Consider the following 273,333-nt stretch of genomic DNA (forward strand, 5'->3'; position numbering starts at 1 on the left):
CTTCACGGGGAAGCATCACCCCGGGGGACCCCACCGCTCTCTCACCAGCATTCCCCATCCTGCTGCCTTTTCCAAGGCATACTCTGCACCCCGACAGGTTTTTCATGCGTTTGAGGCGGAGGAAAAACATTTAGACCAGTTACCCAAAACCTCAGCTTGTCACTTGTCCCCCCTCCCTGCCCACCCCTGTCTTGCCTTGCTTTTCCCTGCCCTTGCCTGGCTCCTGCAGGGACACAGATTTATTTGGCTTATTTTTATTCCAGCTCTGGTTGGAAACCCAAGGTGCTGGGGGCGGGGGGGGGGGCAGGCTGGGAAATACCACAGTTAATGCGGTTTCCCCCGGGAGACGTGGGCACAGATAGTGGAAGGGTGCCTCTGAAAAAAGCACATGGAAATTCATTTTATCAGTAGTTATCAGCCGATATTTATTTAGCCCCAGGAGGTCTCAGTTGTAATTCATCACCAGGGTTGTCATTTAATTGCCCAGTGGTTACGTGCAGCCCTGAACCTAATGCATTTGATAGCAGTGATGCTGATAATAGGTTTCACAGCTGCATCTTAAAATTGTCTCCAGACTCAGTGTTCACACCTGAAAAACGATATTGAGGAATTAGAAGGACAGAAAAGGGCTACAAGGGGAAACCGGGATCCAGAACACCAGTCTCAAGTGGGAGACACGGCCTTTTCCCAGGGAGGGTGAGCAGCCCAGCCAGCCCAGGACGCGCCGTGGGCATTGGGAGCTCCTGCAGAGCCGTGCAGTGGAGGGATCGCTCCAGGTTGGGAGATGAGGGGAGGCTGCAGCACGGCAGGCATCTTCTAGGAAGCCACAGGGCCGAGGCGAGCATCATTTTGTGGCTGGGAGTGCTCGAGTGCCTGCACCCCCTCACAAAAGCACCATGTGCAAGCGGAGGAGAAAACAGCCTCTCCTATCCCAGCTTCATTTCCCCACAAAATTATTTTTCCAGCGACGCTTTTTTGGGGGGGAGCGAAAGCACTCACTAACCACTAAATATTTTAGGGACAGCTATGCCACCTATAATGTCCCTGCAGCCCTCTGCTCTCCAAGGCTCCCCGCAACGGCAGGCTGGCACGCAGCCTGCGTCTCGCAGCATCCAGATAGCTTCAAAGCCAGCCCGGAGAGAGGAATGAGCTCTTGGGCCAGGAACCAAGGAGGAGAAAACCAGTTCATGACTGATCTATTTTTAACAGCATCTCAGCTTTGGATGAAGTCTTGGCACTCCTCCTGGCTGGAGGGGCTGATGCTGCCTGGACAGGGCAGGGCACGGCAGCTCGGCCATACATCCAGCACCGGTCCTGGCAGGAGAGACCCAGGATGGGATGGTGCCCTGGTCTCCGATTCAATATAATGCCCAGCCCTGCCTCAGCAGCGAGGCTGATGGGGACGGAGAAGCAAAGTTGATGGGACAGAAGCTCCCGAGTATCCCTCCCACCATCCCACACTGGGCAACGTCCCCGGCTCCTCACTGTCCTCACTGCCCTGGGACTGGCAGCACTGGGGCTGGCTTGCAGCCCCGCAGGAGTCCCCCTTACCCCAAGGGCTTCCATGTCCCCTGCCACCAGCTGGGAGTGGGAGGGAGATGGGTGGGAAGCGAGCGGCTGGCAGGCAGGTGCTGCGAGGCAAGGCAAACACAGCGCCGGCCGCAGCGCCGGAGACCTTGAGATAACGCTGAGCTATAAAGGAAAAAAAGCACAGGCAGGGTGAGCGCTGCTGTACGGGCTGGCTCTGCCGAACCCCGCGGCAGCCGAGCTGAGAGAGACACTTGGACCATCTCCTGAGCTTTCTGAGCAACGCGAGGGGAAAACCAGCCAGTGTTTGTCCTTGCTGAAGGAGATGCTCAGTACATGGCACAAAGAGGGTGACCAAGGGAAGAGCCACACGTAAGGACGGAAGGGACAGCAATGACCCCAGCCTCCTCTCTGCTCCCCTCATGATCTCGGACAAGGAGGACATGGAGATGAATACCCAGAGGCAAACAGGTAAGACAGCACGCCTTCCCCAGGCACCTTCCCTGGGTACCTTCCCTGGCAGCGCTGCCCCCCAGGTGCTTGCATCCATCCCCGCTCTGCCACTCCTCCGTCTGCTCTCCCTGCCAAGTGCTGAGTCTCGGGAAAAACAGCCGCTTCGGGTTTCAGCGCGGCCTCCTTGGCAGCTCTCTCCTGGCTACAGGTTAACAGAAATGCTCCGTATGTTCCCCTTCTGGTTCATCCGCGCAGGTCAGACCTGAGTGCACCATCCTTTGGTCAAGCCCAAAGGACAGGGCAGGGCAGGGAGTGGGGTGAGGGATGCAGCCAGCTCTGTACCCTCCTCACTGTTACAGGGGTGGGGGCTTTATATATTGAATTGTAGCAGGGATGAAGCAGATGGAGAAAGAAGGGGTGGAAGGCTCAGGAGAAGGCAGTGCATTCGCAGCCCAGGAAAAGCCCCAACCGTAGCATCAGGAGGAGGAAAGCAGGTTGTGGACATCACAGCTATGGAATTGTTAGCCAGGTCTCACATCCAACCACATACAAGATTTCGTATATCTGGGCACGTCAGCCTTTAGTTGAGATTTCTGTTTACGATGACTCCAGCACCTGCCTGGGCTTGGCAGACCTTTGGCACGTTGTGGGAGCAGCAGCAGCTCTGCCCTGGCTCCAGACCCCGCGAGAAGCCAGGACAAGGGATCCCCATGCGTTGCAAGTCGCAGGGCACAGCTGGGGGCCTCTGACCGAGCACGCTGCTACCCAACACGAGCAAGGCTGGAGAGCTGTGCCATGCAGTGTGCCCATGTGCCGGAGCAGGTACACATGGCAGGGGTGCACGATACTGATGCCACACACACTACCAGCTAATAGCACCTATTTCTGTGCTGGAAGCCTTGGCCGATGGTAGAGCAGCCCTAGACGTGGTGTTCCTGAGACTCACCCATCTCGCCTGCCTCTCCATAGAGCCTGTTTTGTTCTGCAGGGTCTTTCTTTGTGGAGACCCAATCAAGCTGTTTTGGCAGGTCCTAATTCAACTCCCACATGAGTGTTATTTGACCAAAGTATCAAAAAAGCCCCAAAACAGGTTCATGAGCCTGGATACAGACTCCTTGTGCTTAGGACACGAGTCCTGCCAGGACAACAGCAGAAACACAGCAAGAGCTGGCCTCAGGCTGGAGGAGTGGGGGACGAATTTGCATCTGTCCTTGGTGGGACAGCAAGTCATCCTTCAGGTCCATGCCTGAGAGAAAGACTGCCCAAAAAGTGCACGTAAGTCCAAGAGAGGATGACAGAAGCGTGTCTTACCCCAGGCATGGGGGACAAGGAAGCAACCAGATCTGTCTGGAGAGATACAGACAACTTACATCAGCTGGGAGGCACCTCTCGATGCCAGATTTTGCTGTGGAGACCCTGAGGGACCGCTGGCATGTGGTCCATATATTTGCAAGACCCTCAAGTCATCTGAACGGCTGAAGCCCAGGGCAGCCACAGAGCTGGATCCACCCTTTCCTGGAGGGTTGCCCAAAAGCTGGTTTCTCCCAAGATAAGCCACAATCTCTAGGCACTCCCTGCCTGCAGATGACGGCTCTCAGCGGTGCCTCTGCTGCCCACGAGCACCAAATCCACCCTCTGGACCATTTTACAGGCAGCGTTGACCTTGCACTTCATCACAGTTCAGCATCTCAGTGCTCATCCTCCACAGCGGTTGGGTGACGAGTTGCAACTCCCAGGAGAGAGCTGAGCAAGAACACCAAAAGCAAGAAAATGGCATGGAAATGGGGGTTTTTTGTCTCTTTTTAAGGACTGCTGTGTCCTTGGTCCTTCCCAAACACACGTGTGGGAGAACAAGATCAGACTCTTTCCAGGACATCGCAGTACTCTCCGGTTACAACGCTATGGCAGCTTTACTGGGCCAAGTGCCACCTGGAAGGACACGTTGTTTGAAAAAAAAAAAAAAAAAAAAACAAGGCTGCATTTCTCAAACAGCACATCACGGCTCCAAACCCAACAGGAGCAAACCGGCAGGAGTGTTCTAACAGGAAAACCTTGCTGGAAGCGGAAGGGACTTCTCTTTCCCTCCCCTTGCTCCCCTAAAGAGCCAATTCCTCGTTTTATGGGGCCCACTCCTGCACTTGGAAAGGATTAGCATCTTCGCAGGGAGGGCAGGAGGAAGACGGGTTTTTTGTCCAGGTCCATTTGCAGGCTGAGTGACAGATGTCTTTGTTTCTCAGCTCATATAAGTTCCAACAGGCTTGTACTATAACATTTGAAGCCCCCTGGGGAGGGAAATGCTGGGTGTAGCAATGAACAGACCATCCCCTTCTAGAGGTTCTCATCGAGAGCACTATGGGATCTTTCTCTGCCGCCAATCTATTCCTAAAAGACCTCCCAGCCTAATTCCTAAAGTTAAAATCCCAGTCAATCTATTCCTAAAAGAGCTCTGCAGCTCAGCTAGGACAGCCTCTCGCCCAGCCAGCCTCTGCTCTCAAACACACCGTACCTGGGCTGCTGCGGCGAAAGCTGGCAAGAATAAATGCCGTATTCACTTGCAAATTAAACACGGCCTTTTGAAGCCGGTGTTAAAGATCTAGCCAAGAGGAAAAAACACGGTCAGCCAATTCCGCTTGTTCTCATGTCAAGAGATGGCTCCTATTTCAGGACTGCTGGTAGCATTTCTCTGTTCCTCTCAGTCCGCTTAGGCTGCCCTTGTCCCCTGGGCTGCATGACAGGCAAACTCAGCCTTGCTCCTAACTGGTATTTTAAGCAAAACCGGAGAGATTTTGGAATCCTTTTAGATTTTGATGAAGAGCGATCAACAGGGGAAAGACCCACCTCACTAACTCTCTTTAAAAAGCAAATGCTCTTTGGCAAACAGGCCCCTGGAGGACAGCTGAACTGGGCCAAGAGACTTCAAACTTTGGAGGGAAGGAGTTCTGGGCCATCCAGAAGCTGAGGCAGCAATCCATTGCCCAAGTTCTTGTTCTGGGAGGAAGGTGTTAGCATTTTTTTTCCCCAGAAATATGCATGTTCAACCACAAAGGAAAGAGAAATGGCCCGGAGCAGCCCCTGGGCTGGTGCAGAGATTGTCAGCTGAGCTCCTGACGCAGCAGAGCCGGTATCTCTAAGCAATGAGATTGATAGTTACCAGCAGGATGTCTGTCTCCTGAATCTGCTGGGACCGATATCCCCAGCTGACCTCCAGCAAGATTAACACGGCACAGACAACCACAGGGAGCGCCTGCTATTTCAGCCCCGCAATCATAGATCCATTGCCTGACCTCCTTCTCTAAATCTTTATATCATATTTCTCACTCTGGAGACGTGACTCAATGTGTTGGCATAAGGAAACACGCCAGGAGAATATTCTTGTGCCTCTCCCCTTTATCCTACCCATCCTGCTATGGCTTTAATTGAAATAGCAGAAAGCGAGGAGTGTTTGGCGCCTGCAGAAAGGCATGCTTAGACTTTTCGGCCCTCCTCAAGACAGAAAAGCAAGCCGGTAAAATTCTTTGTCTAGAAACTTTTCCCAAAGGTAGCTTGGGGAACTGCTCCCATTTAACTTCACGGCTGCCACGTCCCTCTGACAGCAGGACAGCAGGAGAACTGCTGTTCCAGGACCAGGGTGCCATCGGCCCATAGGAGATGCACCAGAGAAGAACTTCCACCACTGTCGCAGTGGCCTGTGGCCTCACTGCTGCCCAAACTGAAGAGCAGGTGCCTCGGGGACCCTTGTGCCTCAGCATCATCCTGTCCTTATCAACACACAGAGACGTTGCGTGGAAACATGCTGCGAGACCTCCCCAGAGCCTCAAAGCAGCACTGGAGGCCACAGCTGAGGATCGCTTGACCTCAACCTCACCCCTCTGTGGGATTAGCCCTTTCTGGTCAACCTGGGAGCAACCAGTTGAAATCATCTCACCCTGTTGCATTTACCAAGTTCTTGTCAAGGGTGCCTACAAGGTCTTAGCTTCCAGGAGAGATCAGGGAAGAGTCCAAGGTTGCTTCACTGAGGCTTTCAGGCCTCATGAGGCTCTCCAAGGAGAGTCCTACATCATGGCATGAGGAATCAGAGACGAGGAGAGTCAAAGCCACTTGTTCAAGACTGTGGCAGCCGGGACCTGTGCTGGATCTCCCGCTCGCATCCCGGGGTGAGGGCACACCTCAGGGCACCTGAAGACAGATGAGGGAACACCCAGACGTGCCTTAGGGAGCCTGGGCATGGGGAAGCCGCTCTCAGCCCACCATCTGCCTCAACAACTTGACATGAGAGCTTCAGCAGATGACAAGAGAAAGTGAAACGCAGGAGTATTTGAGCACAGACTGAAATGTTTTGTGTCACTCTCGTCCTGGCTGGTGCTGTTAAAGCCAAAGCAAGATGCTGTGAAAAGAGAAAAAAAACGAGGGGGATGCCTAACATGACACTTTGGGGAAGCCATCCAAGTCCAGCCGCAAGCGTAGGAGCTGTGAACACCCAAAGGCAGGGTTTCCCTATATTTTTCAGCTTGTGGACCTTGCTAATTTTCCTGCCGAGATGCAGACTCTTGTATAGTGGGTTGGCTCTGCTGTCAGCAGATCTGCTCCTATTGATTCCTGCCATAGACCATGGGCTCCTACAGGTCCGCAGATCACAACAACCCAAGACTCACAAACTTTTATGTTGGCCATCAAGCAGCAAAGCAGCATGACACAGCCCAGAGATGGGAAGGCTGAAATCTGAAAAGAAACCAACTTATTGCCACCTCTCTGCAAGGGACCACAGCTGATCCTTACAGATGTCCCTGACGGGCACCAGAGGGACCGGGTTAGTGATGGATTCACGTGCGCCACCAAGGGCCTGCAAGGCAAGAGATCAGAAGTTTGTGGACAAAGAGACGCAGGCAAAAGCAGAAAGTTGCTAGGGAAGAAGGATCCAGCCTCCATCAGGCAGGACAAGCTGCTTGAGAAGCAGAAAATCTTCAGACACAGGATCAGGCATGGCATCCCAGGGGCATCCCCTGGGGAAACACGGCCATAGCTGTGCACCAGTCTCTGGAGTCTCAGCGAGACTCCGAGCACACACCTGGATCCTCCCCTGCTTTAACAGAGATGTATTTAAACCCTTTACATTTAGCCAGGATGGGAGAGGGGACGAAATCCTTCAAAATGCTAAAAATGTTACTCGACACCTAGAGACACCTCTGCACTGCAAGTGCCTACAGAGGGGCGATTCTTGGCAGCCCACGGCAGGGAACAGACCGCGCAAAGTCGGGGTCCCCCGGCCCGGCCGCTCAATGGAGCCCTTATGGCCACTGCGTCTGCTCCCGCCCGGCAAACACAGCCCCAGTCATCAATCTGCTACTGTTTGGGCCCAAAGTGGAGAAAACACAATTTCCGAGAGGCACATCTGGAGGAGATGCGTGTGACATCTGGCACAAGAGGGACTGACTGTTTCGGGGGCAATAGGTGATTTTTATAAGTTTCTTTATAAGCACCACTCGATCTTTTTTTTTTTATTATTTTTTTTTCCTGTGTTTTTTCTAGGTGCCATTAATTCACTGGTGTCAGGACTTGTCTGTAGTTCTCATATGCGTGTAGATAACAAACGCTACTTCTCTCCCCACTCCGTGTTCCAGCCCTATTCATCAGGCATTTGTAAATGGCATTTTATGAGCTCGAGTCTTTAACAAGGCAGGCACACTGCTCGGGAAGCCAACAAAGGGGCCCCTATTGGAAACTTTAAAGATGTTTAAACAAAGGCTTCTCTTGAAAACCTTTAACCCCTAATGCCAACCTCAAGGGAAATGCTATGTTATGAGCAATCGGAGCACAAACATCTTCTGTGACCGCAGATTGCCTACAACGGGCTGCCTTATTGGCTTCGTCTTTTCTGTTGGCTACCGTCGCCAACAAGGGCAGCTCCCGAGCCCGTCTTGTACTAATCACATCAAATTTCTTTCATTCTTCGAGAAAAAAAGAAAGTTACAACTTCCACAAAAATCAACAACAGCCTTTTCCAGTTGGACGCAGCAATACCCCGCCTGCTTTGATGGGAAGTGTCATTTTACTACAAACACCAAGATCTCTTCCGTGCTTTCCAGATGGGAATTTGTATTTCGGATGAGGCCAAATTTATCCATATCCCGGTGGCAAATATCAGGGCTGAGATCTGTGAGCAGATTTCCCCACACACACACACTTTTTGCTGATATCAAATGCCTATCTCATGAATCCTTGCAGAGAGCACAAGAACCTGCTTATGAAATGCAGTTTCTACTTGTTATTGAGAACCTGCACGCTCGTTGCCTGTGATTAATTGCTTCCATTCTTGGAAAAAGAAAAAAAAAAAAACTTTACTATCAAAAGACGCTACAGAGGGTGCCACAGGGAGGACTTCATAGCGACTTTATAAATAAATTGGGCTTGATCGAAGCAAAAATCCTACGGGTTTAGGCAGAGGAGGTGAAGTGGTGCGCCTCGTCTCAGAGTGGGGGCTCTGAAGGGCTACCAAGATGATTAGGGGACTGGAACACCTCTCTTATGAAGAAAGGCTGAAGGATTTGGGTCTCTTCAGTCTGGAAAAAAGATGGCTGAAGGGGGATCTTATCAACGCTTATAAATACTCAAAGGATGGGTGTCAGGAGGATGGGGCCAGGCTCTTTTCAGTGGTGCCCAGCGACAGGACAAGGGATAACGAGCACAAACTTGAACATAGGAAGTTCCACCTAAACATGAGGAGGAACTTCTTTACTTTGAGGGTGGCAGAGCCCTGGCACAGGCTGCCCAGAGAGGTGGTGGAGTCTCCGTCTCTGGAGACATTCCAAACCGGCCTGGATGCGTTCCTGTGCCACCTGTTCTGGGTGACCCTGCTCTGGCAGGGGGTTGGACCAGATGATCTCCAGAGGTGCCTTCCAACCCCGACCATTCTGTGATTCCTCATCCCAGGAATGGGAATCACCATCTGTGATTCCTCGTCTCCCCCAGTACCCCTGCACACACGTGGTGGCTTCCTTCAAAGTGGGACAGTCCCATTTCCATCCCATCTTCCTCACCGACACCAGTTCCCACTCTGGAGTCCTGCCTACCGGGTGGATTTGGCAGCTCCCAGCACGGCAGCAAAGGCTGTCCTCACAGAACCAGGGGGAAAACCCCAGAGCAGGTACCACCACATCGTGTATCTGCTCGGCTCCGCTTATCTCTGACTGCTGCGTGTTAGTGCAAATATGATGAGTGCAGAATAAACTCATTTTCCAAACAAGTTTTCCCACGCAATTGCTCGGAACAGAAGTGCCCAAAGCTAATTTTTCCTTGGGAAATGGTTGGAATTATAAGCCAAAGGTGGGTGATTGCTTGTGCAAACATATTTACGAGTATGCACAGACCCAATTTTCCAGTCGTGCAGAAACAGCGCATAACAAACTCAGGGAACACACTTTTAAGCTTATCTTTTTGCAGGATCTCGCTCTCCTGTTGCTCGGAACGCCTTGCCCAGGTGTACCAGACCTTATTATTCCCTGCTAAAAGAGATCCTCCATTGTATAAGCAGGAACCTGCCCGAAAGCTAGGCAAAAGGTGAGCAGAGCAGATGGCAAACTGCGCCATGCCCAGAGCCCAGCAGCGTTTACATCCCCCGCACAGGCACCGAGTGACAGAGCCGGGTACCGTGTCCCCCGGCAGGGAGGGCGACCACTCGCACCGCTGCCGGGGGAGAAGAGCATACAGCCGGGGGGGCTTCGGGAGGGCTCCAGCCCACAGCTTTGGGAGAAACACACGTGTCAAAGGCTCCGCTTTCATCCCCCCTTCCTGGCTTTGCTTTCTGCCCCTCACGCCCAGCATCGCTGCTCCCCTCCAAGGAAAAGCCCCCCCCCTCCCCCGGGGATGCTGCCAACCCCCGCGGGGACCGGGCTCGCCCTCACCCCGCTCCTCTCCCTTCCTTCCCGCAGGGGCGGCGGTGCCCGCGGAGCCCCTCACTCACCCGTGCCGGCCGCGGAGCCGCTCCCCGCCGCGCTGCTGGATCAGGTACGGCGGGCGCGGAGCTGCGCGGGGCGAGGAGCTGCGCGGGTCGGGGCGGTGCGCGGTTCGGTGCGCGGCGGCGGCAGCGCTGGGAGGCGGCGGGGCCCCGCTCGGCTTTTAACGGGGCGGGGGGAGCGGGGGGGGGCGGGCACGGCCGCCGCGCCCCCGCCCGGCCCCGGGGCAGCGCTGGGATGGGGGGGTGCCCGCGGGCCCCCCGCTGCCCCCGCCCCGCGGGTCGTGTCCCTGCAGGTGCCCACGGGCAAGCGGGACCTGCGCGCAGGTGGAAGCGGCGATGGCCAGAGGGGTGCGGTGGCACCGGCGCCGGGTCGGGCACGGCCCGGGGTCACTCACAGCCCCTGTGGCGAGGAGAGTGTCGTCCAGGGGAAGGCTTGCCTTATTTTGTCTTTTTTCTTTTTTTTCTTTTTTTTCTTTTTTTCTTTTTTTTTCTTTTTCCTTTTTTTCTTTTTTCTTTTTTCTTTTTCCATTTTAATTTCTTAATTTTTTCTTTCATTTTTCTTTTTCTTTTCCTATTTTTCTTTTTTTTATTTTTTCCCTTTTTTCTTTTTTCCTTTTTCTTTTCTCTTTTTTCCTTTTTTATTTGCTTTTCCTTTTTTCTTTTTCCCTTTTCTATTTTTCTTTATCTTTTTTCTTTTCCTTTTTTTCTCTTTTTTCTTTCCTTTTTTCTTTTTCTTTTACTTTTTTCTTTCCTTTTTTCTTTTTCCTTTTTCTTTACTTTTTTCTTTTTTCTTTTCTTTTTTTTCTTTACTTTTTCTTTTTTTTCTTTTCCTTTTTTTTTCTTTTTTCTTTTTCTTTTTTTTTCATCTTCCCCTGATGTGGGAGTGCACCTGGGAACCCCGTAAACTCAGAAGTTCTTGGAAAAAGCAGAGTCCAAGCTCAATGCATTTGAGTTATGGTGCCCTGGGAGTTTCAGAACCTCCAGAGGCAGTGGCTGCAGTCAGTGTAGGGAGGTAGGCTTGGACTAGGGAGCTGGCGACCAGGGCTCTGAGGGCTGTAAAGCCTCAGGCTGAGCTTCCAGCAAGAAGGTCAACTGATGTGCCCAACTGTGGCAATGGGTATCATTAGCAGAGGCTTCTTAGACACCCTGGAACAGACCTTCCCAGCGCTCCACCTCTTCTCAGCACATAGATCAATATAGTGGTGGTAGGAACCACCTTTAGTGCTTTACACAACTGTGTTTTAGTGCCTAAACAGCACTTTCCTTCCTTTTTGCACTAACATCAACAGCAACACGAGGAACAGAGAAAGGGGACTACAGTAAATCACCCACATTATCTGTGTTTCCTAGCAGGCGGGGCAATACTGCTTTATCAAACTGGGGCATTTGGAGGGTGTTGGTGCTGCTGGGGCAGGCGCAGGGCAGCCGGGAACATGCCCAGGGTGACCACCCCGGCTGGCCCCCGGTCCTCCCGCAGAGCTCACCGCCGCAGGGGTTTTGTGCTTCCTGCTCTCCGCTGCTGTTTGCCGTTGGTGTGGTCGATAAATCCCCCAAGCCCAGAAAAGGCTGAATTTCACTTGTGTGCGCAGTGAGGAAAATATAGGATTTATAAATACCCATGCATATACAAGGGCTTGTGGGTTGGGTTGGTCTGGATTAAAGGAGGTATTGAAAAATGAGGGAAGCCAGAAACTGCAGGCTTCTCATTTCTGTGATTTCTAATGGCTTTTCCTTTTGCATAAACAGTGCATTGACTCCATACCCAAGAGCACTTCAGGCATTTTCTCCCCTGCTCTGCACAAAATATAACCTAGACCTCTAAAATGGATATTTTTTATTAGGACGTTTGGTTTCCCCAAGCCCAGGAAAGAACAATTGCCCTCTGTGGCAGCAAGCTGCTGGGCAGCCATCTCCTGAGTGAGGCAAATGGCAGTTCCTTTGAGGGGGAAAAGCAGTGAATTAAATCTCTGCACTCAAATTCAGCATTACCTGCACTTGAGGACAGCATTACCATGAGTTAAAGTTCTTGTATAGAGAGCGGATTTGAAGACCCAGTTTCTAAACAATAGCCGCTGGGGCTGTATTTTGGTCTCCTGAGTTGGGTACTTTTATTCCCAGGGGACCATCCTCTGCAGATGGAGCTGGTGAACATCAGCAAACTGCTTCCCCCAGTGTCTGTAAAGTGCTTTTTCGGCTCCTGCAGCCACCCAAGGGTGCACACACAGGGTGCTGTGGGATTTCTGGTTCAATTCATCCTCGCAGAGCAGAAAGCGATGCAGGGACCGGGATATGTCCCACACCACGAGCATGGCTGTCTCAGCAGGGACGTGTGACGCAGTGGCAGGGGAAGGCTGAGCAGAAGAGGTCCCTCTGTTGAGTTCCCCCCTGTCTGTGACACAGGCAGGAGCCGTGCCTGCGGCAGGGCTGTCACCCAGGGCGGCAGGGCTGTCACCCAGGGCGGCAGGACACCCCGAGCTGCAGTGGTGGGTAGCCAGCGATGTGCAGCTCTGCCCGATCCCTCGGGACTGAGGAAGGAGAAAATGCATTTCCCAGCTGGAGACAGGACAAAGCGCTGATTGAGGCCCCCCCACACTTGCTGCTGGGAAGGCGAAGGCTAATTTTCAGCTGTGGTGTTAAACACCAGCTCTCCTAAAATCAGGGAGGGGATGGCAGGGTCCGACCCCACCGAAGCCTCTCGGCGCCCGCCTGGGTTCCCTGCGTGCCCACATAGGACAGATGTTTCACGAGATGGTCCAGCTGTGTGTCTCCTGGGCAAAGCACACGGGGCACTCCTCCTTTTCGGCTTTGTTTCCCATGGATGAGGACACAGCAGCACGGCCAGGGAGTGCAGAACACCCATGGGTGCTCTGGGATTATCCCACCAGGAGCAGAGCCACCCCAGAGATGCTCCTCCAAGCGCCTTCGCACCCCCTCCCGAGGCACAGCCTGAGCTAAAGGGAAAAGCCTTCAGCTTTAGCGACGCCAGGCTGAGCAGGGAGGGAGAAAGCCTCACAAAAATCAGCGTCGGAGAAAGGTGGTGGCTCCCCGCTTGCTCTCCCTCCCGCCCCCCCAACTTTTTCCACATAATGCCCAACTGTGTGCGAGAGCAGCCGAGTCCCAGCTGAGACCTCAGGCTCTGAAAAGCAGGCTTTTAGCCTGAGCTCCAAGAGCCCGGCCTGTGCGGTGCTGCTAACATGACACTGAACTAACACTGCACTACAATCAAAGCATTTTAATAATTTAATATAATAAATGTCAGGAGGAGTGAATAATTCCCTGTAAGCCCGAGGAGGCTGGAGGTGCCAGAAGGAGCCAAGTGGGTATATTGAGCTGCTTTAGCAATAGCCCTTTGACTCTCTGAAGGTAAATTTAAACCAGATGATGGATGCTGGGTGGTCGCCTCGGTGGGCAGAATGGCGAGCACTGTTCAGAAATGCGTCACCGAAACAATTTAGCCTCAAAATTTGGAAGGCAATGGCTGCAGAGAACGGACAAAGGAAAGAAAAACAAGTTTCTCAGTAGTCGTTCCTCCAGCTAGACATCAAATCTGAAGAACTCCGGGCTGCTTACCTGCCTTTGGCATGCACGTTCCCCACTTTAAGCAGTAAATAACATGTGGATAATTATTCCAGAAAGCTCTTTAATAAGCTCCAGGCAGTAACCCACGTGCCTCTGGTATTACGTGCGGATGGCAGGGAGCAGCGATACCGGCACAAGCCTGGCCCTGCCCTGAGCCGGTGCCGCGGGAGGCTCTGCGGAGCAGGCGTTGCTGCTGGCCACGCTGTCAGCACACGTCTTAATCCACAGGATTTGGCAATTTGCTCCTGAACACTCCCTGCCGCTGCCCAGCCTCCGTACCAGGGTGATCCTTGCTCTGCTGAGGGGTTAATAGGAGAGGCTCCCTCCAGCACCTCTGCAGGATCCGCGCTTCCCCGGCCCACCATGAGCTATACGGGTGGGTGCTGGTGGGTGACACTAGCAGGGATGGAGCACGTGTCCCCGCAGCTGAGACACGAGCAAGGACCCAAAGCTACGCTCCTCGTTTTGCACTGAATACCGAATGATGAGACTCACCAGGAAAAAATCCACGCAGCCAGCCTGGTTCTCCCCTGCTCTCTGCCCGTTGTCTCTGACAAACTGAGGGCGAAATGCTGCTGGATGGAGGCATAATACTCATTTTTCACCACGTTGCATTAGTGTAAAAGAATAGCCAAGGTCAGGCCAACAAGGCAGACTTTTCCTTGATCCGTTTCCACATTTATCCTGATCGCAATCAGTAGTTCTGTAAAGAAAAAAAAAAGACTATTGCAAAGAGATTCCCAAATGGTGCTTTTAGATGAAGGGAAAAATAGCAAAGGTGGATCAAAGCCGAAATCACACTATACCTTGGCAGCAGAGCAGGGAGACAGCTCCGCATTGCCATTATGGAAAAAGATAAAACAACGCTCTTGCAGGATCTCTTTGGCTGTGCAAAGATACAAACCAGTCAGTAGGTAGACTTGCTGAAAAGCTTCACCCCAGCCTTTCCAAGTACCTCCTCCTAGAGAAGGCACTGGTGGGATACTGGTTGGTAAAGCTCAACTGCAGGGCGCCGGAGCAAGACTCTCCCAGACGGAGGTTTGGAGGCAACAGATCCAGCCCTGCTGTGGGGGCTGTTAAGGGCGAGCCAAAGGTCTGTCTGGCAAAGGAGCTCCTTCTGCCTTGCCGTGTGTGCCGGCCGGGGCTGAGTCCAGAGTCCCAGAGCATCGGGGCTGCTGTGGGGAGAGGAGCTCGGCGGCAGCGTGTGCGCTGCAGTCAGGAAGGGGCTTGCCGTGGCCATAAAACCTTCATTTCTCAGACACAGAGCGGCAGCTAATGCTGTGGGTGACACTGGCACCGGCTGTAAATTTGATTTTGGCAGAGCTCTGTTGATTTATGTTTGCCGGTGATCCGGCTAACACGTCTAGGATAAAGAGCTGGGAACAAGGAGGGCAGGAGATTATATTGCCTGAACACAGCGGCGATGGGAAAATCGGTGGAGTGAAAAGCATCAAGTCCCCGTGGGACTACCCAGAGGAGAACGCTGGGTACATATTTGCTGGTATGGGAGATGCCGTTGTCTTCCATGCACAAACAGGAGAGCATCAGCTCCATCCACAACGTGGGAAAGCGGGAAGGGAAGGGATAGAAGTTTAAGACTAATTGTAATGTGGGTCCTAGAAGCTGCGAAGGGCACAGCCTCTTTAAAATACACGTCTTGCGCTGGGAAGAGTAAAACTGGCTGATGAGCTGGTCTCTGCTTGGGATGGCAGCAGTTGCTGCTTCCCTCCCTGGGAGCTTGCTCTGGCCTCCGAGCACCCAGCTCACCATGGCCTGCCGCGGGGCCCTTGGCAGGACACGATTTACCTTTTTTCACACATCACTGCCCTCAGTTATTCTCCATTTCTAGCCCATTTAAGGGGAAGAGAGACTGTTTTTAATGGGGGTGCTCCACTGGGTGCCTTTGGCAAGTTTTTCCCTTGCAAGAGCCCCCCATCCTCACCGCTTCTCTGAGCATTCCCCTGGCACTTCCTGCAGTCCCCGTCCACTTTCTGCCGGTGGCTCAGCAGCGTGTTTGCAGCTGTCTTTGGGGCTTCCCAGCCTTCTCTGGTCACTGCTGTTTCTCTCTGTCTCGGATGCGAGGCCATCACTGTGCGGGGAGGTCATGAGTGATCCCAGTAGCCATCCATGGGAGGTTCAAGAGCCAGAGCCTGAAGCCAGTTTCCATGCAGCTTTCTCTCTCCTGGGGATGCTGGATCTGTTTTGGGTCTGATGGTCACCCAGGTGGGTCTGAAAGCATCCCCTGGTCACGCAGAGCTGAAACACAGAGGCATTGGCCAAGTACCAGCAGGTATGAACACCCTTTGGAGCAAGGCAAGGGAGCTCAGCACATGGAAGAAGCGAGCTCAGGCTTAAGTCAAGACCTTTTCATAACCAGCCAGGCTGGGTCCCCTTGGTAGGAGCAATTTCTCCTGAATGTGCCCAGCTGCAACGTGACAGACATCAGCAGATGTGCCAACGAGGGGTTCCTGCCCAGACAGCACTGCTTTCCCCTCCTCTGGTTACTTCTTATCCAGCCAAAGGTACCTGAGTGGTTTTGGGGATCTCCGTAGGGCAGGATGGTCTTCAGATGGGCAGTCTCGCCTCCTCTGAAAGCAAGGCAGCACCACAAAAGATCTCCCCAGTAGACACCCCACAACTCTCCCTTCTCATCCCCCAGTTCTTGCTCACGTGTCCCAGGCGGCAGAGCAGGGCACCTCGGGCTTGGACCCACCTCATCTCTCTCCAGCCGGTTAACGCCCAACCTACTAAGTTAACAGAGTTAAATTCCATGTGCATGCGAACTCCTTCTAGTTAATAGAGCAGAAACAATCAGCAAAACCACCCACCTCTTAGGGCTCGGGGAAAAATGCAGCAATTCCCACCCAGCAGCCCTCGCAGAAGCCACCGGGCAGCTCCTCCCTGCGTGCCAACTCCCCAGCCGGACTCACGGCTCAGCAGCAGCGCTTCCCCGCTCGCCAAAAAGCCACACGGCAACAAGTACACCAGGTGGAAAAACAACTTAATGATCAATTAGAGCACTGCCACCATCATGTGGGACTGGAATTCTTAGAAATGTGCATTTTAGAGCTACAGATGTAGTACCCTATGTGTGTGTGTTTGAAAACTGAAGAAGCCGTTACTCAGTTATCCAAACTTTACATTTTTCCATGCCAACCCTGGTCTTGCAGCGGCTGAGATGTTCTCTGAGCTCCAGTGCTTTCCGATGGAAAAGCCTCCCCTCTTTTCCCCCTCCACCCCGCCATGCTGGACATGGAGGGATGTCCCGGCTCGGCGCAGGGCTGGTAGGGCAAGGCCCAGAGCCCGGTGCTGGTGTTACGGTGCTGGGGGACGTCCCTCTTGTAGATCCAACCCGTACCAAACCAACCTGCTTCGAGACGGCGTGCGGAGGTACCTGCAGCTGCCGGCGGACCAGACAGTACTGATACTGCACGCCAAAGTCGCACAGAAGTCATACGGCAATGAAAAAAGGTAGGTGATCGCTCCAGCTTCTCCGGCAGCCACTTCCAAACCCAGCTACCCAAAGCTCCATTTCAGCCTTGCTAGATTTCTCTGATCCAAGCTGGTGAAGCAAATGATGTGGCATATCCTGTCTCCATCCATTCATAACCTCTTGACATCCAAAACTACTGTTTAGTCTTGAACTAATGATACTAACCCGCATCCACCCCAGTTAGCCATTCCCAGGGGTTAGGTTCCTCCCATGACGCACTGAAGATCAGAAAGATGAAGTAAAAGAAGGAAATAAACTATCCACGAAGAAGAAGGGGAAAGGTTAGCGCTTTGGAAATCTTGTCTTAAAATCTGAACGGCCACAGCAGGGACTGGGGCGTTTCCATCAATGCCTGCAGTCTCCAAAAAAGCAGCTATTTTTGAAAATCCTTCCCGCACTGCAAAAACACCTTGAGGTTCTGGCTCGAATCTCCAAAATTGCTACTCCTGGGCTGTGACATCAGACTGTGGCCCTGTAATATAATTAATCCTCCATTAATCCTTGTGATATAAATAATCCTTGGTTATTCCCAACTACGGAGCAGCTGTGAGGCGACGAGCTCTACCCCTGAGGCGCAACCGCACCCGGACCCCAGCCACCCCCGGAGACAGCTCGAGGCTGTGCCTGCACAGTCCTCATTGCAGCCACCCTCCTGCCAGGAGCTGCTGGTCCACAGCTAAAGGTTTTATTTCGGGATGGGGTCTCCCAGCCAGGAGGGAAGCCCCCGTGTCACTGAACCTCGGGGACAGCCTCCTCCTCCCCCTGCTCCCGACCCCGGGCAAAGGATGAGCGGGAAAATCAGATGCCAGGTCTGGAGAGGGAGAGAAAACAGACTCCCAGGTTAAAGTTTAAAGGTGCTGATGCTTTTTTACCTTCACAGGGGGAGTCAGGGGCCCGTGCTGTAGCTGACTTGTTTAAATAAACCCGTACCAAGGACTTTAGGGCTATGAAATATCCACCACCACCCCCCCAAACTGGTGTTTTCTCTGCTAGGGCTTTACCCAGTATCAATAGAGGATGAATTTGCACCATTCACACAAGTGCAAAGACAGTGGAAACCCAAATAAAACACAGGAAAATAGGTTTCCAAAACCCTGGCTATAGATTTATTTGCATTGGGCTCCAAATCTGGCTGTGAATGCAAACTCTGTTCCCGACCTGCCGGAACTCCCACATGGCAGACGGGCAGAGGCAGGGAGCCTCGTCCCTCCTTGGCTCTGGGCAGGGCAGGGGTGCAAGGCCCTGTCCTCCCCTCCTGGGGCCTTCCTGTGGCCGGTGGGCCCATGGCCACCAGCGGCACCGACAGATGTGTCAGCCGCCCCGGGCTGGGGCCGGACCCTGTGGCTGGAGGCAGCGGAGCCCAGTTCCTCCAGCCAGCCCTGTCCATACCCCCGCACCGAGAGGTTCCCAGCCCCCCCCACGCCCCCGCAGCACCACGTACCTCCCAGGGTGCAGGGCTGCTCCCGGCACTGGAGAATCCTGGATGAAGGTCTCCGCTCTCAGCGCAGCCAACCCAACACCCCCGAGCACTTTTTCTGGATGCTGAAGTGCAGTAAGAAAACGTCCTCTCGTCTCTGCAGGTTTTTCTGCCCCCCACCTTGCGTTTACCTGAGCGGGCCGGGATGGAAGTTAAAACAGGAGCAGATAAAAGGTAAGCGCCGGGCGGCAGTCCTGGACCTCTCCTCCCTCCCTTCCCATGCCACGGAGAGCTGCCCTCCACCTCTGCAAAGGATGGAGTCACCCAGTTTATTCTATCTTTACCTGCCCAAAACTCCTCTTTCCCCCTCGAGGCTGAGCCCTCTGTGGTCCGGTCCCGGGGAGGGCTGGACACTGGGCCACCCACCATTCCAGGAGGAGCTGAGCCCATGTCTGTGTGGGGGCTGAAGGGTGTTTCTCCCCATCTCTTCCAGCCAGCGACCTGGGAGAGGCGGGATTTCGGGTGTGCGGGTACATGGGGCTGGACAGCATGGGCAGCAGCCTGATGGAGACCCAGAAGCTCAGCTTCGAGGAGCAGCCGGACGCGAAGGTAATGCCTGCCGCTCCCCGGGGACCCCGCTCCCGCAGGGGCTGGGCATTCCCTGGTGCCACCCCACACCCTGGGATGTCACATCATCCCCTTCCTTGGGATGTTGTGGTCCTTCCTTCCTTCCTAGCCATCGCTCCCCGCTCCTGCTCTGCTGCCCTGTTGTGGCACGTGCCCAAGCAGCTGGGCAGCCTCCCCTGCCTTGCCAAGAGCCCCATCTTTCTTTGCCACCATCTTTTCAGGTCGGCAGCCCCGTGGCAGGCAAGCTGCCAAAAATTGCACAGCTCCCTCAGCCCCGATAGCTTCTCCCGATGAGCAGCACTGCCACTTATCGCAAGACGAAAGCCCAGTCTTTGATTTGCTGATAAACAGCTAGAAAAAAAAACAACAACACACCCCGACGGATCCTGAAGTTCAAGAGCTTCAGCAGAGATCTGGCGTCAGAGATCTGGCGTCTTTTGATAGGAGAAAAAAAAGAAATGAAAAAAAAATAGCATTATCTGGGGTCCCCAAAGAGCGCAGGGTCTGAGTCAGGCCAGAAACCTTACAAAAAGAGCCCTTGTTTGCAGCGCTTGCGTTGCTGCTAAGGCATGGCTTATCGGCCAGGACGGCGGGGAAACCATAAACCCAGGGTGATTTCTCATGTTATGTGGGATAAATCACACGTGAACATTCATTTCCATGAGGAATTCTCTGCCCCCAGTGTAAATAAAGCCTCTGCCGAGCCCCAGCTCTTCATTCCACCTGTAATAACATCTCTGGTCATTTCCCCCTTTAACTAACCCGGAGCTCTTTGAAAGGGGGCTATTATGTCCTGGAGGGGCGGTGAGGAGGGTGAGGAAGGCTGGCGGGGCTGGGCTGGAGGTGCCCACAGCCCATCTCTGCCCCTGGCAGGGCTTCGGCTGTGCCAAGGCGCTGTACATCTCGGATGCGGACAAGCGCAAGCATTTCCGCTTGGTCCTGAAGCTCTTCTTCAGCAACGGGCAGGAGATAGGCACCTTCCACAGCAAGCTGATCAAGGTCATCTCCAAGCCCTCGCAGAAGAAGCAGTCGCTGAAGAACACGGACCGTGCGTAGGGGGGGGGTGGCTCTGCGGGGAGGAAAGCGGACGCGAGCCCAGGGTGGGATGCTCTCTGCGTGCTCGCTGCTTTGCTCCAGAGCGGTCCAGGCTGGATCCAAAGCCCATGGGCACCTCCAAAAGAGGATGTATCTGCACATATGTGGCATTTCCAAATGGTTCACCCACCACCATGTGTAATGCCCCAATGCCAACTTGCTCCGCACACCATGGGCTTCACCTGCACCTTTGAAAAGCCCAGCTGGGGCCCTCATATAGAGAAAGGCAGCGGGGGGATGCTGGCTCCTGCCAGGCTGGTTACACCAGCAACTAGGACTTGTCCTCCCTTGGCTTGACAAAAGCTGTAGTTCAAGCACTGCCCCGGGAAGCACTAAAGCAGCCACCTCTCCCCACAGTCTGCATCTCCTCGGGCTCCAAAGTCTCCCTCTTCAACCGCCTGCGCTCCCAGACCGTCAGCACCCGCTACCTCTCCGTCGAGGGGGGGGCCTTCATCGCCAGCGCCAGGCAGTGGGCAGCCTTCACCCTCCACCTGGGTAAGGAGCCTCGTGGGGCCACTGCCTGCCCCCAGCCCTGGCTCTGCCCTCCTGCACAGCCAGTTCTTGGGGGTGGAAGGGGTGGGAAATAGCCTGGGGATGGGGGAACCTGGCTCAGGTCTCACCTCTGCCCGGTGTTCCTGGTGTGGCTCTGCAGCCCATGGCCTTTTCCCCCTGGCTTTGAGGGTTCGCATCATGCCCTGAAAGCACACAGGCTGTGACCGGGGCAGCAAGAGCCATACCAGTCTGGAGGCTTGTGAATCCAAGCAAGTAACTTGCCTGGAAGAGGCCAGAGCCCAGAGAATCCCTGCCCAGCGGTGTCCCCATGAGGTACCACATCCCAGTCCTGCTCTCCCATGCTGGGCTCCCAGGGAGCAGTGGTCTCTCCAAGCAGTGAGCACCTGCAGAGCAGAAAAAGCAGTAAGAAAGCACCAGGAGCATGGCCAGACCTGTGCATAACAAGGGGGCCCAGGTTAACCAGCTCCTGGGATGCTTGAGGAGGTGACTCTGCCTTTCTCCTTCCCCGCAAGCTGATGAGCGCTGCACAAGGAGCGAGTTCCCCCTGCGGGAAGGGTATATCCGCTACGGCTCCGTGGTCCAGCTGGTCTGCACGGCCACCGGCATCACCCTGCCTCCCCTGGTAAGCTTCCATCCCTGCGGGTGCCAGGCACGTGGACCTGGCTGCTCTGTGCCCCCGAGGGACGGGTACCATCCCTGGGGTGCCGCTGCTGCCTGCAGATCATCCGGAAGGTGACGAAGCAGTACGCCATGCTGGATGTGGACGAGCCCATCTCTCAGCTCCATAAATGCGCCTTCCAGTTCCAGGGCAGCGACCGCATGTACCTGTGTCTCTCCACGGAGAAAGTGATCCAGTTCCAGGTATGGCAGCGTGAGGAGGGGGTGGGGACCCCGGGGGTGCTCCCCATCCTCTCTCCAAGCTCCTCTGTTTTGCTGCTGGCTGGGGAACATGTCACTGGGAAGGGTCTTCCAGCAAAGCGGGGTTTGCATCCACGTTAAGGTCAGAATCACAGCAAAGCCATCTGCTTCCAGCTTGCCTGCTTAGGTGGGAACACCATCACTGAGCTCTTTGTGAAGGCATCGTGATCCCCATTTCCCAGTGAGCGAAGCAGTGGCTTGCTGGAACCGAGACACTGGGGGGCAGAAGCCAGGCATCCTGGCCCCGGTCCCCTGCAGTGCGTTTGGAGCTGTGACACTCTCCGCAGGCCTCTCCCTGCCCGAAGGAAGCCAACCGGGAGCTGCTGAACGACGGTTCCTGCTGGACCATCATTGGCACCGAAACAGTGGAGTACACCTTCAGCGAGAGCCTGGCCTGCATCCGCGAGCCCGTCAGCCCCGTGCCGCTCATCACTGCCCTGCAGGTAGGCACAGTGCCAGCTGCGGGCCACCCCCGCCTCTCCGTCACCTGCCTCCAGCGTGGCTCCAGCTCCTGAGCCCTTGCGCTGACGCTCGGCCTCTCCCGGGTTTGGGGTGCTGTGGGAATGCCTGAGTCTGGACCGCTGCGGTGGGGACGGGACACGTGGGCAGAGCATCCTGCGGGAGAAGGAATCCGGCTCATGGCACCACGTAACGCGCTGTTGTGTGCTCTGCCCGTCACAGCTCACGGGCGGCGGGGACGTGGCCATGCTGGAGGTGCAGGGGGAGTATTTCCACACACACCTCAAGGTCTGGTTTGGAGATGTGGAAGCAGAGACCATGTACAGGTAACGCAGCCGAGGGGGCCAGGGAGTGGGCAAGGAATAGCAGCTGGGTTTGGGCTGTGCTGGGCAGCTCTGGGAGGGACGTGGCTGCCAGCTTTGGGGACAGGGACGTTGGCACTGCCCGTTCTGTGGGATCAAGCATGAGCATTGGGAGGAGAGGCAGGAACAAGTCTCACTGGTGCCTCTGGCTCTGGATGCAGTCTGGGGGACAACAGGGACCTCAGGGGCTGCAAACAACCAAACAACCCCGGCAAGGGGAATGAAACACTGGGGAGGAGAGGAGAAACTCTGAGCTCCAGGCTGGAGGAGACATGCCAGCACTCACTGACGGCTGCTCCTGCACGAGGCCCTCCAGGGCTAATGCACATTTTCTTCTCCTGTGCTGCTACCAGGAACCCCAAGTCCCTCGTGTGTGTCGTCCCCGACGTCTCTGCCTTTGGCAGTGACTGGAGGTGGCTCCGATACCCCATCACGGTCCCGCTCCTGCTGATCAGGGAGGATGGCCTCATCTACTCCAGCTCGTTCACGTTCACCTACACCCCGGAGCAGAGTTTCATCCCAGGACAGCCGGTCCTCTCGGATGTCCCCCAAGACTCAGACAAATTACTTGACAGCATCCATCAGGAGTTCACCAGGACCAACTTCCACCTCTTCATGCAGAGCTAGGGAGCTGGGCAGGCAGAGGCTCAGCCCCACCGCCGGCCCCAGGGAAGGGGAGCAGCCCCGAGTCCTGCCGGGGGACCCCATCCGGGGATCGGGGTGTCCCAGCCAAAGGGTCCTCCCCACACATCAAATGCCCACCGAGTTACTGTGATTTGCTGACTTGTCTCTTCTTCGTGGCAGCATCTCGCCCTGCTGAGATCTCACATGAGACCATCAATAAATCAGGCTTCAAGGACTCTTTACTGATTCAATTGCTTCTTTACTCACCTTCACGATTTACCTCCCGTGCTGGCACAGAGCATCACAGCTCCCTTGATGTCCTCAGTCCATATATTCAAAGGCCGGGAGGGATGATGAGCAAACGCGACCTTAAGCGTTATTAATCTCTACCAGGAATCCCTGCATCGCTTCTGTGCTTTTCAGTAAGGAGGAGCCGATTTCCAGCAGTCAAATACTTGGTACCAGATGGTCTGGTTTTTTTCCTAAGAGGCCCAAACAGGGTTATTTGAAAAAGGAAACGGGAAAAAGAGAGAAAGAAAAACTAGCGTGAAACCCAGCCCCTTCCTAGCTGGTGTGGCTCTGCCGAGCTCCGCTGTTTTACACACTTACGCGCGCACACACACACTTAGACACACACAGAAATTGCAGTGCTGGCATCAGCAGGAAACTGCTGATCTGCAGATGCCATAAAAAGAAACCAGGTTTCTTGGAGCTGGACCTGAGCATTAAGCGGAGTCGGTCTTACAGCTTTATTTAAGTCTTCAGATCTCTGTGGCATCAAAAGGCCCATGGTGTGCCTGGAAACCTGCTGGTTTGGCAGTTGTGAGCTGGGTTTTGAAACAACCCAACTGCCAAACCCAGGGAGGTGTTTAACCCACGCTGACCTCGGCGGCAGCGGGCAGGGAGTGGGGGATACATGGTGCCCCACCACCTGCAGCACCCCAGGAGCACAGGGCACCCGGACCCCCCCACGGGCACCCCTGGCTCATCGCCCGGCTTACCTGCGTGTTTTGCACCATCCAGTGTGTTTCGGATGCCAGCACTGCACCGACAGCCCCGGCCTCGCCGTGTGCGTCCCCTGCCACGCTGCAGCTCAGGATGCTGAATTTGGGGCTGCAGGGGACCAACGGCCTCGTGTCACCCAGCATGAAGGTGCACAGATGCACCCAGCACAAAATGCTTCCCCAAAAGCATTTCTACCCCCATGTCACCATGAAGAGCTGGAGGCAGTGGAAGGATGGGGCCAAGCCTTTCCGTGTCTGCCTGCATCCCACGCAGGAGTGGCTGGAGCCTGCGGACTCCTCAACCCGCTCCCCTCCCTCGGAGCCCCGGGCATAATTCACATTTTATGAATGGAAAGCACCCTCAGCTATATTTAGCATCAGCCTGGTCCTGAAGGGCAGGAGAAACATTACTTGTTGACTTCAAGGGCTTGGAACAAGCCTGCCTTGTTATGTTTACGGCGCAGCGCTTTGCTGGAGAGGCCAAGAAAGCACCGAGTGGCTCATTCTTGAAGCCTGATGGATTAAGCAAACAGCCGCGGTAATTCAAGCCACATGGGGAAAAGGGAGAGGTGGCGGCGGGTGGGCTGGGGGCGCCTCGAGGGGCTCCTGCCTTCCCCCGACCAGCCGCGGGCTGCTTTTAGTCTGCTTTTCACAGCGGGACCCGCAAATGGAAACAAGGAGCTTTGCAGCTTCTGGAGGAGCCACTTCCCTGCCACGGGGAACATATGCTCCACGTCGCGGCGGAGAAGCTCGTAGCACCCGCAGAGCTGTTTATTTGCATAATCACTGATTAACACAAATGTTTCGGACAGGCGCCAGCCATCCAGTTCTATGTTCTCGCTCACGAGTCGGCAGTGCCTGTCTCTGCCGGATCCTACAATAACCCAGCACGTGTCGGAGAATCACGCACGGACCGTCCTGCCGGCTCCGGAGAGCTGGGCTGCCTGCTCAGAGCTGGGCTGCATGGCAGAGCCCGTCTGGCAGCTCTTTTCTGTGCTCCTGAATTGTGCATGGAGCTTTTCCCTTGTCCCCAAGGCAGCCAGAAACATGGGTATAAAAACGAAGCATGAAAAAAAATAAAACCCTTCACATCTCTCCAAGAGCTGGGGATTTAGGAAAAGCATTAAACGCCTTAGGGATGCTGAGGATAACTTACGCTGCGTGCAGCCGTGGTGTTGCATGAGCATCCCTGGCTGATGGTGCGGCTCAAAGGCAATGTGGATCTCCTGGTCCTGCGGGGCTGGGATGCAGCTGGGGCTGCCCGGAGCCCCGTCACAACAAGGAGCCATTTCAGGTCCCAGAGGTGAGCGGACTTTCAAAAACATCAAGAAGAAAATAAAATCCTGGCTTTTCCCTTCCATGAAACAATACCCCAGAGGAACAAGAAGTTCTGGTCTGGGTCTGTCTCCCTTTCTGCCTGGGCTGTGCGGCACCATCCCGGCCCTTTGGAAGAAGAGCTGCTGCCATCTAGTGAGCCCGGCCACCAGCGCCCTGCCCGCTGAGCACCGCCACGCTCATCACACTGCCTGTGCCCATGCTGCCCACAGGCTCGGGCCAGCCCGGGAGCCGCACTGGGTGCTGGGGATCACCCGGGCATCTCTGGCCATCCCCAGGGGACATTTTCAGCCCATTTCATAGGGGCTGGCTGTTTTGTTTTGGGTTTTGGGGGGTTTTTTTTGGTTTTTTTTGGTTTGGTTTGGTTTGGTTTTTTTTTTAACAGCCATTGCATTGCATTTTGCCCCGGACCATACAGGCAGGTTTCATGATGTTGAGTGTTTTCTGGGGAGCGGGGGGCAGCCGTGGCACATGGAGAGTGCGGGGAATGTCCCTTCCTTGCTCACCCAGCCCAAATCCAGCCTGGTGACACCATTCTCGGCACCGCCACCAGCTGGCTTGTAGGGCCGTTTCCAACCACACCTGCAGAAAGGCCAGAAAAACTCGGGTTAAAGGGGATTTTTTTTCCATCGCCCTGAGCGTGAGGGGTGGGCAGAGAGGGAGAGCTGGGCAGGGGGCTGTACGGAACAGCGAGGTGTTTGCCTTGGCAAGGGCAGCCCAGGGCAGGTCCCTCTCTGCGGCGCTGCAGCTTCGTCACCTCCCCGACAGCAGCGTGGCCGGGGCAGTGGCAGCGCTCCCAGCTCCCTGCGGAGGAGCACGGGGCTGCGGGTGACCATTGCTGGGGTCCCCACGTCAGGATGAACCAGCACTAGAGACGTGGGGCGAGCGCGCCACCACCCCCCGCAAGAGCAGCCTGTCTCCCCCAGCCCTAAGCCCTGCACCTGGGGCTGTCCCTGCCCTGCACCCCCGGGTGGTCCGTGACCCACACTGCTCGGTGTAAACGCCTGTATCACCAACCCTTGAGAACGGGGGATGCTGCTCTGCCCGCCAGCCAAGGGAAAGGTCCAGAGAAAACCCCCTTTCTTGGAAACATGTTGCCTCTGGGGCTGATGCAGTCCATGAACCAGGCTCAGCCGACGAGACTGAACCAAAGGGCCGGTTACTACATCAAGAGCCTAAAAATCCCCCTCCCCAGCAACCCCTCACACTGGTCCTAGCCCGACCAGCAGACCCCAATGCGGTCCCCCTACCCTGAGCATCCCTCCAAGGGCACCCCTGGCCCCAGCCCAGCGCAGCCCTGCCTACGGGGCTGTAGGTTTGGGCAGTGCCCAGAAAACCTGTGCTGACTTTATCTTTGTTCTGACAGAGCTATGAATAACCCAGCTGGGCAGCGGGATGCAAAACTACGCCGGGGCCAAAATAAGCTGAGTTGGATCGCTGAGGAGTTACAGTTACCTGCTCAAGAGGCTCCAAGCGCATCGGGAACTGCCCAGGCATGCGGCCCCACTGGCCAGACTCTAAAAAAAAAACCAAACGCAAACAGCATTAAGGACGGAGCGATCCAGAGACAGCCCCGGGTGCCTGCGTCACCAGCTATGCCAAAAGCGGGTATTATTAGCCCCTGTCCTGAGATGGGCTGTTCAGGGGCAGAGACCACGATGCTTCTGTGCCCACAGCTCTGGGCGCTCAGCCCTGCCCATGCAGCCAAAAAGCCTGTCGAAAGTTGGTTTTCCGGCATGGGTTGATTTTCCCCCCCCCCTAAAAACAAGTTGAAAACAAGCTCACTCCTGGCAAGATCTGGACTCCCTGCAGCCCAGGGAAGGACTGAGCCCAGGGGCCGGCAGCATCCCACTGGGATGCAGGGCTGGACCACTGCCCCGGGGCTGCAGCTGGGGCTTGGTGTCCAGATTGGGAGTGCAGGATCAGCGCTGGACACGGCTCCCCACGGCCAGCCCCACACTGCAGCACTGCTGGGGGGTCCAGGGAGCCCAGCTCGGGGGGCAGGATGGGGGAAGCTGGCAATCTGCTCTCATTCCCCTTTCCAAAGAAACACACAGATAGTTTTCTCAGGGTTCGCTGAGGAAGGAAATTGTTTTTTTAAACAGCTTAAATAAACAACTAGGCTTGGAAAACACAGGCCTGATTTCCATGCATCATTGCTGTAATTAGGCATGCAAACCAGGCAGCTACGGAGCAGCATGAGAAAGAAATGACCGGGTGCATCTCCCTCCTGGTGAGCCCAGCGAGGATTTGGCATCTCTGGATCCACCGGCAGAGGAGCTGAGCAGCACCCCTGGGTGCTCCTCTGCAGCCCCAGGGCCACGGGGCTCGGTGCTACCCTGGCGTGGCTTTGCTCGGAGCACCGCAGGGAGCAGGCAGCACTGTCCCCCCCCACCCTGTTAAATCCAACCTCCCACCCTGGCTGGTTTGGGCTGGGACAGCTTGGGGATGCAGCCCCAAAGTCCCCCATCGCTGCCCCTCACCTCTGCATCAGGCCTGGAAGGGACATCCCACTCCAACTAGTCTCTGCAAAGGGGACCAGGGTGTCAGGATGGGCACCAGGTGACACGTTGCGGGGGGGGCACACAGGGGCTGTAGCCCGTGGGACACCCGCTCCCCATGGGGATGCTCGGCGTGGTCCTCACCTCCCCGACCCACGCGGAGCTGACGCGGGTGACACTGCTTGTGGGGGGGCCTTCCCACCCCAAACCCACGCAGAGGGGCTGCCAGCAGCTGTCGGCCTGAACGGGAGCTGCCCCCCCAGGGGCAGAGGAAAAAGTGCTTTATCAAACCCGCTCTGGCATAGGGCTCCATTAACACCAGCAGCAGACGAGCTCTGAGGGACAGGGCGAGATTTGCTCTTTGCTTTCTGCCCTGGGGGGCACAACCAGGAGCGTGGGTATGGGAGAGGAGCCCCCCCCACCCCGGCCGTGGGTCCCAGGGGACCTGGGGATGTTTGTCCCCACCCCACTGCCCAGTGTCACCGGCCCCGCCGGGCTGCCTTTGCTGGAGTGCCTGGTCACCATTCCCTTGCACCCCGTGGGGAGCCGACACGCGTGCATGCTCGCAGCCCCCCCGGGGCTGTGCCGGGGGGAGTGGGCAGGTTTGAAGGGCTCTTTGTTCCCCTGTGTAATTATACCTGAGCAGGGGAATAGAAACATGCTGAAAACTCCTCGCTGGGCCTTTCTGACAGGAGCCAGGGCGTTTGGCCACACAGTGGCCCCATTGTTCCCTCCCGCGCGCCTGGGGCCGCCAGCCCACCTCCTGCACCCCCCGCTTCCCCAAAATAACCAGCTCACGATTAAAAAGCAGGTCTTTTCCCTCTGCAACAGCAACACTGGGCAAAACGCCCTGAGCCTCCCCCTTGCCTGGGGCCGGCAGGGCGATGCTGGGGCAGCAAGGGCAGTGCCCGTGGGTGAGCCAGAGCCTTTGGCAGTGGGAGCATCCCCGTCTCCCCGGGGGGGTAACTTCAGCCGTGGGTGCTCATTGAGGCAGGGAGCACCCCCAGCACCCCAGGCCCTCCCACCAGCCCAGCTGGGCAGAGCCATGGGGACATCGCTACTTGTGTCCGACCTTGCCCATGCCAAAACCCAATGGACTTACAGCGGTAGCAAACTGGTTTCCAACAAGGAACTAGTCTTTGGTGGTATGGCTGCTCGCCGGGGCAGGGGCAGGGCAGAGCACACCAGCCTGGCCTTCATGCTGGTCCCAGCAGTTTGCCTTCAAAATTAGGCAGCCCCAAGCTCTGCCTGTGCATTTAGGCTGTGTAAAGGAGATGCAATGAAGGGACCCTGGCCATCACCTTCCTGGTAGCCCCAGGAAAGGCTCAACAGGAGGACCGGGGGTTTGGATCACCTTTGCCAAGGATGGACTTGCAAAGCAAACCTGCAACGAGCCAAACAGCCTCCATAGCCTTGGTGGCCAGATAATGCACAAGCACCACCCAGGCTAAGGACACACCGGGATCAGCTGCTGGCAGATGCTCAGCACCCCACTCAGCTGCCTGCCTTGGCCACGTGGACCAGCACACGGGATGAGGGGCCACCAGTCCTAGGGGAGCTTCCCATCCCTGCAGCCGGATGGAGATGCACCCACGGGGCTCAGGACGGCCCCACCTGGCTCTGCCACCCGTGGCAAAGCACGCGATGGGAACACTGAGCCGAGCCAGTGCCCCTGCCCCAGAGATGCCCAGGAGTTGGGCCTCCGCACGGAGCCACCTCCGCCCCAAGGCTGGGGGTGCTGCTGGGAGCCAGCCTGGCCCCACCACACCCTGTGCGATGCTCGGCACAGCCCTCGCAGGTCTGGGCTTGCCGGTGGCTCTGGGGACGTGGCTCCTGGAGCTGTGAACGTGGCAGCTCATTGCAGGGTGCTGGTCCCAGGCCAGGACAAGCAGGGAGGGGGGGCCATAGGGAGCCCTAGGCTGCCAGCACCCTCTGTCCCCGCAGCCTGGTGGGACCCCCATGATGGGTGGTGGGTTCCTCCACGAAGCAGGCTGGCTGGCACCCCAAGCCTCTTCCCGACGAGGGTGACACCAGACACACAGGAGCTGATCCCCCGGCGTCCGCTCCCCACCATGGAGCTCTGCCTCATCTCGCTGCGCTGATCAGACGCACCTTTGCCGCAGTGACCCCGCATTATTAAGTTCAATCTCTTCCCAGGATGAATGCACCATTACAGCTTTTCCCACCCACACTTTTCCCAAGGCACCAATGTTTTAGGATGGCAGGAGAAATCCCTACCCCTTCTGGTTTCCATGCGGGGACAAGGGATCTCCATCTCCATCTGCTCTGATGGGGAAAGGGCCCACCCCTGTGGCGCTGGGGCGGGAGGGGGGTGCTGGGGAGCCGGGGGGCTCTCCCTGCCTGGGCTGCAGTGTGAGGCACAGCCCGGTCTGATCATCTCCAGACACAAATCGAAACAGATCCTTACATCGTGGGATCGAGGGTGCTGTGGAGGAGGTGCAGCTTTTCCTAGCCCTTTCAGTAGCCTTTCAGATCCCGGGCGACCTCTATAAAGGTACCCAAGAGCTTTGGCTGCAATAGCTGGGATGAAAAGCGCCACAGCTAATGCCTCAGTAATGCTTTCTCTGAATCCTTCCCCTAAGGAGCACAAACCTGGACTGGGGAGGGCTTGCTCCCATCCGAGGATTCAGGAGCTGGTGGCACATCCAGGTGTGAAGCTGTTTCAGTCCCTCCTCCCCGTTCCTGCCAAGAGCTCAGGGCCTTCAGCTGCGTTGAGGCTCTTGCAATGCACTAGAAAAAAAAAAAAACGGGGGGGAGGGGAGGGAAAGGGGGTAAAGAAGGGGGGGGAGCAAAGAAGGAGGGTGAGAAGAAGGGGAGGAAAAGAAAAAAAGGTAGTAAAAAAGGAGAAAAAAGGAAAAAGGGTGAAAAAGAAAGAAGAAAGAGGGAAGAAAGAGGGAAGAAAGAAAAAAGGAAAAGAAAGGAGAAAAGGGAAAAAGGGGGGAAAATTAGAAAAAGGAAAAAGGAAGAAGGAAAAAGAAAAGAGGGGAAAAAGGAGGAAAAGGGGGGAAAAAAGGAAAAAAGGGGGGAAAGGAGGAAAAGGGGGAAAGGGGGGAAAAAAAGGAAAAAAAAGGAAAAAAGGGGAGAAAGGAGGGGGGAAAGGAAAAAAAAAGGGGGTGGAAAAGGTAGGGGAAGGAAAAAACTCCACACTCTTGGCAGGCAGCTGCATTTCCTCACAGCATTAGCACCTTCGCAATTCCCGATCCCGCAGCTTGCCCAGGCATCCCCACCCGCGGTCGGCAGCCTGTACTTAGCAGAGGAGCCCCCCCGACCCCCTCCGCCCCCCGAAAAAACCCGCTCCCCAGTGGGAGCCGCGGGGGGGACGACCCGGCCGTGTCGGGAGGGGTTTGCCCAGGAGGTGGCAGCAGACCCCGGGCGAGCGGGAGCCAACGGGCCCGGGGAGCCGCGCCGGGGGCGGGGGGGTGTCAGGTGTGGGCCCGGGGTGCTCGGCCACGGGGCTCTGGGGGGCGGCAGGAAGACGGGGCTGGTGGGCGGGCAGGGGGGCAGGGGCAGGCAGGCAGCCGTCGTTCAAACTGTGCAGCTGAAACCCAGAAGAGCCCTCTTACACCCCAAAAATGCAACTGCTGGTGCAAAAAAAAAAAAAAAACAACAAAAAAAACAAAACCAAAAAAACCCCACCATCTTCAGCCACGGGAGGTGGGCAATGCTGCTCCAGCACAGGGCAGTGAGCATCCCAGCCCTCCCTTCCTCTTGGTTGGTCCAAAACACAACCCTCAAGGAGCCACTTTGATACGAGGGATGGGCTTGGCCCCCGCCAAAAAGACACCAGACCTGCGGGCAGCACTGCCTGCACCCCAGCTGGCACCCGGCAAGGTGGGACAGAGGAGGGTGAAGGAGGAGTTTTAGCCCCAGCGACAGGAACATGCCTGTTGCGAAGGCTCAGCTGCGCCCAGCCATATCGAAGGAGGAAGGTCCTCACCCCGGCAGGCCCCAGCCCCAAGGACAACCTGCTCATCTGGACAGCTAGGAGCCCACTGGCCCCCTCTAGCCCCTGTGGGCAGGGGAGGGCTGTGCTGGGACCCCCATCCCCTGGGCTCTCCCTGCTCACCATCTCCCCCGCCTGCAGCCGTGGGGGTCCCCGCTGTGCACCCTGCCCAGCACCCAGCGCGCTGGGGGATGCTCGTGGGAAACACCGTGGCTCCAGGGTGCAGGAATTTCCCCCCTCCAGACTCCACCGTTTCTGTGGGCAGCCTGGTGTCCTACCCGGAGACGTGGGTGTCCCTCCAGAGGGGTTAGAGGGGGTGGGGACAGGCACGGCCATCACCAACACTATTACACACCACCTCCGTGACCCATTTTGGCACCATTTGGCACGCAGCACAGCACCCACCCCAGCACTGCCACAGCCTGCGAAACAAGGGACCCAAACACCCATGAACTCCACCTCAAAACCACCTGGAAGCCATAAAGTAAAGGTTATGCTTCATCTTCCAGCTCCTCCGCTCATTCCCTCCATCCCCTGCTGCCAGGGAGCATTTGGGAAGGGCAGAGCTGCCCACGGCCACTCCATCACATCGGTACCCGGGAGGGTTCCAGCTATTTTTCAAGCCAGGAGCAGCAGGTCCTCAGGGTTTTGTTTTTAAAACCAGAGCAAGTGCTAGGAGGAAAAACAACGGGGTCAGAGCTGGTCGGTGACACCAGGAATTCGCGAGGCATCAGTGCGAGTTCCCCCTCGGCTAACACCAGACACAGGCCGGCTGGCTGCGGAGGGCAGAAATGCAGATGGAGGGAACGGTGACAAATCCATGGCAGGAACCGCGGCTCTGCAAGCACGGGCAGGCAGCCAGGCTTGCGCTCCGGGGATTTGCAGAGTACCCGTCCAGATTGCTTTGCGAAAACAAGGCGCTTTTACGCTGGGGGCGGTTTTGGAAAGTACACGGGATTCTTGCAACAGAGAGAGATGAAGCCCAGGAAAGGGAAAAAAAAAATTAAAAAAAAAAAAAAAAAAAGAGACAAACATACACTGTTCCAAGGAGCACGTCCAAGAACCCGTCACAGCCACACGAGGCACAAGAACATGAAGATCACGGGAATACGTCATACATTTACTGACAAACAGCAGCTCCCACGGAGCAAAGACCAGCCCTGCGAGCGCTTGGCTTCTTCTCGGTACCAGAAGCAGGTTCTCACAGGACTTTCGAGAGCGCATTGGTGATGGAGCAGGCAACAAGGAGCAGAGCAAGCGTTTGCTATTCCCTCACCCCCCAGGGAGCCTGCGTACTAGTCCTAATTTGTTTCCTCCATCCCTGCTAATCCTAACCACCCGGAGTGGGAGTTCCCACCGGGGAGACGGGAATTAGGTTTTCCCGAGGACGATAATCCGTTTAAATACAGCACTTCATAGGAGACTCGGCACTCTTCCCAGCCAGCAGCCCCGCTCTCCACACAGCCCACCCCCTCCCATGCGCCCAGGGACACAGAGGTGGGTCCCATCCTTTGAGAACACCAAGCTGTCAGAGCAGAGGGGGTTGGAGAAGCAGCAGCTTCCTCCAGGGTCTTCCTTAAGAGAAGAGCTGCTTTAGTCCAAAACGGCATGGAGCCACCTGTGGAATTGCAGGCCTATCCCCACTTGAAGGCCCCCCAGAGGGGGTTGGCTCAAAACTTGGTGAAGCAAGACTCTGTGCATTGCTCCCCTATGTTTGAGGGCACAGGAAAGTGCTGCTGTCACCAGGGGACACGCACGAGGCCACCTCTACCTCCCTCTGTCCCTTCTGGCTGCAAGGGGACAGCCCTCTCCAAGTGCCACCACAAAACTGATCACCAGAGAAGGGATGGACTCACCTCCTTGTGCCATGCTGCATCTGCTCTACTTGCCCAGAGGAGCTTCAGTAGCTCCAGAACCCCAGCGAGGTTGGTCCTACAGGAGTCACTTGTGGGTCAGACACTGAAGACAGCTTGGGAGCGGCTGACAAAGCCCCTTCGAGCTGCGGGCCACCGCCAAGCCAGATCCCAGCGTGCCTTCCCCTTCGGTAAACCAAGAAGTTACACAAACATGATCTCCCTGTTACGCAGCTCCCAAAAGTAATTTCAGATCAGAAACAGTCCAAAAAGCCAATTTTACAAAGTACCAGTTTATTTGAGGAAAAAAAAATAATAAAAAAAAATGAACCAGTAACAGTGGAAAATCCCCAAGAGCAATTACACAAGAGAATCTAAACACCCCGAGAAGCAGACCCTGCTCCTGCCTTCCTGGTAGTGCTGTCCACAGGCAGTGAAGTCCTCCCTCTCCTTCCCAGCCTACAGTGAACTCTGTGCAGTTTTCAGAGCCTCCCAGAGCCCGCAACTTCCCTGAACACACTCGTGCTGGGACCAAGGGAGTGAGTCAACGCGGTGGAGGAACCTTGGGAAAAGCCCTCTCGCACCGATGTCTCAATACACAGCTCCCCTGTGATCTCCACTTCGCCCGCCCGGCTCCGACAGGCAGCTACTGCCGGCTGAAGCTGAATTTCTTTGTTCTATCGCCTCTACGAATTTGGCCTCAAGCCTACAACAAAGCCTTGGGAAGGAGCCTTTGGGAGTTGATGAGATTTCTAAACAGCCTTCACACCCGCCTGGTTTTGCGCTGCCTGCCCAGTCACACAGTTCAGGGGTTTTGTCCCAAACCACACCGGATTTGGAGAGCTGGAGCAGGACACGACCCACACAGTGTCATTCTGTAACGCCCTCCTGAAACAGAGGCATCGGACACACACGTTACCCTTCGCTCTGGGAGCACTGGGGGAAATTGGTCTAACCCTCCGCGGAGGTAGGAGCTATGTACATGGCATATTTGGGAAAATGCACCGCAGGAGGTTCAGAGCCAGCTGTCTAGGAAAGCTCAGCACTCCCAGCCGGGAGACGCCACCGAGGCAGACTTGTAGCTACCAACGCTCCTTCTGCAGGAGGTGGCACTCGGCACAGTACCGCAGGCGACGCGGCAGCACTGCCAACCCCCAAAACAAAGAGATATTTCCTCTGCACTGCGCCCTTTCAACGCTTGCTTCAAAAAGCAACCCCAGAACAGATCTGGGGATCTCTGCTCCAACTCAAGAGGATGAAACACGGCACATCACCGACCACAGCCTGCCTCCGTGTCCTTTCCCAGGACACGCCACCGAGCCCCAGGGCTCCGGCTGCTGACGGCTGCCTTCCCTAAAACAAGCCCACTCATGCTCCAGGTGAGACACTGGACAAACAGCAGGACAAACAGATCAAGCCTCTTACACACAGTAAGGCTGCTGAAGAATTAACTCCAGCCTTTTCACTCTGAACTGTATATTTCTCAGTAAAATATATAATATATAGCTCTATAGGACTGATTATAATATATTACAGGCTAGAAATACTCTCGTCTTTTCCCTACTTCAATCATATTATGAATCCAATTTTGCATACAGATTAATCCTAGAAGTTATTGCCTTGAATTTATAATTAAAATTCACAGAATAAAGCTTAAATAGTTTTCACAGAGACTCATTATATTAGTGTTTTACATAAAAAGGGATAAAAGTTACCAAATGAGAAGAGCAGCCATTTCAGAAACTATAAATAATTCTATTAAAAAAAAAAATAAAATCCTAAAAAAAGTTACAGGAAAACCATAAATATCTTTACCCTCTACAGGAGCTGCTATAGAACCAAAAGAAACCTGTAACACACTGTAGCTAACTCTGCTTCAGTTCAGAACATGAATCACATAAAACAACATCTCCAGAGAAATGCCCAGCCAAAAGAAACACAAAGGGATTGAAAAAATAAATCTGAGGAAATTAAAAAAGTAGAGGTTTTTTTTTATTATTATTATTATTTCAAAACAATTTCTACAAACTTTATATAAACATTAGACTATTTTCTTTAAAATTTTGTTATAAAAAAAAAAAATCCTACAAGCAATCCTTAAAAAAGGTAAGAGACTGAAGGCAAGGAAAGGGTGTCGTCAGAGCCAAACAGAACTGGCTGTCCTGATTTCATGGATTAATGACCCTTGCCTGGGGCCGACAGGAAGAGACACAAGTCTCCTGGGAAAGACATTCCCATAGGCCCTTTATGGCATTCAGGGATTTTGAGCCCCTATGGGCCTTTTGCTCCCTGATAAGGCAACAGTTATCTGTAGTGTAAGAGATTCATAAATAGTTCTCCACAAAAAAGCTTCACACCAACAGCCTGCTGGAAGACATCTATTAGCATGGTGGTTTGGTTTTTTGGTTGTTTGTTTTTTTTTTTTTTTTAAAAAAAAAGCCATCTTCTATAGAAGCAGCCAATCTGAGCACGGCCCGCTGGATGCAAACACATGGTCTTTGCTTCCATACAGTCTGTTTTGTGTTTATATACCCTCTATAAAACCAAGCAGAAAATTTGGCATCTTTATTCTTTTTACACTAGCTTTAGAAAAAAAATACACTGAGGTGTTGTTTTGGTTTTTTTTCAGACTCTTTGTATTTCATTGGGCCCTTGTTAGCTGAGCAGGATGGGAAGGGTCACGTAGGAAGTTTGTTTTTTCTCGAAGTCGCTTTAAAATTCAATCCAAAAAGAGCATTTGTCCAGCAGATCTCATCTGAGGGCACTGTGTTTCCATAGTCTGTTTGTTCCTTGCTGGGCGCAAGGTGCTGCTGAGCTTTAAGCATAGAACTCGTTTGTAGGGGCTTTCTTGTAGATCGGTTTCTTCCCAAGATCGTAACTGCCTTCGTCCTTTTTCTTCATGCGATAGACTAAGAGGAGGATGAGGAAGACAGCAAAGAGGAGGCCCACCGCCCCTCCTGCAATGAGAGCTGGGGAAGGAAACAGAGCATGGAATAAGCACAAACTCCTGGACAACTCTAAACCATCAGCGACATCTCAAAATCTGCTTCAAGAGTACCAGCCCCCAGAACTGCCTCCGGAGTCCCTGCTCTCCGTGTGCCTGTCACCATATGTGCTGGCATTTTCAGCGACAGCAGATGTTTTTGGAAAAGGCCAGAAATTGCTTTTCATCCAACCATAGAATAATCACATGTTCCACATTATTAATATTCCAGTTTAGTGCAAGAAAGAAGTCTTGATGATAAAAAAAAAAAAAAAGACATGCCCATCGCATGGAGACAAAACAAAACAAACACACCCAAAAAAGCCCCACCACAACCCACAAACACCACCAACTCCAGGAAAATGGTACAGCTCTGATCTGACTGCTTTGTTAACTACCTGTGTGAGCACATTCTGGAGACTCTGTACTTCAATTAAACAGCAACATCCCACTACCACCACCATCTCCTTCCAAAAAACACCCTGGGAAGAATTTAACAAAAACCACAAACCCACAAAAACCCACTAAGATTTTCTCTCTCCTCACAGCAAGGGCGGCCACAAGACTTCAGTGAAGTTGTCTGTGATATCTACTCATTGCCCTAAATCAACTTCTTTGTTAGGTGGCTTTGCAATCCACTCTTCCAGCCCCTCCTCCAGCTGGAAGGATGGCTGCAGATCAGCAAGATGTGCTGAGGTTTGTACTTGGACCACCAGGCCAAGTGGATGAAGTGTACCTTGAGACAGATATACCCCCACATGCTGAAGGGACGCCAGTCGCTTGGTTTTGCCCTAGATAGGTAAATTCGTAACAGTCAACTCGGTGTTCAAATCCCTTACAGGAATTGTTTGGTTCCTGGCAAGGCTCGGAAAAGGCAGGACTTGGGCAGAGGTTAGAAGGAAAATGCCTGCATTTGATACAAAAGTCTATGATGTCATTGATTTATGGCTAGATACACCTCTCACCGAGGCAGTACCTGGGTGCAGAGCAGCTGCCACATGACTTGCGTGGCACGTAAGCCAACAGTCAGCTGGCAGGCTAAAAACCAAGCTGCTCACCCCAGCAAGGCACCTAGTAGGCTCTTCTGCTGTTTAAGGACTGGAAGGGAGAAGTGACCCTGCTCCAGGTAGTCACAGAGGTAAGGCATCTCACTCCCCTTGTCAGCAGGGGACTGCTCCCCAGAGAAACAGGGAGCAACAGAAACCATTTTGATTTACAGTATTAATGATTTATCAGGACGAGGTGGAATATTACCTGTAAGGACTTCTGTTCTTTCAAAGATGCTGCTGTTGGTTGTGCTTGCCATGGAGATCTTGTTGGACAGGTTCTCTCCGACAGGTAGAGCTTTGTCTGGAATGATTTCATTGTCCACCATTGTGTTTTTCTTCTCACCTTCTATCTTTCTTTCAGTATCTCCAGGGATATAGTTGTCAGATATCTACAGAATATAGACAGACCACACCCATCAGTAAGCAGCACCCAGCCTACCTACAATTAAAAGTAAGAGGGCGTGCAGAGAAAAGAAAGTTTGCTTAGTGCATTACGAGTACACTGTTCCTGCTCATGCAGGTAGATTCATCTTGATGCCACGTCTTGCAGGGGGAAGGGTATTCAGAAAGCTTCAGACAGACCAGAGGAACTACGTATGGCTTAAAACATGCAGAGGCAATACCTACCACAGGAGTATCCATGGTGGTCAGATATATGACATCTTCAGAGTCTGGGTAGTCTGCACAGGAGGGGGAGGAATAAATTAATTAAAATTAAAAAAAAAAAAAAAAAAAAGAGAGGACACTAAATTTTCCTCTCATTACTTGGTATTTTTCCAGAATTCAGACACTTCCAACAATACCAGCAACTGCAAACAAACTAGACCTCATGTTCTGAGTACAATTCCCTCTTATCTACTAGTACTTTCGCCACTTAACAGCTTTGATTGCACAAGACCATGAGATGTAATCTGAAGGCCAACACCTCTCGCATGGGAGGGATCTTCAGCTGGATCCATCAGCCCCTGATGCAGATCATCAGGAGCTGCCCAGCAAAGCAGGTCTGCTATGGCTTGCTAAGCTAATGCCAATGGAGGGCAATGGTCTCACCACCCATCCCTGAAGGGTAGTTCACCAGCCCTCTAGTTATGAGATCTGCCCAAACATGTCAGGAACCGATTTCAGCACTTGTTCTTTCCCTCTTAGAGAACAAATGTTCACATAAAGGGGACACGGAGCTACAGAAACTGGTTTGGGCAGGGAGCTTTGCATGTCACACAAAGTTCACCCGAACACCAGTTAGCCCTTTACCTTGTTTGGCCTCAGCTGAGACACTACCCCTAAGCCTTTTAACACTGCCTCAACAACAGATATTTTTTTTTAATATATATTTCCCCCCCACCAAGCGTCTCAGAAGTTCTTTGGAGTTCAACAGGAAAGAGATCCAGCGAGTGCAATGCCTTTTCACTTGCAGTAAGACAAGGCTGGCTGGACTCCATCTGTCCTCCCCCAGGTGATTCAACATCACGGTACAACCACTTTCACTGTACTCATCTATGAGTGCCTACTATTCACACGGCTTTCTCATCTCCACCTGACGCTGTAGTTCCCTCTGGAGCTCTGGGTGTGCCCTTAGCTCACGACTGGTGGCACTGGGAAGAATTTCACAGCACCAACTGAGGGAGATCCATTTCCCCCTTCCCCACTTACCTCCAGACCCAGATGCCTCATCTATATCTAACTCATCAGAAGTTAAGTGAGGTCTGAATTCGCCAATGTCTTCATCGTCTGGCAAGTCTCCAGAGGCAGGGTAGTCAAGCCATCGGGCGTCCATGGTCTCAGTTTCTCTCACCTGAAAATGGAGGTCGAAAAGCGTTAAGTATCAGGCAACTCATCAGAGGCATTTCATAAAAGGTCAGGAGTTCAGAGCTTGCGCTGAGCACATCACTTCCATCAGAAGAACATTAAATGCTGAACTTCCTCTCCAGCAAGAGCATTATCTTCATCAGCCTGGAAATAGCTGAATTCCCCTAGAATTTTTCAGAAGAGAAGTGAGAGCCTGCCTGTGAGTGGAATTTCCTGAGGGCTACGGATTCAGGAGGTTCACGTGAACCCAAAGGGTGAAAATAACACAACAGGATCTTGGTCAGGAGTTTGTAGCAAAAGCATTTGGAAAAGCAATACCTTCAGTTTGTGCTAAGGGGGGATTTGAAAGGACTTGCTATTCCCAGAGAAAAAGCCTGGCACCTATAGGTTGGTTTTTTGCATAGCACTGAAGTTTCACACCAAGACAATTCATTGCTGCTTGTGTTGAGAACAAACCTATTTTATCACCCAAGGGTTAAAAAGTGGCCTGTCAGTTCAGCTGAATTGCACTGCAATATAGTGTGAAGTTCAAGAGCACTTGCTATCAATAATGACTTGCCTGAAGGTAGAGCTTCCCCTGCCTCACCTCTCAAAACCCATGTAAACAAACAAGCCTGTAAAATGAAGTCCGGATGACTGCAGCTACAGACACATTAGCCAAACAGCAGGAGAGCCTCCCAGAGAATCAGTTCTTTGGCCACAATGGCCACTTAAACACCAGACCTCATACGCACTTGGCTTCAAGAAGCCACAAGCCCAAACCTCCTGCCCTCGCCAAGGTTATGCAACTTCCCCAGAACTATTTCCCCTCACCCCACAGCCCTGGGGCCAGCCCCGGTGAGCGTACCACAGGTATGAGCTCTCTGGTTGCTTAACACCAGCCCGCAGCAGCTCCAGATGCTTCCACAGCCATGAAGTCATCGTCGTGGTGGGGGACTTGACCCTTTCCCCTACGGCAAGATGCACAATGCAGATGGACGGGTCCCATAGCTAGGGGCTAAGCCGTCAGCATTTTTTCCATGCTGTCCCCATCAAAAGATTGGGAACACATTCCCCGAGTGTCTCCTAGAACTTGAGCTCAATGTATAACTACCCAAGAGAGCGTTTTAAATTCATTCCAGTCCTGCATGTCTGAAGGCTCTTCTTAACATACAGGTTTACCATGAGCTACAGCCTCACGGGGGTGAAGAGCAGAGGCTCACGGGGACAGTTAGAGCTGGGTGACACCAACCCAACCCCAGCACTTGGTTCTTCATCAGGGCAGCAGCGAGCCCCTGAGTATGAGACAAGGGGTTTTGCAGCTCCAGTGGCTGGGATCAGCCCTCCTCCTCACCTGGCCGTGTGTGGCCCATCCTACAGTCCAGCGGCGACACCAACTGAAGAATTACATCCGCTATCAGTCTCACAAGCGAAGGTCAACAATCAGCTATAAGCCATGTGTCAGCTTCCTCTGCCCACAGCCCCAGCCCTGCTTCCAGCCCAGATTTCCCGGTCCATTAGCATACTAGTTTTGCCACAAACAAGGTCTTGTGGTCAGGACAAGATGTTTCTCATTTTGCATAAGGAGCAGTGGCTACTAGATGTGCTTATTGAGGCATCGTTGGTTTCCCCAGCAACTCTGCTGGAGGATAACCAAATGAACAGCCTAAAGGGCATGAAGTGCTGAGGCCAGCTCGCCTCCTAGACCCCTTGTCTCCGCTCTGCCCGAGCCTGGCACTAGGTGATGGGAAGGGGGCTGGGGAAGAAGGCCAGCTGGGAAGAAATCCCCTCCCAGCCTGGAACCCGGCATTCCAAACGTTATGGATCACTCGCTCCAAGGCAAATTCATTTCAAGATATGTGAAACCCAGCCAAAGCCAGACGTGCAACGGAAACTGCTGCCAGCACGCAGTAGCTGTTCCCATGAGAGCTTCTGGTCACCTCATTAAGGGGCAAGAAGAGGCCAATTCCCGCCTGCTTGAGCCAGGGCACCGGGGCTGGGGAGCACGTTTGCTGCAGATCCGTATAACTCAGCTGCTGCGTCAGGGTAGATCAATGTTGGCAAAAGCGCTGTGCCAAGCCGCACCCCTGTGCCAGCTCACGCCGTGCTTCATTATGAATCACGGCCAACTAATGTCCTAACGAGGGTGGCTCAAGAAAACCCATGTTTAGGCCACCGAATGGCTGGACAGCAGGCTGGCCTTATCAGATCAGCCCAGCCGCAAGCAAAGCAGTGGCAGCCAGCCACGGTGATTAGTACATACTGTGGAATGCACCAGGTCTGGCTATCAGAAAACCTTATTTAAATCAGGACAGACAGTGTTTACAGGCCAGAGGACATAACAAGGAAATTACTGACTCACAAGCGTAAATAAGATTATATGGGAGCGTTCCCTGAACTCACTCTTCATCATACTCTTGAGCAAGGACAGGGAAGTTCCTGGAAGCCATGAGAGCTTCTCAAAATGTACAGGAATCTTTTCTTGTGGGCAGTGAGCCTCATTTTACAAATTCATCTGCCAGGGAAGTTAGAGGGCTGCAGGGCATCTCTGTACTTATCCTCCAGGTTTCAAGACATGCTCTCCTTGGGAGCAGGCTCCTCCTGGGATCTGGGGCATGGACAGCCCGGGAAGAGTTAACACTGGAGTGCTGTGCTCACAGGGCAGGTCTGGAGCAGGCACATTCCTCACATACACACCTGTGAGAGGGCACACAGGTACTTTCACAGACTTAAAAGCAAGGCTTTGGGCTTCCCAAGGGCCACATAAAGAGCTCTTAAGAGTATTCCTTAAAAAGTGCATCCCTTTCCGAGAGGATTCTGTCCCTCCCTATAGCACCACTACCAGGTGAAGAGGCACCAAAAAGGTGCCCATGCTTCCTCTTGGCTGGCAAGCTGCAGCCAAGAGGAAAAAGCTAGGAGGCTGCCACAGGAGGATGGCCAGTGCTTGCCAAGTCATCTCTGGCCACATTCAGCTTAACACCTTCTGCAACTGCCAGCTGGAGAAGGGCACCGGCGCTGCCCGGAGTCTGCTTTCCACCACCTGTTATCCCTGCGCTGGAGCCGGGCCAGGGACTTGCTGGGAGTGTCGGACTGGGCGGCTGCACAGTCGCACCTCGTCCCAGCAGCTGAAGTCGAGCCCTACTATTATTAATATGCTCCTCTCTAGGAGGGGTCTGTACAGAAATCAACCTTTTCTGCAGGAGTCTGGTTCCAGGATTTCTTCCTCACGTTAGGCAGCTTTATCCCCAGTAAGCACCATGCGGGATTAACCAATGTGCCGGGGAGCAGAAGCTTTTCCCGCTTGCCAGTGGCAAAAAAATAAGGGTTTATTCCCTGCCAGACAACCCGCACATCAGGCACGTGAACTATGAGCGTCGTTCCTGGAAAAGCTGGGCACAGAGGTCTCATGTTCGAGCCCGAGAGAGGCTGCACTACTGGATGAAGCCAGACACTGTTTACTCAGTTCAAGCACAGGAATTGCACCCCTGGCAGGGGCTTGCAGCCTTGCTGGGCTCCATCCCTAGCCCACCCCACTCCATTTTGTGCTCCTGGGGCCTTTGCTTACAGCCCCAGTATACTACTAGCTTCTTCTCAAAGCAAGAACATCTATTTATTAAGGCAGCAAGCAAAGTTTCTGTCCACTGAGTGAATTTCCCCAGACGCTGGCTAATTCTGGGAAGTAACAAACGCAGGCACTTCGCCTGCCCCAGTCCACATGTCCTCACCACAGCCTTTGGAAACCCTTTAAAAAAACAACTCCAAATGATGTTTTGGGCAGAGACAAAGTTTTACAGACATGAAACTAGCTTTTATGGCTGGCCCTTGTCTCTGATCAAACACACCGGAGTTCGTTAAAAGCTTCTTTGAAGGGTCACAGCCAGCGAGCTGCAAAGGGAGTCAGACCTGGAGCGACCTGGGCATCCAAAGCCCAGAGAGCTCTCTATCAAATTTATATATATAACTTTGGCGTGGAGACCCAGCGCTCGCTCCTGTGTCTCCCTCCCCAGCACTGTGTACACAAGTCTAGGAGTAAACAGGAGCAAGGTGAAAGTCAGCCTTTCCTAGACAAAAGCACATGGAGCTGGGCCAGCCTGGGAGGTGGCAGAAGAGGGGGCAGAGGCGTAGACCTGTTAACTCTTTATAGCCTGCAGGGACAGATAAATGCAAGTGGCTCCTGGGGCTTCCGTCAGGGGTTCTGTACTAGGGGACAGTCGTATGGATCACCTCACGCACAGTATTATACAAAACATCTTTCCCAGACCTGTGCTGTCACAGGCAGATGTCACCTTACACCACCACAATGCACATCCAGCTCAACTGAACAAGAAAGGGCTCCTGGATGACATGAGCAGCTGCCTGCATGGCCCAGCATCGGAGTCTGGTTATTAAGAGATGATTCTTGCAAAGCCACCACCCTGACCCTCTTGCTCTCCTGCATCACAGGCCACAGAGCTCCGAATCCAAGGGGGCCTTTCCAGTGCAAACGCTGTAAACCACCAAGCCCGAGAGAGGGGATTTCCATACAGTCCACTTCCACCAAACTCTTGCAGAAGTACACAAAGCAGGAAGGTTTTACAGCTCATGCAAAGGAGCAGGGGTTAGGAGCTGAGCTCACCCCCTTGAAGCACACCAGCCCCCTGAAACCAGGGGAGCGGAGGAGCCACGCAATGGTGACAACGCTCAGATTGGTGCAAGTCAGCCAAATAGAGTGGACCTCCAAGGGAGGGGGGCACACAGCAAGGTAACAGGCAAGGACAGCTCTATGTTCCCATCCTAATAAGCACTAAAAGAAAGTTATTAGAAGTGACATGAGCTTCTGGCAGCGGCAGCTCCTGCCAGGCTAGTAAGGGAAGGGTCTATGTTTCCCTTCAAACCACCCTTTACTCCCTCCCCTCCCTCCAGGCTCCAGCTCCTTGGGGAGGAAAAAAATGAAATATACAAAAGTCACTTTTGTTCTGAGAGCAAAGCAAATATTGCTATTTCAATCCAGGTCACACCTAACTCCCTCCGACACATCAGCCACAGTAGCAAATCCACTTGTGCTAACTCCTAGTACCCATGCTTGGAGGGTATCATTTTAACTCTTGCTTGTCCCTGGTCAGTCTGTCCCACGTAATTCACAGCATACACGGCCCGCACTGGCCTCTGTGCCAAGGGACAGAAGTTAATCAGCTTCCATCCAGGTATATGTGCATGTTTAGTTGCACGACAGGCTCATCCCGAGGCCTCCAGACATGGTTAAATACTACCATGCCTTTGCTCAACACTTTTCGAGCAATCCTAGAGCAGGACCACAGCCGCAGCAGCTTGGGCAAAGCCGGCCTTGCCCGTCTTCTCTCCGACGGCCACTGTACCGGAGCACTCCCATCACAGTGAGCTGCAAAAGTAAATCCGTAACACCTCTGAGGACTAAGGGGGAAATCAGAGACAGAAGCACAGATTGGGGCTTGCAGGCAGCTCCTGGCTGGCAGCAGGGGATAGCACTGCATCTTCAGTACCAGTTATTGCATGCTATCTCTTTATGCCTCTTACCAAAGAAGGGGAAAAATACATTTATTTTTTGACTTGTGCTCAGTAATACAGGCAAGGAGCAAGGTCTTGCTTAATAAGCCAAGGGCAACATGCACACTGATGAACTGTTCGGCTGGTAAAAGCATCATTCATTCAAGATGACTTAAGAGATGCATCCCCAGTCCCTGCCCAAGCAGGTACCCGTCTCCCTGCAGCCACATAACCACTCCCGTGTGCTCACACTCGGCAGCCCACATGCTGCGTGGGGCAGGCGCAGTAATGCACGTCCTGCACTAACACAGCCTCAGCCCGGGTCACCCCCCCGACTTGCCCCCACACCCTGGGTGGTTCTTTAAGCTGCGTCGCCGCAAGCAGCTCTCCTGGGGGCTCATGCGGCAGCGGAGGCATAATCCCCGTGACAATTACACCCTAATCCCGGGCTCCGGAGAGCGACCCGCTGTCACGGGTGCCTCCCCTGCAGCAGGGATGAATCCTCCCAGGCTCTGCTTGCTCAAAATAGGCTTCCCTGCACTCATAAAGTCAAACCTCAGTTACCTTTTCACTCGTGTGCGTTTGCTTACACACAGCCTGCTCTCTTCAGACCACACCGTGCGTGCGTGCCTTTCAGGCCATGCCATAGAAGCAAGCAGGAGGAGGACGGAGAGATTACAAAGGAATGAATTCTTGTTTAACTGCTCTTGCCTGATTATCAACCAAGAGCAAAGCCATAAATATTGAGTCCATTGCCAGGCAGGCACATGCTGGGATCTGTTTACTGCAACGCTGGCAAAATAGCTGCTCTAAATACTCAATGCCCAGCTCCAGAGACCTAGAGAGCTGGATTGGGAAGGAGATGGCTGCCTCCCCCCTCCAGCTAGAGGAGATAAAGCTCAGCAGGCAGTTGCAGATGGCTGTGTGTCAATCACTTGCCCTGAAGCAAATAAAGATAAGGTTCAGAGGAGAACTACAGGAGGGGAAAGCAGGAGCTCTCATGTGACTCGGGAGGAAAACAACTGTGGCACAGACATTTCATGCCCCTGAAAGGTTCTCCCAGTCACAGGCAGTGAATACACACCTAGTTCATAAAGTGATTATATTTTTTATGGTATTTACAAACCTGATCATAGGTATTTCATATACTTCACTGCCCAGGTCTCAATTCAGAAGTTGGAGAACTCTAGTCAATGTTAAAAAAGGAATTCAGTTTTTCTGAATCACGACCTAGTCTGAGTTGCCCTACTCTGCACTAGGAGGCTCCTGTTGCATCCTCGTCTGTGGAAGAAGAAAAGGGATATAAAGGCCCCAGCAAAGCAACTCTTCCATCAAGGATGGTTTCTCATGCTAGATACTTCAGGCTTGGGATATTTCATACATCACGTTCCCCCCTCACACCAGGGAGAGGTCTGCCCTCTCTGCCCTTTCCTAGAATACAGCTACATCCCAATATTTCCCTGGACACACACACAAGCAGAACTTCCACTTGGCAAGAAACACATGACGTGCATTTTCGGGATCTTTATGCTCCCTCATGCCAGAATGTTAGGAACATTAAGCCAGGCAGACACCCAACTTCAAAGGGTGCCTTTCCCAGATGGCTCACCATGCAGCTAATCTCAGCATGTTTGTACAGTCAAGATTCCCAATGCTGCACCTTACAAATGCCTCCCCTCCCACAAGCCATTTTAATAATCAGCAGTAGTAGCCCAAAGATTTAGGCTTAGCCCAGGCGGTTGAGCTCTGCCAGCACCAGTTATGCTATTTAAAGTTTTGCCCTGTTGGCAAAGCTACCAGCAAAAATGTAGCAGAGGAAGTTATCAGCACAAAAGCACTCGAGATGGAGTATCCGTGCCACCGCACTATCAGGCTATACCCATGTAAGCATTTATACAAACAAACATTTCAACAGCAGGGGTTTTCCTAGTTAGCTACAGATGCAGAGGCTGGGTTTTTGGTGAGTGGGTTTTTTTTGTTCTGTTTTTTTTTTTCTTTTTTTTTTTTTTCTTTTTCTTTTTCAGTAGGGACATTCCTGACTTGTGCAGAGGTTGCCTTGGCTTGGGCCCAGAAAGCAGCAGACACAGCGCGTGCTATTGGGGATAATGCAGCTACACTTGGGGAAACCTGTCACTTCCGGAGCGTTTTCCTCTCTCGGAGAGCTCTGGACTCCCAGCCAGGCTTCCTCCCCTCTCCAAGCTGGGGGTGAGCAGCTGGTAGCAGTTTTCCAGCCCTCCCTGACCACGTCTCTGCACCCACATGGTCACAGCCAGGACCAGAGGGACCCAGCTCTTGTTTTGGTCACTCCTTCCCTGGCTCTGCAAAGCCTGCACTCGGCTGGACTAGCAAGTCGTTTAGCAACAAACACGCAGGACCAGCTCCTCATACTCAGCCTCAGGAAATTTAGAATTAGCGCCAAGAACAGCCCGCACATAAACAGTCTCCTGCAAGATCCTGGCTCCAGAGTCTGCTCCACTGCACGCTGTGGATTTGCAATAAATATTTATCTCACTGGGGAACAGAGTCTTCCAAGCAAAAGCTCCTGACATCAGTAAGGACTATATTTCCATTTGGGGGAGAGACCCATAGAAGCTTCTCTGATTTTAATGGGGGACACTAGCCCACAAAAGAAGCTTCTGCCACTCTCCTAGCAGCACACTGGCCAGGATCTGTCGTCCTTCCACCCGTGGGTCCCACTCCTCTCCAGGCCGGGGTCGCAGCACCCCATCATACCAGGCACCCTCCTTCCAGCCATGCTCCCCGCACTCACCTCATGCAGAGATTTCTGGTTACCATGCTGTGCTGCATGGGCCATTTTGGTGCAAGTCCAAGGCAGGCACTTTCACAGTCATTAATGCATGTTAGTGCTTCTTTTTATCACTATAGTTTGACTGTAATGGTAGCTAAAGAGCAGGAGGCAGGGTTAGCCTCACAGCAAAGTAAACAAGGCAAGGCCATGGCACTTCATATTCATTTTACAAAGAACAGCAGCACAGTTTTAGTTGTATTGCGGTGGAGACACCTTTTCCCCTTCAGCAGCTAGAGGCAGAGCAACACCAGAAGAGAGAAATCCTTCCCATGGCAGGCTTTGCCTTCCCTGACAGAATGCAATTTGTTTAAGCAAGAAGAAACCTTGTTTTTGCTTGACGTGACACTAGTTGCTTGGGTAACACAGTGCTACGGGTCTCCCAGTCTCCTTCCCGCCCCAAGGAGTGTCTCTCTGAGACTTTAATTAACTGCTTTGATTTTTAAGTTATCCAAATAATTTGTCTAACAAGAGACACTTGGCATTTTATAAGCAGTCTCAGCCTCAAAGGATTTAAGGCTAAAACTGACAAGAGTGCATATTTCCAGCAAAAATAAGACTCTTACAAGAAGTGCATTTTTGAAGTCAGCCAGCCTTCAGAAATTGAGAGGGACGCAGCTACATCTTGTGTGTTTTCCCCTCCTACGCTGACATTTTCTCCAGATTCAGGATTAAGTATTTAACCGCCTCTTTTGAGACTTTCTGCTCCTTTACTTGCTTTGAACACTTTCAGTCATTTCAGATAACACCGCTGCTTTCCTCTCTCCCCCGTGCAACTCTCGTTTCCAGCTGTATCTGTCTGAGAACACAATCACCACAGAGCTGCCAGAGCAAGTCAGTGGCTGCTCAAGACAAGGCCGTTTTCTGATCTGCCTTTGCCAACACCAACTCAGCTACTGGCAGCAATCATATGTCAGAGCCCAATAGCTTTTTGCCCACCCATGCCCACAACCCACAGCAGATTAGACAAGAGGCAGCAGCGCAGGCGCTCGGTGTCGAGGGCAGCACAGGCCGTCTCCGCCAAGCAGCACTAATTATGCTTTTCTTCCCCCTGTAAGAAGAGATCCACCTCTGTGCTGCAGCGCCTCGGAAGCCTGAGTCATTGCTTTGGGTAAGGGGCCAGGGCCGTTACTCAGAGGGTGACAGCAGTGGCTCCAGGAGCTGGCAGGGCAGGCAAGTGCCAGAAACCCTGAGTCAGAGCATGACTGCTGCGAGTCAGCGCTGATGGTGATACGCAGCAGAGCTGGTCAGAGGCAGCAGCATTCACTGGACAACCATTCAGGCACACGCTTAAAAACAACAAAAAAAATAAAAATAGAAGTCTGAGCTAATCTAGAAGTGCAGCCCTCGCAGCTCATTAACGTCGGATCTTTTATAGCCCCTCGGAGCAGCGGCTTATTACAAGTTAAACTCTTTAACTAGGCTGCCCTGTCTATTCAGAGCCACCAAGCCCGGTCTCATCACAAGAGTCTCATTCTAGTGCAAATCATTTGAATCCTTAATCTGAAGTGTTTGCATTCCACCGAGTCTCAAACAAACAGCCACACATGCTCCGCAACAGCAACCCAGAGGTCAGGCGTACACAGGGTTTGTCCCCACCGGTTTTGTAGTGCTTCAACTACATTAGCTTCTAGTTTGAGACTGCAAAAGCAGCACGACCCTGCTGTTGTTGCAGGCTGTAAAGGAACAAGCTGTACCGAGCGGAGGAGGAGAATGCAGCTGCAAGGATCTAAGAGCAGGCTGAAGAGGATAAGTGTTGACTCAAGAGCAAGGAAGTGTTTTGAAAGATGGACGCTCCGTTTTATCTAGTTGAAGTGATAACTGGGGAGTTCTGCGGAATCAACAAGCCACAATAACTCAATCAAGTAATCTTGAGTCAACTTAAGTCACTTACATTGCAGACCATAGAACCACAGTTACCACGATTCCCCTTGTTGGTACAGTCACTACTACCAAATTTAAAAAAAAAAAAAAGAAAATGTTGGTTTTAAAGACAAAGCCCATCAGTCCATCCATTTGAGGGAGAATAATTTAACACATGCAAAATGCAACTCAACTTAGAGCCAGACAAGTGGATTCAAGCAGCCAGCACGTTTTCAACAGAGCATTTACCAGCACCGGGAGTCGGAGGGAAGGGAAAACTAGCCGCAGCAGTTGTGCTGAAGTCTGTGTGCCAAGCAGCCAGCCAGGTGCCCTCCTCTCCATCGTCACTCCGAAAGTCAAGTTAGCAGCTTCCAGCTTGTGGTGGAAGCAGGACACGAGTGTACCAAGAAGGCAGTAAGCCACCACAGGAAAACCATGGCAAGGTCACATTAAGGTTCCACTTCAGGCATTTTAGAGCAGCAAACGGCCTCCCCAACCATTCAGACAGCTCAAGGCAATAATAGTAAAGCCATTAATAGAGGCTTGGAGGGGAGGAGAAGACATATAGGGAAAAAATATTTTCACAGTTGTTGGACTGGATACAGGCCATTGCAGGACCTCGAAGTGCCAAGGCCTTGGGGGACAATGACAGGAGTGGCAGGAAAGAGGGCAATCATGTTGGCTAACAGCCTCAACTTCCTAGAATGAATGAGTCTCTGGTGTTGTGAGTCTGAGAAGTACCAAGATCAGCCCCAATTTGCCTCTTGCGTAAGCTGTTCGGAAAACTCTGAACCACATGAAAGTGCTCTCCAGCATGGGAGCTGGCAGGCACTTAGGACAGAGGAGAACTGGGCAGGAGCACTGTTTCCCTGACTGTACCTCAAGCACTGTGGGGTGACTGCTCCCACCCACCTGGGGACCTCCAGGGCTGGTACGAACAAGGTGCTGGGCTGCAGGGGGCCTGTGCACCCCTAAAATCCCACCCCATGGGTTGTGCACACAGTTCAACAAGGTACAAGGTGCTAGAGAGCCTACTTCTTTTTACACATTACAAACTTTTCATCCTAACAGCCAGCTCTAGGTTCAGCTACCAGAAGTCATGGGCTCCTTCCCTTCAAGACTAAGGGACATCGCCTTAGACACTGTAATTTTCCTGCTCTGTGGTTTAGGGAGGCTGAAGCAAAGCAATGATTTTCTCTACATGTTCAGCTGCCCCGTGAGTTTGCCAAGTCAGAAGGTAAAATAAAGTAAAACGTGCAGATAACAGTGTCTTGATTTGATTGGGAGGGACAGATGAGAAACTGGGCAAAGAGCAGAAAGAACAGGCCTCGGGGATCAATGGCAGCAGGACAAGCCAAACCGGTTTTAACATTAATAATGCTGCACTACTTTCCAAACACAGCTATCATCAACAAGACACCAGCTTTGCCAATCAGGAGGCCTCCAAGCATGATTGCTTTAAACCAGCAAACAGAGCTCACAAACAGCACGAAGCCTCCCCCCTCTCCCTGAGCAATCCTCTGCCAGCAGCTTCTGGGCTGAATTTCTGCTCGTCTACACTGCTGGGGACACACACACACGATGTGGTGTGGCACAGAGGCTTTTTCTGCTTAATTCAAGGCAGAAACGTAGGACTGCTGGAACAAGCTTGCAACCCATTAGCACTGCTATGGCCCTGCTGGGCTCAGGGCACTTGGAGCCCTCTTGCAGCTTGAAAACAGGAGCAGCCCAAGCCCACCGCAGACAGACACCTCTGCTGCAGGGGAATACCCCTTGCTTCCCTCCTGTGCTGCCAAGGGCGCTTTTAGATGCTAAAAGCGCAGGGAGAGCTAAAGGATGCTACTTTGCCCAAGCAAGGCAGACCTCAAGTCCTTCATCAGCTCCACTGATGCCATGACTTGGCGGCGCTGGTGGCTTTCTGCCCATCCCCAGCTGCAGACCCCTAAAGTATTGTCTGCAGGAGCCCCATCCTCGCACAGCACAAGCAGAGCCTCACACAGCCTTTGCTCTCTACAGCAGTCAACCAGAGAGGGCTTGGGACCACTAGGAGAGGTCAGGCTTCAGCTCCAACCTCCCCCCACCCCAAGGAAACATGGGGATGTTCTCACACAATGCTGTTGTAACACAACCCACCCACAGCCCAAGCACCAACGTCACACTTCGGCACTTCAGTAATATTCCCCACCCTCTTACACATCCGAGATTGCTTCACGTGGAGAAATCCCATCTACACCAGAAAGCCAGGCAAGGGGAAAGGAGCCAAGGCATTTTTGTTTGTACAGGCTCGGGGAAATATTCAAGCACCGAATCACTCTCAAAAGCCATGCTCTTACATAAGCATGAGAAATACAATCCCTGTCTTGTTAAGAAACAGCTACCTGTCTTCACCCTGCCCGCACAGAAAAACTGAGAGCCACATGCTGTGCAGCCCTGCACGTTTTGGGAGTGCTATTAAAAAAAATAAAAGTAAAAAAATGGGAGGAGCACCAGCAGAACTCTCCCAAACAGTGTGTCATCCTCGTTTCCTCCCCAGCAGCCTGTAACCCAAACAAATTGTTTGGATAAGGCTTTACAGTAGGCCAGTGTTACTTCTCAAGCGTACACTCCATCTTAGGTAGCTTAAAAGATATGGACAAATCCTCCGTACAAGTTCTATATAAGGAATTACAGAATACATCTGTGCAAAATTTGTTGTCTTTGCAGAAATCCGATGCTTGCAGACCACTCTGTTCCCCAGGGACACCAAGTTGCATTTCATACCAAACATGGTCAATGCAACTTCCAGATGCTGGCTGCCCCAAAGGTTTGCCCTACTAGTTGAGGCCAGTTCTCAAACGAGCGATTCACGTGCTTAATAGCAGGGATAAAGACACCAGATTAGAATAAAGTGGATTTAGGCTGGTTGGTCTTAGCAGAGAGTAGCTGACAATTACTACAGATGCTCTCTGTGTGAGTTTCCTACTCTACAACCATCAACCCCCCCAACCCTGTGTCCCTATTAAAGAGCAACAGAGCAGCAGAGGCTTATCAGTTGTGATCTGCCCACCCAGCCTTCCATCCAGAAGGAAGCAATGCGAATGATTAAACCTTGTTTTGAGACCCCCTGATCTCCCGCAGTTATCTTAATCTCCACAGCTCTTTCAGACTAGCAGAGGAATCTGCCCTGACTGCACTATCAGCAAGATGGACACACACAAAACAAACAGCAGGGAAGACAGAATCCCAAAATCTCTGCGTCACCACAAAGATCCCACATGTGCCTGGCTTGAAGCATCCAAACTGTTTCACCTCATTCTATATTTAAGAGACTCTTAAACCCTCCACGCTAATGACTCTTTTTTCACTACGATGGGGAAGACAGGAAGATTTGGTACACACAGAAATGACACCAGGTACCGGCACAACCAAACTCAGGTAAGACTGGAAAGCCTACCCAGGCACAAGATTAAAGGACTTAAGTCCATGACCAGCAGTTGGAGATCAAAGCTGTAATGGAGAGCAGTTTGCTTCTATCACGTACCCTTGTACCCTGAACCACCCTAATTCCACCGAGCCTGATTACGGAAGAGCAAGATGAGGCTCACCAGTGTGCAGAGGGAAATAAGCGGTATGTGAGGAGCGGCACAGCCACCAGGGCCGCTAGTGACAGGGCAAGGGGTCTACACAGGCCAGGAAACGCAGCTTTGGCCTAAAACGGAGGAAGCAGTGTGCAAGCCAGGAAGGAGGCAGGGGAACCGGAGGAGGGATTGGCAACTGCCCTATTGCCATTAACCCATTTTGCCCACCCCCCCCCTCCCTTCCCCGGAGAGGGGCAAACAGCCGGGGACAGATCCCCAGGCGGGCACCGGTGGCATTAGCTCTCAGGCAAGCGGGACCCGCTGTAAGTGCGCCCCCGGCTGAGATCCCCCCCGCTACCGGGACCACCCTTCCCTACCGGGGCACGGAGGTGGGGGGGAGACCCCCCTCCTCTCTCCCACGGGACTCACCGACTCGGCGGCGACGGCTTGCAGCAGAAGGAGGCCGACAAGCAGGGCGGCACGGAGCACCACCGGGACGCGGGGCAGCGGCATGGCCGGGCTGTGCTGGCTGCACGGACCGAGACAGCGGATGGCGGAACGGAATCCAGCCGCCTCTCGCCGCCGTCGTGCCTCTTATAGGGCCGGTGCGGCCCCCGCGGGGGCGGAGCGCCGCTGCCGCCCGCCCCACCGGGAATGCCCGCGGCCTCCCGCCGCCGGGACGGGGGTGCGGCCGGGACGGGCCCCGCATCCCCGGCTCCGCACCCCCGTCCCGGCGGCGGGAGGCCGAGAGGGATGCGAGCAACCCCGCACCGGCATCCCCGGGAGGGCGGCGCCGGTCCCGCCGCGGGAGCCCAGGGACCGGCACAGGGCGCCGGCGACAGTGTCGGGTTGTTTCCGAGGCATCTCAGCCCCGCTGTGACGGCCCCCCCCGGCCGTGGGTCAGTCGAAGAGCCTGCTCGGCATGGCCTGAGCCCGTGGGGCTGGGGGAAAGGGGGAGGGGGGGAGAAGGATGGGGGGAGGAAGAAGGGGGGGGGGGAAAGGAAAAGGGGGGGCAACGGCAACAAGGGGAGGGAAGGGAAAGGAGGGGGGGAAGGGAAAGGGGGGTAAGAAGGGGGGAAAGGAAAAGGGCGGGGAGAGAAGGGGGAAAAAGGCAAGGAGAAGGGGGGAAATGAGGAGGGGGAAGGGGAAGGAGAAGGGGCGGGAAAGGGGAAGGGAAAGGAGAGGGGGAAAGGAAAGGAGGAGGGGGAAAAAGGAATGGAGGAGTGTGGGAAAAGGGAAAGGAGGGGAAGGAAAGGGAGGCGTGGGGAAAAGTGAAAGGGGGTAAAAGGGAAAGGAGGAGGGGGAGATGGGAAAAGAGAAGGGGAAAGAAAAAGGAGGGGGGGGGGAAAGAAGAGAGGGGGGGAAAGCGAAGGGGTGGGGGGAGCAGTTTCTGCTTTCACAGCATTCCACAAGTGACAGTCTCACACTTACAGAAAACCGAGAAGAACTTTCTGCGACTGGCAGCGTGTCATCGCTGTGGTTATCAGTCGGGGTGTTACACATCACACAGCTCTTCTCGGAGATGGAAAATGAAACCGCTCCGTCTGTTTTCTCTGTAAGCAGCAAGTGCCAAAAACCCACACAGATAAAGAAGGGGAAAACCCCCAACAGCAGTTTAACTATTTCAGTTTTTCTTCTCTCATTAATAACTTTGACCATGAGAATTTGCTTGAAAGCATCCACTTCAGCCCCTTAACAGCCCGATATGCCCTCTGCGTCAGTCCCTTGCTCATTCTGCTGTCACATCAGTTTGCACTTGGACTCTAAGTTTGTAGAGAATAAAATATTTTCTTAACAGGGAAGCAAGGCACAGACTAGAAAGCGTGTGTGCCATGATCCCATCTGTCAGGTATGGATGCAAACTCTGACAGATGTGGTTCTCAGCCTGCTCCAGCACTACAAAACTACCCTGAGAGAACCTGTAGCTTTCCTCCTGTCCCACCTTAGCATGCTAACCCTCAAATTAATAAGATCTCTAAGGTGAAGCAGCTTTCCCAACTTCCTATTCCTTTGGGAAGAAATAGGTATGGAGGGTGCAAGCTGAGGTCAAGAGGTCTCCTCAATGTTTGTTAGGAGGCTGTGGTGGAGTTTCCCATAGCACATGACCCTCTGTGCTGAGGACAGCGAGGTACTGCTAACTCTCTGGTTCATCTCAGCATCCAAGGCCACCAAGGACACGAGGGAGGGATCTGTGCTGTGGGCTGGGTTACCAACCTTCATTATTACCCTCGCTTCATCACACAGAGGAGCTGGTGAAAGGCACTCCTGGTGCAGCTGGGGAGCACAGCTCCAGCGAGCCTCCAGGTCTGGACACCCAGCAGAGATGGGCAGCAGAGGACGGAGAGAAGCAAGAGCACATGGGCTGGGTCGAATGTGCAAAGACTGGCCCGTACCATGACAACATCTGCCAGGCAGGAGACAGCCTCAGCACCACAAGGTGGCCAGAAGCACTCCATTCCTCCCTAAGCCTCTAAATGGCACCTGTATTTGTGTGTGTGTGGTCATGACCCCTTAACACCTCCTTACAGGTAAAGCAACCACCACAAAGACGCTTTCAAAACCAGCTTTCTGTATTGTGGCTACAAACACTGCTCACTTCCCTGTTAACTTCCTCTTCAAACAAGCACAATACACCTTATTCCTCCTGGTTCTCATACTCCTCAGCACACCCCCTCCACCAAAACGTCCCCCTGCATGGCACAGGACACCATTTCCTCTCCTAGAAAAGTTCTGCTTTGACAGAATGGAGAGGAGCCAGTCTGCCTACCTGGCCCAGGGACCACACACATTATCCATCAAAGTCACACCTGCACGCACAACCCTTCAAGCAAAGTGCCAGAAATTTTGGGCCTCCGGAAACAGAAGAGAAAATTAAACTCCACCCTAATGTATCTTCCAACCTCGAGAACAAATTTACGTAACCTTACCGATGACATTTTCAAAGTGCATTACATAGACCCCCCCTCCCTGACACACACACACTTTCTGCGACTGTGTCTCAAGAGAATTTGTATGAGAGGAAATGCAGCCACAAAAATCATAATATGGTTCCATAACCCATGACATAAAATAGTCTGCTTCATTTTGCCCTTCAAGTGGCCCCTCTCAAAATGTTGACATTCTCCTCTCTAGAATAATGCAGAAAAATCGTGGGTATGTGACAGAACAGGAGAAGAGAACAAATGGGCCCACAGAGAAAAAGTGCACAACTGAAAAGTACTTTCCTGAAACCTCACTACACGTGAGAGAAGCAGAAGAAAAATAAAACACGTGTTGAGCCACACATTTGTTCTGGGCGATGAATTCTCACACTCAAGGTGTGTCAGTTCCCTCCGCCATTTAAAAATTACAGTTGGCAGAGAAATAACATAGGCTGGCCACCATTGTTCCTAATCCAGCGTTCAACAGTGAACAGTCACCTAACTCTTGCATAGAAAGTAAAAATAAATAACTGCCAGTTCCCAATACACAACACAAACACGCTGGAAGTGGAATGGAGTGTCCAGATACAATGCATTTGGCGGGCGAGGGGAATTACATTTTTACATGACATGTTAAGAAATGTCTAGATAATTTTGAGAAGGCCACACGCAGAGCCCTTTAGACAATTCTAGATCATAAATGCTACTGCACTGGCCAGAAAAAGAGATTCTTTAGCCAAGCTCAGCATAGTTCCTACAGGCAGATTTTAAAACGAACTTAGAGCAGGATTCTCAAGCACGAAGAAACCTTAAGTAGAGTTTTAAAAAAATCTCAACTCCCAAAGTCCATTCAGTATGCTGAGCTCTTTGGGAAAACACACTGGCACACCATGTGGGTAGAAGAAGAGGAGCGACTGAAAACTCTCACCCCTTATTTTGAGCTACTTAATGCCGAGTTATTCTGGAAACGTATAATCTTAGCCTTACCGTCCCTTTAGCAAAGGTCATCTAAGTACAAATCCTACCTGCCTGGCAAGAGGGAAACGAATCCCAGCAAAGGCCCGTTCAGATAGCACTGCCCTTTGTACACCAGCTGGAAAAATATGGACCACCTAAACAAACAGCTTGCTGTTTTAGGCAATGATTCCTGAGGAGGAAAAACAATACCATCCTATACAGCGATTTCTTATGGAAAAAATCTATGCCTAAATAGAGCATTCTTATTCCACACTCCAGATAAAAAGTGACCACGATAGCTGCATGTGATATGGGTACATTCCCAGGGCATTTGCAATGTCCTGGGCATATTGCCACTTCTTCTTCCACCTGCTGCTTTTCATGACATGCAGGTGTCACACACAAAACAGTCAGCCGGTTAAAAAAGGACATTCTAAGTAGAAGCCAAACAAGCAGCACCTACTATGGTATCCTAGAAAGCACAGTCTTTATGTTTCAACATCCTTTTTCCCCTTTACACATCTTTTCTCCACAGCCGCCTCTGACTTTTGTTTGAACTAAAGGAAAGAAAAGCTGAAAATGCCACTTATTTCCCCAAAAACATCTGCTCCCCAGGTTCACTTCAAGCCCTTCCCACAGAGCAAGGCTGTGGGGAAAGGCTCTGTGTGGGGAGAACACCCTTTCTTCCAGGACAAGGACATGGTCCCCTTAGTCGGAGCAGCCTGGAGAGGAGGGAGGGCCAAATTCAGGAGCGCAGACCAACAAATGTGACCATGCACCATGCCGTCGCAGTCAGCCACAAAATGAATCCACGAATCAAGCTGCAGCTGACTCGCAGCACAAATGTCTTCGTGCCACAGCACTTTAGTGCATCTGTGCTGGTGCACTGCCTGCCCAAGGCAGGATGAAGCCTCAACTCACACCTGACATGCCCATGCCTTCAATTACGGGGCAGCAACCAAGAAGGGAGGAGTCTCAAATTTGGAAGGAATTCAAGTTGGCGCCTCCCAAAACACCAGCTCGTAACCAGGGGACTGCTGGATAAATCAGAAATATTGTTGCTGGTGACTTTGGCTGTGGAAAAACACCCAGAAATCATACCAACAGTCCTACCTTACGCTAGCTTGGAGTTTTAGTCAACTGTGGCTAAACAACGAAATTTTTGCTGGCAAAGGAAAGTCAGTCCTATACAACTTGAAAAGGAAGGAGAAAAGTGAAAATTAATATCTAAGCAGTGGCTTGGAGAGCCAAGCATAGCAGATATCAGGAAAGGAAACAAATTTCTACCAAGAGTTAACAGAGGAAGTGTTAAGTCTTGCAATTTATGCTCAGCAACATGCTGGCAGCAGACAGCCCTGATAGGGCTGGGATTTTCCCATGTTCATTTCTGCACTGGCTAAGGTTAGTAAGCTTCTACAGAGATAAATTCTCCGAAGGCCCAAGTCAGAACTCAGCAGCAGTGGCCCACATCCACTGTGCACCGCCTCTGCCTTGCACAATCCTTTCCAGGAGCGGCAAGTCCAGAACAGGGAGGAAAATGTGTCAAAGTGGCCTCGCCACAGCGACTTCCACAGAATGAGGAAGGGAAAACACACTGCAAGCTGCACAGGGAACTTCCCATATGGGGACATGGAAAAAACGTCACAAGAGAATGTCAGAGATCATAATCTGAGCTCCCATAGCCAGAAATATTCCACACCCACGACCAATGTGAGTCTACCACCTCCCATAAAAGCCGGGTTCCCCTTTTGTCCTCCTCCTCTCTTTTCTAGGTGACAAGAGCTCTGTGAGAACCCTCCTGTCCACCGGCACAGCCTAGGGGTGTCTCCTCTCCTTTTTCCAGTGAAGACCTTATCTCCAAAATGCTCCGTTGTCCCACGCAGCCTTGGGGATTTCAGTATTCAGTTAGTGACGATTCCCACATCCAAAGCTAGGCAAGCAGGACAGCTTATTGAGGCCACTAAATGAGCTCTAGTAGCCAAGAACAAATGACAGAGGGAGTACGGCTGAGCATGAAGGACTCTGGCACCTCACCATTCCATGGGGCATGAAAAGAACCACCAGGTACCAGAAGAAACCTCCCAAAAGAAGCCAAGCACTAAACCTGACCTCTAACAGAACAGTGCTGCCAGGGCACACCAAGACTCGTAACATCTTGGTGCCCTGTGGCCTAAAGCTAAAACACGTACAGCTGGGCAGCAGCTACCAACAGTCCCAGTACCTGCGGGAATTGGCCCAGAGAGGAACAGAAATATCCCAGGACAATCATTTCTTCCATGTCTGCTATCTGTGTCTTTTTAGCAAGGGTTGCTCACTCAGACAAATGATTCAATCCAGTGAAACAAACGCGGACTGTTACCATGCAGGGGATGGGGAAAGCCCAAATCACGCCGGCATGAGAAACTGAGCTGGGTGCGGATCACCGGGCAGGCAGCACACAGCCGAGACCCCCTCACCGACAGAATTTCCCTAGATAACAAATCATATACGTGCTACGGCCTCCGGGGCGGAGGGGAGCGCCTTCCCCCCCCGCAGCCGCCCGGCCTGCGCTCCAGGGCGATGCCTCAGCCATGACCCAAGGCCCAAGCGCTCACGGTGAGGCCTGACAGGCGGGGCCGGGCCGCGCCGACCGGCGGGCTCAGCTCCCCGGGGACGACCGACGGCTCAGGGCCCGGTGCTTACCTGGCTGTCAGCGGGGGCGGGAGGCAGCGGACACACACACACCCCCCACCCCGCCTCGGCGACCGCCGCCCGCCACGTCGCGACCAGCGGGCGGGGGTCGGGGTCAGGGGGTCAGCCCCGCGGCCTCCGCCGCGCTAGGGGGCGCTGCAGCGGCGGGCGGGCGCCACTTCCGGCGCGCTGCGGCGGGGCGGGCGATGGCGGCCCAGTTCCGCAGCTACGTGTGGGACCCGGCGCTGATCGTGGCGCAGATGGTGCTGCTGCAGGCCGGCTACTACAGCTCGCTGGGGCTCTGGCTCGCCCTCCTCGGCACCCTGGGCAGGACCGGGCCCTCCCTCCACCAGGTCTTCAGCGACGAGGTGAGGGGGCGGGCCCGTCCTGGACACAGGCCCCTGGGGCGGCGGGGGGGAGGCCTTGCTCGGAGGCTCCCCTGGGGGAGACAGGCCCCGCTCCCCGTGTGGGCATTCCCCGGTATGAGAGACAGTCCCCCGCCGTAGGTAACACCCCGCTATGGAGGCCGACCGCCCCGACTCCATGCAGCTGCCCCCCGGTATACGGACAGACCCGCTGTCTGTGGAGGTGCCCCCAGTATGGAGGTCCACCCCTCCCTTCGAATAGGTGCAACCCCCAGTACAGAGACAGCTGTACAGGTGCCACCCCCCAGTATAGAGACAGACAGCCCGTATAGGTTCCCCTAGTATAAAGACAAGCACCTCCCCATATAGGTAACCCCAGTATGGAGGCACAGCCCCCGTTTAGGTGGTACCCCTCAGTATAGAAACAGACCTGTCCCTTTTCTGTAGGTATCCCCAGGGAGAGAGACAGACCTCTTAGAAGGACTGCTGTAACTGCTCAGGCTCCACTTACGGATCATAATCAGCACAGGGCCATGCCGATGCAGCTGGGCCACGGGAGGAGATTACGTGCTGTGGGCTGTGATTTGTGCCATGGTTTCCTACTAATAGTCCCGTGTAGATTTTAGGCTTCTCAACCCCGCCGGGGAGGCTCTCCATGATGGCTTTCATCCTCAATGCGCTCACCTGGTAAGTCAGCAAGTAGCTGGAGTGCCTGTGTCTTGTTCTTTCTTAACATCAAACTTGTAAGAGAATTCAGCATGACATACTGCCTCTTTCAAAACATCTCCTGACAGCCCTGTGCCTGGTTGAGAGCATCTGCTGAGGGCAGTGGGGAACTGCTGACTCCTGACTTTCTAAAGCCTGGATAAGTCATTTCACTTCACTGCCTCAGTTTCCCAGCTGGCAATGAGATTTTCTTCTGTGAGAGCTTTTACTGAAAGTTAGAATTAATGGATCTCCGCAAACACTGATCTACAAACAAGAATGTATTTTGCCCCTGCCACTGGGCAAAGATTACTGGGGGAGATTGTGCAGAGAGCCAGGCAGGAAATTTTAAACTAAAAGCTCATTTCCCTGCTATCAGATGATTAAAAAGCTGTAAGCATTTAAGTCTTGCTGCAGCTGCTGGGAGCAAGATCAGAAACAACCTATCCTTAAAACATCTAAGAAGTCTAAAGCAGCTAAATAATTAGCACTGACAGCTTCTATTAGCTCTTGCTGTATCCCCTTTTCCATAGACACAGCACAGTTTGTTTATTAATCTGTCTTTATTTTGCAGTGCTCTGGGCTTGCTGTACTTCATCCGCCGAGGAAAGCAGTGCCTGGATTTCACAGTCACAGTTCACTTCTTCCACCTTCTGGGCTGCTGGATTTATAACTCACACTTTCCCTCGACTCTCACGTGGTGGCTGGTGCACATCGTGTGTACTGCGCTGATGGCTGCAATCGGGGAGTACCTCTGTATGAGGATAGAACTCAGAGAAATCCCCCTCAATTCTGCCCCCAAATCCAACGTATAGACTCGCTCTGGCAACAATATGCTGCATTATGCCATTGTTTCCAGCATAAGTGCATCTAAATGCCTGAGAATCACCACTGAAGAAGCACAGCAGGTCTGTTTAGACTTTTTTTTTTTTTGGACCTTGGTGACTGCATGAGCGTGAGCATCTTCTCTGGCATCAGCCAACAATGGGGGAGGAGCAGATGTTTATTTTGTTAACACAAAGCATTTAATATGACTGTATGGCGAGCGTGCTCTTAAACTCTTCACTCATAAGACTGTTAAAAGCCAGGTAGCAAAACTGGATGTGTGAGGAGCATCTGGAATTTAACAAATATAGGGGTGCCCTGTATGGGTAATGCAATGGTCAGCTCTTCTTGCAGGGGCTGGCACAGTGAGCAGTGGGGCTGGGAGCTGCTGCTTCCAATCTGTAACTTGTTTGGGCTTTGGTTGGAAAAAGAGTCAAGGAAGAGAATGGATGGGGAGAAAGAAAATAGTTGTACTTACCTGAATCACCAGCTGAGACCCTAAATAACCTGTAACATTAGATGGGTTTGTTTGCCATTTCCGTGTTTAATACATAGAGATGTCAGACAGCGGTTTGCTGAAGAAATCTTTTGTAATAATAAAAATATTATGTTGCTGTGAGCGTGTTACGGTTCTCCTGGGAAGCTGAGCACTTCAAGAAGTACCATGAGTGTCTGTATCATGGCAACAGGAGGAGTCGGCCAGAGGAGAACATGTGGCTGTAAGATGCCTGCTGTTTAGGGCACATAAAATTTCCTACAATAAATATTTCATACCTCTGCTCTGAAATGAAGGCATCAATGAGTGCTGTCTTGGGAAGTCAGCCAGTATAATGCTCGCTTCAGGAGCTGTCAGCAATCAGGGGTCTCCACGTGTTCAGCCCGAGGCTGGAGCTGACCCGGGGAAGCTTGCAAAGGTGTCCTGGAGCCACGCTGCAGTTCCCACTTGCCTGGGTCTTCCTGTCAGGCTTCAGAAGTCTAGCAACAGATCTGGTCTGGTAGAGGCGACGTTCAGTTAAGTGAGAGACTGCTGTTTGTTTCTCAAAATAACAGGATGTGCCTGCCTTTAGTGGCACTTCAAATACACATCACCTGTGGGCACGCAGGGACACCACCTTACTGCTAAGGGGCCAAAGCTGGATGGTTCCTCCAGCTCCCACAGCCCAAACAAGCAGATCTGCATCCTGCCTGATTTCCACTGAGGGGTGACCAGTTTGTGCAATACCAAATGAGGGCAAAGCCAGTTCTAAGGACAGATTTTCTCCTGTGTTCTAAGGACAGATTTTCTCCTGTGCAGCATCTTGCTGCAGTAACTTTCCTTTGTATGTTAATATTTGTAAGTGGTAATTTGCATAAATTGTTTGCTAGTTCAGTTTGTTGAAAAGTAGTGGGATGATTTGAGATGTAGAAGTTGATAAACTCTTTGAAGCTGCTCTTTTGACTTTTTTTACTGGCGGAGCTGTATTTCAATTCCTGCTTTCATATTCAGATACTATAAATTGGGCCAGGATAACATCCTGATGTTTTAAATAGTTGGCAGGTCTGCCACAGAGGAGGATTGCCGGTTACATTTGTTTAGACATCACTTTTTATATTCTGAGATTTTGCCAGGACCTCTTCCTGACCAAAAGCCCCTTTAAGCACGGTTTTAAACAGCAGCAGTCATTCAGAGGGAAGAGTTTGCACAAGTTTTTTTCTGGGCAGGAGCCAACGCTTGCTGGAGGGACACCCAGAGGTCACTTCCTAGGGCTTTCCCTGCAACCCTGCTCTGCAGTCAACAAGACAATTCATCAAAACCTTGCTTGTTTCTCATATATAAGGATACTTGCCTTTCTTCAAGTCACCTTCAGCCTAGATATAAACTGGTCTTCCAGTAGGTGCCAGTATCTCCTTCAGAAAAGAGCAGCGAGCATGCAAGCGATTGGGATCAGAGCTCACAGCAGAAGGCACGCTCTGCCTCTGGGCTGGACAAACACTGGCTTGATGTCAGTCGTATTTTAAGACTCTTTGAGGGTCATTTTGTCCTCTCCTGCTTTTTGTTGCTGTTATTGAGAAAGAACATCCCAGCCCTGCACAGGGAAAGTTTGCAGGTTTAATTCAAGGCTTAACACCAAAGCACAGTGTGAACTTATATGTACTTCAAGGGTGGTCTTAAGGCAAATCTGAGCTAGAAGACTAATTACAGTGAATATGAGAGAGCAGAGGAAAAGCCACATTCATCCCATTTCTTAAAGGAGAATGGGCGGCTGAACCCAGAGTTGCTGTGAGACCATATCAAAGAGGTGCTATCTTTGTTCCCCTGTAAGGACAGAGATGAAAACTTCAGACTGAGGAACACTTACCTCCTTTTTTTTCCTGAACATGAGATATGCTGTAACTGCTTCAGCAGCTTCCCTTGCCAGGGGTGGGGGAGGTGTGTGTGAGGGTACAGTTTGGTATCTGGAGATGCTCAGAGCAAGGCCACGAGAAGAATCCTTGAAAAATGTGCATTTAACACTGAGTCTGTGGGAGATCCAATGAGCTGCGCTGCATCAGCACGAAGTGTGCTGTAGGATTAGAAATTCTTTCTGAAAGTCTGCTGACTTTGCCTTTGAGGGCTGAATCTATATCCCTTTTTTCTTTTTTAAAGGAAATCTACTGTAATTGTCCTAGTCATAGGGGAAGTTCTGCTAAAAATGAAATATCGATTGAGGAGGGAACCTCTGAAACTCATCACTCCCATACTGTGAGACCTAATTTTCACTCACATGCTTTCAGTCAAGATTTCAGAGCACCTTTGGCTTTAAAAAAAAAATAAAAATTGCTGCTCTGTAGCAGAATGGTGGCAGATGGTCTTTGTTTCATAATGAATCTTTGTTTTTTGTGTGCAATGGACTTGAGGGATTTGCTTCCAGGGAAGATATGCCCCAACACCTGCTCTTCTTAGAGACAGTGGTAGTGTCAGTTAGCCATTTGCATCCATGGTTTTGCAAAAAGACGACTTCTTGGAGATCTCTGCTGAGACTTTTATATTCTCTTTCCCCAAAGCTGTTTAAAAGTAGAAAATTTTAACAGAGAGAAAGACGCCAAATCCAAAGAAAAGCTAAGGGTTGTGGGATTTTAGGGGACTGTGCTTGTTTGTTTTCCTAAAGGCATTAAACACCTATTCTAAATGAAGAGCAGGTACAGGATTTGGATCCAGAAGACTCCAGCCTTGCTTGTACACGATACCCACCTGCTTTAGCTTTCCCCAGCTACAAACCAGAGGCAGGAGAAGAGATAACAGGGGGAGCGGGGAGCAGGATCAAACAGCACATGCTGCTGCTGGAGCAGAGTAAGAAGAAAAACCAAAGGAGCTGAGTGGTTCACTGCAGGTTCTGCAGTGCTCTGGTTTACCCTTTCTCTCCTACTTATCTTAAGGCTTTGTGTCTGAAATGCCAAGTACATAAGTAACAACTCTGTTGTCTGTAGAAAGCCTAGGTTCATTGCACTGAAGTGCTGCCTGAACACCAGCTTCTCCTCCCTGACTTATTTCTTGGAATTTGCCTCAATTTATTCGTTCCCTCCTGCTGCTGCAGGAGCAGAACATTAAGTGAGAGAGAAGGTAAGAGGCAGAACACATGAATGCCAAAGCAGAGCAGCATGAGCCATCATTAAAAAGCCCAACACCACTGTTGGTAAAAGGATCCTTTGCTGTAGGAGAAGCTTGCCCACGTGCCTGTAATGCATCCGGTGGGATCTCTGGGGCTAGCAGGGTCCCAGGTCCCCTGCTCATACTGTAAAGCACATTTTCAAGTTTGGGGACACCATTTCAGAACTTCTCAGATCCATTTACAGTTGGAGGCATCTATTGCTGTGCCCACTCCCACAGCAGGCAGCACTCAGACCATCAGTGCCAGGGTCACCCTTCACTGTTAGCAGCTGCCTGCCCCGACTGAGGACAAAGCAAGTGCCCTTTGTCAGGGACAAACAATCTCTGGAAACAGCCAAAGTGATGTGTGACACATCTAGGAAAGCTCGGCCAAACGACCTCATTAGTTGAATGTGGAAATTTCAGATCTGATGGAAGACAGCTGAGTCCCATAATTAGAACATGGAGTTTACCACCACATCCAGCTGTTGAGCCGTAGTCTAGAGCATGATGAAGACCAGCTCTTTCCCCATTCAGCACTGCATGGGGACTGCACTGGAAGCAGCAGAAAGTCCCATCAGGACTCACCGTGCTTCCTCTTAGCGAGGAACTGCCCTGAGACCCTCCCAGGAACGGGTTACGTACCCACACTGGGTCACCATGGCTCCTACGGCCCTGTGCAGCCAGGCAGGGCACACAGCTTCATTAGCATCCTTAAAACACACAATTGCATCTTACTACCCAAAAATACTGCCGAGTGTTTCTAACAGACCCAGAAATCACTTGTAAGCACCTCCCTATTACAAATACCGTCATGCCTGTACTGAAGCCGCAAAACTAACAATTCCCTGAGCCACAAAGGAGGCAAGAAGAGACTCTGCTGTCGAGCAGGAGGGGGGACGAGTAACTTCTCTCGTGCTGTGGTTAAGCAATACTAACGAATGAGACTTTAGCATTGTTGTTTAGCATTGAGAGTGAACTATAATTGAACGACGGTGCTCGCACTATGAAAAGCTTACATGAGCATTTCACCAAAGCCTCGGGCTGGAAGTTGTACACTTTCAACTAGATATTTTGAATTTTACCCAGTTTAGTAAAATAAGGCCGCACAGGTGGTTCAAGCTGGAAGATAAGGAAGCCTCAGCCACCAGCAGAAGAGAAGGAACGTCCCGCCTGGACACAGAGAAAGAATCCAGTGAAGAATGAGAAGACCCCAGACCTGAATATTACTGTTGGTCCAAACTGTCACGTGAGGGGTGGAAACTCAGACTGTAAGGGTGTAATTGCCCAAATTTCTATATTATTCTCCATGGAGGTACCCAGATCGAGCTGTTCATGCTGCTGTACCATTCAAATAAACTACTTACTGATTTTACTTTAAATTACTTATATATCTCTCTTGTCTGAGACTCTGCTGCAGAAAACCTAGAGTGAAGAAATTTCTTTAACACTGCAGACTCTACAACAAACTTTAATACTCTGGAATTACACACTGCCACCCACAGAGACGGTACCTTTGGAGAAAGCTTTAAAACAAGAGAGTTGTTCTAAATCCTTTTTGTCATGCTATTTTGACACTCCCTCTTCCCCCAAATATTTTTGTCCTCTATTTCCTTAGAAAAGGGATGTACACATTACATGGGATTTACACAGGAATCCAGATGTGAGCGAGAATAGGTCATGCACCTGAGATTGTTCTTCAGCAGGGGTTTCACCATGTCCTCAAAGAAAAAAGGCTCGTACAGGCAGTAAGGTCTCCTTTCTGCCTTTGACGGGACATACACCATTACACCATCCCCTGTGCCTCACAAACCAGCCATGAAAATGCCCATCTTGTTTTCAGTGCCCACATCAAAAATCTGGAGAGTTGATCAGGTGGAAAGAGCCAGCAAAGTAAACAGGTTTCTTTCCAGTACCCGTAGAAGAGTGCAAGAGAATCCAGCGTTCACGGCCAATTTATCATTTTTCCCCCAATCCTCTGCCCCACATCTACAAGCTCACAAATTCCACAGTCAGCCAGATCTGTGCCTGTGCCTTGAGGCAGAAGGGGACAGGCGTCAGTCCAAATTATAGAGGAAGAGCAAAACGTGGGAGATGCTGCCAAGCTCTTCCACGTCTCACGGGCGCAGGATGGAGCAAAGCGTTCACGGAGCACCGCACAGCGTATTCCTCAAAGGTTTGGAAAAACAACACGACACGCTGCCACCACCTTTGTTGCGATACTTACAGAGCTGCCGTTTATAAGTTCAGCCAAGTGACGATGAGGGGGATGCCCAGGATGGAAACGTTGGGAACGTGGGTCCAGGCAAAGCTTTGGGTCATGCTGGGGCTGCAGAGGTCAAACAAGCTGCCTTGAAATTTGATTTTTTGCGACTCCCTTCTCAGCATCTCCCAGATGGCCACTGCTTCCTTCTGGCACTCCCAGAGCGCCGTCAGGGCACACGTGTGAAACTCATCCCAGTACCTGCAGCCGGGGGAGACACCGCACCATCAGTCCCTTTGCCGTAGCACAATGCCAAGGAGCTGGGCAGAGCCTTGCTGCCCCAAGCCGGCCCTGTGAGTAGCAACTGCCTCAGTATTCTGTCATCCGCTCCATGGTCTCACAAAGCATCTTGGCTAAAACTCCAAACAGCAAAACACACTGAAATTATTTCATGCCTTTTTTTTTTTTTCTTCTTTTTTTTTTCCTCCTGTCTCTGGAAGTCAATAAATTCCATTATTTTCCATCAACAAACGTCTCCCTTTGGCACTGAGCACCCTAAGTATCTAAAATGGGCTGCAAACAAAGGCCCAGCGTGTTTCATTCACAGCTTTCTCCAAGCTGAGTCAAGGGCGAAACGCAAACACAAAGAAAGAAGGACAACGTCTCCCGCAGGCGGTCGCAGCTTTATAACTAAGGCATGGGCAGGGGCGGGAGGAGATATTGACTGTGTTCTCATTAGACACATCTCCATTGATCTGCCGGGTACTACCCTGCACAAGTAGAAGCTGCTCAATGGAAAGAGACTCTTGGGGAGCACCAGGGGAAAACAACAAGACAGGCAGAGGTAACCCACAGTCCTGCAGTAAAAAAAAATCAGGAGCTGCTTGTTGAAGACCCATAGGCTGCCTCCCCTGGGGATGAGGACTTGGATTTTTACTTTTTATTTGATTACTTTCAGATCCAGAGGTATAACCAGGCAACAGAGAATCCCAGCAGAAACTGAGCTTAAAATTGCAGCCCCCAAGAAAGCTGTCCCAGGAGGGGCTCGGTGGACACCACCCCACCAGTCCGTCATGCTGGTGCCAGCGCCACGTGGGCTGACCCCGTGCTGTACTTACCCAGAGCAGTACTCAGCCTGCCGAGCTTCATCCCCTCCCCGAGCTCCTGCCTTACCTCTGGCGAAGCAGCGCGGTGGCTCTGAAGAAGCGGGGTTTGAGCCTTTTCCAGCGATCCCACGCCCACGGGTGTCAGGCTGAGCAGGGAGGGGTGGGCTCCAGCTGCCCAGGGACAAGGACAGCAGGCACCAAGCTGGGCCATGTGCCCCCCACTCAGCGTAGGGAGGACAAGAATGGCATCCCTGCCCGATTTTTTTTGGATGCCGAGTATCCGAGGATAGTGGGGCATTAGACTCCTCATCAGACCCCCCCAAAGGCTGTTGTAGGTGCTGCCCTGTGAGGGGGAGGGCACCCACAGCCTGGCAGGTGGCTGCATCCACTCTAGCGTGCCTGTAAGTCCCGACACAGCTGAACTCACAGGCAAAGTCTCTGTTTTGTAGGTACAAACCCACAAAATAAAACAGTAGGAGCCCGAAAACCTCAGCAAATGCCTTGGGTCATCCTCTCCTCTGGAAGTGGCTCCTCACCAAAACAAAGACTTCCCCAAGGGACAGATAAGGCTCTACACCACACTTGCTACTAACCTTCCCCCCACAACTTCTTTCAAAGTGAGTTTTTTATCTGAAAAGAGCTTCACAAAAGCATTTCCTATTGCAGCTTCTTTGGAGGAATGCTGGCACCCAGCGCTGGGGCAAGGCAGGGACCAGCCACGGGTGGCACCCCCTGGTTCCCAGCCAGCTCCCTGGGCTCTGCCAGCCCCCAGCACCCATGGACTTGCACTCTGAGGCACCTCCTGCACCTCAGTTTTGCTGTTCCACCTTATCTGGGGCTGGGCATCGCCTCCAAGCCATAATTTACCTGCAAGCTGTGGACTGCATAGAGGACAGGAGCAATTGCTCTGCCATCTTCCCCATCACACCAGGACACCAGGCACACGTGCCACCCCTCAGGAAGGAGATGGAGCCCGGACAGCTGAGCAGGGACCCTGCACGTGGGAAAGGGGCACCTTGGTTTTGTTCAAGTACCCTGTGCTGGAGACAACACCTTGTGCGGACAGGCGAACCCGAGCACTCTACTTGGTTTTCCTACTGGGGCTTACGTCAGAACACCAGCTGTGAGGGAGTTCATTAAACCGAGTCACTCTGGCAGAATAAATATCTCCAGAAAATGAGAAAAGCTGGTGCCAGCCCAGGTGACCTCCCACGCTCGTTCCCAAGCTGCAGCAGAAGGCAGCTCTGCCAGGCAAGGGTTAAACCTGACCATGTCTTCCAGCAAAGGATGGCTGAGGGAATGATGACAGCTCCTGCCTGGTTCTGGATGGCCATTCCCAGTGTTTCACCCTTCAAACCCTCCATCTGCTCAGCCAGGCAGGCTGCCGTCAGCTCTGGGGCAGCACGGTGCACGCAGAGCCAAGATGCCACCAGCCCCACGCCAGCTCCCAGTTCCATGTCTGTCCCCCTACCCGCGCTCCCGAAGATGGGACCACGGATCCAGGAAAGCAGACAGCAGCAGAGAAGGCTGAAGCTTAAAGACCAATAATTCAGAAATACTTCCTGGCAGGAAGCTGGGACATCATCACCTGCTTCCTTCAGCCACAGCACGCCTGGCTAGCTGTGCGCTGGGACTAACAGGAGAAGCTGGCATGGCCCTAAAGGTGCAGAGCCCCAGCCCTGCCAGCGGGGAAGATCCCAGGACCTGTTCTGTGATGGTTTGTGCCCCAGAACCTGCAAAAAACCTTCATCTCGCACATTTCATGTGAGTTTCAGCAGAGGAATCAATCCACCATCAGTCAATCACAGCAGGTGCTTGGGCTGCATGCTCGGCTGTTTCCTAACACCAAGAAGCCACATATTCAAAAAAGGCATATATCACAGCCGAAAGCAGAGCAGTTCCTGTTTCAACCCAGCCTTCAGCCACATCCCACAGAGAATTTTCATCCTGAGCTCAGCTGTCCCATGGAGCCAGGTGCCCAAAGGCACTTGGGGTTTCCTTTAATTGCTGTCTGCAGTTCCTTGTAACTCCTTTGTGCTCCCCACAACTCACTGCTGGGCACAAAAAGATGGCCCCATTTATCCAGACAAACATTTTATTACCAGTCTTCTACTTGCCCCCTACCTCACCACTTCCGCTTATTTGCTTTTTAAGCAGACCTTTCCCCAAACCCACCCAACACCACCCTCGTTACCCAGCTCTTCTACGATTATTACAGCTCTGATAAAGTTAATGCCCTCCCAACACCATCTTCTTGGGGCACTTGCTACAAACTCACCAACACAAAAAGGGGGGACAATTCAAGCCAAAAGGAGGAAAGCTCTCACAGGAAGGGTCTCAGGAGAGGCAGAGGGAGGGAGAAGGATTGCTTTAGGCAGCAGGATCCAACTGGAGACTGGGTGAAGGCTGCTCCCTGCAGTGCTGGACCCTGGGACAGCTCAGACACCTGCGAATCGCTGGCTGGAACCCACATGTCCAGGGGAGACTTTCCTGTAGGGCAGAAGGTCCCACCAGCCCCACTCCTGGCTGCAGGCATGCAGGGGGTCGCAGCACAAGTCCTGGGGATGAAGCTATTGGTAAGGGCCAGGGACGCCAACTATGGTTGGACCCATGCAACAGACAGACAGAGGGATGGAGGGAGGGATGGAGGGAGCTCACCAGGTCTATCTGAAATCAGAAAAGCTGGGGAGCATAAGCGTGTCCACCTTACTCACCCACAGACTCGGTGCAAGCTCTGCAGCTCCACACCATCCGCCTCCTCGTATGTGGCCATGTTTTCCCCCAGCTGGAGGACGCAGTCTGAGAAGCCTTGGTAAACGCTGGAGCAGGCGGTGCCCGATGCCAGCAGCCCGGCCAGGTGCCCTGCCAGCCACCCACGGGGTCGGCGTCAGCGCCCACACCTCGGGGGACAGAGCCCACCTCCCTCCCCGGGCTCACCTGGGCACACCACGGCCACCACCGTGCCGCTGCCACCCAGGCACGGCGAGCTGCCCCTTCCCCGCAGGACACACACCAACCTCATGCTGGCCCTCGCCCCTGCCCAGCCCCGCCGCCCTTTGCGGAGAGCCCCAAAGCGCCGCTCCGCCGGGGCAGGGAGCCCATGCGGGGGCAGCCGGAGCACCCCAGCACCGGCACCCCCGGCCCGGGGCCCAGGGCACAGACAGCCGGGGGGGCTCGGACAGCTCGGCACCGCCAGCCGACACCCACCGGACACACGCACAGCCCCGACAGAGCCACACAGAGAGGGGACCCCGCATCGCCCCCCGCCTCCGCACCCCGGGGAGCGGCCCCTCCACAGCCCGGCACCCCACAGCCCGACCCCCGCCCGGGTAGCCTTACCCAGGGACAGGAGCAGCACGGCCATGCCCCAACGACGACCCATCCCGACTCCGCTTCACGCCGGCATTGGGCTCGGCCACCGCCGCCCGCACCACCATGGCCGGCAGCGCTCCCCGCCCGCCTCCGCGGGGAGACCGCCCCGTCCCGGCCGCCGCTAATGAGCCGCTAATGAGCCGCGGCTAATGAGGGGGCGGGCGGGGCCGCGGCTCCCGAGCGCCCGGGGGCAGCCCCGTGCCCGCAGCCCCGGCCCCCCGCCGCTCCCCGCATCCTGCACCCCCGGCCCGCACAGCGTCGCCCCCCCTCGCCACGCTGCCGGCACCCACGGCTCCCCGCACCCCGACACCCTGCGCCCACCGCACCCCTGCACCAGCTCCCTCTCCCCAAAGCCCCCCGCAGCCTGCGCTGCCCACTCCACGGCTCGCCCCGAGTGGCGACCAGGGCCCGGGGCCGCTGCCAGCAGCGGGAATGCCGGAGGGCAAGGAGGGCTCTGCTCCGGGCTTCAGCTCTGGACACGGCCCCGGCTAAAGCAAGGCAGAACCAGAAGCAAAGACCTGAGCGTGGGGAGGTTCAAAGCCTTAAACATCAGCACCTACAGCTCCAAAACCTTCTGCCCTCATCCTTGTACCAGCCATTCCCAAGGATGTCATGGTCCTCGGGTGATCAGTTTGCATTTTGCAGCTCTGCGGCCTCATCCTGGCTTGTGCCCCATCCCTCCCTTTCCTTTCCCTCCAGCAGCAAGGCCAGCAGCAGGTTTCCCGCCTGCTTTGATGGCATCACAGCAGGGGTCGGTCACAGCAGAGCTCACACTTGGCTGGGGACCCCTTTGCTCTTGGGGACACCACTCTGCAGCAGCCCATGAACCCCGCTGGTGCCCAGGTCCGTCCCTGCCATCAGCCGCATCCCATCCATGCACAGGGACCCCCTGCCCCCAGGGCGCCCGTGCCAGCACCCCCAGCCGCCTCCAGCCCCGCCATCCCCGAGACACTGGAACCACAACTCTGCAAACGCCGCGGGTGCCCAAACAAAGGCAAAGAGAACTTGGGTGTGAAAAACATGAACACAACTCTTTATTAACAACAACACAACTACCTACAACTACTGACAAAAACACAAGTAACTACAAAACACAACGGTAGAAATACAACTGTAGAAATACAACTATATAAATACTATAGAAATACAACTAACTGTAGAAATACAACTATATAAATCCTATAGAAACCCAACTGTAGAAATATATCTATATACATCTCTTCTTCTTTGTCGCTCTTGTATGTTGCTTTGAACTCCCACACGTCCGCTGCCCCTGAAAGAAAAGCCAGCGGCACGGCCGTTTGGCTAACGAGCAGCGCCTCGCCGAGCAGAGCTGGGGCTTCCCGAGCCGGCTCAGCGGCAGCAGCTCCTTCGGGTTGGGCTTCGCCATGACGGGCATTCGATGGCCACAGCCCTGGGACACGCTGGGGACAGCGGGACTCTGCCGCCAGCGCTGAGCCCCACCTGGGCTCGGGCTTACACTTGCCTGTCCCGGCCCTAAGGAACCGCTCCCGGCCCAAAGCGGACGGGGGCTCAGGGCAGCGCGGTGGGGGCGGTTGTGCCGCCAGCACGAGGGCAGCGGCTGCCGTGTCCCTGCAGCGGGGACCACCCACCCCAGCCCCAGCCCCAGCCCCATCCCGGTGGCAGGAGACCCTCCCTCCCTGCGGGCAGTGCATGGCGAGCACGTGCCTGTCCTCCTGATGGCACGTCCACATCCATTGCCTCCTCCTCCTCCACATCCACCTCCATCTCCTCCACTTCCTCCTTCTTGTCAACCTCCATTTCTTCTTCTATGTTTATATTCCTGGCAGCCTCGTCCACAGCCTCCAGTGCAAGTTCTAACATCCTAAGACAAGAGGCAAGCAGAAAAGTGCATTGGTCCTGCCCTGCCCAGCCGAGTGGACCCGTGGGACAGGGCTCTCCACACCCCTGCCCCTCTCGCTGGCCAGGGAGAGCCGTGGCCACAGCCCCAGCAGGAGCTGGCTGGACCTGGGCAGCTCCTTGGCCACCAGCACCCACCAGCACTGGCGCCCCAGTGCCTGCAGCTGGAGGCTCCTGTTCTTCTGCATCTTCATCATTTTGGTGTTTCGCATGGTCTTCTGGATCTGGCGGAACAGAGAGGGCAGGGGTGAGTGGCCCTGCTCCCTGCCCCATGGGGCCCTGAGCACACAGCCCGGCCAAGGCCCCCCCCCTGCACAGACCCCGGCCCTGCGCCTGCCTGGGCGCCCCGAAGCTCCTTACTCGGTGCAGGTGGCCTTTGGGCTCAGCGCTGCTCCGCTGGCAGGGCTCAGCTCCCACAGCTCCAGCCTGGAAAGGGGCAGCGCAGGCACCGGCTCAGGCTCCGGCCAGCACCCGCCTGCTCCCGCCGAGCATCCCTGCGGCACCAGCCCGGGGCAGCCTGGGCTGTGTGTGGGGACGTGTCCCCCCGGTGCAGGGATGCTGCATCCCAGCAGGGCATGAGCAGCCCAGAAGGGCTTCTGCCAGCCCCTGGCCTTGCAGGGGTGGAGGGAGAGGGCAAGACAAGGTCCCGGCCCCCGACCACTGCTGGGTGCCCACCTCCGAGGAGCAGGGACGTACCTCTGCCAGCGCAAGCCTCTTGGTCTTCGTCGCCTTCATTATCACAACGCTAGGGGAAAGGTAATGGAGCAGGTGGGATGGGAAGGGAAGGGCTGGGTCGAGGGTAGGAGCTGTGAGGAGCAGGAGAGCAGGGCTGTGTGGGGAGCAGGAGAGAAGGGCTGTCGGGCACAGGACAGAGGGGATGCGTTGTGCCCGTCGCCAGGGACTGGCAGTTACAGATGGAACACGGGCCATGGCAACGGGAACGCAGTGGGCATGGGGACGAGCCCCCTTAAAGGGGGGGCAGCTTAATACATACCTACCCCCCAAAGTTAAGAATCCCAACACATTACACTTCAGTCCTGTCTTAAGCGGCTCTTCCTCACCATCCCCTCATGCCTGACCATCCCCTCATGCCAAGCTGCTCCTCAGTTTAGTCTCAGAAGCGTGCCGGAGAAGACGTGCCCAACAGCATCCAGCCTACGCTGCTGCGGGCTACGCTGGCCGAAGAGCAGGAGCTTAAAGAGGAGGCTGAGACCGTGGTCGGGGAAGTGCTGGATGGGGGAAGGCGCTGGATCAGCCCCTCCACGTCTTCAGGAGGGCTCCCCATGGGGTCAGCGGGAGGTTGTTTGCCAGTGCCAGAGAGGCAGAGCCTTTGGACACTTCTCCTGCGGAGCGATGGGAGGAATTGGGATTGGTGGCTCGAGAGATTGTGGCGAGCACGTTGGGGAGCTTTGGGCAGCGTTTGGTCCTGAGGAGGTGTGCGGCTCCTGGGGCAAGGAGCCCCCGCGCAGCTCCACCAGGCGGACAATAAAACGTTTGCTCCCAGGGGGTGCCTTGTGCCTTCCTTCCTTCAGGCCAGGCCATACTGTGTCTGTCCGGGCATCTTCCCTGCAATGATTTCCCTCCTCTTCCTCCCTCCCACAGCCTGGGTCAGACGAAGACCCAGCTTTTGTCTCCTTTGGGAAGCTTTGTGGCCGGGCTATCAGAGGGACTGGCCCAGCTCTGTTGAGCCTGGGTTCTGGCGGTCCTTGTGTTGAGATCCTTTCTCCAGGGCTCTTTCTCCTCAGATCAAGCAGCCCTGCACAAAACCCTTGCTCTCACCCCTCCGGGGACGGACGGTGGCGTCTCCCCCTGGGGACCACTCTGCCACATGGCCTTTGGGTCTCCTCGCTGCGCAGCGGGGAGGCAGGTCTATTGTGGAGGCCCAGAACGGTGCAGCGGAGCAGGTTCGAGCAGCCGGTGCCAGGGCTCACCCAAAGAGAGCTGCAGGCGGGGAATGGGAAAAACCAGGGCAGGAGGAGATGGCCCTAAATCAGGGTTCTTCACCCGCTGTGCAAAAACCAATCAACACACTGAGTCGAGATATTTGGCTTTATTTCAGTTCTGCAGAATCGGGTGCCGGGCGTTTAACAACAGCCAGCACACCACGCGTTTCCGACAGTCCCAGGTTCACAGTGATAAGATACAGCCCATGAGTGAGCTACAGTTCCCTTACCAGCCCTCATCACACACATGCATTCAAGTCCAAGTTTGGAATGGTTTGGGAGATCCCCCTAATTAGGCCAATTAAGGTTTAATTTCAGGAGTTCAGCTCAGGTTCCATCAAAGTTCTACTACAATTCTATACAAAGCGCTCCTGTAACTTTTTAACCATATTCTTTTGACATCCCTACTCTAACCTTTTCCTGACCCATGAATGTACCAAGCACTCTCTTTTTCCTTCAGAAACAGTACAAAATGGCTTTTATTACAAAAACATAAAAACCCCACTCCCTTTTTCCTTCAGAAATAGTACAAAATGGGTTTTAGTACAAAAACATAAAAACCCCTCTCCCTTTTTCCTTCAGAAATAGTACAAAATGGTTTTTAGTACAAAAACATAAAACCCCACTATCACTAGCACATGCTGCAAAATCTAAACAGAACAAATGCACCCCCCCTGCCCACAGGAAAACAAACACAGTCCAGGGAAGGGCCCAAGACGGGAACCCTGCGACGCTGCAGCTGCTCCGCGGCAGGACAAGGTTCAGCGCAGCTCCCGAGTCTCTGCCATCGGAGCAGCAGTTTTGGCCTTCAAGGTCTTGAAGTTCCTGGCCGGTCTTTGCACAGCACGCAATCCAGTCCCGCTTCTATTTTCGGTCTTGCGCCAGCTGCGTCTGCAGAAGGGACACCTGAAAGAGGCCAAAGGCCCAGCTCAGACAAGCCCACGCTGGTAGGACCAGCCCTAGCTCCACGGTACCGGCTCTCGGGGAAGACGCACCCTCTAACGCCAGCCCCGACAAACACTTGCTCTTCGGGGAATGGAAGTCGCAGGTTCCCAGAGTCACCCTGGCCTCACCTCACACTATCAACAAGTTGACTTTCTCTCTGGCTTACCATTCACACGTACAACCCCGAGACATCACATGGATATGAGAGAGAGAGGTTCCTACAGGATTAAGTCACCCAACTCCCCTTTCCAAGAGAGAGACTGGGGCTACTGCCACCTTACTGCCACAGGCTTTTTCCTCAGCAGGAGAGTTACTGGTTACACAAGGCACTGAGGAACTCTTCTGTTCTCATCTGCCTTAAAAACGTGACAGCTGGCGTGTGAAAAGGGAAAATGGGAAAGCTCAACAAGACGAGCAAGGCAAGCATTCCGTTTTCTGAGTTTCCTCCAATCCCTCTCCCACCCTGCCTGACCCACAGGCACCACAGAGACCAGACCTCGGTGAACGATGCTGTCTGGCCATGGCCAAGGGACGCATCTGACTGGGTATTCCCACTGCCTGCCCGTCTCCCTTCCCCATGGCCAAACAAAACTCGGGCCACAGCATCGTGCAGAGCTGTGCCCACCAGCACAGCCACAGCGGCTTTGGATGAGAGCTTTCCTGCTCCTCAGCCGGTCTATACTGGGGGGCTGCTGCCATCGTTCCTCCATCTGGCCAGAGTCTCCTCCCACCAAGTAAGATCCTGGTCTCACCTGCTGAGACACCAGCATCTCGTGCTGGTCAGACTCGGAGACAGAAAATCCGCCTGCATCTGGCAGCGCACGACCTCTGCAATATCTCCTCAGTCGCCTCCGTTCACGTTCCACCTGCACGTTGGATAGGAGAAAGGGTCACAGAAGCCTGCCACCAAACAAGGAGCAAAAGGACCTCTGGACATCACGGCAAGGAGATGGCTGCTCAGAGACTGTGAATTGCACCACAGAACGCTGGGGCCAAAAAGCACTCCAAGTAGCCCACGGAAGAGAGCGAGCAGGAGGAAAGAGTTCCTGACACAAGAGTGTCCAATGGGTGTGTATGGGGACACTGGGGCAAGAAGGGTGGTACCGCAGTGAACGTGCATTTGCGAAGGCAACGGGGTGCCAGAAGAGAGAGAAAAGACAAAAGTGTGTGGCCACAGGGGACAGCGGGAGAGGGAAGGAAACAAGCCGAGGACTCCACAGTGCTGCCTCTGGGAATGCGGTGTCTTCCAGAGGACCGTGATGCTGCGCAGAGGCAGCAAAAGCCTGGTCTACCTCCTCCAGAGTCCTCCTGAGCTCAGCACTGTATTGCTTCAGCTCCGTCTTCTCCCGGTCCAGCCTTGCAACTGCTCGCTGCAGACGTTCCAGCCGCTGCGACAGGAGTCTCTTCTCCGAGAGCCAGGACAGCCGCTGCCCTTCTGCAATCGCCTGCTGGGGATTCAGAGAGCAGATGATGGGAGTGGTGCCACAGAAAGGAGAGAAGGGCCAGAGTCAACACATCGCGGAGAGCGACCATGGAGGAAAGGACAGTGCTACGTCCCTTCTCCTCCTCCTCCCGGCCCACAGCCCAAAACAACACTCTCCCTTCCCAGGGGCCCTCCTCCACATCACCTCGGAGAAATCCCTGCGCCAAAAGAACACCCTGAAAGCGCAATGAAGCCTTCAACCTCACCAGCCAACGGTACCATTTCCATTCTCTCTAATACCCTGGGAAAGCTGGACCTCAGAAGTCTCCATCTCTGAAAGCATCCTCTAAGCACCATCAGTGTCGCTGCTGTTCAGCCATCCTTACAAAATTCTGCTACGTTTAGTACATTCGCTTGGTCAACTGTGCCCTTTCCTTTCCATGCCAAACCCCAGCCGCCACACATTGCTTAATCTTGCCTAGATAGGAGAGAACCAATCACCCACGCACAGCTCTTGGACTCGCATTAATTTTAACGCCAAGCTGCGTAGTTCTTTCATTACTTCTGGGCTTGATGGAAAGCGTTTGAGCAGCTGAATGGTGAATTACTAGCAAACATTGTCTTCTCGGCCCAAGCACAAACACAGGCTGGGCAGAGAATGGATTGAGAGAGCCCTGAGCAGGAGGACTTGGGGGTGATGGTCCATGAGAGCCGGCAACGTGCACTTGCAGCCCAGAAAGCCCCCCGTATCCTGGGCTGCATCCCCAGTAGCGTGGCCAGCAGAGCCAGGGAGGGGATTCTGCCCCTCTGCTCTGCTCTGCTCTGGGGAGAACCCCTGCAGTGCTGCCTCCAGCTCTGGGGCCATGAATATCAGCACACGGACCTGTTGGAGCGGGGCCAGAGGAGGCCATGAAGATGCTGCGAGGGCTGGAGCCCCTCTGCTGTGAGGACAGGCTGAGAGAGTTGGGGGGGTTCGGCCTGGAGAAGAGAAGGCCCCGGGGAGACCTTAGAGCCCCTTCCAGTCCCTAAAGGGGCTCAGGGGGAACGGTTTTAGACTGAAAGAAGGGAGACTGAGATGAGATATTAGGAAGAAATTCTTTGCTGTGCAAGCGGTGAGCCCCTGGCCCAGGTTGCCCAGAGAAGCTGTGGCTGGCCCATCCCTGGAGGGGTTCAAGGCCAGGTTGGACGGGGCTTGGAGCAACCTGGTCTAGTGGGAGGTGTCCCACTGGCATGGGGGTAGGAACTAGAAGATCTTTAAGGTCTCTTCCAACCCAAACCATTCAGTCATTTGATGAAGTCTCAGCCAAGCTCCTCAGAACAGCGTAGGCTCACAGCCTCCATTTTCACAGCTCGGCTCCCTTTTCATCAAGGAAAAGGTGCAGACGGACTGCAGGGTCAGAAAGGGACCAGACCCTCGTGCCCTCCTCACAAGACAGGCCGCAAACGCCAGTACCAGGAACAAGGGGCCTGTTCCGTCTGCTCCAATACCTCTGTCAGCCACCAAAGGACAGAAAGGAAGGAACAAAGTTCCCCCGCCTGCAGCTGGCAGCAGCGTTAGGAGTCTACTCCATGGCGGGCGGGAGGCTGGGAAGATCCCAGCCCTTTGCTGCCATGCTTTGGCTGGGGACCACCCAACCTTCTGTTGAACTCCTCTTACGCCCACACGCAACCCGTGCCTGCATTTACTGTCCCACCAGAGTCCTGGGGGTCTCCACGCTCCTTCAAGGACGAGCCACTGGCTCTGCTGCCTGGCCCGGCACCGTGTCGCCCGGGACAGACCACTGCTGCCATTTCACACGCTCAGGCTGTTCTTCTCCTAAAGCCAGCCCACAAAGCTTGCTTGAAGGATTCAGAAGCATAGTGTTTCCTACCACGTCTTGCAGGAGCTTGTTTATCTCCCCTTGGTGGTCGGCCTCCCGAAGTTTGAGGGTGTCGGTATGCTGCTGCTCTTTCTGCAGGAGCTCTTGCGCCATGTTTTGCTGTTCCTGCTTCAGGAGAGACCTCTCTGCTTCCAGCTCCCACTGAAGGCACTTCACTTCCCCTGCAAACACGACAAATGGCAAGAGTCAGAGGCTGCACAAACAGCGGCTCTGACTTTACTGACCTTACGCCCTTTGAGTTTCCGTGGAGGAGGGGTCTGTCTCCAGCTCCTTCACTCCTCAGAAGCACTGCGGACAGAGAGCTGCTTTCATACCACCTTCCCCGGGCACGGGGTCACCAGAAACGGGAGGCTCTCACCTTGGATCACCTCCTTGGCCTGCACCACCGCGTGAAGCTGGGTTTCAAGATGACTCCTGGTGATCTCCAGCTCAGACAAGTGCTGCTGAGCCTCCAACAGGCTGCATTCCACGGTCTCCTTCCCTGACCTGCAAAGCATGAATACAGAGAGAAAGGAGCTGCTTGCTCCTGACACCCACAGGGAGTTGTTCCAGGAAGAAGCGGTGCAAGATCCCTACCCCTGCCTACGGAAAAAGGCTCGCGTGGAAAATCCTACACAGAGAGCCTATTTCTGCCCTTTAAAATAGCAATGCGGGCCCCTGCGAGGGAATGGCCAGGCTTCCCTTGTCACCTGGCAGGACACAGAAAGCCCAGCTGAATTGGACTGCAATAGCCAAATCTTCACTTGCTGGGGTCTGATCCACGACACACGGGTAGCTGCGCCCACCAAGCCTGTGCCAGCAAGCAAAACTTGGATGGACAACAGAGGATGTATCTTCAAGGAGGAGAACAAGCACACAGTCCCGATTACACCAGTCTCTGGCAGGCCAAAGTAACTATGTCCATTTTAACAGACACCAGTGATGGGCAGGAACCCCTGAAGGCTGGCGAGAATTCAAGAGAGGTTTCCCTGCTGCTGGTGTCACCAGCTCTAGCTCCTGCACCATACTAACACGAGTTAGCTTAGTTTAATTATGTGTGGTTTAATCATGGCTCCATTGAGAGCCCACTCGGCTTGCTGTGGACGTCACAGAGGAACATGTAAGGGGGCATAAACATGAGCTCAACGCTCAGGAGAGCTTTGCCAGCTTCAGCTGTCAGAAAAATAACCTTCAAATCAAGGTAGACTTTGGTTTTTTTGCTTGAAATTCTTCCGTTTTCTGTCCATGGAAGCGAAAACATGTGAAAAGCGCAGAGGATGCAATCAATCCCCATGTAACCATTGTCACCTTTACCATTACAGACATTAAAGAACGTCCTGCCCAGGGTCTCCTCCCTGCCCTTACCTGGCCTCTGCCAGCTGCTCCGAAAGGCCTTGTCTCTCCCGCTCCATGGCTGCCAGTCGCACCTCCAGGGCAGCCTTCTCCCGCACCAGCAATTCCTTCTCTGCGCACACCTCGGCCAGTGCGTGCCCTTGGCGAGAGGACTCCTGGCGCAACTGCTCCAGGCCACTGCGAGACGACTCTTGCTGGCGGGAAACCTGAAAGCGGGACAAAATGCAGTGAGAGTCCTTGCGTGCAGCCCTGGCTTTTGTCCCAGACAAAGGCTCCAGAGCTACACAGTTTGCTGCTTTTGCCACATGGGAGAACAGTAGAGTCGTGGATGCAGTCCTCTCTCTGCAACTTACCAGAAGCCAAAAAGGAGGCCAACACGCACAGCTTCACCCAGCCAAGCAGCCACATGCCCACCCAGAAGCACCAGGTCTTTGGTCTCACCTGAAGGAGTTTCTCTTGGGCTTCTTCCTTCTCCTCTGCCAGGACCCCCAGCTCTACCCGCAGCTCCTCTTGTTGCTCCTCTGCTTTCTTCAGCAGCTGCTCCAGGTGGGCTTTCTCTGCACAGAGCTCTTTGGTTGTTCTTTTACACAAGCTCAGCTTCTCCTGGGCAGAGATCTTTGCTCTCTCCATCTCATCCACTTTACACAAGAGAGCGTCATTCTCTTCCTCCAGCTGCAATCACAGAAGCACAGAGGAAATTAAATACAGCAAGACTTACTCTGAAGAAGAGGAGAGCAGCAACTCCACATCCCCTGCGTCTCGCTGATATACTCCCAGGTCAGCGCGCCCAATAAGCACGTGCGGACAAACTACCCCAAAGAGCCTGCGTGGTCTCATCACCATTTCCCAAGAAGAAGGAGGACACTGCATTTAAACAACAGTAGGAGAATGGAAAGGGAGCAACACGGTGTTCAAAGACGGGTAGACGTGGCGCTCAGGGACATGGGTTAGTGGGGTTTTGGCAGTGTTAGGTTCGTGTTTGGACTCAATGATTTTAAAGGTCCCTTCCAACCTAGACAATTCTACGAGTCTACGATTGTCCCTGTCTTCCCCTGCCAGAAACAGCATCTGTGGCGCTCTTGCTAGACTTCCTATGAAGGTTGGGCTTGGACAGAAAAAGGAACCCTTCCATATTCAGTCAGTCACACTCTCAGAAGGCAAGAAGTCTGAGAAGAAGCAGCAGCTGGAGACAAACACCTGCCAAGACCTTTGGCAACTCTGCTCACCTGCAGCACAAGTTTGTTCAGTTGCACTTTGTCCAAAGCAAGAGCTTCATTGATACAGCTCATGTTTGATGTTGCAACACGTAGATCGGCAAGTTCAGCACTCAGCTCATTCTGAGCCCCTGTCAGCTCTGCCACCGACTGCTCGGCCTGAAGAGACAAAAGAACAACATGACAACAAGGGCAGGGAAATCCCTGCCTTCGAGCAGCAACTCCACATCCCCTGCGTCTCGCTGACATACTCCCAGGTCAGCGCTCCCAATAAGCACGTGCGGACAAACTACCCCAAAGAGCCTGCGTGGTCTCATCACCATTTCCCAAGGAGGAGAACAGCACATTCCCTGGCGTCTACTGACACGAAAAAAGCATCTGTGCTGGTCTTGCTACCACAAGGTGACCATACCTTCTCCAGGGCCACTCTAAGCTCATGCTTCTCTTCCTTCAGCACATCCCTCTCAAGGTGCGATTCCTCCAGCGCCTCTCTCGCAACTAACAACTCATGCTGTAACAAGCAGTGTTTGTCTTCGAGTGCCACTAAGTCCTTCAGTCTGTGAGAAGGGGAAAGACAAACAAGTTGTCAACGTAAAAACATTCTCGTTTCCAAAACCAGGAGCACATACTGTGTCCCAGCTATGGCAGATGGAATGACTTCCAATGGCTTTGTACCTACACCTAAACACCACCGGCATTTCCTGACTAGAGCTGCATCACTCTTTGTCATGGATGAAACGTTCGTCATTGAGAAAGTAAATCAAGCTTCCAGACATCACAGAACGTTTCCAAAACGCAACAGCTTCCTGCCTCTTAGTTCTCTCTCTCCTCTTTCATACGTTGGATACAAGCCTTGCACAAGTTCTTCTTGGGCTAAAACAGACTTTGAAAGTCCAGACTACGACTCCCACAATTACTTTTGCCTTCTGCAGTGAATGAATCAAAGGCCCTGCAAGCTCTCTGGGGAGACGGCTATGAATGTCCAATCCAATGATCACGGGATCACAGGAGGGTCCAGGTTAATACGCTGCATGTTGCAAAATGGCCCTTCTTGCCCCAAAGGCCTTCTGCACTCAGTCTGGCAAGGAACTGTCAGCACAGAGGTGCTACAGTGCTTAGGATGGTGCTGGGCAAATTCCTGCCAACTCCTCTAGCACCGCTCCGGGGAGCAAAAGGGCTGTACCAGAGACAGAGCTCTCTTTAGGCTGCTCTCGCTTGCTCACCAAGAACCAGTTCACAGCAAAAGCACTGGAATACGCCACCTCTTTGCCAGTCTGCTCTTACCCAGAGGAGCTTCTGGCAGTCAGACGATTTTTGCCGTCCTTTCTGTTGAAGGCAACCGTTTGACTCGGGACAGAAACAAGGCTGTGCAGAACGGGTGTGTTTGCAATGTGAACACAGCCCATCTATGAACGCAAGAGGCAGCCCCAGAAGAGAATGGTGGTAACAGCAAAGTTTAAAACACCTTTACCTGTCCTGAAGCTCCTTCTTCTCCAGCTCCCCCTTGGCTTGGAAGGACATCACGCTGCAGTTTAGACGGGAGCAGTTTGCCATTACAGACCCAGAAAGCCTCATTTGCTCTGCCTTCAGCTCTGACAAATCTCTGCAGAAGAACAAAGGAAGAGCCAACGTTCACACCACCAGCTCTATCAGCTGACTCGCTTCTCACGCACGTAATCGCGCAAAGAGGAAAAGCTGGCAGGAAAGATGACATCTCGGCTGGGGACAAATCATTCCCCTGACACTCTGGGGTCAGGACACACCTTGGCGAGCGACTGCTCAGAGGCTCACGACAACAGCCACATCATAAACTTTTCAGGAAGGTGGAGGAAGAATAAGCCTAAAACGGCGTAACAAAAAAGCACAAAGAACACAAGAACCAAGGCACGCTCGACGCATTAAGGAAGGTTCATAATCCAGGAAGATAAATGGCTGACAGTAACCCAGAGTTTGAAATCACTTGCTGACACCAGCAGCAGACACTATCACGGCTACACTGCTCTTGTTTGTGTAGAAGGCAACTGTGAGAAAGCAACCTCAGAGAGGTGTGAAGGGAAGGTACATTTTTTCTGCAAGAGATGGGGCCTCAACTTCTACTCACCGGTTCGTGGCAGCCTTCATTTCCAGGAAATGACGGCGGAAGGTGACCATCTGATGCCACAGACCGAGCAGACGGTCACGGTCACCCCTGAAGTAGTTCTCATAGAGCTAAAGATGCAAAGACAAAAAGAAATGCCAGTTCAGCCTCCGCCATCACTGTACGAGTCTTTCCGCTGGCAGAGAGCACAACCACCATCGCCAGCTCTCCTTGAATAACTATTCCGACAAGGCACCAAGGACTGAAGAGGCACCACAGAAGCAGCCCCAGCAGACCTGCCACCTGCCTTCAAAGAAGGCAACATCCACCCTTCTCCTGCGGGAGGGGACATCAGCAAAGCAAGCTGACCCCGAGTCAGCACCTCGCCTTGCAGAGCTGTCTCACACTCTTGGTGGAGGAAGACAAAGACAAGCCCCTCCAAGACCACTGTCCCATTTGCTAGCGGTGACGGAGGCCTGTCTTGTCCTTCCCTTGGCTACTCTGAATCTCAAAACACACAGACCTCTCTGCTCTCACGGCTCTAGACGGAGATTTAAGAACCATCAAAAAGACGAGCGCTCCTGTGTCGCTGCCCTACAGCGTCCAGCAGCAGCAAGCATTTGCCTTCAGGACCGAGCAGCACGGCCACAGCAGGTGGGCCTCTTCCATCACCACGATTTGCAGACACTCCTCCATCTCCCACCCCTGCCACGCTGAGCTCCCCCTCCCACGCACCAACTTGATCTTTGTCTCCCATAACCCTGCCCAAGCGATAACCACCCCTGGAGGTCAGCATGGGTGCATCTCGTCCTGATGGCGGCATCCGGGGCTCACAGGGGGTCTCAGGGACACGCATAACACCACAACAGCCAAGGGGTGACGTGAGCAATGCGCCCACCTCACCGCAATCCTGGTACTGTGGTCAATGTGCAAATACGACTGGAAGTCGTCATCTTCCCCCCATAAATAGTCAAGAGCCCAAGGGCATTTGGAGCTCTCCTGCTCGGCAGCGGGCTGAGGCCGGGATCTCCCCGTGAGCAGGGACGCTGCTCAGGATTACTCCTCCAGGTTAAGAGATTCCTGGCTGCAACAGATCCTCGCTAAATTGGTTTATAGCATGCTGAACTTTGACATTCTGTGATAGAAAGCATTGATTGTGCACATATAATCCTTTAGCCATAAACCATTGACCAAGTCTGGGACTAGGATTGGGTCCAGCCGCACCCAGACTCCTCTCTCAGAAGGCCTTTAGAAAGCCAGGGGTCCTTTCTGAACCTTGACTCAACGGGAGGGTCTCCCTGACAGCTCTCTCTGACCCTGTCCTCTGTGCAGTAAAAAAACAAGTGGACCTTGCTATAGCACCCCCTTAAAACTGTCGCATCTACTGTCGACTTGGTCAAATCATTGGTTTATATCAATATATTGCTGCTTCTCTCTTAGGGGTGAAGTCTATCGCTCCATCCGCGACAACCCCTCTCTTCTGCTCGTCAACACCAACGCATCCTCAGCAGAGCCACAACCTTCTCACAGCAAGTTCTCTGGGCCAGAAACAAAACGCGTTCTCATGCCACGCTGGCACCACCTCTGACATTCCCGCAGCTGAGCCTCACCTCACGTTCCTGGCGCCATTCGCGCTCCTTCGCTTCCAGCTCCTCCCGCGCCCTCATCCAATCCACCGTCAGCTTTCCAACATCTTCTTTGAGGGCTGAATTCACCTATTCCGCTTTCTCCAGGTGCTCCCGCAGCAGACTGTTCGCTTCGGCCAGATCCTCGCACCTTGGAAAGGGAGGAACAGCCATGAGGTCACTGAACAACCCCTATCCACAAGCACCATCCCCGGGATTTCCCGGCTCCCCCAACACTGACTTTGTTCTCAAACTGAGAGGCAGGAAAAGCGCTTTCTAGGGTGAACTAAGATCTCTCGCTGATGGCCAACTCATTTGCTTCTCCTTGCTTTAAGCCTTCCATTTCCACCTACAGGTTGGGTTTCTCCTTCCTCTTCAACTCGGACGATGCCCACGGCTGGGCCTCCCCTTCGTGCTGCCTCATCACTGGACGCATCACCTTTCTCTAGCGTTGCCCCCAGTCCCTCACCTACTGCACCAGGGCAGCGTTTAGGCTGGAAAGGGACCCTTGGAGCTCACCCGCAGGAACGCCCCACTCCAAACAGAAGCATTCAGCACACACCACTATTACTGCCCCACACAACAGGTTGGGCACCTCTCTCCTTTCCAAAGGGCTTGCCCCAACACTTCCCTTGCGGAGACTGCCTACCACTGACAGGTTTTCCCTCCCTGCCGTGAGCATCCAGGATACCGAGTAGGAGGGAACGCTTCTTCCTTGTACCTTTGCTGCTCCTCTTTCACCTGAAGCAGGGCTTTCTCCAGGGCCTCTGTGCCTTCCCACCTGCCTGGGAGGCATCCCTGAAGAAGAAAGCAAATAGTTAGTCCAATTCTTCCACTTGAAGCCCAGGAATGCTCTCCTACGCTCCACCCTTTCTTTCCTAGATCTGCTTTACCCGTGAAGCAGAACGAAAAGCACAGAGACAGCTCTCTCTGGCCGACGCCAGCATTCTCGCCTTCCAAAACACTGTCTGTCCACCCATTCTATTTCAGAGACAGCCCTAGAACAGGCAGCAAAGCCCTCGCCCGAGACCCAGGACAAAACGTTCCCCGCCAATAAAGCACTCCCGCACACAACTCAAATCCTGCATTTCTGGGACTGCTGGCTGCTCTAAGAGCGGCAACTGGGCAGAACACGGGCGGGCAAACTCGCAGCGCTTCTTGAAACCCTCCGGGAGCACAATCTTGCTTTCCCCTGTCATGGCCCGGGGAGCTTTTTCGCTCCCGAACGCTACGGCCGCTCTCCTCAGTTCGCGCCCTGCGCACTCACCGCTCCTGCTTCCAGCTGCTGCTCCAGCTCTCGGCAGCGGGTCCGGTACTGCAGGACCTGGGCGCAGACACGGCATGAAGATGAGCGACTGCAGCCGGGGACGGACCCGGCTCCTCCGGCACCGGCTTTTCTCTCGCTCTCCGCAGCCCGAGCTCAGCCCGCGCCACGGCGCTGCCGCTACAACACCGAGTCCCTTCGGGACCGGGAAGCTTCGCTTCCCCCGAGCCCGGCCAAGCCCCGGCGAGCGGCTCGGGGGTGACCGCGGACGGGACGGGACGGGACGGGACGGGACGGGACGGGCGGCTCCCGGGGCCTCCCTCCCTCCCTCTCCTGAGCTCCGGGCTCGGCGCCGTCCCGCCCGCGGCAGCGCAGGGCAGGGCCCGGGCAGGACCCCGCCGGGGCCGCGCCTTCGCCCCCCGAGGGCTCCGCCGCCGAGTCCCGTCCGCGGACGGCGCGGGCACCCCGGCCCGGCCTCGGGGAGCTCCCCCCGGGCAGGCGCCCCCGCTCCTCACCTTCGCCTGCAGCTTCCGCACCAGCACCGCTTGCCGGTGCCGCGCCTCCTGCGAGCTCTGCAGCCGGCGCTGCAGGGAGGCCGGGCCCGGCGCCGCCATGCCCCCGCTCGCCGGCCGGGCTCCGCCGCCTGACGGGCGCCGCCGGGAGCCGCGGGGCGGGAGGGACGGGCTCGCTCGGGGCCGCTCTGCGGCGGCGCTTTCCTGCGGGCTGCGGGGCTGCCGCGGGGGAAGAGGCCGCTCCGGCCGCGGTTCGCTCCGGCCGGCTCCGCTCGGAGACCGTTACCGGCCCCGGCCGACGCTGGGGGCGGGAGCGGGGGGAAACGGTCCCCGCGAGCCGCGTGTCGGGGGGGGCCCGCGACGGCGGGCGAGAGCCGGGGCCGCGGGGACGGGCCGTCGCCCGGGGAAGGCGGCGGCAGCGCCGGAGCCTCTGCCGGAGGCTCCGGCTTCGGCCTGGGCTGCCGCGGGAGCGGGGGGCCCGGCCCGCGGCGAAACCCCGACGTGCCCGGGGGGAGCTCCCGGACCTTGTCCTTCCCGACGGGCGGCGTGAAGGGCCCGGGCCGCCAGCAGGGAACGGGGAAGCCGGGGCGGGAGGGAAAGGTTCCGAGTTACAGGGCAAGGGACCCCGGGAATAAAGCGCTATTTCATGGGCTCAGGAGGAAACACGACAAACGGGGCTCAGTCCCCTTTGCCCCCCAGCCTCCTCTGTCCTGGGAATTCACTTATTCGCCACTCAAGTCATGAGCTTGCATAACTTACAGCCCTTAAGTCGTGCACTTGCAAGCAAACAAAAGAGAATTAGTTCCCTAGTGAGAGTGCTCATCCTTCCCCTTCCATCACGGTGGGGGCGTCCCCTGTGTCACCCCGGGAAGCACGAAAGCCTGAGCGGGCCGGCTGCTGCTGCATCCTGGGTCTAAAGTAGACCCAATCAGTACGTTGTGACTGATACAGGACCCGTTACGCAACATTTTAAATACTTCTTGTCCCCAGGCATTAAATTTGCAATGCCACAACCTGTGAATAGAGAAAGGCTGCCAAGGGACACCGCAGCGAGAGCACTATCACCACACTCCCGCGACAACGGGAGAAATCCTCGTACCTCCCCCTCATTCAGCTCTTGCCTTAGTTTAGCCTTTCAGCTTCAACAACAGAAAGCTACATCCAAGTGACACAAACCAACAAATTCCCTTTATGCTGACACACAGAATGACGCTGTCTCCCAGAAAAGGGAGTCAGGAGATCATGTTTTGGAAAGGAGAAGTCAGGACAGTATTCCTGTTAGACTGCAACACTTTGCCAGAATCCTTTCTGGTTTGTATCGAAGAGCAAGGGTGAGTCATAACAGGTAGAAAGGGTAGAGGAGAGGGTCACGTAGCCAAGGGCCACTTCCTACAACTTGTAACCGATAAGTCAGCTACAATATATTTCTCAGGTATGCATGAACACACACAAAGTACCTGCAGTAAGGGGCACGTTTAGGCTTAAAGGCTTGAGTCGCCGGAACCTTCCCTGGGGAGAGGCTCTTTCCTCTAACCAGGTCATCCCATTTGTCAGCCCGCTGTGATTTAAAGATACAACCAAAGCCAAGTTTGGCCAGAACAGCTGCTTCCTTTCTAGTCGTAAAAGACCATTAACTTGGGAGCTTTATTCCTGAAATGCATCCATGAGTCCTTGTCATGATTTCAGAGGGACTAGGCAAAGATTTGCCCTGCAAAAGTAGCCAGTATAAAAGCAGTCGGACTGATCTGCACGTTTCATAGACTTGCGTGCCTTAAATGTGTTGAAAAACTGGTTGAAAGCTGCCTCCTACCTCAACCCCCCCACCTTCGGCTGTCTGACTCCTTGTCTGACTCCTTGTGGGAGTGGGGTGTCTCTGAGGGTGCCAGGGATAATTTAGACGTTTCCCGAGAGCGGTTCCCGAAGATTTCCGAAGGGCAAACTTTGGCCTTCTTAAGAGCATGGTTGAGAGTGTCCCTTGGGGGACAGTCCAGAAGGGCAAAGGTGCCCAGGAAGGCTGGTCTTACTTCAAGGAGGAACTCCTAAAAGCTCAGGAGAAGGCCATCCCCAAGTCCCAGAAAACAAGCAGACAGGGAAGAAGACCAGCCTGGCTAAATAGAGAGCTTAGGCTGGCCATCAGGGAAAAAAAAATAGAAAGTTTATGATCCGTGGAAAAGGGGGTTGGCTACTTATGAAAAATAGCAAGATGTAGTGAAGCTATGCAGGGCGAAAATCAGAAGGGCCAAAGCTCAAGCAGAACTCGTCTTGGCCACCACGGTTAAAGAGAACAAGAGGTTCTTTCAGTATATCAACAGCAAAAGGAAGACTAGGGGAAATGTAGGCCCACTAACGAATGAGATGGGCGCCCTAGTGGTGGAAGACACAGAGAAGGCAGAGCTACCGAATGCCTTCTTTGCTTCAGCCTTCACTGCTAAAGCCGACCTGCACGAATAGCAGGCCCTGGAGGCAAAGGGGAAGGTCTGGAGAGAGGAAGAGTTTTCCCCAGTAGAGGAAGATCAGGTTAGAGACCACTCGGCCAAACTGGACATCCATAAGTCCATGGGCCCTGACGAGATGCACCCGCGAGTGCTGAGAGAGCTGGCAGATGTTATTGCTTGGCCACTCTCCATCATCTTTGAAAGGTCATGGAGAAGAGGAGAGGGGCCTGAGGACTGGAGGAAGGCCAATATCACTCCAGTCTTCAAGAAGGGCAGGAAGGAGCACTCGGGGAACTACAGACCAGTTAGTCTCACCTCCGGCCCTGGGAAGGTAATGGAGCGACTCGTTCTGGATGTCACATCCACGCACGTTCAGGAGCAGGAAGTTATTGGAAGTGGTCAACATGGAGTTCCCAAGGGTAAATCATGCTTGACCAATCTCAGAGCCCTCTATGATGTTATAACTGGTTGGCTGGATGAGGGCAGAGCGGCAGATGCCATCTACCTTGACTTCAGCAAGGGTTTTGACATTGTCTCTCATAACATCCTCCTTCGGAAACTGAGGAAGTGTGGACTAGACGAGGGGACAGTGAGGTGGACTGAGAGCTGGCTGTGTGACAGGACTCAGATGGTCGTCATTAATGGAGCAGGGTCGAGTTGGAGGCCTGTAACCAGTGGTGTCCCCAGGGGTCAATCCTTGGACCGGTATTGTTTAACGTATTCATCAAGGGCCTGGACGAGGGGACAGAGCGTATGCTCAACAAGTTCGTGATGACACCAAAGCAGGTGGGGTGGCTGACACCCCAGAGGGCCGTGCTGCCATCCAGCGTGACCTAGACAGGCTGGAGAGCTGGGCAGAGAAAAAACTAATGAGGTTCAACAAGGACAAGTGTAGGGTCCTGCAGCTGGGGAGGAAGAATGTCAGGCACCAGTAGAGGTGAGGGGTGGACCTGCTGGAAAGCAGCTCTGAAGAAAAGGATCTGGGGGTCTTGGTAGACAGTAAATTATCCATGAGCAAGCAATGTGCCCTTGTCGCCAAGGCGGCCAACGGAATTCTGGGCTGCATAGGGAAGAGTGTGGCCAGCAGGTCCAGGGAGGTCATTCTCCCCCTCTACTCTGCACTGGTGAGGCCACAACTGGAATACTGTGTCCAGTTCTGGGCTCCCCAGTTCAAGAGAGACAGGGAACTGCTGGAGAGAGTCCAGCAAAGGGCAACAAAGACGATGGAGGCATTGGAGCATCTCCCTTATGAGGAAAGGCTGAGACAGCTGGGACTCTTTAGCCTGGAGAAGAGAAGGCTGAGGGGAGACCTTATTAATGTTGACAAGTATCTAAAGGGTGGGTTTAAAGAGGATGGAGACAGACTCTTTTCAGTGGTTCCCAGTAACGGCCGATGGGCACAAGGAGCTTTGGGGCCTCCCTGTAGGGCTGCCTACACTTTCTGCATTCCTTGTGCAGTGGAAAGGGTCCCCTTCTTGACCTCTCCTGTCAGGGGACACTACACCCAGGAATCAGCAGCTCTCTGCCGTTTGGCAGGACTCGGAGCACACCCACCTTCTGCAGCCTTAAACCCCTCCCCTGAGCAGCCCGTGGGGGCGAGCAGCCTGTGCAGAGCAGGGTCGGGAGAACTGGACCTGGTGAAGCAAAGCTCCTGCTGCGCTGGTGGATGAGCCTGGGACCCCCGGCTCTGCAGCGCAGTCGGGGCTCTGCACCTTATCTCAGCCCTTTGCCGGCCAGGGCTGCTGCGGTGGCACCAAAACTCTTCATTCCTGCACCTGTGAGCAAAAACTAAACAAACCATTTCCCCAGCCAACGGTGAGAGTGCTCATCCCTCCTCCTCCCCCCTCACCTCCTCCTTTCCGCCAGTGGGCAGCAACCCCACTCCCGACACCAACCTGGGGGGGATTCTGCATCTCTGGGGCCTCAGCCCAGAGAGAATTTTCATCCCGAGCCAGCCTGTCCCGTGGAGAAGGGGCAATAAAGAGCAGGTCACAGACAACCTCCCATCGGCATGTTTGCTGGCAGAAGAATGCATGCACCAAATAAATAACATTTTTAAAAAAATGAGTTTCCATTCTCCTTGAGCAAAAGAGTTTTGCTGAAGTGTTTTCCCCTTCTGGCACCTCGTCCCGGGTTGTTGAGACCCCCACCTGCCGCCACCCCCTGCCCCATCCTGGTTCCCCCCCGCCCGCCTCAGCCCTGACACATGCCAGCCAGCGGGGCTGGCACCAAGGAGCGCGTCCCACAGCCTCCACCCCACCGCTGAGGGCGATGCCTTCCCCTCCCAGCCCACAGGCTGCTTGGCAGTACCTTGGAAAGCCTGACCCACCGGGCACTCAGCCCCCGCCTTGGCCTGGCACCTTTCCTCCGAACCAAGGCACCAGGGCTTTCCCTTCATTGCTCCCTGCATTCCCTTGCAACTCCTTTGCGCTCCCCACAACTCACTGCTGGGCACAAAAAGATGCCCCCAGTCATCCCCGCAAACGTTTTATTGCTGACTTCCCACTTGCCCCCCACCTTGCCCCTTCTGCTTGATTGCTCTTTAAGCAGACCTTTCCCCAAACCCGCCCAACACCACCCTCGTTACCCAGCTCACCTAGGATTATTACAGCTCTGATAAAGTTAATGCCCTCCCAACACCATCATCTTGGGGCACTCGCTACAAACTCACCAACAGCAGGGGTGAGCTCAACTCAAGCCACAAGGACGAAGGATCTCGCAGGAATGGTCTCAGCAGGGAGGGGGAAAGGGAGCAGCATTGCTTTGGGCAGCAGGATCCAACTGGAGACTGGGTGCAGGCTGCTCCCTGCAGCGCCTGACCCTGGGACAGCCCGGACACCTGCGAGTCACTGGCTGGAAGCCATGTGTCCAGGGGAGCCTTTCCTGGGGGGCAGAAGGGCTCAGGTCCCACCAGCCCCACTCCACCCAGCTGCTCAAGGGAAGCCCTGAGACCCCGCCTGCGCAGGAGGTCTCAGGACAAGCCCAGTGGGTGGGAGCCATTGCTAAGGGCCAGGGATGCGAAATCCTGCTGGAGCCAGGCACCCCAGACAGACGGAGGGAGCGAGGAAAGGAGCTCAGCAGATCGGTATGAAATCAGAGCAAGGCGGGGAGCACGTGTGTGTCTGCACACACCGGTGGGATCCAGGAGTGCTGGAAGAGAAGAGGTCAGACAGCAGCACCCACCACAGGGGCAAGGCCAAAAAGCCACGCTGGCCGTGCACCACGGATAAACCCCCAACCCGCCCCCCTCCGGGGACTGTCCCCACGGGGTGGAACAGGCAGGGGGTCGCGGCGTGGGGCCGGACTCACCCACAGACTCGGTGCAAGCCCTGCAGCTCCACACCATCCGCCTCCTCATACGTGGCCATGTCTTCCCCCAGCTGGAGGACGCAGTCCCACAAGCCTTGGTAAACGCTGGCGCAGGCGGTGCCCGATGCCAGCAGCCCGGCCAGCCACCCACGGGGTCGGCGTCAGCGCCCACACCTCGGGGGACAGAGCCCACCTCCCTCCCCGGGCTCACCTGGGCACACCACGGCCACCACCGTGCCGCTGCCACCCAGGCACGGCGAGCTGCCCCTTCCCCGCAGGACACACACCAACCTCATGCTGGCCCTCGCCCCTGCCCAGCCCCGCCGCCCTTTGCGGAGAGCCCCAAAGCGCCGCTCCGCCGGGGCAGGGAGCCCATGCGGGGGCAGCCGGGGCACCCCAGCACCGGCACCCCCGGCCCGGGGCCCAGGGCACGGACACCCGGCGGGGCTCGGACAGCTCGGCTCCGCCAGCCGACACCCACCGGACACACACGCACAGCCCCGACACAGCCACACAGAGAGGGGACCCCGCATCGCCCCCTGCCTCCGCACCCCGGGGAGCGGCCCCTCCGCAGCCCGGCACCCCACAGCCCCCCCCGGCCACCCCATAGCCCGACCCACGCCCGGACAGCCTTACCCCCGGCCAGGAACCCCACGGCCGTGTCCCGGTCCCCGTCCCCTCACACCGGCATCGGGAGCGGGCTCCGGCTCCGCAGCTGGCCGCAACCCCCCTGGCCGGCAGCGCTCCCCGACCACCTCCGCGGCGAGGGCGCCCGGCCCGGACCGCCGCTAATGAGGGGCTAATGAGCCGCGGCTAATGAAGGAGCGGGCGGGGCCGCGGCTCCCGAGCGCCCGGGGGCAGCCCCGTGCCCGCAGCCCCGGCCCCCCGCCGCTCCCCGCATCCTGCACCCCCGGCCCGCACAGCATCGCCCCCCCTCGCCACTCTGCCGGCACCCACGGCTCCCCGCACCCCGCCACAACACATGAAAAACACGAATACAACTCTTTATTAACAACAACACAACTACCTACAACTCCTAACAACTATTAACAACTCTTACAACTATTAACTAACAAAAATATTAACAACTAACAAAAATATTAACAACTAACAAAGCACGAGGGCATCGTGCGCAGGTTCCCTGCAGCGGGGACCACTCACCCCAGCCCCAGCCCGGTGGCAGGAGACCCTCCCTCCCTGCGGGCAGTGCATGGCGAGCACGTGCCTGTCCTCCTGATGGCACGTCCACATCCATCGCCTCCTCCTCCTCCACAGCCACCTCCATCTCTTCACTTTCCTCCACCTGCTCGATCTCCATGTCTTCCTCCGTCTTCACAGTCTCCTCCACAGCCTCCAGCACAAGTTCTAACATCCTAAGACAAGAGGCAAGCAGAAAAGTGCATTGGTCCTGCCCTGCCCAGCCGAGTGGACCCGTGGGACAGGGCTCTCCACACCCCTGCCCCTCTCGCTGGCCAGGGAGAGCCGTGGCCACAGCCCCAGCAGGAGCTGGCTGGACCTGGGCAGCTCCTTGGCCACCAGCACCCACCAGCACTGGCGCCCCAGTGCCTGCAGCTGGAGGCTCCTGTACTTCTGTATCTTCATCATTTTGGTGTTTCGCATGGTCTTCTGGATCTAGTGGAACAGAGAGGGCAGGGGTGAGTGGCCCTGCTCCCTGCCCCATGGGGCCCAGAGCACACACCCCGCCCCCCCCCTGCACAGACCCCGGCCCTGCGCCTGCCTGGGCGCCCCGAAGCTCCTTACTCGGTGCAGGTGGCCTTTGGGCTCGGCGCTGCTCCGCCGGCAGGGCTCAGCTCCCACGGCTCCAGCCTGGAAAGGGGCAGCGCAGGCACCGGCTCAGGCTCCGGCCAGCACCCGCCTGCTCCCGGCGAGCATCCCTGCGGCACCAGCCCGGGGCAGCCTGGGCTGTGTGTGGGGACGTGTCCCCCCGGCGCAGGGATGCTGCATCCCAGCAGGGCATGAGCAGCCCAGAAGGGCTTCTGCCAGCCCCTGGCCTTGCAGGGGTGGGGGGAGAGGGCGAGACAAGGTCCCGGCCCCCGACCACTGCTGGGTGCCCACCTCCGGGGAGCAGGGACGTACCTCTGCCAGTGCAAGCATCTTCTTCAGCACCTTCATGATGCCAGTGGTATGGCAGCAGGTAGAGAGACAACAGTGATGGGCTCAGGAGGGAAGGAAGGGCAGAAGGGCTGTGGGTTCAAATGTTGGGATCTGGCGGGAAAAGCTGGGGCGTTGTCTCAAGGCAGCAGGCACGTGGCAGAAGGGCTGTGGGTTGATAGGCTGGGATCAGGCGGGAAAGGCTCGGGCGTTGTCTCAAGGCACCAGGCGCATGACAGAAGGGCTGTGGGTTCAAAGGTTGGGATCAGGCAGGAAGGGCTGGGCTGCGGGTTCAAGGCAGAAGGAGCGGGGCAGAAGGTAAGTGTCGGGCACAGGGCACAGGGGATTCCTTGTGCCCGTCGCCGGGGGCTGGCTCTTGCAGCTGGAACACGGGCCATGGCAACAGGATTTCCAGTGACAGCTGCACAGTGGGGATGAGGATGATGCCTTCATGGGCTGCAGATCCATGGGGAATGTTGGGGAATTTTTGTTACCCCTCAAGGCAAATTCAACACACTTCTGTGCTTAAAAATAAAATAAAATGAATGAACACGGTGCTGGGCAGAGTCCTGCCACCATCACTAGTTCTTCATGGAGTCCCCAGAGATGTGTCACTAGCAGATCCCTTATCCCCACTTGTCCCAGCACCCATCCCTCAGTGGTGGCATGGGGCACCTCAGCCCGGCCATGGGTCCATCCCCCAGCCCAGCTCTGCTGCCCAAATGGGGCTCCTGAGCACCCCCAGCCCGAGATGGCTGCAGGACAGTGCTGGGGCTGCCTCTGCTCTCCTCCCCGAGGGAAAACCCCCTCCCTTGCAGGGATTCCTGCTGCTTCTGCCATCCCTGCTGCCGGCCAGCGCAGCCCCTTCTGCTGCTGGGCCGCCTTGCCCTCCACGCCAGGGCATTCCTTGGTCACAAATTCCCACAGCTGAGCAGTTACAATCCCAGTTTCCCCTTCAGAGATGAGCCTGGGAGGGTGACACAGCTCAAGGCTCACCTGGGAGTGGGGTTGCCCCTCCCGAGTGCAACCCCCAGCCCTGCAGTCCCAAGGGGGCAGCTCCAGCTTCCCCTTCTCCTCAGCTCCCGACACCCCCTTGTGGGGCCCAGGGAAGGGGACACGGGGCAGCCCAGGACACTGGGGTGGACAGAGGGGACCTGCCAGCCCCCCGTCCACTCCTCACCACCTCCTCTCGGAGCAGCTCCAAGCTGCAGAAGGGCCAGGGCGTAGGGCCAGCTCCACGGGGTGAGGACCATCTCCTTCACTCTTTCATCGTCCCACGAGCAGCCAGAGAGCCATCCCACACTCTCCCAACTTCCTCCAGCTCACACACGGCTGTGGGGGGTGGAATTCATCCCCATCCGACCTCTGGATGCAGGCGGCAGTAGGACATGGCTGTGCCCAATGTGCCCAACACACACCGAAGGCTGCCGAGGAAAGGACAAGATGTGCTGCCATGAGCATGTGGCAAGGACTGCCTGCTTTAAGAATGATCTAAAACCACTCAGGAGGGTTGAACTCAGACATCCCTGTGTGCGTTTGCACACAGACTTCATGCACACAGCAGCACCCCCCCATCCCCACCGGCATTTCCCTACTGGAAGCTCCCCCTCCTTCCCCGCTTGCCCCGGCTCCCTGAGCCCTGGGATGTGCCCACGGTGACTCACAGCAGCAGCCAGTGGCTCTCGGGGTGGTGGCAGGAAAGGCCAAGGAGTGCATTTGCTGCAGAGGCAGAGGGGGAAGCACTGCCGGCTGCATCCCTGGGAGTCGACCACCCTGATCCTGCCACCAGCGTCCCTGGGGAAGGGGAGAAAAGGATGCTCCCAATGGCATCACCTTCCTGCTGCTCTTGGAGAGGAGGAAAACCAAGCTGGCCCTGGGGCAGGACTAAAAGGCTGGCAAGAAGCAGCACAGCAGAAGCAGGAGGTTGTCCCTACCTTGCATGGTACGTCATCAGCTCCCCTTCTCCTCTGCAGTGCTTCTGGCCCTGGGCATCTCTCACAGCCCTGTCTTCTCCTCAGCACCATGCCAGTGATCCCTCGATGCCTTTGAGCTGAGGCTGTAGGACCTCGCCGGTGCGTGCCCGCAGTCTGACAGTCTGTCCCACATCACCATCTCGGTGTACATCCTCGCTGCCGTCCCCTGCTCGCGGTACCGAGATGACTGTGAGCAGCACTTTGCCAAGCCAGGGAAGGCGTTTTCACCCAGCCGTGCTTAACCACAAACCAGAGGCAGAGCATGTGCCTTAAATGTCAGGGGTTGGAGGTGGTGTTTTTGGCTCTCCTCCTCCTCTCACCTCCCCTGTGGCTGAGCAGGGCCCAGGGGGGTCTCGGGACCCTGGGCTTCTGGGATGGCCACGGGGCTGAAGCCACATCGGGATGCCCAGCACTTGCACGGCACCAGCTGCATGGGCAATTTCCCAGTGCCACCCTCTGTTCTGCTGGATCCCCACATAGCAGCATCGGTGGAGTCACCTTGGGGAAGGCTGCAACCCACCAGTCCTGTGTTCCCAGCCACCTCCAGCTCCAGCCCTCTTCCCACCCCATGGGTTCAGGTTTCCCGGGACGAGGGGCTGCAGCGCGTACCTGGCTGGGCTCCCCCCTCCTCTCCTGCGGCTGCTTCGAAAGGCGGCAGGGAGAGCGGGAGCGCCTGTGCAAGCAGCCTCCCATGCTACCCTGTGGGGTGACCTTCTCCAGCAGTGCTCAGTGCCTGTGGCACAGCGCAGGAGACGGGACGAGCTCCCGCACCCTCCGGCTCAGCCTGGCGAGGAGGTAAGGGCTGCACCGACCCCTTGCCCAGGTGGGAAGGGTCTGGCCATGCTGGTGAGGGGTCCTGGTTGCGGGGCAGGGTGCGGGGAGCACGTGGCTCAGCTCCTTGCTCACTGAGTTGGGAGGCAATGGTGTGTCCATCCTGCAGAAGGGAATAACATGCATTTGGGGGAAGCCCAGAGCTTGGCAGAACTGTGCCGGGGCGAGCGGGAGGGAGAGGCAATGCCACCACCTCTGCAGCAGGCTTGGGCGCATGGCTTTGCACCAATTTGTCCCTGCTCCAGGCTTCGCTGGGGCCAAGGATGCAAAGCTCCCGTTCCACAGGGAAGGAATCTCTTCCTTCAGAGACCCCCACGGACAAGCAGGGAAGTTGCAGACGCCATTCGAGGGCTGACTCTGCACAGCCAGGACGGAGCTGCAGAGCAGGGCCACGGCACAGCCCTGCTCAGAGCTGGCTCACGCTGCCTTTCCGTTAAAGCCACCTGAGTTTTAAAGCTGATGGGGGGAAAAAAAGCATGATTATGGCAGAAAAAAGCATCCTGCGTGTCAGGGGCTCCAGCATTAACTCTCATTGTGTTTGTAGCCGCTGTGGCAGTAAATAGAGCCGGTGGGATTTCCCCAGTGTGGGGAGCACCCGCAGGGCAGCCGGGGCCGGGAGCTCTTCGTAAAGAGACAGGAGGCGAAACCCGTGGGGGTGGTGGGAACTGCAGCTGAAGCTCAGAAAGCCAGATGGGTATCGTAGCACCAGGCAAACCCCTGCAACAGCCCGGGCCTCTCTGACACACCATGGCTTCACCTCCCTCCCTTGCCTCACCTTCTATCACCTCACCTTCCCTCCCTTCCCCTCCCCTCCTCTCGCCGTACACCTGTACAAGGGGGTTCAACCCCTTGTCCTTGCATCTGTTCTGCCTCCTGCCTGACCTGGCCATGGGTCACATCAACCCCGACCCCTAGAAGCGTCTTTTCTTATCCCTCATTACCCCTCCCCACATTCCCCACAGTGCCCCTAAGATGTCACAGTGAGATGGGGACAGGAGCCAGCCCAGCCTGGCCCTGCTCCCCTTCGTCCATGGATGGGCACCAGCCTGGCTCAGAGGTGCCACAGCAGCCCCACAGCATCTGCAACCCTTAAAGGCTGCAGGGACAAGCCAGTCCCAAGGGCACTTCCCTCCAATGCCATCGTGCCTAATGCTCTCAGGACGCAGAGAATGATGCTGCCAGCCCAGGATCCCTGCCAGCACCTGGTGTTCCCCATCCCCTCTAACCCTCTGCTCGGTACTCTCCTAGATGATGCTGCTCTCGGGGTGGGACAGGTGAAGCAGCATTGCTGGGACCTGCCCACAACCCACGCAATGCCCCAGGACACGGGGCTGCCCGACGGCAGCGAGAGCAGACCCCTCGCAGGACGGCTCAGCCTGCCCCCAAAGAAGCGGGAGCTGATGGAGAGGAAAGCCCTCCTGGCCGAGGGCAGCCCCGAGCAGCCCATCTCTGGCAATGCCATGGCAGCCACCCTCTGCCAGCCCCACCTGCGGCAACCACAGGCGAGTTCCAGCCGGGGCATGCAAGGGATGCTGACAGCGTGGCGGGCGCTGCCGATGGGGCAGCACTGGGTTGTGGTAGCCTCCCGGCACCGCGGCTGCCTGTGGAAGGGGCTGGGGCACCTCCGACCCTGAGGATTCCCCGCAAAACTATCGCAGAACCAGGAGCTGCCAGCACACTGTGGGCTGGACATCACTCAGCAGGCGGGCCAGAGGGCTGGGGACAGCGGTGGCCCTGCCAGGGCACTGGTCCCCAGCCAGCCCTATTGTACCTTCAGGGGATGAGACCACGGAGGGGACAGAGCTGGGTGGGGGCTCCCCCAGCCACACCATTGCCCACAGCCTGCATTACGCAGGCACAGGTGTATTACGGACTGCCTGCCCCCGGTTTGGCAGTGGGTATGAACGAGCTGGGCAGGGAAAGGGCCAGCTGCAGGATGCTGCGGCTGCCCCAGTCACGCTGCCTGTGACCTGCTCAGCAGCCAGGCATGAGCCCCCCAGCCCCTCGGAGCCCCCCAGCCCCTCACCTCAGCCTTCAGCCGGCGCTGCCCCTCCGGAGCCACCTCCCAGGGCTGTTTCCCCACATGGGAAGGGCAAGGAGAAGCCACCTGCCAACAGAAGGGACATCCCCAGGATGCCCACACCAGCCCCTACCCACCTTTCTGCCTCCATCTTGCTGTCACCCATGGGACCATCCCATGCGTTGGTCTATTCCCGGCCGCTCTGCCCTGTGGTCGCGTACTGGCAGCGCCGAACCCCATCCCTTGCTGGTGAGTTCTGGTCCCTGCTGCTGCCGATGGCGAGCACGGCCTTCACACTGCCCCACTTCCAGCAAGGCTCCCTGACAGCGCTGCCCGGGGGCCGGCAGAAGAGGGTGGAGGAGCTACAGGTGGAGGATTCCCTGGGGTGCACAACAAGTGCGGAGCCGCACCTCAGCCCCTGTCTGGTGCAGGGCATCTGGAGGAGCCCGCACCCCGGCTTTGCCTGCCTACAGGTCTGCCTCGGGGACCAGGACAGGCAGGTGCATAAGGTACTGTCCTACGGAGAAAAGAGGACACTGGGGGAGCAGGGGACCCCCTGCCCACCTTGCCCAAACATGCAGGGTACGTGGTGGTCACCAACAGAAGCAACTGTCCTTTACCCACCCGCAGCTCTTGCTACCCAAAGCAACTCCATGGGCTCTGCAAATGTTCTTGCAGAGCGGTACCAGCCAGCCCTAAGCGGCTCCTGGCCTCCTGATGGTGCTGGTTCTCAAAGCCAGGCTGGCCCAGTCCCTTCAGCGAAGGGGGTCACTGGCCAGGGAGGGCTGGAGTGGGTGAACCCAGCTCTGCCACTGACATGCTGCATGGCCTTGGTCATCTCCCTTGATGCAGAACGATAAAAAGGAGCTGTGGGGTCCAGCGGGGCTGGTGGGTTTACCAGGGGCAAACGCCCAGTGGCTGAGCATGGTTACCAGCATGACTGGGAAGGAGCCAGCTGCCCAAACTGTGGGGCAAGCAGGCAAGAGCAGATGGCAGGGGGCTGCTCCCACCCCAGCCTGATGCAGGAGCTCTCCTTGCTCTGCCCGGGTGGCTGCAGAGGTGCTCCAGGAGTACCCCTTCTTCGCCAAGGGCTGGGGCTGGGTGTCCTGCTGCCCACACATGACCTCCTAGCTCTACCAGCTCCCATGCCAGCAGCTGGCCATTGGGGATGTCTGCATGGTGTGGAGCCTGAGGATGCAGGGATGCGACACCCCCGGGGCTTGTCAGGAGCCTCCCCCTGGCACCACACAGGGACCACTAGAGCCAGGACTGGGCTCCCCTGCCTCCGGGCAGGACATGGCCAAGGAGTCAGCCGGCTCCTGGCATGGAGCGGTGCTGTGAACCCCGGCCAGGCGGCACCTCGGCACTGCCCGGCTCCCCCCGCCTTGCCTCCCTCCCCGTCCCTGCCGAGATGCTCATTGCTCAGCAGCCACATTCCTTCGAGGGTGTTTATGGCTTTTCTGTCTCCCCGCTGTCCCAGGCTAAAAATCGCCCCTTTTAAGGGAGCCGCAGGACTGCGGGTCACTGGAGCCTTGCCAGCTGCGGGCTGCTCCCCTGCAATCTATCGCCTCATTTACTGGGAAAGCAGCCTTGTCCTGGTTTTCTCTTGACTCCACAATTTACTGATGGAGTCAAGCTGCAGCTCACTCTCAGCCCCATCCACGCACGCCTCCTAGAGAATAAGATCTATTTTTCACCAGCAAGTGATTCACCTGCCTGGCACTGGTTCACCTTTCCCTGAGCAGCCAGCTCCTCCCCAGCTCCATCCACAGCCCACAGCTCCCTGACTCACCTCCCAAATCTCTAATAAACCTGAGCGGGAAGGGCTGGGGGAACAAGTCACGTTACATTTCCTCCCGCTGACGGGTGCGCTTTGATGCTGGCTCCCCTGGGGACTTTTGGCAGGAGCTGAGCTCTGTGTCATGGAGAGGAGAAGAGGCATCATTCCTACCTGAGCTTGTGACCCGGATCTCCAGGGGACACCACCCAAGGACCTGGGCATTTGCGGTTAGGGCAAGGGCTGTTGACACAAGACAGTGCCATCAGCCTGTGCTGGAGGCACAAGGGAGGCTGGGAACAGCCGAGGGAGACCCTGCAGATATTTGGCAAGGCTTAATCTTAGGGCTCCCTACCAGAAGTGGAGGCTCTCCACCGTCTTCAGCGTCACCTCTGTCCCTTCTCACCTTTTGGCCAGGGGCAGGCACGCTTGGCCATGAGCGAAAAAAAAAAAAAAATCATTATGTGGAGCTGGCTTGCCTGCGTTCGTTTAATTGGAATAAAATGGGTGCCCCGCTGAGCGGCACGGCTTGTGCTGAAGAGCCTGGATGAGTCAGGCTCCGTGCCGATGATATCACTGCCCTTCCAGCCCCCTCCCAGGAAGGCAAGATGGAGGGGCCGCAGAAGCGGGGGGCCTGGGAGCGTGTCACTCTGCACGGGTGGCACCCACACACACCGTTCCCACGGCGGGGACTCGGGCTGCAGTGAGCCCCAGGGAACTCGGGGTGCTCGGGGGACTCATGCACAGAAACAGCCTCCACGCCTCGTGGTAGTAACTGGTGCCAATTGACACAGACATGTCACATAGCAGAGACCTGAGCTAATTCCCCGGCCCTGTTTCCTCGCCTCCCCGCCGGCAGGGCAGGGCAGGGCAGGGGGTCAGCAGGGACAGTGGCGAACGGGTGATGCTGCCCGGAGGCCATGCCAGACCCCACGGAGCTGTGCGTGAACCGGAGCCCGCAGGTACCCAGCAGAGATTTACTCCTGCAGCCCCTCAGAGACCGAACCCCGCCTCCTGCTACACCAGCCTGGCGCCCCCCCACAGCTCTCCAGGGCCAAACCACAGTGCCGGCATCCCACGCTCAGGTGGAAACTGTCAGGGAGGGTTGAGGGTGTTTTTTGGATAAGGATAAACTTTCACATGAGCAAAGCTCATCCCCCGGAACCACTGCCACGTGTGTGAGCTGATGCCAGTAGCTATGGGCAAATGCACAGGGTGCGGGCACCGGGTCCCCAGGACAAAACCAGTTTTTGGCAGCAGGAGCTCCCAGGAGACAAGGGGGGACAGCAAAGCAACAGTAGCCAAAACAGAGCTGGGACACAAACAATACCCAGTTATCTTTAGTCATCCAGACAGTGAGACAAACGCATTGGGAACGGGACATGCCACAGACACTGGAAACTCCCTTTCAGCCAGAGAAAAGGGCAGAGTGGATGCCTCCCCCCGCGTCCCGGCTCGGCGGTGACCATGCTGCGGGCAGAGCTGGCGCTGGGCACGGCGAGGCACTGACTCACCCTGCTGAGATACAGGAAGGAGGCGGGCGGCCAAGTCCACTTCTCTGGCAAGGAGCAGCCCTGGTGTGCAGGGCTGAACGTGGGAGAAAACATCCCACATTGGCATCTGCTGGGGGTTGAGGGTCTGAGGAGGCCAGGGGCAAGCTGGGGAGGGAGCCCACGGCCCATCCACGCAGTGTGCTGTCGTCTCTCCTGCGTGATCTGGGTGTTTAAAGAAGAAAAACGGGGAAAAAAGCAAGGACGAATGGTAACTGTGCTCCCTGCCCAGGCACAGAGACCCCAGCCCTGCCCACCCCCTCCACAGGTGGCAGACCACCAGCAGCCCGGCGCTGTGGGGCACGCAGCTCTGCCTGGGGCTGCTGTGGATGGGGGGGGACCCTCTGCAGAGACCCCTCCTTGGGGACCAGGGACCCCCCACTTGGGGACTCTCTATGGCCCCCGTGAAGACCGGGTACCGTGCATGGAGACCCTGGGGACCAGCCACCCTGCACGGGGACCCTCTGCAAAGACCCTCCCTGAGGACCGGGGAGGGGCCGTAGGACTCCCGCAGCCGGCCCCGGTGGCCCCCGGTAACGGCGGGCAGCCGTGGGCCGGAACCCCGCTCAGAGCAGCAGCCGTTCGGCGGCGCCGCCGCGATGCCGCGGGGTTGGGCGCGCTGGCACCGCCCCGCGCAGCGCCCAGCGCCGCCCCGCAGCGCGCAGCATGGGCGAGCGGCGGCGGCGAGCGGCGGGGGGGTCGGCAGCCCCGAGCTGAGCCCCGACCCCATCCCACCCGGTGGCAGCAGCAGCCGCCCGCCCGCCGCATGTCGGGTCCCGGGGCGCAGAGCCGCAACCGGCGGCTGCCCGGTAAGTGCCGGTGGCGGGAGGCGCTTGGAGGGAGGGGAGCGGGGGTCAGCACCGGGGGCGGCGTGCAGGGCTGGGGCTGCCCATATCCCCCCCCCCCCCCGGAACACCCCTTGCAAAGCAGCCGTACCCCCCCCCCCGCTTCCACCCGCCGAACCCCCAGCCCCGGACGCCCCCGATGCACCAACCTGCTGCGCCGGCAGCGCTCCCCGGGCTGCTTTGGGCTTCCCCGGGAGGCTCCGTGCCTGGGATGGGGATGCTCGGGACCCCCCGGGACACCTGCTGGGAAGTGGCTGAGCTCGGGGACCTGTTGGGCCACAGGCTTGTGGCGGAGTGGCACCGGCATCCCTCGGAGCCCCCGGGAGGAGCGGATCCCCCCGTGGGGTTGAGGGGAAGAGGAGGCTGAGCAGAGCAAACACATCGGTGAGCGGCGGCCGGGGTGACAGGGGGATTGTGGGGGGACAGCCTGCCATGGATCCGTGCCCGGGGCTTGGACACTGTTCCTCGGGCGCCGCGCTGCTCTCCCGGCTTTCTCGTCCTTGGCTTCTTTCTGCTCGAATCGAAGCAGGGGCCCGTAAATAGCAGGGTCTTATGACACAGCCTCTGCTGGGGAAGGAGCTCTGGGCGGCAGGGATATTTTTAGTGCTGAGACGCAGGGGATTTGGAGATTGCTTGGAGAAGTGCAGGCGATGAAACCGCTGCACAGACAGGGGTTACGAGGTGCCATGTCCTCCCTCTCTAGTTTTCTATCCCCCCCCAGCTTTTCCCAGCAAGCAGCTCTGCCAAAACCACTGCCTCCCTCGCACTCGCCTGGTGCATTTCCTCTCACTGGGGCTACGGCTATTTTTTGCTGTGCTGCAACACGAGGTCAGACGTGCCAATCGAGAAAAGACCGTGCAGGGAATTAACACTCAGGCAGCCAGCGTGTGCAAGCATCCCGACTTAGCATGGCCTGACCCTGCACGATTCTCTGGGGCATTCCCAGCTCTCCACTCCAGCCGCTTCTCCGAAGGCTAAAGGAGCTGAAAGCCCTTGGGATTTACCCTTGTCCCGCAGCAGTTTTGCTGGGGCAGCGTGATAGGGAATGGCTTGCGATCTCTGCATGGCTTCCTGGAAGATACTATGGCAGCCAAGGAGCTGCGTCTTCTTCCCCCACTCGATCTCCTTACAGCACTGCGCGCAGGGACCAGGAGGGCAAGGCGCAGTCCGGCAAGCCGAGCAGCGGTGGGGTGCCCCGGGCCTCTCTGGAGGAGCGGAGTCAGGGGATCGGGCTCTGGGAAAGTGCAGGGAGAAGAGCAAAATTTGGCTGGGCCAGCCTGCCCCAGCTCGTCTCATTCACCAGGGAACTGGCCCATCCTGGGAGGAACCCCTCGCTTAAACTCTGCTCACCTTCCCATCACCCCCTGTCCCTTTCCACCGCCCAGATTATTTTTCAGGACCTTCTTTAAATCCCTCAAAATCTCTGCAAGGTACTGCAGAGCCATGGCCTCAAGAAAAAGCCGTCCCCATCCCCTCTTGGCCTTGTGCCTCCACTAACAAGCCTTCTCCCAGCCCCAAATACGCCCCTCCTATTCACGGGCACAGAGGGGGAGTTGTACTGGGATCCCACAGGCCAAAGAGGAATGAAAAACGCATTCCCTCCCAGCGGAAACGCAGCCAGATAATTGAACCGTGCTCCGCTCCCAGCCCAATACTGGGTCAGAGAACACCCTAAAATGGTGATCCCAGCACCCTTAAGCCCTGCCTGGCCTTCGCCCCATGCTAAACACACCCCAGGAGTTGCTCCTCTCCCAGCTCATTTCGGCGAAGCGGTGGATGGGAGAGTTCGTAGCGGTTTGCTTCGCGGCCAGCCCTCCCGTGCCTTTCCCTACCACAGAGGTGGCCATGAGCCCACACCATGGGAAGGTTGGCTCCTTGGCGTGCCCCAGCAGGGCAGAGGGACCAGTGGGGCTGGCATCCTTGCCCGCAACCCACCCTGCAGGCAGCTGCTGGGGAGCAGGCAAGAAGGAAATCCCTGCCTGCACCTCCTGGGGGAGATCCTGCCCTGCCCGTCCAGCCTCTGCACCAGCGTTTGGCCCCAGTTCCTCTCCGAGCTGCGCTGGCTAATAAGCCATGAGAGCCGGAAGGATTTGAAGGCAGCGGGGTGCTTGGTGCCATCGCAGCCGCGCTGGGCGGTTCAGCCAGCAGGGAAGAGCCTGGCTCTGAATGCTGATAAGCCTCCAGCCCCTTGGCTGAGCAGGCTGTAGTAATAACCATGACAATAGTAATAAAAGCCAGGCCACCAGCAGGTACCGACAGATCCCCCACGGTGCACAGGGGCTGCTTTGTGTGTGCGAACGTGTCCAGCAGTGGGAACATGCCAGCCGGATGAGACAATCCCCACGACTGACAGCCGGGGAGTGTGACCGGCCGTCACATGGGGAAGGGCCGCGGCAGGGAACGCTGCTCTCCTTTATTTCCCCGGCAAGCGTTGCTGAGAGGCGGCTACACTAGCAGGGCTGTTCGCTCCCCCCAAGCCCGGAAGAGCCCCGGGAGGGGGGAAGGCTCTGTCCCCGACTCTCACCACGGTCACGGGTCAGGCAGGGCCGGGCACAGCCCAGCTGCCGTCTCCCGCTGTCGGCATTCCTTACATAATGGGATCTCAGTGCTCGTGCCCAACTCTCCGGCGAGAGCTTGAAAACAAGTTCATAAACAGGTCCTGCTAATTTCTCCTGCGAGAGAAATCCTGGCGCCCACAGGAATGCTGCCACCAGCACCCGTCCTGACTCTCCCAAGCACCCTTACCTCGAGTATCGGTCACGTGCAGATGGGCAGTGAGAACATTAATGGCACAGATCAGTCATGCCCAAGGCACTTGGGGCAGTGCCCACTAGCATTTTGGTTTATTTTGTATTTGCACTGCAGGGGGATTTAGAGATCCTCCTCCTTACCTCCACGCTGGGGTCCCTTTGGCAAGATGCCACACGGAGAGCCAGTCTGTCGCCCTGAATCTGGGAGCCAGTGCAGCCTCTGTCCTGAGTCCAGCGGCTCTCCGTGGTGTGGTGAACCACAGTGGTTTGCCATGGATCCGGCAGAGCTGGGCTGGGAGGCAGATCTCTGCCTGGAACAGATGGGACAGGGCTGACTCCAGCTGCTGAAGGGAGTCAGCTCCATAATCAGTGCCTTGGTCACCCCCTCCTTGTCCCTGCCTCCATTCTCTTTTGCAGATAGCACAGGGGAAGCAGGAAGTTTTTGCCTTACCCCAGCAGTGATGCGATGCAGCCTTGCAAGAAAAGCTTCACTGGCACGGTGCATCCGCCACCATAGCTGTTAGCCGGGGCACTGCACAGCACACCGAGCCTCCACACCAGAGCAGGCACCCAGTGTTTGGGTCAGACATACCAAAGCAAAGGCCCCTTCAGGTAGCCAGGATCACCACCCTGGGCATTGCAGGAAGACGCCGAGCAGCCAGAATAGGACCAGAGCCTCTTCCAGAAAGCGCATGGTGACTGGCCCTGAGTCACAGTACATCCCCATGCTGTGCTGCAGGCACAACCTGGCCTCCCAGGGCAGGCGCCTGCAGACGATGGGGTTTAGCTGAAAGATGACCCAGAAACGGGGTGCACAGGAATCCTGGAAGGGCTCTCGGGAAGATGTGCCATTGATCTCCAGGACTTCTCACCAGGCCCACCGCCTCTCTCCCGTTTGGGTCCTATGCTGCTACATATTGCTGACAGCCAGCCCCGCTGCTGTCGTCGCCCCCGCTCCTGCCAGACAGGGTGGGGATGCTGCTTGCTCCGTTCCCTCCTCCCCAGCTTGGAGGAGCGGAGGGTTTGGGCCATGCTTAGGCAGAGCAGAGGATGTTTGTTTGGTTTCCTTGGTTACTGCACTGCCTGCTCCAGTAATCACATTTTCCTTGTGCTGGCTGGGCCAAAAGCAGCAGAGGAAATCTGGAATGGCTGAGGTCAAACACCAGCCTGGGAACAGCCGGGGCCACCAGCCACAGCCCTTCTGTGCCATTGGGTCCTTGCTGTTGTGGGTACCCAACTTGAAAGGGAGGTACCAGGCCCAGGGATGCAGCAACAAGCTCCTTCAGCAACAGCCCGAGGGCTCCCATCACTCCCTCCCGTGCGAGCCAGGGACACAGGCAGCGGCGCTGAACTGCAGGAGGAATTACAGGAATGAAAATGTTTGTGCAGGCAGAAGCCAAGCTGGCTGTGCAAGCAGAGGATGTGAACGGGGGAGCCTGCGAGCGTGGGTGCGGCTGTATTTATAGTGACGGTGGTGGCAGGGGTGCGCGTGTGCAGGGGTGACAGGGTTGCTGATGCCTTTTATTCCTTATGCATCCCTCAGCCCAGAAAGCCTGGAGCACTAACGCCAGTTCTTGTCACTGGGAATTTCCCCTGCTTGTTAGCGTTCACAGACAACCCTCTGTTTTGTAGCAAGAAAACTGAAACCTAAACATGTGCAAACCATGGCTGATCTCATAACAACACCCTTTCCCTCCTTGATAATTCACTTCAGCAGTCGTGAATGCAGCATATGAGCTCCCCACTCCTGGGTGCCCTGCGTCTCAGAAGCAAGATCTGAGGCTCCAGCACAGCAAGGGCTGGTGACGTTGCCGTTCCGGCGTGTAATGTCTATTCATGGTGACTAAATCAATGTGTGCTGGTAAAGCAGAGCAGAAGGGAATCACCAACCCCCCAGCACGGCCATACTGCTGTGAGCTGGGACAGGCAGAAGGGCTCAGACAGCCCTGCCTGGTCCAACCCTCCTCACCTTTCTCCCCAGCCGACATGGAGCAGGCACAGCGGAGCCTGGATGCAGAGCAGATGCAGCAGCAGCAGCTGAAACTACGGGACCGGCAGAAGTTCTTTGAGGAGGTTTTCCAGCATGACGTGGATTTCTTCTTCCCTATGTCTCACCTGCAGATAGAGCATCGGAGACGTAAGTGGTGCAGGCACCATCACGGGGATAGGGGTGTTTCAAGGGAACAATGACACGGGTGTTAGAGATTGGTGGGACATCTCCAGTCTAAAGGCAGCTGGGGACACGCATGTCCTGCACTGAGACAGGACCACACACGCTGCATGTGGGTGTGCTGTGGATTACTCACACCACTTAACTGAAGTCACTGCACATGGGTACCCAGGCTGGCGCCCTGCATAGTCACTGGCTTCAGACAGGCTCCTCCAGGCAGCAGTTTGGGGTGGGCACAGGGACTGCAGCGAGACAGCAGGGGCTTCCAGAGGGATGTTTTAAGGAACATGATTTTCTTGGGGGCCTCTTACCAGCAAGTAGAATTCCGTTTCCCACGGCAAGGCTGCCATCTCTCCTTGGGGTCTTGCCTGCACAGGGTTCACAGTGCCCTTTGCCTAGCACTAGCACTCGCCTTTTCACTGGCCTCTGCCTCTGCAGCCCCCTTAGGCAGCATTTCCTCCATGGAGGTGAACGTGGACATGCTGGAGCAGATGGACATGATGGACCTGTCAGACCAGGACACCGTGGACGTGTTTCTGGGCTGTGGGACAGAGGAGAGCAGCATTGCTGGACCCCTGCCAGGTACGTACAGTCCCCAGCTTGTTGAGGGCCAGGCTGGGAGCTCTTCCCACCCCCAGTGCCCACATGGACTTATTCCTCAGCCCTGGCCACCCTGCGTGCAGATCGACACACACCCATACAAAGACAAACATTACATGCTGGGGTCTGTGAGGTTGGAGGACTTCACCCTGGGCTGGTCCATGTGAGGTCCTCCATAGCCCAGAGGTACAGACCCCTGTAAATACCTTACGCTGCAGAAGACAGGAGAGCCCAGGCACTTTCCAGAGTCTGTGGGGCAAATTCTTTTGTCCTGAAGCTCCTCTGGAGCAGCCAGTGTCTTGTTAGGATTTCCCAGGTCCCTCCACGCTGCAGAGCTCACTGTGCTGAGTGGGAAGGCTGCAGGACCTCTCCACCTCCCAGACAGACCCCAGGGAGCTGGGCTTGGGTCCCACACGGAAAGCCCAGGATGCCAGCACCTTCCTCCCCATGCACACACGCTGTAGTGATTCACTGAGGCCAAGCCGAACGTCTCCTTGACTGCTGCAGCCAATGGCCTCACACAGCATGGCTCCAAGCCGTGTTTCACGCGAGACAGAAAAGACTCCACTGCCAAAAATGGGGAAGGAATGTGCAGCGCTGCCCAGAGCCAAGCCGGGGGCGTGAGGTGGGGAACAACCATGGCAGTCACATGGGGAGCAGCCTGCCTAGAAACAAGACACATGCATTGGAGGGGCTTTCCATGAAGCTTAGGGAGCAATAAACCTCCAGAAGCCTTTTTCTTTCTCTTACCGCTCTCTCCTCCAGGGGCAGATGCCAGCCAGTGCCCAGAGGAAATCACCCTGCAAGTGCCCAGTGCAGCCGAGAGCAAGTCACGCATTTCCTCCACGTCCTCAGTCTCCACGGATCTGAACAGCCTGGACACCAGCGAGGAGGGGGCCGAGACCCCCGTGGTGCAGTCGGATGAGGAGGACCTGCAGGAGGACAGTCCCAAAGAGCAGGTGGCAAGAAGCTAGCAGCTAGCTCTGCCCCACTCCCAGCCTCCTCCGTACGGACCTTCCAGCCCAGAGGAAGGAAAGCTGCTGGCACTCAGTAAACCCCATCCTGGACTGCTGCCCTGCAGGAGGAGAGAGGTGGTTTTCCCCTCCTCTCCCTTCGCAGGTTCTCCTGGCAGCCAAAGGAGAAGGAAAGGGGTATTGTAGGCTCCCAAAATTAACTCCTCAGGCTTTGCTGCTAACACTCCCTGCTTCACCCCCCCAAAATGCTCAGCATCCCACAGCCCTACCATTCCCAGAAAGCCATTCCTTGGGATCCCAGCTCCCCATGTCCCACTGACAAAGGTCCTGTCCAGACAAGCACTTAACAATGGCATACAGAGAAATAACACTCCGATCTAAACAAGCAGTGGGTGTGCGTGTTATTGGGAGAAAACAGCACTGAGGGTGAGGGTTAGGTGGGAACTGCAGGAGGGAGTGTGGTGTAAAGCCAGCATGCTCAGGGTGCCACGCAGGAGCAAACAAAGCCCAGCTCTGGCATAGAGACGATTCCTGCACCCAGGGTGGGAGCAGACAGCACGTACCTCAGCAGAGAAGGGCTGCTGTTAGTGGAGCACATCACCACACTGAGCAACTTGGGTGCTGCCTCCAGGAGGGAGAGGGCCAGCATGGCTGCTGGTGGCCTGTAACTACCTGCCACAAGCATAAAGGGGGATTTCCCATGCAAATCGGCTGAGTGGAGAACATCAGCACACACAGCATCAGCAGCTGTGGCTCCCCCAGCACAGCATGATGGCAGCAGCTCTGGCTGCAGGCTGCTTTAGAGGAGTAAAGGATGAGCCATCAAAATGAAGACAACCTCCTACAACAAAATTTGCAACCTCCTACGCTTGCTCCCTGCAGGAGTCAAGCACAAAGCCGGCCAGAGGCTGGCTGCCGCTATCAGTGGCTGCAGGCCAGGAAAGTGCTGTCCCTGCTCCGGCTGTGTCAGCACAACCGTGGTCAGCCCCAGGAGGAATGGAGCCTGGGAGATAAGCAAGAGGAGCCAGGGACCGGTCTGCATGCCGGCTGTTTGTCAGGGGGTGTTCAGGCCTTACTGCACTCCCTCCTGTGTTAGCCAACCCTTCGTCAGACCAGCTGGAAGGACCAGCCAGAGCAGGAGGTGCTGTGAGCTCCATCAGACTGCCACCCCCAGCACTGCCTTGCTGTGGCTCCAGTTTGCTTCCTCCAGGGCAGGGGGGGCCCTGGAGTGGCAGCCGGTGGAAGCAGGGTGCTTCCGGACAGCTCTGCGCCCGGAGATAGACCCTGCCTCCGGAAAGGAGACTTCAAGGAGAGAGGGCAACAGCGAGAAGAGCCGAGAAGAGGAAGTCATGCCGGGGACAGGCACAGACCTCACAGAGTCCTTGTGTACGGCAAAGCCTTGCAGCGGACCACCCAAGCTCAGGCCGCCCAAGAGCTTCCCCAGTTTCAAAAGCCAGGGGAGAGAGCCCTGGGGGAGCACCCCACAAAATGGACACGCTCACTCCTGAGGCTGTAGTGCGTGGCTGCTAGCTGCTCTCCCTCAGCCAGGCGGGTACTTCCCCCGCGGGGCCGGGGCAGGTTCCAAGGTCCAGACCTGCTCCTTGCAGCCGCTCCTCGGCCCATAGAGGAGGAAAACCGCCGGGCCGGGCCCGCACCGTGAGGGAGGAAGCGAGGCCTCGCTGGGGCTCCAGCGGCGCCGCGTCTCCATGGCAACCCCGGAAGCGGCCGCCATTGGCCGGGCGACCGGAAGCGGAAGTGCTCTGTGGGGCGGGAGCAGCGGGATGCTGGCGGCGGCGGTGCTGCTGCTGGCGGCGGCGGGGCCGGCGCTTGTGCCGGTGCGGGCGGGGCGGGACGCGCTGCGGGAGGAGCTGCTGCTGAGCCCGCTGCCCGACGGCGACGTGGCCGCCACCTTCCAGTTCCGCACGCGGTGGGACGCCGACCTGCAGCGGGGCGCAGGTAGGCCGTGCCGCTATTGGCTGGGGCAGGGGGTGGGGCTGTTTCATGAGGGTGACGACGCCACGTGATGACGTATTGCATGGGGGTGATGACATCAGTGGGGCGAATGACGTTAGAGGCAGGGGTGAGCGGGAACAGGGCACGGCAAGGCGATGGGGGCTGCAGTGACATCAGCACAAAGGGGCTCGGCGTGGTGGTGCAAGCAGGCTGCGTGTGACAACGCAAGCAGGAGTAGCGCCAAGGGATGACATCACGCGTGGCCAGGCCCTGGTGTGACGTCAGGGGCAGGGCCCTGGGGGATGCAATGGGGAGGGCAGGGACTAACGCTGCCCGCAGTCTCTCACTACAGGCTCTTCCCAAAGGCACTGGGGCGGCTGGTGGCGGCGCTGGGCGTGCGGGAGCTCCACCTCGCCCTCACCCAGGGCTTCTGGCGCACCCGCGTCTGGGGACAGCCGCCCCTGCAGGCACCCGCTGGCGCCGAGCTCTGGGTCTGGTTCCAGCCCACTGTCACCGAGTAGGTACCCCAGCCATGGGTCTCTCCCTCTGGGTCCCCTCTGCAGACACTGCTCCTGAGAGCTGTTGCCCTTCTCACATGAGGCAGCCGTGATGTGTGCAGGGGCCTCCTGGATTGGAAAATGTCCACTGGAATAAAGAGCCTGCAACCCTAGGAGCAGCATTAAGGAAAAGCAGAATGTAGCCCCACTCAGTGAGCAGGGCAGGATGTGGTGCTGAGGGAAAACCCTTGTTCACTAAAGGAACAAGTAATTCCCTTATGGGCTCTGTAATAACAGACCCCTCTCTGCAGGGGTTATATCATGACCTCTCATCTGTGACTCACTTCCTTTGACTCCCACCCAATACCTGTCACCATCTTCCATAGCACACACAGCCCCTGTTGGAGCCACAGCGGCTCTGCATGGACTCCCAGAGTTTTCTCCTCCCTACATCTGGCCTATTCCGGGTCTGCTGGTTGGGTCAGCCTTCAGAACTGCACCAAGGTGTTGCTTTAGGTCTCACAGCCTCTTCCCCATGCCCCCTGCTCTCCCAGCCCCTCTCCTCGCGCACCGGCTGCACCCATCACCAGGTTCCTGGCTGCGTGAAGCCCTGCCAGCCCAGGGACTGCCCCTGCAGTGAATGTCCCCCACATCTCATGTGTTAGAATAAAATACCAAGAGAGCTGGAGAGTGTGTGACCAGCAGCCTCTGGCTGCACGCTCCTTGCTGCTTCTGAAAGCCAGCGTGGTCATCCCAGTGTATTTATTGAATATTACTGACTTAATGCTTGTTCGGAGGATTTGAGCTGCTGAGTAGTCTCTGGTATCTGTTCTCACACAGTGTTGACAAAGCCTGGGAAGAACTGAGTAACATCCTCTCTGGAATATTCTGTGCTTCTCTCAACTTCATTGACTCGACCAACACAGTCATACCAACAGCATCCTTCAAACCCCTGGGCTTAGCCAACGGTGAGCCCTGCCTGCATTTGTCTGCCCTCTCACTCTTGCCTCTAGCTTTAGTTCTGACCTGTGCCACTGTGGGAAGTCCGGGGGCAGGTCCTGCAAGGACTCTGGATCTGGCTGTGTACAACAGAGTCTGTTAACCTCCTCCTGGAAGCATTTCCTCTCCTGATGAATGACATGTGCATTTAAACAGAGGAAACCCACAAGCAGTATGTGGCAGATTCTCCCAGGCCCTCGTCTGTCTCTGAAAAGCATTTTATGAAACAGTGAGGACTGCAGGATTGAAAGCACTCATGAAAAAATTCTGCGTACATATTCTTTCCAAATCACTCTGAAAGAGTGGGATCTGTTCCTCATTGAGCTCTTGGCATTTCAGGGATACTGAGAGGGGGGTAGGCTGTGGGGTACATGGTGGGGTGGAACAGGTCTGCTTCTGCTCTCGTACCTGTAGCAGTACCAACCCGTTGGCCCTCTACCTCCCTGCGCAGGGACAGATCACCGTCTCCTGCGATATGCTGTCCTGCCCCGGGAGGTCGTCTGCACGGAGAACCTCACACCGTGGAAGAAGCTGCTCCCATGTGGCTCCAAGGTAATGGCAAATCCTGCAGCCTTGTTAGGCTACTCCCGATGGAGCTGGGTTCCTGACAGCGACCTGGGAGTGTGCACTGAGAAGCCTCAGCAGGACCTTTCTCTCAGTGGGAGCAGAGAACCGACCCGGGGCTGAGTTTCTGCTTTTCCCCCTGCAGGCTGGGCTTGCTGTGCTGCTGAAGGCCGAGCGCTTGTTCCACAGTAGCTACCACTCGCAGGCAGTGCACATCCGCCCCATCTGCAGGGTAAGCGCAAGGCTCGGGGCTCCCTCCTTTAACACTCCCAAGAGAAAATCCAAAGCTTTCTTGTACCACTGCAGGGTGACACACTGGTTTGCCCAGCTCCTCTGCGGTGGGTTCACTGTGTCTAATACAGTTGTCATCCTGCTCTCTGGTGTCACCTGCATTCTGATGTGATTCTTGCAGTCCTGGTGGAGTTCCAGCTCCCTTCTGGTGTTCTGTCCCTCCAGAAGGTGTGATCAGAGCTGCCTCTCTTTCTGTTGTCCAGGATGCCTCCTGCCTGGCTGTGTCCTGGGAGCTCAGACAGACCCTCACTGTGGTCTTTGACACCTTTTCCAGTGGCCAAGGAAAGAAAGGTAAGCTTGGTGGCAGTGTGCTGTGGTCCTTGAGTGTCCACAGCACTTCACTCAGCCTGCCACTGACTTTGCCTCCCGCAGACTGGTCCCTCTTTAAGATGTTTTCTCGTACACTTACTGATGCGTGTCCTCTGGCATCGCAGAGCAAGGTCTATGTTGACATCTCCCCTAAGAACAAGGTAATGCTCACGGACAAGAGAACACACCCTGCTCCCTGAGTTCAGCTATTTCATGTGGCTCTGAAACATCCTCACTTCCACCCCCTGCATGGCTGGGCCACCCAGGAGCCCTCCGGGGCTAAAGAAGCGGGGTGGTTTCCTTCCTCTGAGCAGGGCCTGCAGGGTTGAGTGTGGTGGTGTTAGTAAGAGTGCTGAGCTGTCTGTTGGGTGGGAAAGCTCAGGGCCAGCTGGAGGCGCTTTGCCCAGCGCTGCCAGTTATTTCAAAGGGCACTTTTCCTTTCCTGGTCCATTTGCTTCCTCAGGAAAAGGAGTTACTGGAAGTGACACCCCCTCCAACATCTGTACATGAAGCTATTGTCCAGGGAGACAAGAGGACCTATGCTGTCTATGACCTGCTGAGCCCCTCGCTCTTCAATACATCTCGCAGCCTCAATGTGCAGCTGAAGTGGAAGCGGCCCCAAGACAGCTGTGAGTGACCAGAACTTCACTCCACCTGCACCACTGGTCAGGGTTCCAGGCCTAAAAATCCTCTGGCACTGACCCCTATTCCTGTGTCCCTTTCTCATTTGCAGCGGACCTGCCAACACCCGTACTCCATGCTCAGCGCTATGTGAGTGGATATGGGCTGCAGACCGGAGAGATCAGCACGCTCATCTACAACACTCACCCATACCGGGCCTTCCCCGTCATCCTGCTGGAGACTGTGCCGTGGTATCTGCGACTCTATGTGCACACTCTGACTATCATCACAAAGGGGAAGGAAAACAAGCCAAGTAAGTCAGCCCTCCCGGGAGCACATGCCACCTGATTCTCTTTGGCACAAGTGGCTCATTCCAGAGATGGTTTAGTCCCTCCCTTGGGCCCCAGTAATCACTGGGAAACAAAACATTTTAGAATGTTTTCCTAGCCTCCAGTTCAGCACTCACAGCAGATGAGACTTTATTAAGTCTGTTTTATAAGAGGCACATGGACAGTGTTTCATAATCCAACAAGGGTCTAAACCAAAGTGAATTGATTTTTATAGTAAAGGAGACTTGACTTAAAACTGATGACTGGGTCTTATTTTGCATTCGTACCTTTCCTGTGAACACCTGACTTTCACCTGACTTTTCATAGGTCATCAGCTCTAAAGACCAGCCCGATTTAGCTTTAACACATGCTTTTTGCTACCCATGCATCTTCACTTGCCCAGAAAACCTCTCCCAGGATAGTGGAAGCAGAAGCACCCATCCCGTGGGAGGTGTCTGGGCAATGTGAGATTGGACAAAGGTCCCACCAGTGCCACTGACGCGTCTCTGTGGGGTTAGGTTACATCCACTACCAGCCAGCCCAGGACCGGAGACGGCCACACCTCTTGGAAATGCTGATCCAGCTGCCAGCCAACTCTGTCACCAAGATCACAATCCAGTTTGAGAGGGCTTTATTGAAGTGGACAGAGTACACGCCTGACCCCAATCACGGCTTTTACGTCAGGTAACAACATACTTCAGCTCCTTCTGGGCCTCATGTACGACTTGCTGCTCAGGTCTCGGGATGGGAAAAACTCTTGCTGACTCTTTGCTGGCTGGACTGATGCTAGCGTGTCCTTTGTCTCCTCAGTTCATCTGTGCTTAGTGCCCTGGTGCCCAGTGTCATTGCGATGAAGGACGCGGACGTGGAGCAGAGCCCTCTCTTCACCTCGCTGTGAGTGTGCCTGTGCTGGGGAGTGGGGCCGTACCACAGTGCCTGCAGGCTGCCAGCCGCTCTCATCCAGACTAGTGAGCACGAAGCAGTGATCTCATGCAGGCTGACACTCCCTTTCCTGCTTCCACTCTCCAGGTTTCCTTCCTCTGATGGCTCCAGCTATTTTGTGCGCCTGTACACGGAGCCGCTGCTGGTGAACTTGCCGACGCCAGACTTCAGCATGCCCTATAACGTCATCTGCCTGACCTGCACTGTGGTGGCAGTGTGCTACGGCTCCTTCTACAACCTGCTGACCAGAACGTTTCACGTGGAAGAGCCGAGCCGCGGTGGGCTGGCCAAGCGGCTGGCCAACATCATCCGCAAATTCAGGGGGGTGCCCCCCCTCTGAGAGAAACCAGGGCAGCTGGTGCTGGCTGTGGGGCTCCATGAGGAGACCCAGGGAGCAGAGCACTGCTGCCTTTTGTCTTAAGCCTGCTCCATTTTGCTGCCTGGATCTCTCTTTGGGATCCAACAAGTTGAGAGATCGCTTCCATCGTTAAGATGGGAAGTGGTTCTAAGCCCCTTGACTACTGAACTGCACTGCTACGGGATTGGGAAAGGGTTAAGACTTCTGTTTGGGAGAGGGGTAATTTATGTGCTGTGAATGATTCTAGAAGTAAACTTGAGCTGTTTTGTACATGTGTGCTGCTCCTGGTTAGTTTTACTTCCACAACCCCACAGGCAGAGTTGACTCCGTAAGACTCAGTGAGCTGCTGAGTCTCGAGGTGCTACCCAAGTCAGCTGGGAAGAGATGCAGACACAGGAAGGGCAAGGGTTGTGATCTGCAGTGAAGAGATGGGTTTATCTGCTCTACCATCTCGCCTTCTACAACTGCCACATTTCACGGCCCCCTCCTGCCACGCTTCCCCACATTTGAGCCAGTTTGCAAATTAATTTTGGGGCATACCAAGGGTTTGGGCATACCTCAGCCATACCAAGGGTTTATTTTCTTTCTCAAGAAAAAGCTTTTCTTGCTCCCAGCTTCTATTTGCAGCATTTTGAAATGCTGCAGCTCCCCCCTCTGCTGCAGCACAAGATTCTCCTTTTGCCTCCCTGGTATCATTTCTGAATGTCTGCCCGACAGCTCCCATGCACCCACGGTGTCCCCAAAGCTTCGGGGAGCCCCCAGGCTCAGCAGACCCCAAGCACAGGGCTGTGACTGGCCGAGTTGTGCTGGTGGGCAGCAGCCTCAGTCCTCCCTGGGCTGGGAATGCAGGAACACTGACACGACTGTGCTCTTCGGTTCTTTCCATACAGTTCAAGGTACCGCCTTGCGATTCACAGAGCAGCGAGAGGCCGCTGGTGATGCTGCTCGGCCTCCAGCAGTGCCGTTTTCTGGGGTATGGCCTTTGCATCTCGGATGTGGCTTTTGTGATAGGAACAGACAACTGCCTACAAGCAGCTAAACAAAGCAGAAGGAAACCATTAGAAGAAATATTCCCCAGAATCAAAGCAAAGCACAGCCAGAGGTCTTTTAAAAGCTTTTGCTTGAACAGAGCTGGGAAGCAGCTCTGAGGAGAAGGACCTGGGGGTCCTGGTAGACAGCAAATTATCCATGAGCCAGCAGTGTGCCCTTGTTACCAAGAAGGCCAATGGCATCCTGGGCTGCATAGGGAAGACTGTGGCCAGCAGGTCCAGGGAGGTCATTCTCCCCCTCTACTCTGCACTGGTGAGGCCACAACTGGAGTACTGTGTCCAGTTTTGGGCTCCCCAGTTCAAGAGGGACAGGGAACTACTGGAGCGAGTCCAGCGTAGGGCAACCAAGATGATTATGGGTCTGGAGCACCTCCCTTATGAGGAAAGGCCGAAAGAGCTGGGACTCTTTAGCCTGGAGAAGAGAAGGTTGAGGGGGGACCTGATTAATGTTTACAAGTATCTAAAGGGTGGGTTTAAGGAGGACGGAGCCAGGCTCTTTTCAATGGTTCCCAGTGACAGGACAAGGGGCAATGGGCACAAGCTAGAACATAGGAAGTTCCGTTCAAATACACGGAAAAACTTCTTTACAGTGAGGGTGACAGAGCACTGGAACAGGCTGCCCAGGGAGGTTGTGGAGTCCCCTTCTCTGGAGATTTTCAAGACCCGCCTGGATGCAGCCCTGAGGGATGTGCTTTAGGCAATCCTGCTCTAGCAGGGGAGTTGGACTAGATGATCTCTAGAGGTCCCTTCCAACTCTGAAGATTCCGTGATTCCGTGATTCCGTGAACAGAAAGACCATAAACCCCCCGTTTCCTCCTGTCCTCCACAGAACAGTCTGTTCCCACTGGCCTGGGATCACCTTTCCCTTCCCTACTGGAGATGCCCTTCTCCCTGCAGCTCCTTACGGATCCACTCCACTGGATGGCTCCATGCAGCCTGCAGAGCTGTCCAAATATGTGAGTTTGGGACAATCCCTGCTTGCTGAGGACACCACAAGGCTGGGAGCTCATGCTGCTTCCAGCCACAGGACTGCTGCTACAGCTCCGCCAGCCAGGCTTCAAGTGCAAAACGGAATTTCTTTACAGAAAGCTAGAACTACAACCAAACAAAACCCGAGCAAGCGCACAGCTCCCGCAGCAGTGCAGGGGCAGGGGGACACAGCCAGGAGTCTCGGGCACGAGGGTCTATGTTGCAGTTTACAAAAGGATTTGGAGACCTCAAGTTGTTTCAGGATAAATCCTGCAGACTGCAACCATCAGCACGTGCCGGAGCAGCTCAGAACGGCCAAGGTGCCCCCAGCCCAGCTCCCCAGGCGAAGCCTGCGTGCCACAGGCATTAGGTGGGATCCCATAAAGCCCCCCGAGCACTGAGGCCAGCACCCATGGATGCAGCTGGCACCACAAGCCAAAGCAGACAAAAATAGTACAAGAAACACAGCACTGCTGCAAACCCAACCATCGCTTCTGCAGGAAAAAAGGTCCCTGTGCTGAGGATGATGAGGGCAGCCTCTGCCAGGGCCAACCGGCAGTCGCCATGGGCAAAGGGTGCTGGAGATGGCATCATGGCTTCAGGGCCATTCCCACGTGGTGCCATAAACCAGGAATTTAAACAGTCCATGAAGAGGTCAGCCCAGAAAAATGGCAGAGCAGGAGGGAAACTATCCTGGGCTGGATTCAAACCCGCGGGGCCATCAAGGGAGTCGGTCTTATCACATCCATCAAATGCACGGGCCAGCCAAGCAGAAAACCCTGTGGTTTTCCAGGCGGCCCTGCAACCACGGCTGGGTGGGTTTTAAACAGCCGGGAAAACCCAAGATCTTAGTGTTTGGGGTTTTTTTCCTGGGCTATTTCTCTCCCTTCCCTGGGCTGCCTCCTTGGGAACCCAGCCGGAGCTGGGCACGGCTGAGCTGTGCTTGCTAACTTGCTGTTGGATGTCTGCAGAGAGAAGGGCTGGGGCTGAAGTGCTCACAGCAGCTTGGGCTTTGCTGCCAGCCCATTGAGGGTTGCCAAAAATAAAAGTGTTTAAGGGGAGAGGCCATGGAGCCATCTCTGCGCTACATCTGAGCTGTAGCGCCAGGAAGGGAGCGGGCAATGAGAGGTGCGCAGGGCTGCCCACCCTCCTGCAGCACGGAAAAGTGGGGCCTCTTGGGTCTAGATGGGGCTAAGTCAGCAACAAAAGTGCACTGCCATGAGTGACAAGGAGGCAGCACGCAAGCAAGCCTAAAAATAGTATGCAAAGGAACACAAGAAAGCATGGACTCAGTGTGCATATTGGGTTTGCTTGGCAAGCTTTTGGTAGTGGAGGGGCTACACGCATGGCTTCTGTGAGAAGCTGCTAGAAGCTTCTCCCATGTCTGATAGAGCTCATGCCAACCGGCGCCAAGATGGACCCGCTGCTGGCCAAGGCTTAGTCCATCAGCGACAGTGCCTCTGTGATAACGTATTTAAGAAGTAGAAAAAAAGCCCAACTCATAACTGATGCTGTAGAGAGGAGTATGTGAGAGAAACCACCCTGCAAACACCAGGGTCAGTGAAGAAGGAAGGGGAGGAGGTGCTCCAGGCGCCAGAGCAGAGCGCAGTGACAGAGTGGCTTTGGTGGTCACCGGGCATCCAGCCAGGGTTAGCCCACCACAGTGTACCACAGAGTGTGAGCACCGTGCAATGGTGCACAAGGACACAAGCTACCTGCATCCCATGCTGCATCCCCAGCAGCATAGCCAGCAGGGCGAGGGGGGGGATTCTGCCCCTCTGCTCTGCTCTGAGGAGACCCCCCCTGCAGTGCTGCCTCCAGCTCTGGGGCCATGAATATCAGCACACGGACCTGTTGGAGGCCAGGGAGATGCTGCGAGGGCTGGAGCCCCTCTGCTGTGAGGACAGGCTGAATTGGGGGTGTTCAGCCTGGGGAAGAGAAGGCTCCAGGGAGACGTTAGAGCCCCTTCCAGTCCCTAAAGGGGCTACAGGAGAGATTGGGAGGGACTCTGGATCAGGGAGTGGAGTGATAGGATGAGGGGGAAGGGTTTTAAACTGAAACAGGGGAGATTTACATTAGATTAAGGAAGAAATTTTTCACCCTGAGGGTAGCGAGACACTGTCCCAGGTTGCCCAGGGAGGCTGTGGCTGCCCCATCCCTGGAGGGGTTCAAGGCCAGGCTGGACGGGGCTTTGAGCAGCCTGGTCTAGTGGGAAGTGTCCCTACCCAGGGCAGGGGGTTGGAACTGGATGTTCTTTAAGGTCCCTTCCAACCCAAACCGTCCTATGACTCTACACCAACTGCAGGCCAAGAAAAGCCAGGGGACAGCAAGCCCCCACCGGTACGCAGGCCTGGAACCGTCGCCACAGGCAGAGAACCCCGCAGGCAAACCCCGTGCAACGCCACGCAACACGAGCCTGCAAGAAGCCCGCCAACACAGAAATACGTGAAATTGTTTAAAAACCAAGAAAACGCTCAAAATACACCAGACCAGGCGCTCGCCCCACTTCCGCATGCGCACTGCCAGGAGGGCCTTCTCCACCGCCGCGCATGCGCGCTGCCCGTCCGGCGGGGCTGCCCGCAGCGCTGCCTGACGGCGCGGCGCCCGCTGACCCCTCCGGAGCGCGGCCCCGCTCCAGAGCTGCTGCGCGGCGGCCTCGGGCCGAGCCGGTCCGGTGCGAGCCCGGGGCAGGCGGTCGGCGGGCAGCCGCGGCGGGGTCCTGCCGGGACGGCGGCGCAGGCGGCGAGCGAGGCGGGGGCTTTGGCGGGGGGCGCGTCCCCCGGGCGGCGCGGCCTGTTCCGAGGGCGGCCTCTCCCTTCCCTCCTCAGGGTGCGCCGCGGACGGGCCCGCGGCGGAGGCGGCAGCGGGATAGCGGCGTGAGGCGGAGGCACCGCGCCGTGAGTACGGGGGGCGGAGGGGAGCGGGCCGGGGCGAGCGACCGCCGGGGCCCACGCAGGCTCTGGGGCCCGAGCAGGCTCCGAGGCCCGGGACCGGGGGATGCTACTGCGGACCACGGAGGCTCCGGGGCCCGGGGAGGCCGCCGTGGCCCAGGCAGGCTCCGGAGCCCGGGGAGGCCGCCGTGGCCCAGGCAGGCTCCGGAGCCCGGGGAGGCCGCCGTGGCCCAGGCAGGCTCCGGGGCCCCGTGAAGCGATCCGCAGGCTGCCGGAGCGGGATAGCGATGACCGTTCGCTGACTCCGGGGAGCGGAGGAAGCGCTCGGGGGGGTGTCCCCGGGGCGGTAGCGCCGTGCTGTCGTAGCCACCCGGACGTAGGTTACAACGGAGCCGGTTTCAGCCGAGCCTCGCTGTGTTTAGGGTAATGCCAGCCTGACATGGGGATAACACACCGTGTGCTTCCCCCCAAGACCCTTTTCCCTCCCCTCTATGCCTGTGTTCTCAGCCAGGCACGTCTCTGTCTCTAGCACCTTCCAAAAGCAAAACCAGGCCTGCTTCCCCCCAGAGCAAGGCAGCTCTCTGACACCCTTTTGTCCAACCGAGAACACATCCCTCCGCAGCACTGCTTTGCCCAGCCAGGCACCCTTCGCACCACCCCACCGAAGCCTTCGGCCAGCTGCAAAGCGAGTTTAAAAGCTGGTCTGTTGTACGAACATCGTTACATCCCAAACATGCAAGTGAAGGCAAAAAACAGATCTCTCAAATGCAGTCCACAACTCACTGAACTCTCCTATACATCATTACCCCTGCACTGAAACATTATAAATTATCTTGCCAATGCTTTCATAGTGGAGCATCCTTTGCCTTTCCAATCCATGTGTCATAACGTCCCAGAACCCTTTGCCAATACTGCTTTTTTGCCTCTCTCTACATGGGACACAGAAAATTGGACTTTATCAGGGTGTATTCAGATTTCTGAAGCCTGTCGAAGGCACAAAAGGTAGAGAAGAGATACAAATTAAAACTAAAAATAATTATGTTTTTGAGGGAACTCAGGGAATGGTCCTGGAATTCATGATCTTTGGCAGTTAAACAAAGGCGGGGGCGGGAATGAGGACCACTGACAATTAATAAATTAGTACAAATGAAAGTAGCAATACTTCAGATGACAACTGTCGATGTTGACATCTCTTCCCACTAGACTTAAGATTCTGCTCCTGTGATTTGGTGTGCAGAGAAACACAGATCATGCTGCTGCCTTCCTGCTCACAGGTGGAGGTTTATTCGCTCTGGTGCTGTGAGTGCACTGCAAGACCTGCAGATACAGGCTAATCAATCCCCAGTCAGTAACAAACCTCAGAGGGCAGTTATGGCAGTGGCGAAAAGAGTGGCTCCACAGAGAGCCTCCGCTTTTCACGGAGTTGCTTTGGCTTGTCTCTAGCTTGAGAAATCAGAACACTTCATAACCCCAAGGCTTGGTCAGTCAAGGATTTGCTGCTCTTTTGGAAACTGTTTGCAATTATATTGCACCATTTCTGAGCCTACATCAACGTTAGAGGCACGAACTTATCAAAGACTGGGGTAAGGCCTTTGCCAAAAATTGAAGACTCACTTTTTCCAGCTGAGTCATACTGGCAGATAAAGCTTTTAAAAAATAGAAGAAATAGTGGCAAGGCCAAAAAAATCCCTGAAGAAATTAAATCCCTGATACTGGAAATAGGTCTTAAAGTTTGAACAGTTATGGTTCTTGGGTTTTTTAAGAGAGAGGGTTGGCATCTAGAAAGCTGGTCTGCTGTTGCTTTTCTTAGCTGAACTCCTCAAACTCATTACTCCTTAGCTCTTTCACTTCCCCCCCGCCAGTGCTTTGGATAGTCTGTATTTTTTAGCGGCTGTTTTGAGTGCTACGTGGTGTTTGAGAGTTGGTTTCGAACACATGCTGGCAGCATGAAGCACCACCCACACCCCTCAGTTCAAGTTATGTGGCTGTGACAGGGTTTTTGATTTAAACAGTTTTCAGCAAACTGTACTACAGGTGAGCCTTATAAGCAAGAAACTTAGTGCAAGTCCCTGAGGCTTACTCTAACCTTGTGTGCACTGTTTAACTGCAGAGATTTTTATCTAGACCATGTTGCTTTTCATTCCCAAGAAGAAACTTTGGCTTCTGAGAAAGGGAGAGATCAGCACCACCCCCCCAATAAAAAGGTTACTCAGTCTTTTATTGCAGACCTTTCAGCTGCCAGCCTGGGTGACTGTTTCTGTAGCATCTGCTGGGGAAGTTCCTTGCGGACAGCACTGGCTTAATAGCTGGCTTAGTAAGGCCTGAACAAGCTTACCATTTAAGTGCTTAGTGAAAGCCGGCTGATTATTCTCCCCTGTCAGCGTAAATGGACTGTTAAGGAATTAAGACATTCTTGAGAAAGGTACAGACTTTGTGTTGGCATACTGATGTGTAAAACCTATAGTGTAGAAACACCTCTCACCCTCCTAATTGCTGAATTAGCTTGTAGAATATCCAGAACAGATAGCTCCTTAGACGGATTTATTCTGTAACTGATCGATCACAAAGCACTAAAGATTTGTGCTGTGCTACTCGCTTTTGACTTGTCGTAATTCAAATTTTGTTTCTGGCTGGGAAAGGTGTGCTGCTACCCTCGCCTCGGAATTTGAAAATCGTCCCCACAAACATGTGCCAGTAGGACCTGCTGGTTTTCAATGGTCTTGGGAGGGAAGATGACAGAAGGAAGGGCTGTGAACACGATGGAAGCCAATTAATAAGCATGTGGAAAAGTATTGGTGTTTGCTTACTAATGAGGTACCCAGGGAACCTCCCCAGGCTGCTCCTCTGCCTGCAGGAACCGGCAGGGAGGAGGCTCCGGCAGCACACGGAGCCGCCGAGCGCTGACTGCAGGGAGAGCAGCCGGAGCATTGCCTGCTCTCTGCTGCCGAGGGGCCTGAAGCAAGTTCAAGTGGCTCCAAGAGCTGCGAAAGAGCAAGAGGAGGCAGCGGTGGTGTGATGAAAAGGAGCCATCTGGTAAACACGAGTGGCCGCCAAGTCAGATGACTTGAGCAGGAACTTGAGAGCAGTCTTGAGGGTAGCAGGACACCGGGCTGGCTAAGGAAAGAGATGAGTCAGGCAGGGAAGAACAAGAGCAACTGGTTAAGGAAAAGCAGGATGCGGTTGTGAAACAGGGAACTGGTAGAAGTGCTGTTGGGTGACGGGTTCTTATTTGCTTCAGGACATGGTAATCTTTAGCTTGGATCGTGAGGAGGGGACAAAGACAACAAGGTAGGAATTTTTCATTTGCAGGTTTCACCTTGCTTGAGAATGTGGGCAAAACTGAGTATTGTTACAGCTTCAAGAAGGTGTCCTGGGCACCAAGGAGAGTGACAGTTCCCTGCTCAGTAACGAGCTGGTAGTAGGAGACGCTGTTTCTCTTTGATTGATAGCATGGAAAGAGAACTCAGTTCATTGCCAGCTGTATAAAGGGAACTCCGGTGAAGAGTATGTATCTTACTAGTGAAAAGTCCCTTGAGAAAGATAGAGCTGCAGAAATCTCTAATAGTAGGTACATTATCCGCTGTAAGATGCAGCAGACAAAGGGTTTTCAACCTTTAACTGATGGATAGCAAAGGCGCACATGAAAATACAAGCAAACTGACTACAGATTCAAGAATAACTGTTGGAACATCTGCATTTATTAAAAGTCCAAGAGGTCTGCAGATTAAAGGGCACTGACATTGAAACTTCATAGTAAAAATAACCGCTATTAAATGGTTCTTTATTCTGCAAAGTAGTTGCATTGATTGCTACGAGCAACTGGCTCTTCCTGGAAATATCAATATTTTAAAACGGGTAACTTGTTCTCAGATAGGTCTGTGTTTAGGTAATGCCTACACACTTAGAATCAACTCACTGTTTAGAACATTATTGCTTAAGTCTTTGCCGTGGTGAGGCCAGATTGGAGTTAAATGCAGCTATGTCACAAGTTGTAATTATACTCTTAAACTGTAGTCAGTTCTAAAGTTTGGGGGCTAAAGGCTCAATAGCAATACGCGGCCTTATTAAAGCCAAGAGATAAAACTGAGCAACGTAAAATAACCTCTCCCTTATTCTTCAGCTTCCTAACTGCAGCTTAGTTTTACTTTTTCAACCCCAGCTGCCCTCTCTCTGCTGGAGAACACTCTTTTGCAGGAGCACCAGCACAACATACTTTCCACAAATACTCTTAATCTGTTTGCCCTGGTGGAGATTTTGGCTTGCGTTCTCTCTCACTAATATTAAAATAGACCTTGCTGCTAAGAACACAGCGGATGGCAGCGTGCTTCCTGCTTCTGACAACGGAGCCGGTTGGTACCTACGAGCTTACAGAGCTGTAAGACAAGTCTGACCTCAGTGTTTTTTTGGAAGAGAACCATGTGCGGTTTTCTCTTGGCTTTTCTGTGCGATCCCTCATTTTCCCTCCCCTTGCCAGGAAATCCCTTCTCCTGCCAACAGGAGCCAGTGGAATGTGCTGTTTGTTTACCTTCTCACTCCTTCATCCTACTAACCTTCCCACCCCCTGAGTTGTAATCCTAACAGGCTCGGCTCAGCTCTTCATCCTTCTGACGGAGCACTAGGTTGAGTATTTTCAGATAAAAGGATTGCTGCAAGAAGCTGTTCTGACCAGGCTCTGCTTAGTGGGGGGAGGCCACGGCGTTCTGCAAGGCTGGGGCTGTCCTCCCGCCTATCTGTCTGTGCCCTGGCTGGCAGCTACTTCCTTCAGGGCTGCTGCATGTCCTCATGGTGTCCTACAGGACAGCAGGGAAGAGCACGCTTCCCCAGGCTCTTCCCTTTTCTAGCCTGGTTTTGCCTTTTGAGGGTAATAAGCTAGGAGTACCTTCTTCTCATGGTTTCCCTGCTGCACGAACTGAAGGAAAACTTGAGTTATTCCCTCCCAACAATACTGGTATCTCCTAGCCTGACCTGCTGTTGCTATCCCAGACTGCTAAACTCCACTCTTCTGCCCCCTTTCAATGGTTCTGGCTCTGTAAAAACACCCGTAAGGCATTTATTATTTTTAAAGCCATTTGAAATTCATGGATTAACTGCTTAGAAAGAAGAAAACTTCACACTTAACATAGTTGATGTGGTTGCTAAGGGTAGTGGTATGTTTTCTGGACTTGTAGTGCGCTGCCATCCCCGGTTAGAGGAGCCTTTAAAGCTCATCGTTTCCACAGGGGTTTATAATAATTCAAGTGAGGAAATCCTGTGTTTATAGCACTTATGAAAATTGCCATTTTGAGACTGTCCCCTCTTTGTTCTGTTCACAGACTTTATCTCAGATGACTTTAGCTGATTGGCAAGGATTATAAATCCCTTAAGCAGAGACTCTCCTCCCCTTTGTTTTGCAGTCTGGACGCTGTCGGGGCTTTCCTGGGTAGCTACATGTATAGCTTGAAATTTATGCTGTCCTGCTGGAAGACTTTATAATGGGTTTGTGCGCTTAACACTTCCTAGACACTTCTTACACTTATTCTTCCTTAATACTTCTTTGTAGCGCCTAAGAGTTCACCTCTCAATTACATTTCTTGATACCAGTGCTCAAGTCTTTGGATAAATATGTGTGTAGGGAAGGCTGTGGCAGCTTGTTTTCCCCTCTCCCTTTCTGTTCCTGCACTGTGCTAAAGAAAAGGGTCTCACAACTGTTAACCTGGGTAAAAGCCTGAGAAACTGAGCACATAAGGGATACACTTCTACACCAGCAACAGATAATCCTGTCCCCAGCTGAGGGGTTCAGAAAGCAAGAAACTTTCCAGTAACTATGAGAACTATGAGATACACCGGAATTTAGTACTGGGAGTTCAAACATCAGTATACGATGCTTGGGAGTAAATGAAGCTGTATGAGAAGAATGTCTGCTGATTGGTTTTGCTGTGTTTCTCTGACAATCTGACCTTTTATCCCTCCCTACAGAACAGCCTGCCCGCTGGAGGAGTTTCTGGAGACTGTTCTGGAGCACATCTGATTGCTGCTGCCACAAGGCCCCAGCCAGCCAGCCACCATGTACTGCCTTCAGTGGTTGCTCCCTGTCCTGCTCATACCCAAGCCCCTCAACCCAGCGTTGTGGTTCAGTCACTCGATGTTCATGGGCTTCTACCTGCTCAGTTTCCTCCTGGAACGGAAACCTTGCACGATTTGTGCCTTGGTCTTCCTAGCAGCTCTATTCCTCATCTGCTACAGCTGCTGGGGGAACTGCTTCTTGTATCACTGCACAGGATCCCAGTTACCGGAATCAGCTCACAATCCCAGCATAGTGGGCACCTAGAGAACAATAATCTTCCAGTCTGCTGAGGGCTCTTGTTTTGCTTTTAAAAAGGGGGTGGGCTAGGGAGGAGGGAGGGGGTGTTAGGCATGTGACTGGAGTAAAACCAGCCTGTTTCCTGTAACTGTGTGTGGACTACAGTGGTAAGTTCCTCCCACTCTGCCTGTGAAATTCGATTTGTTTACTGTGTGAACTCTGGCAGCGCCACCTGCTTTTTTAGAAGCAGAAATCATTTGGGTTTTTTCTCCTTCCCGTATGACCGGGAGCGGACACCAGCCCTCCTAACTCAGAACTGGTGGAGGACCGAGCTGCTGGCCTCTGCCCAGCTGTTTGCGCGATGGTGGAGTTGTGTGTCACTCACTCATCTGCATTAGGCCGCGGTGGTCTAACTCAGGGCTCTCAGCCCGCTGATTCTGCTCGAGTACCTACAGGATTCTCTCCATCTTTCTCCTTGTGGGGAGCCAGCCTTCCCACCTTGCTGATGAAGGGCAAGCTCGACAGCTCACAGATGCACTTGGCCAAAAGCTGCTGGAGCCAGAGGCAGTTGAGTCATGTCCTCCTGCTCAGCCTGCCAAAGAGACGTGTGCACTGCCCAAGTGCTTTCTGAACTACTTATGCTCCGAGATCATAGCCTGAAAGCCTCAGTTATGCTGCTGCTTTTATAAAGCCTCACAGGTAGTGGAGACTGTCTCTTCCCTTCCTCCTAGATTTCCAGGGTTTACCAAGGTATTGACTGTTGGGATAAAGAACTGATAATGCTGCAAGATGGGGGGTTTTGAAAGCCACTGTGAACCTCACCCTGTAAAACTCATGCTAGCCCAAAAGGCCACGTGTGGGCAGGGCAGGAGAGGATCCCGAGGTGGAGGCATGGCGTGAAGCAGTAAATGCTTCAGCCGTTTCAGTGGTGGTGGTTTTGGGCCAGGGGTGACAAGGTGCTGGTGCTACTGACTGGAGAAGAGGAGGCTAGAGGAGCACCTGGTGTCTCCATCTCCTCTGGCAGAAGGATGTCACGAAGCCGAGGTGGTGGTGGGGCAGTCTTGCATGCCACAGCTGTGCAGAGCTCCGTGCTGCATACGTTAGTCTGGGCAGCCGTGGCTCTCGGGGAGCCTGACCTGGGGCAGAGGTTGGTTTGTGAGAAACCTTAGAGGTTAATGCAAAATCCTGTCTCTAAACTTTAAAGGGTTCCCTCCCCTTTGCCATCTGTTTGTCTTTACTTCAGCCTGGTAGTGGAGAGCAGCAGAAGTGGCTGTTGCTGTCCCGAGGAAGTTCAAGCTATGAGGTTGTGAAACTTCCAGAGTATTGTTTGTTCATTGCACAGCTGTTCAAAACGTTTAATAAAGCTTTATAAACTTTGGTCTATGGCCTCCTGCCCAGCATGATGCATTGGCTGCTCATTGCGGATGCCTTAGCCCAGCAATCATGTGTCTGTATTGTTCTGTTCCCAGCACAGTAACTCCGGAGAGTCTCCAGCAAGAGGGAGAGCCTGTTTGCCCTGTAGCTCCCAGTACTGCCTCATCTCCTTAACTGTTCAACCTGACCGTGGGCAGACCGAGAACCACACCGGAGAGTCTTAAACAGACTCTTTGTACACACAACACAGGAGGCCGCTTCTGGTTGTATCTCTGCACTTATGTGACAGATTTCCCTCTTTCCTTACTGCTTATGAAATTAAACCACAGGGCTGTGTCCTGAAAGCTGCTAATCCCCAACACCGGCAGTACAAGTGTTATCTGCCAGGTGCCTACGTGGTGTAAGCCCGTCCCACAACACTGCGTCTTCCTGACGTGTCCCCTGCTGTGGGCAGAGCCTGGGCTGCAACCCAGCTGCCATGAGCCGTCCAGGCGGGACTCAGTTGTGTCCTTTCCCCAGCTTTGGCCATGACCCCAACTAGTACTGGGGGGAAAAGAGGGGCACCTGCTGCAGCCAGACAGGACTATCAGCCTCAATGGCACCCAGGAGCACCTCGGAGGGTTAAAGGGTGTGCGGAGCTGTGCTGCCGGAGCTGAAACCAGCTTCCTCTACCCCTGCTCCGAAGCCTTAAAGACCCAAGTCCAAGTTGGAAAGGGTTCAGGGCGTATCAGTGTTTACACATTTAAAAAAAAAAAAGCGTGTGCCACATCACCAAGAATAGATCTGACAGCTCTGTCACCTGTCAGGCCGAGGGAAGTCCCAGTAGCTGTCATACCAGCTACAGCATAAAGAACAAATTGAAACAAGAGGGGGGAGCATCTCATTTGCAAGCTATGGCAAGACTGTTGTCTGTGCTCTAAGCAACTTTTAAGTTTAAATTTATTTAAGCTAATGCAGTCCTTTTAAGAGAACGTTTTGGTTGCTAACTAGCCAAGTTGCACTCTACAGCGATTTAAATAAATCCTCGCCACGAAGCCAGACAGTCCTTTGGATGAGAGCAAGCCCTGGCTTTGTACACAGGGTTCAAGACACACCACAGCTGCGGGCTTTCCCTTCTGTGAGACCCAACTTGGAGGGGGGGGAAAGTACTTCAAAAAGAGGGAGGCTGCCAGTGCAGCGACAGGAGAGATCTCAACACTGATGGGTAAGAAACCTACTTTTTGCAGCCCTCCCACCCCAAATGTAGATAAAGAGCACCCTTTGATATGCACAAGCTCTCACCGTACCATCTTCCCCTCTTTAGGGCACTGAGATACCATCTTCATTTTAAAGATAGAAAATTAAAGTCACTTCATCATGGTCAGACAGAAAGCCTCAGGCAAGAGTGAGGAACCCAACCAGGTCTCACATCCCATGCTAATGCCCTGCTTGTCCTTCTCTTCTAAAGAGACCGTGAAAAACCAGCCTGCGACTGCAGAACAGGTCGAACCCGATGGCTTTTGAAAAGCATCATCACAGCTTCCCTGCTTGCGCACCGCAAATTGGACTGAGCCCGTCCAGGCGCAGCACCTGTGCTCTCGGGCAGACGTTTGCTGGCTACAAGGAAGAAAGCTCAGAGGAGATGTTTTGCCCTCGTCTCAAGGAGTTTCTCTGCCAGAAGAGCAGTGGGGTGGCTCTGTCCTCTGGCATCCTGGAAGCGCCATGGGGTCTCTGCACAAGGACCGTACTGGTGGGCAGCCACTCCAGGGGAGGGGGCTAGCTACACTAGCGACTCTGAAAGCAGCGAGTGGGGTTTAAAACACAACTGCTGCGTTGTGCCAGGTTCTGTCAAGCCTGGACACTGCCCGCGAGGGCTTTGGCGCAGAGCGAGCCTCATCACCTTGCTGCATTATAAAGCGTCCATCTGCCCCATGCTCCCTAGATACAGGGAGCAGGAGCCTTAAGCTGTTCCTTTGTCTTTCCATTTGAAGGAGAGATGATTTTCTTTTCTAGGTCACGTAACGGATCAGTGATGCAGCAGGGTCAGGAAAGAAAAAAACCACCACCAAACCCAGGCTCAGATCCCTAGGAACAGAGATGCAGCTGAGCTCAGGCAGTCCTCCGGCTTCTCGCTCCCCTCCTCGCCACTGGTCAGGGAGAGGCAGCATCCCCAGTATGAGCAACTGGGACACCACAATGCTTCCCATGGGGAACCTTTGGCCATGACTGCCAGGCTGGTGTGGCTTTTTGAACCCTAGATCTGCCTGACATCCGTGTTGGTGCATCTCACCTCAGGGGCTGGTGCTTGGCAGTCCATCTCCCTAGCACAGCTTGGGGTGCAGGTAGGGGACCAGCTCTCTGGGACCACCGTGGCCACCAGCCCACTCTCCCAGCGTCTGCCTGTCCATCCTTAGATCTTGCTGGGCGATTAGTGCCTCCTACCTGGATGCTCTCCCAGCTTACCCTGTGACGAGCCCACAGCATGGCTTTATTAACAGAGGAGAGAGGCAGATCCTGCTGAGGAGCAGTTTGGGCTGGAAGCGCTTCCAGCCTCATCCCCTTGTTACCCTGGAGCTGGTCCAGCCAAAACCCCTGAGAGAGGGAAGCCACAAACATCACTCAGGGCCACAGAGCGCCATGCCCTTTGGTCCTGCCTCTCTCTTGCTCCTTGCACCGCAGCAGTTTCCTAGCCCTCAGTGACTACGGGAAGTAAGCTACACATCAGGTAAGGACTTTAGCCCTTCCCTTGGGACCCTGGAGATTAACCCTTGGCAAGAGGGTTTTGCTACTCCTCCGAGCAAAGGCAAATCCTCTGGGCAAGGGAGGATGGATGGTTCAGGTGCCACCCGGACCTGCTGGGGATCGGAGTGGCAGAGTCCGCAGGGCTTTGTCCTCCCGAGTGGGCGCGTGCCGGCAGCCTCCCCATCACCCCTCGCTGCCAGCGGGCACGACAAGGGCTGCAATGGCACAGCCAGAGACCCGAGCGGCTGGCACTGGGGCACAGCCCCACAGAGAGCCAGCCCTTTAACAAACACCGCCCTGCTCCTGCCCCAGAGCCCTTCTGCTGGCGCTGGGCTGCGGGAGAGACCCCAGACCCGCAGCGCAGACCAGGGTTTGCTCCAGGGGATGCTCAGCACAGTTCAGGGCTCCCGCGGCAAACTCATAAGCATTTATCCTCTGGGAGCACGGGTCAAGAGCCAGGACTCGATGCACTTTGGGGGTGCTACTGCTGAGCTTTGGGGAAAGGGAAGGCGGTGTTCAGGCCAAACGACAACTTTTCCTTGCCATTTTCACTGCCAGCATGAACTGCCCAGCACAGGATCCCTCGCCAGACCTGCTGTGTGGGCAGCCACAGCCCCCACCCCTAAATCCTCTCCCGGGCTTACAGGGCGCAACACGAGCGTGAAGCAAACAGCAAGATTAAATCCATTAGGGGAGGCACGTGGTGTAATCCCCAGGAGCATCTGCCCGGCTCAGGCTGGGGACACTCATCAAGAGCGGATCCTGGCAGCGATTCCCATCTCACACCTCTGCCCTCCAGGCTAACATCACCCCCTTCCCACCCCATTTCACAGGGCTGACCTCTAGGAAGGATCTGAGAGTCAAGAGGGGTGTCACCGAGGGGGGTGACTCCACAGCAAAACAGCCACCGAGCGTGGCCAGGCTGGGCTGCAGGTCCTGCCGGCTGCCCCGACCATCTTTTTAAGATGCTTCATCTGCCACTGAGGCTGAGGACTGGACACGGAGTGAAGGGGACGGAGAGAGGAGGAAGCGAGCGGTGCCATAGGAAGGGTTTGGATGTACCGAAGCCATCCCCCTCATCCCCTGGGCACAACCCACTGCAGACACCCGTGCTGTCCCAGGGCTCAGGCTGGACTGCAGCACCCTGCCTCCCCACAGCACCCTGCCTCCCCCCCCCTCCTCCTCCTCACATCCTCCCTGTGGCCACTCCTCTGCTGAGCGGCGATGCCGAAGGGGCAAAGCCGAGGGCTGGAGGCACCTCAGCCCCAGCTCCCCTCCCAACTCGCTCCCAGCCCACACATCGCACACGGACCAAGGGACTTGCCAATGAGAGGTAATCCCTCAATCGCTTAATTGCTTTAAAGAGAAACAAAACATAAAGCATTAAACATTGAAGGTGATAAGACTGAGTCACTTACCGGCCCGAGGAGGAGGGAGCAGCCACATCAGGGTGCTCAGGGCACTAAAGCCACCCTAGACCATGGTGAAGGAGCAGCATCAACAGCAGCCACCCTTCTTCTAGAGGGTCTGCTCCCCACAATGCTGTGCTATATATCAATTACTTAATCACCGAGTGAGGGATCCCAATCAGCACCCACTAATTATCCTAATGAAGCAGGCCTGCTTCTGCTAGTTGCTGATGAAGCAGATTCTGCTGGAGGGAGGGCTCTCCCCCGTCCTGTCCCCCCCAGCCCACCGACAGGGGTTGGCAGTCAGGTCTCCTGCTGGGCTTGGGGTGGCTCCACTGGCCATGGCTTTGCCCGGATCGATGTGCACACCAGGGCCACCATGTCCCTCACAGCCCTGCGGGGGTCAGCGCTCCCTGCATGGGGGTGTCCCAGCAAGCAGAGGCTGGGAAGCAGTGATGGAGGCAGCAGAGGAGTCCGTGGGGTCCCTCATGGCTAATGCCACGTGCCGGCGGTGTGTGCCACAGCCCTCTGCTCGGCATCAGCAACAGCTGGGATCCCACCAGCGGTGCAGGCTGCATCCCACCTCAGCTCAGAGCACGCCAGCCTGATTCTGTACCCACCATGGCCACGATTCCCCACCGGAGCGGTCTGGGCACAGGGAACTCACCCAGCACCACCAGCCATCTGTCCCTGGCTCTTGGAGCAGGAAGGACATGATGGAAGAGGCTCCTCTTGCAAGAGCAGGTGCTGGGGCTGCACTGGACCACGAGCCCACATGGGGACACAGGAATGGCTCCAGCAGGACAGAAGCAGCACCAGATCCCAGAAGCATCCGCCAGAAAATGCCTCTGAAGCACCAGAAGCCACACATGGACATTGCATGTGCCCCAGGAACCATCAGCTCCTGTTAACAGGGATGCTAAGAAATCCTCTCATACACGAGCTACACCTTTTTCTTTTTTTCTTTTTTTGTGAGGTCTGTTTGTATTTAATTATCAAATTGCAAAGTATTTACACCAACATCAGAGTTTCAAAGCATCTCCACCCCCCCCCCACCACCACCCACAAAGCTGGACCTTCTCAGGTTTTTTTTCCCAAAGTTTTATTATTATCCAAAAAAAAAAAAAAAGCTAAATATTTTACTTTGACACTGAAAAAGGCAGGTGGGGGGCGGAGAGGGGAGCTGGGGAGAGAGACACAGATCCACACGTTCTCTGCATAGTCGGTTGGAGATCTTACAAAACACTGTTTAAAAAAATGATAACAGCAGAGGAGAATAATTTGTAGGGCGTTATTGACCCCGGGAAGCCAAAGAGCATCCTTAGGTGGGGGCTCCCCCTCTGGAGTTTATTGGCTTAAAAAATAAATTGGCAGATGACAAAGGTGATGGAGGAGGGGTTCTCGGTCCCCGGGGCCTCCGGGTCATGATGGCTGCAGCGGTGAATCTGGAGATGCTGGGTCCCACCGGCACTGCTGCATGGACACAGGGATGGACACGTGGACACGCGGACACACAGCCCCAGCCCCGTGCAGGGAGGTTCCTCTGGGATCACTTCGCCAACTTCTGCCCTGAAATGTCCCCAGCACGTCTCCTTTGTCAGTGCTTGCCAAAAGCCATGGGGAATTAAGCCAGCCTGGGGTGTTCCTTGTGCCGAGGCTGTGCTCCTGCTCCGCTGCTTGCCCGAAAGAGCCAGAAACCGCCGGGTTAAGCCCGTTCCCATCCCGCTGCGCTCATGCAAGACCCTCTACGTGCTGCAGAAAACCAAAGGCCAAACCTCAACATGTGCTCTTGCCTTCTCTCTCCCCAGCTTTCGGATCAAATCTGGCTTCCACATGTTACAGTTTTAAGAGGTTTCTCCTGGGGGGGTTGTGGGGATTTTGTATAATTTAGGCAGAGCTATGGCACAGGCCACCCCTCGGACCGGCTGCTGCAGGACGGGGCTTCTCTGGCAGCACCGACGGGGACATGGCAGCCACCCATCCCAGGGATGCAAACATGGAAAGACCCAAAACATCGAGGTTTGGAGAGTCCCTGTCCCCTGCAGGCACAGCAAATCTGCTAGGAACAGGGGTGGGGGGGAAGAAAAGGCTCCGAGTCCCAAAATGATTTAAAAAAAAAATCCATTAAACCAATCGCTGTTCTCCAAGCCAGCAAAGGCAGGATCTCTCCGTATCACTGAAGAGCCCGTTCAAGCTGATTTTGAAGGTTTTACTCATTAAAAAGGAGCCACCGACCAACCAAGCGAGCACTCGGTTCATAAATAAGCAGCCAGGGAGCTGCGGGAGCGAGCGGGAGGCAGCAGCGTGCCCGGGCCCTGCTCCGATGGGGATTTGGGTAGGAAAGGGGGTTTTGGCCACCCCCCTGCCCCTGTTCAGCTCCCACCCAGCTTTGACAGGACACCAGCACCACGGCGGGGGCTGGGGAGAGGTGGTTTGGGTCTGCTGCCTGCAGGGAGGCTGTGCCGGAGGGAAACCCCATCCCACAAGCCATAGGGAGGCCAAGAAAAACCACAGCCTGAGGACCGAGAGGTGGGCAAAGCCGCTGGCTCCCCTTCTCCAGGTCCTTCCTGAAGGCACCCTTGCACTGCCGCATCACTGCCCCACAGCATTCTCCAGTCCCATCCCACCCCTGGTCCAGGAGAGCATCCAAAGAGCCCCCAGGTCGTGGCTGGGACCCGAGAGGTGAGGGAGTGAAGCCTCGTAAACCACCACGGCGAAGGTTTTCCAGCTGGGTACAGCCTCAGGGGGGGAGAAAAACAGCACATGCAACTAATTCAACGTTTGGGAGGGTGCAGGGGCCGCTCGAGGGCTATGTACAAGGCAGGCGCCAGGCGGGAGAGTGCAGAGGCTGGGCATAGATAACCCCCACCGCCGAAACGTGGCTGAGAGCTTTGGGAGCCAGCAAGGGGGGAGATGAGAATTCAAGTGTCTCCCGTGTGGCACAGTGCTTCCCAGGACTCTCCTTCGGGATGACAGCCCATGGCTGGGGATGCTCCCACCACGTGGGGAACACAGCCCGGCAGCCGAGACGTGAGGGAGAGGGGGGGAAGGCAGCTAAAAACGTACCTGGTGGACAAAAGCATCTGTGAAAGACGAGTATGTCCCCCAAAACGCTCCCACACCCTGAACAACCACCCGTGCCATTCTCCTGAGCCCTGTGGTGCCACCAGATTTGGTGGCAGGGCTATCCCATGGGACTCTGCTGGTGGGAAAGCTGGTGGTAGAGCTGCTGGGGGGGTGGCTGGGGGGATCTGTGGTGCACTTTCAGGGGGCCAGCTGGAAGACCAGGACTGGCCACAGGCAGGGCGAGGGCTCTGCTGGCACCCCTGGGTGCCGCTCTCAGGAGAGACAGGACTGGTCCCCTGGAGGGACAGACGCAGCTGGAAGACTCGAATGTGCACCTATGGGATGGTGACTGCCACCGGAGCCAGGAGCAGCCACGTTTCATGCTCCTGGCGCCCACTAGCATGGCTCAGAGCCCTGCCACGGCGAGGCTGGAGGGATGCCCGAGGAAGGGGCACCGCCAGCATCCTGTCATCACCCCACGCTGGCACCACCACCCAGCACATCGTCCCATCTGAACCAGCCAAGGCTTGGTGAAATGTCTCTGCCAGCACCTTCGGGAGAACCGGAGCCAAGGGGGACAGCTGGGAGGGCGAAGGGGCAGGGAAATTTGTGCTGATTTAGAGACGGGGTGTAGAAGGCCAGGGCCACGTGTTCGAGGTGGGGGGTGCTGCCCCCCAGTTCCTCTGAGCTCACCCCAGAGCTGCTGGGCGGGGGGGGAAAGGTCTCCCAAAAGCCAAGTCTCTTGTCGGGAGATGCTCCGCTCGCCCTCCTGAGACGGCTCCGCTGGTGCCCGCAGGCTCCTCTTGCCAACGGGACGGTGCCGCTTCATTAAACACAGGCCAGAAGTCTTAATGAGTGATGGGGGGACCCAGCACCTCCCCTGGCCGCATCTGGAGGCAATGCCCCATCCTGCTCCGGGGCTGCTCCGCAAAAACCGGCCCCTCGGCGGGGAGGCCAGCCCTCGGCGTCCCGCGGCGAGGACGGCGGCGTCCCTGGTGCCAGGAGCAGCTCCGGGTCTATAGGTTCTCGCCGGGCTGGTACTGGGGCTCTGTCGAGGTGAAGTAGTCCTCCAGGAAAGCCTGCAGGTACTCGAAGGTGGGTCGCTCCTCCGGGTCCTTCCGCCAGCACTGGCACATGAGGTCGTGCAGGGACTCGGGGCACTCGGGCGGGCAGGGCATGCGGTATCCCCGCTCCACCTGGTCCAGCACCTCCCGGTTCACCATCCCTGTGTGCGGGCAGAGACACAGCGCCGAGTGAGAGATGGGCCAGATCCTGCACCCTGCCTTTCCCGGACGGGAGACCGAGGGCATCACCCTGGGACGAGCCTTACAGGCAACCCCAGTGACTTGACGCAGGGAAAGAGGGACCCCCCAGCCCAACAGCACTCGTCCCCGCCATCCCATCACCTTACTTGGAGACCAAAGTGGGACAGGGTGGCTGTGACCTTGCATCCCAGCCAGGCTCTGCTCGCCCTAGGAGGGCAGGACTCAAACTGGGCAGCGGCAGCTCACTCCTGAGCCCAGCCTCCCTGCCCAAATAGCAGGAGAAACTTTGCACCAGTTTGCTCCTCCACAAAGATGGCTCTGGGGGCCACAGAGTGCCAGGAGTGAGCGCTGGGCGAGGGTGGCTGGCCCTGGGGCACCGTGATGGGGTATCTGCTGTCAGGTGCCAGCTCTTACCTGGGTACGGCACTCTGCCCTTGGTGGTCAGCTCGGTCAAGAGGATGCCGAAGGACCAGACATCGGACTTGATGGTAAACCTGCCGTACAGAGCAGCTTCGGGGGCCGTCCACTTGATGGGGAACTTCGCACCTGGATGGGGAGGGAGGGTGAGGGGCTGCTCCTGGCCCCAGGGTACCCGAGGGCACATGGGCTGTGAGTGCCTCCAGGACCCCCATGTGCTGGCTCCAGATGCAACGCACGCCCCTGGGGACCGGGGACCACAGAGTGGCCATTGCTCTGGTGCCACCTGCCTGGGCACGGTGCCGGCAGCCCCGGGCACGCACCTTGCCGAGCGGTGTACTCGTTGTCCTCGATGAGCCGTGCCAAGCCGAAGTCAGCCACTTTGCACACCAGGTTCTCCCCCACGAGGATGTTGGCTGCCCGCAGGTCCCGGTGGACATAGTTCATCCTTTCCACGTAAGCCATGCCAGATGCGATCTGCGGGGACCGGGACATGGGGCATCGAGGCTGGCGGGGTGACACAAGGGTCCCCCAGGAGTGCCTGGCACCACTGAGAGGAATGGCTCCGCAGTGGGACCTAACCCGGGATGTGGGAGCAGCTGGTTGCTCAGGAAAACCCAAGGAGATGCAGGTTTGCTGGCCAGGGAGAGCGGGCAGCAACAGGAATGGGCGAAATGATGGTCCCTGACTGCAACCCAGCTCCAGCTGAGCACCCAGTGGGGACGGCAGCACCCAACCCAAGCCAAGCAAGGCTGTGGAGCACCCCACCACCCTGCCACCCGACAGCCACGACAGCCCAGTGAGGTGCTCGGGCAGCCTGTGCCCTTGCAGGGGGATGCAGGAGGCCCGGGGATGCGCAAACCCACCTGAGCTGCCATATCCACGAGCTGGGGCAGCCGCAGGTACTTGCCCATCTCACCCTTCAGGAAGTCCAGGAGGCTCCCTGCGAGGAAGACCATGGTCATGGCAATCCAGAGGAGCAGAGTCCCTCAGCCGCCCCCGCAGTATCCCTCCTGCGCTCACCCTTGCTCATGTACTCGGTGACGATATAAATGGGCTCCTCCGAAACCACAGCGTAGAGCTGAACCAACTTCTCATGCCGGAGCTTCTTCATGACTTGGGCTTCCTGCAGGAAGGCCTCCGGGGACATGGTGCCGGGCTTCAGCGTCTTGATTGCCACCCGGGTGGTGCCATTCCAGGTCCCTGTGGCACAGGATGCATTTATGGAGCACATGGCCGTGTCCCTCACCTGCTCCCCTACCCCACTGCAGGTTCCGGGCAACTGCAGATGGCTGGGGAGAGGAGGCAGGTGGTGACACCGGGAGGACAGCAGGGTGGGAGCAGTCCTTACCCATCCACACCTCTCCGAAGCAGCCCTGTCCCAGCTTGACCTCCAGCCGCAGCGATTCCCGGGGGATCTCCCAGGCATCCTTGGCAAGACCTTGGGTCTGGGGCTTGGACGTGGGGCAGACGTTGGTGAGACGGTGGCACAAGCCGTCGGCGTGTTCTAGTGCAGGAGGGGACACCACCAGGGTGACACTTGGGCGTTTCGGCACGTGATGTCTTTACCCCACATCTTCCCAGCAAAACACCTCGGGGACCCGTACCCAAACCCTCACCCTCTTCCCTAAAACCAGCTTTTCACCAGGGTCCCCCCCAACTGGTTTGCAGCCCCCCCAGCAGCAAGGGCAGGCACAGCACCCAGGGTGTCACCCAGACCCCAAGGGGACCCCAAGTGGCTACCCACTGGAGTAATAGGCCACCAGCTGCTGCAGGCTGTTGAACTGGGTGCGGGAGGTGATGTAGAAGCCGCCACTGTCCAACTTGCGGATCTTGTAGTGCTTCACGTTGAGCCCCTTGGCGTTGTCGAAGTCCGAGACGGAGAGGCAGTAGGCACCTGCGGGCAGGACAGAGGGGTTGTGGGGGAGATGCACCGCAGATGGGTGCTCCCCACAGCGTCCCCACGGACTGTGTCCCCCCTGCAGGCTGGCACCGAGGAAGAGACCCCGCTGCGTTTGGGGGGCCCCAGCAGGCAGGAAGGTGAGCAGCCCCCGGGGCAAAGGGATGAACATGGCAAAGAGGGGATGCTGAAGCAGGGGAGAGGACCAGACAGGAGGCAGGCTGGGCCACAACTCCAACATCTCGGCATCTCAGAGGGGAGCCAAGGGGCTGGTGGGCCCAGTTCCCTCCTCGACAAATCCCACCGTGGGCATCACTTTGGGTGCGTGTCTCTGCTCTGCCCACACGAGAGCAACACCGCGCTGCTGGGGCCCCAAATAACCAAAGGGAAGATTTATGCCACTGCTTCAACGAGCTGTTTCCACCAGAATAAAATAAACAGTGACATCAAAACAGAAAGGAACATCAAGGATCTTTTCCCAAAGGTGCATTTGGAGCCAAACTAAACCACGTTTCCAGGTAAGAAATAGCATCCTCAGGCAGCCAAACCGCGAAGATCACAACTTGCACTTTCAGGAGGTACAAAACAGGCATCGAGTTGTTAGACTTGAAAGAAGAACCTAAAGATTCATCAGTGCCTCTGCCTGGTTGCCCAGGAAGCACGTGTTCAAGATTTTGCCACTATATAGGGACCAGGAAAAAACAAAAGACGTCTACCTGGGGGTGTAAAAGAAAACCCCAAACCAGGCAAATAGAGCATCCTGCTTGGTGGTCCTGCCAGAGCTGGTGGGGCACCCAGCTCCCACCCTGCCATGAGCTGAACCATCTCTTGGAAGGGCCGTGTCTCTCCAGCCCTGTGGGCTCACTGCTGTAACGGTGCGTTCGGCACAGAGATGTCACCGGGGATTTAACTGGTGCATCAGCTCCTGCTCCCTGGGGACCGGCACTGGCAGGGGAGACCCCAGGATGCTCCCCGTGCCGAGGCGCATCGCTCATCGACCCCAAACATCGGCTCCTGCCTACAAGGGACGAACGACTCTTTTCTCTTTCTTCCTCCCCGTGCACCTAAGCTGGGGGAACCGGGACCACGCAGAATGACCGAGGGGACCGGGGTCCCTGTGCGGATGCCCCCCCACCCCCCACTCACCTTTCGTGGTCTCACTCTCCCGGACCAAGAAGGTTCCTCGGGGGTTTTCGGGGTTGAGCAGCAGCCGCTCGGATTCCCGGCGGGTGATCTTCCCAAAATACCACCTGCAAGAGCAAGTCAGCGGCTCAGCACCCAGCACTCTCCCCCCTGACTCCATTGCCTGTCCAAGCTGGGAGCTCAGCCCCAGCCCCCCTCTGCTGCAGGTTTTGGAGACCACGGGCTGCGTCTCCAGGCTCAGGCACCCCCGGGTGCACCATGTCCCTGTACACCCCGGGCTGGGCATCACGCGAGGAGCAACCATGGACTACATAACACTTTCACTCCAAAAACCTCCCCAAATGAGGGGCTCTGGGGACCCCTGAAGCCCCCCAAGCTCTTGCTGGGGGTGGATGCCATGCCACTGGCTGGGGACAGGCTGTGGGGACGTGGCTGGCACCTCCTGCTCTTGGACTTATGGCCAGCTTTGCCCCTGCCTGCTCTCCCTGTGTGACAGCCGCCTCCGTGCTCAGCCTGATCTGCAGAGGCGGAGCCGGCAGCATCCTCAGGCATGGATGTGTGTCCGTGCAGAGGAGTAAAAACCAGACCCAAAGCATCAGCCCCTGCTACGCCACCGCTCATCCCTCCACCGCGCAAGCACGCCGCACCTCCGCGCTTTATGGGCCTTATAGAAAGGCTGGAAAACGCTTATGGGGTGTGCAAATTCAAAAGGGAAAAATAACAAAAAGGAAAAAACCCGGAGGCCTTGCGAGTTTTGCCCGGGAGAGGGGCAGGGGGAGGGAGGAGCGCTCGGGGTGCATTTTGCATTTTCTATCGCTCGTCTTTAAACTGTCTCAAAGATGGCAATTACTCTTCAGCCTGGATGGAGTCTGAGGGCGCGACATAGTTACTGGGGATGTAGCCCGTCTGTCCTGTAGTGAGGGAATGAGCCAGCCACCAGTCACCTTCCCTGCAAGAGAACCAAAACACACTCAGTGTGAAGCCAGGAGCCCCCCGGCCAGACCCTCTCCTGTCCGCAGAGCCCGGCCAGGAAGGGGTGCAGCCCCCACAGCCCCCAGCCCCGCAGCCCCCAGGACTCCTGCTGCCAGCTCCTGCCCGTGGCTCCCTCTGGGCAAGCTCTCGGTATTGGGGCCACCCATCCATCCGCATATGGGATGCTTTAAACTTAAATGGGGCAGGGCAGCCAGCGAGCCAAAACACCTTCGGAGCCACCTGAATGCGAACGGGGTCTGGCTGGAGCTGGAGGGGTACTGGGGATCCGAGGGCAGCGGGGAGCGACAGGCGAGGGGGAGGAAACGGGGAAAAGCCACAGCATGATGGTAGTGATGAAAAAAAAGCACCAGGAAAACCCAAGAGAAAGCATTTGTTAAATACAGGCTGCAGAAAAGCAACAGGACAAGGCTGAGATTTGAGGGCAGAGGGGGAGTGATGCCCAGCCTGGATGCAGCGGGCTCCATCCAGCCTGGGCACATCACCTCCAGCCCCGGGATGGGCACCCTGCACGGCCACAGCCCCTGACCACCAGCTTCCCCCAGTCCCAGCAAGGGCTACGACTGCTCGCACAGAGCCACGCACACCCTCTGCGCTGGCCCCACGGCCCTGAGCACGGCTCTGCCCTGCAGGAGCCCCCACGCTGTCCCCAAAAACCCAGGGCTGACCTGCTGTCCCTCCTTCCCTGGGCACGGCGGCCACAAGGATGTCCCCAGGAGCTGGCAGGGTGCGGGCGCCTTCTCACTGCTCTGCCCCCTCCCCGCAGGGTCCCGCACAGGATGGGGCAGGAAGGGACAATAAATAGAGAAGAACAAGGGGACGGTGGGAGGTGGCTTCCCCTTCCCCGCAGACAGCAGGGCTTCCTCCTGCCACCTGCATCTTCTCGCCCATCAAAGACGAAGTCACCTAATTTATCCTGACCACGAGGGAGACGAGGCTACAGGAAAACTGCAGATCCGTGGGAACAGCCCCGCAAGGACGCAAGAACTTGGCAGGATGACCTCCACAAACACTTTACAGAAATACCTTAATAACCTCAATCACCACTGCAAGATCCACCAGACCACATCCAGACCCCTGCAGACCTGTAAACTTCCATCCTCGCTCCAGACACACCAGCAGCTTGTGACTTTTTGCCTGTCCCAGCTAAACCAGTGATGCTTCGAAGCGCCTGGGAGAAGCCGGACACAGCCCCTGGCTCCTCATGCTGGTGCCAGCAGGGCTGGGGAAGGCGAGGACCCTCTGGTCATCTTCTCCCAACCACACAGCCAGGCCCTGCTGCCCGCCCAGAGCCAGTCCCCAGCTTCACAGTAGCCCCAGTTTGTATTCTAACTTCTCCCAGTCCCGCTGCATCTTGTGTCAGGTAGCTTGGGCTCCCCAGCCGGAGCTGCTGCCCCCGTCACCTTTACTGGGGCGGCTCCGAAGGGGACGGGAGGATGGTTGGGCTCCTTTCCCACGGGACCGGAGAAAACATCCGCTTGAGAAATGCCCAGCTTTTGACTTGTGGCTTTATTCCAGCTTGGGCTGCAAGCTGGGAATTCGGCAAAAACAAACTATTCCAAAAATGTCTCAGCGGGGGAAAAAAAAAAAATAATCACCATCATCAAAACAAAGCATTTCAACAATTCCCTGCACAATCTTACCCAAAATACCCCACCGCATCCCTGCTGGCTGCCAGCTGGCTGGGAGGAGACCTCCTCCTGCTGGAAATGGTACCACGGGAGCCCTTCTGCACTGGGGTGGGTGGATTTGGCCCCATCTGGGAGGCCGAGGGTCCCTGGAGACAGCTGGAGCTTTACTGGGATGCGGGAGCAGGGAGGTGAGTGATGCGGAGGCTTCTCCTCTCGCCCTGCGCAACCCCAGCCCCGTTAGAGCAGCCAAAACCCGAAGCCACCCTGCAAAGCCACTGGTGGCCGGTCATCCTCATGTCCATGGGCTCCTGCTGCGCCTGGGCTGACCCCAAACACCCTCCCCACAGCCCCAGGGCACCAACTGTGCCCCCTCTGGGAGCCAGAGGAAGGGGACATCGCTGCCTGCCTTTTGTCGTTCCCAAAGCGCGGCAGCCCAAGCTGCTCCCGGACCGTCCGAGCACCTCTGGGCATTCAGCAAGAAGAGAGATTTACCCCCCTGAGCACCACACAAACTGCACAGATTTCTCCACCACCCCCCTCCCTGTGGATATCCCCCCCATGCAGCTGCAGCAGTCACCGGGAAGGTCAGCAGCTAGATCCTGCACCCTCCACCGATGGACCGCCATCGCCAAAAAAAAGGCCTTTTGCTCCCCAGGATGCTGCAGAGCCCGTCACACCCTGACCCTTCCCTCTGACCAAGCCTTTGCCAAACAACAGCAGAAGAGGAAAAGAAGTGTGGAAACCCCAGAAGGGGCTTAAGGCATAAAGAAACAAACCCTCATACATGGACACAATCTGGACCCGCAACGGGCAGAGCTCACTTTGTAACAGCCCAAACCGGAACCCAAGCCTGGGGCTAGTACGCTGCTGAGGCTGTGAAAGCAAGAAGCACCAAACTCCCCAAATTCAGGCTTTTCCTGCAGTGCTGAAGCCCTGCGCATCCTGGACTTCATTGATTAAATCAATCGCCATTAGCAAACAGTGTTGGAACAAGAGGAACACGGATCCGACCGAAAACATGTTTGTGCAACGTTGCCTGACCGCTGCAGGAGAAATATCAGCCCTGGGATGTTCCCTCATCGTTCCACCCTTTGACTTTGCAAAGCTGTTTTGGGTGCCCAGGTTGGAGGCAGCAGCGGAGGGGCCAGCGGGAGCTGCGGACCCCGGGGACCTCATGGCAGCGCTGGGGACAGCCGAAGGATGCCGCAGACCATGCGTGCCAGCACAGACCACACGTGGGTTTAATACAGGACCATGTTCAGTAGCATTTTCCAGCTGGTCACACTGCCCTCCTCTACGCAGCAAGCCATGGGGGTGCTGCTACGACCAGGATGGAGAGCAAACACGCGGGAGGCAGGCTCCTAAAGGAAGTGCTTAAGCACCCTGAGCCACTCACAAAAAATATAAAAATAAAATTAAAAAATGCAACAATCAATGCAAAAAAGGCCAGGAGGGAGAAGACAGACAACTGAAAAGGGACTGCAGAGGGGTGGCAGGTGCAGACAAGGAAAGCGGGCCAGGTTCAGAGCTCCTGGGTGCAGACACAGCTCTGGATGGAGCAGCTCCCCAGCACGGGAAGGGGCTCCCTGCTCTGCCCCCGTTGAACAGGAGGACAAACCCAACCGACCACAAAAACATCGAGCAACCATCTCTTCCCAGCCCCCGCTCCACCCAACCTTGCCCTAGTGTGGGCAGCAGACAGGCTTTTATCGGGTAAGATTGTTAATAATAATAATAGTAGTAAAAATCTGCCATACACACCTGACGTCCACTTTTCTCCTAAACGACAGCGTGGCACAGAGGAGAGAAAAAAAGAGTCAAGAGAGAAGCTGAGATCAGAGACACCGTGCAAGCCCAGGGGAAAGCACCCGTGAAGTTGAGGAGGTGTGTCCAGGCAAACGAGAGGGAGCTGAGGCTCATGGCGACAGGAGACCGGCGGGGACACAGCCCTGCACTGGAGGGCATGGACTGGCCAGCAAGCAGAGGTGGCTTGGTGACAAGGCTGCAAGGCAATGGTGACCAGCAACAGGGCCAGGAGGACGCGGGAGAAGGCAAATGATTGTCTCCAGCACTGATGTCCTCAGACAAGTCATTGCGTCCATGTGAGTTTTGGCACATTCCTCTTTGAGCACCCGTCCCCGGGGAGAGCTGGCCCTGCCGGGGCCGGGCTCGGGGGCTCCGCGGGAGGGAGGAAGGTGGCAGCTCACCCACGTGGGCTTGGCTGCAGGGACAGGGACACTCACGTGTTGTTGACGATCTGCAGGCGCTCTCCCTTCTTGAAGGACAAGTCTGTTTCGGTCCGAGACTCATAGTCGTAGAGGGCTACGAAGGTGGTGACTCCACCTGCGACAGAGACCACTCAGGACGGGCACAGCCACCAGTGCTGCCATGGCACGGCGCTGGGTGCCCCTCACCAGGGGCCCTCCTCTCCCACCATCCTCCCACCACCTCCCGTTTAGGGGTGCCTGGCACAAGCTCTGCTCCCCTCCCAGCTCCCTTCCCCATGGCGAGGGCTTTGCCTGACCATGGCGCCTTATTTTCCAAAAGACCCAACCTCCACCTACTGTTTTCCAGCTCCAGCTGAGTCCCTCAAAAGCAGGAGACACCATCATCACAAGAAGGAGCTGGAACCAAACCCACCAAGACCCAACTGACGAACCCCCCCTGCCCCACCAAGCCCCAGCCCACACCGACCAGCCAGCGCCCCGGCACGCTGCGGCGAGGTGACCGTGTCGGAGGTGTTGAAGCCTCCAAAGAGCTTGGACTCGGCAGCCATGGTCCCGAAGGAGCGGCTGGGGGTGCGATGGGCATCGGGAGCGGCCGCCTTGCTGGGTGTCTGCGAGGCCGGGTAGCCCCCGTGGTGGGTGTTATCGGTGGGCTCCAGGCTGCGCCGGCGCTGGCTGGGGTCTTTGGGCTTGCTCTTGCTGCTCCCCATGGTCCCGGGCTGCAGGAGACAGACACACATGCATAGGGCTTCTTTTGTTATTGTTATTATTATTATCATCATTATTATTATTATTAAGCTGCCTTCCAGGGCTTGTGCGACAGACGCCTGCCCACTAGGAAACGAAACAACTTCTGGAGTCTGTTCAAGCATCAGCTGCCGGAAAGTCTGGCCATCCTGCCCTTGCCCTGGGACAGCATCGCCCCTCATTAAAGCCGAGCCACCTCCCGCGTGGCCGCAGCAGCCAGCGCGACGCCGGGAGTGGAGCTGCCAGGGAGCTTTGGGAGCGGAGGGAAGCACGCTCAGCCGTGGGAGCGAGGATGCCGAGCGCGGAGCCTGGACCAGTACTTGGGAAGGCGACTGCGGATGCTCCAGGGCCAGGAACCTGCCGTGGGGTGTAGCTCAGCATCCCATACAGCCACATTTCCTCCCAACGCGAGGGCTTCTACCAGGGCACGGACACGACAAGACAAGATCCAAATATTCACGAGTTTGGATTACTCAGACGGCAGAAGTTTGGAGAAACCATAGCTGCATCACTCTGCTTGCTCAGGGTGGGGATTTAAACACTCGGGATGTTCCTGTGAAGTCCAAAATGTGCAGCAAACGGGATAAAAGTTTAAATCAGGAGCAGTTTCAGGCTGTTAGCAGCTAAGGACCAAGGGATCTCAGCTTTATATATAGTCATGCCTTCCTTTCCACTCAAGATCACGCTCTATAAATACCTTCAAGGTAATGATATAAATGAAGGAAGGGAATTATTTGCAGTCTCCAAAGATGGCAGGATACCCAGCAGTGTCCTGAAGCTATGGAAGGAAATATGCTAGATCACCCATGGCAGGAGGGAAAAGGGAGGTGGAGACAACCAGGGAGGAGAGTATCTCTGATAAGAACAAACAAGCAGGGAAGGAGCAGAGGAGGCAGCCGCTGCCTGCGGGGCAAGGAGCTGGATGCAGCCTCCTGTGAGGCTTTGCCGAGGGCTCAGCCTCACCCAACAGATGTTTTTTCTATCCCGGCTTCCGAGAGAAGCTCGGGCCGAGCCCCCCCGAGCCGGGTCAGAGCCACGGGGCAGCTCCAGCAGCCCCCACAGCCCCGACGTCGGTGGGGCAGAGCCCACCGCCTCCCGTTTAGGGGTGCCTGGCACAAGCCCTGCTCCCCTCCCAGCTCCCCTCCCCACGGCAAGGGCTCTGCCTGACCATGGGGGTTTATTTTCCAAAAGACCCAACTTCCACCTACTGTTTTTCCAGCTCCCAAATCGCACGGATGACCGGCAGCATCCCCTGTCCCGCTTCCACGCAGGTTTGCTTCAGCTGCAACCGCGCTGGTGGGATCAGACCCTGCCAGGGCTTGGGAGCTGGAATAAACTGATTTTTTGGGCTGTGTACAGCTGTGGCAGCCATTCCGGCAGGGAGCGGAGCCGTCCCTCCTCCTACAGGTGCAGACCATGAGGAGGGAGCGATGCCTTTATCTGCCACGGGGCTCGGCCCACGCAGATCTGTGCCAGGCTTTGGGGGCCTCGGAGCAAAGGAAGGTCAAATCTAAGCTTTGCACTCACAAATCATCACCAACAGCAACCCAGAGGCAGAGCCCGCGGCAAAGGGAAGGGGGTCTGTCCCGTAAATAAATGGACTTTTAAACCCCGGGTGCAGAAGATGCTAAAGCAGAACTGTGGGAGGAAAGCAGGACCTTAAGAAAGAGGAGAAAAAGCCCCCACCGCTAAGGAAAGCAAACCTCCCCGTTCCCCCGCCAGCCCTTTGCTCACCTCTGCCCAGGGCTCCGGCACCCGCTGGTATTCCCGGGATGGCAGCGGCAGCGTGGGGAGGAAAGCAGGGGTATGGCGGGGCTGTGACCGCCCGGCTTGTGACTGCCCACGCGACCATGAGCAAGGGGCGCAGCCGCTCAGAGTTTCCCCTGGAAGCAGCACTTCCCCAGGCAGGAAAACACCCCGGCCGGGGCGGCGGATTTAGCAGCACTTTGGGGACACAAGTGTCCCCTGAGTGCACCCTGCGGGGCTGCCAGCCTGGCTAACCTGGGTCAGCAACTGATTTATCAGCGCGCTGAGAAAAAACGGAGTATAAAATAGTCACTATGCCCGGAGATTAGCCAGGAGCAGAGCACAGACAGGGCAGGTTGGGTCCCCCCCCAGGCACTTCCCCAATGTCCCCAAAGCAGCCCTCGCCTTCCCAGCCGTCAGCCTGCAGGGACAGGACATGCATCCTCCAGGCGTGTCCTGGATGGGGACCCTGGGGACCATGAGTTCATCCCTCCTTGCGCAGCGGTTTTGGGGAGGGAGAGCTCTCAAAACACACATCACAAGCTCCCAGCTCACGCCTGAGGGCTAACCCTCCTCGGCAAGGGCTTTGCTGGGTCTGTGCTGCTCGCTGGGACCTGAGCTGCAGCAGCCGAAGATGGGAGAGGAGGAGGAAGAGGAGGAGGAGGAGGCACAAGCCCGTGGTCCTCTGGGGAATGGGCCGCAGAGGAGCAAGCCCCGCTCCGAGCTCTCCTGTTGCAAACAGCTTTGCACCTACACACCAGCGCGCACCAATTTTGACTGGGCTAGTGCAAAACGTCATCTGGCAACCCCAAAATGTGCCCAGAGGTACTGGCACCCTTGCACCATCCCCACTCCGAGTCACAGGTAACTCAGCCAACGTGACTGTGTGGCTTTAGCCCCCCGGCCGCCCCCGGGATGACATTCCCCACCTGCCCCCAGGGAGGGCAGGGGGTCCCAAGAAACCCCCTGCAGCCACCAGTGAGGAAAGGGTGCAGATTGCCCTGGGAGGATGCAGGGGGTTGTGCAAGAGCCCCGCAGAGAAGTTATTAACGATGGCAGGAATGTGCTGTGCACTCAGGTCCTGGGGGGGAAAAAGGGCCCACACGCCATGGGGAGAGACCCCCCTGCCTCCGGCAGAGCCGGCGACAAAACCCCCCCAGGGCCGAGGGGCAGAGAAGGAAGTGGGTGAATGCACCGCCTGGCTCCCAGCACACCCCAGCGGCGTCACTGGGAGCTGTGGGACAGCATCACAGCGGCCAGATTGCAAAAAAAAACCCCTGCCAGCAGCTGTGCTGTATTTATGTCTAACGCACGGTATTTCTACGTGTAACAGGCTGCAGGGACGCTCAGAGACACCAACATCCAGCCATACACAGCTCGGCAGCGTATTTCCCTGCTCCCATGCTTCTCGCAGCCGACAGCGCTGGGATGGGGGGGGCCCAGCACTGCTCCCCGTCCTGGCCGGTGCCTTGGCTTTCGGCAGGGCTTCCCTTCCCAAGGTTTGCACGGGGGCGGCGGCAGCGGCAGGCTGGAGCATGGCCAGCATTCCCGGTGCTCGCCTCTGACTGATGCGAGGCGGCAGCTTTCCTGCGGCGGGGATTAGCACCCCGGGCACGTCGCAGCCTGCAGGAACTCCCCTGCTTTCCGCTCCCGGGGGGGTCAGCGCCGGCAGCGTATCGCAAACCACTGCGGTGCCAAGTTGCGAGGCCTCAGCTCTTGTGGGGAGCGCCAGGGGGTGGGAAGGACGAAGCGAGGGCTCTGCCTTTTGCTCTTGCTCCCAGCACCCTACCCACCCCCCAGATGCTCAAGGGCCAAATCCGGCTGTTCCAGAGCACCCGGTACCCGAGATCAGGGGGCTGGGAGGTTTTCCCTTCTCCCGGGTGGGTTCATTCAGCAAAGCAGCCTGGCCCCCCCCTCCCCGGGCTGTCGGAGATGCCTTACCAGCACGTTCTGGCTCCAGCCACTGGCGAAGTCAGCTCAGCTCCCGCCGCAGCCTGCGAGACAGAGGGGACGTCAGCACCCGCGGCACCCGCCGCCATCCCCACACCCCGCCGCCCTCTCCCGCCCGCGCCACGGTCCGGCGCCCAGGGCTGCCGCTGTGTTCCTCCTCCTCCTCCTCGCCATCCCTCCAGCACGGGGCCGGCAGCTCGCACCCGCTCGCTCTGATCTCTCATGTGTGAAGAGGGGACAATTCTCTGCTCCACTTCATCAAACCCCCCCAGGGATGGGAGAGGAGGCGGCTGGAGCCGCCCCGAGCGATGTCGCAGGGTGAGAGGGGAGCACAGGCACCCCCAGCCCGCCGAGGGATTTTCAGGGGAGAAACGGAGACGGTTCCTCCGGACATACCAGCATTCCCAGCTCCACCGCTCTGTCTCCAGAGAGCCAGGACTGGTGGCAGAGAAGGTTGGCCACCAACCAGGGACCTTGTCCCCAGGGATGCGAGTTGCCTTCTCCATCCCCAACGGCACAGATGTGCTACAGCATGAACCACGCACAGGGTCTGGGAGCACCTCGTGCTGCCCAAGCCCTGACTCAGCCAGAAAAGCAGGTTTTAGCCAAATCTTTCCAAAGGGACGGTTTCCTGCTGCAAGTGTGCATGATACAGGGACGCTTCTCAGCAGCAGTGGCTCAGGGCAGAGCTTTGGGTCCCATAGAGCTGGGGCAGTCACTCGCCTGGCTCTGCCACCCCCTCCCAGCCCCCAGATCCTGCAGGAAATGCCCCTTTTCCCCCCTCTCCTACCAAAAGGGGAATCTCTCTCCAGCCAGCACTGGTCGCCCAGTGCTGGGCAGAGGCTTCAGCTGCTCCCAAGGGGCTACTGCTTGCCTGGCATGGAGGGGACTCAGCTCCCGCCCTGGCACCCCCAGCTTCATGGCCCTGAGCAGCATCCCAACAGGCTCCTGTCCCGGCTGGAGCCCAGGTTTCGTGTCTCATCCAGGGGGAACACAGAATCATAGAAGGGTTTGGGTTGGAAGGGACCTTAAAGATCACCTCGTTCCACCCCTTACCCTGGGCAGGGACACCTCCCACCAGACCAGGTTGCTCAAAGTCCCCTCCAGCCTGGCCTTGAACACCTCCAGGGATGGGGCAGCCACAGCTTCTCTGGGCAACCTGTTCCAGTGCCTCACCACCCTCACAGATGGATGGGGATAGGGCGGGCAGGTTTTTGCCGCCCTGCCATCTAACCCTGCTGGGAACAAGCCTGGAAGCCAGATCAGCCGCAGCCTCCTGCCTTTATGCCCTCGGCTACCAAGGCACAGCGAGATGGGGGCTTGCGCAGAGACAGCAGTGGAGGAGCTGCTCCCTCAGCACCGCTGGCTGCCATCACAGCCTCCCCTGCCCCAGCTGCCCCGATCCACCCGGCCTCTGCATTACCCAAATTACGGCACGCCGCCCCACCACGGCACCACCATGCACATTGCACACACCACGGAGTGATGGTGGAAGCCACCCAGCAAACTCCAGTGGGGTCAGTGCGACACTGGGCGGCCGCTCTGTGTCCCTCTGGCTGCCAGGCAGAGGATGTGCCACCCCACGGGTTTATTTTGATGGCCTCCCTTTTCCCCTTGCTAATAAGTTTTTGTCACTATTTTTAGTGCGTTTGATTAGGATAACAAGCAGCAGCTGATTGACAGCTCTTTAAGACTCTGAATGGTTTGTAATTTGTACTTGACTAATATTCGCTAGCAATAATTGCACAGCGGGATGGAAGGTGGGGGAAGCTGCAGTCTCAACTCCGGGCTGCAGCACATACAAATAAGGCTGCGCTGCGTACGCACGTGGTGCCCGTGTCCCCGCCGCCCGCGCACGCTGTGCCACCCGGGCTGAGTGAGGCCGTGGCCGTATTTAGACAAAATAGGACCAAAAAAGCCACCGGGGAAACCCAAAACATGCCTTAGCCTGGGGTCAGCCACACGCCAGAGTGGCAAGGTGGAAGGTCCCCTCCGACGCGGAAGGGACGTGTCCCCGCGCGGCTGTCAGGCGGATGGATGCACTTGCATCCCTCATGGTCTCAGGTTCGGGCATTTGGTGGCTGAAAGCAGCTGCTCCGGCAGCAGCTTGGCACAGCCCTGCTGGCCGCTCTGTCACAGGGCCACCATCCCAGCCAGCACATCGCCGCCACGCTGGGCTCAGGCACCCTCCAGCACTGCCATCCCCACGTACTGCCGGGTTCTGCGTTCGGGGGTCTCCCTGGCCCTCCCCAGACCCCCCCCAAGCCGTGGCCGGGCTGAGCGGCAGGCGGAGGGGAGGGTGCCGGGGCTGAGCCCAGCCGCACAGCCTGCCCGGGGCAAAGGCTGCAGCAAGAAGCCACCCCCACCCTCCCCTCTCCAAAAGCAATTAAAAATGAAGCACACTCAGCTGCACAACTCAGCTCGCATCAGATCACGGCACGCGAGACGGCGGCCTCCCCCGCCGGCGCTGGAAATGCCGCCTGCCCTGCCCAGCATCCCCGCTCCTCCGACACCCACGGCACCAGGGATTCTCAACCCCGCCTGTCCCCGCCAAAAAAATATTAACTGCCAAGTCGAGATGCAGGAAAAGGCTCGATCCTCTGCCCTACCTCCCCACGGCAGAGATGCTCTCGGAAAGACAGCAGCAAGGGGAACCGCTGCTCCCTGGCAAAGTCCCGCTCCGGCTGTTTTCCACGGCGCCCAGACCGCTCAAGGATGGAATGGCCGTGGTAGCGCCAGGCTGATAGCGGGGCTGGCTGCGGAGGGGGGAGCGATCTTATCTTCTTTTCAAAGACACTAACAAAAGACACTGATTGGGAGCAGACAAAACACTCGCAGCACGGCGACGAGGCAGAAGCAGAAACCTTGGGAAATGCCGCGCCAGGCTGGGGCCCAACACCAGACACGGAGCCTTGGGGAGGAGAGACATCTCCGGCAAAACAGGCTTCGTCCTTGGGGCTGCTGAGGAGCCGGGGGGGTGCCGAGTGGCACCGCGGGCGGGCGGGTGCTGGGGGAGAGGTGGGCGAGGGGCCGGGGGCACCAGCACCCAGCGGCCGCCGGAGCGAGCCGAGCAGCATCCCCGCCTCGCAAAGCCCCGCCGAGATTCGTAATGGCCCCTGTCTCAGGCCAGACTGAAAAATGAAGCGTGCAGGACGGCGGGCGAGACAAAGCAGCCTCGCAGCGCCCAGCCCACCGCAGCAGGCAGCGGGGATGGGAAGGAGCAGAGAGCGGCGATCCCAAACCCACCCCAACCCGCTCCATCCCCCTTTGCACACAACCGACCCCCCCCCTCCGGCACATCCACGCAGGACAAACAGAAGCCACCCACGAGGTGTGCCGGTAAAAACAGATCCCAGGCTGGAGCCAAAGGGCATCTCACCGTCCCCCTGAGCAGGCAGCACGAGGAGGTGGCAGTGCTGTCCCCACCATCATGGCAGCATCACAGTGAGACAGCGGCCACCAGGGCAGGGGTGATGAATTGCTGCTCCATCGGCGCTGCCAAAACCACTGCGAGGGTGGTACCCGAACAGCCCCAGCACCCCGTCCCCCTCCCTGCGTCGCCCCCAGCTTCCTCCCTGGATTTTGGTAGGAAACGCAGCCCCGGACACACACACACAGCAGTTTCCCCCGAGGTCCCAGGGGATGCTACTGAAATTTTGCCTTTTCCCACGGCTGGGGGCCAGCACACGGCAGCGCAGCCCCCGGCGTTTTGGGGAAAGCCTCGCTGCCCCGGCTCAGCCCACCATCCCCTCCTGCCACCCGAATACACCAGGTCACCGCGTCCCCCATGGAAAAAGCAATTCCCGTCCCCTGTCCCATGCCATCGGGCTTTGCCCGGTACAAAGTGGGAACACAGGGACACGTCTCTGCCAGGCTGGGACCAGCTCCGCTGCCATGAGTCCCAGGTGCTGGTGAAAAAGGGGGGAGCTCCTCCCCCAGCCCCACAAACCAGGGTTCGATGCTGCAGATCCTCTCCCTGCTTGGCTGACGGCGCGAAGGCACGTCTGGGTCGCTCTTCTCCTCTGCGAGGACGCTCAGTTTCTCACCTGCACTGATTCCCAAAACACGGAGAGATGCGGAGATGCTCACTTCATCTCTCAGCTCCAATTCGGGGACCAGGGAAGCCATGGGGAGGTGCCCCCGCTGCCCATCCCAGCTTCACCCAGTGACTGCATGTCGAAAGCACCTGATTAAAGGCTCCCCAGCCCTCCCCTGTCTCCCCCCGGATGATGGAAAACTCTCCCAGATGGAAGGAACGGCTGGCGAAGGAGAGGGGAGGGCGGCAGGGCTGCTGTGTGGGGGCCCAGCTCCGCGCTCCCCACACATGTAAGTCCCAGCCCTTCCCATCCGACCCTGTCAACTCCCGTTAAATTGAAAACCACCTTAATTAAAGCTCCACAGCCCAAGCTAGAGCAGGAGCCAGTGGGTCACGAAAGGGGAAAGGATAATTAAACCAACCATCCAAATTCAACACCCCGAGCACGGGGGAGAGTCACGGTCGGGAGCAATGCAACATGCCTCCGAAGGGACGTGTCGAAACAGGGAGTTTAAAAGACCAAAACAACCCCCTGAGAAGCACAAAAAGCAGGTTCTGGATGTTTATCTGGCCAAGAAACTGTGAAACACCAAACACCCCCACACCGGGAGCCATGCAGGGAGCTCGAGCCCTCCCCACCACCGCGGGGCCGGCCCCTTGACAAGCAGTTTTGGGCTTGTTGGGGCGACGGGCAGTGGCTCTGCCGACACCAGCGGCTGCACAGCGCTGCAGGCAGTGCCCCCCAATACCCCCACAGCACCCCAAAGCCGGGTGAGGGCAGGGGAAGCCCAATGGCGAGCTCCCACCAGCACCGTCTTGCTTAAGGCTGGTGAGAAAAGGTTGCAAGCCTTATATTATTCCCCAAAATAACGCAACCCGGGATGCGCGGCAAGTCGCGCTTGCTGGTGCCAAGCAGCTGAGCGCTCGGTTTTAAGCGTTTTTCTCCCCCAAGAGATGAGAAAAGGGAAGGTGGCCATTGCCACGCCGTGTCACACCCCCATCACCAAACTGCAGCAGAGCTGTGTACTGACGGGGCCACATCTTCAGATCCCCCTGGGCTGACCCACCGCAATGCTGGCCCACAGCTCTGCAATGCTGGCCCACAGCTCCGCACGCCAGGTCCCTGGGAGCTGGCAAAGCTTTGCATGCTCAAAGCTTCCTCCAAGGCAGCTGGTTTTTAATGTACATCACCAAGTGGCGTGGAGGGCTCCGGAGGGAGCCAGCAGCCACCTTTCCTGACCAAGCAAAGCTTGTGGGAGCTCCTGGCACACCATTCCCAGCATCACGCACAGAGCCGTGGGTGCTGGGAGCTGCTGACCCTTGCGAAGGGCTGCGAGGGGAGCCAGTGGTGTCCCATCACCCCTTTCAATCCCCATGCAGCAACCAGGCACCCCAAAAATGAGGGCTGCCACAGCTCTGCCAGCCCCATTGCCCTGATCCAAAGGAGACGCCCCAGGTTCAGGGTGCTGCTAGGAAGTGTTTGGGGTCAGGGAGGAAAGGAAAGTCAACTGAAGGCTCCCGGAGCCCCTGCTGTCCCCCATCATCCATGCACAAGCGCTTTGGGACAGGCGGAGAACAAACACGTGGGTCCTGCAAACCCTGCCCGAGTCTGCTGGTTGCAGGCATAGAGGACTGGGGAGGCACTGGGGAGAGGGGAGCACCTCACGTCCCAGCCAGCGCACATCCCCTGTCCCCTTCTGCACTGCAAGGGCATCCCGGCAATTGGAGATGGAAAAATCAGCTTCCTCACCAGGAGGGTGGGCCAGGACAGGAACAGGGGTTGGAGAGATGGTGGGATCTCCAGCAGGAGATGCTCAAAGCTGGCTGGGTACCACTCAGCCCGACCTTACTGGGGCTGCTCCGGGTTGGAGCAGGGATGCCTACTGGTGCCACTCAGCCTGACTCAGCCTGTGCTTCCAGCATTCCCGCCAGGACACCAGCCAAAGCCAGGAATTGCCCAACCAGCTCCAGCAAATGCTTTCCAAAGGCACACAAAGCCTTTGGCCTGCCTTAACCCGAAGCCGGCTTCTCCCAGACAGGTGATGAGGGCACCGCTCTCCTCCTGCCAAGTGCAGGAGAAGGAAACAGAAAGGAAAATGCTTCCAAGGGCAGGAGTGCCCGCGGGGCTGGGAAGCACCGATGTTGGGCAGGGAAGCACCGATGTCGAGCTGGGCTGGCATTAGGAGCTGGAACTCCTGGCCACCGGGACTACCTGAAGCCACGGGGCGATGCTTTCCCAACCCAGCCCTCTAGCTCAGCACCGGGGGTTCAGAGCCCCTCAAAGTGTGCCTTTTTAACACCAGCCCCCGGGCACGCTGGCGTCCTTCAGCTCCCCCCGCCTGCCACCTAATTCTCCTGTTTCCCACGGCCCCATCACATCAATGCTGTTCCCGTCCTTCTCCAGGTGAAGCACCGGGATAAGGGACCGGCCCTGCTGGAGGGGGTGACGAAGACGCGGTGACACGAGCTGGCCTCTCGAGGAGGAGGAGGAGGAGGAAGGATTTCTGTTCCCCATTTCTGCAGTGCCTCTCCCAGTGCGGCTCCAGGAAATGGTGTTTGCTTCTGCTTTCTGGCAGCGGACATCTGTCCCGGGTGTTCCCCGGGGATGGCAGTGGCACAGCACCCGGCCTGCCCCGTGCCCAGCTCCTGGGGAAGGGGCAGGCGGCAGCGAGAGGCTGACGGGACTCATGGGTGGCTCAGATTCGGCCAAAATGGTGGTACCACCTGCGTGTGCCCCGGCTCGAGGGGCTGCTGCACCCGATGGCACCCAACGGCACCGCAGGAATTTCAGCCCCGGGCGAGGACGGCAGCGCAGGCAGGCGGCACTTCCCCAGGGCAGGGGAAGGAAGGGGGCAAGGAACACGCAAGGAGGCAGAAAAGCTCCAGATCTGAGCAAGTTACAACCATCCCTGGCCACGCTGGCGTCACTACTAAAACATTTCCACTGTCAGAGAAACCAGCCCATCCAGTCCGGCGAGGAGAGGAGCTCCCCGGGGCTCCGCCGGCCCTCCGGGGCTGGAGCTGTAGCCCCACCGGCCCTGCAAAGGGGTCCTGCAGGACCCCCATGGCAGGAAACCTCCCAGCAACCCTCCTGACACGGAACTGGAACTGAAACACTCGCTGGTAAAAAAAGGGAAAACGCAGGGAGGGTGTTTGCAGCCTCAACACAAACCCTGTGGGGCCGGGCATCGCCCCGCTCCTGGCCAGGAGCCACGGGGACTCGGCAGGACACGTGCCAGGGCTCACTGCCACGGGAGAAGCCAAGCACAAGCCAAGGGTCTTCCCTCTCCAATTTCCAGCACTTCCCACTTTGCAGACCCCCGAACAGTTTCAAACGAATAAGAAGGATCCCGCGCAATAAATTTATGCTGATTATCGGCTTGTTTTCCCGGGTTACTTTGGGACGCCGGGGCATGTGGGGCGTGCTCTGGGGAACTGTGGGGCCACCAGCCCTAATACACACATGCTACAGGGGCAGGCGGTGGCTGCGGGTCAAGGATGGCTGATGAAGATCAGCCTCCAGCAACACGCGCTCGACTCCCGCTTTCACCTCCACGGGCATGGATGGGACCGGGACCGGCTCCTGCAGCAGCGGGCACAGCCCACGGCTCTGGTCTCGGCACCGTCAGACCCCACGCCAAGGCATGGCCATGGAGCCTGGACTTTGCTGGTGGCAGAGCCCCGGGAGGTGCTGGTCCCCACAGCCACTCCCATCTGCGCCACCAAAACAAAGCAACTCGCTCAGGATGCGCCAGAAGAAGCAACCTGGGAGGGTCTTGAGGGGCAAACGGAGAAGATCAGCCAGTCCCGCACAGCATTTCCACACCCAAAAAGCTGTGTCGGATTCCCCAGCCGCTCCTGGGGCGAGCGGGATGCTCAGCAAGCTCCGACGGAGCCACCGGGAGAGGAGCCGGCCGGGAGGTGCAGCCCCAGACGGTGCTGGCTATAAACAGCCCAAGCAGATGAAAAACAAAGGAAAACGCTGAGCTGGTGTCTTTTATCCCCGCCGCTCCTGGAGGGGAGAGCCGGGCTCCGCACACCTCCAGACCCTGCTCCGCTCGCTGCGGTGGTGGTGGGGATGGAGACGGGCTATGGGAGAGATGGCTGGGACCTGCTCCGAGCCACCAACGCCAGCCAGCGGCGTGGGACGAGCTGCATGTGGACCTTGCACCCTCCCGTGGCATCTCTCCACCCTCGCTTGTGTGGTTCTTCCTACCCAAAATAAGCACCCCAAGCTGGAGCTCCCGGAGCCTACGGGAACGGGATGAAGGGAAGAAGGGCATCTCCTCTGCTTTCCATCACCTGTGGCTCACGGTGGCTTCAGCACAGCCCACCCAGACCACAGCGCGAGGACTGTCCCCATCCCCAAAGCACCAAGAAGAGCTCAGGTCAGCGTACGTACACACACGTACATGCACATCCACACACGGATGGAAAAACTTCCAAACTCAACCGTCCGTTATATCGGAGCATGAAGCTCATCCCAGTCGCGGTGGCTTTTGCAGCCGCACACGTGCCGTTCCTCTGCCCCGGTCCTGCGACACCCTCGTGCACGGCACATCCGGGTGCTCACCGGCAGCTCCCCCTCAGCCCCACCGAGGCTTCCCGAGGAAGGGGTCTGGCTGAGCCGGGAATGACTCCAACAGCCTTTTCGTGTTGATTTTTTTGTAGAAGTGACCAAGAACACGTTTCCTCCCCAGGAGCAGCCAGAGCCCCCGACGGCAACCCCCAACCCCACTGCCACCGGCACCGGCTGCAGCCCAGCAGCACCGCAAAGCCATCAAGCTGCAAGGGCTGGTTTCAGACGGGGAAACCAGCGCTGAGTTGGGCCATGGTCTTGGGGGGAAACCCTCAAAAACACCATCTGAGAGGCTGCGGCTGAGCGGGCGAGGGAGGCGGTGGTGCTTGATGGAGATTAGATTATATTTACCCTGTGTAAAGAAGAGCTTTGCCCATGGTGCATGGGGCGGGAGAGGGGGGAAACTGAGGCACACACTTGGTGTAAAGCCTCCCCAACCTCGGATGGCAGTGGGGACACCCTCCCTGTCCCAGCAGCTTCCCAAGCACCGCTGGGGGAAACTGAGGCATGTGATGCTCCTTACCAGTTGGGGAAGCGCGGTGGAGTAGTGAAACCCAGGCACAGCGCTGCACCTCCACCCCCAAATTCCTGCCAAAGGGTGTCCCATGATGAACCATTTTTAGGACCGATTTAGCACCGACCTGACTCCATCACGCTGCCCACAAACAGCATCGCGTGGGAAGGGGGATGCTGCGTGGGAAGGGGGCACGTGGCTCGGGACAGGCTGGACTTGTTGACCTCACCCGTGGCGGAGGGGGCAAGGCAGCAGTGAGCTTTTACCCTCATTTCCTGGGATTTTTGGTGGCTGAGACTGCCAAACACGGTTGGGAAGGCCGGGAGCAGCCCCGGCGGGTGGAAGCTATCGCCGCAGCATGCAGTCAGGTTTTCCTCTGCCCATCTATCCCAAACACAGTGGGCTCGGGGCCAGCCGAAACCTCACGGTCACGGGAGCGAGACTGCGACAGGTCAAGCGTGGGACAGGGCTGGGAAACCAGGGCAGTGGCAGCGCAGGGAAGGAAGCTGAGGGCAGCCCGAGTCACACGCATCCCCCTGTCATGCGTGGGCGGAGGTGCTGAGCCAGCAAAGCCCGCTCGCCCTTCGCCGCGGTCCCCAAAGCTGCCCCGGTGCCCTCCTGCACACCCTGCCCAAACCTCCGCCGGCTCCCCCGCTGCCAGGAGAGGGACGTGCCCCATTTCTTACATTTTTGCCTTAAACGCCGGGGCCCGTTCTATTCCCCAAACTCCTCCAGACAAGCCCATCGATCCCACATACCAGCCTATGGATATTTTGGCCGTGGCATCTCCACCAAGACCACCTGGAGCCGAGCGGCTCGGGCAGATTTCTTTAAGTTCTGAATTAAAATCCACAACCGCCCCCCGCCCCTCGATGCCCCGTGGCAGCCCCCCAACCTTCCCAAACACCTCCCCGCTCCGCAGTCAGCGGATCCGTAGCCCGGAGGGAAGTAAGTCAGCGCGAGACGCAGATTTGCAGGTCCTGGTTCCTGGCCCAAGTTCAAACCGCATTTGTTCCCGAAATCTGTTTCAGGGCTTTATTTTCAAAGCCTGCCCGTGCAGAGGCATGTGCAAAGCAGCGCCCGCTCCCGCTGCGGCCTCGCGCCGAGGTCGCCTGTGCCAACACGGGGACAAGTCGGGGACCTGGGGGCACCCGAGCACCGACTGCAGCCCACGCCGACATAGCCATGCTCAGCTAATTAATTATATATATATTTTTTTTTCCCCCCCTCCTAAGCACACAATATACCGGACTCTCTCACAGCTTGCTGCCGGTTTAAAAGATGACAGACCAAAGGCATTACTATTTTTCCGAGGCCGGCTTTAAAATAGCCCCACGACACGCTGCGCATTTTTTTGCTGATGGACGGAAACTTCAGCAAGATGGGAACCCCGGGGGAGTCAGTCCACAACCACCCGCAGCCACAGGCGGCCGAAAAAGAGCAGGAGGTTGGACTGGAAATGGTGACAATCCGCTCTCCCGTCCCAGGAACGTCCGTGCAAGGATGGTTATTTCCATCCAGAGGTCCGAGCCGCTCTCCGGGCGTCGGATTAAAGGCATCTCTCCCGCACAGAGCACCTGCCCAGGCCGTTTCCCGCAGCCGGAGGGATGCGCGCTGGGACGCGTCTCCGGGCGGGCTCCGGGGCGAGACGCGGAGCGCTGCGGAAGTGAGCTCAGATGGGAAATTGTTCCGAAAGATAAAAGAACAAGTTGGAAACCGAGCTGCAAAACAGACAGTACAGGAAACAATAGCGCTTCAGATAGGCTTTCAAATTTCCCCCAGTGATGCCAGGAGCACGGTGCTCCGTCCCAGCGATGCTCACGGTTTTTTTTTTTTCCCCTTCCCTTACACACGCTGGGAGGACGCGCAGGCTGTTTGCTCGCTCCTACCTTTTCTCTTTCAAGATGTTTGCTGGTCATTAAAACAAGACGTTATGGGCCAAGTCCTTCAGGTCTCATTAGATAAGACTTTTAGCTCTGTGATGATCCTGGCACCAGCGGCAGGGAGAGGCAGGCGGGATTTCAGAGGCAGGGGAGCCGCACGGTCCGTCCCCTCCTCGCCTCGGAGGTGCCCACACTGCTAAAGGCCACCCCCGCTTCAGGACCGCTGATGTCCCCTCCATGCCACCAAGGCAGCAAAGGAGCCTCCTGCCTCCGCAGCAGAGCCTCCGTGCAGGTCGGTCACCACCAACCGCAGCTCTTTTCCTCATCTCGCCCCCCAGCTCCCCGGCCAGGGGCTTGGACAGTCCTTTCTGCCTCCCCGCCGTACCTCCATGATTTTCCATCACTCTGGCACAAAGTCATTAAAGGGCAGAGCTATTGTTAGGGCATCTCCATCACACAGGGAGCACTGCAAGGCCACTAACGATCCAGACAGGGAACATTGGACTTCCCTTCGCTGCTGCTGCTGCGCCGCCCCATAAATAACCCCATCTCCAGAAAAAAAAAAAAAAAAAAAGAAAAAAAATAATCATGGGGCTGCGTTTTGGCAGAGCCACCGAGGTGAAGTGTTTGGAGAAGCCTATGCCCTGCTGCTCCTGGGTCAAAGCTTGGAACCGGGAACCGACCCTCGATCTTCCAAGCAAAGGTGCCCTTCTCTGACAAACGAGCACTAACTGGCTAATGATTACAGAGACGCGGCTCCCCGGGGAGCCACCACACCAGCCTCATCTCAGAGACACCCAACGGCCAGGGTTTTGCTGTGGGCCAGATCCTGGGCCAGCACCGCGTGGTGCAGAACACCGGGCAGAGCAGCATCGGTCTCTCCGCCTGGAAAAGTGTCGGGAGCAGCCCCACGGTGGAAATAACAACAAGGATATCGCTTTAAAATGCAAGATTGCTGATGTCCCCCTACACATCCCCATCCTCCCCGGAGAGCCCTGCCAGCCCCCTGCCCTTGTTTGACCAACACGTGCTACACGGGGGGCCGGGTGCGGAGGGGGGGCGGTCTCTGAGCCTGGCAGGGACAAACGCCTTCCCACCATTAACGGCTGGACCTCGGGTTTGTCGTGACTCGGTTCTCCCACCTGCGCACCGGTCACTGGGGGCCATGGGTGTCTCCTGGGCTGAGACGAGGGTGACAAAGCCCTCCAGCTCCCTCCTGCCTCACACCTCCTCCTCTGGGAAGCACCGGTCCGGCAGGAGGAAGGAAAATCAAGTCTTTTGTTGCCACCTTCCCGCAGCTCTGTTTGCATACGGCACTGCTGGGTACGTGCCGTCCTGTCCCTGCCCCAGGCAGGAGCTTGCCCCAGGAACCCTGCCAGGAGCTGCACCCTCCACTGCCCCCAGCTCTAATGCCACGGGGAGGTGGCACATGTCTTGGGGACAATGAGCGGCCACATTATGTCCCTTCCCTTGCCAGGAGGACGGGTGAGCCAGTGGCACACACAGGGTAGCACAACCCACTCCCTGCCACCTACGACCTTTACTGACCCCGGCTTTGGGACCAGGAGCAGGACTGGGACCAGGATGGCAGGGTCCGGGGGGGCTGAGCCCTGGCACACCACAGCAGCGGTGGCCGGGGTGGGGAAAGGCCGGGGGAGGAGTGTGCTGGGCAGGGCTAGCAAAACGCGGGGAGATGCGGCAGATCCCCACTCATTTCCCGCAGGAGGCTGTGCAGCTCCCCGAGACGATGATGCTCGGCAACAGGCAGGACCACGCCAGGGTCAGCGCCACGACATGACACCCCCCCCTCCAGCCCCCATCCCCAGCACACACAGCCCTGTGTGGTGGGCACCATCCCCGCAGGCTGCCCCCCGTGCCCATCCCAAACGGCACCGGGACACAGCACAGCCTGCCCGAGCTCCCGCCCGCCCCCCCGGGCAGCAAGCATGGATAAAAGCCCACCCTGACCCCTGTGTGGCTGAGGGCAAAACCCATGATGCTCTTCCATGGCACCGGGAGCTGTGACACAGACAGTGGGGGCATGCCAATGCCACTGCTCGCAGCCACACACGGCGGGGTGGATCGCCCAGGCTGTGATAGGGGAACTTCACGTCTGGATAAATCCTTTCATGGGGCAACCCGGGGCTCTGCAGCCCCCCAGCAGGCGGGAGCCAGGCAGCTGCGGCAAAGGGCACAGCGAGGAGCATGGCCAGACACAGCTCTCCGGCCCCACCAGGGCTGGACACGAGCCCCAGAATTACCGGTGAGCAAACACGACAAGGGAAGCGGATCAGGAGACATCAAAGCAGGGGGGCGATGAATATTTCATGTCCTGGCCTACATACAGCCCGGCTCTCCCCGCCCTGCGCTCCCGGGGGTCCCCCGCAGCCCCTGATCACAACAAAGGGGAGTTGCAGGCAGGCGGTGCCGCCCCGACGGACCCTCAACATCCCCAGCTGGGCCCATTGCTGCCCCGCTAGACCAGTGGCAACCCCAGCCAGACCCACAGCTGACCCACCAGACCATGTGCATCTGCTGCTGGACCCATAGCCACCCCACCAAAACCCATAGCCAGACCACGAGCATCCATAACCAGCTCACTGGACCGCGGGCATCCCCTGCTGCTGGACCCAAAGCTGCCCCACCGGAGACTGGGACTCCTCGGCTGGACCCACAGCCTCCTGGCCAAACTGCCAGCATCCCCGATCCGACCCACAGTCAGCTCACCCGACTGCGGGCATTCCCCCGCCGCCCCGCCGGAACCCACGGGCGGACCCCGAGCATCCCCTGCCGGACCCGTAGCGGGGTGCTCCCCGCCGGACCCCGAGCATCCCCGCCGGACCCCAGGGACGGACCCCAGGCATCCCCCGCCAGACCCATAGCGGGGTACCCCCCGCCGGACGCCACGGGCGGACCCTGAGCAACCCCTGCCGGACCCATAGCGGGGCACCCCCCGCCGGACCCGCCGGGCGGACCCCGAGCATCCCCCGCCGGACCCCCCGGGCGGACCCCCGGCACCCCCCGCCGGCCCCGCAGCCGCCCCCCGCTCACCTCCCGTCTGGTCGCGCAGCGGGGCCGGCCCCGCCGCTCGCCTCCAGCGCTCGGCCCCGGCTTTGTCTCCGCGCCGGGGGCGCGGCCGCCGCCGCCCCCCGCCGCCGCCGCCGCCGCCGCCGCGCTGGGTGCCCGCACCGGGCCGGGCCGAGCCGAGCCGGACGCTCAGGGCTGCGCCGCCGGCAGCAGCATCGCGCAGCGCCGCGGATCCGGCGCTCTGCTGCCTCGCCCGCCCCCGCTCACCCCTTCTCCGGGGCGGGGGGGGGTGGGGGGGGGAACCCACGGGGAGGGGAAAAGGAAAAAAAAAAAAAGGGGGGAAAAAAAAAAAAAAAGAGGAATATGGCAGCAAACCGGAAACGGCGGATGGGGGAAAAAGGAGCAGCCCCTCCCCTCCCTGGGTTTTTTTTTTTTAAGGGAGAAGGCTCCGGGCAGCCGGGCTCCGCGGGGCGCGCAGCGGGATGGGGGCCGCCCCCGCCGCCGGCTCTGCCGCCGCGCCCCGGCCCGCGGCGGGGGGAACCGCCCGGTGGCGGCGGGGACACGCCTGGGAGCGGCGGGATCCGTCCTCCCCCGGCGCGGCCCCCCCCTTCCCGCGGGTGAGGGGCTTGGGGGGTCCCCGCGACCCCGGGGTTCTCCCCGGCGGGCCGCGCCGGTGTGCTTACCTGGCAGCCGGAGCCGGGGACAGGAGTGATTTCCAGGAGGGTAAAACCCGGCTGCTTTGGGGTTTGCTTTATTAAACGCGGCCAGTAGCAGGGAGAAACGCTCTTTTGTCACATTCTGCACTTGAATCTGCGTATCCCCATCCCTAGGAGGGACACCTGGCCGTCCCAGGGGGATGCAATCCACGCTCCCCCCGTCTCTGAAGACTTGAAGAGGCAAATTTAAGCGCAGAGGAAAAGCAGGGAAAGATAAACCACGTCCTGGGCCTCCCCCAGGGTGCTGGGGGACCCTTTGGAGGCAGCGCTGGTGGGCAGCAGGGGCCGTGCCCTGCTGGGACATCTGCCCTGTCTTTGCCGTGTCCCTCACTCACCTGTGCTGTGACAAACCCCTGGGGTGGGGGTTAATGCTCCCCCAGGTCACCCCTGCAGCTGGGTCCAGCCTCCGAAAAGAGGCAGAACGGAGCTGTGGGTGTTCCGGGGACGCCCGGTCCCCGGCTGGCAGCGTCACCCCATACAGGACTGGGTGAGGCGTGGGTTCCCCTGTGTCCCACTCGGGCAGGTGGGCACACAGGGACAGTTCCAGCCGTCCTTCCCCTCGCCCCTCAGCACCTTCCCCTTTCCGGGAGCTGGAGAATGCCCAGCTTTCCCCTGCACAGAGCAGTGCCAGGGCGCACACATGGGCTCAGGGCTCGGCTGGGTGCCCTGACACCTGCGCTGGGCGCCCCGACGCCAGCACTGAGCCCGTCGGGGCTGCCCGACCAGCTCAGCGGCGCTGGCAGCCCTCCCACCTCCCCCATTAACCATCCACTAAGGTATTCCCTGTCGCTTTATCCTCCAGGAAGAAATGGGGTGAAGCAGCCCGCTCCTTAAACCACCATTTAGCCGGTTTATGAGGCGCACTCAGCTGCTGGCCGGCTCTGCTGACCCGTGGGCTGTATTTCCACAGCCAGCGCCGCCTCCATTGTCCCCTGCCCACCCCTGCGACCAGCCCTTAGAGCCACTCAGCAGGGATTGCTGCAAACCCCATCAAGTCCGAGTGAGACCTGACGCTTCAGAAACAATTTGGGAAGTTAACAAGTTTCAGAGAACTACGTGGCGGAGTTTTTCTTTCTCTTTCCTACCTTCCTCCCACCCCCCCCCCCCCCCGCCCCATTCTGCCTTGTTCTTTTGAGTTATTAAAAAAATATTTCCCATGACACTGGCGAAGGCCAGCGAATCCATGAGTCACCAGGAACAAGGAGTCACGCACACACGGATCCATCACCCCTGGCCAGCACATGGTGGAGGGGCCCTTCCCTGGGAGGAGCTGCCCACTGATAAGGTCCCTACAGCTGGGCAGGGCCGAGGCTTTCCCTCCTGCCTTCCCTCCTGCCTTCCCTCCTGCTTTCCCTCCTGCCTTCCCTCCTGCTTTCCCTCCTGCCTTCCCTCCTGCCTTCCCTCCTGCCTTCCCTCCTGCTTTCCCTCCTGCTTTCCCTCCTGCCTTCCCTCCTGCTTTCCCTCCTGCCTTCCCTCCTGCCTTCCCTCCTGCCTTCCCTCCTGCCCCTCGGCTCCTTCCAGGGCTGGGAGAGGGCAGCTGGATCCCCGCACACCCGTGAGTTCCAGGGAATGGCTGGGTTGGGGAGTAGCAGCCCTGCTTGGTCTTTGCCGGAGCATCAAACCGCAGCCCGGCTTGTACTGAGGCTTTTTTTGGGGTGTTAATTCATAGCCACCCCCTCCACTACCTGGCTGGCGTGGGGACATGGAGGGAGGGATTCCTCGACCCAATGTCTGACGTGGGATTAAGGAATTAAGGATGAGGCGTGGGGCAGCCCCAGGGTACCGCTCTGCTCACTCATACGTAAATCCTTCAGACATACCGTAGGGCAAAGAGGGGGGCACGTCGATGCCTGGGGTCGCTCACACCTTCACAGGGACACGGGGACGCTCCCCTCTCCCTCCTGATCCCAGGAACACTTGCTCTGCCGTCCTGGAGCTGCTGCCGGAGGGGAGAGCACCCTGGGGGAGCGGGGACCCGGCCCCAGCCCCGGGGGAGCTGGTTAGGATGACTCAGCCTCGGCTGGATCCAGACCCGAATCTAAGATGCAATTATGACTTATAAATATTTTGAATTTTGTTTTCCTCTTTTGCAATCGGCTCCTTTTCTACAGGCTGCCCTACAATCGTTTTCATCTCCGGCGGTGCTGGCCTGTTGCTGGAAGGCAAACAGCAAAGGCACCGCGCCTTTTCACGCGCCAGACCAAGTCCACGACATGATCTCTTCTTCGAAGAAGATGCCAACGTGCAAATTTAAAATGGCAAATAGATACTCTCTAAAAACCAGCCTCTTATCTTTTTGGGCTCGGATTCAGGAATGTGCCCTCACAGGACTCTGACATTAAACATGCAGCGCTTGGCGATAATGCGATTTAAGACCATTTAAGTTTAAGCAACCCAGTACACCTCAGTGCGCTCCTGATTCAGCCACGGAGCCCTGAGCCTGACGGACACCCCCCCGCCGCCTGCTTTCCCTTCCCTCCTGCCCCACTCCGAGTATTTATCTTTAAACAGTCTAATCCACATTTTTTTTTTTTTTTTAACCCAACTAGGGATTTCAGTCTCTTCCCTGAAACTTACTTTCTTGAGATGATTTTTTCTCTCCGCTTTTAAATAGCACCGATAAAACCCACCCCGGGGAGAGGAAGAGGATTACAGAAACTGAAAACCAGGTACTTTCGAATTAAAAGGAAAAAAAGTAGAACTGAATATTTTCTGGTGCCTCGGTTATTACAGCACATCTTGAAATGATATTCCGACAAAAAATGAAGCCGTGCTCAGGTATTTCTGTGCTTTCTCGCTGACCTTTATGCATGTTTCATCAGGCAAAGGAGGAATGAGAGTTTCTGTGGGCAGAGCGCTGTCACACTCATGAGTAAGGACCGATGTGGCTCTTTTCCCTCCAGGTATGTACATCAAACTGCTCCATGGGGCTCCCGAAACCTTCCTGAGTCATAAGAGGGTGCTTTTTGGGTCCAGAAATTGGTCTGAGTCCTGACCTCTCCACTGTAGCTGTGGCTTTACAACAAAACATCTATTCATCTCTAGCCAGATTTATTTTTAAGCATCCCCTTGGCAGGCGCGAGTAAGTTGTGTCTAATGGATTCGGCTCCTGAGGCTCGCTGCATTCTGCTCACTGCAAATTCCAAATATATTTGCACAAATTATTACTATTAATAATGTAATGGTTGCGTTTGAGATGCTGGACAGCCGCAGAAGCAGCCAGGGCTCTTGCCCTGAGATTTTTACGATCATTGAGCTTTACAGCCCTGCAAATAGCGAGTGCGCGATGGCAAACGATTGGCACCCCCGGCCCCGTTAGGGAAGCTGCAGTTACGAGCTGATTTACTAAGGGGGATTGGACCAGAATAACTCCTGCGGTATGAGCCATTTGGCAATATTTCATGGTAGAAATGCTAATTCTGGCCATTCTCTCCCACACTGAGCATCAGGGCTGCGGAAAACACCAGCGTCCCGCAGGTTGTGGGATAAAAAGGAGGGGGGGGGTCTGGGAAGAAGTCACCAGGAGGGCTCAGGACCCGTCCTGTCCCTCGGTGTGGTGACAATCTGCTGTGCAAAAGTGGCCCTTGGCGGCCCCAGCCAGGAAGTGTCACTGCAAAATTCCCTGGGGGAAAGGACCGTGGGGAAACCACTGACTGGGTGACGTGCGAATGTTTGATAAGGAGCCACCAAGTTCAACAGCTGTGGGGGGGAATTATCTGCATGTTCAACCGAGGCACAACACTTCCCGTCAGGTTTCTGCCTGATAAAATAACGACGTTTCGATACAATCTGAATTAGGTATCTTGGAATAGCTCATTTGGGCAAAAATCCGACACTTTCTGCTCCTTGCCTCGGCTCAGCAGAAAAGCTGCATGCAAAACGTTCGCATTTTTGGCCAGTCTTCGTATCAATAGAAAAGAGCAGTTCAGAAAAGCCCACAGAAACTCGTCCAGATGAGATTTACAGCCCTCGTTCCGGCTTGCTTTGCTAGCAGAGCAGCAGAGGGATGGCTGGCTAGCGCAAAGCTCTGGTAGCCACATCCAGGCGGCCTTGCCCTGGGGGCTGTGGGTTCCGTCGGTGGCAGAGGAGTCCCAGCCTCCCTGCCAGCACCCTGCAGCCCGCGCCAAGCAGAGCCGGAGCAGACACGAGGGTGTTTCCCCTTAATCATCCCGTCTTGGTCCTTCGAGCAAGGGATGGGCTGAGGAGGCCAAAGTCTGAAGCTGAAAAATTTAAACCATATGACGTTTGGATCCGTGCTCAGTTTAAAGTGAGCTAAATAAGGGGGGAAGGCAGAGAGCAGAAACAGTTGCAGCTTCTCCCCTTCTCTCAAAAACCGCTCCCCCTGCGGTTCCCTTCACCGCAGAGGCCTGACACTCGGGGATATCTTCTTCAGCCATCCAGAGGAGCCACCACAGCATGACAAGTAGCCGCGCCGTGGGGACCACAGCCATGGGGACCCATGGCTGTGGTCCCCACGGCGCGGCTACTTGTCCAGCCGTTCAACCGCAGCGTGGGCCCACCCTGCACGTGCCGATGTGCCAGAGCCGTGTCCTTGGTGAGCTGGGGGGATGCGAGCCACCAAGCCCCACGCCGGCAGCACGGCTCCAGCACGGCTCCTGCCCGCGCTGCCCGCACAGAAGCACAAATAACTTCAGGAAACGCCTGGAGCTGGTTCCTTGAGTGCAGGGAGAGGCTTTGCCCTGTGAGAGCTCGCTGGTGCCTGTCGTACTGCGGACTTTGGCTTTTGGCGAGGTGAATTTGCAAGCTCAGGGTGGCTTTTGCAGAAGCAGTGGCTGAAGGGAAGACAGTAGGAATGGCCTACGAGACATCTCAGGCCAGTGCTGGTGCCTTCCGTGGTCCCTGAGCTGGGAATGGCTGAACTTGGCACTTACAGGGGTGGTACATGAAAGGCTCGGACAGCCTTCTGGCAAGAAACAAGGGGATGGTCCAGAGTGAAGGTTTCACAAATAAGGAATGCTGCATTTAGCATGTAAATAGGACTTTCAGTAGGGCATGGCACTAGGGACACAGTTCCTTGCCTAGACCTGAAGACAGGAAGAATCGAGAGCCCTTCCACCCCCTCCACCCACAGCATCCCCCATCTGGGAGCTGAGCTCTTCAGGTGCGGCAAGAGACATCAGCCAGGCAGCAGATGTTTTTAAAAAAGCCAAGCAGATGTGATCCAAAGCAGGTTTTACCTTCTACCTACCAGCCAAAAAGGCTGGACGCGAGCCACGGAGGAACCTGTCAGCCTCTCTGCTCCAGCCACCCGCTCTGCGTGGCTGCGGTCCTCGGCGGGACTGCGGCTTCCCGTGGCGTGGCTGCTCCCGCCTCCAGCACAGCAGGGTGCAAGGAGCACCAAAGCCACACCAGAGCCTCCAGGCACTAAATGAAACCAGGGAAGCTGGGAGGAGGGAAGCGAGTACTGCAAGAGGTTTGGGATTGCACAAGACAAATCCGCATGTGCTGGCGAGGAGCACAGGACGGGTGGCATGAAGGATGCACAGCACCGTAGCACTTGCTTATGGCAAGAGCTCGGAAGCGTAATATTTAATCATTTTAGCTCCTCATGGCTCAGGGGTAGGCTGATGCGCATGGCACAGCTTTCCGGGTACACCTGGGGCTGCCAAGGTGGAGAGCTGTCCTTCCCCAGCAATTACATCTGCTGGTTGAAAAAATCATCAGGGAAGAGAAACATCCTGACAGGGCTGATTACAAGGGGACACCTTTCTCCACCCTGGATGCATCTCCACGTGTTCTTTTTTTGTATCAGTCCTTGTAACAGCAGGTGACACCCGCAGTCTGTCACTGGCAGGTTAAATTTGGCTTCAAGGACAGAAGAATTGCAATGGACATGAGTCTACAGGGAGGAAGCAACAAGAGGGAGCATGGAGGCGAATTACGATGACAGAAAAGCCACAAATTAGGGACTATCAACATGAAACGGGAAAATCAGCTGAATTTCATGGGAGATGCAGGAAGCTGAGTTCATTGCCCTACAATTGCCAGCTCCAAGCAAGAGACATTTAGACCAGCTACTGCACACTGGCCCGGGTACCGAAAGCCAGAAAACACCCCCACAAACAACAGCTCAAAAGCCACAAACTACTAGGGGAGCAGAGCCGGACCTTGGACCTGCAGTAACTGCCAATTTAGGAAATGCAAACATTGATTACAGCCCGTGTCTCTTGCCAGAGAGAAAGGGAATGCTCCCCAACCAAATCATCCCTTCTGGTTGGATGAGTAGGAGGTGGCGGCTCAGGTCCCTTCCCAGTGCCAAAGCTGGCAATCCACCTGATCACCAAACAAGCAGCCATGCTCTGTACTCCAGCACTCTCCATTCATCATCCCATTTTCTTGCTGCAGTCAGTCTCTGATGCCTCACGAGATTAATAAACAAACAACTAAATCAATACAGTCATCTCGATCCCTGCAGGCCACGGGCTGTGAACAACACAACTTCTGCCTGGAAGAAGTATCAGCGTGTAAGAGAGGCTCCCAAGAGGTTAGTCCAGCACCCCAGCTCCCAGCTGTCCAAAAATTAATACACGCACACAGGGGAACGGTTCAGCAGAGCCCTGGGAAACAGATACTGAGCAGGTCCTCCCCTCCTGCAGCTTCCTTATTTTCTCCTGAAGCATCATCAGATCCAGCCTTGACCATCCCTGAAATCCAGGCACTGAAGGAATATTTACAGATTCTTCATGACCAGCTGGGAAATAATCTTATTGACTCAACAAGGGGGCTGCTCTGCAAACATCAGTCCTCTTCAAAGATGGCCTCAGGCTCTTCGGTTCCTGTCAGTAGGGAACCTCACCAGCATCTCTCTGAAGCGGAGAGAAGTGTGTGTATGAGAATGAAAGTAAATTAGGTCTGAACAAGATTAACAGGGATTTAATTGAACTATGTGAACTGGAACTCCAGTCACGAGCTACTTATTAGTCCGTCTCAAGGGATTGTGCTGCTTGCACTGGAGGAGCACAAGGATGCATTGTGAGCGTGGGACAGCTCAAGGGGACAGCGATGGCCACAGCTCTTGAGATGAGCGTGGCCGGGAAGGCAGAGCTGTTTGAACACCATCAGCAATGAAGCAAGGAATTCCCAACTCCCAGCCATGTTTTCTTCAGAGCCGAGGCTTGGCCTGTTGAGAGAAAGGAACTTCGCAACAAATACTAGCAGAGGAAACCCATCTCTCAGCCCAGCTCCTGGGCTTCGGGTGGCAGAGCAGGGTGCTGCTCACAGAGGTGCTGCCTACTGGCTGGGATCTGGAGGCAGACCTTTGAAAACCTCCCCTTCAATAAAAGTGACTTAATGAGGTCTTCAGCTCCCTTTGGGATGTTAATTACAAAACAGCCTGGAGAAAAGCGCTTAGGAATTAAAGGAGTCACCACACTAGTCCTTCTCTTGGTCTTCTGGTGAGGGAAGCAACAGACACTTGCCAGAGCTTGGCTACCATGCCGGTCTTACCACAGCCAAGAGCCACCAGACAGCTCCACGCTCCAGCCACGTAAACCTGAGCTGCAATCACACATCGAGGGGCTAGTGAAAATCCTGTTTATCAGTCTACTGAATCCCCATCTAATCCCCTGCTTGTATTATTAACAACTGATGCCTTTATTATTGCTACCTTCATGGGGGCTCTTGGAGCCAAAATCTCTCCTAAGAGGCAACTTAATTTGGTCACCGCACCTTTTCCTCCTTCCTTCCAGGAAGGTGAAGCTGCACTGGGAGATAGTTTGCTACTTCCAAGTCAAACACAGATACACACATGCCTGACAGCATTAACTAACCAATTTCTCACAGATTAAAGGATCTGAAAGGCTTTCCCTTAATGGATCATTTTTATGAATGGGTTATTTATGTCTCTGTGTTCCTATGGTCTGAGAGTTCTGGCAGCTTTCACAATGAATGCACAGAAAGAGGCAACACAACTTTAGAGTTCTTTATAAACAAAGAGATTCTGATTGTATTTATTACACATTTCAAGAGAAACTAAAATATATGGGATATTGCTAATCTCTATAAACATACTGTAAGTTCAGCTAACAAGAGCATTCAAATAGGTAACAAGCTGTCAGGAACAGACAGGGAAATTTACCTTAATCCCTCTTCCCTTTAACAAAACCAAACCCCAATATCCAGGATTTCTACTTAGCAATGAGTAAGCCAGCCTGCAAACAGCTACATGTAGGTGTCGATGTAGTAGCCTGGTATTTCATGTAACAACCACACAGTGCTGATTGCTGACTGGTTCTCAGCTGTAGAAGCACTTCTATATTTCAGGTAACGTGTGTGCTACTCTTTCAATAGTTGCGATTCCGTTAAACATTAACCCCCTCTCCTTTAGGTAACCTGCAGAAAGCCAGAGTTGTTAGACTAAACAACCACCATCCTCATTTATTAAAACGGAGGAAGTGCCCTGCAGTACCTATCCAGGGCAGCAGCAACGCTTTTCTTGCCCTTGCAGATCACAGACAGGAACACAGGTCTGTAATGGAAACTCATAGCACAATATTGTTCTTTGTTATTTGCGTGGGAAATTTTTGTAATGTTTCTTTGTACTGAGAACTTAAAGCAACTTCAGAGTGCTGGTGTCTCCCATGCTTTGTCCCATCCTCCTAGTATTGCCTTTATGTAGCTCAAAAAAAAAAAAGAAGAAAAAGAAAATGCTGAATTTAAAGCAGAAGTCTACACCGGATTTTAAGCAGCGCAACTTGGTGTCAGCATTCTGGTTAAGAGAAGCAGAGAGCCTGGAGCAGGAAAGCAGCGAGAGGTTAGAATCAAAGGGATCCATCTGATGCCTACCAAAAGCAAGAGCGAGCAGAGAACGTGGCCATTCTCAACACTGATGGTTCCTGTAAACGTGCTATTCAACTCCTGTTGGAGAACACGCAGTGCAACACTGCTACCATATCTGGGCTCACAAGGCGTTTGTGAAATTAAGATGGGAGTCTATGTATGCAAAAAGGATCGCAGACTTGCAGCCCTGCCAGAGAACCCTTTCCTTCAAAGCCGCTCTGAACCCTGGGTGCGCCTAAAAGAGCAGGTTCTCCTCCCATTGACTCATTCGTGATCAAACAAACCAAGATGTGAGCTGGCATCAGGAAGCTTGAGCTGCCCTACAGAGACTCTGTGGCTACGTCACCACCTATCTCTTTCCAGTCCTGTCTAGCCATATTTAAATCTAATACTAGATTGTCCCTGGGCCTGGAGAACCAGAGCCTGAAGGAACATAGTGTATATGTCTCTTGCCGTATAGTCATGCTACACAGCCAGCCTGCCACCCCTTGGATCTTAAAATACCACATCTCCTCAGGCTGAGATAGTACTTAACTTCAGGAAGGATTCAGCAAGAGGAGATGCAGCAGACTGTAGCAGGTAAGGCTGGGAGGGAGTCTGCAAATGCAGCAAACTCCCGCTGTGCTGAAATGGAGCACACGGTTAGGACTCAGCTGGCTGACAGAGGGGTTTGCCAACGATACAGCCAGGCAGTGCTGTTTGATACACGAGCAACGCAGCACTGCGAGACTCTCGCATCCGACCAGCTTTTCTCCAACATGCAGTACCGGGTCTTCCCAAGTTTCCAAGAACACCCCATTAGCACAGGCATTAAATTCTGCATCTTCCAGAATTAAATTGTTCCCTGATCCTTGTAGTCATTGCAGTCCCCACCACAGCCTCAACTCCCTGAAATGTACCTGCTTTCAAGGGTGGGAATAGAAAGGAAAACTGCATGGGTGGGGAAGAAGAAAGAGGTAGCGACGCTGGGGAAATGAAAGCTTTCATCTACAGCAGTCTGGAATCTGATGAGTTATTACCTAAAGAATTAAAGAATATGACAAAGACATTATTATTAAGCCATAAAATGCAGCTATGTATTTCAGACTAGATGACAACAGAGATGAATACAAAGCTGTGTAGTGTGGTATCCTTGATGCATTTAATCCCTCTGCCTTCAAAAAGTACAACACAAACCGGTATCCAAAGTAGCAAATCCATGCTCCACCTTCCACAGGGACTTTACAACAATGCCTAGCCAGCATGGAGGAGCTAAAACAGGCCTCTCTACCCATGAGAAATGACAGAAGTCACTTTAATGGTGACTGACACATTAACCATGTCAAACAAAGTCCTGGATATGTAAAGTCCTCTTTGCTTGTAAGAAATCTATTGCAGAACCCTGTCCCCTCCGCTCTCGTAAGTACCTTCTCCCTTGTCCCCAAAAGGTAAAGCATGGCAATGCCAGAAAACCATTTAATATAGTTAGCTGCCTTTGATGTCATCTCCGAGGAAGCGTGATTATAGCTGATTATTTTGTCTTTTGAGGCTCATCAGTCATGGCTTTATCGTTTCTTTTTGGTTTCCTTCTTGGGTTTCTTGCTGATCTGTGGAGCAGTTGCCTTTGGCTTCTTCACTGTCTCTGAATTCTTAGGCTCAAAACTGTCCGAGTCCTACAAGAATCAATTAAGAAACAGTCAGTAACTTTTTTTTTTACAATTTGCTGACAGATCACTTTGGGAATCTGAGTAGAAGCCAAAGGAAGCAAATGCTGGGTATCTCTGTTGGAACACATTTATATCAAACTGAGTCCACATTTAATGAGACTTGAGCAGCACCATCTCTGCTTCTTCCGCATGTGCTTTTTGATGAGTGTGAGTTTATGCACAGAAACAGCTTGTTACCAGAGAAGCCGTTAAAAACTTAAGTGCCTAAAACAGGCTTTGGAGAAGAAAAACAAAACCAACTTTAAAGGCAAGAAGAAAATGAACACTAAATGAAAACTATTGAAATTAGAAAAAGGAGAAGATACCATATAATAACCAGTGTGCGCTGAAACATTCAGCAGGTATTCCTGCCAAATGTTAATCATTATCATGTGCAAGACAAAAAAAAATTCCCCAAAACAGTAGTAAGAATGTAAAGTTCAGAGCCCCTAAACCAAGCCCAAAATCCAGGAAGGGAACTGCAAGCAAAGTTTTCTTCACCTGGACTAACAAGGAATGCTTAGGTATCCTGCTTGTTTCCTTTAGGGGAGATGACAGATAATATTTCAGCCATGGGAAATAAAGTCTAGTTATCTTGTAAAAACACAAGGGAACAGCGCCAGTCTCATCTGAGAAAGCACACACATGCAGATTGCCTCCTTTCATTAAATGCATTTGAGTATAAATATTGCTTTAGCATCTTGGTTTCTATCAGTTAGAGCGTGCCAACTGGAAAAGGACACACAAAAAACGGCTGAGCAAGACATGCTAGTTTCAAGCTTCCAAGACAGCGCTCCAGATAATGGAGGGGGAGGCGAGCATCTGACAGCATCCTTTTAATCAAGGAGCTTGGTTCAAATGTCTCTCAAGTTACTGGGCTATTACAGTTCACATCTGTGTGGCTTTCCAAGGAAGGAGACTTGGCTGGCTTTCCAAAGGCTGTAATCGGCGCATGGGGAGCTGGCAGGCTCTGGAGAAATGGAGCAACATGCAGTTATTACTCAGGGATGCAGTGTGCTGCTGCTGTAAAGTGAACACTGCTGCCTTCTAATGTTCAAACCAAGGTAGACTTCAAAGCCTGAAGCCTCCAAGACAGAGAAGCTCTTCAATATCCTACCCAGACTCAAGCATCATTCTCAAGATCTGGAGGAGTAGCCTCCGGTGTTTACAGTCTAGTAAGTTAGTCATATGGACAGTAAATCAAGAGGACAGTATACATATGGAGAAAATAAAAAGTAGAGCATGCAAACATCAAAGCATGCTTGCAAACTTAAACAGTAACAGGTCCTTGAGTTTTATCATTTTAATTGGGGGCCTGGTCTTCAGTTTCCCACTTGAAACTAAAGCTCTCACTCTTTTCAGCTTTCAAGAAATCAGGCTACTCAAAAAATTTATCAGGGGAAACCATGGACTCTGACAGAGTGGTGCTGGTGGCTGTATAACAGTGCAAGATTTGTGATGCCACTGCATCGTGACCAGCGGCTACCTGCTTCATCTACCTGCTGGGAGCTACAGCTACGCACCCATGCTGGGGCAGTGTCACTTATCCAGTACATCAACACAACTTCACATCACACTGCCACTTAAAGGTGAAAGAGTTGGGTCATGAACTGTACCCTTCACACTGTATCTCTCACCCTCAGGCATTCCTTCACCAGAGAGGCTGAAAATTTCCATGCTTCCTCTGCACAAGAGGGAGAAAACATGGCAATAAAGGTAGCCTGAAAACAGAAGTTCCCATGCTGAGTTCTTACTGAAAATACACCATACACATTTAGACAAAATCTGTATCAAACGACCAAACTTGCAGCCTGATCACCAACACTGAAATATCTGTCCCCGGTACCGCAGACACTACCAAGAACATGGAGCTCTTTTATCATAAAAAACAGGTAGACGCAGGTCATCCCACTGTGGCCGGTCTAGAGGAATTGGAGTCCTGTAGCTCACCTCAATGTTTCACTTCAACCTTCTGTATTAACTGCACCAAAGCACCCTCCCATTTTCCAGCGCAGGATTTGATGTCAGGACTGACAACTGCCTTTCTCACGTTAGAATATACTAGAAATGCCACCCGTATCTTGTTGCCAAAGTACCACACAAACTAGAGGCCAGAGTCATTCCCTGAAAGGCAGGTTCTGCAAAGGGGACACCCTGCCTGGCAATTCATAAAGCAAATCAGCAGAAGGATGACAATATGGGTTGGGACTAAAGCCTTCTCATGTGCAGGCAGGAACAGCATGTACATTTCACACACCTTGCCAGTGCTTCAGGTCACTTTTTTCACTGACATTCAAAGAGACCTTGGCTCAGGTATTTGTTCCTGACTTTCTAATCTGGGGGTAAATCACAAGACGAAAGCTGGAGGTGGGAAAGCTAGAAGGAAGGAAAGAGAATGACAATGAAGCCGTCACCAATCCCAGGGGCCGACCACTGTGTCTCCACTCAAAGTTCCCTCCCACTGTATTTTCTCTGACTCTGCCCATCTATGTCAATATTAAAGAACACTACTTACTGTCTTATGGGACTTTGAAACTGGCAGGATTATGGCTAGCACACAGATAAGCTGGAAAATGGCTCCAAAGAAGAGTCCGTAGCGTAACACATTCTCCATGAACGTGGGCTCAGGGATTTCAGGCGGGGAGAAATCCAACTCAGCAGCCATTGTGAGTGCACCCTTCTCCTCTAATCCTCTCAAGAAGACTGGTTACTATAAGGGGGGAAAAAAAGAGAGCAATTATTTTTGCATCATACTTTCCGGTATTCACTTTCTATTACCAAAAAATTACAAACTACCTCGTGCAGTTTTTTTAAGACACCCTTGATCTACAGACCCAATAACAAAGAGTGAAATGAAACTTGCATTTTGTTTAGATGCTTGTCTTTTACCACCTGCCTAAGCAAATATTCCTCAAATGCCAGTATTAGTCCATTTGCAGGTGAAGGCAAGACAAACAAAAATAGGAACGATATTAATGAAACAATAACGGAAAAGCTTAATAAACAAGAATATACTTCTCCCTGAAGTTGATCATGCATGCAAGGCAACTATTATTCACTTTTACTTACCTTGTATATGTGGTCACAGCCTTGTTGTTTCAGACGATGTAGAAAACCAACTACTACTTAAATAAACCACACAGAAGGCAGATCTATTGAAGACAGAGGAATGAGTTATGTGTTTAAACTTAAGCATGGCTTTAGTGGCCTGTTACACTAAGCCCTATATACCTTGCGACGGTCACATAGGTAGTTTGTGGTAGAGTTAAATATTGATCTCCTGGGTCCCAAGCTAGTTTCTCAGCTACGAGACCATCCTGTCTTCCTTCCTTTATCTTTTGCTAATGGAGTTGTCAATTCATTCTATGAATGACTAATGGCTTTCTACAGTAACGGAGAACCCTCCTGCCAGAATTGCTGGAGTACGCCACACAAAGTCCCAAAAGGGAAATTCAATTAGTCTGAGATGTGATCAGAACTCAGTTGTGATTAGCGTCTTACTCAGTTTTCCTGACCTGTATGATCCCAGTGTGCACTTATTGAATCAGCATTACTTAGATACTTATAATTCTCTAAAGACTAAACTAACTAAAGCTTGGGTGTGAGATTGTGCTGCGTGCACGTTTCAGTAGAATAGTAGTAATCTGCTTCCTAGAAATTATCTCCAAAGCTGGCTCTGTATTTCTCAGGCTAGGAGGAGATCTCTACAACCTGCAGATGTGACCCAGTTCAGAAAGATGGTAAACTTGGAGTATAATTTAAGTAAAGTTATAGTTGATAAATTTGACAATCAATCAACAACTCAATGCTGTTGCATAGGAGGCAAATGTCATTTGGGGACATACTAAAAGGAGTGGTGTATAAATTACAAGAAATAAGTATTTTGTTTTAATTCAGCTGAAGTATGGGATCTTATTTTGAATTTTAAAAGAAAAGAAAAAAAACTCCCAACTGCACAGACCGCCAGCCATTGGAATAGAGAGACTGTGGAATCCCTGTTACTGGTGATTCAGAAGAGCAGATCAGATAAGCATTCGTCTGGGACGGGGTGTGAATACATATAATCCTGTCTTTGGATCAGGAGATATGAATAAGTGACCTCTTGTGGTCCCTTCCGGGTCTGTATTTCAGTGAAAGAACATTTTTCAAATTCTGATGAAAATTCAATAAGCAAGGGCTGCATGGGACCTGTACATGAAGCCAGAATACACGCTGGGCCACTCAGGCTCAGCAAGTCCCAACGCAGACCCAAAGGCTGCACTGGACATGCAATGGTGTCAACAAAGCACGCATAAAAGTGGCTCATCCCTAACTGCTTTTAACTTCTAAAACGTCCTCTTCCCCAATCCACTAAGGCAGCTATTGGAATAGAGAGACTGTGGAATCCCTGTTACTGGTGATTCAGAAGGGCAGATCAGATAAGCATTCGTCTGGGATAGGGTGTGAATACATATAATTATGTCTAAGGCAGCAGTTCCTAAGCAAGAAACAGAATCATGGGAAACTTCACCCCTGAGCTGCGTTTTATCTCAACTTTATTTACTGGGATATGTTTTGAAAATGCTATTCTTGCCCACCCCCTTCCTCAAACAGAGCAGGAAGTGATGTTGCTTTATTACTCACCCAGAGTTTTCTCAGGACAAGCTCCCACTGATAATCCTGATTCATACACCTGAAACACAACGCAAAAAAATAAACCATAAAAAGAAACTGATACAATGAAAACAAGAAATCTCCGTCCTCATCTTCCACGAGTCTCCCCGCTTTTCCCCTTTTCTATTCCACCTCCCCTTGAGGGTATTAGCAATTCTCTACCAAATCCCAGGTGACATGACCAGCATCAGGAGCTCTCTGGCAGGCTCGTAGCAGCTGCCACTACCATTTTAAGCACTACCCCATGAAATATGCTCAGAGAAAACCTGACAGCATACTCCAACTAGTCACAGTAGAGTGTCCGTGCTTGCACAGAAGCCCCAGCACGCAACTCACATTTGGACCATTAGTTGCCCTGATATCAGTGGAGCTGAACTAATACTAACAAAATACTTCCCCGTTTTGAAAAAAATTCCTGTGGTTAACACAAGGTCCGAACCTGCACACGCACGGAGGCTGAACCTTAGGCAAATTATCCCCCAGTTGAACACTGGGGAATCCGGGCTCAGTGTCGGGCACATCACCTTCCGCACTGAATGCAAAACTTGCAAAGTGAGTTTTCTCACCGAGAGCACCACCTCCTTACACTGTGTCTTGCAGCTAATCCAGCAGGTCCCTGGATGATAATGAAGTCTTCCTCCCTGCTCCCAAGAAGTGAACAGTTTTACCACCTCTTCCTTGGATAACAGCTCTTCTTCCCCACAGGTTATCAACCACCTTTTTCCTCAGACCGCCTCACCTATTAACATGTCTACACTGAAAGTAATTGTTCTTAAATTGCATCTAAAGATCCATACTCCTATTACAGACCCTGAGAGGAAGCTTTTCCCCTCCAGCTTACTCGTTTGGTCTAACAGCAGCTACCACCTCTCCCCACAAGCCCAGCCATCTCACTGGAACGTAACACCAGAAATAGGTCACAAACAGTTGCACTGCACTACAGGAATTGATTTTGACTATCTGTTTAGAATACGGTCTTGACTCTATTAGGGTTTTACAGCAAGCTAGCTACCCCCACACAAAAGGACTTGGTCCTGTAGCAAAGCCAGAGCTGTATCACAGAATGAGCAAGGGGCTGCTCAGGGCTGCAGGCTCATGCTTTTGCTCAGTGCCACCACTGGAAGATGATGCAGCTGTCCCCCTGGGTGCAGGATCGGGCCCTGTGATCAATAACCATATGTTTTCAGGATCAGGGCCATAAACTAGCCACCTCAATAAGCTAGGACAGACTCAAAGCTTTCTTTTTGCTGTCCTGTGTTTCCCAGCAGGCATCTTCAAGACCTAGCACTGTATCATTAGCACAGAACAAAGCCACAGGAGCACTTCCAGTAACATATATTAGCTTTTCCTTGGGGTGGAAATAAAACAGCAACAGTATTCGTACAGAACATGAAAGCTTCTGACAAAGGATGAGGCAAAAGAAAAGCTGGTGCTGGATTTCTGAAATGATTTAGTAGGTGTTGGGATGGCGAATGGCCAATTCATAGTGGCTTCAGGGGGATTTGCCCGTGCCTGGCACCGCTGACAACACAACCGACCGTCAGTGAGGCCGAGGAGCTCGTCTGTAGGATTACAGACTATTTTATACATATATATATATATATCTATATTACAGACTATACAGATTTCAGGATTACCCGTCTCCGGGTTTGGCAGGCCGGAGGCTGCAAGGACCAGCAGCTAAGCAGCCTCAGAGCAGGGGATACCCCGAATTCCTCCCCCCTTCTCGAGAGAGCGGCTCTGTGCCGTTCATTGCTGCCAGCAGAGGCGGCCAGCCCTGACTGCGGCAGGCGGAGCGGGCCGCCACGGCGCCAGCCAGGTTGCCCTGCAACCAGGGCTCTCCCGCCGCCGGCTGAACCCCCCGCTCCGCCCCTCCCAAAGGAGACCTCTCCAGGAAACCTTTCCACCAGACCCCTCCTGCAGCCCCCGACCGCCCGGGAGCACCCCAGCCTCCCCCTCTCGGCCGCCCATCCCGCTCACCGCCCCTCTCCGCCAGGCCTCGCCGCCCCGGAAGCGGTTCCTCCTGGCCGGAAGTGCACCCCGCCCCATCCCTAGCAACGGCCCGGGGCGCCGCGTTGCTAAGGGCGGCCTGCGGAGGGTCCGGGGGCCTGCGGGGGCCGGGTTCCTACCGAAAGGCTCCTGGGGCCGCTCGACTTCACGCTGCCGCGGGCCCCGCCCCGTCTGTGGGCGCCTGTGGGTGCCGACCCCCCGGTGGGTCCCCACAGCCAGGCCCGGGGAGGCCCCTCTGGCAGCGAAGCACCCCGGGCCTTTATGCCTCGGAGTTATTGTTCTCATCCTGAAATCAGTGCAAACATTTTAATCCCTGCCATCGATAGTGTGGCCTTTCAGTCCTAGCGGGCTTCTCTTTATCCACGAGGTTTTGATCTGCTCCCTTGAAGTGCTCTGGCAGCAACAATTAAAACGTGAGCTTCTGGCTTTGCTCTTGCTGGGGGTATTTTTTTTTTTTTTTAATTTTTAATGTCCTGGTTCAGTATCCAACTCTGAAATGGAGATGTCTTGATAAGATGACCCACAAAGGGAAAAAATGGCTTGCACTCTGTTTTGCTCCTTTGTGGTATTTAAAGAATCCAATTTGTTTTGCCCTTTTCCTAACCCTAAAATATCAGTAGCACCAGGTTAGTTTTGGTGCAGAGCTTTATTATCGGAGAACCTAAATACTTTGGGGAAAACCTAATCGGTTACTTATCTACTGAGGGACTAAGGTATGGCATTTGTAATAAAAGGATTTTCTAGGCTGTTACCAAGCATTTGAATTAAATGGGTATTAACGAAAACAATTTCAAAGGTTTTGAGCAATTGGATTAAAAACCTTTCATCTTTTTTACTGCAGAAGACTTTACAGACAACTGGAGAATGTGTATGGCTGTGAGTTGCAGAGGCCAGAGACACTTGTACAAAGAAATTCTTCTAGCATAAAAATCCTAAGAAAAAAAGGACTCTCAAATAATTACCAGAGCTTCCCCTGCCCCTGGTGAGCGGCTATACTGGCCAAGGAATAAATCCAGAGCTCAGGAAAGGCAGTAAATTCTGCCCTTTCAGTTCCCAGAGTCTTTAGGATGCAAAAGCACTGAGGAGGGAGAAATAATTCTGTGAATGTTGGGAGAGATCCTATCAGTATGGATTAAGCAGCCAGATTAAATTCTTCCCAGCACAGCCAGTACACTGAATTTGGCGGGGCTGCTGTCCACACACACCTTCCCATGGGCTCTGATCCTCACAGATTGAAAGTTTGCAGGCAGAGGGGAAAACATACACTTAGGTTGCACCAATTCTGTATGTTTTCTTCCTTTCTCCTCCTCTCCCCCAACAGAAATGGCACTGCGTCTTCTAGATAGATATAGGCGGGGGGGGACTGCCAGTCCGTCCGTGTCCCCCGGAGAGTTTCAGTCACTTTGAGAGCAAAGTCAGGCTCTGCCGAGGAGACACTCCGCCTTTGAACCGCAAGCAGGTGGTGCCATTAGCCCGCGTTGGCTGCCTGCCTTCGGCCAGCACCACACTGACCCATGCACTTCACATGATTGTGAAATGATGAAAAAGGGAGCTATTTATTAAAAAGGGGAAGATTTTTGTTCCAAAGCCTACGAGATGTTAAGTGGGTTTCAAAGCTAAAATTGATTCAACAAGCGGAAATGGCAATTTTGTCAGCACCCAGTTCCAAGCAGAGACAGAGCTCAGGCATGAAGCCTTTCTCCAAAACCAAAACCAAATCATCCTTAGCTTTTTTAGTTCTTTCTACATTTCTTCTTTGGTTTGCATTGCAGTATTTCCTTCATGTCTTTGCAGTGAGATCTATTTATTATCATTCATTGCACGTGTACCACATCCTGGTGCACCAAGGTCTTCTCATCCTCAGGTTGCCTATCGTTATTCAGCTGGGAAAAAATTAGCAACAACTGCTTTAATTTTTCAGTCCTTACTGGAAATGTGGCCCTCTCCACTCCCTCTCCATAAACTACATTTTACTTTCTTGACACCAGTAAAACATCTCACTCAAATTCTGTTTTTTTGAGAAGCCTTCAAAGCACTTTCCCAAGGTGAGCAGTAAGGGCAGCGTTTGGATTCTGATGGGAAACCAAACACAGAAAACACGTAGACCAACACCCAGCCTGCCCTGAAGGGATGGGGATTTGTTGGGGTAGTCACTAGAGCTCTCTGTGCAGAGGGTGGGTGTTTGCAGACCCTTTCCTACACTGCCTACTCCATCCCAGAGTACGAAAGTCTCAGTGCTTCCAAAAATTGGGAGTAGTGTCCTCAAGTGGGGCACCAGCACCCAAGAATCAGCAGGCGAAGGACCTCGTGAGCCTCTTTGCCACGAGTCGGTGGCAGGGTTATGACTGAAGCTCTCTTCATTGATTCTGGCTGTAATGTGCTGTGTAACCTCCTAGTGAAGGCTCCTATCCAAACTGAAATGAGAGTGGTAAGACCAAAAATAAACTCCTTAATTACTGAGATTCACTGCTGGCATCTGAGCTCTGTCTGCTGGGGTTGGAAGAGGAAGGAGATGGTATTTAGAGAGCCAGAAATTCAGGAACCAGTAACTCTCAAGCCTGCAGCTGAGTGTAACATGCTGACATCTGGCTGAAACTCTTGGCAGTTCACTTGGGCGATGCTGAAACGCTCCAGCAGCTCTGCTAGGAAATAAACAGAGCCAGACAGGTACAGGCTCTATAAGTGGATCTCACCCGCAGAGCTCATCAGGCCTCCTGACAGATACACATCTCGCAGGCTGGTGCCATTTGTTCTATTGTAGTCTCAGTGATACGTTAATGTTTGAAGATTAAGTAGGCTTTTCAAGCAGGCTTTTAGCAGTGTGAGACAGTCCTTTCTGATAGCACTTCTTGCACATTTTGAATTACTGATTTATTGTGTCTATTTTTAATCCGATCCCTTGTTTCAGGCTCATAGTGCAAATTGTGCTCTCATCCAGAGGGACTTCATTCCTTGAGATTATTTTGATAAATGTTTGTATTCAGCTTCCTACCCATCTGAATTCCTCAAGGGAAAATTCTCCCTGAGAAATCCACTGATGTTCAAAGGACTGAGTATGGAGGATCTGAAGATCCAAACGCCAGCACTTTAACCTTCCAAGGTGGAGAAACCAAGTCTCATATATTTTCTAATGGCAAGTCTCACCGCACCTGCTGGGTTTAAGTTTTGAGTCCTCTGCTTCTCCGTAGAAGAAACTGGCGACACTGGCCAAATCTTGTCTTTCTCATCTCATTTTTGTTTGCTTGCCTTCCACAGAAATGACTGCAGTTTTGCAAAGAACTTAGGAATGAAAGTTACTGTGTATGCACCAATAATGGACAATGTAATTAAATGATTGATGATCAATTTATTTATAATTTGCCTTAGTTCTGCCACTTGCGATAAGACATTTGAACCAAAATCTGTCCCATCCTACCTCTAAAATGGCAAACCTAGGCAAAAAATGTAACTTCTAATCATAGGCAGTTTGGTTTCATTTACAATTAGGGCAATTGCAATAAGTTAGTCCCCACCACATCTCGCAAGTAAAAGAAAACCAGACAACAGTTGTGCGGGGCTCTCTCAGGAGTGGTGGGGATTGGAAAAGCTGGGGACCAACAGCCACTGTCTGTGCTGTTTTGGAGAAGTGCAGAAAAGCTTTTAATAGCTGAGAGTATGGGATGGGGTTTTTTGCCATTTGATGAGATACATCTTACTGTCATTAGTTTCAACCTCACAAGGTGAGCAGGACCATTTCACATGCTGCTCAGCTTATCCGAAGCTGTATGTTACGCACCTGGAATAGACAGGGGCAATTTTTTAAGCACGGCATGGAGACTGGAGGAGGTAAAGCTAAGAGGAAATCAATATCTGGGAAATTGCTGCAGGATCCTAACATTGTGTCCTTTGTCAGTGAAGGACTGGCATGGAAATAAAACTATCCAGCATATGTTCACCCAAGGACCCTAGGGAGGTCGGGTCTGCATGGATGTGACTCTGAAATCCAGCAGTTCCAGCTGCGAAAGGTACCTGTGGCAGCTTTGACCTGGCCGTAGGCTCCATCGAGCTTGCACTGGTGTGGGCTTGGGTTTAGAGGGCAAACCGACAGTTACCCACCGTGCACTGCTAACCTGAAGTGACAGTCTGTGGGGGGTAATTTGGGTGTTACATACCTCTGTTTTGGGAGCCAGTGGATGCTGACAACACTAGCTGTGGCAGGAAGGAGAGGTGGGGAGAAACCTGGAAGGTTCTAGGGACAAATCAAGGGATATTCTAAAGAGAAAACCCCATTTTGCTAAACAAGTCTGTCATCTGTCATGCCAAATTATTACTGATACTACCCCTAAAATGAAGTTCCCATGAGGAATGCTGTCACTCAACTAGTTCATTTAGACTTTGAATGCCACTGACACGCACAGAGCAGCTCTCGGGCTGTGAGGAGTGCAGAACTGCAGCCAGAGCCACCCTCCTGCGCATGCAGGGGGTACCAGCTCTACCTGCATGACTACTCCACTGAAAAAGTGACCCTGAGAACAAAGACCATAGTTGCCAGCTCAAATACACACTGCAACACTGGTAAAAACTGGCTCCAAGCAAACTGGATCCTATCACAGTCTGTAGCATCTTCACCCAGAGACGTTAGCAGCCAGAGCACCCACTGTGGGAGTCGAGCCGAGGCTGAACTGCTGGCAGCAGTGGGGATCTAGGCCATTTCTGCTACAGCAGAAGTAGCCTCACTAGCCAGAGGGAGAGCTCAAGGAGTCTGGCAGTGGAACTCTACAAATGACCTTTCTGGGTCCTGGGAAGATACGAAGGTTTTGACTAAAGCTGGGACAGGAAATCCTGGGGACAGAAAAGCTGCTCTCTTTATGCTATTTCAGAACTCCTGAGCCGTATATACCCAACAGGGCCTGGAGGATTTTTAGAAATTTCTGCTGCCTCCCACAATTAATCTGAAATCATAAAGAGAGCTTGTTGTTGCGTGAGTCTTGCTGGGTCCAGCTGTGCATGACAGGAACCCAACCCCAGCCGCGCAAGGAAACCCCTAGGACGACAGAGCTTTATATAGCCGCCTTTGAAAGCGGCTCACTTGAGATACGAACGCGAATCACAGCCCTCCTCATCCAAGCTGGGCAGCAGGCAGGTATAAACAAGTCAATTATAGACTGATTCCCCTTGATCTGTGAGATATTGCCCAGTATCTTGCAGCAGCTCTGTGTAAGGCAATGGGCCAGGTGGGTAGAGAATTAGCTCAAAACCATGCTATAGGATAAGACCTTGAAATAGCATAGGCTCTCGACTGGTTTAACGACATGGTCTGATTCATCTGTTCAGCCAGTGCAGCACCAAGACAGTGGAAGAAAAACAAGTCATGCTGAAAAATTGGTGCAACCGGCCTCACACATGAGAGAACACGAACAGATTGTTTCAAAAAAGCAAACAAAAATCCCTTGCCAGTTTGCAGAGACAGCGCGCACCGGTACAGGGGTTTTGGAAAACCTGCTCTGTGCTACCCAGAAATGCCCTTCTCTGGTGTTCACGAGTAGGTGATACAAGCTATATACCTCCCTAATTTGCACAGCAGCTCCTTCTCCCCATGAACAGGCCGGTCCCATTGTTTTTAAAAACTGGAGGAAGGCAGTAGTTCTTGCTTATTTTCACGTCGTTGTTCTGTTTCTCCATTCCACTAGAAGGGCGCTGGTCAGCTGCTCAGTTCAGGGCCAGCTCGAGCTCCTGCTTTGGTCCGTTCAATCCTTTTCCATGATTTCTCTGTGAAGCGGCCTGGTCCTGATTTGATACTGAGGAAAAAGAGAGCCCTTAGAGCACTCAAAGCAGGGAGAGCCCAAAGGTGTCGGTGCACATCTGTCTAGGTACAGAGAGACTGCTGTTTAACTCCACAGAGTAATTTTCTACGCTGAGCTTGCTCGAGCCTTTTCAAATGGTTGGTTACTGCTTACCGAGAGCCCCCAGTTTAGAAGGAGGATATTGCCTCACTAAGAAGTGAGCCGTAATGACGGTGCTGATTTCTCACCTCGGGAAGAAGCAAAGAGGCAATGGCAGAAAGTCAGACTGGCACTGAATGCTTTGACCCCCTGCACAAGCAGTCACCCACGTGCACACCAGATGCACTGTCCTTCCCTACAATCCACCTCTGCCACCGATAGCTGCGAGGAGCACTCTGGTGCAAGGTGAAGGTATTCGGCAGCAGGCAGATACGAGTCACGTCACCTGCTGAAACTTCTTCCCAGCATCGAGTCACGCAAGCTCCGAGACAGGAAGGTCTGGGTCCCCATCAATTCTGGGCATTATAAAGTCAATACTAAAAATCTGGCGGGTGGAACTCATGCTGGCACCTCATTTTTAACTCATCTGAATTGTCCTGGTCTTCTTGGCACCAAGACTATGTGTTCTCTTTAATGGGGCTTTTATAAACCTTATTCCAGGAATGAAAACAGCTGCCAGCGCACGCAGCTCCCCAGGGAAGACACTCGCCTTTTTCCAGAGCACACGAACGGAGCAGGGATCTCCAGCTGCTTTGTGTGCTTGATATGAAGCTGTGATGTTTGTGAGGGACTGAAGCATGAACTGCCCCGCTAACACTAGCAGGTGTGAGTAACAAAGGAGAAGGAAGAAAAGGCTGATAATCAAAGAAAAAGAAAATAGCAAAAAGATAAACCCTCCCAAGCAGGCAGTGTGAGAAAGTATTAATGGTTAACTCTCGCATTGTGGAGTAGAGTGAAAAAATTGCAATTGCAAAGGGAAAGAGAAGTTTACCTTGCAAAGCAAATTTGTCATTCACTTTGCCAGATTATCGTTGTTATTATTTGTTTTTCACTCTTTCAATGATAAAGACAAAGCATGCAAATGATCTTCGACTACAGGCATAACCCTCTCCCCACAACCTCCCTGCCTGCGTCCTTGCACGCACAAAAAGGAGGATGCTAAACACAGCCTCTGAAATTCAGGAGGATAATTGATTCTCTGACGCGTGGGAGCCCACAGGACTCCTGAGGGAGCCCAGGTATAAAAAGAGGAGCTGCACCTCCCTGGCAGCCAGAGGACAGCTGGGGGGAGATCCGAGAGCGTCCTCCCTGCTCAGCACATCCCGGGTCCTGCCCAGGCACTGCGTGGAGGGGACGGACCCAGCGGGGCTCACAGCAGCAGCTCTAGAGGAGAAGAAGAAGTTGTATTTGCAACAGGGAAAGGAAACACCTGAGCAGGAGCCGATCTAGGAACAGCTTGTTTTCTAAGGGAACGGTAAGTGCAAGTCTCTCTATGGGCACTTAACAAGATAACTGGAAATTTGAGACAATTAAATTACACTGAAATGCAATCAAAGCTGGCATCAGCAATTAGCTTTGACGGGTACAATATCCTTTGTACCATACAAGATTTTTTTGGTATCAAGTTATAGAATGAAATAATAATTGAACTATAGGATAAATGCAAATCAATACAATTGTAATATAGATAAGCCTTGTAAAAAATGTTAGACATTTAACTAGCTGTGGCACAGTTTTCCTCATTTGCTATACTGATGTGAGCTCCTTTTACCCTGGAAAATGAATGCTGTTTTACTCACCCGTCAATAAAACTGTGTTTGAGCCAAACCAAAGTGTGAGGAGAAACGCCACAGTGTGTTACAGATAATGCGAAGCCAGCTACAGCATGGCAGAGTAGGGCACTTAAAAGGATTCCTGCTTTTCTAATGTAGTATTTCGTAGTATAAAAGTCTGAACTTTATAATTTTTGAACAGGCACAATAAAAGCTTCATTTCATCTACATCGTGGTATTTTTAAGACTGATCAGGCTAAGGTTTCAGAAATAGCGAGAGATAGTTACCCCATCTCTCCGACATCACCGTCACAATGCCGCTGCTAGCGTTGCACAGGATGGGACGAAGCTATTACGCTTTATCTGCTGGAATGGCACTAAAAGCTCTTCATCTTAAGGGGAATTTATTTATTAATAATTTTTTCACATACTGCCAGAATGGAAAGTAAGGTGTCCCTCACCTCAGGAGAATTTCGAAGGTGACAAGGTTTTGCAGAGCTGTCAAGGCGCCTGTATGCAGGGCGAGACTTCAGTTCCCCGGCTTCTCCTCTGAAATAGCAAACGCTTCTGGGAAGGGGTTAGGACTTTCATTTCAGACTCCCTCCCAAGGGAAAAAAGGGAGACAGAAATACCCAAAAAGCAGGGATGAGAAGCAGACTGCAGTTAAAGGAGAGAAGGCAAAGCAAGACAGAGGAAGAAAAGCAAAGCCAGAAACAAACAAAGTATTGCAAAGAAACTAATAGTAGAAAAATAAAAAAAAATAAATCTCAAAGGGACAAAAAGTGATTCTGGAGAAAAACCCAGCATTCAAAGAAGAGAAACCAGATACGGACAGTGGTAATCATGGCTGTACCCTAGGAAGACAAAAGGAAGCACACAACATTGGGCTAGGTTTTCTTTTACATTGGTATTCCATTTCTCATCTCACATAGCAGCTTTCACGGTACTGATTAAATCTCCTGGTTGGCACTTCCTATAGATGCTGGTGCCACAGTCTCCTGGTACTCCTTGACAGATGCTTTAGATCATTTCCTCTATCTAGAAAGACCTGATTTGGGATTTGTCTTGGAGATACTTAGTGGGGAGGGACAAAAGGGGAATGCTTTTTCAAGTTCGAATGAAAAAGCGGGGGGGGGAAGCAGGAAACTTGTTCTAAAACCAGAAGTCCTGTAAGTCTTTCTCAGAGTCACTCTTCTTCTTCTGAGCATTACTCAGTTCTCCGAGGGGCCAGATCGATTCCGTAAGAGAGCAGGTATCAGAGGCAGGGGATGCCACCCATGAGCTCACAAGAAGCTCTGCTGGAGCCAGGAGCATCGGTGCTGCTCCAAGGGGAAGAGATGGGGAAGCTGCTGGTCCCCCGGCAGGGAGTGTGAGCAGCTGTAAACAAGGACCGGGCTGAGAATGAATTTGTGATAAGAAACCCCATTTCTTAGTGCGCCATCTTTACCCACATCTGTCCATGCACTTCTGACACTGCCACTAATTTTGTTATTAACTCCACAGTATCAAGATTGGACACAATTGCATGAGCGCCGGTCCTTAATTAGCCTTCCCCTCAATATTTTGGTCTACTTTCAGGAGAGTGAGCAGCTATGTCCAAGCAGAAAAACAGAGCTCATTGCTGATGTTTCCCATCAGAATGGGCCTCCTCCTGCCACCACCGTCAGTAAAACCCACTGCTTGGAAAAAATTCTCTTGGGAAATTAGAAGCCCAACCAAACCCTCTCCATTCGAAAACTGCTCTTTGCAACAAAGTATTATTATACATATGAAAGGTTTGTGTTTTTTTTTTTAAAATGTCTAAAGTTTCTTTTTCCTCTTCTGGAGATCAAACGTCTTTCTGCTCTTTTCTTGTGTAAAATAAGACAGGGAACAGGGAAACTTGATATTTTAAAGATTTTTATCTGCATTCTTAAAGAATCTTTTTTGAGCAAAAGATCAATCGCTTTCAACCAAAACTCAGGGAGAGCCTTCACTGAAATACCTTCCTACTGTCCCTCGCTTCCAATGACAAACACATGGCATTCAGCTCCCGAGGGTGTGCGACCTCAGACGACTCAGCCCTGAGTCATTCGCAGCACTTCAGGCAGCCCCAGGACGCCAAGCTCCGCAGCCGTCTGCCGGAGGGCGGGCAGGCACGGCTCACGTCCATCTCACCTTCCACCCAAGCCGGTGCTCAAAGCTGCACAGGGGCTCCATTCCACACAGCAGCCATCCAGCTCTCCCAAAAGGATGCATTTCAGTCCAGCCCCTCCTCTCCCCAAGCACAACAACTGAAGGAACAGCTCGTGTTTTGTTTGGCTAACCAAGCTCAGCACCGTTGCCTTCCATAAATGGGTTTGCCAGGGTTACCTCCGGGCCAGTATTACCCCTCTGCCCAGGAATTTTATTTGGATTTCCCTGTTTCTCCCCGATCTCTGGACAGCCAGCAAGGCAGCCCACTCAGCTGTTACGCACGGACCTGTGCCGTGCAGCCGTATGAGCAGACACACGCCCCCGGGAGAGCGAGGTGCCAGGGGCCGGTCACGGATGGTCCTGTGCAGGCAGTGAGGTTCTTTCAGCAGCCCCTGCTACTTGCTGCCCTCCAGCATCCAGGTGCTCTTACACTGGTATTTACAGCCCGTGCAGTGGTCCCCAGGGCTATCCCAGCGAGGTATCCAACCATAGCCGGGGGACAGGTCAACAAGGGGGTCCCACACTGAAACCCTGCTGATCAGCCCCGCCTCCCGACCCAAGGGACACACCAGCTCCCTGAGGGGTCACACACAGCCACCGCACGCCCCAGCAAAGACCTTGCCACATTGACATCTCTGCATCGGGAAGCACCATAACCATAAACGCAGAGGCACGCTTCCAGTCTCTTTATGCCAATGACTGAGCAGGGGGACCAAGAACACAAAGGTGTCACTTGGCCTCCCCTCCTGGCCCTGAGCATCCCACTGCGGCTGACTCAGCCTGCTCTGTGTTTCAGGTGACCCCGAAGGGTGGAAGATGCTGGATAAGGCCACCCTGCTCCTGTTCCTGCATTTAGTCACATGCTCCATCTCCTCTCCTCTCTACCCAGCTCTCAGGTAAGCCTCTGAGTGTTTTAGCCATGCTGTCACTCCCTGCCTCATCTCTCACCTTGTGCAAAATAAGCACGTGCCAAATTAAGGTTGCTGGCACTTCTGAAAGCCAGATGAACTGTTCCTGAGTTGATAAGCCTATTTCTTTACCCTGTCTTAATTTTTTGGGTACGGTGCTACCCTAGATGCAGTTTCCAAAGAAGGCAGGCACCTGACATGGAATATTTCAGCCCAAGCCGTTGGGTTTGGAATTGAATGCTGTGTCCTATAAAGGGAAATCTGGGAATCTCCAGAGCAGGCAGCACTTCCAACTCCATCACTGATTAAAATTTGTGCCTGCAGGCTACCTACATTGAAATCAGAACTGCAGATATTTTAGTATATGAACTTAGCAGCTGCCGATTAATATTTCAAGTATTTCCTTGCTGACTGTTATAAGTTGTAATATTAATTCCCACCTCTACAAATCGATGGAAGCACAAAACTGAGCATTGGGTTCTATAATCTGCATTTGCAGTGTCTCATAGAAAGTTTTAGGCTTGTGCCAAAGCCATGGCATAACAATACCAGAATTGCGGGAATTTTGCTCAAGGATGCTGGGAGCTCAGCAAGGGGAAAGTGTGTTTTGAGGCAGCTCTATCAACCATCTTTTCACTGCCCAAATAACGTCAGGGCAGTTTCTAGCTGGAGAGAGTGATGGACAACATTTGGGTTACTGATGAGATGGGCATGGCAAAAGCAGAAAGAAAAAGCAGGAGAACAGGGAGTAGCGGTCAAGAAGACTGATCTCTGACTGGCAATTGAGCACATCTCGGAGTATGCCTTGTGTTTGTCTTGCAGGTACAGCCCAGGGCCAGTTCCTGGCAAGGCTGTGAACTTCCAGCTACAGCACAGCAGCCCATTGCAGAGCCATAACCCCCCAGCAGAGGAACAGGACGAGGAGGGTTTGTTAACAGACCCTGCTGAGAAAAGGTTTGTACCTCACCTCTCATCTCCGCTGCAGCAAGAGTATGCCGGTTATGATCTTTCCCCAGCCCAGGAGCAGACCAGCAGGTCACTTAGTCCCACCAGCACCACGAAGTCCAGGCTCCAGGGGGAGAACTCAGCCGAGCCCTGCAACCGGAGCAGAAGGCTGGGGCTGTGGCAGCTCTGACCATCACCCGTGTCCAGAGCTGTCCCCCAGCAGCAGGGATGTACACACAGGTGCAGGTTCACATGCCCAGCACTCCTGCAGGGAACATAGTGTTCCACCGAGCTCTGGGAATCCATCGGTATGGTTGTTAGAGCTTCTCCTTTCCACCCCTGCCAGAAGATGGAGGATGGTTATTTCTGTCTGAAGCAGAGGACTCATCCTTACAATGGCGGGACCAAATGGCTTGTGCTTCCCTTACCTGTGGATTTTCGGGAGCCTGGGTCTAAGCACAGGCTAGAGGCCTGCTGGAGGCTCTTGCCACCCCACCCCAGACACAGTCCTCCCAGGAGGTGACGGTGCTGCTGCAGAGCACAGGCATGTCCCAGCCCCAGCTCTGCCATCTCCCAGCCTGTGGTTCTCCTCCTCCTTTCCACTGGTTTTCTGCCCCCTTTGGTTTGCAGGCACTTCTCCTTACTTATTCTAGTGTGGATACTGATTAACAGACATTTTATTTTGCCTGCTGCCTCCGTGTCAGGACTGAGTTCCCTCAAATCCTTTTACCCTCCAACACTAACACAGTCCAATACCAAGAGGTGTTTGCTACGGTTCCCTGCCCCTGATCTCAGCAGTGCTACATCTGGTGTATTTTGTCATCCAAAAGACCCATTTCTCACCTAGAAGGTTCGTTGCTAGCTCAGAGAGCACACCTTGTCCTTGTCTTTCCCCCATAGGATGCAGCGCCATGCTGATGCCATATTCACTGACAACTACCGGAAATTCCTGGGGCAGATTTCCGCCCGCAAATTCTTACAGACCATCATTGGCAAGCGGCTTGGGTAAGCCACAGCGGTCTGCTGTCCTAGGGCCAATGTTTTGCTTATTACACTGGGCAGTTTCTTTCATGCATGTAGCAGAAATAGCTGCCTCCCACTGCAACAGAAGCAATCTTTTCTGCTGTTCCACATCCCAAAGGCCATCCTGCATCTCTACATCTCGGATCCCACTAATGACAATTAAACAGCCTAATTAATCCTTCCTCCAAGGCTATACAGGTCAGATCAGCGGAGAGCTCTACCATAATATCAACAAGCAATAATATTTGCAAATAATCGTTGTAGTGATCATTCACTGGTAGGAAAGAGTTATCCCTGGCATGGTTTGAACACAGAAAACGGCAACGCTACCCGAGTGGTAGCAGAGGGGCTTAGATAGATGACTGACTGCCACTAAATAACACCAACTAGTCAGATGTGAGCTGGCTTCAATCCCTCCTCTAACACAGGAACAAATACAGCCGACCAATTTCTTACTGAAATTACACAGAATGGCCCTAGGCTCAGACCCAGGAGGTTCGGTTCCATTGCCGTGCTGCTCAGCCTGAGCCAAACTTTGAGCGAGGGACTAAAAAGCATCTCTGAAACAAAGACGTTTCTCATCTTTGCATAACAGAAGCAGCGAGAGCAGCCCGGGAGAAGGCGTGCGTGAATTTCTGACAAGGCGCCAGTCTGACAGCATCCTGATGGACAGCCGCTACCACCAACAGATGGTACTAAGGGACTTCCTAGGAGCCATTCTGCAGAATGAAAGGTAAGTGGGAATCAGTTCATTATGTGCTCACCACAGGCGTAAGACAAGGTCCTTATTGCTGTCTGGCTTCCAGATGTGAAGCTATTGGATTAAGTATCATCTTTCAGGTACGCTCAGGGAATGAATAAATCTCTTACCTGACCCCATAACCCAGCCCTTCCCTTATGTGGGCAAGTAGGGTGCAGATAAGGAACAGCCTGTCCTGAACCAGCCCGCACCACACACAGTAGCATATCACTGTGCTGTCTTCTCAACCCCCTAATTCAGTAAAATAGCAGAAAAAAAGAATTTATCTCAATCCCAATTATGCCATCACTGTCTTATTCTCTTCTTTCACAGGCCTCAGGACATCAACAGCAGTCGGTTAGAAGGCTTTCCCAGCACCTTGGCTAAGCTCATGTAAATAATTCTCCCTTTTTCATCTCCCCGTGCTCTGGTGAGTACCATTCCCTACTCAATTCTGTACATAGCACACTGCTTCTGCACTGCTTAAGCGGTCCGAAGGCTTCAGCGAAGCCAGTTCCCACTGCTGTCCATGAAAAACGGTGCTTGCTGCGATTTAAAGGGAAAAAACAACCCATCAATTTTGTCAAGTACCTAAAGTCCTATTAGTCTGAACAGAGAGACCATGTGCTGTGAAGCTGCATGCAGTCTGGGAACAGAAATGCAGCAACCGAAAGCAGCCTTGTAAAGCTATCTGAGACAGTGTGCCTCAGTGTCTAAGCTAGGCTAAAGGCAGACAAAGTCCTCCCTCAGGAGCAGAACCTGCCTCTCAATCCCTGGGACATTTCAGGTTTTCCCTGCACTGAACAGGAGAGGAAGTCTTACTGTTTTCTGTACCCCTCACTCCTGGAAGAGGTCACCTGGAACTTGAATTACACTCTAAATTTTGCCAGCCCTGAGGGACTGAGAGCCAGCAGACAGTCCATTCTTGGGAATACCTTCGCTCATACAAACGTCAGTTGCTCTGTTTGACGACACCTCATCTTACTCCTCTGTCCCATAGAAGTTAAGCCTGTCCAACCCCAGCCAACGCAATATAAAGGGGTGCGGAAAGACCCGTGTGCACACTAAATAAAAAGGGGTCTGGGGAGGGAGGGAAGATCAGAACTACATAAATTGTGCCTATGGATTCAGCTGGGAGAACACGGCATTTCAGCATCTCTCTCGCCATGCTTGACTTGGTTACCTTTCCACAAATAAGGTCAGCCAGGAAAAGCCTCCCAAGAATGAAATAACTTCTGTGTGTGCTTACAAAGTTTTCTTACAATTCTTTTTTCCTCCTGCTTCTGTCTAGAATAATTCAGAGCTCATGGATCTAACTGTACATAAGCCCTTCACAGCAATGAAGACATTCCCGGGGATGTGACCAGCTGGAAACTGATGCATACACTCCTCAGATCTGTTCAAAGGAACGCAGTTCGGATACACCACTTAGTTTATGTCAGTCTTAACGATTTAACTCCCCTCTCTAAATACAGGACTGTGTACTGAATCAGGAAAAAAAAAAATACCTCCATGGTTTAACCTCAGGCTGCTTTACATACAAAGACTAAAACCACCAGTACACTTGTGATCCTGGGGACATACTGTCTACTAATTAAGGCTTTCAAATCACAAAGCATAGCAAAATTTCTGCCAAGTCATCATTCTGTTGTAGGGCCTGATTAATAAACATGAGGCCACCAAAAGGCACCTTTAGGCAACTGAGTGAAATTGATTACAGCCTCCTCTAAATAGATGCTGAGGGCACAACCACACACGCAGCTCGGATCTGGGCGAGGCAAGACATGAATCCACACATCTACCAGGAACGCCGCTGTGGGCTGCTGCCCCTCGGTACAGAGCCCTGGCAGCAAAACTGAACTCTCAAAAGCTCAGCTACAGTTACTGCTTAGCCTTGAGGTGTTCAAACCGAAGCTACAGCTCTGCTCTGCAAGAGTTAAAGGAGATCCCTGTGCATCAGATTGGGCTGTCACTATGTTTTAATTCAACGTGCCATCCAGTGGCTCTGAACTCCTCCATGGCTAGTTACAACTGTAAACGTTTTCAAAGAAGTTATTAAGCCAGTGATCTCATACAGCTACTTCCTTCCCTGTCACCCCAATTCTCCTATTGTTTGTGTAATAATTATGTCTTCAGAAATGTACATAACATCAGGATGGGATCTGCTTTCCCATCATTAGTGGGAAATTAAAAGTTGTTCTAAATAAACCTGTCCAACAGCAGGTCAGGATGGCTCTTTGTCTGTTGAGATGTTAGTTTCTTGATTCTGGGCCCAGAATGGAAGGTATCACTCAAAGACAGTGGTCAAGCGCACCAAGGACGACTCAGAGCTGTGCTAATGAAGGCACCAGGTCCAGCACCAGTAACTCAAGACCAGGTTAGAAATACAGTCCTGTGCAAATACACATTAAGGCCTCTGAAATCATTCCTCTTTGCACCTCCACAATTCCTTGATAATCTGATTTTTCCACAGGTGACCATGTTTTAGGACAGCAGGCTCCCATGCATGGAAATGGGGTCATACTTGCCCCAAATCCCTATAGATTACAGTCTCTCTGCTCCTGTTTTACAATTCTAGCACTATGAAAATATTACTAACTGCCCAGCAGGATGGGAAGCAACGAGGGGATGTTGGGGGAGATCAGTGAAGCTGTGACAGCAGCAAGTGCGCTAATGGGTAATCTGTCACCCTTCTGCAGGCAGGCAGCTGTCATAGCGAGACATAAGCCATCCTTCTGCTTCACGGTACAGCTGGACAGAGAATCCACAAAAGGAAAAATGGCTCAAAGTGTGTTTGTAAACCTGCTCTGTAACGACTAACACACTTGAAGCCATTAGGAATTACTTGCTCCAAGGAAAGGAATTATAAAAAAATAAAGCCGCTTCCTGAAGTAGTAAGTAAACATGGCAGCAAAAAAAAAATATTAAATTTCTGTTAAGGGGCATAAAAGCTATGTGCAAACGCTAGATTGGATATGACCAATAAAATCAAAAGACCTATCAAAAACACTTTGGAAAGACCTAATTCTGCATGATCAAACAGCTGGGGGAGTGCAGCTATTTGCAACAGAAGTGACTCCTTCGAAAGTTCAGTTTGTGTCAAAAATGAGGAAACAAATGCTCAACCTCTGGGAGATTAAAATATAAAGTAACATAAAGCAAACCAGAAAATGTCTGAGGAATAAAAAGCCAAAAGAATAAAAAACACCTTTCCTAACGCTTAGCCAAAGAGGTAGAAAATCAATAGCAACACACACAGCTTCGAGAAGACACATCACAGTAGCACTCCACGCTTTTCTTTTTGCATCTGTGCTCTCCTTGGATAACGTGCCAGAGCTCTACAGGCACAGGGGAAGTACTGCCCTAGCATGAAGCATCAGTAAAAAAAAAAAATTAATTACAAAACAAAGCTTGTAGTGAGCAGTAACAAAATACGAGGCTCAAAAAGAACTCACCGGGGTGAAAAGGCATTCCGGGATAAAATACTACAAATAGTAGCTTAACTATTTCTTGCTTAAAACTCCTTTAGTCCCAGAAGACTTGAATGCAGGACGAGACCAGGTTTTTGAAGGAGTGCAGGGGAGGTCGAAGTGGTGGTTCATTAAACCTCTATGGCATCCAGTACAATGTTCACAATGAACAAAGGGGTAGGAACTATTGCGAAGAACAGAAAGAGTGAGCTAAGTGTGAACAACTGCAGCGGGGAAGAGGCAAGATGGCTTTTATAAAGCGGAGTCATGTCTCACACATGTGAGGTTCTTTGGAGGATTTGGCTCCACACCCCTTTATCCACATGCTTGCTGGCTGATATAATTTTCTTGGATCTCCAAGAGACATTTGATAAAGTTCCTTTGCCAAAAGGCCTTTAAAGAAACCGGTCTGACATGGGACAAACAGAAGCCAACACACAGATGCAGGGGAGGGAGCAACTGTTAAAGTTTCCTACATGGAAGTTGCTTATCAGGAGGAGATTTTGGCCTTTGGTTATTACTATCCTTCAATAAAACCCAAGTCTGCTGCCTCAACACTGTTTAGTGTCTTGAAGGTGGTAAGTAATTGAGGAGTTCATTAATTAATGAACTCATTAATGAATTACTGAAAAGTTAAATGTTCAAGACCAGGCTGGATGGGGGTTTGAGCAATCTGGTCTAGTGGGAGGTGTCCCTGCCCAGGGCAGAGGGGTTGGAACTAGGTGGTCCTTAAGGTCCCTTCCAACCCAAACCATTCTCTGATTCCAAGTTAGAAGTCAAATAACTCAAATGTGGCCACATAGCATTTGGTTTCGTGGAAGAACAGAGACAATAACCTCAATCAAACTCGTATTTGCGGTGAAACGGTTACTTCCAGAGACTGGAAAGAAAGTGAACCCACTCAAGGGACCCACCAAAGCCACAGGGGTCAGACACAGCCAGGGACACCAGCACTGCAGCTGGCTCCCCGCAAGGGCTGGAGCCCGAGGACCCACAGCAACTCAGCACATCCCAGCCTGATGCCATCCTGAAGTCAGAGAGAAGAGCCATTAGTCAAGAAATGCAGATGACAGCGTCACACAAGGGACAGGCAGGAGTGGGAAGTCCCCCCCCAATAAACATGTCCCTCTGGGAAAGGACATGAAAGAACAGGAAGCTTCACACAGCAATGACTCATACACAAAATTACCCACCAGAAAAAGCTCTTTTCATTCTCATGTGAGCCCAACTTCCAATCAGAGCCTCTGAGACAGCCAAAAAAAAAAAACCACAAAAAACCCCAAAATTCAGGACCATTCTTTCCTCTTTATTCACAAATCGTTCAGGATGAGGAGAGGGCACCTGGGGAAAGGCAGAATTATACTTTCTTTTTCCTCTTTTTCTAATGGATATTCAAATGTCCTGGGAGAAAGAGGGGGGAGGATCCAGGGAAGAAAGGATTTTCTGGATTCATATGAAAAGCACACAAGTAGCATGAACACAACGATGAAAATCAGATTTTAAAAAAAGGAAAAGGATAACTGGCACCCTTTTGACTTAATATTAAAAAAAAAAATCTGCTTCTGCCTTCCTTCTTCAGGTCTTTCAGTTATTTATTCACTTCTGTTCTGAAGGCATTTGCTTTGTTTTTCCCCATTTCTTCCATTCTTCTGGTACTAGTGTGTCCTGGAAAGAAAAACCCGAAAAATTAACTCTCCCAGCCAACAAAGCACTTCCTTGCGTAACAGTGTCCCCACACCCCTCATTCTCTCTCAAAGGAAGCTTGTCGGAGTGATAAAGCCAGTACTGCAATGGAACAGAGGACTGAATTCAAGGAGGATGGAAACAGTCAGGCAAAATGAAGGTTAATTACTGGTGCAAAAGGGATGAATGAGCCTTGTGAAATACAGAACTGAACAAAAAAGCAGGACTTAATGGAAAGCCTGCAGGTACTTTAACTGCTCTTCTACTTTAAAAAGGAGCAATCTATCCACTTGGAATCAGCTAGTCCACGTAAACACAAAGATCTTCACATCCCCAAGAAGATGAAGTAGTCTAATGTGGGCACAGTAGACCCACCTTTTTGGGGTCCTTTTCCCTTCCAAGATGCCAGACAAGGGCATAGCTACAGATGCTGAGCACTTGACAGTCCAGCCTAGAAGCTGGCAACAATACAGTCTTAGCTGACGTAACTGGGGCAGCAGAAAACCCAGCAATAAGGACAAATGCTTGTGACTGCACGTGGCAGCAAAACCCAACTTACTGTTTGTGGGTAATAAGTTATTTGCAGTATTACTCACAGCCCATGGGGAATTAAGGAGTTAAATTACCAGGCTGAGAAACAGAAAACATGCAAGCTGTGGAGAACGTGAGGCATTTGGTAACAGGCCACTAAAAAGCTGAAAATCATTGGCCCAGAGCTATGGTAACAAGAAGTGTCCAGGGACCAGAACAATACCAGCAAATGAGGCCGGGATGCAGCCAGCATTCACCTATGAGAACAAGCGACAGCCATCTCCAGTTCCTCCTCATTTACTTGTCATAGTTTGTTCTGTGCTCAAATACCTCAAAACACTCCAGGGAAAGAAGAGATAGTAACAGGGTGTTTTTCTATGGGACATGATGCCAAATTCTCCATAGGTAATTTCCATGAAACCATCCTCCATCATACTATCTGATCTGCAGACAGGAGTTTATACCACGGTGCGCACCATTTTTGTGACACGGCCACCCACGCTGGTTTTGTTTGGCACAAAAAAACCTGAGCTCCATTCAACGTGCTGTGTGTGTGTGCCTGGAGCACTGACTGTGAACATAAGAGAAAGACGCTCGTGAGATGTACCACTGCAGCACGTTGTACAGTGATTTCAGTCTCATCACAGGATTTGTCCCAGATGCTCTCTCCCTTCCCCAAAATAAAAGAGTGCACTGAACGAGGCACGAAGCCACACACGCACATTCAGAATTGGGCAGCATGCAGAGCAGCAGGCAGTCCTGCCTCCTGTGCCACGGTGGGTGTAGCAAACTGGGACCTTACCTGCTCAGAATGCAAGGAAGTGAAGGACTTTGCACTGGTAAGTGACAATGGAGACCTATCAGATGCTGGTATTGAATGGAGGGGGCTGCTGCCACTGCTGACTGAGCCATCGTGACCAGTTCAGTCTAATAGAAGGGTGAACCCTGGACTTGGTCATGTTCTCAGCTGAGTGAGGTGGTGCTGACCTGGCTCTGCTGCACACAGAGCTCTTACCACCCCAAGCAAGGACGTAATTCAGCACTCAAGAGTGCCTGGCAGCTGAATAACCAAAACACTGCAGATGGGGACAGGGGGTACCAACAGCAGGATGGGAACAGCCCAGATATCAGCCATCCTCCTCATGTCCTCCTCCAGCCGACATTACTAATAACTTATTTACAGGAACAATACCGCTTCAACTAGGTTTATAGCTGCTTGGTACCCAAGACAGTGTATTCACATGTGCACATGTTACCATACAGACTTCAGATGATTAAGGAAATTGCACAAAGGCAATTTAGTCACAGAGGACATGTACTGCTAATATGCAAACCCAGCTGTAGCCAAGGACACCCAAGGACTGATTTAAAGCCCAGTAAGTGATGTTGGAAGGAAGCACCTTCAGCTCAGGTATCTTTTTGTACCAGGAGTGAGTGATGATGTGAAATGGAACAGGCAGCATGCCCGGGAAAGGCAAATTCCAAAAAAAGGCCCTTACTTCTAGAAGAGCTGGTCACTAGCAAAACCCCCTTTTACCGCAGCGTTCTATACTTTGCCAACCTACTGCTCTGCTCTGCAGCGATCCTGCCAAAAGGAGAGAGGAAGAAAAAGTTCAGAGTAGATAGGAAGGAGAAAAGCAGCCCTGCTCCAGGAACCAGAGCCAGTAACAGAAACACAAAAAGCAAAACCAGGCCTTCTGGTAACTTCTGTAAAAAGATGGTTTATACAGTCCCCTTCCCACGCCCGCCAGCTGCCTCCATAGTGGAGCAGCAGCTTTGCCTCAAAGTGCAATCTAGTTAATTATCATTGCACTTCAACATCCGAGACAGGCTAGCAGAGCGTTAACAAAAAGATGTCTTTTTGAACTTTAAAGTCACATACAAAGGGTTTAACTTTAGCCTAAGGTAGAAGTTTTACTTTCAAATTTGCCATTGTAGTTGCAGCTTCATGTCATTTACAGTGAAAAAGCATACAGACACCCCCTGCAGTGTTTTGAAGTAGGAACCAACCACCTGCATTTATGTGCTAACAGAAGCCCTGGTTGAGCGAAGACACTTAGAAGTAAGCTTCATTGTATTCTTTTTCCCCAAATTTGTGTCCTAGGCAATCTGTAATTAATAATGATTTTATACTCGCTCTTTAAATTAAAAAGGGAATATTATTTGAATGACATAACATAGCCCTGTTGGCAACAAAATCCCAATAGGAACTGTTATGCCAACAAGAGAAAGTGCCACAGTGGAGAGCGCTGGACAACCGAGGGAGCAAGGCTGAGAAAGCCAGAAGGACGGTATGGAAAGGGTTAATTACAATAATCATCTCCCCTGCTACAGCCATACAAGTAGAGATGTTTTAAAGACAACAAATCAATGCAAAACCCCCCAAAACTAAATTCTGGTGGTTTTTTTTTTTATTTTTTACAGCTCTTGTCCTGGTTTTATTACAGTTTAATCAAAAAATAGTGAGAATCCAGGGATATCTATGCAAATAAGTCTGCAAGGATAAACAACTCCTAGGGGCTCAAAAAGGGGAAAGTAAGAAAAGGACAGGTTTGATGGCAAAGCAGGTCAACAAGATCATCTTCAAAGCCAAATTCTACATTAGTACAAAAAAGCTAAAACTTAAGTCTCACATGGAAACCTCATGAGGCAGAAATGAAGGAGAGGAAAGGGCTCAACCTCTAATTAATGCACTGTATTGGAAGCTTGGGTCAGCAAACTGCCTGCAGGCTGCCTAAGCCATGGCACATTCATGAGACACTGCGTGGCAGAAGACAAATGTGTGAAGAATCAGTCCAATGCCAGTACAGAAATGAATGTTGTATCCCTAACATTTACCAGGATTTTCCCTGTTTTTCCTTGTCTGTTGCTGCACACCTCCGATAAGCATCTGCTTCCCTTTTCTCTACAATCCCCCTTTAGGGAGGGGAAGACAGGAATCAGATATGCCCCACCTTACCTTCCTCCTCTTAAAACTTATCTCACAAGCATAGCTACAGAAGAGTTGGGCCTCTTCTGCATTTATACTGGCTTTCACTATCTAGCAATATTGTAAGAGCTTGATATACCATGTAGTAAAACAAATTTCTCAGTGAATGTGGGTTTACCTGTGCCAAATGGGGGTTTCCCTATGTCAATGTACACACACTTCCACCCTTTGCTTTCTCTGTGCGCCTGATTGCTTCAGCAAGTGGCCACCATTCCCTCTGAAGGAGCAGTTTGCTGCATCTCAGTGAGAGCAGCTCATTGCCCTACTCAGTTCAAGCCCTTATTCTCAAAACAGGCACAAAAGTGGGACTGAGCAGCCCATCCCCACACACAAGATCCAAGAATCAAAAGCAGCGTTCATTACTGTATCAATTACTGACACGATAGCATCAACATGCTCTCCTTCCCACTGACTTTAAAAGCAGCTCCCACCAACACATTCGTCCCTGGCTTACCGTTTTACTGCTTTCTGAGCCAGCATCCTGTTGCCTGCCAGGAATGTGACGCCACCCAAAATGGCCAAGTACTTCAGAGTCTGGAACATGTTGAGCTGAGTCCAGTAGACATACATGAGTCCCAACATTGCTGTGAAAAAAAGACAGAGCCCATGGCTGAAACTGCATTTCAAAGTCAAACCATTTCTTATCCTTAGAACAATCGTTAAGTTGTACTGCCACGCCTAAGCACTGGGTTTCTATCTCACATCTGAAGCTCTGAAACGGCAGATCTAAAGACTACTTTACTGCCAGGGGAAGAAGGTGTCTGGGTCTCCATACTAGAGAAAAATGTGACACTGATATTTGGAACCAATCCTCTTGTGGCAGAATTATGGACATATTATAGACATTAAAAGGAGGAGGATACTCTGGATTTCAATAGAGGTTATTAACCTTCGCAAATTTGTAGGAAACTGGCTTGGATTAAGCAACACACTATCATTTGGGAAACAGATCCAATGTTCTCCCAACCTGCTATGTTTTTGAAATTCTGTCAAGACAGTAAATAACTGTGCAACTAAAGGTAAAATAAAATTGATGAAAAAAAAATTGGTCCAGCCAAAGAACAAGAGCAGCTTTCAGAGGAGGAGCTCTAAAGAAAAGATGTAGACCACAGTCCCGCAGGTTTCAATCCCCACAGAAACTCCCTGCTTACAAAGGATAAACATGCAATAAAGAAAGTGTGACCTCTGGAAATAAGAAGTTCTATTAAGTACAGATAAATGGTGTGTGAGAGGAGCCCGGATAACAACCGCTGTTATAAGCTGATGGCCAAAACAGGTTTATCACCATATTAACAGTCATAAAAAGCAGGAAGGCAGATGAAAACAAGAGAACAAATGTTATGCTATTATGTCATTATAGTTAATAGACCACAAGACCATTAACCACCAGGGCTCTCATCTGTAACTCCCAGGTGAGGAGGTCAAACAAAGCAGAAAGCCCAATAAGTGATGGGCACTTACCAGCATGTCCCAGGTGAAAAACAATGGTGCTGGGAGCAAAGCTGAAGTTGGAGATGTTGGCACCTATCTTTATCCACTAAAAGGAAAAGAAACAAAACCTGAGTTACAACAGCCTCGTAAACACAAGCTTTTATTTTAAACATCAGTATGTTTCAAGCCCATTTGCTTTAACTTCAACAAATACAGCATATTCTCTACAGAAGCATTTGTTTCCTACTACAAGAGGACAGTAGTAATTTTGCCAAAGACAGCACTGTTGAGCTCCTTTAGTGAAAATTTCTCCTGCCGATTCTGACTGACCGAAAGCAGTTCCTCAATTATCTATCCTAAACTGATGAGAGGGTATTGCTCCAAATCTAAATTTTCCAGAAAAATAAACATTGCTATTTCTATCCAGCTGAATTAATTTCAATTAAAAAGACAAAAAAAGGTAAAGTTCTAGTTTTGGACGCAGCAAAAAAACAGCTATAGATACAAGATGTGTGCTCATAAAAACATTTCAGTTTTTAGACCACAAAAGAGAAAGGCAGGAAGGATGGAAAACAGGAGCAGAAGCAATGAGATTTTTCATTAAAGTGTCATCAACATGTATATTGTGAACCCCAGAGACCAGTGGACATGACTAGCTGAATGCCAGCTTTCAGCAAGCCCAGCTAATGGGAAATTTCCGCCAAGCAAGCGATGAGTTTAATCCTCCAAATAAGGACTAATTTAACTTGACTAGATGAGATTTTTGTATTGCATTAAGTTCAAAATACTGATCTGATGATACAGTGAGTAGCAGTAGAGGTTTTAACTACAGACACACAAATACCAATTATGTCCATAAATGGGAATCAAGCTGCTAGGATTAAGTCACACAGATGTTGTGATGGATGTACTAAGTGCCAGGCAGAATCGCTGCTTTTTTTTTCCTGTGGAAGTCTAATGTTAGTTATAACTTAACGTGCCCCCTGTTACTCAACATCCCTAGCAGAAGCACGCTGAAGAAACTCACCCCACCTACTTCTACTTGGCCGCAGCGTTCTGCTGTTTTGACTATAAACTCAGAAAACCCCAAGAGTTTAGGAAAGAAACAATACCTGACCAACGCTCTGCGCTGACATTTGCTAGCTACGACTGCAGTACTGCCATGCTAGTCATGATTAACCACGAGTTTTAATACAAAGTTTAGCTGGCCAACCTCCTAGGGCACCTTGGACTGGATGGGAAAAAAAATTTCTTCTTCTGTGGCCCAGTTCACTCACCAGAATGAGCAGCAAAAGCAGTGGGGAGAGAATCAGTGCTGTGAAAGTGTTAGATACCACAGTGGGAGGCCTCTTCTCAGGTTCCCTGAAGAGGTGCTGCAAACAAACAAAACCAACTCATAAGTAGGAGTATTCCAGCAGAGCAGCTTCTCAGCTCCCCAGAGCAGCAGCTGCAGCCCTGGTGCTGTTCCCAGACGTTCCTTTGGATGATAAGCATTCCTCGTAAGGCAAAGACTAAAGTAGTGGCTATTCCAGTTTCTGCACATTTGATCTCTTGCACAGTTAACTTCTCCTTGCACTCACAGAAGCACTTGTTAGCTTGTCATCAGCACAGATGGCTGGAATGAAGCAAGAGAAATCTTCAGAACAGAGAGCTTTCTGCAGTGCTCACCTAGTCAAACTTCCACATTTGAACCTTCTTAGCATCGCCAGTTGCCCTCTCACAGGTAGGACACAGGTGATTTATTCATATTCCAGAGGACTGCAACACATTTCTTTCCATTAAGCAGTAACTCTGGTCTTCCTTTAGTTACATTACTTACACAGTACTATTTTTTTTTTAATGAAAGATGACTTTTCAACAATAAATTATGATGAGAACAAATAGTACTAGCAGGTCTAGCCCCCCCATCTCCACACATAATTTTGGTTTTTGACTGTACCTGGATTTCAGGTTTGGGAACAAAGAGGTTCTTGGACTGGACGGTGGATGGTGCATCCTCTTCTGGGAATTTGATCACAACATCAGCCTGAAATGAAATAACAGAGTTACATGAAGTTTGATTTTAACGCATTAAAAGTTTTATAAAACCTATTCCATTACTGTGGCCTATTTCCCTATTTGTCAATCTATGATTGAAAAGATTTTTTTTAAAGAAAACTAAGAAAAAGGCACCAGATTTTTTTAAGAAGCAACTTCTCCTAAACAAAGGCAGTAATGCCACTCACCCATCACTAAGAGTTGGGCTTATTTCCAGCATAGCAAGCACAGAAAGGCTAAACCTTGAAGTGCTTGCTGGGAAATTACAATCAAACCCATAAACATTCTGGCATTTCTGTTCCACCACATGATGAAATGAACATTCATTTCAGTCTTGCCTTGATGCTTACTTAAAAACTTAAAACGAACAGCAAACCTCAGAGACCACAAGTGGCCAAAAAGATTCTGGTTCACTACAAAGAACAAAGACACTTGAGCTTTTTTCTTCCAAGCCTGTACCATGCCCTCCTGTCAAACTGCCAGTAATCTCAAAACCACACCACCACATTTCCAGCTACATACCACATTCCACAGGATTGGATTTTCCAGAGTGGCATCTCCAATTATCAAGTAAAGAGTGTAGGTACCAGAGGCAGAGTCAAATTCAGTCTTTCTCTCAGACGTATCCAGTTCAAACTTGTATACGTTCTTGCTATCTGGTTCTGCAACAAACACTACCTCCTGGCCAGTCTTTTGGTTGTGAAGTCGGACAAAAGTCTGAAAGGAAAGAGTGTTAAGATTTCTGAAATATCTCACAGTGAGCTTACAAGCGCCAGTGAAACCAGAGATTTACCTCCCAAAAGCACAATATTAACAAAATTTGGAGTACAAACTAGGAGCCCGGGTGTCTAGATCCCTTCAAATCAGCCAAGTTCTGTGTCTCTCTGAGTAACATTAACACAGGACCAAGACTGTCCAGTGGCCCACTGGGGTACAGGGCAATATACTGCATGTTACTCAACAGGGTATATACAACAGCACCCAACAGGGATGTATGCATCTATGGTTTTTGCTGTTCCCCCCCCTCCTTTTTTCTATTTTATACAGCAAAAATAAAATTTTAAAGAAAGTCGATATTCAAGGAGTTTATCAGCAAACAATCTATATTAAAAAAAATCAGAAGTGTGCTTTTCCAGTGTGGACCACCTGCACTCACTTTGTTGAGTTAAATAAGACACAGTACCAGTGACAGAAAAGGCATCATTTAACATACAGCCCAAACAAGTGAATCCACTTCCCAATCCACCAAGATCAGTGATGTTTCACAGTCTATGTCAGAAACCTAAGGCCTCTCAAAACCTATCACATCTTTTAAACACCAACTGTCACCTCAAACGCTTCAAGATGGAACATCTCAGTGACACAGCAATGACAAAAATTTGTCCTAACCTGATGAGGGATGAGTTCAGCTCCACTGTTCACGTCTATCAGCTGGAAGGATAAAGCAAAATTCTGATGGCTGTCAGCAGTGAACGAGCCCTTGGCTTTGGCTGGGTAAGCTACCCTAGGAGGAAAAAACCAAACAAAACTGAGGTGATCTTCCAAGAAAAGGCCTGGCATTCAACGAAACCAAGGCATGCAAGCCTGTCTAGCAGTACTGCAGTTTACTCAGCATAATGAGCTATCTTATCAAAAAGTCAGGTAAACTAACATGTCTTTCTCTTCCACCATAAATGTAAAGAAAATGAATGGAATTTTTAGAAGGATTTTTTTGAACTACATCCCTTGCCCATTTTCAAGTAAAACAGTAGTTTGTTTTAAGGTTCAAAGGAACAGCAGAAGGAGGTTTTGCTAATACTACACCCCACATTCCATTTAGCCAAGGCCATGCTACAACCAAAGGCGTGATGGCAGCAGAACAGAAAACACAGACACTCAAACTTCAGCACAGGAAGGCTGTACCAACACACACAGAGGGGCCTCAGTGAGGCTGTGCAACCTAACTCAGATTCTATACATTACATTATAACTGCTGTCAGTTAAAAAACCCATTCCATTAAATTCTGGTACACCTAGACATGGTACAGCCACACCCCCTCAATACAGTGTACACGTTGCTTTAGAGCATCTTTACCAAAGCCCAGTAATACCAGAATTAACATAATTCTTTTAACTTGCTTTGGCTATGGAGCGGTGCCAACAAAAGAACAGAAGACTCAAGTTGCCTGGCTTCTGTTAGTACTTACTTCAGTATTAAGGAAAACCACCTATAAAAATAATCAGTATTCTCTCAACGAACTCATGAGTTTAAGAGAAACAGCATGGGTATAACTCTGTAGTTATTCCAATACAGGATTCCTTTGCTTTAGCTGCAGTAGGTGAAGCTCAGAAGACCTCCAGTCTAGAGCCAGAGTTGCCCCTTAAAAGCTCACACACACCAAGTTGTTTTACCTGGTTGTTTTTGGCGCAATGCTCTGATCTTTATCCACAGTAGAAAGATCTACATTGGTAATTCCAACTTCCGTGGAAACTTTTACTTTCAGCTGCAACAAAGCACAACAGAAAATTACTCAGAGCACCCTACATAAACTAATTACAGTCAAGTTCATTGAAAAAGCTTTAACCTCTTCTGTCCCCTTCCCCAAAGAGGGTCTTACACTAAGCCAAAGACAGAACCTAACCCGAACAGAAGGATCTACAGCAATTTACCCTTCTGGCAAAGCTCCCGCATCAGTCACTAACCCTAACCCAACCCCTTCCTCCCAGGTCTGAAGACACCAGCTTCTCAGTCATGTTGGAGTTAGTTGTGCTGTTTCATTAAAAACAGTTCTCCAAAGGGCAGGTATCCAAATCCAACTCATTTTCCATTTAAACTAGCAGAAACTAGCTACTAAAAATTACATCACATATGATACAAGTTAAAACTGCCCATGCGTATGCACCTCTGCTTACTGGATAGCAATTTGAGACGTGAGAGGTCTCCGGACAGCAACCAGTTGTGTCTTTGTCGGCTCCTAAAGCCCGACAGGTTTCTGATGATTTTATTGCCAGCAGGCAAGAGCCAAAGCATTCCTGCAGACCCGCACTTTGCTCAGCAAGCCTTCCTTTGGAGTCACAGCATTTATCACTTAGCACAGGGCAGCCAATAAGGCCCCGCCATTTATCACACTCCTTTGTGCTAAGTGCTGGATACACCCCGAGCAGAGAAATAACTCCCTGCTCTCTCCCCACTCCCAAACCACAGACCATCCAGGCAGCGAACTTCGGCAGGTTTGACTGATTTCAGTCCTTCTCTCAAACATAAGCAGTTACTGCAGTCTGTAGTTTTTAATTAGCACATTTGTTCTCACAGCTTACAAACGCTCCCCTGGAGAATTAAAGTTTCATTGCCAAGATATTTTTCAACCTATACTACAATTTGTTATTACAGGTTTGCTCATGTGAAGCAGCCCCACACCCTCACGCTGAAAAATAATTCACAGAGAACCGGTGGAAAGAACATGTAAAAAACACAAACCAAACTATTCAGGTCAGACTTCAAACACAACAATCTTGGCAGTTCCTTTGCAATAAAAAGTGTAATTTAAGACAGAGGTTACCCCTGGAACTGGATCCATTAGCATGTCGACTATTCAGGCTAACTTTAGTAAAACCTTAGGTTGTTTTAAGACGGGAGCAAAGAAAGATAGACTAATGAAATATCCATTTAAAAAAAAGTTAATGTGAAGGCAACTCAGAGCTGCTGCACACAGCCCCTCCAACTGAACAGTACACAAACAGCTCTCAAATATTTTAATGCCAGGAAATGCAGTCTCTGCCTGGAGTAATAACCCACTGATTTAGCTCATTACTGTCAAAACGATGGTGCATTAAGGACAATTAATGCTAATAACAGTAAGGAAAAAAAAAAGCAGCTCCCCCAGCAGTCCTCCCCCATAACAATGTGTCTTATTAGAAGCAGTTCACACAGAGCTGCTCCAGCATTAATGCATTCCTACTGGTACCTCTGTGTGCCAGCAGCGAGCTTAAGCAGCACCAATCAATGCCCTTTTGACACTCCTAAGTGCCATTACTAATACAACGACAACATCAATTTGATACACGGAGTAAAGGTCAGCAGTTGTAAATAAGCATCTTCCTCCACCTCCACTCCAAGCTGACTATGTTGGAAGACTTTAAAAACTAATCTTTTCCTTAAATAGGCGATTGGAGCAAAAACTAACCCTGAGAACAGACATCATTGGAGAAGAGCATTCTCCGCCGTTGACACTGAAGTGACTATATGAATAGACACAGATGTTGCATTCTTCTCACTGTAACAAACTTGAGGAAAGTAAAACTCTGAATGTTTATATAAAACTTCTTCAGAAAGATGGGGTATAACAGCTTTTGCCACCAAAAGGGGGGGTACGTAAACACAAAATGAAGATTTCACTTGCTTTGGTCACTATTTCTCCACTACAAATGCAACATGATATACACAGTTAGGAGATGCCAAAACACCCCCTTGACTCTTTTCTAGGCCTCTAGAGCTTATATAAACTGACAACAAATGCTCAGCTTCCATACATCAGGCAATCACCAGACAACTGCTAGCCAAGCCTTGAAACCTGCAGACTCAAATCTTGAATGCTCTGCAGAACTAACATTCTTAGTAATCATTTCTGCATAGCTACTTTGGGCTGCTACATAAACAATTCCACTGTTAGCCTTTGTTCATACGCTGTCAGATCAGCATCTAAGTGATGTCAGTTTTGACATTTACACAAATCTCTTTTGATCATATATTAATCTGGTTACTGGTCATAATCCTGAGTCAAAATCCAATTCATTACAGAAAAACATGTGATAAAAATGCCATAAAACTGACAACATCCTTAATGGGTATAAAGAAAAAGCCGTTTCAGTGAAAGAGGCACAGAATTAAAATGCCATCAAAAAGCACACCCACCTCAACTTTGTTAGCAATAAATCGCTTATCTCCATCAACACTGATAGAGAAATCATAATATCCACTTGCAGGTTTCACATTCATGAAGTTCAGCTCAAAGACGTCTCTATAACAAAAGCAGCAAGGTGTTAAGTGTCCTCTAGGATACTAACAGCAGCCTACAAATAGGTAACATCTTACTACCAATACGTCTCCAAATATGCTAGATTAAGCAGGCAAATAGTCAAACGCAGCACAAAACTAACATGGCTAAGTGCAGCAGGAAAGGAATTCTTAAAAGTGCCCCCAAAGTCAGAAGAATGTTGCAATTCTCCACTCCCAATCAAAAGAAAAAGCAACAGGAATTCACCATCACCACCAAACATGCCAAGTCACCCACCACCAACCAAACGCAACTACAGTGTTATGAGTTTTCCATCATACAGACATTTCTCTGGTGGAAGAACACATAAGGAAAATAAGTCCAACACTGTTTAAATAACACCTGTTTGCCTTACAAACTGTAAAAATAAGATTTTCTTACCCTGACAGAGTAAATGCTGTCTGTTGAAGGACAGTGGCTTTGCTCGATGCAGACTTGGCGTAGTCAAGCTTTACAGAAGCTTGAGTCAGTGGCTGGGACATAACATCAGTTACTTGTAGCTACAAGAGAAAAACCCAAGAATTTCTGTGAAACCTGTTGTCCCAGAAGGAACGCAGAAGCACAGACGACTCACTACCCCTCTGCATTATACACCCCGAATTCTCCCTGCCCAGCATCCCAGATTCACCTACTTCTTCCTAACATAACCAGGAAAGCTAAAGTTTGTAATCAGCAGTGCCTTTTCAAGGTAGTGTCTGGGTAAGCCCTGGGTAAGGAGAGATTCCTAAGGATGACTTCATAAAAAGCACTAGAACCCCAGATTTACTGGAAACTGAATCCCGGAGCTAAAAATGAAAGACATCACCTTACACGTTCAGTCAGCCCAGGCCTACAATACTAAAGATGAAGCCAAGAGATGAGTTAAGATTTGAGGCTAAGGACTCACCTTGAGTACAGGCTGATGGTGAGACACAGCTGCAGGTCCATCGGGAACAATAATGACAGGCAAGTGGTAGCGGTTCCGGGATAAAGAACCTGCAGCACAAGCAACACTGAAGGCCTCTGAGAGTGTCTCAAAGTTTTTCTTGCTAAAAATTGCATTCATCAGCTGGATAATTTGATCCTGAAAGAGGAAAAGCAAATCACATATAAGTACCAGCAGCCTACCACAACACTGCAAACTGGCTCAGTATAATGTTATTAATAAAAACACAATTCATAAAGACTGTTTAATTTCCCATTTGCCCATAACTCAAGTTATGAGGTAACCCAAAATTAGCTACCTTTTGAATATCACATTAGCTTTCTTATTCTTGGCTGGGAGGTTCCAACCATAATGGCTGTAATTGTGCTGGAAACTTGCAAAAACCAGGATTTGGCTCTACCTCTTCAAACTACACATTTCAGAATGGAAGATGCTGTCAGCTCAACTATGGAGACTGTGTGCAGGTGCAAAAAGACAATTTGGCTCCAGGAGCCATACAACTGTCTTCATACAGCAGAGGAGGATTAGGCTAGATGTCCTGGCTACCTGCCAAGCTGGGAAGGCCATCGAGAGGTGATGCAAAGCATCCTAATGGTTCTGGAAGGAGCCAGTCTAGGCCCATGCAGGGTTATCCCCTTAGGCTCAGCAGTGTCCTCAAGCTAAGAGGATTAGCTTTAAGGCAGTACCACCAGGAGCACAGAGCCAGCTCTGCCTCCAGGATGTGCCTAAGCTAATTTGTTCTCTCCAAAGTTGGAGTGGGACCACGTCCCCCAGCTGGTTTTGCAGTCTGACTTCGTAGGGTTAGTGTCTCTGAGCCACACTCCACAGGGTATGCCATAGTATTCAGATTCTTCCATTACTCCCTGCTAGTCTAGCAAACGGAGGGTTTGGTTCCCTGTACTTTAGTCCAAGCAAAGGATTGTGGGCTAAATTCTAATCAGAAATGAGAATAATCAAAGACAATCCCAAATAAAGCAATCAGCGTACAATTTAGTAATGTACAAAGAACACTTAAAAATGAAATCCACTGCATCTCAAATTTTCACCCTACTACTTGCATTTATGAATACCAACATAGATGACATAATCAAAGAAAGCATCCAGACAGATACTACAGAACTCCCACACAGTGCAAATCCTGCAGTGTTTTTCATTTACATGGAGGGCATGGCATAGCTCCAGACTGACTTAATTAGCAACTGACACTCTCATTTAAGTTGGGGGGAGGGGGGGGAAGGGAGCTATTTTTGCAGATACTACATGATAATTTTTAAAGAGAGTTGTGTGGCATTCTGGAGGCACCCTCACCATTCACAAGAGTGAAACCTTTAAGACCCAACAATAGCACTTCTGACAGCACAATTCTGAAACAACACAAAATTATTTTCCTTAATTGGTCTTTTTTTTTTTTAAACATCATTTGGACGCTGACAGTTTGAATTGTTGTGTAGCAGAATCACCACCTCAAAAATGACATCAAAATTACTTTGCGTTAGTCTGTTTGGCAGCAGCATGGAAGAGAGCCAGGAATGAACTCAGATGTCTTACACTGGCTTCGGTCTCAACCCTGCCACTTTGCCTTGTGCTTTAGGGAGCTGCCATTCTCAATCAAAAGCATATCTAACTCAATTAACTTGTGGAAAAAAAATACTAAGTGGATAGCTTGCAGTAATGATTTCTAACTTAATCAAGCTCAAAAGAATTTTCCAACAGTCTTTCATTTTGGACAAGTTTTTGCATCTGAATTCCTGTAGGTGTGTGGGGTGCCCGACAGGGAGACAACATGAGTAGCAAACTCATGGTTTGGTGCCCGCATTTCCTCACAGGCAAATAACATTTGCAAAACACTTTGAAATGCTGGAAAGTACTAAACAAGTGCCAAATACCAGAACAAACTCTGGAACAAGAGAGGTTTTCTCAACAGCTTGTCTTAATAAACAAAGAAAAACTAGGCCTCACTTGCAATTTCCTTCTGTACATTTAAAAAAGTTAAAAAACAAACCAAATTCAGCCTGTGATCTTAAAGTTGGAACTTCCTCCTACGTTCTGTTACTTAGCTTTCCCTCTGAGATGTCCTTTTCCAAGGAGCATGCTCATTTTTTCCAGTAGAAACTCTAGCCAGTTATAGCGGCCTCTTGTACTGCACAATAGGGACAGGGCAATCCTTTTTGTGAGCTACAGCGTGGAAGGGAGGAAGAGGCAGATACAGACCTCCTTCATTGCTGGCTCTGTACCCACATGGTCTGACAGCTTATAGGCAGCAGCAACAAACAGCGCAGTAGTCTCAATTCCTTCTTCAAACTGCAGATAAACTCCACCCAAGTCATCCAGGCGAGCAACAAGATCCTGACAGAAAGAGTTATTACAATTTAAATTGCATTCTAGTAGATCTACAGAAATTAACTCTACTGTTAGGCCCGTAATCAAGAATATCTGTATGGGATCACGGAGGTATTTTGTAATAGTAATTTAGTAACAGGAAGAAAAAGAAACCTCCAGCCTTTAATGGATTTAATTATATTTAAAAGTCATGCCTTTCTGTGTTTCAAGTCCACTGTGAAACAGTTAAAAGCCCAGAAGAAATATCTGCTTGAAAGGAAGAGCCAAAGTAACCCACATCGTGCAGGCAAGGAATTAGCCAGGTTGGTTTTTCATTTTGCTTTTCACATTAATACATCTTGTAGTATTACAGAGGTCTAACAAATTCCTGATTAGAGAGCATAGCGTGTTCCTACCTCTATCTCCTCAACAATGCCACTTAGATCTGCCTGCTGGGACAAGTAAGATGCCGTCTCCAAAGCCTGGATGGTTCTTAAACAACAACAAACAAAACCAAACAATTATATTATTTTCCTTCCTTAGAAGCCAAGAATCATTCAAATCAAAGCAACTACAGTTTCTATTCTGCATGAAGGGTAAAACAGCTGTTACTGCTTTCAGTTGACTCAAGGCAATGAATCGGGTGATTTAATGGAAACAGGTGATTAAATTGGGTGATTTAATGGAATTCATTAGGGAACACCACTTTAGCTTCATCAGTGCTGCAATAAACTCATAGATCCAAAGGCAGAGAAGAAACCAAACTTTGATCACTGCATACCACAGATCCCCAAACTTGCTACTGAGCATTCCAGGACTACATTTTTTTTTTTTGTTCAAAAAAGCAAGTTCTAAAGTTCCCTTTTCTTCCCTAGCTAAGGAAGTCTCTATTCTCTCATTTCACAGTTAAATTACTTAAATCTTTGGTAAGATTTGTCCTGCTTACTGGCATGTTTTTTTCCACCTCACAGAACAAGCATCCCAACCTACAAACAACAGGGCTGAGGAAGAGCATTAAGTCTATTGCAACCCTAAATGACACAGAACCATGGCTGGGTATTAACTAAAAAATTCATTGCAAATCCTTTAAAAAGCGAAGGCTTCTTCAGGATGCCTTCTTTACTGACCGTTATTCTCGAACTAAACTGAATACATAAGCTCATTTGCAAAAATCACACAAAAAATAGCCCAAAAACGTATTTTTCATTCCCCCAGAGGGACAATAATGAACTAGACAAATACATCAAATGAAAACAGAGCACCTACTCTACTACATCTATATTACAAAAATTAAGTGTTAAAATACCCTTTACTTCCAAATCCAACTGCTTAGAGGATACACTCACAACAATGAATAACTTCTGTCTGAAAGACTTACGCCAGTACGTTTTCTTCTTTGCTAAGACGAGCAGTAAGAGCACTAAGTGCTTCTTGAGATGCTAAAGGAAGGCCAAAGCCACTCAGGGCCCCAACGGCATGGAAGATCTGGGTGATTGAGGAATCCTCACTGACAGCTGCAAGCAACAGCTCCCTGGTCTCATTTGAAATGGTAACCTGAGGAAGAACACAGGGAACACGTTGATTCACACTTGAAAAAACAAGGCCACCTAGCCACCACCAATTTCTTCCTGGAGCCACACACTTCACTGGTGAACTACTACAAGCTTTTGGGAAAAAGCCCCTTCCCATTCTTTACCTTTTAGTTTAATTAAATCCCTAAGTTTTGCTGTCAACTATCAATTAGTCAGGATAATCCACGATTCAGATTTATCCTGGTAACCTGCTACTGCATTTCATCTGGTATCACATCCCTGTGCAGCAGCCAGTGGCACTGACAAAAAAGGGGGCTTAGATATCCCACCCACAATTCAGCAAGGGTGGGCTGCGTTTGCATCATTGCAGTGTTTCAACACAAGGTTTACATCAAAATAATTTACCATCCACCCAAAGAATTTTTAATTGACACAGCTGCTGCCAATTCTATTAAAATGTGCTGCCTCCTTTTTTCTTAGTTACTGATGTTTAATCATGAAACATCCCCTCAGAATTACTCTGGACCAAATACTTGCTTTATATCTTTACACTTCGTATAGAGTCCTCCCCAACACTTCACAAGTTATTTACCTAAGAGACAACAGAGTACAACCCAGTAAAAGAAAGTAAAAGTAAAAGTTATACATAAAATAAAACCTAGAAAAAGATGGAGGTAAAGTATTTCCTTGGTAACATCTGACTTCAGAGCTCAGGGCTCCAAACTCACCTCGCAGCCAGACAGGACCCGGATGGACTGTGCAGCGTAGAACAGGGAATCGACACTGCTGGAGTCCACATGAGATTTGATGAAATTGCATGCAGCCTGCGAAGAAACAGAAGTTAACTTACAACAACAGTCCTGACTTAAGCCACTGATTTAAATGATACTCTGAGACAACTTCATGTACACCGCTGTGCACTTTTATACCGAAAAAGGCAAATGAATAGCAATATTTGCTATGCAGCAGAGCCTAGAACTCCCCAGATCCTACTCTGCTAAGTGCTGCACAGGAACAAAGCTGTTTCCTGATAAAAGAGCTAAGTGATTTTCACATAAACTCTACTGCAACCAGAATTCATATTTAAATTGAGTATAATTATAAAATCTATCAAAATAAAAGTCCCACAGGTATATTTAGTAGGGAAAAATCTCCCAGGATAGAGAACAGAGGAAGAGAAATTCTGTGGGCGAGCTTCCTTCCCAGCTGTATATTACACACAATCACTAATGGATGCAGAATATAGAATTTCAAAGCATAGAGAACGAGAAGTCGGGTAAGCAGCTACAGTATGAAGGCAAAGCAATGAGACTGCTCATTAATCTGTAGCCAGCTTATTAACTGACAACTAGATAGATAATTTAAGAATCCATTTTAACCAGAAAATAACCAAAAATTTAACAGCTCATATTCAAAGACCAGTGATTTACGTATTACAAGTAGGACAGGGTTTTCATGCTACAGTTATCTAGGGATCATAGAATGGTTTGGGTTGGAAGGGATCTTAAAGACCATCCAGTTCCAACCCCCTGGGTTGGGCAGGGACACCTCCCACTAGACCATGTTGCTCAAAGCCCCATCCAACCCGGCCTTGAACATTTCCAGGGATGGGGCAGCCACAGCTTCTCTGGGAAACCTGTTTCAGTGCCTCAGAGTAAAGAATTTTTTCCTATTATGTAATCTTAATCTCCCCTCTTTCAGTCTGAAACTGCTACACCTCATTCTATCACTACACTCCCTGATATAGGTTCAGGTGTTATGCCTAGCTGTTATTTTTACTACCTCTACCTTTTAAATTGTTTCACCCCACGAAGAGGTACACTGCCCAGAAAAAAAGTCTCATCACAAACCTCAAACAACAAATAATTATTGTTTACCTGCAGAAGCAAACGCTGTATTATCATTGCCAAAACTAGGAACTATTAAAAAAACGCAGCCACACCGACATAAATGAAAGCAGCAGTTCCCAGCCCAGCCCGCAGATGACCAGTAACCGGCCACAGCGAGGTGTGCGGTGTAGTGAACTACATCTTCAGGAGCCTCACAGTTAAGAGTTTGTAGTGCAAATGCACAACACTCAAAATGAAACTAAGCCTAAATAGTTCAGAACTGCTAAACTATCTGAATTTTGGAGGAAAAAACAAACTTATGCTTACAGCTCAGGTGCACAGGTAAGCATGCCTGTGCACATAAGCAGGAATGCCTATGTAAGTAGGTTATTACAAGGACAACCCATGATACTTGAGCTAGAATGACTTAAAGGCATGAAAGGGCAGTAAGCATCATGCTTATACCACAAGTCTTTGTTTCTAGCACACCAGGGAACATATCTTATATACAAAAATACGAAAATCAAGTGACCTGACTGAATTCAGCGTGGGAAGTGAAATGAAATAATGAGAGCTCTATTTAACTGGCCAGCGAAGCAAACATGCCACAGGCAGAAATCTGTTTCACAAAAGAGTGGAGCAAACTGATAGCTCCAGTAATATCACCACAGGCTATGGAGGAGTGAGCCCTGAAACCACCGTTTATAGGCAGTAAGTGTAAGAGAGCCCATGGCACGTTATTGCCCAGACAAAGACGCAATTTATTCAAGCAGCACACCTGAAGGATTGTCAGCAATTACCAGCTATTTGCTCTGATACTTGCTAAGAACATAACAGACGTATGCTTCACGCTTTCCTCACGATCCTGACAAAAGGGAGCTCGCCAGATAAAACTCCTTGTGGCTCACGTTCTGCTGCCGCGCTCCGCCTACGGCTCCTCAGCACAGCGAGGGCTGTGGAGCAGCAGCACCGCCGGCTCTCCACCGCTCACCTTCTCGTCTGCCACCCGCACCCCCAGGCTGCCGAGGCCCACGATGGAGTAGAAGGCGGCCTGCAGGTCGGCGAAAGGCCGTTCCAGCGCCGCCCTCAGCCGGGCCAGGTCGCGGGCGGTGAGGCGGTGGCTGGGGGCGAGGGCCTGGGCACCAGCGAGGAAGAGGAGGGCGACGGTCGCCGCCAGGCGCAACCGTGGGCCTGCGGAGAGAGAAGCAAGTTACCCACCAGCCTGGCCCTTCCCTTCCCCGCCACCCCCTCCCCAGCCCGCGCCTCACCCGGCGCCGCCATGATGCCGCCCGCCGCCTGCGCCACGGAGCCGCTTCCGCCCCGCGCCCCGCCCCGGACCGTACCATCGCTCCACGCGACGGGGGAGGAGGGAAGGCCGGTGTCTGCTGCGAGGCGGCCTCAGCCACACAGGCACCCGCTGCGGACACGGAAAAACAGAAAGCGAGAGCAGAGATCGGGGGGAGGATGGGGATCCGGAGGGGAGCGGGCGGCGGCGGGGCTGTCCGAGAAGCGGCAGCCGTGGCTCCCCCGGGAGACGGGAGTGGTACGAGCCGCCCGGCGGCGGGCGGGGGCGGCCCCTGGCGAGGATGTGGGCTGCGCTGATTGGCCGAGCCGCCCGCGGCGCTGCGCGCGCCATAGGTGCCTTAAAGGGGAAGGGGCGGGAAGGCGCGCCGCGTGTCGGTGTCGGTGTCGGTGTCGGTGTCGGTGTCGGTGTCGGTGTCGGTGTCGCGTCGCGTCGCGTCATATACTGCCATGCCAAGCTGTGCCACTCCACGGTGTGCTGTGTCACACCGTGTCACGTAGGAGGCTGTGCCATGCCACAGTGTGTGGGGTCGCACCATGTCATGTACGATGCTGTGCCACTCCACGGCATGCTGTGCCACATCATGTCACGTATGGTACTGTGTCACTCCATGGCATGCTGTGTCACACCGTGTCGCATATGATACTGTGCCACACCATGGCATGCTGTGTCACTCCATGTCATGGTGCAGGATGCTGTGCCACACCATGGCGTGCCATGCGATGTCCTGCCATGCCGTTTCATGCTACGCCATGCCCTGCTGTGCCACACCGTGCCACAGCCAGGTGCAATGCCGAGCCGTGCCACCCCACGCCTTTAGAAGCTGCCCACGCTGCTGCTCTCAGAGCCCCATTGCACCATTTCCTCGCTGTCCCACTGTCGTGGTTTTGGCCAAATTGGCCAATGGCTGGCGACAGATGCTCCCCCCCAAGCTCTTGTACACAGAGAGGAGGAGGAGAGATAAAAAGATTTACGAGTTTAGAAGAAACTAAACTACTTTGATGAAATATTAATAATAAAATAAAAAAGAAAATAATGAAATAGATACAGTATATACAAAACCATATTGAGCTCCCAGGATGATGTCACCGGCAGGCACTGGGGAAGTCCCAGGCTGGACTCAGTGACAGGTGGGAACTGGGTTCCACAGCTGGAGTCAGGAACCCATGGGTTGAGATCAAAGGCAGATGAACAGACAGGGTCCTCCTTGGACATCGGCCACTGAAGGATGAGACTTGACCTTTTGATCCCTCAGCTTTTATACTGAGCACGGGGCAGATGGGATGGAATACCCCCGTTGATCAATTTTGGGTCACCTGTCCTGTCCACTCCTCTCCGCAGGTGGGACCCCTTTATGCTTTTCTGTTTCCAACCCTCCAACGAGGCAAATAACAAAATTAGCTGACCTTGGTTGTTATAGCAATAAGTATAAGCAAGAGCCTCTCTGCGTACCATTCCTTGGCACAAACTGTAAACATTGGTCTTATCACTCTGAGAATGAACCGTTTTCGACGCAACATGCTGTTAATTTCAGAGAGTTAGAAGAGGCCTAGCTAAGAAGTAAAATTACTAAACAGAAAATTGGTTCTGTTTTACCTCAAACCAGAACACCCGCCAGCTCCATCTTCCCTGCAGCCGTGGTGGGAAGTCGCTTACGCCCCCCGAGGGAAGGGTCTGCTGGGGTGTCAGCAAGCCCCCAAACTCCCTGTCACTCAACAGAGCAGCCACCGAGCAATGTGGGGCAGCCAATCAACCCGGGACACAATGACCCCTGCCACCTCCAAGTGACCGGCAGCGGGTGTCATCCTCTCCTGTCACCCCCCACAATAACCTCCTGCTCTTAATTACAGCTGACTGCCACAGCTGGTCTCTGGCAAAGCCACTGGCTCCTCGGCTGCTGCTTGCCAAAAAGCTTTCTTTTCTCAGCAAAGTGGGGGTGGACAGGGCAGCGCCCGCCTCATGCTTCCCCGGGGGGTGGGTGACCTCTGGCAGCCTGCAGTGGGCATTTCTCATGGGCTTCATTGGTGAGACCCCGGGAGCGATGCCTTCGCTCCTGGCATGGGGTTCGTGGTGAGGATGGAGCTCCCCAAGGCAGCAGCAGGGCTTCAGGGAGGACGTTTTCAGATGAACAAGTAAATCTGTGCGATGGTGCTCGCTCAGATTCCTTGATGGAGGCGTGCGAGCTTTAAGGGATTGTTTCAGCGATCCCTGCTTTAGGGGAGCCTTATTTTCCACCTCTTCATTTCTTCCCCCTTGTTTTTCCCTAAGTACAAAATGAAAAAAGAAATAAAAAGCAAGTGTAAGGTTAAGCCCCACCATCTCCTGTGCAAAACCCAAACCTCTCAGTTAACCAAGCTGGGTTTCCCCTGGGAATAAACAGCACCGTCTGTTTGCCCCGTGTTGATTATTTCAGCTGACTCTTGGGAACGGCCACAGCCACGCTATCAGGGACCCCAATTTCCCACAAAGGAAGCAACACACACATCCATGTGCAAAATATCCCCTGGGGACGGGCAGGTGGGTCTCTGGGTCCCTGCCCCATGGAGGGGACACAGCAACCTGAGTGTGACAGCCCATCCCGCTGCTCACTGCCCTCCTGGAAGGCCCCAAAATTTGGGGAAAAGGGCTGTGCTTCCTCCTGCAGAGGGCACTGGGAACTTGTGCTTTTTGCTTTCCTGGGAAGATCCCCTGGAGCTGGAGCAGCTCCTGCTCACACCCCCATCCTGCCACCCCTATCCTGCCACCCCTCTGCCTCCACTCTCCCTGGGCTTTGGGGCAGTCGGTGTAATGTGGACAAGGCTCTTGGGGGGGGGGAGAGCAAGGAGCCACGGAGCTGCTTCATGTGGAAAACCACCGCCGAGAAGGCAGCCTGCTCCCCTCTCTGCCTGGCCGCCCTTGCTTCTCCCCCTGCACCGGAGCCGTGGTGACGTCAGCTCCTCTTTGGGTGACACCGAGGTGGGGTTGGGATGGCTTGGATGGGGGTTTACAAAGCCCAGCCAAAACATGCTGCCCGTCAGCTGTGTTTCGACAGCGCCGAACCACCAATCTCACCTGAATCCCCCAATTATTGAGCCTGGAAATGCCTGACCACCTCAACGTAGGAGATGCTCACAGCATGGATGGGTACCCCTATGAGGATACAGGCACCCATCCATCACGGATGGGCACAATGGGATGAGGGTACAGGCATCCATCTGTGCCATGAGCATCTCCCATGCTGAGGATGCCCCCTTGCAGTGGCTTACTCCTCTCCCCTTTCCCCTTGGGAGATGTAGATCCTCTGAAGTGCGTTGCAAAATCCTGTCACTGTAGCCTTTCTGGGGGAAGGGAAAACTGTTCTGCATCAGAGCGTCTGATTTTGATATTCTGTCCCAGAAAGGGCTTTTGTTTTGCTGAGTTGGGTTTGCATCACCTTACAGTTTGCAGTAACCGAAAGACACATTTTGGCCAGCTGTGATGGCATTTCCCATCCCGTTGCCCTTCCTGGAGAGAAACTGGGCTGACAGGAAGATTTTTGCCCAGGACAGGAGCAAAGCCAAGCTAAAATGATCTCAAAATCCCTTGTGAGATGGCATTTCTCTTCTGTTCAAGCTATTAGATGAGTCTCTGACCTTGCTCTAGCCCTGCTCTAGTCCATGTCAGGAGATGACCTGATGCAATCCCCAGGGATGCTGGGGACCCCTCCGAGAGGCTGCAGGGTGGCTGACCCCACCACCACCCCAGGGGAAGGCTCCGGAGCCTTGGGGACCCTTCGGCCTTGGGGACCGTAGGGAGTCTGCCCAGCTCTGGTGCCTTCCCCGGGGCTGAAACATCCCACATGCACCAGCCCAGCCTCGAGAGGAGGCTGGAGACCCGCAACCCGCAGCCAAGCTCTTCTGCTGTGACAGATGGAAATGGGAAGGGTGGGTTTTTTTATGAGATGAGAGAGAAAAAGCTAAAGGCCACTTGTGCAATTAAGTGCCTTAAATGTGGATTTTATTTCGATGTAATGGGATGGTTATTGCATATAAAAGAAGTGCCAGATGGTTGTTAAAACCACATTTACTAAGTTCTAATAACTGTGCGTTTGACCTGTAGCCCATCAAGAGCTGCAATCCCTCATTATAAAATAGCTTGGGAGCCCTCACCCCAGACAGAGCCTCTGGCTGGTCTTTGCTGGGACCTTTGCACGGCAGCAGTGCTCGCTGTTCGGGGCAGGACTCGGCCTCGTGGCGCGGCTCTCCAGCCGGAGGATGCTTTGCCTGTCTCTGAACTTCAGTTGGTTGGTGATGGTGGCAAGGACAGAGCGACAGGGAGATGTGAAATGAATCTGCCAGCCTGGGGAGAGGGGGCAGGACTCCTCCATGGGGTGCAGGGCAGTGGAAGGTCTCTGCACACCCCAGGGCAGAGCTCCGCTTTGCTGCCCTACCTGGTGCCAAGGGGCTTGGAGGAGGGAGGGTGGAGGATGATGGGTAGAAGGTAGAGGACAGAGGATGGAGGATGGAAGATAGAGAATGAAGGATGGAGAGTGGAGGATGGAAAGTGGAGGATGGAGAATGGAGTGTGGAGGATGGAGAGCAGAGGATGGAAGATGGAAGGTGGGGGATGAAGGATGGAGTGTGGAAGATGGAGTGTGGTGGGTGGAGGATGGAGAGCAGAAGGTGAAGGATGAAGGATGGAGGGTGGAGGAAGGCCCTGGGAGGAGTGGGAAGCTGGGGTATGGCTCCTTCTCCTGCCCTCGTGGGAGCCTTGCTTAAACACATGCAGGTGCAGTCAGGGAAGGAATGGGGTGAATTTATGGAGGGGACTGCAGGTCCCGTCCCCGGCTGCCTCCCCACACCCACTACATGGGATCTGGGTGGCTCAGCCCTGCAGCAGCCCCGAGGCGGGCAGTGCACAGCACCAGCCTCCGCAGCACCTCTGGGCTGGATCTGGCCCCCGTGCATTCAAGGGGAGCCCAGGACAAGCAGGGGAGTGAGCCCCCAAACCTATGGGCTGTGCCACGGCATCCCTCCCCCCGGCTCCGCCTGCCGGCAGCACAGCTGGCATTCCTTCTTTGGTAAAGACTGCAACAATTCCCTTTTTAGGCTTAATACCACCAGTCCCGGGAAGGAACAGGAGCAAGGGAGCCCATTCCCCAGCCCCCAGCCCCACTCTGAGTGGAGGGGCTGCCCGCAGGGCTACAGCCTGTGCTCCGGCTGCCTGCAAATGGCTTTCCAAGGCAGTCCTTCTTCAGGGCACTCCTTGGCCTGGCAGCTCCTGCCTCACTGGAGGGGCGCCGCTGGTCCCCACTTGGCAGGAGCTCGATGGCTCAACCTGCTTTCCCAGGAACACACCTCACCCCGGCCAGCACGAAGGTATTACTGCGCTGGCTGGGATCTGCTTTCCTTATTATTACTCCCGGAAAGCTCTCCCTGATGAATCCCAGCTGGGAGACTTTTTTTTTTTTGGGTCTTATTAAATTGTTGATATGTATTTTTGTGCAGTGCTGTTCGTCCTCTCCTCTCCATCCCACCCTGTGCCCCACTGTGCCCCCCCGGCAGGAGGGGATGAAGGGCTGCCAGGCTGCCTGGAACTGAACCTGTCCCTTCCCACCGACTGTCACAGCCGTGGTCTCCCCGCGCACCCCGTCCCCGGGAGCACTGCCTGCTGTGGGACTCTCCCAGATAGCCCAGTCCCTACACCGGCAGGGGCAGGGGCTGGCAGTGCCTCCAGCATCCCACACCCCCCTGACAGCAACCCCAGGGCACAGCCCCCATGTGAGCCCCCACAGCATTGTCTCCCGTTAGCAAAGCGATTTACCGACCCCCTCCGCTCCATGCTGCCCCAGCGATATGACCTGCATCCCACATCCCGGCACTTCCCAGCCCCGGGCGGGAGGATGGATGGGGAGCTGGGAGCAGATTGGGAACTCATTGAAAGGCTCAAACAGATGGGTTGTGTTTGCACCGTTCCCATTGTACATGTTGAAACTCTCCTGTTTTCAGGGGATGATGTCAGATTTGGGCTCCTTGGCCAGAATCCCTCCGCCGCGGGGAGGGAGATGGAGTGGCGGAGGTGGGAGTGGGAGAGGAGGCCACGGGGAAAAGGAGGGATCTGGCCAGGACACTCAAAAGATTTGTATGCCTCCCTCTCCATTGCATGAGAGACGGGATGAGGCAGACAGGTGAAACGCCGTTGCTCGACCCACTGCTTTTCCTGGCTCCCATTGGCTCTGGCATGCCAAGACCAGGTGTTTTCACAGAATCACAGGACTGTAGGCGTTAGAAGGGACCTCTGGAGATCATTTAGTCCAACCCCCTGCCAGAGCAGGGTCACCCAGAGCAGGTGGCACAGGAACGTGTCCAGGCGGGTTTTGAATGTCTCCAGAGATAGAGACTCCACCACCTCTCTGGTCAGCCTGTGCTACTGCTCTGTCACCCTCAGAGTAAAGTAGTTTTTCCTCATGTTCAGATGGAATTTCCTGTGTTCCAGCTTCTATCTGTTGCCCCTTGTCCTGTCGCTGGGCACCACTGAGAAGAGTCTGACCCCATCATCTTGACAGCCGTCCTTCAGATATTTATAAGCACTGATGAGATCCCCTCTTAGTCTTCTCTTCTCCAGGCTAAACAGCCCCAGGTCTCTCACCCTTTCCTCATCAGAGAGGTGTTCCAGTCCCTCGATCATCTCTGTAGCCCTTTGCTGTACCCTCTCCAGCAGTTCCGTGTCCCCCTTGAACCAAGGAGCCCAGAACTGGACACAGCACTCCAGATGTGGCTTCACCAGGGCAGAGTAGAGGGGGAGGATGACCTCCCTCGACCTGCTTGGCCACATTCTTTTTAATGCAACCCAAGAGACCAGCAAACTTGCTGAGGGTACACTCTGTCCCCTCATCCAGGTCATTGACGAATATATTGAACAAGATTGGACCCCCTGGGGAACACCGTTAGTTACAGGCCTCATCCTGACCCTGCACCGCTGATCACAACCCTCTGGGCTCTGCCATTTAGCCAGTTCTAAATCCACCTCACTGTCCACTCATCTACCCCACACTTCCTAAGCTGACCTATGAGGACGTTATGGGAGACAGCGTCAAAAACCTGTCTAAGTCAAGTTAGACAACCTCCATTGCTCTCCTCTCATCCACCCAGCCAGTCATTCCACCGTAGAAGGCTATCAGATTGGTCAAGCACAATTTCCCCTTGGTGAATCCATGCTGACCGCTCCCGATGACCTTCTTTTCTTCTACGTGCTTAGAGATGACATCCAGGATGAGCTGTTCCATCACCTTTCCAGGGATGGAGGTGTGATATTAGCCCTCCTCCGTCCTCAGGCACCTCTCCTGTTCTCCATGACCTTTCAAAGATGGTGGAGAGCGGCTTCACAATAACAACTGCTATCTCCAAAGCACTATCAAAAATCCCTCGGATGGATTTCTTCTACTTCAGTTTCCCTGCAACTGAATCCAAGCCCTGCTCTTTGGTGTTTTCTCCTCTCTTGGAGGTGCAGCCCCAAGCACCACCTCAGCCGGATCCTGGCACCAGCTGGGAGCACAGCACTGTCCTCTCCAGTCCCGGCAGCAGCTGAATGCCAGAGGATTGCTTAAAAATTAATCCAATGCTTGTATTTCTCATTAAAAGTGCTAAATTATTGGTGCACGGCCCAGAAAGTCTATTTGGGTTGGCTAAATTCTCTCCTGGTTATTTAATAAATGACTTCACAAAGAGCTAAGTGCAGCCACAGAATCGTTAGGGAAACTGGACAATAATTAACAGATATCCAGTAAGTTAAGGTCCAGTTAACGTGCCCCATGGAGACACGAGAAGGGAAGTCTGAGCAGGAAAGGGCACGGTGAGATGCCCACCATGCCCTGGGTGGAAAGCGGGGGCTCCCGGGGCAGCACGATGGCTCAGGGGCTGCGTGGAGCACGTCGGGGCGATGCCCGGGCTTTCGCTGTCCTCGCCCTGCCCAGTTGTGAAATCGGGGGCTGCCCAGGGGGGCCCTTCGCAGGAGCACGGGGTGTTTGGCTGCGGGTGCCTTCTCCTCCCAGGGCATTCCCAGCGCCTCTTTCCAGCACAGCTCAGGTTCCTGCCAGCCCCAGAAATCCCAAGGAAAGGCTCCGGGAACCCGTTACACAAGGCGAGGGGGACATTGACCCGTTGGTAGGAAATGGAGTAATTTCCCATTGCCCAAGAGCACCTAAAGAAAACAGCTTTGCCCGGAGCTGGGGTACGACCTCCTTGTGAGGGAGAAGACGGAGGCCTGAAGGCTGCTGAGATCTTTGTCCTCTGAGCAAGGACTAACAGTCCCTGATCCCTACAGCCATCAAGAGCTCGGGCTCGGTCACAGCGGGGCTGTTTGGCCGATGACAGGGCTTTATGGAGCTGATGCTCCTGCCCTGGTGAGGCCAGCCACCCTCTTCCAGCACCAACCTGCTTCCCGCATGGCAGCAGCCACCCAGAGAAGATGCTGGGGTTTGGGTGACCCCAATAAAGCTTGGGAAAGACTCATTCACCCCACCTTTCACCCCACCCTGAGCCAAAGCTGCTTTCCCCACACTTGCTCATGGCACCAGTGGGGCAGGAGCCAGCAGGGTGTGGGGCTGGGGCAGGTTTCCTCTGGGAAAACCTCAAAGGATCATCCCTGGGAAGGTACAGGCAGCCCCACGCTGATCTGCATCATGCTGTAAGGTTGGGTTTGCAGGTCCATGTGGAAGCAAGGTACAGAGGGAAACCCGCATAATGGACCTGCAGAAGGGAGGGCGGCATGGTCACCACCTGGAGAAACGTTATCTGCCCAGGAGAAAGCAGCTCCACTGCCTGCAGCCTGCCTGGGGAGATGGTGCCCTGGGCCATCTCCCCTTGGCTTGTCCCTCAGCCCCAGGTGTGGCTGCAGGGGACAGTTGTGCAATGGAATAACTGCTTCTTGAGCAATTGAACAATCCTGTTGGTATCTTGTGCAAAAAGCTTCCCGAAAACACAATGCAACGGCAGAGGAAAGAGGTACAAACATCAGCATGTGCCCAGCCCAACTCCCCACCCCCATCCTCCCCAAGGGTTTAAATGTCCCCCCAGCTCTCCACGCTCGCATCTCTCAGGGACACGCAGCATGAAGTCGGTGGCTGCCCTCCTGCTGGTGGGGATGCTCATCCTCTGGACAGAGCTGCCAACAGGTATGAGATGTCCCGGGATAAGGGACGGGGAGAAAAAACACAGGGGCTGGGAAGGAGCTGCATTTGCATGGATCCTGTGGGAGGGGAGGGGAGAGGAGGGGGGCATTTGCTGGGGAGCATCTCCCCAGGGCCCCTCAGCAGCCTGGAGCAAACAGGTCCCTCCTCTCGCAGGCAGCGCCTGGTCCTGCCCACCCGTCCGTATCACCTGCGCCTTGCTCAATCCACCAAACCAGTGCTACAGCGACTGGCAATGCCCGCGGTACAAGAAGTGCTGCCCATCCTTCTGCGGGAGGAAATGCCTCTCACGCCGGCCTGCCCTCCCCGTCTCCTACGGTAGGGTCTCGGGAACCCCCCCGGGTAGCAGAGCGGGGATACGGTGACAGTGGCTCTGGGCAGGGAGCTGTGTCCAGCTGCCATAGCTCTCCACCGTCAGGCCGGTGGGGTGACCGATGGCCAAACGCGCGGGCTGGGGTCACTCTGAGCACCAGACCCAAGCTGTTGCTTTCCCTCCCTTTCCCCAGTGTGAGCTCCTGCTCCCAGGACAGACCGAGGACCTTCTCAGCATCCCCGTGCCACCCTGGCACCAGCCAGCTGCCCACGCCTCCGCTAAGGCTTGTCCTGCCCGATGCCAGCTCCTGGGAGGATGGGGACAGCCACCATGCTCAGAGACCACCCCGGCTCCAGGACCACCCTGCTCCCAGGCTGCCGCATGGTGTCACGTGCTGCCCGCTCGCCCTCTCCCTCCGCTTCCCCGCTGCTCTTTTAACAAATAAAAGAACTCGTCCTAGGGATGCTGATGATGTGCGCCTCCTTTCCCCACCTCCTTGTGCCTCTCTCCAGGCTCATCCTGGCACATGCTCCCGCTGCTGCTTTCACCCCAGCACTCCTGCCTGGGGAAGAGGAGGAAAACAGTCCGGCTGCGCACCCGGAGCGTGGGTAGGGGCTGGCACGGGGGAGCAAATCCATCCAGAGGCACACAGACCCCGGGAGGAGAGGGCGATGGGAAGTGGCTGGAGCAAAACGTGACGGGGTGATTTGGGGGACACTCCTGGCAGGCTGTGGGGGGCCCTGGAGAGCAGCGTGTCCCCCCGGGCACACCCCGGGACAGGCAGGGCAGTGGGCAGGGGACTGACCCTGCTGCCCAGGGGATGCAGGAGGCAGAGCATCCCTCTGGGTACCCACTTGGGGCATGGCTGGAGGAGGGTTACATAGACCTAAACCTCGAGAGGTGCTGAGCCCCTCACCACCCGCCAAACCCGAGCTGGTGGGGAAAACTCAGCTGAAGAGAATTGCCTGGGAAAGCCTCGAGCCAGGGCACAAACACACAGCTCTAAGGGGTTCTTCTAACTTTTGTACAGAAGCACCAGCAGGAGAAAATGTGTGCAGCCTGAGGGACCTGCCTGGCCTCTGCCCAGCACAACGGCAGAGCCGGGCATTGCCACCAGGCACGGCAGGGGCAGAGCATCGCCCAGCCTGCTCCGATGCCCAGCAGACAGTGCCCGCCAGCCCACCCCAACCACGTTACATGGAGCCACGGCTGATGCCAGGCTCGCGTGTCCCATCATCGTATTCTCAAGCAGCAGACCCAGCCCAGGCTGGGAGCGGAGCCTGCTCTGTCTGCACACACCGGAGAGAAGAGAGAGGAAAACGAGCGAGCGCTGGACGGCAGGGGGAAAGGAACATCGGGGGGCTGGCTGGGAGGAGGCACTTTGCCTCCATGGCCCTCGACCCGCAGGTCCCAGCCAGACAGACCCCGCAGGCAGCCCGGCTCCAGCCCCTCGCACCTCCCTGCCCGGGGGGAGCATCCTGCAGGTGCTGCCCGAAAGGTGCTGCTGCGGGAGCTGCTGCTGCCCCAGGGCTGAGCCAGCCATCCCCGCTGCCAGGCACGAGCCAGGCAGCCCGGAGAGCTGCGTGAACTGGCCAGATATTTAAACCACCCACAAACGCAGCAGGATGAAACCTCTGGCTGCGGGATCGACACCTCACGTGGGCCAGGGCAGACACTGGGAGCTCCCTGGCCAAGGCTGGGGAGAACATCTGCTGGAGCGAGTCCTTGCACAGCCACCCCCATGGAGGAACTGGAGGGAGGGAGACAAAGACCCAGAAATTATTCAGTGACTGAGAAGGAAGAAGTCCTGAGGAGGACTTCCTTCTCTCACAGCACCCGTGTGGGACCGGCCCTGTGCAGAAGCAGCTGCTGAACACTTGACAGCTTGTTTAGATAGAAAGCAAGGGGGAAAGGGGATGGCAAGTCCTGACTCTGCAAGTCTAGGGGAGAAAAGCTGCTGGGAGCTGGTTGCCCCAAAAGTGGCACCTCCAGCTCAGCCACCACAGCCCCCAGGGATGTATCCCACTCCCAAGGCCTGAAGACATTTCCCATATGTTTGGTACAATGAACCACGCAAAATTTTTGGTATTGCCTCCTTTGGGGATGGTGCAAGCAGCCCAAAGCTGTGCCCCCGACACCGGGAAGATTTGCCCATCTTCCCCCCACATCCCCTGGGACCAGCAGCTGGGCAGACTCACAAGTGCTATTGGAAACTCATCCCAGCAAACCACTCTCCAGATGGGCTGGAAATACTGAGGCTTTGGAGGCAGAAAGCCCACCAAGAGGTAACACTGGGGTTTGTGCTGGATCCACTGAAACTCTGGGAGTGGTGGCTGCTGAGGTGCGGCATCCCAGCCGAGCCTGGTGCCCAGCCCCTGCTGCGGCCATGGGTATCACTGCCAAGCAGCTCCAGGCTTCCCTCCATCCTCCCAGCAACAAGCAGCCTTAATAGATATTCCCTCCTTCTACAGCACTTTTCAGTAAGGAAATCCTCAAGGGTAGGACTTTCTGGCACATCCCTAAGTGTCTCTGAAAGATTTTAGGAAAGCCCCGCTTGGCAAGCAGAGGAGGTGGAACAGTAGCCTGGGGGGACAGTGATGGTTTAGTGCGGGCTCTGTGTCTGAAGGTAACAGTGATGCTGTATCACTGGGGGGCGAGGCTTGTCAGCCTTGGGGGTAGCAGGGCATTACCAGGATGGGTCTGAAATCATCAGCATGGAGAAGCCTGAAGGACATCGCAGCACCAGTAAATATGGGATATTTGAGCTTGAGGTCTTCCCTTCTGTGGTAGAGAACAATAAAGTCAGCACTGCCCATTGCACCACCTCCCGCAGTGGGTGGGCAGGTCCTTACTGGTATCCTCTTAGTGGCCCCAGAGCAGGGACACCGGCAAGTCACTGGCAAAGCTTTGGTGGTCACACAGAGGTTGCAGCCAGGCCAGGGGCAGGATGAGCCGCTGTTCTTCCCAGGGCTGAGAGACTGGAGAAAACCCTTTTCTTGGCTTTGGCAGCATATGAGTGTGGGTGGAGGGTGGTGACGGGCATGGGGGAGGACCCACCACAAAACTCCTGCATGTGGTAGAAATCCCAGCTTGGCTGATAATGTTTCCCTTCTGCTCCAGCTTTCCTCGAGTCCCTAAATTGGGAAAAAAAGGCCCTGGGGAGCACTCAAGAGAAACTATTAAAAATAATTAAAATAAAACAAAATAAATAAATACAGAGAGACTGAAGAAATAAACCCCGGCTGCACGAGCTTCGACCTCCTGCGCTGCCTGTGCCGATGCTGCTGGCAAGGCAGTCACCGGCTGGGGCACAGAGCTCCCAGCGTTTCTCAAACACTGAGCCCGTTCGGGAACAGTCACCCGGAGGTTTCCTCCTCTCCCGGCTGGATCGGGACAGCAGGGATTTATCTGTGCCCCTGGCAGCAGTGGCTGCAGCTCTCCCCGAGCCCCAGCCAGCTGCAGGCAGGGGAGCAACAGCTATTTCTTCGCACCAGACCCACGTAGGGACAGCACTGAATTTTCCAAAGAGACCTGAGGAGCTGGATCCTGCTGAAGGAGATGAATATTTCGGGGCTGGAGCAGCAGCAGGGGCATAAATCAGCGTGGCTGCCGTGCGGTTGCTCCAGGTTCCACCAGCCCAACTCGGCCCTGCTGGGATGGAGCTGGACGATGGGTTTGTCTGCTGCCTCCCACCCCACTGTCCCGGGGGGACACACTGCTCCTGCCCCGCAGCCAGTGGAGGTGGGGGGGGGAAAAGCAGTTCCTGACTCTTTTAGCAACTGAAGTATCAGGTTCGGTCTCCTTTGATTCCTGGCTTTTGGTTTGCTCTCCTACTTCATAAATATTCAACTGCCAGATGCTTGAAAAAGCGCCTGTAAACCCCCTCGGCCCCCCGCGTGTTGGTGGGAGTGGTGCCCGCAGCCCCTGGCCCCATCCCGCCGGGATCCGGCCCGACGACTACGGCACGGGAGAGAGCAAGCGGCCAAAGCCAACAGCTCATAAACAAGCCCCGCGCCGAAACCCGCTCCCCCGGCGTGCAGGTACCAGGACCGTGATGGGAAACAGCTTGCGAGGGTGCGGGTTGGGAACCTACACCCCGTGGTGGCTCCAGAGGAACAGCCTCGGGGCTGATGGGAATGCAGCTTCTCCCCGGGAATTTGGGATTCTTGCTGCCTTGAGCATGCCCGGATGCTGTGCACGGCCTGCTCCCCTCCATCCGCTGTCCGAGGGTGAAACCCAAGGGGTTCCCTGGCACCCAGGGGGTGATGGGGTTAGAGGGAGGCTTTTTGCAAGAGGAGCCTGATGTTTCTCTGCCCCCTTTCCCCACCAGCTAGAAGCAGAGTTACCAATCCCATGTGCCCACTCGACCTGTCGCCAGCTGGGGACGCACACCTGCACCACTGGGATGCGCCAAATCCAAAACGCTCCTGCCTGCTGGACACCCCCTCAGTGACGGCTTGGCCAGGGATGGAGGCACAGAGCGGGGAGAAAAAGGCGGAAAAAACTAAAACCCAAAAACCTGCATTGCAGAAAGTTCCATTTTTGGCAGGGCAATGCCCCGGTGAGGTCAAGCACCAGCTCGGGGGTGAGGGGTGTCAGGAGGGTGGGGGCCAGGGACCACCATAGCCCTGCACTCCCCTGCCCCCCCCCCACCTCCCCCAGCCCCCCGGCTGCCCGCGCAATCCTGCAAACCCCAGCTCCTGCTTAGCTTTCCCATTTCTTGCCAAAATCACTCCGGAGCATGTCAGCACGCTGTCATGTAAGGAATCTCATTTCGGAGAGGCTTTTTCTTTCTCTCCCTCGCTTTCCCCCTGCAGATACAAACCAGACACAGCTAGGTTTTATTGGGTGTGAGGGCAGGGCTACCCGCATCCGGCCTTCCTCTGCTCCCTCCCCAAAACCATGCCGGAGTGGATTTGCAGGGCTTAGGCTGCTTGTTTAGGATACTTTTCCCTGTGCATGCGGGCACCATCCGCACACGGGTACTTGTGTGCAGCCCCCTGCCCCCCAGCTGTGTCAATCCCACATGGAAACCAAAGGAGAAAGAGCAAATTCCTCTGTGAGATGGCTTTGGGGCGGCTCACGGAGCCCCCACAGCAAGCCTCAGAGGCTTCTTCCCTCTGCTGCATCATTATTTTGAGGACTGACAGCCCATTCCCAGAGGAGCACTGCTCCCCATAAAGCCCCTGGGAGGTGCTTGCCCCCTTCTCTCTCAACCCCCATCACCCCAAACCCCCTCAGCGAGGCCGCGGTCCCCGCACATTCCTCCCCCTCTTATTCCAGGTGACTGAGCCCTTTACCTGCCTGACCCCGGGGCTCAGCTCCCGTGCTCTGGGGATGGATGGCAATGGGCAAGTCCTGGCCTGGCTTCCCAGTGCCCCCCGCCTCAGTCCCCTTGCGCCTCAGCCCCACGGCAAAACAGGGATTTCCCTTCTCCAAATAACTCCCCGCATTTCTGGATGCCTGAGGGAGGCAGGGAGAAGAGATCCCCTTGGCCCCACATGCAGAGCAGTGGTGAACAGCAAGATAATTAATTGATTTGGGTGGTATATACGGGCATGGGGGGAATTTCACTGATTTGAGCGCTGTTTCATGCCCCGGGCTGGCTGCCACCAGTACCATTTGCTGAGACCAGGTGGGATCAGGGCTCCCAGCTTAGCCCCGCACCTTTGTGCCACAATGGAAAACCCCTGGGTGGTGCTGGTGGCTTCAACACAGGCGAGGTCAGGCCCTGCCACGCCAGCAATTGTCCCTGCTGTCACATCTGTGAATGGCAGAGGCTCCCCAGCAGTGCTAACACCTCCGCAAAGACCTGTGTTCTCCAGGTATGCTCCACACACCTTGCCCTATCCCACCACCACCTTGGGACCAGCAGCCTCCAGCCCCCCCAGAATAACTGGGCTGAGCGAGAGTTGCTGGGACGGAACATATTTGGGATGTCCAGTGGGAATGGGAAGTCAAAGCATCTCCCCGACGCCCACGTGCCAGGCAAGGTGGGGAATGGCCAGGTCTGACCCATGCAGACATCAGGAAATGTATTTTCTTAGGACATTTTTCCACTTTGCTGTTATTCTCTCACTCCTCACCTCCTGCTTCTCTGGCTGCTGAGGAGCCACCATCCACCTGTGTGCTGGGAGCCCTGCAGCCTGCTTTGCACACCTGATGTCATCCTTCCTTTCCGAGATGCTTGTCCTGGGAAGCAAGAATAATCTGTTTAGGTCAGTGAAGGATTAAAACCTTCTCTTGGTCTTTCGAGCTGTCCACCTGCAACCCCACGGAGGGGGTTTTGGAGCCGTTGGCTCCAGCCAGACATGCAGAATTTGTTCTGGGGAACGTTTCGTCTGCAAAGACTGTTGCACTCAGCGAAGCATCCAGCCAACAGTACCCGGCCTGGACCTGCTCCCTGCCAGATGTGGTCCTGAGTGCCCCTCGGAACAACAGGGAGCTGAGGAAGCACATCCTCTCTGCACAGCATCCAGCTCCTTCCTGTGCTCCTGCACCAGCCCAGCCACCCCCGACCTCACCTCTCCCCATCTGCAGCATTGGCCAAAGGTGTCCTGAGCAGGTTCTTCACCCCCAGGGATGGAACAAACCCCTCCCCAGCGAGCCCTGGCCCATATGGAGCACAGCTTTGCAAATGCACAAGAATTTGTTCAAGAGTTCACCGAAGTTTAAAGTGAGAGCTTGTCTCAGATGCACCCTCTGTGATGCTTTTCCATCCTAACTCGCATCAAATCATCGTCGGACATTTATTGTTTCTGGGCATGCTCCAGTTCTTCCAGGAGACAGCAATCAGAGGGCCCCTCACCTCCTTTTTCTCCTGCCATCCCCAGGCTCAGCCCCATCTCCCCTAGTTTCCATCCCTCAAAGCCTCCAAGCTCAACACCCCGCCAAAGCCCGCACCAGGAGCTGGGCTGGATCAAGCCCCAGAAGGGTGAGGGCTCTGCATGCACCTGGGGCAGCCAGTCCAGACCATGGAGCCCACTCTGGATGGTGGCAACAAAAGGGTAAGCAGCACGGGAAGGGCTGGCTGGGAGCAGAGCACTGCAATCTGGGGAGACAGAGGCGGTGAGGAGATGCTGGAGGATGCCAGGATCCCTGCCGACCGGTGGTTGATGCTCCCCGCTGCAATTCGAAAGCTGCTGCAGCCTCAGGATAAGGTTTCCAATACAAACACTTAGAGGTTTTTCACTCCAAGTTTATGTTCCAAGATTAATTTCTCAATATTCATTTAGGGAGTCAGCCTTTCTGTGGGTGTAAATTGGTGTACCTCCACTGCCTTGGGGAGGCCTGCACTGATTTATATCAGCTGAGATGCTGACCCCAAATTTGCAGTTTGCACAAATGTTCCTGCCAATAAAACTGTTATTTAAAGTATTCACAGAAAGTGAACCCAGGAGGCATGTGAACATGGTCCAAACAAATCTAATTAAAGCTTTCATCCAGAAAATTCTTCCTTGCTATAGAACAAGAATCCATACATTAATACTTGTCCTCACTTCACTGGGGCTAAAAACCTCAGTTTGGAGGCCCATGGTAACTGATATTTGTGACGGGCTGAGCATTCACAAACCCCGCCGGCTCCAGGACAACTCAAAGCTCCTTCGGTCTCCCTCCGCATCCCCATCCTTACAGTGTCTTTCTGGATGGCTCGCAGCTTTGTAAAGAAGCTCACTGCTTAATTCAGACCAGTCCAGCTGGGCTGCAGCAGAGCAGAGCCACATGCTGCTGGTTGTGCTGGGGAAACAGCTAAAGAAAACACCCTGGCAGGGGTTGACGGGAACCGGGGAGGACAGAGGGGCCAGCATCTTGGGTATCTTTGGTGCCACCGGCTTGCAGAAGCATGGTAGAGCTGATTCCGCTGCCGAACGTCAGCTGGCCCAGTGGTTGGGGTGCTGGCTAGATCGACGTGAATTCAAGCCTTTTCTTTGGGCAGATCCTGTCTGATTTTAATCACTGATGACTTGGTGCACACAAACTATCACAGTAAACCTACCCAGGAGGAGCTAACCCAGCCCTTGCAGCAGCATTTCAGGAGGCTCCCTGTTACTCCCCAGGAAGCTGCCTGCAGAAATATAGACACATCACGGCCAGCGCAGACACAGCATCTGTGACAAGCATCACTGTTTTACTGCCTCAGTATCTAAACTATTAATGGTGCTGGTTCATGAACCCTCTCGCCTTTCAGCACCCACACAGACACCTTCACCTGCCACTCCAGCCCATGCTGCTGAAAGACAAAAATCCACCAGCAGCCTTGCTGGCAGACAAAATATTTCTCTTCTGGCTTGGAAAACAGATGGGTAGAGACTCCCTTCCACTCTTCCAGTGCTCCCATGGAGGGGCTAACACAAGCTGTGAGCTCAGCAAGGCACAAGACATGGCAGGGATTGCACTTGCATCAAACTCGGCAGGACGAGGGCACACAGCAAGGGCAGGGAGAACCTTCTGCTGGGTCTCCCACGGGGTGCGGGCATGCACTGGCCAGGGCTCCAGGCTGGGCTCTTTTCTAAGAGCATCACCCCCAGGATTGATTCTCACACCACACCGACAGGGCAGCCTACAGGGATGCTGAACTCCTGCGTCTTATGGTCACAAGTGGGAGCCAAGGACCGGGTCTGCAGGAGGCATCTCTGGCTCACTGAAGTCCAAGGACTGGGGGCACACAATCCCTGCAGTTCTCATCTGTTCACATTTGCTCTACTCCTTCTGTCTTTTTCTCCTTTTTAGCCTACATTGAGTGGGAATCACCCTACCACTCATCTTTTTCTTCCTCTCAGTCTCTCCAAGAAGCTAAACAAACAAATCCAAACCCCCCCGAACCACCTTCATTTCATCTGCCCTCCCAAAGCCCCATGTTTTTCTGGAGGATTCCAGCAAGATGGCCCTGCAGGCGTTTTCCAAGACAGGAGAAACTTCAGACAGCAACAAAAATGTGTAGAATTTGGCCTATTCTCTTCCCTTACCTTTTGGTGACCCCCAGGGAGCTTTAGACAGGCAGCATCTTCCCTCGCTCCCTGGCGTGCCCCAGAAGAGCTCCTGCCAGCCCAGCCTGGGCTGCCTGCTGGGGAACAAGCCACAGAAATGGGAAAAAAAAAGAGAAAGAATGAGACAGGTGAAGAGAAAAAGCTGACTGCTAATATAAGAATTCTTTCCATGCACATTCCTTGTGCAACCAAATAGCTGGAGCGAGATCTTTCCATGCAAGGTGTGCTCCTCACTCCTACTCCCACCCTAGCTGGCCCAGGGCTCTGCAGAGATGCACCAAGATGGGCATTACTGACAAGTCCATGGTGGGAGCCAGAAGTTTCACACTCTCCAGGGCCACCAGTTGTTGCTCTTTGGGCATGCACAGCTGCTGAGGGCATCTGACTGCTCAAGGGGACTCCTAAGTTTTAGGTTTGCATTCATTGTATTCACCTGTTTTGGCCACTGTGCAGCTGGAGAAATCCAAGATAAGGTCTGAAACAGAAAGCTTGACCACAGTGGTACCTCATTATCCCACCCTTTTCCTCCATCCCATTGCCAAGTAATTGTCCCAGGGCACAGACATCCTTCTCCCCTGCAGGGAACCAGGCCTGGATATCACAGGACAAAGAACCTGTCTCCTGTCACTGAGCCAGAGAGCGGTGCTGCACAGAGGGGACTGCTCCTTCTGCAGCACCAGGGCTGACAGTCAAACCTACTGCTGCAGATCACCAGGAAAATCCAGTATTTGGAGCAGGGGATTAAAAACAAAAAAGTCAAGGGATACCTTGTGTGTGGCATTGCAGAAGGAGGCTGGGGCAACAGAAGCTGCCCAGACATGGAGATGCTCTTCCTCCAGCTCTCTAGCCAGGCAAGCAGCCAGCTTTTGCCCAGACACCGTGGGTTTCATGGAGTGTCTGAGGTGAGCAACAGGCGTCCCTCAGGATGGTCCACTGAGCCATGGCTGCTCCGTCTGAGTCTCCGAGGAGTGCAAAGGCCAGGGCAAGGGCCATCTGGGGGACAGATACTCTCAGAGCAGATTTCATTGCATTCCCACCCTGGCCATGATTTTAACCTTCACCTGGAGGGCTCATACAGCAGGAGTCAGTTAATTCCCGGTGCTCAGCCTGAGGGACAGGGTCACTGAGAGGGCTGTGGGGGACACCATTGCACCCACATGCCACAGCTGCCAAGCACCCTGCTGGGCTCCCCCTGACAAGGGGGGCACACACACACTGCCATCTCCTCTGTGAGAGGGTTTTACAAGCATGGCAGACAAAATGAACGAGCGGGAGAGCTGTAAGCAAGCTAATCCAAGTGTCTCCCTGGGGCATTGTCAAGTCAGCTTCAACTCCAGTCAACACCTCTCACATCAACCAGAGCCCAGCTGCCCCGAGGGACCCATGTGCTAATGGCTTTCAGGTGCTCCAGCAAGGCATGGAGGAAGAGCACGGGGAAGGCTCTCCCTCCTTCCCACCCTGGTGCCTCATGAAGTCCCCTCAGCTGGCTCCTGGCTCTGCTCACCAACATACATTTCACTGCATGATGCTGATTCCTAGGCTACCCAGCATGCATTTCTAAAGAGTGGTTCTTACCACAGTGGAAAAATATTCTTTCACCCCAAAATTAAAGTTAGATCAGGGCCAAAAGCAAACAAAAGAGCATGCTTGTCAAAATCAACTGAGCTTTTAAATAAAATTCCAGAGATCATTTCCTGCCCAGGTCTCTTCTCCCCTGCTCTCCTCCCCTTCCCCACTCGAGCCAAAGTCTCCCTCTGAGCCAGCATCCCACCTGTTTCTAAACCAAAAGCTCCTGTGCCACATTTCCCAGCAGAAGTGATGAGGAATTCAATGGAAAAAGTAAAAGGTCAGGATGGAGCCATGCCAAGGTTGCTACAGCTGGGAATGGACTTCCAGAAAGTGTCCATCCTTCCCGGTGACAATCCTCAGATGTCCTAGAGATGACACACTGAAAGAAGCTTGCCAAGGAGGAGGAGTCCTCACTGAGGCTCAGGAGCCCAAGCATCATGGAAGAGGCAATGGCAACCCCAAATGGCAACTGGGAAAAGCAAGAACCTGGTTTGCAAGTGCAAAGGAGCAGGAAATTAGGTAGGCAAGCATCCAATCTGTGACAAACTGGGCCACCGACACATCAAGCAGGCAATGAAACAAAGAGCCAGTGATGAACCCAGCAAGCCACCATACAGCCAGCAGCAGATGTGTTCAATTAGCCCAAGAGCCAATATCCAACCAAACACCAACCTAGCCAGCAAAAAAATAGACAATAGACTACTTGTTCCATCAAACAGCTGAGTTAATAGCAAAAACGTGCAGGGAGTGAGCAAGCAGCCAAAAACCCACGCCAGCCACTCAATAAGTCAATTAACCAAAGACCCACATAATCAACCACTTAAGTAGAGCCGAGCAAATAACTCACAATGAGTTATTTATCCATTGAATTTAGCCTCTAGTTTTGCTTGGGCCATCTCTGTGAGCACATGTCAAGTCCCTTCAATTGATTTTCAATTAATCTCATTTTGGCTTGTTTACTCTGTGCATGGCTGGCCAAAAGTTAACATTTGAACTGCACTCATTAGCTCTGATTGCCCAGGAAGATTACACGTTGCTCTCTAGTCTCAGATTAGATAAGCATAGTTTTGCCAGTGAATCTCAGTCCCCAAAACACTCAAACAAGACTGCCGTCAAGCAGCCAGGACACGGCGATCACATTATTCAAAGAAAGAGCTCAACAAGCTGTTATTGAGCACTTATCCAGCCATCCAAGAAGTTCAACTAAATAGTCCCACAGGAAGAGGGCTAGTGACGCTGCTCAAACAACATTGGGGAATTGGAGGGTTTGGGTTTAGTGCCGTACGGTTGGGTTCCATTTCTGGGGACCTTCTCCATCACTGCAGGACAGTTGCTGAGGACATAGCTCCATGAGCGGGCAAGGATGGCCCAGCTCCGCAACTACAGCCCCTTGGCCAGGGAGTCCTCAGACCCTGCCTGGGGTATGCAATACCTTCTGCAGAGCCTCCCAGCAGACATCAGCTCCTGCTTTATTATTGCCAGTTTGAGAAGTGCCTCTATGGTGGCAAGCTCAGGGACACAGCCAAGCCAGCTCTTTCTGGCCAGAGCTGGGACATGCAAGGCTCTGATCGCATCTGGATGCTCCAGGTACCATCAGAGCATTAAAATCACAGCAACATCACAGTGATAAAACCCAACCACCTGACTGAGAACTTCTTAGAGGAGACACTGCATTCCCCATCCCATAAGCCTTTGAGGAAAGGGCTGCATGGTGACATGGAGTCCAGGGCTGCTGTGGTTCTCCTTCTGGTGCAGAAATGCCTCCCTCCCCTGCCCCACACCAGGCTCTTTCACTTGCTGCCAAGAGACCGCAGGTCTTCTCATGCAGATGGTAAACCACAAGCCCAGGCAAAGCTCTTGCTCCTGTGGAGCCACGCCATAGCAGGATTTGGCCCATGCCATGGGTCACGCTGCACTTTGTGGAGCCAGATACTACCAAGCCGTGGCCATTTCTACATCAACACTATGAACAATGGGCCATTCCTGGCCTTCTTCAGCCCAAATGGGCCATGAAAAGAAACCAGCCAGGCAGCCTGAGCTATCTCCAAGCATGGCCCCAAACAGCTAAGGGAGCTTTATATCCTTCTCCCCGGGGCTGCCGCGAGTGCTTTGCATTCAGCACTGGCTGGGGAGGAGGCATGTGCTGCCGGCTCAGCGCTGCCAAACCACATTGTCAACTGCTTCGCTGCTGCCTGTGAATCTTAATCCCGCAGGCAATATATAACCAGCAGGAACTACACCAGCTTTGAAGTGCTAAGTGGAGTATCAGAGGCGTACGGCTATCTCCTGCCTCTCCAAGAGGCAGTCGCAGGGACTGTCAGAGATTAGGACTAATAGGACTTAGCTTGCTTTGGCAGCCAGTTGAATCAGATGAGCCTTACATGCCCTTATGTCCTCATGAATCACATCTGATTTTTTGCCCAGCTCAGAGCATGGAGCAGCAGTGCAGCTCAGACCTTGTTGCTTTGGTACTCAGAGGACCACACAAAAAAAATCACTGCCCTCGTTACCCTTGCTAATCTAGCCTGTGTTTTTAATCTAGGCAGCATGTCCTACAGCTCCCACTGCAGATTTGGGTTTGAGCTTGACTTTCAAAGAGAACTGACCTCTCAAAAGCCAAGCTTGGCTGCAAGCATCAAGCTTCAGCTTCAAGACCAAACAAAACCCACTGATTTCACATTATTTCCATGCAAAGCTATAAATCAGCTCACGCTTGGCTTGACTCTAGGCCAAGGCTTGACTGAAAGGTTCATGAACCTTAAGGAATCTTTTGACAAGCTCGGTCCGAGATTCAAATTTGTAATGAAACCCCAAAACAGTGAAGCTCTGCTAGTTCCACGTAATTTCAGGTTTTGTTGTGAACAATTCATGCAACTCTGGGGACATAGTTACACCAGCATAAACCCAGTTACTCCTTAAAAATCAATAGAGCTGGCCTGGATTTCTGCCGGTGTCAGAGCAATCAACCCAGCCCAGAAAAAGAGTTATTTTTATTCCTTGCCTTCTGTTTTGCTAGAATCCACCCAATAAAAGTTCCCAGCCTGAGTCCAGACTGTAGAAATGCAAATGCCAGTAGAGCATAAACCCCAGTGTGCGTCTGGAGGAATTCATGTAAATCAACGGGGTCACTCCAGCTGCGCGAGGCTGCTGCTTGTCTCACGTGTGACTTGATCAAGCCCAATGAAAACCAACATGAACCCAAGGACCCCCCTCCCCATCCCAGTCTGCCAGAAGAGACATTTACTGGGCTGTTTCTCTAAACGGTGATGCTTTCTTTAGGGCAGAGAAGTCACCGTGCCCCATCAGACTGACCTTAGGACAGAGGTTCCCACAGCCCCAGAAGGTTGGCTCCTGCTCCCCCGGGGGGTGCTGGGCTCTCAGCAGGTCCATCAGGTTTATTCCCACTGATTTTTCACAGAGCTCTAATAAGGCAGACTGAGATTGTGCTCTGGAAGGAAAATGCTGTGGGGCTCAGGGGATGCTGTCCTCCACCCTCCCTCTAATTTTACAGCATATCTGCAGTGGTGGGTCAACACCAAATTGCTCCAAATGGGAGAATTGATGCGAGGTGCTGGGCCAAAGCTCGTTTAGCACCTTTCTGTCCCAGCACAGGGACCCATTTCTGCAGGTCCAGCTGGATGGCTGCCGCGGTAAGGGACTTCTGCTCCCTGGCCTCCTGCTTGCACCATAGGGAAATCCTGGGCTCTAAAGCCTGGTGCAGAAGCAGAGCAGAGCTTGGCAGCCAGGTGGGGAGCTCCATTGCCCCGCAGTAACACCAGCCCTTCCAACAGAGCCGCTCCGATGCGTGCCACAGCAGTCAGCCTGGCACCAGCTCCTGCTCCTTCCCATGCCAGGTGCTCCCTGCAGTAAGACAGCAGGAATTCCCTGCCTTTACTTATTTTAAAAAGTTTCTTATTGCAAAGGCTTAAGACCTGGCAGGAAGCTGGAGCTGTTTATTTACCCAAGGGGGCTCACAGCAGCCCCAGAAGTGCAAGCCCCCAAAGGCTGGCAAGGCAGCTCTCCTTTCACTGCTTGTTTTAGTACCCACAAAGTCAATGGCTTTCCTAGACTGATCTCAGCCTGCCAGATCCTCCTGCCCTTGTTTTAATCCCACAGCCGCTCCCCAGGGCTAAGGTGCTTTGATGCACATTCCCTTCCATGCCTTGGGAAGGGAGGCCCTCTAAGGCAGCCAGGCCATTGCTTTGGCAGTCGTTATCATCCTACTACTGCTGGGAGCTGGCTTGGCCCTCTGCCTTCCCTGCTAGGCTCTTCAGAGGCATTAAGAGGAAATTCCTCACTCCCTGGCAACATCCTGCTGATCCTTCAGTGCAGACTTAAGTGTTTGTCCACATAAGAAAATCCATCATTGATATGCTGCCCCTTGATCTGAATAAGTAATGGTGCCCATCTCAGTGGGGTTTGAGGTGTGATCAGCAGGACTTTGGGAGCTGGTTGTGCCAGGCTGGCTCCTTCCCACATGTCCTGGACAGGCTTGGAGCAGGGCTTTGGGAGGGCTCCTCCCCACAGTGACCCTCTGTGCTGAGTTTGGGGCTCATTCCCACAAACACTGGGTTGTCCCATGGCATTGTTTCCTAAAATATAGCCTTTATGTTCCTGGGGGTGCTACTGGGGTGAAAGGGTCAATGTTGCTAAGGGTCTGATGTTCCCAGCTATCTTGACCATGTGCTGAAGTCACCACACGGTGAGTCAGGCACCTCCTGAGAGCACAAGACTGAGTCTTCTGTGGCCTTGCAGCACCTGCCCAGTAAATGCCTTAATAACTTACTTTTCATGTCAGTGGTATCACCCTAACACACAATCCCAAGCAGTGTGGTACCTGCCTGCTGTGCATTTTGGAGCTTCCCTTTGGAAAGCAGAAGGCCCACTGCACTGATAAAGATAGGATTCCAAAACTTGGATGCCAACTTGAGCTTTAAAGGAGCTTTGTCCTACATCTGAACCCATCTCTAAGTAAACAGAAACCATAATGCTGAGGGGCAGCATGTTATTTAATCATTCATACTGCTACTCATTCGTACTTGCATTGTAGCTTTCAACAAAAAAACACAACAGCAAAGGAAATATTAGCTCTTGTCCTACCGGGAGCGAAGTCCAGGAGCAAGATGAGTGATCAGAGAAGCCCCACCTTTGTCAGACAGTAGCAAGAGCGGTATTGGGGTGGAGGACGAGCCAGTAGCTGAGGGTGATGGCAGCACAGGGAGTGCCCGCACCAATGGGGTGTAGTCCTGCAGGCACCAGACACAGCAGGTAGATTTGGGTGCTGGCCACAGGGCACATCGAGAGCCCCAGGGGGCGATAAGCCAAAGTCCTCCCAGGGAGCCCAGTCAGAAGCAAAAGCAGCCAGCAAGAGGACTGAAGACAACCTTCATCACACGGTCAAGGTCCATGCAGAAGCCAAAGCAAGAAGCATACCCCCAGCCCAGGCAGGGAAGGAGTGCCCTGGGGCTGAGCTTAAATAGAGCCCAGGGTCCATGGGCAGGGGTGCGGGTGAGGTCCCAGGTGAGGCTGGTCAGGGCAACTGATGTGCATTGAGGTGCACCTGAAGGTGCTTCAGGGCACCTGGCAGATGTGGGTGCAATACTGCCCTACCGAGGGCTGGCCCAGGTATTTAGAGGTGCCAGGCACTTGAAGGTCACTCTCACCTTCCCTGTCAGTAGCCCAGAAAAAAATCAGTTTCCAGCGTTTGCCCACCTTCTTCTCAGGGCTGTGAACTGGTGTCGGGGAGGTGGTCTGACGGCTCTGCTGTCGGCAGGGAGCAGGGCCAGGCTCCCTCCCCGGCAGTGATGCCGAGCATCTGCCGCAGCAGGCCAGGGTTCCCCCGGCAGCGATTCTGGCAGGGATCTGGACCAACCATCCCCGAATTCAAGGGAGGGACTGCAGGTTGAATGCCTTGTGGCAAACACCAGGATTTGGCCCCTGAGCTCTAGGCACGAAGGGAAAGAGCCCGTTGGGGAATACAGAGTTATTCAAATTGGATGCGAGCTACATTTTATCTTATTGGAGTGGGTTTCGGGGGTGATGTAATCACTCAGTGTGCTTGTACGTTTGGGATTGGGACGAGATGCTGTTTATCATGAGCTGACAAGTCAAGGAAGGATGCGAGAAAATGATCTGGGACTTCCCATGCAGGACTTGCTGGAGCTGCGAACCAGGGGAGACGTGACTGGAAGCCGTAAGGATTAATGGCCCCTCTGCTGCTGTACAAGGCGCGAATGAATGAAATTCTGTTCCCTTTACAAAGGAATGCCATTAATTCAAGGGGAGATAGTCCAGATTTTTCTCCAGTGCGATGAAAGCAGAATTTGGCCCTTGATCTAGCACAGAAAATGCCTGTCTAGCAAGTTTTGAGGTGCTTCTTTCCATTTCTCTTTTAATTCGATTGCATTTTCTTCTGTAGAAACATTTTTTTCCGGTAAATGTAGAGAGAAAGGAAAAGGAGATCGGCAGGCGGGAGAGTAGAGAGCCTGGTGGTCAGGAGGGAAGGAAAAACGATGGAGATGTGCCCAGGACATGGGGGGCTGCTCCCCCCCGTCAGTGGGGGATGATGCTGGGGTGCAAGGGGGGAAAAGCCCGGGTGGGGGGAGGTCTCTGGCACCTTTGTCGCCTCTTTGGCTGGAATTCATAAGTAAACACGGAGTTGAGTGAAACTGCTCGTGCTCGTCAGCAGCCCCTCTTCGCCGCTCCGTGGAATTTGGGGTGGGAAGGGGCCAGGTGGGGTCCGTGTTTGCTCACATTCCTCTTCGTGCACCAGTTTTGGGATCCTGGAGGAAAACAGGGGATGACGGCGGGGCGGTGTGTGGCAGGGAGGGGTGACTGGCTCCCTTGGCTTGTGGTGGCTTCATGCCATGTGCTGGTGCGGGAGAGGGGGGCGATGCTGCTCGGGTGATGGGGAATAGAGCACAGGGGCAGGGTTCCATAGTGCAGAGGACCAGGCAGGTGAGCTGGGAGCACTGGGACTGGCACTGGAAGCTGGGCAGGGGTGGGACCCCCAGCAGATGAGGCTGTGCCACCTCCTGGCAAGGCACCAGGTCCCTGGGGAGCACGAGAAAACAGTGCCCTGGCTGAAATCCTGCAGGCACACTAATGAAACAGGTCCTCCACCCCACCTGTGCCCGGTTCCAAGCAGATGAGCACCCTGGAGGGACAGCCCAGCTGTGCCCAGCCCCTCTCCTCTGGCTGGGGTCCCACCACGTTCCCAGCTCTGGGGTCCTCTGGGACCCCACCAGAATACGCTTCATGAGCAGTTTCTGCTCGAGCTCTCTAACCTGTGGCTTCGCTCTCCATCACAGCAGGGAGCATCACCTAATTCCCTAAATGAGGCCAGCGGTGCCTTTTCTTACGGAGCAGCTGAGACAGAGCAGCTTTGCTGCGTGTCACCCAGAACAGTGGCAGGCTGAGCTCGCTGCTGAGCTGCACCGCCTGCCATGTCGCATCACGTTTGCCATCCACGGCCTGCTTGGAGCTTCTCCCCGCTGGCAGGATGCAGAGGTACAGCAATCTACAAGCAGAAGCAGCAGATGTTTGTTGAAAAAAAAAAAAAAAAAAAAAAAAAAAGAGGCAATAGTCCAAAATTTTGCTGATATAAACACAATACCAGCACTGAATACAACTGAAGGAAGACAAAAACATCCCAAAGACATAAAACATCAGGCCCCTTGGAGAACTGCCAGGCTACACGCACCGAACTCGGTCAGCCTCGGAGAAATGAGTGCTTAACCCCTTTTCGATCTCTTTGACAGTCCGTCCCTCGAAGATTTATAGCGGACTCTGTTTGAATGAGGGATCTTCCCCAGCACATCCTGCTCCTTTAACTACGGGTGAGAAAACTAACAGCTGCCCCGCAGACACCCGTCTGACCATCCCGTTCCCCTCCCGCTGGGACGTACAGCCCCTTCCTCGCCGTCACTCCCCACCGCCCCCGCAGCCCCGCCGACACCTCAGGGCCCTGCTGCGGCGCTGGGGATGCCCGTCTGCCAAACACCCGGTGCTCGGATACCCGCTGGTCCCCGCCAGCTGTGCCGGCAGCTGGCGCATCCCTGGGATGCTCTTTTAGGAGACAGGCACGTCCCTGGGATGCTCTTTCAGGAGAAGGATGCATCCCTGGCATGCTCTTTTAGGAGAGGGGCGCCCTGCCACTGTGCTCCCCTGCCTGCACCGATGCCGAGCTGCCGGATGCAGGAGTCGGCGTGAGCCAGCGAGGGCAGGGCAGGCACCGTGAACAGAAATTCCTCTCTGCTGGCGCCACTCGTTCCCAAGCCCTAATTACGGTGGTGCTGCAGGGACCAGCCCGGCGCGGCTGGATCCTGGGGTCAGGCCAGGCTCCGAGGGCCAGCCGCGCTCCAAAGACAGCGCTGATGTATTTTGACAGGTCTTAGGGACACCTGCTACTTTCGGAGATTTTTCTCTTTTGCTAGTGAGCTTTCGAACGAGCGTGTGCGTGTTGACAGGGGCAGATATCACTGGAGGGTGTTGAGGAGGGAGCAGGAGGGAAATCTCCGTAGAACATGTCAGAAAGGATTTTTCTTGGCTGCTCAGTCTACGGTGAGCGATGGGCACCAAGGAACCGGCATCCCTTGGACCTAGCTTGTGTGTGCTGACTTCACTTATGAGGCCTTACCATATGCTTTTTAGTGGCACTTTAAAGCCAATTATTAGCTTTAATTTATGGAGACCACACACGTGCCCAACCCTTGTATTTATGCTGGATGGTTTCCATCTTGGAAGCTTTCTTGGCTTTCTGTCCATCCCCAGGATGTTTCCAGGACTCCACCTTCCCCTGCCCAGCCCCATGGCCACGGGGGAGCCGAGATGATTCATGGCCAAGGCATCAAGAGGGAAACAGAGCTACCAACCTTTCCCGTCCATCGGAAATGTCTCAAGCTGAGCAAAACCCGTGCTCTAGGCACGGGAGAGGGACCACCTTAACTCATGAAATAAAGAGTGTGTTCTGCTCTGTGGGTGCAATACAGAGAAGGTCAAACTTCTTTCATGCCAGTGCCAGGCCTTGTGGACTGCAGCTGAGATGCTGCACCCTGATAGATCTAGAGGTCTTGATGGATTTGCTCTAAACAGACACTGGAAAGAAAAACTATATGCATATATTCATTTCACCAGCTGCATTAGAGTGATAGAATCATAGAATAGTTTGGGTTGGAAGGGACCTTTAAAGGCCATCTAGTCCAACCCCCCTGCCATGAGCAGGGACACCTTCAACAAGACCAAGTTGCTCAGAGCCCCGTCCAACCTGGCTTTGAATGTTTCTGGGGATGAAGCATCTACCACATCTCTGGGCAACCTGGGCCAGTGTCTCACCACACTCAGTGTAAAAAATTTCTTCCTTGAGAATCACCCCCTGTCCTCTCCCCATCTTCTGTCCTGGTTTCCCTAGTCTGCCCACCTAAGGGACTGCCAGCCCAGTAACCGTTGAGTCCAGGTTTGACTGTCCCAGCCATAGCAGTTCTGCTGGGCACATCGTTGGGGTGACACTGTGAAGACTCAGAGGCAGGTCTGAGCTTCACCTGCCTGTGCAGGGGCTGGACATGGGAGATCAGCTGACTCCTTGGTGGGAGTCACTGTGAGCCCAGCGAGGGATGAAAGGTGTTTTTCATCTTGGGAGCCACCATCCCATCCCACATGGTGTTACAGTGCAGAGCTCCACCTGTAAAGTGCCTGGTGGAGAGATGTAGAGCCAGGCCAGATCTCCCTGTGAATTTCCCCGACTTGTTGTATGTATCTATATATGTATCTCTCTATATCTCTCTATATCTATCTGCGGGTTTGCAGCCAGTGGGAAATGAAGGCTGCTCTCAGCCTTTTCCCCTTTCTGCGCACTACCAACACTCCCCCTTGCTGGCATTCACTGGACCCGTTCTTAGCTTGTGTCAGAGGAGAAGCCAGGAATTCAATAGGCAGTGAAGGTGTTTGATGTCTTCTCAAACTGCTCCTGCACACCTCCAGGATTTTTTCTCTGTGTTGGAGTGGTGGGATCGTGTGAGGAGGGCTGGAACGAGCATCACTGCACATCTCCCCTGGCGTCGGAGCCTCTCCATCTGACGGCTTTCATGTGCAAAAGGCAAAACAGAAAGACACCTGACCTCTGAACTTCGGATGGGCCCTTTCACCACCTCAAAGCAGTTGACATTATCTCTGTTTTACCTCCTCCCTCTCTTTGCTCCAAAGCCTGGACATTTAGGCCAAGTCCGGTTCTCATCACATTCGCTCTTTCAAAGAGTTGGGAGGTCCCAAGACCAATCAGTCCTGGAGTCAGGGCTCTGACATCTCGTTCAGCCTTGTCTATGAGTCACTTGGGGAGCTTGGGAAAGTCACGTAACTATTCCTAGCCAGTGCAGCTGACTGCTGGGGCGGCGTGAGTCCCACCCCGGCGGGCCCCAGTTGGCCACCCTTCTCCGAGGCTTCACCTCCAACCACATGTCAAACGCCTTGAGATCTTCCGATGGAAAGGATCTTTCCGATGCAAATGCGCCATGGTCTGATGTCCCATGATGGGAATATAGGTGTCCTATGCCAGCGGTCCTCTGCCATCCCATCTCCAGCAGAGGAATGTGCAGGGATGCTCTGCGTAATCTTGCATCAGCTATCAGGACTTCAACTGGCACTTTCATGTAATGCCATTTTGTGGAATTGAGCTGCTGCTCCCCTCTGCCCCGTGGCCTGCTCCGTCCCACTATTTTAAAGAGATTTCAACTATTTTATCGCATTTGCTTCTCAAGACCAAAGCCTGCTCACAGCCTCCCTGGCATGGAGCTGGAGAAACACTGCCAGTCCCAGCTTTATGCCAAGGTTAACTGAGCAGAGTCTGGCCCCGTGTGTGTTAATTGTTCACAGACTCATTATTGCCCTTTCCTGGTCTTTGTTGTTTCCTCAGAGGGGCTGGGAGCCACAGACCTCGTGTGCGCGGGGTCCCAAGCAGAAGAGCACTGCAGGAATGGGAGGTGGCAGCTCCCGGCCAGGGGTTGTTGGGGGGGATTTTGTTCCACCGCCTCTGCTGGGGTTTTGTTTTTCCATCTCCATCCAATGAAATAAACACTTTCACATGTTGCGAAGTCCTGCGGACGCAGCTTGGGAGCTTTGCTTTTGCTTTCCACGTCCTTGTGGAGTGGCTGACCCTGTCCTGCTCAGTGTGCCACCTCCAACCCCCTGAGCTGAGCAGGACCTCGGTGTTCTCCTCCTGGTGTCACTTTTCCCCAAGGACACAATTTCCCCAGAGGGACAAAACCTGGTGGCTGTAGGACGTGGTGCAGGACCATCCCCACCATGTGTGGCTGGCAGCAGAGGTGATCCTGATGGCCGGCTGGAGCAATCTGGGGGGATGAGGAGCCCCAGCGTGGCAGGAAGAGATGCAGAGACACCCCCGGGACTCCCCGCTCCTCTCACTCTGTGACCCCGACCATCCACCTCAGCTCCTCAGCCAAGCTCGAGGCTTCATGCCCCTGGGATTCATCCAGACCTTTCCTTGAGACTCCCCTTTCCTGCGAGCCCGGGGGCTGTATGGGGAAGGAGGAGAGGGGGGCAAGGGGGAGGGAGCATATTCAGGCCCGGTTGTTTCTGCGCACAGACGTGGCAGTCCCTGTGCGCGCTGCAGCTCCAGCACTGGCAAGCACAGCCCAGTCTGCTTTTATGTTTCCTGCCTCGGCTCCTCGGCAGCCCTGGGATAGCCCAGCACCGAGGCACCGCGCTGGCCGGGACCCCCGGTGAGCTGGCCACATTTTGGGGGGGATCCGACCCCCGGGGGAACCACGAGCCCCTCTGAGCATCAGGGGATGTGGGCAGTGCAGAGGAAGGGCAAGCCAGCCCCAGGAAGAGGAAATTCCTGGTGTCCCCTCTCCGGGGTCAAGAGATGCCCTCCAGCCAGGATGGTGCCATCGCCTGCATTGACCCATTCCATGCGGAGAGCCCAGGAGGGGGCTGGGGCTTGCACTGCCCTCCCTGGCCCCTCCGCCACAGTGATTTACATCAGCACAGCCCAGAGATCCATCCCTGATCCCATGGGGAAGGTCCTGCCCCTCCTGCCTTCCCCATTTGTGCCTGGGGGAGGCGGGGGTCCCTGCAGACCCCAGCAGAGATGCAGGAGCTTTGACCAAGGCTGCATGGGGCATCATGCTCACGGGAGCATCCCATTGCCTCCCAATGTGATTAACCATCCTCTGGGGCAGGGTTTGGCTCTCCTGGGACATCTAAATTAGTGTCACCATCTGCAGTGGGTCACAAATCAGGCAGCCCCCTCTGCCCTCCACAGCTGTCACCACCGAGGTCAAGGTCTAACCCGCACCAGAGCAGAGAGGGTCAAATTCTCCTAAAAGTCGGGTCTGTCGTGACCCAGCTTTTTGTGGGTCCTTTGCTGCATCCCAGGCAGAACAGCTGCACTTGTGTTTTGGGGCGATTCCTGCAGAATTGGGGTCTTCCCAGAAATGGGACCTGCGTGTCATATAGGACACCTGGAGCAGGGAGAAGGCAGCCCCCCAGCAAGGAAAAGGCTGGGCCGGGAAACTGCGGAGGAGGTGGCAAGGGGAGTAAGTAGTCCAATGTCGCCAATCCGAGGCAGGCTGGTCCTTTTTTGGGTGCTCAGCCTTGGAGCCCAGTTTCTTGGAAAACCAGTTTTCACAGTGTTCCCACGAGGCAGTGGGGAACCAGGCGGTGGCCCAGGTGGAAGCCTGCCGGCTCCCCTCCTTCCCCCCGCATCCCCGAACCTGGCAAGTGCCACCGGCAAGATACAAAGAACAGACATTTCGTGGCAGAGAGACACTCACGTCCCCACCGTGTTTGTAGCCTGACTGCTTTTCGCTCCCCCAAACAGGCGAGTCCGAAGCTTCCTCTCTGCATCTGCTGCGTTTCGGCTCCCCTTCTCTGATGCCATAAATAAAAGGCAGGACGTAAATAAATAATATTCATGAGAAAAAAAAAAAGAAAATCCCCGCACAAACACGTAACGAATCAAAATGACCCTGTCTGTGAATGAAGGGAAAGAAAAGGCGGTTCCCTCCCTGGAAGTCTCGAGAGCTTCCAAAAATAGGCTGCGGCCCCAGCCAAGGCGAGCGCAGCCAGCGTTTGCTCGGCCAGCGCCGGCACGGGGACGGAGCAGCGGTTTCCCACCGCTCCTGCCCTGCTCCAGTGCCCACGGACGGATGGACCATGTCCCCCTCGCAGGGCCATGGCAGCCAAGCCCCCCAGGGTACAGCAGCATGAAATCCCTCCGAAACTCAAGGTGAAATTTTATTTTGCAACCCATGGGCCACAAAAACACCTCGCCCTGACACACGTGCCAAAGGTGCCGCAGCTGGGATGGCAAAAAGGGCCCCACAGGGGTGCACGCCCCAAATTTCGGCACCCGTCTGCCTTCAAACCCTTGTGTTGGCTGTTACACAGACCTAGAGGTTTTTCCCCATTTTCCCAGGAGCTTCCATGCTGTGCTTGGTAGATGTGATCGGAAGCTTTCCACCTCCAGAAACCCCCAAGAGTGGTGGCTGCTGGGGGCGGAGGGTGCTGGGATGGCGGGGGATGGCAGAGGGACCGTTCCGTCCCCGCTCCGTGGGGGATGCTGGCAGCAGCCCCTGTCCCCACTGTGCATCTCCTCAGGCTTTGGGCTTCTCCCAAGCCTTGCTGCAGGAATTCTCCTCACGCCGGCCACTGCCTCCCACATCTGGGAACCATGAGTGGAGCAATGGGATGGAAATTTGGGCTTGGCCAAGCTGGCTCACCTGTCTCAGCCCTGCACCCAAGCGGGGGGCTGCACAACTCCCCCCCAGCAGACCTCGGCACCCTTCCCCTTGTTGGAGGCACCCCAGGTCTCCCATACCTGGGCAGGATCTGCCATCCTGCTGGGCGCGGGCAGGAGATGGAGAGAAGGAGCTGGAACTCCTGCGGAGCCGGTGGCTGGATGCGCACAGGCGGCACGGCCTCCCTACTCCTCCGGCCGGAGCCACATTCCTCCCTTAACCCGGCGTGCTGCAGTTCAGCACGAGCGCACACGTCCTCCAAGAGCCCCAGCCGGTGGCCAAGAGACTCCAGATGTTGGAGGAGCTGCGCACAGCTGCCAGCCAGCAGCGGCAGAGGGGGAAATAAAGAAATAAAGAATTGACACCCTTTCCTTTCCTGCCCTTTCCTTTCCCTTTTCCCTTCCCTTTCTCCTTTCCCCATCTCTTTCCCCTTTTCCCTTCCCTCTCTCCTTTTCCCTTCCCTTTCTCCTTTTCCCTTCCCAACCCGGGACAGAAAGGAAAGCAGCCTCCAGGTCCAGGCTCCCCTTGCCGGCACCATCCCTCTCTCCAAGCTCTCCGTTCAGCAGTGGTCCTGCCTGACCCCAGCCCAGGCTCAGGACATTCCTGTATCCCCTCCATCCTCCTCGGTCCATCCTCCTGTTTCCCAAGGCTGGGCCATGCCTGTGAGGTCACACCGGGCAGAGCCGCCAAAACCAGCAGAGACCACAGCATTGCTGGAAAGAGAAAAATCTCCCTGGATAATCAAACAGGAGCCCAGTGAGCTCAGCTGTGCAGGGCCTGCCTGAGAAATGAGAGCATGGAGCAGGAATGTCAGGTATTTCCTTCTGCTCCCCAGTGCTAGAGCAGCCCCAGGTAACAGAGGAGGGCAGAGGAAGGGACCAGCGCTGCTTCCCCGCATCCCTTTGCTGCTGGGGAGCTCTGGGGCAACTGCCAAATCACAAGCAAAGCCACAGGGCTGGAATTGAGATACGGATCTGATGCTGTCGGCTCAAACGGGAAAGGAAATGGAGAAAAAGCCTGCAAGGATTGAGGAGATTTTATTCAAAGATTAGATCGATAAAGACCTCTCCACAGTGTGGGAGCTGGGGAGGAAGCTGCCTCAGAGGGGACCAAACTCTGTATTTGAAATGAAAGCACTTCCTGGGCCATCATCCCAGTGTGCCTGGGGGATTGGGATGGGGAGGGCTTCACACAGTCACCAAAACCAGGGAGGCCCACGGACCTTCCCGTACCACCTCTTGGACTTGGCTGAACACCCCACGTGGGCTGTGCGGCAGGGCTGGAGGGGCATCACCCCTCGAAAGTGAAGTGGGGGGTGCAGGAAATGGAGAGACGACCATCGCCCCAAAGTTGAATTCAGGTCACGGTCCCCACTGCCCCTTGGTTTTGTTTCTTCCTTTGCATGCCTTGCGGTTGAAACTCTAAACCGGCTCATCTGGCCGGCCGGCCGACAGGGAGCGGGGCTGCAGAGCTGGATCTTGGCGCAAGCCTCGCATCGCCTAACCCCCAGCCGCTCGCGCGCGATGGAAAAGCACAGTAAAGCTCCTGCTTCCTAGTTTGCATAAGCATCGCTGCCATTTCCAGAGAGGATGGGGAGGATGACAGGCAGCCGGCGGCAGCTTTGAAGGCCGGGGCGGGATGGAGAGGGTCTGTCACGGAGTGGCCGGAGGGATAACGGTGGCTGCGGCGAGGGGCCGTGCACGCAACGGGGCAGCGGGTGTTCATCCCGCCGAGGGCCAGGACCGGTGTGTTTCGCACATGCAGGCACCGCCGGCGTGGAGCTCAGCGGAGGCAGTTTGAGCACGGGCAAAGACACGAGCATCCTTGTGCCTGTGCAGGGTTCCCTGCTGCGGAACGTGGCCAGCCTGCAAATGCCCCCCGGTCCTTCCCCCAGTTCTCCCGACCCGGCGTTTCCAAGCGTTAGGTGTGCAAGCACAGCACGTCCCTGCAGCTGCACAGCAGGTGAGCCGTTTGCTCACTTGTCTCTCTGCTCTGCCTGCAGACACTGCCCGGTTACACGTGGTCATCCGTAAAGCAACCAAGTAGCAAAAGAAACGAGCAGCTCTGTCCTTCACTTCACTAACCTCAGAGGCTGAAGCATCATCACCCCTATGCCTATATCCAGGGATGGGGGCAGGTCCCAGCTTCACCAGCTTCCAGAAGATGACTATGAAATGGAAAGAGAACAGAGCAAAACAAGAAGATGACCCCGAACTTAAAATCTATTATTTTGCTATTCACAGAATCATAGAACTGCCAAGGTTGGAAGGGACCTTTCAGATCATCCAGTCCAACCATCAACTTAACACTGACTAAAACCATCACTAAACCATATCTCTAAGCACTACATCTACCCGTCTTTTAAATACCTCAACCACTTCCCTGGGCAGCCTGTTCCAATGCTTGACAGCTCTTTTGGTTTTCCTAATATCCAATCTAAACCTCCCCTTGTACAACTTGAGGCCCTTTCCTCTTGTCCTATCGCCTGTTACCTGGGAGAAGAGACCGACCCCCCCTGGCTACACCCCCCTTTCAGGGAGTTGTGGAGAGCGAGAAGGTCCCCCCTCAGCCTCCTTTGCTCCAGGCTGAACAGCCCCAGCTCTCTCAGCTGCTCCTCACAAGATTTGTTCTCTCTTTTACCTTCTTCTTCCTCCTTACGTTTGTTTCTGAGCATCAGTGGGAGGACTGGCCATGCCAGCTATCCCACATGTGAGGTTTGGCTTAAATTAAAAGGAATCCAGCTGCTTTCCATGAAGAATATTAAGTTTTTCTTAAAAAATTGCAGCTGAAGCTTTTGGGTCTGGGATGACCCCCAAATCCCTCCTGGTGGCTCTGCAGGACAGGGCACCCTCACCTCTTCCTGGGAAGGTCTCCTTGGATGAGTCCTGCCCTGCCGTCTCCCCCTGGGTTGCTTGGAAAGGGGGGGGCCACAGAAGTGGCCTCGTTGGGGTCATTGAGGTGCTGTGACATCTGCGGGTGCTCTGCATGTTGTAAAGCCCCACAGCGACAGCGCTGGAGCTATTTGCCTTTACTGCTCTGCCCAGGACGCAGCTCCCGGCTTTCGCTCTCCCTAACCTCATGCTTTACAACTCAACAATTTCTATTTTTTACTGTTTCCCAGATTTACTCCTCCCTCTGTGTCGATCTCGCCCGTTGCAGGATGCGTCAGTGTCCTCTGTGCTTTTATCAAGCTCCTCATCACCAGGCAGGTGCTGGTGGGGCTGGTCCAACCTCAGACCCGGGGTCCCCCTTCCCGGCCCCTCCTGCTCAGCTGATATCCAATATTGCCGTCTCCACTCCGGGCTCCTCACAGGCTGATTTCCGACACTTGTCTGTTCTAATTTGGGTCTTCAATGGGACAAATCTGTCTCCTTGCCCGGTGTGGATCCAGCCCATGACAGTGGCTTGGACCTGTCTGCGTGTGGCCGGGCTGCCTGGCAGCTGCCGCGGCTGTGGATGCTCTGGTCCTCCTTCCCAGGGAGAGCCAGGCTGCCCAGCAGAGCTTCAAACCCCGCGGCAAGCATGGTGGTAGCAATTCAGTGTCCCTTCGCTGGGTCTGAGCTGGGGCATGGACATCCACAGTGGGTCCTTGGGGGAGAGAGGGAGCCCCCAGTGCACCCACCTTGCCCAGACCCCTGCCCTGGCATGCATAGGGCTGTCGGCGTGTTGTCCACAAACCTTTTTGGCATGAAGACCCTTCCCCGTCTTGCAGCCGCAGCACGGGGCTGAGCAAAGACTGTCCCTGGTGAGCCATCCCCCTGTGAGGAGGACACCTCAGCAGGGACAGGATCAGGCCCCTCTTCCCCTGGCCTCTGCAATCAAGTGCTGTGGGGGTGCCTGGTAATTATACAGCTGGCCGAAGTGTTGTAATTAGGGTATCGAATCGTTTGGCAGCAGGAAAATGAGGACGCAAAGCAGAGGAGGAGGCGCTGGTGCCGCGGGTGGACAGTAGGTCCAGGGGCGGGGGGAGCCGTGGGACTGGTTCCCCATGGCTCTCGCCCTGGGTGGGCATCTCGGTGTCCCCCCCCACAGGGTTGTGAGGCTTTTCGTCAGGGGGAGCACACATTTTGCTCTCTTGTTTTTCACCTGGCCAAGGGATGCAGGAGTTTTATCCTCCTGAGAGCTCTGCCCCGCTCCCAAGCCGGGCTGGGAGTGGGTGTCATGACGCTGACACCTTGGCTGCTGCCACTGGATAGACAGAATGATCTCAAATTAATTATCCAGAATGATTTCCTCAAAGGCGGGGGGGAAAGCAGTGGTTCTGGCTGGGAGCCCCCTCTCTCTACCCGCCAGGTCCTGCTGCCTTCCCTCCTACAGACCCCAGCTCTCGCCCAGCCTCTGGCTCCTTGGAGGAGCCGCGGGGTGCCAATGCCGCCGCCGCCGGGAAAGGGAGGCATCCCAGCATCAACACAGGGAGGACCAGGACCGCTGCTGCATTTCTGGGGGGAAGGGCTGATGGCTTTTTTTTTTTTTTTTTTTCAAAAAGCCCAGAAATCAGTTACCTGCCAGGAAAAAAAATAAAATAAAATCAAACATATTTTCCGTCGTGTCTTGGCTGTGGAAGTGGGGATGTGACAGCCATGGAAAATGGGAGGGATTAGGTAATATGCCGGGATGTAAATAAATAAATAAATGAGGGAATTGGGGTGGGGGAAGATCCCAGAGCAAACCCCCCCCCCCAACTCTGCCACCTTCTTCCAAACCCAGCACCCCCTCCCACCCCCCCGAAGCCCCAGAGATGCCGTCGGGAAGAGGCTGCTCCGGGCGGCGTGCCGTCCTGCGACGTGCTGGCACGAGCAGCACATTTCAAACCGCAGTGAGAGATTCTGGGAGCAATAAAAAAAGGCTTCACTTTTTTTCCTCCCCCCTCCACTCCCCCCTCTTTTCTTTTTTTTTTTTTTTCATGTGCTGCATTTCCTACAATCTGATTTTCTTCACTCCAGCAAATACAGGTTTCAGGTTCCCGAGCATGGCGTTGCGGTTTGAGAGGAGCAATGGAAACTCCCTTGCAGTGGGAAAGGGCCAAAAGCACGGGGGTGCCGGAGGGGAAGGAAAAAGGGGCTGTTCTCACTGGGGTGTGAAGGCTCACAGGGGCAAGGAGCTCAAACCCCTTCTCTCTGCTCCCCACCGGGCACGTTTTTCATTCAGTCCGTCCTGTCTGAGGCTGGGGGTGATGATACATCTGGAGCTGGTGCCACCTCCCATGCTGGAAAAGTAGCCCTCAGAGGGTCCCATCACCCCAAGGCCACTGCAGACCCCACGGGTGACCCACAGGAGGGTCAGGGCTGGGTTTGCTGGTCTCCCCCGCCCGCCGCCACCCCCGTCGCCTGCCCGTGCATGTCCCACGGGGCACTTCCCTGCCTGGCTGGTGGCCAGCACGTTCGCCTTTCCCAGACAGCTGGGGGAGAAGTGAAAGTGCTTTTCCCCATTCCTGAGCGAGATCTTTATTTACAAGGACTTCAAATATTTATCTAAAGCGCAGGGCTGCGGCGAGGCCATCGGCACGCGGCAGCCAGGTCCCCCCCGCATGGCCCTCGTGGGGTCTCGCAGCTCCATCGTCCCTCCTCGCCCCCGGGCCATCTCCTGCTCTTTATTTATTTCCTTGAGGATCTTCCCTGCCATAAATCACTGCTGGCGGGGTTGGTCTGGGGGTGACGGGATTCAGCTGCCCGCTGGGATTTTGGCTGTGATCTGCAGGAGCACCTCTCCTTCTCCTTACGGGGGCTGGATTCATCCTCCAAACAAGGAAAAGCAATGGGACCTCTGAAGGCTGTTTCCCTGGATTGAGGAGCTTTGAGGCAGTTTGTAGAAAACCTGGAAAGCCATGCGCTTTCCTCTGCCTCTCACTGCCCGGGCATTTAATCCATCCCTTGCCATGAAAGTACAATCACACCAGCTGGGGCAGCCCCTCCTTGCCCAGTATCATCTCAGGGCTCCTTGATGCTCCCCATCCTGGCTCCCGAGGAAACCATTTCAACCCAGGGCTTAAATTCCAATTAGCAAAGTATTATTTCCAGCCCTTTGCGGTGCCAAAACAAGCAGAGTTTTTCCCATTGCTGCTCCCTTGGTAGCAGCTCCCAGGGCTGTGTTTCCTGATGGCTTCAGCAAGGGATGAGTTTGTAACCCAGGGTCCGACTGCTGGGTCTGTGGCTGGGAACGGCATCCCTGGTCCCTCGCATGAGAGAGTGATGGGGGAGAGGGGGGTTCACTGCTTCTCCCACCCCCTTGCAGTCCACTCTCCATCCCAGCTCCTCGGCACTGTCACCCTCTGTCAGGGTGTCTTCTCCTCACAACCATAAAGGCAATGGGCAGAGGTGCACAGGCAGCAGAATGTGCCAGGACAGATATAATCCAAGAGGGAAACACTTCCCACACCGCTGGGCCTGGGGAGGAAAGGAAGCAAAGGTGCCCCATGCAAACAGGCTCTCCCACAGGGCCTGCAATGTGGCTTTCAAAGGATGGGTTTCAGGTCAGATTTGCCCTGCAAGAGCAGTTTGCCAAAACCCTGTAGAGAAGACTGTGAGAAACACCTATTTCTTAGGAATCTGCAGGTTCCCGGAGCGCAGCTGTGACTCGCACCCCAGCCCAGTCCCAAAGTGGCGCCTGGTCCAGGTGCTGCAGCCCCGGAGAGCAAAACTATCCACCCTGCCTCAGTAAACCAGGGTGGGCTTCTGGAAAATGACCTTGGTGGAAGTCCCCAGAGGCACCATGACCTCCCTCTCAGTGAGGTTGCCCAGGGCACATCAGGGAGCATCTCCCAAGTGGCCTGTTGCTGCTGATGGGCATCAGCTGGGAGATGCAGGGACAGGACCAGGAGATGTCTGCAGGGCAGGTCTAGAGCTGGTCGTAGGCTCGTTAGGAATTCATTCCCAAACGAGTTTCTGAACGTGTTCCCATTTCCACCTCCCATGCAGGCTCCTCCAGTGGGTAGGCTGTGCAAGGGCAGCTCTGCCTGGCGAAGACCAGGCTCTGTCTGCTCACCACAGCCCATGCTGTCATCAGATAAAATATCCAACAAGAAAGAAAAATTAGTTTCTGGATTAGATTCTGGCATGAATAAACACTCGGGCTAGAATTTGCCAGTCTTTCAGGAACTGCAAGTATTTTCCCAGTGTCAAATGTTCATGCAGATAATGTATAAATAATGACCTCGATTATGTCAGATATTACAATGAGCAGAGCTCTGGGCTTTGGTTCATAACAGTATCTGCAAATCAGTGTCTTAGCTTTTTGCTCTTCTTGGTAGATTCCTCATGCTCCAGCGATTTGAGGCCAAATGACTGGTTTTCTGGACCCGCCAGCACTTTCCTTGCAATGAGATGTATGTCCCCATGAGATGGCAGGACAGTTTTGGGAGAGGTATGGGGTGGGTGACCACCTGGGGGGCATCTGGCCACCTACCATGGGTCAGGCACCTCCGGCAGCTCTCTGAGATGGAAAGCCCAGGCTGATCTGCATCCTGGGACTTGCGGCAGAGGATGCGGAAGCATCTGAGAGGAAGCTGCGATGGGGCCAGGAGCATTTCCCTCTAGGGCCAAGCAGAGCAGGAAGAACGTGGCAGCCAGTGGTTGTACCTTTGTTGAGAGCAATGCCATCTCTGGGGTTGGGGGATGCAGGGGCTCCTCCTGCCCCCCCACCTCCATGCCTCTTGGGGGATGGACCTGAGACAGGAGGGTGGGAGGTCCCCGAGGGAGCTGAGGACACTCCTGGGTGGGATGAGCAATTAATGAGCCTCTTGGAGCATGTCTGAGGATCACCGTCCTTCCCCAGCCAGAGAAACGACATCGGCAGGCTGCGGGCAAGGAGAGCACCGGTGGGAAACAGCAAGGCAAACGCAAACCAAAGCTAATCTGAGCCTCTCTTGTTTTTTTTTCTTTTTTTTTTTTTTCTCCAGATTGCTCTATTTATTCACAATCTTTCTTTGATAAAATTGGTAGGGAATCAGAGGCAACATCCGCTCACTGCCTTCCAAAAGCAAAGGGAGGGATAGAAAGAGAGCCAGAGAGAACAGGCAGCTCCAGCAAAGAGTGCGGTGCAGAGGGGCCAGCGAAGAGGCTTGAATGGAGTAACTGCACTCAATTTGAGAGCCCGACTCTCAGCAGCCTCCACTTGCTGCTCCTTCTGTGCAGGACTTTCCCATTCATGCCCAGGGTTTGAATCTGCACATTAAAAAACCAAAAGAGGTGGAAAATAAAGACCTTTTATTTTCAAGGTGTAATGCAGCTGGACAACGCCTCCCAAGACGATGGCTGTGAAGATGAAACCAATAGCAGGCACCGGCTTCACGTCAGTCTGGAGCAGTGCTCTGGAGCTGGTGTCCTTATCTCTTGGTGTCCCTTCTTCCTCCTGCCCTCAGCTTGTCAGAAGTGTGTTAGCTGTGTGTTGCCCACTTGGGATGCTTACAGGGTACAGGAGGGACTTAACAGAAGATGGGAAATGAGGGTGGTATTAGGACTGTGTCGATTTTAGCCAGGGGCTGCAGAATGGGAGAGAGTCTCAAAGAAAGAAAGAAAGAAGGAAAGAAAGACGGAAAGAAAGACGGAAAGAAGGAAGGAAGGAAGGAAGGAAAGAGAAAGAAAGAAAGAAAGAAAGAAAGAAAGAAAGAAAGAAAGGAAGAAAGGAAGAAAGGAAGAAAGGAAGAAAGGAAGAAAGGAAGAAAGGAAGAAAGGAAGAAAGGAAGAAAGAAAGAAAGAAAGAAAGAAAGAAAGAAAGAAGAAAGAAGGAAAGAAAGAAGGAAAGAAAGAAAGAAGGAAAGAAAGACGGAAAGAAAGAGGGAAAGAAGGAAGGAAGGAAGGAAGGAAAGAGAAAGAAAGAAAGAAAGAAAGAAAGAAAGAAAGAAAGAAAGAAAGAAAGAAAGAAAGAAAGAAAGAAAGAAAGAAAGAAAGAAAGAAAGAAAGAAAGAAAGAAAGAAAAAAGAAAAGCATTCTTACAAATTTCCAGCAGTTTTTATTGTAGGTGGAACTGGTAACCCCACCTGTAATGAAAGTAGTCTGCTATTTCCAGTTACAAGACTCTGATTTCATTGGCTTTTAGCTTTGCCAGACACTAACCACTTGGCCTGTACTTCTCTATTTTGGCACTTTAGCCAAAGGAGCACCACCATTTGCAAGGACAGGGTTAGGGCAAAAGGAAAGCGTTTTCTGCAGGAGAGCTCTAGCAGCCGTCTGCTCCGGCGGGGAGATGCGCTTCGCCCAAAGATGCGTCTGCTGGCGGTGAGATGAAAAGCTACCCAGGTTATAACCTCTGGCAAACTGAATTCTGGCTGGTACATACGGAAGGAAAAAGGAGAGGCTGGGTTTAAATCCATGTCTTTTATAGCCCGGTGTGAAAGGAGATGGTGCAGCCTTGCTCTGAGGCCCCAAAGGTGTTAACGCCGAGCCCCAGCCCCCGTACAGAAAGCAGAGCTTCCACTGCAATGTGGCAACACGATCGCTAAAATCCACACAGAAATTCACCCTTCCAGTCCAAACAGGGGATCTGCTTTCTTTCTCCTCGCTCTCCGCCTTTGGGGAATTACATGCCAGGAGCGAGCCCAGCCGACATCACAGAGAGCAGCCGGGACCCAGCGCCACGTACCCGGGCTGTCCTGCGGGCAGCAGTGTCCTCTCCTGCCAAAAGATTTTAAGAAAGTGTTGGCAATAATCAGTCACTCTGCCATTTTATTAGTTGCCAGAAGAGCTTTTGTCACGTGGCCTTGCACAGATTTGCATTTCAGACGTGTCCAGGTATCGTTTAAAGCCTTGCTCCCGTGCCTCGCCACCTTGCTGTCGGTGCGGGCTGGGGGGGATGTAAGGACCCAGCCCTGGTCCGGGGCTCCCAGCTTGGCTGCTCTCCGTGCCAGGGGGACGAGGAGGTTTCACTCGATGTGCTTGGGTCTGGCATGGAAACCTCAAAGCTTTTCTTCCAGCGGGTGAGGACCTGCCAGGCAGCAGATATGGCTGGGCCAGATGATAGACAGGGAGCTGTGGCCACGCTGGAGATGGAGATGGCTCTCAGAATTAAAAGGCAGCAGCAGGCACAGAGTTTGGGGTGAAAGTGGCTGAGCGGGGCATGAAAGCCAAGGATCACCCACTGGCCAAGACCACCTGGGGCTGGCCTGTCTCTGCTGCCCAGCAAGCCCCAGCACAGCTGCTGGTGGGACCAGTGACGTGGCCTCGCTGGCTAGGAGGAGCTGGACCTTCCTGTGACGGCATCTCAGGCTACCCTGTGTGTGCACCCTGTGGGTTTTCCCACAGCACTGCTCTCTCACGATGTCTTGGAGCACGGAAAGCAGCTGATGGTCTCTGCGCTGGTGTGCACCACTGTAAGCCGGGGACGGGAGGACAGGTGGCGTTGCACGGCCCCCCACCAGGTGCCCCATCCTCCAAGGAGGATGGGACAGGGGGTGCATATACAAAGAAGCGCACCCTTGCCTGGGCTCAGGAGGGTGGGGAGCATTCGGCTGGTGGGTCAGATGTCTCATTCCTCCTTGTGCCAAGGCTTGGCCAGCCATGCTCTGGAGAGAGGGGCACGTAGCACCCCCCCGCACCTTTGCTGGGGGTCCTCAGGACTGGCGTCTCGATGCAGCAACAAAATACCCTGTCTTACGTGGGTGTCCCGACTCCAGCAGCTGGGATCTGTCCCGATTCAGCTCCACCCATCGTTCAAAAAAGTCACTCACTTTCTTGCAGATATATCAACAGCAAGGAAGGGAGTTTCCATTATTCCTGAGCCGGTCCAACTCCGACCTGCGGACAAGACTGACTATTTGTTTCTGGGTAGCCAAACCCCTCCTTGCTGCTGCCCGGGGGTCTGTGAGCATCAGGCAAAACCTCCTGGGCTGAAGGGCCAGCTTCAGGCTGGGATCTGCAGGCGGTCGGCATGTGGCCTGGACCGGCTGAGGAGCTTTGGGGGAGCCAGGATTGCAGCTGTGACGCTAGGGAAAATGGCACCATTAAAAACCTATGGAAGGAACACTGGTAGATGCTCAGACCAGATCTTGGCCGTGGCACCCGAGTTAGCCCCTTGCCCTGGCCAGGAGCACCGAGGTCTCCTTAGCAACCACACTTCAATATTTAGCACCAAATGCACGTGCCTAAACGACCTTCCAGGTCCTTTCCAGAGCGTTGCTGCTGAGCCGGCTCCAGGAGTGCGGCAGCTACCAACTGAGTCACCTCCAGCTCAAGATTTCCTCTGCTTCTCCCAGATGAGCACTTACTGGGCTTGCCACGACCTGGTCCACTCGGCACTGGTGAGCTCATGGCCAAGGTGGAGCTTCCAGGAGAAACAAGGCGAGATGGCCCACCAGGGAAGTTAGAGAAAGCTGACATCCAGAGGGTCCATGGATAGAGACCGTCCTGTTGTAGCCACCAGATGGAGAGGAAGGAGATGTTTTTGGAGATGCACTCTGCAAAGGGGTGGAAAATGATGCCTGGCAGGAAGACTAGATCCTGTCGTTGTTGTGACTGGGGGAAGGACAGGGGAGTTGGTAGCTGATGAGCACCCGGAGCAGAGATGAGACTTGGGGAAGGTCCATGGACAGATTGCACCATGCCTATGAGGGCAGCGAGTCTGATTTGCAATAAAGAGCTAATGATGGAGAGAAAGACACAGCCTGGAGACTGACTGCTCGGCCAGGACAGTGGGCAGCAGCGCCTGTGCTTGCAAGGGCTGGCACAGCACAGACTCAAGGGAAAGCCAGCAAAACAGCGAGGTGGAGGTTGCAGAAGCTCAGTGCTTAGACTATTGAGGGGTAGAGTGAGTGGTGTAAGAAGAGGACATCTAGGACACCTAGGGGTGAGACAAAGTGATGACGAAAACCCATTGGGGCTCTCAGTCAAGACTAGGCAGAGAGGAGACGGGGTGATGTGCTGGGGAAATGTGTGGCCATGAAGTACTCTTACTCTAAGGACTCAGCTGAGAGAGGATGGGGTTTCTCTTGGTTGGTAGTGAAATACTATGAAAGCGAAATACTATGCAGTGAGAGCAAGAGCACCCTGGGCCCGTTGCAGAGCATGTTAAAAAAGCTCTGGGCACAGAGATGGATCTTGCTGAAGCATTTCCAAAATTACCTGGACAAGAAGTTTTCGGTTAACCAAAATCAGTTTTGGGTAAACCAAAATTGAAACATGTGTTCATTTATTCTGGTCACCAAAGCTGGCAGGGGAAAGGACCTGAGCGCTTTCACCTGAGGCTTTGGGAGCCCAGCACCAACTCAAGCCAACGTTTGCTGTTAACCTCCTACGCTCCCAGAACCAAAGAGGTTATAGTCGTTGCCATCCCTTCTTCACCCTTTTTAGCTATTGCTGTTTTGACTTTTGGTCTCTCCAGCTTCTCACTCCAGTAAGTCACTGCTTGTTCCAGTTGTCATGAAAAGCAGGTGTGACACTACTGTTTGAAAGCCATGGCTTTCCTTCCTTCCCTCCATCCACCTGCCCGTCCACCCACCTATCCCTGTAGTACCTAAGTGATTCCAAAGAAAGTTGTGTTTATTTTGTATAGACTCACCCAGGAAGACCTCTCCTCCAAGATCCAGGGAGCTCAGGGGAAAGCACTGAGCCACATAGCCCCTGGTCCCCAGTTTGGAGAGACTGGTAAAGCCCACAACTTGCTTCATCACACTACATCTTGATGACAAAAGCAACCACGGTTTCATCTGGCCCTGGCCCTCTGTGGTCTCCAGCTTTTGGTGGGCTCCTCCTCACACGCAGAGACACTGCTGCTCTCCTCTCCCACTGGCTAACAAAACCCTGCGATAATAAAATGAGATTTTGGGTGCAGGCTGCCCAATTCTCTTGATCTCAAAGGCTGCGTGAAGCCTATGCAGACCTCAGAGCTTGGGACCTGCTGCACCTTCCAGCCTTGCCCCAGGCACTGCACCTGCCTTCAGCCTGAAACCTCCCCCTCCGTGCCCCCGAGCATCAGCGTGGAGACACGGCGTGTGCACCGAGAGGAAACAACCCTGCCCTGAGCGGGAGGTGGGGGATGTTTTATGAGAAGCAGCTACAGCCGTTCTTGGAGGACTTTGGCTCCGAGCCCCTCTGCCACATTCTTAGGAGAGATCATATCAAAAAACTATTTTTACTAAAAATGTAGTGGTAACAGGCTCCAGATGTCTGTTGTTATGTAATAGGGTTGGTTTTAATGGATCCGACTTCCAGATGTGCGGCTTGGATTCGGGGCGTCTGCTCGGTCCTCTGTGGAGCGGGAGGGAGCAGCCAGCTCTCCGTGCCAGGCAAGAGGGAGCAACTGCCTCCATCACAGATGGGACCTTTCCTGAGCATCACTTTTCCTTGTCCTTCTTTCCAGCACAGCGCTGGTCACCCCGGGCAGCCGTCTCCAGTCCGACATCTCATTTTTGGAGGAGGTCAGCAAGGTTTGCTCGGCTCTGTGTGAGAAAGAGGGGGGGCTTATGCACAAGGGTGGGGGAAGGAGCAATTCCTGGAGGCCCCGTGGCCTCCCATGGGACTCATTGGGGCTTTCTGTAGGCATCACATCACCATCACATAGACAAGAAGTTTTGTTTGGGGATTCACGATAACTAGGGACTGAGGACTGGAAGCTAAAGGGAATTAAGAGACCGACCATGTCTTCACTCCCCAGGGCCCATTTTGTGCTTTCCAAGCAGTGACAAAAACCTGGGCAGGATGGCTGCTAGTAGGAAGGAACCAGACACTGGTCTCCTCGGGCAGAAACATTTTGGACCTGGAAGTGGAGAGGTAAAATGGGGAAAACTGAAGAAAGGGACTACCACCATCTCACAGAACCTGTAGGAACAGCTTGATAAACACTGATGGGACCAGCCCACACCCCCTTCTGGACCAGTTTCTATGCTGCCATCCATATTTACCAGCTGAGCTGCTGCTTTGCTTCATTGTACCTGGTAGAGGTCCACTTCCCTTCTGGAGGCAGGAGAGAAGGGTTTTAAAGGCATTTGGGGGCATGGCAGTTTCTCCTTCCCTCAGAGCAGATCTGGGTGCCACGGGTCCCGTGTCCCCCTTCCCCAACGGTGCTGGACCCTGTTAAAATCACTGCTGTCATCAGGCTCCCATTAGCAGGAAACATTGGCTGCTCACCCCTTTGGTAGGAAGAGCTCCAAGCAGGGATGCAGGAGACGTCTGGCTCCTGGCTGCTAGGTGGACAGGGGGATGAGTGGTGCATGCTAAGCCGAGGGGGATTTGAATTCAAAGTATGTGGCTCTGCGCCATTGCTATTAGCATCTGCTAATAAAACGCTAAGACTTATTAAGTGCCCAGGTCCAGGAGGGAATTTTAAGGGGGATGCACTTGGACTGAAAGCACGAGGCTTAGGGGCCAGCTCTCCTGAGGAACAAACGTAACCGCTACCTGAGGAGAGAAGGAAAGAGCTGCAGAGGCAATACCGACCCTGTAACACCCCATGGGACACAAATGTTCTCCTCCTGAGCCGCAGCTCCAAGGGGAAGGAAAGGAGAAGGGGCCAGATCTGCATCCCGCGGAGGGGGGACCCCATCCTGCAAGATCAGGTCATGCCCCAACATCAGTGACGTCCCAGGCTGGGATTTCCGAAGCAGCTCAGGCAAAAAAAGCAGTGAGGGAAGTTCCCTTTGGGTTTGCTGTGTCTGAGTTTGAACCTCCCTAGCGTCAAAAAATAAACAACCACTAGCGGGACAAAAATCACTGCTCGGCTGGAGCCTGGGAAGTCCAGGGGGGGAAAAGAGCTGCTCTGGGCTCTCAGGGTCACATCCCATCTTGCGCTTGATTTTATCTGCCACAAGACTTTTGCGGAGCTGGTTTTGCTTTGCATTTCAGCCACGTGCTCATCCCAGCATTTTGATTTTCTTTCGCCTCTTTGCAAGGTGGGCTGGGGGCTCTGCCGTGCACACGCAGGCTGCCTCGGCGGATCCAATGGGAAAGCCATCTGCTCGCGCACGAATGAGGAGGTTTCCATGGTTTTGTGAAAGAAAGGGATTCTTCTTTTTTTTTTCTTTTTTTTTTTTTTTTTTCCCCTCCGCTTCTCTTTCTTCCTGTGATGAAGCCATACGCGTGCACAGACAGCACTGCCAGAAATGTGGTGTTTATCAAAGGTGTATTCCCCACGCTGCCACGGGACAAAGCCCCGGTGGAGGGGAGAGAGGGGAGGGAAGGGGAGAGCGGATGCAAAGGGGTACCCAGCCCCGGACACAGCCAGTGGAAGGTGTGGAGACAGAGCTGGGCTGGAGAAATGAATGAATGCTTCAGCCTGGGCCCTGCCCCCACCCAGCACATCCATGTAAAATGTGGAGATTAGGTGGAAAATCCATACGGAGGGGAAATGTATGCATTTAGCAGAGCAGGTCTCCAGACAGGCCAGCTAGCTGTTTTGAATGGATGTCCTGGCACACAGAAAGTCCTCTCTTAGTTTCTTTTCCTGCTTTGGCCAGTGTTTCTGCTCTTAACCCTTCCTCCGTGGGTGGACAGTGGGTGGGAGAGAGGGGACAGTCCTTATCCTGCTTAACCAGGGCAGCAACTCCCGATCCCTCCAAATGCTTCCGAAAGTCACAAGGTGGGAAAACATTTCGAGATGAGATGTGAGGGGTAAACACACGGGGCTGACAACAAACAGCCAAGGGGAGGAGGAAAGCGCTCTCGCTTGTTCTCTGGCTAGCTCCTGGCCTGGCAGGGGCGAGACACGGAGGAGACAGAATTAACTTCCAGGCTTAACCATTAGTCATTTTTACGGTGCAAATGGATTTCTCCAAATACCTTTAAATGTCAACACCCTTGGGGGAAAGGAGCCTCATGTGGCATTCAGAGAGGGTGAGTAAATGTGGAAAGACGAGCATGGAAGAGATACCCAAGCACTTTGCAAACAGGAGATCACCCCTGCAAGTCGTCTGCGCTGGGAACACCGGTGCATGGCAGGGAGCATCCCCAAGGCTTTGCCGTGAGCCACTTCAGCCCCAGGTACGGCCTTCACACGCGGTCCCTTGCATGGTAAGAGGGAGATGCACAAGGGGAAGAGAAGGAGTGTTGTCAAACACGGGTTTAGACCAAGGTGGGGAAAGCTGATGTCCTGGAGCATGTTCTTTTGGGTCACATCAAAGTCCCAGTCCATCCGAGAACCAACTCATCTGGGGTCACCAGTATCTAGGGCTTGAGTTGCTCAAAGCAGCTTGGGAAGGGAGAAGGAAACACCTACATGATGGGAGAGCTGAGAGGCCTCCCTCTCAGGAGCACTGGGTGTGCTGCTGAGGCAGGTGGGATCCCCGGCGAGGTCTCAGCATCGCACCGTGCAGGCAGAGCGGGGCGGGTGGGAGAGCCCAGCTCTTGCCCAGATCTGAATGGATCTATTGATTTCCCACCAGAGACCACAGGGAGTCCTTTCAGCCAGCCTTGGCGAGGGTTGGGAAGCAGGGAATGGGCAGGCAGGAGGGGTAGGACCCACAGTCCTGCTGTGGCTCAGCTTTACCACCTCCCTGCAGCCTTTGGGGCGGGGATTCTTGCTGAGGTGCCAAGCTCCCAGCAAGAGCATCCCATGGCTTGGGAGATACTGATTGCTGACAACTGCAGGCAGGGGGTGATGGCTGGGGGCTGGATCCTCCAGCACAGGACCTTGTCCTGTCCCCAGGTCTGCTCCTGGCCACCAGACAGGTTATGGCCAGGCACATCCCCGCTCTGGCCACCTCTGAACTGGGGGATAGAGGGACAAAAGAGCAGGCGAACCCTTACCTCCCGGTTTGCCATAACCATACTCAGCACTTCTGTGACAGACACATTTTATAACCTCCCCCCCACCCGCTCACATCCAGGAATCGGGGGTCCCAGGAGGTGCAGTAGCGCGGGAGAGGAGGGCAGAGCACCGCGAAGGCTGCGCACCGCAGTGTGTTGAAAATACTACTGCTAATTACACAATGGGTTCCTTATGTTCCCTGGAAATGCAATACGCGGGAGGACTCCCAGCCAATTCATGTTTTAGGACAAATCAAGGCGATATATTACTCGATTCAGCTCCTAAATTTGGTCATACTTTAGCTGGTGTTTTCAGACATTTGTGAGTTAGGTTGGCCAATGCCACAGAGAAAAGTGATGGGGCAATTATCCTAATTAGGAACAAATGCATTACTTCTGCAAGTTATTTGGTGCTTGGAACAAGCCCTCCCCATTGCGTGACTACTTTGCGCAGAGTTAACCCCTGCCGAGACCTCCAGGAGGTCATTTTTCTGGAAGATGAGAAGGAAATTCAGTGCCTTATCAGATTGCTGGGGTTAAAAGCGTGAAGCTTTCACAGCA

At 53.8% G+C, this 273,333-nt stretch overlaps 14 protein-coding genes and 1 long non-coding RNA gene across 25 annotated transcripts; 7 read left to right on the forward strand and 8 right to left on the reverse strand.

Annotated features, from left to right (window-relative positions):
- Positions 1-1,949: 1,949 nt before the first annotated feature.
- RBPJL (recombination signal binding protein for immunoglobulin kappa J region like) lies at positions 1,950-23,057 on the forward strand. Its single transcript, XM_054218730.1, has 12 exons — positions 1,950-1,998; positions 9,906-9,981; positions 16,856-16,981; positions 18,584-18,654; positions 18,914-19,029; positions 19,921-20,095; positions 20,500-20,637; positions 21,168-21,277; positions 21,376-21,516; positions 21,861-22,016; positions 22,255-22,358; positions 22,748-23,057. Exons 1-12 carry the CDS (start codon positions 1,950-1,952, stop codon positions 23,019-23,021), a joined length of 1,536 nt encoding a protein of 511 aa, XP_054074705.1. The 3' UTR covers positions 23,022-23,057.
- A 372-nt stretch (positions 23,058-23,429) lies between these two features.
- On the reverse strand, positions 23,430-25,925 carry LOC128916843 (uncharacterized). Its single transcript, XR_008469061.1, has 3 exons — positions 25,864-25,925; positions 24,020-24,131; positions 23,430-23,500 (listed from the first exon to the last, which is right to left on the reverse strand). It is a non-coding gene; the product is annotated as an uncharacterized LOC128916843 (long non-coding RNA).
- Positions 25,926-33,952: 8,027 nt separating this feature from the next.
- SDC4 (syndecan 4) lies at positions 33,953-59,923 on the reverse strand. 3 transcript variants are annotated; one of them, XM_054218184.1, is made up of 6 exons: positions 59,781-59,905; positions 54,652-54,773; positions 39,358-39,499; positions 38,335-38,387; positions 37,913-38,096; positions 33,953-36,644 (listed from the first exon to the last, which is right to left on the reverse strand). In XM_054218184.1, the coding sequence occupies exons 2-6, from the start codon at positions 54,721-54,723 to the stop codon at positions 36,493-36,495; spliced, it is 603 nt and encodes a 200-aa protein (XP_054074159.1). In that variant the 5' UTR covers positions 54,724-54,773; positions 59,781-59,905; the 3' UTR covers positions 33,953-36,492. The 3 variants fall into 3 exon arrangements, with proteins under 3 accessions (XP_054074159.1, XP_054074160.1, XP_054074158.1); XM_054218185.1 differs by lacking the exon at positions 54,652-54,773 and having other exon boundaries at positions 59,781-59,923; XM_054218183.1 differs by lacking the exons at positions 54,652-54,773; positions 59,781-59,905 and adding an exon at positions 53,650-53,814.
- An 18-nt stretch (positions 59,924-59,941) lies between these two features.
- Positions 59,942-64,479, forward strand: SYS1 (SYS1 golgi trafficking protein). The gene is made up of 3 exons (XM_054218186.1): positions 59,942-60,136; positions 60,753-60,820; positions 61,413-64,479. The coding sequence occupies exons 1-3, from the start codon at positions 59,975-59,977 to the stop codon at positions 61,651-61,653; spliced, it is 471 nt and encodes a 156-aa protein (XP_054074161.1). The 5' UTR covers positions 59,942-59,974; the 3' UTR covers positions 61,654-64,479.
- Positions 64,480-67,508: 3,029 nt separating this feature from the next.
- LOC128916460 (neuritin-like) lies at positions 67,509-72,017 on the reverse strand. Its single transcript, XM_054218187.1, has 3 exons — positions 71,919-72,017; positions 71,294-71,441; positions 67,509-67,734 (listed from the first exon to the last, which is right to left on the reverse strand). Exons 1-3 carry the CDS (start codon positions 71,959-71,961, stop codon positions 67,509-67,511), a joined length of 417 nt encoding a protein of 138 aa, XP_054074162.1. The 5' UTR covers positions 71,962-72,017.
- A 3,857-nt stretch (positions 72,018-75,874) lies between these two features.
- LOC128916626 (centrosome-associated protein CEP250-like) lies at positions 75,875-86,302 on the reverse strand. The gene is made up of 11 exons (XM_054218559.1): positions 86,257-86,302; positions 84,671-84,777; positions 84,041-84,172; positions 82,982-83,126; positions 82,582-82,728; positions 81,797-82,027; positions 81,368-81,561; positions 80,015-80,509; positions 78,013-78,168; positions 77,473-77,586; positions 75,875-76,681 (listed from the first exon to the last, which is right to left on the reverse strand). The coding sequence occupies exons 2-8, from the start codon at positions 84,718-84,720 to the stop codon at positions 80,332-80,334; spliced, it is 1,077 nt and encodes a 358-aa protein (XP_054074534.1). The 5' UTR covers positions 84,721-84,777; positions 86,257-86,302; the 3' UTR covers positions 75,875-76,681; positions 77,473-77,586; positions 78,013-78,168; positions 80,015-80,331.
- Positions 86,303-94,852: 8,550 nt separating this feature from the next.
- On the reverse strand, positions 94,853-99,482 carry LOC128916627 (uncharacterized). Its single transcript, XM_054218560.1, has 5 exons — positions 97,838-99,482; positions 95,889-97,327; positions 95,553-95,618; positions 95,338-95,423; positions 94,853-95,164 (listed from the first exon to the last, which is right to left on the reverse strand). The coding sequence occupies exons 2-5, from the start codon at positions 95,922-95,924 to the stop codon at positions 94,873-94,875; spliced, it is 480 nt and encodes a 159-aa protein (XP_054074535.1). The 5' UTR covers positions 95,925-97,327; positions 97,838-99,482; the 3' UTR covers positions 94,853-94,872.
- Positions 99,483-104,705: 5,223 nt separating this feature from the next.
- DBNDD2 (dysbindin domain containing 2) lies at positions 104,706-111,778 on the forward strand. The gene is made up of 4 exons (XM_054218562.1): positions 104,706-104,863; positions 109,631-109,786; positions 110,258-110,401; positions 111,185-111,778. The coding sequence occupies exons 1-4, from the start codon at positions 104,821-104,823 to the stop codon at positions 111,391-111,393; spliced, it is 552 nt and encodes a 183-aa protein (XP_054074537.1). The 5' UTR covers positions 104,706-104,820; the 3' UTR covers positions 111,394-111,778.
- Positions 111,779-113,084: 1,306 nt separating this feature from the next.
- PIGT (phosphatidylinositol glycan anchor biosynthesis class T) lies at positions 113,085-118,530 on the forward strand. Its single transcript, XM_054218558.1, has 12 exons — positions 113,085-113,349; positions 113,686-113,863; positions 114,684-114,811; positions 115,294-115,394; positions 115,552-115,638; positions 115,901-115,988; positions 116,070-116,167; positions 116,470-116,635; positions 116,740-116,940; positions 117,475-117,640; positions 117,767-117,850; positions 117,986-118,530. The coding sequence occupies exons 1-12, from the start codon at positions 113,100-113,102 to the stop codon at positions 118,236-118,238; spliced, it is 1,800 nt and encodes a 599-aa protein (XP_054074533.1). The 5' UTR covers positions 113,085-113,099; the 3' UTR covers positions 118,239-118,530.
- A 4,435-nt stretch (positions 118,531-122,965) lies between these two features.
- Positions 122,966-130,842, forward strand: BLCAP (BLCAP apoptosis inducing factor). Of its 3 annotated transcripts, none has more exons than XM_054218638.1 (2): positions 122,966-123,171; positions 129,121-130,842. In XM_054218638.1, the coding sequence occupies exon 2, from the start codon at positions 129,209-129,211 to the stop codon at positions 129,470-129,472; it is 264 nt and encodes an 87-aa protein (XP_054074613.1). In that variant the 5' UTR covers positions 122,966-123,171; positions 129,121-129,208; the 3' UTR covers positions 129,473-130,842. The 3 variants fall into 3 exon arrangements, with proteins under 3 accessions (XP_054074613.1, XP_054074616.1, XP_054074615.1); XM_054218641.1 differs by lacking the exon at positions 122,966-123,171 and adding an exon at positions 123,352-126,453; XM_054218640.1 differs by lacking the exon at positions 122,966-123,171 and adding an exon at positions 126,502-128,640.
- Positions 130,843-135,931: 5,089 nt separating this feature from the next.
- SRC (SRC proto-oncogene, non-receptor tyrosine kinase) lies at positions 135,932-166,191 on the reverse strand. Of its 2 annotated transcripts, none has more exons than XM_054218607.1 (13): positions 166,093-166,191; positions 152,021-152,073; positions 148,056-148,305; positions 147,605-147,704; positions 143,591-143,689; positions 142,744-142,847; positions 141,445-141,594; positions 141,049-141,204; positions 140,721-140,900; positions 140,564-140,640; positions 140,021-140,174; positions 139,695-139,826; positions 135,932-139,240 (listed from the first exon to the last, which is right to left on the reverse strand). In XM_054218607.1, the coding sequence occupies exons 3-13, from the start codon at positions 148,294-148,296 to the stop codon at positions 139,032-139,034; spliced, it is 1,602 nt and encodes a 533-aa protein (XP_054074582.1). In that variant the 5' UTR covers positions 148,297-148,305; positions 152,021-152,073; positions 166,093-166,191; the 3' UTR covers positions 135,932-139,031. The 2 variants fall into 2 exon arrangements, with proteins under 2 accessions (XP_054074582.1, XP_054074583.1); XM_054218608.1 differs by lacking the exon at positions 166,093-166,191 and adding an exon at positions 155,979-155,995.
- Positions 166,192-176,645: 10,454 nt separating this feature from the next.
- MANBAL (mannosidase beta like) lies at positions 176,646-183,961 on the reverse strand. 5 transcript variants are annotated; one of them, XM_054218644.1, is made up of 5 exons: positions 183,902-183,961; positions 181,892-181,940; positions 180,338-180,420; positions 179,784-179,978; positions 176,646-177,235 (listed from the first exon to the last, which is right to left on the reverse strand). In XM_054218644.1, the coding sequence occupies exons 4-5, from the start codon at positions 179,931-179,933 to the stop codon at positions 177,128-177,130; spliced, it is 258 nt and encodes an 85-aa protein (XP_054074619.1). In that variant the 5' UTR covers positions 179,934-179,978; positions 180,338-180,420; positions 181,892-181,940; positions 183,902-183,961; the 3' UTR covers positions 176,646-177,127. The 5 variants fall into 5 exon arrangements, with proteins under 5 accessions (XP_054074619.1, XP_054074620.1, XP_054074621.1 ...); XM_054218645.1 differs by lacking the exon at positions 183,902-183,961 and adding an exon at positions 182,508-183,509; XM_054218646.1 differs by lacking the exon at positions 183,902-183,961 and adding an exon at positions 182,488-183,509.
- A 5,959-nt stretch (positions 183,962-189,920) lies between these two features.
- Positions 189,921-197,652, forward strand: GHRH (growth hormone releasing hormone). Its single transcript, XM_054218731.1, is given in 8 exon segments — positions 189,921-189,960; positions 190,942-191,012; positions 191,053-191,167; positions 194,437-194,536; positions 195,371-195,502; positions 196,394-196,498; positions 197,112-197,249; positions 197,589-197,652. Coding segments are annotated over 8 exon segments (765 nt in total).
- A 4,358-nt stretch (positions 197,653-202,010) lies between these two features.
- RPN2 (ribophorin II) lies at positions 202,011-222,360 on the reverse strand. Of its 2 annotated transcripts, XM_054218579.1 has the most exons (18): positions 222,303-222,360; positions 222,026-222,225; positions 219,934-220,029; positions 219,052-219,227; positions 218,090-218,165; positions 217,566-217,700; positions 215,316-215,492; positions 214,811-214,929; positions 214,288-214,393; positions 211,788-211,879; positions 210,786-210,900; positions 209,919-210,113; positions 209,299-209,385; positions 208,637-208,732; positions 207,390-207,465; positions 206,383-206,512; positions 204,439-204,524; positions 202,011-202,390 (listed from the first exon to the last, which is right to left on the reverse strand). In XM_054218579.1, exons 1-17 carry the CDS (start codon positions 222,313-222,315, stop codon positions 204,473-204,475), a joined length of 1,941 nt encoding a protein of 646 aa, XP_054074554.1. In that variant the 5' UTR covers positions 222,316-222,360; the 3' UTR covers positions 202,011-202,390; positions 204,439-204,472. The 2 variants fall into 2 exon arrangements, with proteins under 2 accessions (XP_054074554.1, XP_054074553.1); XM_054218578.1 differs by lacking the exon at positions 204,439-204,524 and having other exon boundaries at positions 222,303-222,358.
- An 8,989-nt stretch (positions 222,361-231,349) lies between these two features.
- Positions 231,350-232,256, forward strand: LOC128916608 (caltrin-like protein 2). Its single transcript, XM_054218527.1, has 3 exons — positions 231,350-231,467; positions 231,639-231,800; positions 231,989-232,256. Exons 1-3 carry the CDS (start codon positions 231,404-231,406, stop codon positions 231,991-231,993), a joined length of 231 nt encoding a protein of 76 aa, XP_054074502.1. The 5' UTR covers positions 231,350-231,403; the 3' UTR covers positions 231,994-232,256.
- Positions 232,257-273,333: the final 41,077 nt, after the last annotated feature.

The sequence above is a fragment of the Rissa tridactyla genome, chromosome 12 (genome assembly GCF_028500815.1).
Source record: "Rissa tridactyla isolate bRisTri1 chromosome 12, bRisTri1.patW.cur.20221130, whole genome shotgun sequence".
In the NCBI taxonomy this organism is placed as follows: Eukaryota; Metazoa; Chordata; class Aves; order Charadriiformes; family Laridae; genus Rissa; species Rissa tridactyla.

Excerpts from the sequence above, each read along its gene's own strand:
- RBPJL (XM_054218730.1), top strand. The coding sequence starts at position 1,950 with ATGATCTCGGACAAGGAGGACATGGAGATGAATACCCAGAGGCAAACA. Across the intron at positions 22,017-22,254 it reads CGCTCATCACTGCCCTGCAG|CTCACGGGCGGCGGGGACGT; the intron begins GTAGGCACAGTG and ends TGCCCGTCACAG. Across the intron at positions 22,359-22,747 it reads GAAGCAGAGACCATGTACAG|GAACCCCAAGTCCCTCGTGT; the intron begins GTAACGCAGCCG and ends TGCTGCTACCAG.
- SDC4 (XM_054218183.1), bottom strand. The coding sequence starts at position 53,733 with ATGCCGCTGCCCCGCGTCCCGGTGGTGCTCCGTGCCGCCCTGCTTGTC. Across the intron at positions 38,388-39,357 it reads TGAGGCATCTGGGTCTGGAG|ACTACCCAGACTCTGAAGAT; the intron begins GTAAGTGGGGAA and ends CCTCCTGTGCAG. Across the intron at positions 36,645-37,912 it reads AAGAACAGAAGTCCTTACAG|CTCTCATTGCAGGAGGGGCG; the intron begins GTAATATTCCAC and ends TTCCTTCCCCAG.
- SYS1 (XM_054218186.1), top strand. The coding sequence starts at position 59,975 with ATGGCGGCCCAGTTCCGCAGCTACGTGTGGGACCCGGCGCTGATCGTG. Across the intron at positions 60,137-60,752 it reads ACCAGGTCTTCAGCGACGAG|ATTTTAGGCTTCTCAACCCC; the intron begins GTGAGGGGGCGG and ends AGTCCCGTGTAG. Across the intron at positions 60,821-61,412 it reads ATCCTCAATGCGCTCACCTG|TGCTCTGGGCTTGCTGTACT; the intron begins GTAAGTCAGCAA and ends TTTATTTTGCAG.
- LOC128916460 (XM_054218187.1), bottom strand. The coding sequence starts at position 71,961 with ATGGGTCGTCGTTGGGGCATGGCCGTGCTGCTCCTGTCCCTGG. Across the intron at positions 71,442-71,918 it reads CGTGCTGCTCCTGTCCCTGG|GGCACCTGGCCGGGCTGCTG; the intron begins GTAAGGCTACCC and ends GGTGGCTGGCAG. Across the intron at positions 67,735-71,293 it reads AGCTTGCACCGAGTCTGTGG|GTACTGGGATGAGTTTCACA; the intron begins GTGAGTAAGGTG and ends CCCCGGCTGCAG.
- LOC128916626 (XM_054218559.1), bottom strand. The coding sequence starts at position 84,720 with ATGGTCACCTTCCGCCGTCATTTCCTGGAAATGAAGGCTGCCACGAAC. Across the intron at positions 82,028-82,581 it reads TGAACAAACTTGTGCTGCAG|CTGGAGGAAGAGAATGACGC; the intron begins GTGAGCAGAGTT and ends CTGTGATTGCAG. Across the intron at positions 80,510-81,367 it reads GAGCAGCTGGCAGAGGCCAG|GTCAGGGAAGGAGACCGTGG; the intron begins GTAAGGGCAGGG and ends CATGCTTTGCAG.
- LOC128916627 (XM_054218560.1), bottom strand. The coding sequence starts at position 95,924 with ATGAAGGTGCTGAAGAAGATGCTTGCACTGGCAGAG. Across the intron at positions 95,619-95,888 it reads AGATGCTTGCACTGGCAGAG|GCTGGAGCCGTGGGAGCTGA; the intron begins GTACGTCCCTGC and ends GCCCCTTTCCAG. Across the intron at positions 95,424-95,552 it reads CCAAAGGCCACCTGCACCGA|ATCCAGAAGACCATGCGAAA; the intron begins GTAAGGAGCTTC and ends CTGTTCCACTAG.
- DBNDD2 (XM_054218562.1), top strand. The coding sequence starts at position 104,821 with ATGTCGGGTCCCGGGGCGCAGAGCCGCAACCGGCGGCTGCCCG. Across the intron at positions 104,864-109,630 it reads CCGCAACCGGCGGCTGCCCG|CCGACATGGAGCAGGCACAG; the intron begins GTAAGTGCCGGT and ends CTTTCTCCCCAG. Across the intron at positions 110,402-111,184 it reads CATTGCTGGACCCCTGCCAG|GGGCAGATGCCAGCCAGTGC; the intron begins GTACGTACAGTC and ends TCTCTCCTCCAG.
- PIGT (XM_054218558.1), top strand. The coding sequence starts at position 113,100 with ATGGCAACCCCGGAAGCGGCCGCCATTGGCCGGGCGACCGGAAGCGGA. Across the intron at positions 116,168-116,469 it reads ACATCTCCCCTAAGAACAAG|GAAAAGGAGTTACTGGAAGT; the intron begins GTAATGCTCACG and ends TTGCTTCCTCAG. Across the intron at positions 116,941-117,474 it reads GGGGAAGGAAAACAAGCCAA|GTTACATCCACTACCAGCCA; the intron begins GTAAGTCAGCCC and ends CTGTGGGGTTAG.
- BLCAP (XM_054218638.1), top strand. The coding sequence starts at position 129,209 with ATGTACTGCCTTCAGTGGTTGCTCCCTGTCCTGCTCATACCCAAGCCC.
- SRC (XM_054218607.1), bottom strand. The coding sequence starts at position 148,296 with ATGGGGAGCAGCAAGAGCAAGCCCAAAGACCCCAGCCAGCGCCGGCGC. Across the intron at positions 143,690-147,604 it reads CTGCAGATCGTCAACAACAC|GGAAGGTGACTGGTGGCTGG; the intron begins GTGAGTGTCCCT and ends GTTCTCTTGCAG. Across the intron at positions 140,175-140,563 it reads TCGTGGATATGGCAGCTCAG|ATCGCATCTGGCATGGCTTA; the intron begins GTGGGTTTGCGC and ends CGGTCCCCGCAG.
- MANBAL (XM_054218644.1), bottom strand. The coding sequence starts at position 179,933 with ATGGCTGCTGAGTTGGATTTCTCCCCGCCTGAAATCCCTGAGCCCACG. Across the intron at positions 177,236-179,783 it reads TTTCAAAGTCCCATAAGACA|GACTCGGACAGTTTTGAGCC; the intron begins GTAAGTAGTGTT and ends TGATTCTTGTAG.
- RPN2 (XM_054218579.1), bottom strand. Across the intron at positions 220,030-222,025 it reads TGCGGGTGGCAGACGAGAAG|GCTGCATGCAATTTCATCAA; the intron begins GTGAGCGGTGGA and ends GTTTCTTCGCAG. Across the intron at positions 207,466-208,636 it reads TGCTTTTGCTGCTCATTCTG|TGGATAAAGATAGGTGCCAA; the intron begins GTGAGTGAACTG and ends TTTTCCTTTTAG.
- LOC128916608 (XM_054218527.1), top strand. The coding sequence starts at position 231,404 with ATGAAGTCGGTGGCTGCCCTCCTGCTGGTGGGGATGCTCATCCTCTGG. Across the intron at positions 231,468-231,638 it reads CTGGACAGAGCTGCCAACAG|GCAGCGCCTGGTCCTGCCCA; the intron begins GTATGAGATGTC and ends CTCCTCTCGCAG.